At 33.6% G+C, this 227,453-nt stretch overlaps 17 protein-coding genes and 1 long non-coding RNA gene across 21 annotated transcripts in view; 6 read left to right on the forward strand and 12 right to left on the reverse strand.

The window, feature by feature from the left end:
- Vdup1 (arrestin family protein Vdup1) overlaps positions 1–13,753 on the forward strand; it is a 200,718-nt gene extending 186,965 nt beyond the window's left edge. Inside the window, exons 4-10 of the mRNA XM_080150764.1 lie at positions 2,620–2,707; positions 3,085–3,161; positions 3,446–3,551; positions 7,655–7,729; positions 8,185–8,295; positions 12,880–12,980; positions 13,415–13,753. Of these exons, the coding sequence (XP_080006890.1) occupies positions 2,620–2,707; positions 3,085–3,161; positions 3,446–3,551; positions 7,655–7,729; positions 8,185–8,295; positions 12,880–12,980; positions 13,415–13,484 (628 nt within the window). The 3' untranslated portion in view covers positions 13,485–13,753. The remainder of the gene's footprint in view (positions 1–2,619; positions 2,708–3,084; positions 3,162–3,445; positions 3,552–7,654; positions 7,730–8,184; positions 8,296–12,879; positions 12,981–13,414) is intronic.
- A 5,393-nt stretch (positions 13,754–19,146) lies between these two features.
- Chmp1 (charged multivesicular body protein 1) lies at positions 19,147–33,550 on the reverse strand. The gene is made up of 6 exons (XM_080150774.1): positions 32,898–33,550; positions 22,532–22,620; positions 21,217–21,337; positions 20,586–20,759; positions 20,111–20,203; positions 19,147–19,717 (listed from the first exon to the last, which is right to left on the reverse strand). Exons 1-6 carry the CDS (start codon positions 32,982–32,984, stop codon positions 19,676–19,678), a joined length of 606 nt encoding a protein of 201 aa, XP_080006900.1. The 5' UTR covers positions 32,985–33,550; the 3' UTR covers positions 19,147–19,675.
- A 760-nt stretch (positions 33,551–34,310) lies between these two features.
- Positions 34,311–41,595, reverse strand: LOC145311788 (transmembrane protein 230). The gene is made up of 5 exons (XM_080150775.1): positions 41,526–41,595; positions 41,023–41,089; positions 40,573–40,701; positions 40,087–40,196; positions 34,311–34,517 (listed from the first exon to the last, which is right to left on the reverse strand). Exons 1-5 carry the CDS (start codon positions 41,535–41,537, stop codon positions 34,467–34,469), a joined length of 369 nt encoding a protein of 122 aa, XP_080006901.1. The 5' UTR covers positions 41,538–41,595; the 3' UTR covers positions 34,311–34,466.
- Positions 41,596–45,972: 4,377 nt separating this feature from the next.
- Positions 45,973–61,104, reverse strand: LOC145311778 (uncharacterized). The gene is made up of 20 exons (XM_080150766.1): positions 60,973–61,104; positions 60,521–60,617; positions 60,118–60,185; positions 59,697–59,791; positions 59,296–59,486; positions 58,482–58,575; positions 58,021–58,172; positions 57,157–57,177; positions 55,593–56,255; positions 54,459–55,331; positions 54,114–54,320; positions 53,465–53,885; positions 53,253–53,337; positions 52,547–52,666; positions 52,170–52,311; positions 51,617–51,741; positions 50,490–50,734; positions 49,902–50,016; positions 48,948–49,035; positions 45,973–46,318 (listed from the first exon to the last, which is right to left on the reverse strand). Exons 1-20 carry the CDS (start codon positions 61,060–61,062, stop codon positions 46,152–46,154), a joined length of 4,059 nt encoding a protein of 1,352 aa, XP_080006892.1. The 5' UTR covers positions 61,063–61,104; the 3' UTR covers positions 45,973–46,151.
- Positions 61,105–62,064: 960 nt separating this feature from the next.
- LOC145311780 (4'-phosphopantetheine phosphatase) lies at positions 62,065–80,069 on the reverse strand. 2 transcript variants are annotated; one of them, XR_013876789.1, is made up of 23 exons: positions 79,936–80,069; positions 79,493–79,600; positions 75,138–75,270; positions 74,725–74,769; positions 72,627–72,711; positions 71,921–72,044; positions 70,418–70,554; positions 69,895–70,023; positions 69,382–69,488; positions 68,744–68,845; positions 68,157–68,322; positions 67,613–67,730; positions 67,182–67,298; positions 66,527–66,624; positions 66,083–66,186; positions 65,569–65,647; positions 65,209–65,343; positions 64,680–64,797; positions 64,051–64,161; positions 63,645–63,752; positions 62,989–63,031; positions 62,746–62,872; positions 62,065–62,454 (listed from the first exon to the last, which is right to left on the reverse strand). XR_013876789.1 is itself a non-coding variant. In XM_080150769.1 (22 exons), the coding sequence occupies exons 1-22, from the start codon at positions 80,047–80,049 to the stop codon at positions 62,823–62,825; spliced, it is 2,331 nt and encodes a 776-aa protein (XP_080006895.1). In that variant the 5' UTR covers positions 80,050–80,069; the 3' UTR covers positions 62,635–62,822. The 2 variants fall into 2 exon arrangements, 1 of the variants encoding a protein (XP_080006895.1); XM_080150769.1 differs by lacking the exon at positions 62,065–62,454 and having other exon boundaries at positions 62,635–62,872.
- A 13,332-nt stretch (positions 80,070–93,401) lies between these two features.
- LOC145311790 (uncharacterized) lies at positions 93,402–94,574 on the forward strand. Its single transcript, XR_013876790.1, has 5 exons — positions 93,402–93,467; positions 93,683–93,801; positions 93,908–93,974; positions 94,116–94,320; positions 94,523–94,574. It is a non-coding gene; the product is annotated as an uncharacterized LOC145311790 (long non-coding RNA).
- A 3,251-nt stretch (positions 94,575–97,825) lies between these two features.
- Positions 97,826–100,445, reverse strand: LOC145311789 (uncharacterized). Its single transcript, XM_080150776.1, has 4 exons — positions 100,288–100,445; positions 99,742–99,813; positions 98,875–98,970; positions 97,826–98,463 (listed from the first exon to the last, which is right to left on the reverse strand). Exons 1-4 carry the CDS (start codon positions 100,349–100,351, stop codon positions 98,336–98,338), a joined length of 360 nt encoding a protein of 119 aa, XP_080006902.1. The 5' UTR covers positions 100,352–100,445; the 3' UTR covers positions 97,826–98,335.
- Positions 100,351–111,715, reverse strand: LOC145311779 (uncharacterized). Its single transcript, XM_080150767.1, has 11 exons — positions 111,554–111,715; positions 111,190–111,248; positions 108,946–109,034; positions 108,158–108,254; positions 107,311–107,415; positions 106,534–106,698; positions 106,243–106,315; positions 105,562–105,752; positions 104,912–105,257; positions 101,280–104,047; positions 100,351–100,618 (listed from the first exon to the last, which is right to left on the reverse strand). The coding sequence occupies exons 1-11, from the start codon at positions 111,676–111,678 to the stop codon at positions 100,608–100,610; spliced, it is 4,029 nt and encodes a 1,342-aa protein (XP_080006893.1). The 5' UTR covers positions 111,679–111,715; the 3' UTR covers positions 100,351–100,607.
- Positions 111,716–111,730: 15 nt separating this feature from the next.
- LOC145311784 (G patch domain-containing protein 11) lies at positions 111,731–117,534 on the reverse strand. Its single transcript, XM_080150773.1, has 8 exons — positions 116,855–117,534; positions 116,013–116,059; positions 114,717–114,855; positions 114,370–114,466; positions 113,680–113,797; positions 113,291–113,435; positions 112,953–113,095; positions 111,731–112,430 (listed from the first exon to the last, which is right to left on the reverse strand). The coding sequence occupies exons 1-8, from the start codon at positions 116,927–116,929 to the stop codon at positions 112,361–112,363; spliced, it is 834 nt and encodes a 277-aa protein (XP_080006899.1). The 5' UTR covers positions 116,930–117,534; the 3' UTR covers positions 111,731–112,360.
- Positions 117,535–117,786: 252 nt separating this feature from the next.
- Positions 117,787–131,408, reverse strand: Sirt2 (Sirtuin 2). The gene is made up of 12 exons (XM_080150770.1): positions 131,277–131,408; positions 130,819–130,882; positions 129,641–129,725; positions 128,976–129,058; positions 128,472–128,543; positions 126,243–126,317; positions 124,808–124,959; positions 124,319–124,401; positions 119,315–119,432; positions 119,015–119,094; positions 118,454–118,598; positions 117,787–118,166 (listed from the first exon to the last, which is right to left on the reverse strand). The coding sequence occupies exons 1-12, from the start codon at positions 131,317–131,319 to the stop codon at positions 118,048–118,050; spliced, it is 1,119 nt and encodes a 372-aa protein (XP_080006896.1). The 5' UTR covers positions 131,320–131,408; the 3' UTR covers positions 117,787–118,047.
- Positions 122,073–124,165, forward strand: LOC145311782 (uncharacterized). The gene is made up of 3 exons (XM_080150771.1): positions 122,073–122,588; positions 122,747–123,817; positions 124,015–124,165. Exon 2 carries the CDS (start codon positions 122,750–122,752, stop codon positions 123,788–123,790), a length of 1,041 nt encoding a protein of 346 aa, XP_080006897.1. The 5' UTR covers positions 122,073–122,588; positions 122,747–122,749; the 3' UTR covers positions 123,791–123,817; positions 124,015–124,165.
- LOC145311783 (uncharacterized) lies at positions 131,319–134,970 on the reverse strand. Its single transcript, XM_080150772.1, has 6 exons — positions 133,484–134,970; positions 133,108–133,211; positions 132,656–132,839; positions 132,389–132,473; positions 131,985–132,125; positions 131,319–131,671 (listed from the first exon to the last, which is right to left on the reverse strand). The coding sequence occupies exons 1-6, from the start codon at positions 133,602–133,604 to the stop codon at positions 131,365–131,367; spliced, it is 942 nt and encodes a 313-aa protein (XP_080006898.1). The 5' UTR covers positions 133,605–134,970; the 3' UTR covers positions 131,319–131,364.
- A 1,133-nt stretch (positions 134,971–136,103) lies between these two features.
- On the reverse strand, positions 136,104–174,531 carry LOC145311791 (uncharacterized). Its single transcript, XM_080150777.1, has 22 exons — positions 172,948–174,531; positions 171,687–171,801; positions 170,390–170,537; positions 168,695–170,146; positions 167,769–168,431; positions 167,053–167,169; positions 166,694–166,780; positions 165,834–165,989; positions 161,794–161,890; positions 161,356–161,481; positions 160,907–161,020; positions 156,035–156,184; positions 155,434–155,549; positions 154,633–154,714; positions 154,054–154,125; positions 153,507–153,575; positions 153,072–153,155; positions 152,546–152,611; positions 151,903–152,060; positions 151,383–151,705; positions 137,115–137,284; positions 136,104–136,841 (listed from the first exon to the last, which is right to left on the reverse strand). Exons 1-22 carry the CDS (start codon positions 172,951–172,953, stop codon positions 136,575–136,577), a joined length of 4,638 nt encoding a protein of 1,545 aa, XP_080006903.1. The 5' UTR covers positions 172,954–174,531; the 3' UTR covers positions 136,104–136,574.
- On the forward strand, positions 143,110–146,800 carry LOC145311793 (uracil phosphoribosyltransferase-like). The gene is made up of 6 exons (XM_080150781.1): positions 143,110–143,242; positions 144,483–144,610; positions 144,959–145,094; positions 145,383–145,509; positions 145,946–146,051; positions 146,532–146,800. The coding sequence occupies exons 1-6, from the start codon at positions 143,163–143,165 to the stop codon at positions 146,615–146,617; spliced, it is 663 nt and encodes a 220-aa protein (XP_080006907.1). The 5' UTR covers positions 143,110–143,162; the 3' UTR covers positions 146,618–146,800.
- Positions 174,532–175,350: 819 nt separating the features above from the next.
- On the reverse strand, positions 175,351–184,601 carry fbl (pantothenate kinase 3 fbl). Of its 2 annotated transcripts, none has more exons than XM_080150780.1 (15): positions 183,625–184,601; positions 182,125–182,211; positions 181,406–181,504; positions 180,918–181,048; positions 180,665–180,776; positions 180,273–180,314; positions 179,793–179,932; positions 179,500–179,563; positions 178,968–179,031; positions 178,193–178,283; positions 177,844–177,928; positions 177,363–177,431; positions 176,894–177,000; positions 176,157–176,268; positions 175,351–175,773 (listed from the first exon to the last, which is right to left on the reverse strand). In XM_080150780.1, exons 2-15 carry the CDS (start codon positions 182,185–182,187, stop codon positions 175,702–175,704), a joined length of 1,251 nt encoding a protein of 416 aa, XP_080006906.1. In that variant the 5' UTR covers positions 182,188–182,211; positions 183,625–184,601; the 3' UTR covers positions 175,351–175,701. The 2 variants fall into 2 exon arrangements, with proteins under 2 accessions (XP_080006906.1, XP_080006905.1); XM_080150779.1 differs by having other exon boundaries at positions 182,125–182,217.
- Positions 184,602–190,221: 5,620 nt separating this feature from the next.
- Positions 190,222–195,060, forward strand: LOC145312540 (uncharacterized). Its single transcript, XM_080151794.1, has 6 exons — positions 190,222–190,316; positions 191,267–191,759; positions 192,005–192,133; positions 192,203–193,357; positions 193,514–193,687; positions 195,055–195,060. The coding sequence occupies exons 1-6, from the start codon at positions 190,222–190,224 to the stop codon at positions 195,058–195,060; spliced, it is 2,052 nt and encodes a 683-aa protein (XP_080007920.1).
- Positions 195,061–195,250: 190 nt separating this feature from the next.
- Positions 195,251–202,076, reverse strand: LOC145311795 (uncharacterized). Its single transcript, XM_080150784.1, has 6 exons — positions 201,283–202,076; positions 199,897–200,111; positions 199,093–199,539; positions 197,068–197,411; positions 196,492–196,791; positions 195,251–196,153 (listed from the first exon to the last, which is right to left on the reverse strand). Exons 2-6 carry the CDS (start codon positions 200,032–200,034, stop codon positions 195,883–195,885), a joined length of 1,500 nt encoding a protein of 499 aa, XP_080006910.1. The 5' UTR covers positions 200,035–200,111; positions 201,283–202,076; the 3' UTR covers positions 195,251–195,882.
- A 1,073-nt stretch (positions 202,077–203,149) lies between these two features.
- LOC145311794 (eukaryotic translation elongation factor 2-like) lies at positions 203,150–218,511 on the forward strand. Of its 2 annotated transcripts, XM_080150783.1 has the most exons (13): positions 203,150–203,373; positions 203,930–204,141; positions 205,112–205,511; positions 206,442–207,114; positions 207,438–207,678; positions 208,057–208,451; positions 208,741–208,858; positions 214,811–214,893; positions 215,617–215,743; positions 216,171–216,353; positions 217,189–217,321; positions 217,574–217,668; positions 218,303–218,511. In XM_080150783.1, exons 3-13 carry the CDS (start codon positions 205,145–205,147, stop codon positions 218,399–218,401), a joined length of 2,514 nt encoding a protein of 837 aa, XP_080006909.1. In that variant the 5' UTR covers positions 203,150–203,373; positions 203,930–204,141; positions 205,112–205,144; the 3' UTR covers positions 218,402–218,511. The 2 variants fall into 2 exon arrangements, with proteins under 2 accessions (XP_080006909.1, XP_080006908.1); XM_080150782.1 differs by lacking the exons at positions 203,150–203,373; positions 203,930–204,141 and adding an exon at positions 204,841–204,992.
- The last annotated feature ends 8,942 nt before the right edge of the window (positions 218,512–227,453 follow it).

Genomic DNA, 227,453 nt, shown 5'->3' on the forward strand with positions numbered 1-227,453 from the left:
CGACAGCATGGTGATCTTCTCTCGGCTGTGGGGCGACTGGAAATTCGTCACCCTCAGGGACCACGCCCTACTACGCTGCTCCCTGCAGGAGTTCTGAAAAAACGAATAGCGTTTAAAATTGTCATCGTTTTTTGCTTGACATTCGAACTTACTCTGGAGGACCGCAATACTATCCTTAATCGCTTTTAAAGTTTCTGCCGATATTTGGGCATCCTTAAAATTGTCAATTTGCTCAAGAACAGAGATTTTATCACTAAGTTCGGAGAATTGTTTTTTTACCGCATCTATTTCTTTTTTATGGCTAGAAATTGTGTTAAAAACTTCCTCATGTCTTACCTTGGCTTTATTTTTATCGTATTCCTCAAACTTTTTGTCGAAAATCACTTCCATTCTTTCCCAAAATGCGGGAGATGATTGTTCCGGCAACATTTTCAAGCGAGTGAAGCCGTGTGGCTAAGATGGCGGTGATTTCGAGTTCAATTAGCCAATAGGAAGCGAGGAAAAATTGATGACTGCCAATAGCGTGATTTGTTGTGGACGCTACTTGCTTACTAGCCAATGAGAGAGCGACACTGGTTTGGCCCTCGTGTGATGTGGCCAAGTTTTAAAAAAGAAATAGATAAAAGATTTTGCGGATTTTTATTTCACTTGATTAGGCGATTATTCACAAGGATAGTATTAACGGTTTTACACCGGCGATTTTGCCTAGACGGCGGTGTAAAATATGGTGCCAAAACTATATACGAGTTTGCCCTTGGCTACCATATCTTCCCAGTACCAACACGCGGAGGGACCACGGGCGTGGGGTAAAGGGGAATTAGTAAAGAGCGGGGGGTGTGCTGTACAGACTAGTACATACACATGGGCTAGAGAGAGAGAGATGTTGTTCGCTCCACGCTCTGTCAGCTATGTCAGCTATCCACGCTCCACGCTATGTCAGCTATGAGAGCAACATAGTTGTAAACCTTCTCTAGACCTATACGATCGAAAAGTATCGTAAGTCTACAATTTCATTCAAGGATGAATAGAGTAATTGGACAAAGTGTCTCAAAAATCAGCCATGTGACGTCATAAAAATGAGGGAGATGAGAGTAGAAGTGGGGAAGAAAACCCCTAAAAAAAAGATAATCCATCATAATTATGACGTCACATGGCTGATTGTTGATACACTTTGTCCATTTTGTACACTTTACTGAATAGAGGTAGCCAGTAAATTTCTTTGGACGAGAGGAGTAAATATTAATTTATCAGCTATTGTCCCACCCCCTCCCTTCTTGACACAATTCTCTGAAAATATGCAAATCACAATTCACTAAAAATTCGCAAAGAAAAAAGAATAATGGTAATCATTTATTTCACAACATTTTTTATGCAAAAAAAATTGTTAAGAAGGAAAAAACTGACAATAGAAGCGGGAAGTTAGTTTAAGTTTTGCTTATGGTCAACATCAGCAGATTTTATTAATATGTACTTCAATCATGGAGGGATTGGACACTTGTCTGTAGATTATTATAATACCCAAAGTCTTGTAAACACGCTAACTCATGCGTTGGCTTAGAACTTTGTATTCTTCATTAAATCTTTATTGTTTGATTCAAACTAGTGTCCACAATTTTCAACCAATAATTTTAATGTACAGAAGGTTTCTTTGTTATTCATCCTTGAGAATGTTCATTAATTTATCGTCTTTTTTTATCCTTTAAGATTCCTATTTTAGACTAATATAGTTTTGAATTTTAGTTTTTCTGGGGGTTTATTCTATTTTTATTATTCCCCCCTCCTATTTGAATACAAAGCCCCTAGAGGCTGGAGGCAAAGCTGCTAAAAGGTTAATAGGATAAAAGAACAAAAAAGTAAAGTAAAGTATGATAACCTTAAAGTTTCAGTTACGTGGTTAGTTGATCAAATATTTATTGTTGCATCCAAAATCAAGGACAATTTCATCCATGTGTTGCGCTTCAATAAATTCACTGTGTTTTATATTGTCCTTTAGAATTCAGTATTTTTTTTGCTGTATTTGTGATTAAAGAATAATTTTTTTGCTGTGTTTTGATTTAATAGATTAATTTAATGATCGAAAATAAATTACTCAATAACTTACAATTAAAATATTATGAACAAGAAGTTAAGTGAATAAATTTTATTTTAGTTTTAATACAAACAAAAGCCATGTGATGGTCATTAAAACTCATTGTATCTGGTAAAGGGTGTCAAAATACAAAAAATCATTTTAGGCATGGTCGGACAGAATAGATGTGTTTGTTATATCATTTACATGGGAGTAGAAAAAGAAATTTAATTCTTAAATCAACTGAAAATCATTCGAGAAGAAGTTTAACTACCAATTTTATAAACAAGAGAAAGAGGGTTATAGAGTAGCTACGTTAAAAAAAATATGTTAGATATTGGTGGTTTTAATATTTGCAAGGGTTATAATTCTTTTTTCTTCGAGTGATAATTTTATTGTTTTATATTACAATCGCAGCTTCTATACATAAAATGATCAAATACATTGTCTAGAATGGATTTTGTTATTAAAGGCAAAGGTGTTGACGCCCTTAAAGGCCACTAAGGGTACTTGAATTTTTGAAGTAATTAATAAAAATGTATATTTTTCAGGGAAGCTAGTGGCTTGAGTCACAAGAACCAACAAGTTTTCATTGTAATGAATCCAATTGATTTGAATATGGAACCAGCAATTCTAGCTGTAAGTATAATACTTAATAAAAAAAAACAATCAGTGGGTCATTAAATCCCCAACATTTTATTTTCAATATAAATATTTTCGAGGCTTTTTCAGCTCTTACCTAACCTGACCTAACCAGAAATACGGTTTCTGGTATAAGTGAAATTGCATAATTGTTAGACATAGAGTACCCCTCAATGACTTTTTTCGGTCTGTCTGTATGATTTATAAAGTTTTGAAAGCTATTTGTCCAACCCAAGGCTACGTTATCAAACTGACATCTTTGTACAGACCAAATATATATATTAAAAATAAGGTTTTTTATTCTCAATCGTCCTGTAAAAGTATTAAAACATGTCCTAATTATTTTTTTGGTATTAATTTTCTTTTTGTTTCAGCAACCTTTCCACTGTGAGATTGAACACAAGCTCGGGTTGACCTGCATGACAACTGGAAAGGTCACCTGTAGAGTCAGGTAGGATTATCTATCTACCTGTATATCTATCTATCCACCTGTATATCTATCTATCTGTATATCTATCTATCCACCTGTATATCTATCTATCTGTATATCTGTCTATCTAACTATCTGTATTACCTGCATGAAAACTGGAAAGGTCACCTGTAGAGCAGGTATGATTATCTATCTTTCTATCTATCTATTTACCTGTATATCTATCTATCTTTCTACCTGTATATCTATTTATCTATATATCTGTATATCCATCCATCTATCTATCTATGTATCTATCTATCTAGATTGGACCGAGGAGGGTATGTACCTGGTGAAGCTATAAATATTTGGGCAACCATAGATAACCAGAGCAAAGTCACCATCAAAGGAACAAGGGCATCACTCACAGAGGTACGATAACATTTTCTTATTTGTTGCTTTAACAAATATGGATTTTGATTGGTTGGCTCATTAAGTTGAGTGTTTAAATGTTTTAACCACTAATTTTAATCTACAGAAGGGGTAATTTTGTGTATTATCATTGGGAATGTACATCAATTTATCGGCCATTATCTTTTCCCTGTAGATCCTAAGTTCCCCATTAATTTTTTTTAAAAGGGGGTTTGCTTTTCGTTTGTTTGTTAATAAATTTAGGGAAGGATAGGTTATTTTATATTGGGTAGTGGGAAATATATTTATTTTTTTTTTTAAGTGAGGGGGTTTTAAATTTATTGTTAGTCTGTGGTTTTTTATATATATTTGAAAAAAATCTTTTCACCGATAATTTATCTTGATATATTCCCAGATATTATAGATTGAGTTTTTGTTCAAAATATTAAGGATGGCCAAAATAAAGATACATAGATAATAAATACTCCAAGGTTTATAGGCTTTTAATGTACTTCAATTTCAGTAATTCACTTAGATGCCACACACACATATATATATTTTAAGTGTTCAAGCAGTACAGTTAATAAAAAAAAGCTGAAGGGCAATAATATTCATCAAAGTATGAGTTCCAGAAAATGATAATAATTGAGTGGATAATTAATTTTAACAACATATTATTTAATTTCTATATTCTATGAACAATAAATTTATAGTATAGATGTATAACCAGACAACTAACTGGATCCAAATGGTGAGGACCTTTTTTCTTCTGCTAGTAAATTACTTTCTGCAATTTTGTAGCGACTTGGCTGTGTTGATACTCCCGACGCTATTTGTTGACTTTCAAAGACCCAATTGAAAGTTGGTACAGGGTCCTTGGGAAGGGGACATACAGTTATTTAACCCCTTCTCCCTCTAGTATTTGACTAATTGGCTATTTATAATATTGATAAAATGAGCTGTTTAATGTGAATACCATACATTAAGCTAAAAGGTATAATTTGAAAGTAATAGGACATGAGGCTATTGTGGTGCAACTACAAAACAACTTAGTTTGGTATTTTATTCTCGATATTTTCTTTAAGTAGTTTTTTAGACATAAAGCTTCTTTATAATATAAGCTGTTAAAAACAACCTAATAAAAAAAATGCAAGAATATAGAATAGAATGATTAAATTATATTTGAATAAGCCTACAAAATCTGCTGTTAAATATAAGTATAAATACATTTTAGTTCAGTGTTAAAATACGATTTCAAGAAAATTGCATTGTAAACAATTTATTTCAAATAAAAAGTTTTTTTAGCTTTTAAGGTAAAATATGACCAAAACTCACAGAAAGAGCTTTACCAGATAATTTAAATATAAAAAGAGTTTCTAAATCTTAATTTTGTTAAATCTTTATTGAAGACAATTTAGTACACAGTGCTTTCAATTTGACTGTTATAAAAGCAAATTTGCCAAGAATATCTAGAAAATGAAATGTCAAATAATTCCTTTATACATGTAAATTCTCAAAGTGTATTTTAAAATAATGTAAATATTGATGCATTAGTAAACACTAAATGCGGTTTCCTTTAAGAAAAATGGCACAGCTCTATAATAAACCCTAATAATTCTTCAATATATTCTTAACAAGGGGACAGTCTCATAGTTGATGAAGCTGTTACAGACTTTTATTGTCTAAACATAATAATATAGCCTGTTTGGGGCAAGAGCATTTCCCCTACTATTACTGGCGATAGAAAATCACAAATAGACCACAAACAGTCTTTTTGAAAAAAAATGCTTGCTTTTAGGTTAAGTAAGGTAGAAGAGCCAAGCATGGATAATATCCTATAAGGAAAGGGCAAAAAAGCTTTTTAAAAATGTGGTTTTTAAAACACCATAATAACAAACAAATTCTACATTTATCTTCCTCTCCTAATATTTACAAACTATCAAAGGCAGTATTCAACACACAAGAACTTTTGAAGAGATTTTTTCATCCATCTATAGATTATGATAACAGCAATGGTTAATTTGGTCCTAGGACAAACGCAGGAGTCCCAAACGTCGGTGTGGAAACTTAACCTAACCTATTTTAGACTTAGGTTTTTAAATGCCTAACCCCTGCGGGGGGGTCTTATTTGTATATTTATATCTTAACCTAACCTAACCTGTATAGAAATACTTAATTATATTAATATTTTAACACTCCAGCGATTGTCCAGTCCGTCGTTTGGGACTCCTGCGTTTGTCCTGGAACCGTCAATTTTCCTAACATCTGGCTTTATGCTGAAGTAAACTGTGATATTAAATAAAAATCCACCATGAAACCAGGCCCAAAAATGCTGTGTCCAAATTCTACCCATCACACATCTCAAACATAAGAATCAAATACTTACAGATTTATAAATTCCTTAAATCAATAGTTTATGTTTTTAGATTTGAAAAAATTTATCATTAAAAATGTATGCAATAAATGTAGGATGAAAACACTAACTTTTAAAAATTAGATTGCGAAAAATCTAGGAAGCAATCTTTTCCCCTGCGACTTTTTATCACTTTCATTTCATAGAAACCGGTTTTTAACCGTAATGAAAAGTAATATCTCGTATAATTTTATAGAAATTATCATCGTAACAACTGATTAAAACCCCCAACTAGAAATAATAATTTTATTGCATATTGTTGGATTGATCGGGAGGGGAAAAATGCACATTATACAAATATGAAATGAATTCAATTACAAAGTAGTTAATTCTATTTTACCATTATTGCCAAAAATGCATTTGGAAAGGCAGTGTTTATTCGAAACCGTCAATTTTGTGAAGAAGGAAATTGTAATGGAGCTACGGTATTGTTAGAGTGTGTTATTAAGTTCGTCTGTTTCTCTGTCAAACCCTGTTTTTTAATAGCGAAGCTTTTCTATGAATAGATTCGGTCCGTCCTTACGTCCGTCCTTCTAGGACAGTTAACTCTTTTCGTTAATTTAAGTAGGTTATAATTGTCATATAGATTTTAAACTTTGCATGATGTTTCCTATAACAATTAAATACGGTTTAAAAGCGGATCAACTCGTTACCAGAAAGTCTGTTCATCCATTTAAAATATGCTGATTTTTTACTTTTTTGACAACAAATTTTTGGTATGTAATAATCATCCTATTCATCTGATTTTTTGAATACTGATTCCTATTACAACAAGGTACAGTGTTATAAGCGGAGTATCTATATAATCAAGTCCTAAAAATGTAAGTATGTCCTTAAACAGTATAATTATTTCAGCAGTTTTGCAACAAATTTAGTAACAATTTTGTTAAGACTTATGCATTAATATTCTGCTTATTCAGGCAGATGTTCGTTTGTCCTTCCTTGAATTAGCCTAATTCTTGAGGCTATATATTCAACAGAAGATCTTAACACCCAAACAAACACCCTGTAACTTAGATGATAGTATATAGGATAATTAGGCTATTTTGTTCTACACTACATTATATGAAACCAATTCTTTTATGATTAAGATAAATTTTCCATATGTGGTATATTATTTTGCGAAAAGGTTTTTAATACCTAGTAAACCCAATAAACGTTTGCTTTTGTGAAACCAAAAGTTTATCATTTTATTAGCCTATTCAACAAACCGAATAGGTTTTTAAGTTTTGATTATATCAAGTTTTAAAGTAATATTGCAAAATTTTGCGCGAAGCGAAACGAATATTTCAACATTTTCTGACACCTAAATAGACAATAGAATTAACATAGTATTCTTATATAATAGTTACTGGATGTCTGTGTGTAACGAGAAAGATTTATAACCGCTGAACCGATATGGTTTTCCTTTCAGCCTCTCATTTGTTTTAAATTTTTCTTCTTTAAGCTTAAAGTCCACTAGATTAAAAAAAATCCGGGGGGGGGGGTTTCTAGAGGCGATTTCTCTCAGTAAGGAGGTGGTACCCTCCTCAAAATGGTTAAAACTTTCCAAGGCCTATGAGAAGGTACCCTGTAAAGGAGAACCATAACCAACAGTAATCCTGTTATAAATAAGGATTATTGTTGCACATTTTCATATTAGTTTATAACATTAGTACCTCCTTTTTTTCTCCTAAACAAGTTATCATTTTTTACAATATTTTTTGTTTAGACTATCCAGTACATAACCAAGAACAAAATAATGGAAACTGAATCAAGAGAATTAGCTGCTGTTAGCAGAGGAAAGGTAATGATAAAGATTTATCTGTCGTCTATTATGTAATTATGTAAATTTTTATCTCGTATTCATTCGAAACCGATTAATATCTGGTGGATTAGTGCCTGTTCTCATCCATACAAAAAAATGTGTCTAGCATCGCGTATTATATCCAGTTTTCTACGAAAATAAAAATATAAGTACAATCATAAGTTTCAAACCAGTTTTTTAGCCTGTGACTTAGACATCTCGGGACAAAAAAAAAGGTTTTAATCTAATTGTATATTTTATATCCGCAGAAAGATGTTTATAATACGATGCGAGAAATAACTATTCCATCGAATATCTTTCTCAGACCAGTACAGTGGTGTCATTATTATTTATCTTAGATGTTTTAGTTGCCTAAAAGTAATCGAAAACAACTTAAAATGAAACTTAAAATGGGAGAGATAGATTCATTTCTCATATTAATGTTATTATGTCAGGTGCGACCAGGCAGAATAGATGACTGGAAGTCAGAACAACTTTTTGTTCCACCACTTCCACCAACAAATCTAAGAGGCTGCCACATGATCAGAATTCAGTATGATGTTTTTGTAAGTATTTATCAATCTATTTATTTATCTATTTGCCACATGATCAGAATTCAGTATGGTGTTTGTTTTTGTAAGTTATCCATCTACGTTTTTATCTACTAAGCCAATCAATTAATTATTCTTTTTTTCTATTAATCTATTTTTATATAGGTACATATATATGTCAGGCCACTATTTGCTGCTCTTCTATATAATTTCTTCAAAATCTAAACTGTCTCTATAGGCTAGGGGTGAAACCACTAGTTTTATAATAAAGGGTCGTGAGAAGAAAATTTCCCTATTTATTACTTTCCTTAATGTTTTAACTCGAAAGCAATTTTTGGCAGGAGAACTACCCAATCACAACAGTCTCTTTATAAAGATGTTTTACCCTTAATTTGTCAAAAAAAAACGCTAAAAATACCTTTTCGAATCACAACTAAATTTCTGGTTGTAAATCATAAGAAAAATAAAAAGTACAGCAAAAAGACCCTACACTAGGAGGAGGGGAGTTATTGTGCATATAAATTTCTTGAGAAAATGCTTGTTTTGTTCCCTATCAGTACTAAAAAGATATTTTCCGCAGATAAACATAAGTCGTGGTTTGCTAATGGGGAGAAAAATTGTTTAAAAACAGCCGTAGTGTTCATGCAATATTGCTATAAATCAGTTTAAATTTTTATTGTATAATATCCTGTAAAACTTTGAACAAAATAAAAAAAAAGAGGATCTTAACCTTTGAAGTAAATAAAGATAGTAAAAAGTATTTTTAGTCTTGTGACTGTTGTGACATACAGATTAAAAGAAAAGACATTTAAAATAGATTATTTATTAAATTTGTATGTCTGTGGACAAAAGGACATTTTATGGCCATTTCCTTAAATAAATTTTCATAAAAAATATTGAAATAATATATTAAATTGTTGTTTTGTATGAGAGCTAAAAGTGTAAGTTACATCATGTTTAACCCATACTGAGAAAATGGGTTGAGTCATCCGCCCAAACCATTTTACGGAGCACAGCTACTTCATAGCCTTTGCATGTCAGTTTGAATCCGTCACTGTGTATTTGTACTTTGTTTATCTATGGGTTCTATGAATTAGAATTAATTGGAGATATTAAAACATTTTCATGATATAAGAATTATTTATTTAAACCTCAAAACATTTTATATTTATTTTCATCTACACCCTAAAACTTAAAGAAACATTCAACTTTTTTGAAATTATTCAAAAATTTATTTTAGAATTGTTGAAAATCTAATTAGGTCAAAAAAGGAAATCCCTAGATTGGGTCAAATCGTTTGTAAAAACATAAGTTTAAAACTTTTAATAAACAGAATATTTTAGTAAAATTACTGTTTAGTGATAGTTGTACTTTTAATTTAATCTTTTCGGAATGGCTTGGCCAATTTGTAGGTTCAACTAAATAAAATGATATAGCTAGACAAAGTTTGAATGACTTATATTTGTAATATTCATGCACATTTAAAAATAAGGTATAGATTAGATATAGCCATGAATAATCCCGTCCTCCAACTTATTAAATTACGTTGTACTTTAATATTTGTTCTGTTTTAATAATTATTTTTCTGTATTATTATGTCTGTTAGCGCAGATATATTGTGTGTAGTTGCCAATTCTACAAATGGGATAGTCTTGTTTATTATCATTGGAGATATGAATTAATTTATCATCCATTGTCTTATCCCAAAATATGCCTGGTGTAGGGCACTCCTTAGTCAATACTAATTTGCATTCAATTTAAACTATTCCAAACTAAATTATTTTTCTCACTGCTGGTCTTGTTTGTGTGTGTGTATGTGTGTGTGTGTGTGTGTGTGGATGTGTGTGTGTGAATAGGATGCAGACCATTGCATTTTAAAATTATGGATAATGTAATACAAAACAAAGATAAAAATAATTGCGTTTGTAAAAGAGCCAGAAAAATAAATTTTAGACATATTGCCCTTTTTCTATCTCCCTAATAAAATTCAATCTATATTCTATTAAGGGTTTCACCTCTAGTTTAAAGGAGCTCTGTAAAGAAAAGACTTTTTACGAGATCTTTATAGAATGATAAAAAAACTTCACTATTTTATATTTGGGATATTTGAATGTGTTTAAAAATGTATTGATTACTGATTTATTGTTATAATTTGATTTATTATTTTATCAATAATATTGACAGCAGCGATACATGAAAATAATCAACCTTTTTTTTAAATTTTTAAAAATGAGGATCACTCTTGGTTTTAAGAAATGTTTTATCCATTTTGTAGTTATTAATTTGTATGAGAAGTGTATATTAGAAAGACCAAAGTTTGATAGGAGTCACTAGACAATAGAGAAAAAGTAATTAGAGTCGCCACACATTCTTAAATTTAAATAAGATTCTTTTTAAAAAGTAATCGATGAGGTTAAATTTAAAGAACCAGACATTAAAATAAGCTTTTGAATATAAAAGTAACACAAGTCTGTCTGACTGCTTGTAGCTAAAGATCTCAGTAACCTTTACAGTAAAGTTTCTTATTTGTCCAAGGAAGGTTTGTATCTACCCTGGGAGAGTGTTTCCATCCCTATCTTTCCAAGAGAAGTCACTTTAGAAGAAATACCCCCCCCGCCCTCCAAAAAAAAATTATAGTAAAAACTGACATTAATGGTCGAAGATCGACCTACACCCACCAATCTTTCTTTAAGGCTTCTAACTTTATTAATATTGCTCAGAAAAAAATACTGTAATATACTTTACTGTATTTTTTTAGAAGAAAGGTACGTTGAAAAATCATAACTCAAGGGTCAATTGTAAAGTGAAGAGAAGGACAAAGTAAAAGTTTATAATACAAAGATAATAAAACTTTTTTTTACATTATAGGAACTATTCTTAGATAAATTATTATTTGGATAAAAGTAGTGAATGATTTTTTTGGATAGATATTTAGTTTGGGTTTTTACTCATTGAATTTATTACTTAAGGGAAGCCTGCAAGAAAGACACCGCTCTAACTGTAGGCTTCCTTTAAACAATTAAATATTCTAAAATATTACAATAAGAACGCAGCTATCCTTTTGTATACTTAGGGAACTGTGTCAAACTTCCACCCGTCACTAGATAACGTTAAATGGCTATCTAGCTTTCCAGTATGTCTTGGAAGCCGATTCTGGATTAGAACCGGTTCTAATTCATAAAAAATCATTGAACTAAAAAAGATTGGGTATATTCCTTTAGGTGCGATTTCTCGTATTTTCACAGTGGCTTTTCTCCTATTTCTAGCCCCTTGCGGAAGTTCTAACCTTGTGGGACCAATTGCCAGAATTTTTAACACTGCCTGGATAATAGAGTACCACAGGACTCTGTGCGTAAGTGATAGGACACTGTTTTGATATTGTTGACTGGTCACAACAAATATGAAGATAATGAAAATAATAATAATAATAATACTAGGCACTTGTTCATCAAACCAGAAATCATTTTTTTCAACATTTTAGTTTCAAGGCAGTTTGAGTTTTTACATTTGAACATAAAAAAATCTTATTTATCATAGTTTTGAAATTGTGCCTCATCGACTAAGGAATTTCAATATGAAAAAATCAAAAGGAAAACCACAATAAATCCAATTTCTTATGACTTTCTGACCATCTCTAAGAATGCTTATAAGTTTACACTTTGTCATCGCAGGAATCTCATTTCAATGTTTGAATCTAATATACCAATTCTAACCCGCCCAATTTCAAACTGATAGTAGAAACGGAGAAAAGTACAGAAAGACAGGCACACACAATCGAAAGAAAAGCTGAACTTTTAAAATATATATTTTTCATTGAAATATTTACAATGAAAAAAACAGCAAATATTTTACATTTTCTGGGAACGCCAAACAAATCTTGGAAGAAAAAGCCTAGTTCTCAGATTTTATCAAATATTGTTTGTGCTACAATTTTTTCAAGGCTGTCCACAATTTATTTACAACAATTTTATTATCATTACTGGCGAAATTGAAATAAATTGCCTATTTTTTGCGGATAAATTATGTTTGTAGGAAATTGGCCATTTGTTGTAATGGTAATTTAAATAATTGATTTGGGATTTTTAAATTTTCATAATTTATTAGCCATGAAGGTTTTCTGATATAAAGCAAGTAAGGCAATTTTTTTTATAAATTTTGTGATTCAGAAGGGAAAAGACAATAGAGGTTGAATTAATCTATATCTCTATCTTCTCCCAGTTTTTAAGCAACATTTTTCAGTTCCTTTGTGGTCCCATTAAAGTTTGAAAAAAGGAAATTTCATTTTGAAGCTAGGAGCTTATTCATACATAAATTAAAGTGTGGTGTGACTTTCTTTACACCCCCCTTAGCTGTATTAGGAGGTGTAGACTCTTGTCAAGACGGCCGGTGTATAGTAGTGGACACTCATGGCGGTGTATTCACCCCCCTTAATTTTGCCAGGAGGTGAATACACCTCTTACAGCCCCATTCTACACGCCTCTGATCCAAATAAAGAATCTTCCAATTTAATTTACAAAAATTTGAAGAGAGCAAACATGCTAAAAGCTATTTGGAGATTGAGTATATTTACAAAAATTAATATTCACCTATTTATTTCAGTTCATTGTGACGCCCTCTAACTTGGAGAAACCTATAAAGCTGCAGCTGCCCATCCTGCTGGCAACTTATCCACTCAGAAATGATGATGGCACTATTAGAAGGTAACTTATTTGTTGGATAAAATACCTGACACAAACACTGCTCTGTGCTCTCCATGAAAATCAAGGATAGGCAATGTAATAAAATAGTAAGTCTTTTACTAATGGCTTAAGGATGTTTGGTGCTTTCTCTCAAATAACCAATCGAGTATGGAAAACCCGTCCCTTGACCCTTTTTTCGAAATAAATTAAAATTAGGAGTAGGGATAGTTTTTTCCCTAAGAGCAACCAAGCGAGGGAACACTAATTGAAAAAAAAAACTACCACCCACCACTTGTTTTTTTCATATTTTGTTCAAACTTTGAATTTCCTCATTTTACCCCCTTAAAAGAAAAAGCTTGGACGTTGCTGCATATAAGCTGGAAATAAATAAAAGTACATTGATATACCTATAATTAGATAGTACCAAATATGCATTAACTTGTGTCTATTTTCAGGAAAACTAAAGCAGAATACCCAACAACTCTGCCAATTTTTCGTCCCTGGTTAGACGAGAAGAATTTGTGATAAAGTGGTGAAAACAAATGACTCCTAAATCTATGCTAAAGCCTAGATATCATTTTCTTACAAGGAGACACAATCACGGTGGTTCTGAGGTTTTATATTACTCTAGTGTCATAGCAAAATTTCAGCCTAATTTAGAATATTGTTATGCTGTAATACAAAAGTGACCATGCCTTGCAAGGAGCCACCAAAACAGTCAATTTTCTTACATCCAGAGTGCCATCTAGAAAAAAAACAATAATATTTTTTAGTTGAAATAATCATTATAAAAAGTGAAAATAAGAGAAATAAGAGAAAATATTCAAATATAGTTAAATAAAAGTATTTAAAATAATAAAGTTCCTCAGTTAAAATATGTATATTATTTGAAAAATGATTTATTTTGAATTGTTTTGTTTGCCCTTAAACATGCACAGTTAGCTGCAAGTAAATTTTATAATTTAAAAAAAGTCATGGAGAAGAAAACTTTGTAGAATATGCTTTACGTGTCAAAAAAAAACTACATATGATCATTTTTAGAATAAAAAAATGCAATAAAAGTAATTTAACTTGTTTTGTTATTTTAACATTAGCAAAGTATTTGATAAACAACTTATTTGTTTACTTGCAGCTAACTGTGTCTATATCTAACACTATTGAAAGAATGAGCTAAATAATTTATTGTAATCACCAGGGAAGGGTTAATTGAAGATCAATTAATCTTCTTCCATTTTTTTTTGGTATTTTTTGGTTATTGCTCAAAAATTATAAAAAAAAGTAAAAGATTAATTGACCATCCATTTACCTATCCATGTAAACCTACATATTATGCTACCCTGTATATAAATACCATGAAACTAACATGTATCAAAATTGTGATTTTTCTACATTTTTTTACGACATTAAATAAATTTTGAATTATAATATTTCTTTATATTTTATGAAAGCTTTTTATACAAAAAAAAAGTCGATAAAAATAATATTATACACTTTTTTTTATCAATTCGAACTTGTATTATATTCATAATAAAAGTTTAAGAGTATGTGTTTTGTATTCTGTTAAAAAATTGAAATCAAACTATACACATATGCATTTTAGTATTAATATTTGTATTATGTATCTATTATACTTCCTCATTTACAAAGGTTATAATGAAAATATATGTTTTTAATATGTATTTTTAATTCTGATCATATGATTTGTTTCTATTTGCTTAAACTATTTTTTGTTCCATTTTTTATGTACAATTTCCTTTCTTAGTAAAAGTAACTATTCATGGACGAATATTGGTTATTTTTATGATGTTTATTAAATGTCTTACTTTAGTCAAAAGAACACTGATAAATTATTGAATCAATTTGAAATAAAATTATAGCACCAATCATATTTATGTTTCAACTTTTAAAAAAAAAAAAACGACCATGCAATATTTTCTAATTAGCAAATCTCATTAATAATAGTTCATGGATAGTCCTTTTTACTGTTACACTTAGTAAATGTTTATATAAACCAAATCCTATAAATCTAAAGTAAACACTAAGTAAAATAAGAAAACAAATGTAAAATGTTTTTTTTTCTTTTTCTATTCAATTCATGAATAATTTACACAGTAATAATATAAAGTGAATAAATAATATATACTAGACTGACAACAGTTAAAAGTTTTTTTTTATTATATAATTCTGATTTTTTCTTGATCTTTATATAATCACAAATGTATTGAAATTTGTTTCCTAATAAATAAATTTTACCCAATATTTTTGTTAATTTATAATGGAATTCACTTAGACTAGTGGATGCATCCTAGAGGGAGGGTCTGGTAGGTCAACCCACTTTCATTAATTTTCTGAATTTTTAAGGGTGATTTCTCCTGGCAAGATGGGGTTGCACTCTCCAAAATTAGGTATAAACCTTCCTTGATCCTGTTCAAAGGTTCACTGTGTATGACAGAGCGATATCGGTATAGAAGTTACCTGTTACCTTTATATAATGATATGGTTATAGTGTTCTGTAACATCTGGATTTGATTCAAACAACATCTATACCCCCCCCCCCTCCTCAAACCAAATATAAAGCTTAGACGTCCTTGTTTATACCATGAAGTATTGACCAAATTTCAGAACAGTTTTGCTTTAAAACGAATGTCTTACAAAAAGTATAAATTCATGTTTTTATTTTCTAAATGATTTATGATCTTAAAATACATGTAAATGTTTTGCTTGTTATAATTGGATGTGCTTTTTTAATTTTCTCTCTCAATAATGAAAACATAAAAGAATGTCTTTTTTTCTGGGAGGTTATGTGTTGGTCATATTCAGGTTGTTTGGATTCGCTCCCTCTTACATCTCAAAACCCTTAATTTCAAATAAATGGAAACTTTAGGGAGGGGGGTCTGTGTGTAACTAAGGATCTCTCCAACTAATTAACTGATATGGTTCTCCTTTACAGGGTAGCTTCTCATATGTTCTGGGAATGTTATTTCTATTTTGGGGGAGGGCACCACCACCTTCTCAGGAGAAATCACCTCTAGGTGCGTAACCGCTAGTAAAACTTAATGCAGTTAGGATTTGTAGCATAAAGCCTATAGCTGAATCTCCCTTCTTTGTGAATTCCCATGGTTATTGAATATTGGTCAATTATTTACACAACAAAATCATTTACTCTGCTTTACTTTACATTGATTAATAACTTGCATTTTGATTTATTTATTAGTTATTACTGTTAAACAAATGTGTTAATATTATGTCAACATAAGTATATAGTTATAATGTCAACTGTGACCATTTTTTATAAATCCATCAAGTCGAAATTAACCATAGAAATTGCATATCGATACAATACCAAAAGTTATTTATAACGTTTTTGAACTAACAGAAATTTAACAAATAAATTAATCGCTTGTACGTCAATAGAATCGTCCTTGTTTAACAGAGTTTGTCCTTATTTACTTTATTTAAATTAGCATAGGGTTAATTATAAGTCAATTTCCAACTTGTTCAAACTTAAATGGGAATCCTAACTTTTACTCTGGCACCAACGTTTATTCAATACAAAAAGTAAGGAACAGTTATTAATCGTATCTTCGGCATCTCGGGACTAACAAAACTGGTTTTAATATTATGATTGTACATTTTTATTTTCGTAGACAACTGGATATAATACTATACCTGACTTTTCAGTATGGCTTAGAACCGGGTCTAATCCAGCGGATATTAATCGATTTCAATAACTGAAAAAAGTTTTGCTTTAGAATATTGTTTAGGTATATGATTAGTAATTTAGTTGGAACACTGAAACAACAAAATAATAATTTTTATATTAACTTTTAGCTAATTGGAAGCAAATTACAAAGCATGTATTATTTCACTTCTATGTACTCTACATAAACAAAACAAATTTTGTGTTTTTTTTTAATGTGGTCTAAAGTAAATTGTTTAAATATGAGGGCTAAACTGCTGAACGTATATGTTCGCACATCGCTAAAACCAGCAAAAGCAGGCCTACAAAAAATATGAAATAGCCGAGATGGTGAAAAAACGAACAATATTTTCAATTATATGCGATCGAATATTAAATGAACGTTCAGCCGCTTCTAAAAAGTGCAATGAAATATCAACCAAAAAAATATTTTAAAAAAAGAAAATATAAAAAAGAAAATCCACCAGTTTACAAAGTTATGTAATTTAAAGAATGCTTACAGCGATATCACCAGGGATATATAGGGATAGGACAATAAAAATAAGTTAATTCTTATACGTAAAGGTTTGCCTTTGATAGCTTGTAAATTTGAAGGATATTAAAAAATAAGTACCTACCACTGAACATTTCTCTCTCTACCCCTGCAGATAATCCTTTAAGCTCATATACTTTCAACAAAAATAGAAGTATTTTTGAGTAATCAACAATTGTTACGGAGCCGCTTCTATGTCAGGTGCAAGACAAATAACAAAATAATCTCTAGCGCAGATCAAAAATATCGGTTAAAAAGTGTTGACCTTACCCGTATAGAAGAAACCAATTAAAATTGGATATAAATTGAGGTACCTAAACATAACAATTATTCTCCCTGATTAATCCATACCAGAGACAGGTCAGTGCAGTGGGCTGTTTATTACACTAGTCCCCAAAGGTAAGTAATTTCTTATTCGTTGGAGACTTTTACTGAATTTTGATTGGTTTGTTTTTTTACGTTGAGTGTTCAAACGTTTCAACCACTGATTTTAATCTACAGAAGGGGTAAATTTGTGTCATCATTATGGATGAACATCTTATCCCTTGAGATCCCTGAAACTATACCATGAATATGATTACTCTAAATGAATTTGTTAAAATGAACATAAACATTTAGTTGACAAGAAAAGAAATATTTAAGTACAAACCATTTTAACTAAATTGAAAATTAAACTTATTTTTATACATTCTTTTCAATAAATGCAATTGAAAACCTGTTTTTCTGTGTAGTTGTACTGTAGGGTTTTCTTAGGCAAGGGAGATATGTAGAGAATAAAATAGAATATTTTTGGTGTGAGCTTCTTTCCATGATATTAGATGGTTTTATCATCATCATAGCCAGTTATCTCTTCTTTATAGAGCATAGGCCAAGCACAATGGTTCTCCAATCTTCATTGGATTTGGCATAAGTAGAGGCATCATTAAAAGAGGACATTTTCTCATTTTCCAGATCACTTAGGAGTTCCCTCCTCAGCTCCAGGTTGTTTTTGGTCTGCCTGGTTTTCTCTCTCCTTAGTGATTCCAGGTCAAGACTTGATTGGTTAAATCACCATGTCCTTTCCTTAAATATGCCCCAATCATCTCCATTTTCTCTGTTTTATTGTCAGTTTGATGTCTGACATATCAATGCGGTCTAAAAGCTAGGTATTTGTGATCTTATTTAGATGGTTTAACTAGTTTAAGTGGCCAAGTCATACCCCCTGATCTAAAGTTCCTATCCTGTTCCTGAGGTAGCAACAGTAGATACCATTTTAAAGCCTCTATATGGTAGTCTCGAAACCAACAGCAAGCAGTAACGAGTGCACGCCAGGCTACAGTTGAATCAAGATAAAAGTAAGTGCCGAGCTCTGGGACCTATGTATGGTGAAATCAGACATAAAACCATAATGATTCCAGGTAAAACCAAAACATTTCAGCGGGATCTTTTTGAGAAAATTATATTTGAAAATTTAAAGTTCAATTTTCACCCCCTAGGAGTTGCCGCATAATCATGACAAGAAAAGCAAAGATTATTTATTTAAAATTTTGAACAAGTTTGCTTTTATAAAGTTCTTCATAAAACCACTCCTGAAAAGAGTTAATTAATGGCCATTTTTATCAGTTGCTTTGCTAAGGTCACATAAATTCAGCCTTCAATAAATCATATATAGAGAGGTTTTATGACAGACTTCATAAAAGCAAAGTTGTTCAAAATTTTAAATAACTAATCTTTGCTTTTCTTGTCATGATTATAGGGCAACTCCTAGGGGGTGAAAATTGAACCTGAAATTTTCAAATATAATTTTCTCAAAAAGATCCCGCTGAAATATTTTGGTTTTACCTGAAACCATCATGGTTTTATGTCTAATTTCACCATACATAGGTTCCAGAGCTCGGCACTTACTTTTGTCTTGATTCAATTGTAGCCTGGCGTGAGGGGTTTTTCTTATGCGATGTATATAATTCAACATAACATATATTTCTCTATTTATTCATAAATTTTAATACGAAATAATTTTTATATAAATCAAGAATTATTGTTATAAATCACATTAAATCAAGCATATTATGTTACATAAATTAATATTATTTTCATTTCAATCATATACAACCAAAAACATACTTTACTCTAAATTCTTTTATATAATGAAGGGATTGCTTTACAGTTTTTAAATAAAAGAATATTCATTTGTGACAAGCATAAGCTTAAATAAATACATTATACACATATTTTATATTAGAAAGATTCATATAAAGTTATTTTTAAAGAATTGTTGAAACTTAGAAGCAAAAAAGTTTCACATTATTATTATAAACATAATAAACCCTTATATTATTTCAATTTATTATTTCAATTGGCCTTTCTTATTATTGTAAAATAATCTAATAAATAAGTACAATAAAAATGAGTTTGTTATAAAGAACGACATTTTATAATGGACACTGCATCACATGTTCATCTCTCTGTATAAAAGCATTCAAATTTTTCTGGCGGATTTTTTTTCTAAACTTGTCTAAGTCTTGCAAGTCTTTGGGACAATTCATCCTAAAAGATATTAAAAAAATAAATCTATCAATTAAACTAACTTCTATTATTTCCTTAAGGACCCTGATTTTTTGTGAATTTCAGATCAATATGTCTAGATTTTTTAAAAGTTAATCTTAACACCCATAGATTCATAAATAAATACACCTTAATGCCCTTATGTTGTTCTTAATAATAAAATAAGATATATAATAATGCCCAGGCTTTTTTTTTTTTGGGGGGGGGGGGAATGAGATTATATTAAGGGCATAAAGAGATTGAAAAATGGCGATTAACTTTTAATAGCGATAAACTCACTTTAATTGTCCCTCCATCCGTCAGTCAGTCTGTAACGCTATTGGGGAATTCTGATTTTCTCGGGTGCTCTATAACTCACAAAAGGTAATTAGGTACCTGTTCTGTAGAGGCGGCAGTTGACTGTCCAATAGTTTGTTCTGCAGCACCAGGAAGCTCCATGTTAAGCTCCAAGCCAGCCTCATCAGCAGCCTAAGAATCATGATAAATTACAAATACTGAAAGAATTGAAAAAAAAAATAATATTTATCTGCAGAAACTCGATAATTTTGGTATAACTAAAAAATCATTAACGAATTTCATTCTATGATTTGACGGGCTTAAATAGAACAAAAACTTTGAAGTAGGAAAAATAGTTTATTGTTCTACTTGCTTGGTGAGCCCTTTCGAGTAAGTTCGAAAATTGGTCTGTATGTCCGTCTATAAGGCTATGTTACAAAGAGCTTGCTGTAGTGAAAATAAGATCAGGAATTAGGCTGCTAAATCAAATAGACTTTTAAAACTGTACCTTATTCATACTTATTCATAACATAAGTCCACAAGGCCATTTTCTTAAAAAGGCCTAAAAGTGTACCTGTTTCATAAGCTGTTCTACGCTGTCCTGTGGAATATTTGTGGCGGTTGTCTGTGACATGGCCCCCTCCATCACGCTGGTCTGCACGTCCAGGTCCTCAAATTCCTTCTCGAACTTGTCCATCAGGGTTGAGATCTTCTCCAGGTTCATGGACTTCATGGCGGCTCCCATACCCTTGCAGACAAAATTATCTTATTTATAGCGTAGCTATTTCTTAACTTTGTCCATCCGTCTTTTTGTCCCTAATAGGGATATGTGAAATATCCGGCTGCTTTCAAAGATATGCGACTGTATATTGGGAAATGGTGGAAATGTTTTTTTTTCTGCTGGGGAAAACGTTACTAACTTAGCTTCTTATTGGGATAGTCTTCTAATTTTATTTGTATTAATTCAGATAAAAAAGAGAAAATTTTGTACTTTTTAAGAATACTAGTTGCTGCACCCCTAGCATCTAGGGGATCTATTTTCGAAGGGATATGGGAGAGCAGAAAAATAGCTTAAAACCATCTCGGGAGCATAGGATTTACTGTGAAGGAGAACCATATTGGCTCAGCGGTTAGCGAGATCTTTCGCTCGACAAAAAACTCTTACTACTTTATATTACAGGATTAGAAATTATATTAAAACTCACCTTAACTACTCCTTCCATAGATTTAGTTACTTTCTTGGTAGTTACAGCACTCTGAACACGAGAGGCAGTCGCATCTACACGGGCTGACATACGCAGAAAATTCAAGGACTGGTTCTTTTGTCTAAATACATTTAACTTTTAATAACAAAGCTCTATGTTGTTTGTTGTTTGTTTGTGTCTGTGCTGAGTCCCCTGATAATGATATCTCAAAAACGGGGGAGGGGGGGGAATATATTTTTTTACCTATTACCTAATTCTCCTCCGATTTCAAGTGATCATCTAGAGAACACCCAAGGGCATCATCCACTTGTAATTGGATGCAATTCTCTAACGAGCTTTGTCTAAGAAGTCCTAACTTTGCATGGTAATGAGTTGCGCCTGTTTATGGGCCAAACTATTTATGTCGGGCACCTGACATAGCAGCAGCAGGAACCAATTTTAACGTCTTTAGTTATGACGCGTTGTCGGGCCGAGATTCGAACCTATTACCTCCCCGACGAGGAGCGGATGCGCTATGTGTTGAGCCACGGTCGCGGATATAAAACTGTATATATTCAAGTCTTTATTCATATTCAAGTTTCTTTTGTATTTCCCATAAAGAAAAAAATAAAAGAGTTCAAACATTCTTCTCAAACCCAACTTTTCCATCCATGATAAATCCACGGGAGTGAAACAAAAGTCATTTTCTTCATAGATTTATTTAGAAATATATTTCGGTGAACATGACACTCTTCAGTATAACGCAATTTTGCTGGATTTTATGTGAGAGGATTAGTTTCATTTGCATGTTCAAAATAGTTATTTGGCGGTTCCAGGACAAACGCAAGAGTCCCAAACGTCGGAGTGGACAAACGCAGGAGTGTTATAATATTAATTTAATTAGGTACTTCTATACAGGTTAGGTTAGGTTAAGATATGAATATACAAAAAAGCCCCCCGCAGGGCATTTAAAAAACCTAAAAATTGGTTTAAAATAGGTTAGGTTAGGTTAAATATCCACTCCTGCGTTTGTCCACTCCGACGTTTGGGACTCCTGCGTTTGACGTAGGACCATTTTGGTATATTACAAAGGGGGTCATTTTTTGCGTATTTTCTGTAACGTTTGGTGTAACCTTTAAGTCAAACTGTTCTTAATCAAAATCATTTCATATATATACATTTGATCATAATTAAAAACAGTTTGACTTAATAAGATCATTTGACTAAAAGGTTACACCTAGCTTTACAGTAAATACACAAAACAATAACCCCCCTTCTAACACCTAACTAAATGATTCATCTCTTTTATATTTTCTCTATGATGCATAGATGATACCTGATGGCATTCTCTGCGTGAATTTTGGCAACCTCCATGTTTCCTTTTTCTATGGCTTTCTTCAGCTTTAATTTCTCTGCTTTTTCCTCCTAAACAGAAAAAAGAATATACATATTTCATTGATTATCTTAATAAAATAGGTTTTAATCCAAGGAGGGCTGTTTATTAAACTAGTCCCCAAAAGTTTTATGATTACGTTTTCTTATTCGTTAAATTAATATCTTTGGATACTCATTGCATTTTGATTGGTTGGCCATTTAGTTGAGTGTCCAAACGTTTCAACCACTAATTGTAATCTACAAAAGGATTAATTTGATAATCATCTTTGGTGATGTACATAAATTTTTGGGCCATTGTCTTATCCCTTTAGATCCCTGGTTTTAAACACGTAGCAAGGAGAAGAAAAAGGTCTGAACATAATTTACAACACTTTCTATCCCTTCATATATATTTACAAGCTACCCAGGGCGCAATTGATATGCATATTGGCTAATAATCTCAATTATGCTATACCTATATAAATCCATGGCTTTTACAACCTAAATTAAATATCAAGACTTTGTTTAAACATTTATAAACTAAGGCATGATTAACAAGCATGTTTTAGTCTTTTTTTATTCTATAAATATAAATAAATTAGATTATTGAATATCACATACACCCATTAATTGTGAGTTTAGGTTCGCAGGCATATGCCTCTCTATAAAAAATTATGTTCTTTTTAATAATGTTTCAAATTCCAACATACAATTAGGTATATTTCCATATGTGGTATAAATGCTTTTAAGCTAAAACACAAATAAAAATCCTTGATCCTTTCAGCTAATCTATTTTATCTCATTACATACGGGAAAATCAGTTTCGAAAAAAAAACAAAAAACAATTCACTGTCTGTTGGATAAAAAACATCTTAAAAGGTGACAAACAATGAATGTTATTCATACATCCATCCGGGGGGCTAAAGATACAATTAATAATAACAAACAAGGATGTTAATATCTATAAAAGCAAAGCTTGTCTTACAAAAATTATTTTGTTTTATAACACTTATAATATCATAAAACTTTACAAAGTAAAAACTAAAAAATGTACGATTTTAATTAATTTTTAAACATTTGTTGAAAATTATTCTTTAGTAGTAAAACTACTTTATAATTCACTTTGTCGGTCTGTCTGACGGCCATACTTCAAAAGACATAAAACTTAATCTTTGAGTATATTCTCTCTCTTTCCTTTGTTTGTTATGACAACTGAACATCTGCTCTACAACTATTGTCCGTTTGTCCCTACTTATGGATGTTGTCATCCTTTTTTAATAGCCTTGCTTGCGACATTAAGAAAGCTGATTTTGGGCAAAACAGCCTAAAAATATTACCAAAAAAAAAGATATCCTTACTAACAGACATAAACCAAATATACAAAAGTTTTGCTTTTAAATATACAATACAGATATACACTAACAATAAATATGGTATGAGAATAATATTAATATTCATTACTAGAGTGACACGCATAAAATAGAAGACTCAATGCCAGATGTATTATCATTCAACAGAGATATTTTAGAGTAAGTTTCGTCTTTTATAAAGTAATGTATTTTCACTGGCTAAAAGGTATTTATATATTATTACATTTATCAGTACATGGAGAAAATACTGCCATGGTAAGAAATGTTCTCAGCTCTGTATATGAATCCTATATTCTGCTATAATCTTTTAGACCCGTGGCACTTTTTCAATTTAGACATTACTCTAGTCTATTAAGCTTAAATGAATGATAAATAAATTTTCAAAGGAAAAAAATATTTTAAAGATTGAATGATCTTCATCGGGAAGTCCTAATTGTACATAATCTCAATGTAACAATGAATGGTATTTTTAATATCTTTAGTATGACGAAGATTCTATCCTGACACATCCCAAAAAGAAGAAAATTATATTTAAAAAGCACTAAAACAATTTTCTAATTGGTGGAAGGAGTGAAAACTAAATGCCTTTTTCAAAAAATCATAACAATACAACAGGGGGGGGGGGGGGGAAGTTTTGACACATTTGCGTAAACAGTGAATATAGGCTTTATCTTTCGACTGAGAGGATAGGTTATTAAAGATAAAATCATTCTTATGTGATGAGTTTTCCTAAGTTTTAAGATTTTTTTGGATATGCATCCAGGTTTAGGAGATGTAGGCCTCCAGGTTCAGGAACTGCAGGCCTCCAATTGGTCACTGGACAGTTAATTTTTTTTTTTAAGATTAACAAAATAATACATCTTTTTAAATGTTATTACATATTTGAAGAAAAAAGATGCATACTTTTTTGATAAGTTGACCTCTATCTCTTAAAAAAATATTTTAATTCTTATTTTTACCTGTCCAGAGTCCACCTAGAGGTCTCCAGCGCGCTCCTAAACCTTCAAAAAATCTTAAAACTTGGGAAAATTTATCATATAAGAATGATTTTATCTTTAATAACCTATCCTCTCAGTCAAAAGATAAGATTTGTTTACGCAAATGTGTCAAAACTCCCCCCCCCCCCTCCTCTTACTGAATGATTGCTCTTATGTAAACAAAAACGCTTTGAAGTGCGTCTATTTTTTATATGCATGACATATTGACAGATCCTAGACAAATATTAAGACTAAAGAACACTTATGCAAGATTTTACAAACATTTATTTGATATTTTTAAAAGCGAAGCTTTTCTATAATTAGGGTCAGTCCGTCCGTCCGTCACAAACGGATAGCCTTTTTCGTTAATTTAGGCATGTTAGAATTGTCCTATCGATTTCAAACTTTGCATGGTGATTCCTTTAGTAGTTAGGTACGGTTTAGAAAGCATAGCAACTCTATAATCATTACAAGAAAGTCCGTACGTCCATTTTAAACATGTTGATTTTTTTACTTTTTTAACAACAAATTTTTATGTGATCTAATTATCCGATTGATCTGATTTTTGGTATGTTGATTCCTGGAACAACAAAGTACCTGAAATTTAAAAACGAAGCAACTCTATAATCAAGTCCTAAAAATGTAAGTATATTCATAAACATTATTCTGTATCAAGCAGTTTTTTAACAAATTTACTTACAAGGAGGATGTGCTTAAGGACCATTTGGGCAGGGGGGGGGGGTTTACTCGAGAACCCTTAGAGCTAGAGGGAGCTAATTTTGGATTTAAGCTTCTATGGGGCCAAAGTTACTTTTAAAATTATCGTCGACCCCCCACCCCCCCCCAAAAAAAATTTTTTTAGGGGGGGGGTAAAAATTTTTTTTATTGCATTTCTCGCCGAATTAGGCAATTTGGAATCATTTGAGACCATGTTATTTTTTTCAAAAAATTTTCGCCTTACAAGCAACCCTGCGGGGGGACTTAGTCATTTTTTTCAAATTCTCGTTTATAAAGGTATATCTTAAATACAGTATGCTACTCTCTTAGTTTTAAAGATAATTGGATGAAATCTTTTTGATTGTGTCACTAATTACCCCAAGTTTTGGTATCTTTAAAAAAAACGCCGGCGGAACCGCCGCTTTCGCCGTCCGCCGCCGTTTTCCGCCGCCACCAAAAAAGAAATTTTTTATTGCATTTCTCGCCGAATTAGGCAATTTGGAATCATTTGAGACCATGTTATTTTTTCAAAATTTTTTCCCCTAACAAGCAACCCTGCGGGGAGGACTTAGTCATTTTTTTCAAATTCTCGTTTATGAAGGTATATCTTAAATACAGTATGCTACTCTCTTAGTTTTAGAGATAATTGGATGAAATCTTTTGGGCTGGGTCACTAAGGGGGGGGGGGGGGAAGTTTGTACAGTTATAGGAAATGAAATTCAGTATAAAAGTTTGGGAGGGCCGTGTGGGCTTGTTTTTATAGTTATCAACCTAATTCTTTTTGTAGGCTCTCTTATATGACTGGATGTACACATAAAACTTTGAAAATTGAATTTTGGCACTTTCCTTCTTGGGGCTTGTGGAGCACAAAAACTCCCCAAACGCTAAAAATATGAGTTCTGAGCTTATTTTTAAAGATATCAACCTGATTTTTTTAAATAATACTTTTTTAACATAACTGAATCAACGAACCATTACAGATTTCATTTTGGGACTTTCCTTCTAGGGGCTTGTGGAGCAAAAGACCCCCAAAAACTAAAAATATGCGTTCTGAGCTTATTTTTAAAGATATCAACCTGATTTTTTAAAAAATGAACTTTTTTAACTTAACTGAATCAACAAACCATTACAGATTTCATTTTGGGACTTTCCTTCTAGGGGCTTGTGGAGCAAAAGACCCCCAAAAACACTAAAAATATACGTTCTGAGCTTATTCTAAAGATACCAACCTGATTTTTTAATAATAATACTTTTTTAACATAACTGAATCAACGAACCATTACAGATTTCATTTTGGGACATCACTTTCCTTCTAGGGGCTTGTGGAGCAAAAGACCCCCAAAAACACTAAAAATATGAGTTCTGAGCTTATTTTTAAAGATATCAACCTGATTTTTTTAAGGAAACTTTTTGAACATAACCAAACTAGGGAACCATTACAGATTTCATTTTGGGACTTTCCTTCTAGGGGCTTTTGGAGCAAAAGAACCACAAAACACTAAAAATATTAGTTCTGAGCTTATTTTTAAAGACATAATAAAGAGATAATTGGATGAAATCTTTTGGGCTGGGTCACTAAGGGGGGGGGGGGAAGTTTGTACAGTTATAGGATATGAAATTCAGTATAAAAGTTTGGGAGGGCTGTGTGGGCTTGTTTTTATAGTTATCAACCTAATTCTTTTTGTAGGCTCTCTTATATGACTGGATGTACACATAAAACTTTGAAAATTGAATTTCGGCACTTTCCTTCTTGGGGCTTGTGGAGCACAAAAACCCCCCAAACTGTACAATGTATAGGATATGAAATTCAGTATAAAAGTTTGGGAGGGCTGTGTGGGCTTGTTTTTATAGTTATCAACCTAATTCTTTTTGTAGGCTCTCTTATATGACTGGATGTACACATAAAACTTTGAAAATTGAATTTCGGCACTTTCCTTCTTGGGGCTTGTGGAGCACAAAAACCCCCCAAACTGTACAATGTATAGGATATGAAATTCAGTATAAAAGTTTGGGAGGGCTGTGTGGGCTTGTTTTTATAGTTATCAACCTAATTCTTTTTGTAGGCTCTCTTATATGACAGGATGTACACATAAAACTTTGAAAATTGAATTTCGGCACTTTCCTTCTTGGGGCTTGTGGAGCACAAAAACCCCCCAAACTGTACAATGTATAGGATATGAAATTCAGTATAAAAGTTTGGGAGGGCTGTGTGGGCTTGTTTTTATAGTTATCAACCTAATTCTTTTTGTAGGCTCTCTTATATGACTGGATGTACACATAAAACTTTGAAAATTGAATTTCGGCACTTTCCTTCTTGGGGCTTGTGGAGCACAAAAACCCCCCAAAAACTTAAAATAAGAGATCTAAGCTTATTTTTAAAGATATCAATCTGATTTTTTTAATAATACTTTTTTAACATAACTGAATCAACAAACCATTACAGATTTCATTTTGGGACTTTCCTTCTAGGGGCTTGTGGAGCAAACGACCCTTAAACCACTAAAAATATGAGTTTTGAGCTTATTTTTAAAGATATCAACCTGATTTTTTTTAAATAATACTTTTTTAACATAACCGAATCAACGAACCATTACAGATTTCATTTTGGGACTTTTATTCTTGTGATTTGTGGAGCAAAAGACCCCCAAAAACACTAAAAGTATGAGTTCTAAGCTTATTTTTAAATATATCAACCTGATTTTTTTAAAAATAATACTTTTTTAACATAATACTTTTTGGAGGTCTTTTGCCCCACTAGCTTCTGGAAGGATAGTCCCTAAATGAAATCTGTAAAAGTTACCAAGTTCGGTTATGTTAAAAAAGGGTTCTTAAAAAAATCAGGTTGATATCTTTAAAAATAAGGTCAGAACTAATATTTTAGTGTTTTGTGGTTCTTTTGCTCCACAAGCCCCTAGAAGGAAAGTCCCAATATTTTTAGTGTTTTGGGGGTCTTTTGCTCCAGTAGACCCTAGAAGGAAAGTCCGAAAATGAAATCTGTAATGGTTTCCTAGTTTGGTTATGTTAAAGAAGTATTGTTTTAAAAAATCAGGTTGATGTCTTTAAAAATAAGCTCAGAGCTAATATTTTTAGTGTTTTGTGGTTCTTTTGCTCCAAAAGCCCCTAGAAGGAAAGTCCCAAAATGAAATCTGTAATGGTTCCCTAGTTTGGTTATGTTTAAAAAGTTTCCTTAAAAAAATCAGGTTGATATCTTTAAAAATAAGCTCAGAACTCATATTTTTAGTGTTTTTGGGGGTCTTTTGCTCCACAAGCCCCTAGAAGGAAAGTGCCGAAATTCAATTTTCAAAGTTTTATGTGTACATCCAGTCATATAAGAGAGCCTACAAAAAGAATTAGGTTGATAACTATAAAAACAAGCCCACACAGCCCTCCCAAACTTTTATACTGAATTTCATATCCTATACATTGTACAGTTTGGGGGGTTTTTGTGCTCCACAAGCCCCAAGAAGGAAAGTGCCGAAATTCAATTTTCAAAGTTTTATGTGTACATCCAGTCATATAAGAGAGCCTACAAAAAGAATTAGGTTGATAACTATAAAAACAAGCCCACACAGCCCTCCCAAACTTTTATACTGAATTTCATATCCTATACATTGTACAGTTTGGGGGGTTTTTGTGCTCCACAAGCCCCAAGAAGGAAAGTGCCGAAATTCAATTTTCAAAGTTTTATGTGTACATCCAGTCATATAAGAGAGCCTACAAAAAGAATTAGGTTGATAACTATAAAAACAAGCCCACACAGCCCTCCCAAACTTTTATACTGAATTTCATATCCTATAACTGTACAAACTTCCCCCCCCCCCCCTTAGTGACCCAGCCCAAAAGATTTCATCCAATTATCTCTTTATTATGTCTTTAAAAATAAGCTCAGAACTAATATTTTTAGTGTTTTGTGGTTCTTTTGCTCCAAAAGCCCCTAGAAGGAAAGTCCCAAAATGAAATCTGTAATGGTTCCCTAGTTTGGTTATGTTCAAAAAGTTTCCTTAAAAAAATCAGGTTGATATCTTTAAAAATAAGCTCAGAACTCATATTTTTAGTGTTTTTGGGGGTCTTTTGCTCCACAAGCCCCTAGAAGGAAAGTGATGTCCCAAAATGAAATCTGTAATGGTTCGTTGATTCAGTTATGTTAAAAAAGTATTATTATTAAAAAATCAGGTTGGTATCTTTAGAATAAGCTCAGAACGTATATTTTTAGTGTTTTTGGGGGTCTTTTGCTCCACAAGCCCCTAGAAGGAAAGTCCCAAAATGAAATCTGTAATGGTTTGTTGATTCAGTTAAGTTAAAAAAGTATCATTTTTTAAAAAATCAGGTTGATATCTTTAAAAATAAGCTCAGAACGCATATTTTTAGTTTTTGGGGGTCTTTTGCTCCACAAGCCCCTAGAAGGAAAGTCCCAAAATGAAATCTGTAATGGTTCGTTGATTCAGTTATGTTAAAAAAGTATTATTTAAAAAAAATCAGGTTGATATCTTTAAAAATAAGCTCAGAACTCATATTTTTAGCGTTTGGGGAGTTTTTGTGCTCCACAAGCCCCAAGAAGGAAAGTGCCAAAATTCAATTTTCAAAGTTTTATGTGTACATCCAGTCATATAAGAGAGCCTACAAAAAGAATTAGGTTGATAACTATAAAAACAAGCCCACACGGCCCTCCCAAACTTTTTTACTGAATTTCATTTCCTATAACTGTACAAAATTCCCCCCCCCCCCTTAGTGACCCAGCCCAAAAGATTTCATCCAATTATCATCCAATTATCTCTAAAACTAAGAGAGTAGCATACTGTATTTAAGATATACCTTCATAAACGAGAATTTGAAAAAAATGACCAAGTCCCCCCCGCAGGGTTGCTTGTTAGGGGAAAAATTTTTGAAAAAATAACATGGTCTCAAATGATTCTAAATTGCCTAATTCGGCGAGAAATGCAATAAAAAATTTCTTTTTTGGTGGCGGCGGAAAACGGCGGCGGACGGCGGGAGCGGCGGTTCCGCCGCCTTTTTTTTTAAAGATACCAAAACTTGGGGTAATTAGTGACACAATCAAAAAGATTTCATCCAATTATCTTTAAAACTAAGAGAGTAGCATACTGTATTTAAGATATACCTTCATAAACGAGAATTTGAAAAAAATGACGAAGTCCCCCCCGCAGGGTTGCTTGTTAGGGAAAAAAGTTTTGAAAAAATAACATGGTCTCAAATGATTCCAAATTGCCTAATTCGGCGAGAAATGCAATAAAAAATTTCTTTTTTGGTGGCGGCGGAAAACGGCGGCGGACGGCGGGAGCGGCGGTTCCGCCGCCGTTTTTTTTAAAGATACCAAAACTTGGGGTAATTAGTGACACAATCAAAAAGATTTCATCCAATTATCTTTAAAACTAAGAGAGTAGCATACTGTATTTAAGATATACCTTCATAAACGAGAATTTGAAAAAAATGACTAAGTCCCCCCGCGTGGGTTGCTTGTAAGGCGAAAATTTTTTGAAAAAAATAACATGGTCTCAAATGATTCCAAAGTGCCTAATTCGGCGAGAAATGCAATAAAAAAAATTTTTACCCCCCCCCAAAAAAAAAAAATTTTAGGGGGGGGTGGCCCGTGGGGGGTCGACGATAATTTTAAAAGTAACTTTGGCCCCATAGAAGCTTAAATCCAAAATTAGCTCCCTCTAGCTCTAAGGGTTCTCGAGTAAACCCCCCCCCCCCCTGCCAAAATGGTCCTTAAGCACATCCTCCTTTTACTTCGAATCATATACATTTATATTCTGATTATTCAGTTCTGACACTATATAAGTGTTAATGTCCCTTTGTTCTACCTTTTCAGTGCTTCGCTTTTTTGGGTGTTGTCATCCTTGTTTCATAAAAAAAATCAACATGAATGACAATTTAATGTTTTGCGCAACAACAAAAATAAAACTTTCTGAACTGAAACCTATTGTTACATATTGGCTAGAAAATGAAATGATACATTTCTCACCTTTTAGATTAGATAGATCTTTACGAAGTTCCTACCCCCAACCCCCCTTTACTCTTGAAACTGTGTTATTTATAAGGTTAAAAAATGAAACCTAAACTGTGTTGGTTTCCAAAGTATTTTAACAATTCTGTACTACACTAAAAGAATTTTAGTTGGAAAAGTTTAGATGTTCTAGATCCATAAAAGCAACACAAGCTGGCCTCAAATTTTACAATGAAATGGATGAATAATGATATAAGAAAATTTAAATGTATTATGTCAAAGATTTCAGTTTTAATGACTTAAATAAAAATGCATAGGTAGAAAATTTTCTTTTAAATATTTCTTTTTTGTAAAAACACCAATACAAGAATGTAAAAGTTCTTTTAGATTTTTTAGTTGTTCTTTAAAAGTAAGGTCAAAATGCAACGTATATTAATAAAATCCTTTAGAATAGGAAGAAAAGTTAGAATATCACAATGTTCTTTTTTTAAAATTTCATTTAATTCGGGAAATGTTGTATTTTTTTTTAATTTCCTTTATATTTCCACAGGACACTTCAGACATTTAACATGTCACTGATAAAAAATAAAATCACAAGCTTCAGTTGCAAATATATGGAAATTTTCTCTCAAATATCTGAGATTTGACGAAATAAAAGAATGGACTGGAAACGACGGTTTGCGTCGGTTACGCCACCGTAATTAACAGTTCCACATTGTACCTAATTAAAGCAGCTGCACATCCAAAATTCAAATGCTGAAACTCTTTTTCTTGGTTCAGTTCCTTTCCGTTTTAGGGTTTGTTACAAAAAGTGTCTCATTCGTCTCCCCCACTTTCGTTCGGTAATGCCAATAATAAACTGCATAAGCTATTACTATAAATAGGTTATTATATTTTAAGTAATCTATAGTTAACTTTTCAGTGGATAATTTCTATAGCAATGATGTGAAGCATACCAAAAACTGGTGGCTTCACAACACAGATCCTCCAGGTATCTAAAGGGATAAGACAATGGCCAATCAATTGATGTGTATCTCCAATATATACACAAAAATACCACTTCTGTAGATTACAATTAGTGGCTAAAAGCGTTTGATAAACCAACAAATCAAATTTCAACAATAGTCACCAAAGTTGTTAAGCCAAAGAGTAAGACAACGTTATTGTAAAACTTTGGGGACTAGTGTAATAAACAGCCCTTTGTCCTCTTCTTTCCTGCAGGTCCTCATTGGCGCCTCAAGAATCACAGACTAGATTATAATTACGGGTGACTTGAAGTGTAGCTTCTACATAACTTACCTTATCACATTTCTTGCTGCTTCTCTCCAGCTCCTTTGCAGCAAACTTCAGGTTGAACAAATGCTTTTCCATACTTGCCATAGACATTTTCAAGGTTTTTTTTCTTCAAAATATTTTTATTAAAATACAAGAAATCAATTAGGCACTCATAGGGTTATCTGAAAATAGATCAAATTTAATCATCATATATTTATTGTATATTTTCAACAAAACTCCGGAATAGGACAATGGACGAAAATTGATCTTCCCAATTGGATTGCAGAAAGTTGGAGGATTATTTTGTCCTATTTCATACAATAACCCCTGCAAGATTAAGTGAGGCTAATTTTATAATTCTTGAGAAAGATTTATTTTTGGTCCATTATCCATTCCCTCCGAGCGTAAATTGGAATAAAGGAATAGGTTTATTGCGAGAATTTTTTTTTCTAAATTTAAGTATAGTTATTAGATTTTTAATATTTATTAGACAAAAAAGGTATTCTTTACCTACCATTGGCCTATCCAAATATTCCTGAGTATTATGACAATTAAAACCATAAAAGCACAGATCATTAATAATTGTACATTAAATTGTGCATATGATTATTGCTTATGCATATGAAAAGCTAACATATTTTATCAAATAAACTTATTAAAATTGTACTAATAGCCCTGAAAAGCATACTTATTAAAGAATTATGTTTTCCAGTATGGCTTGTAAACCGTTCAATTTCATATTATTGTAACAGAACCAGTTCTAAGCCATACTGAAAAATCATGTAACGTATCGTATTAATGACAACTTTCCATGAATAATAAAATAAACATCTTAATACTAATACCAGTTTCGTTGGCCTGGGTCTTTATTTTACTATTCGCGGAAAACTGACTAATACAAAACGATAAAAAAGTAATCAATTTTAATGTTGTAAATTTTTTAACACAGAAGAAAATAAATACAATATTTTACGAGATCAATACACATTGGGTGGATAATAAACAATTCTTGTACATTAATTAAAAACTTTTAAAAGGGGGGGGGGGGCGAAAGTGACACTTTTTGAAACTAAAACTAAAAGTCAAAGGAACTCAACTAAAAAAAGAGTTACAGGTCTGAGATTTTGCATGGCAGTTGCTTTATAGGGGTGCAATATGGAACTGTGAAGAAACGGCGGCGCAACCGCCGAAAACCGCCGAGAAAAGGCAAAAAAAATTCGGCGGGAAACGGCAGTTTTCGGCGGTTGCGCCGCCGTTTCTTCACAGTTCCATATTGTACCCCTATAAAGCAACTGCCATGCAAAATCTCAGACCTGTAACTCTTTTTTTAGTTGAGTTCCTTTGTTGACTTTTATTTTTGGTTTCAAAAAGTGTCACTTTCGCCCCCCCCCCCTTTTTTTTTTATTTTTTGGTATATTACTTTGAGATTTTAGATAAGTATTAGGGAATTTATATAACGTCTACTGACATTTTCGTATATTCCTGTAATAGGCATACTGTACAAAAACTAAATGAATTCAACCAAGCAGAATATATTTTGAGTATAAAGATTTATGACAGAGAAGTAATAAAAAAGCTAGGAATAAGTTTTTACTAAAAATCTGGAAACTCTTCAAAATCCCAATCGGGGTCTCCTTTAAAAGCCTAAAACAAAATATTTTTTTAGTGGGTCGGTTATTCTAAATGGAGGGGGTGAGGTTAGTTCAAGTGAAGTAAAATAATTCTGTGTTGGTTTGTAGCTAGGTTGGCAGGACAGAAATGCTTGTTAAACAAACTTGTCATCACATTTTGAAATAAGACACAAAAATAAGGAAACATTTAAATGAAACGCCTTCTTTTAAAGCAATGTCGTCCATAATAATCGTAACGTTTTCTCGCAAATTTTATAAATTACTAAGTGATTTAGATCAAAGCACCTGTCGAGCAATAAACCACCCAAATCTCTCCTACCTCAAGTAAATATTCCCCCCCTTATTTTCAATTTACTTCAAAACAAGAGAGATAGTTAGGATTTCTGAGCTCGACTAGGCACTTGTTAGGGAAACCACCGATTTCTTTGATTCGCTCCGATTTAACGCATTCATCTTTGTTTCCTATCATTTCATTTCTCTTCGAAAGAAAATATGTTTCAATTTTCTATATAAGTTTAAAAATAGATAAGAAGGGTAAATAAAATGGAATAAATCTGCACATTACAACTTATTTTATTGCCACTAAATCTATGTTTGGAAAATCCACGAAATCAAATAAAATCAAATGTAGCTGTGTATACACGGGTAGGCTAAAAAAATTCCAGGTTTTTTAAAATACCCATTTAAGCGGATTGCACAGCCTTAAAGTCACATGTCTTGGTATACTGGAAAAGGTAAAAATCAAATTTTATTTTGGGGGGCTTTTTGAGAAAATCCGCAAAATATTTTTTTTTCATTTTCGCCTAAATTCCTCTAAAAATAAGGTAAAAAATGTTAGGGTAGGCTTTTTAAAACTGTTATTGCTCAGCCCATAGTTATCCTAAAAAAATGTTAGGGTAGGCTTTTTAAAACTTTTATTGCTCAGCCCATAGTTATCCTAAAAAAATGTTAGACATACCAATGGAAAGCTTATCTCCTCTAGCTTTCAAAATGACAAACATTTTTAACGTGCATTGTATAGTTTTGTATCTATGATGCTAAATGTAAAAAGTATCATCAAACACATCTAAATGTACATGTGCATGGTTTGATTGTGTCCCCCCCCCCCCCATTCCTCTAGCTTAAAAACCTTGGGTACCAGAATAAAAAACCTTGGGTTCCAAGATGAAAAACTTTGGGTACCAGAATAAAAAATCTTTAGTACCAGAGTGAATATTGCTTACCAACCTCCATCCTTCCCTGACTGATTGAAAGGCCAGGGATCTAAAGGGATGAGACAATGCCCGAAAAAATGATGTACATCTCCAATGATGATTACCTATTATGTAAATTAAATTAATATTAGTGGTTGAAATGTTTGGACTCTCAACTTAATCTAACAAAAAAACCTTATTTTATAAAGATTTGGAGACTATAATGTCCCCCCCCCTCTCCTCCAAAACACAGAGACATCGTACATTAAATTACACTGGTACACAATGTTTTATAATCACTTTATCTTACTCATAGGCTTAAAAACTTTGGGTCTTTTAATTGAATTTTGATTGGTTGGTTCCAAACTGTCAGCGTAAAATTTTTTCTATTATAACTTTAATCTACAGGGGGGGTAATTTTGGGGATTTTTGTTAATCTAAATTTTTATTGTCTTATCCCTTAAGATCACTGAAAAGTCCTAACTGTGCATGAAAATGAGTTGCGCCTGTTTACAGACCAATGCATTCCCCCTATACTTTTGCTATTATTGTCAAGCGCCAGACATAGTAGCAGTGGATATTATGACAAGGGAAAATTTGTTTAGGTATTTTTGCAAAGGTTAGGTTATGTTAAGAATATACAAATAAGCCCCCCGGAAGGGTTGGTTATTCAAAAAACCTATAAGATGGTTTAAATGGGCTATGTTAGGTTAATAAAGGGATAATAAAATAAGACCCCAGCAGGGGTTAGGCATTTGGATAACCTAAAAGATATTTCTAATTAGGTTAGGTTAGGAATATAATATACTAATAAGCCCCCCATGGGGGTTAGGCATTTGATAGGGTATTTCTACTTGGTTGGATACTGTGGCTGCGTATAATAAGAACTTCGCTCTGATCGTAAAGAAACCAAAACAAAAATCTTTTTTTTTCTTACTTTTTTTTATGACATCTGCTATTTAACTCACTTTGTCCGTTTGTCCCTCCATTATTTTCATGTTTCGCCTTTACAGATGTTTTCATCCTAGTCTTTATTTAAAAATCACATGGGTGTAGTTCATTGACCTTACTGGTCAATTTTTTGAAAAGACCCTAGTAGATGCGCACACTTCTCGCTAACTGTTGAACAGATCAGGTTCTCCTTTAGCGGGTAGCTTTTCATAGGTACTAGGAAGGTTTTTAACTATTTTGGAGGAGGGTACCAACACCCCCAAAGAGCAATTGCCCCTAGAAAAAATATCCCCTTGTCATAATATCCACTGCTACTATGTCTGGCGCTTGACAATAATAGTAATAGTATAGGGGGAATGCCTTGGTCCGTAAACAGGCGCAACTCATGTTCATGCACAATTAGGGCTTTTCAGTGATCTTAAGGGATAAGACAATGAAATTTAGATTGATGTAAATCCCCTAAATTACCCCCTCTGTAGATTAAAGTTATGTGTAGAAAAATTTTAACACTGATAGTTTGGAACCAACCAATCAAAATTCAATTAAAAGACCCAAAGTTTTTAAGCCTATAAGTAAGATAAAGTGGTTATAAAACATTGTGTACCAGTATAATTTAATGTACAATGTCTCTGTGTTTTGGAGGGGGGGGGGGTAGGTATACCACACTTTTCTGAGATCTTGCGGAGTCAAGTATCAACTGTTAGGAATATCAAAGGATGACTCCATGCAAAATTTGAGCCGGATCCGGCCAAAACCGGCCGTGAATTTTATGAAAAACCGTTTTTTTCCGGTTTTTAAAGGGTATCTGTAAATCGATTCAGCTGGAGCAAAACCGGTTAGATGTACAAAAACTTTTACTTCACATAAAATTTAGCCAATGCAATTGCCTACAAAATTGTACTTCATCATCAACTTGATTGGACAACTCTTTCCCCTCCTAAATGTCCATTAAAACCTCGGAAACGGCAAAAATCGCCAAAAATCACGCCTTCGGCGGCAAATAACGGCTAAACGGTCAGCCGGAGGCGAATGAAACATAAATAAAGAAATGTCTGCCTCAAAAAGTTGTTCAACATCAAAGAGATGCTTGAAGTCTCTAAAACGACTCCTTCCCCTCCTTTAAGGGGAAAAACTGAAAAAACGTGATTTTCAAAAGTATGCCCACTTCGTGGGTGTGGGGGGCACTGAACCCGTCACCCCAGGGTCACCAAATATAAAGTCTAGGCGGCCCACAATGCTGAATTTTCACCAAGTGAAAGTCTTGTGTCATTATCTTTTATGAGAAAAAAGTTATTAATTAATTAAAATTTCAAATTGTGATTTTTTGATGGATTTCTTTGATGAAATGACAGGCTGGTCAATTTTTAGGCCATTTTTTGCTGTTTTCGGCTCGCCACGCCCAAACGGTTTGAGATAATCTCACGGGACCTTTTGCCCGACCTAAGCCTGGTTATTTGTAAGGTCTAAGGAAAAAAAAATCCCGGATTGGATGAAGCACGACGTCGCTGCGTGCTGTCAAAAATCGCTGGTCGGCTCATTTTGCCCCCTCAAACCCTCACCTCGTGCCATTTTTCTGTGTAAAGATTATAATTATAATCTTTTGCGTAAGTCTGTTTTTTTCCATAGACCTCACAAATAACCAGACTTAGGTTGGGCAAAAGGTCCCGTGAGATTATCTCAAACCGTTTGGGCGTGACGGCCCAAAAACCGCAAAAAATGGCCTAAAAATTGACTGGCCTGTCATTTCATCAAAGAAATCCATCAAAAAATCACAATTTGAAATTTTAATTAATTAATAACTTTTTTCTCATAAAAGATAATGACACAAGACTTTCACTTGGTGAAAATTCAGCATTGTGGGCCGCCTAGACTTTATATTTGGTGACCCTGGGGTGACGGGTTCAGTGCCCCCCACACCCACGAAGTGGGCATACTTTTGAAAATCACGTTTTTTCAGTTTTTCCCCTTAAAGGAGGGGAAGGAGTCGTTTTAGAGACTTCAAGCATCTCTTTGATGTTGAACAACTTTTTGAGGCAGACATTTCTTTATTTATGTTTCATTCACCTCCGGCTGACCGTTTAGCCGTTATTTGCCGCTGAAGGCGTGATTTTTGGCGATTTTTGCCGTTTCCGAGGTTTTAATGGACATTTAGGAGGGGAAAGAGTTGTCCAATCAAGTTGATGATGAAGTACTTTTTTGTAGGCAATTGCATTGGCTAAATTTCATGTGAAGTAAAATTTTTTGTACCTCGAACCGGTTTTGCTCCAGCTGAATCGATTTACAGATACCCCCTAAAAACCGGAAAAAAACGGTTTTTCATAAAATTCACGGCCGGTTTTGGCCGGATCCGGCTCAAATTTTGCATGGAGTCATCCTTTGATATTCCTAACAGTTGATACTTGACTCAGCAAGATCCCAGAAAAGTGTGGTATATCTAGGGGGGGGGGGGGTGGTAATATGGGATGTTTATTACACTAGTCCCCAAATTTTTATATAATAAATAAGGTTTTTTATTTGTTAGATTAAGTTAAGTGTCCAGATGTTTGAACCACTATTGTCAATATGCATAAGAGGTAATCATTATTGGAGATGTACATCAATTTATCGACCATTGTCTTATCCCTTTAGATCCCTGGAGTTTTGGCCTTTCAATCAATTTAGACCAGTCAGGGAGGGATGGAGGTTGTGTATTTTGCTGTAGGATGGCGAAGGGTAAACAATGTTAACTCTGGTACCCAAGATTTTTTATTCTTGTACCCAAGGTTTTTATTCAGCTTGCAATATGTAGATAAATGAATGTACATTTAGATGAGTTTGATGATACTTTTTACATTTAGCAACATAGATACAAAACTATACAATGCACGTTAAAAATGTTTGTCATTTTGAAAACTAGAGGAGATAAGCTTTACATTGGTATGTCTAACATTTTTTTAGGATAACGATGGGCTGAGCAATAACAGTTTTATAAAACCTACCCTAACATTTTTACCTTATTTTTGGAGAATTTTAGGCGAAAATGAAAAAATAAAAATTTTGCGGATTTTCTCAAAAAGCCCCCAAAATAAAATTTGATTTTTAGTTTTTACCTTTTTCAGTATACCAAGACATGTGACTTTAAGGCTGTGCAATCCGCTTAAATGGGTATTTTCAAAAACCTGGAATTTTTTTAGCCTACCCGTGTATAGGATAAAAAGAGATATTTTTGTTATTCATTTACATTGTCTATTTGAATGTAAAATAACATCAGTAATTTAGAATAAAGATTTTCAGTTATTTTTTTATTTTTGAAGAAAAAAACACATTTCTAGCTTGACGGGGGTTCTTACACAACGAGGTCTTATATCCTTACGAGAATGGGATACTATCCAGTAGGAGCTTTTATAATCTTTTTTAACCTTTAAAAAAATAAATAAATTATTGTAATAAAAACTTTACCTTATATGCAAAATATGTATGATAGGATCCAGGTATAAACATTAACATCCCAAGAATAACTAGAGGCCAGAATCTATCTTGATAATGCGGGTCTACTATATGTCCAGTTACTTAACAATAAAAGGTTAATCAGTATTAAGGGCGAACATATCTTAATTTAGTAGCTTACCTTAACATGGTATTTTTAATGATCTATTGACTATACTTCAAAATTTTTCTGCAATGTTTATTAAAAGTATATTTCTTATTTTGTAAAACTATAGTTCCTGCGCACCTATCATCTAGGGGCTCTGTATTCGAAGATTGGAAAGACTTCAAATTTAAAATAAAATAGCCTAAATCCACTCTAGGACCTATTTGAATCTTCCCTAAATTGGAGAACTCAATCGGTTCGCTAGTCATCGAAATCTTAGGCTTCAGACAAAATAAACCCCCTACTACTTTTTATTTTAGGATAAGTATAAGAAAACGTATTTATAGATTTACCTACTAGGAGACCAATTGTAAGAAGAAAAGATCCCAACAAGAACAATATCAATGCATAGAGGATAGCTTTCCATGGTGTCTTTATGGGTGGACGGTCAAACTGCTCTGGAGAAAAGGCATCTGTGGCATCTTAAAAAAACATTGTTGAATAAATATTGCATGTCTTCTGGCACTTTTCCTATTAACTATCAAAAACATATTACGTAGAACTTACGCCCCCTTTACTGGAAAAGTCCTTTTAAGCATGTTTAGGAGTATCGCCATTTTTGAGACAATATTACATTTATTGAAGCGATTCTGACATATCATCTGTAGGTGCATTTTTTACGTCTTTATTATGAAGCAGCTACTCATAAGGTCGATTAAAAATCCATAAGCGTTTCAGTGACGAAAGGACAGGTTAAGTTTACGCCATTCTACTAATATATTCATAAGTTTAAATATTTTTACCTTGACTTGTATTTATACCAGTGTCAAATTCATCATCTTGATTAAGCTTTCTGTATCTTATACCAGACTATAAAAAGAAAGAAAAAACTAGTAAGGTTTATAAAGTTAACTAAAAGAATGAAATTGAACAGATAAGTTTTTTTTTAAAAGCAATTATAAATGAAATTATAGAAAAGTCTGAGTTGGGGTTTTAAGACAAAAAGGTTGGCTGGGTTTAAATCAATCATTAAAATCTCGTTAACATAGTTGAATGGGTTTTTTTAATTACTTGATATAAACGCAGACGACCTTTTTATCTTAAAATATCCCAACTCAGATTAACAAACATATTTAAAATAGAAAATATGAGTAATAGTTTAACCATAAGAGAATGATTGGGTAATCAAAGACAATAGTTGTGAAAGTTATCAGCAAACGATACAACATTACAGACTAAAAATCCTGAAATAATGACTTGTAGAGTAGCCTTTCTCCATATTTATTATTTCCAATACTAATTTTACCTTTGTTGACATCTTAATACTGTTTTATTTTTATTTTTTATTTCTATAAAGCCATTTCTAAATCTGAAAGAAAAAATGTGTAAATAGATATTTTTTACATATGTTTAAAGAGAAGACTGGTAATGTTTTTGCACATAATGTGATGTTATATAACTTATATAATATAGCATTTATTAAATTTTATCAAGGGAAGAACCATAATGATGATTTCAAAATGCGATAAAACGATTAACGAGAAACAATTAATTAGGGGAGACCATGCAAGTTCAAATATTATATTTTATCTCAAAATACCTTTATTATTATTCTTAAATAACAAAATAATATTGGATGCCATTGTGTTAATCAAAAATAGTCAAAGGTGAGATTTGATTCTTTTCATCATATTTACTACACGCCAGGCTACAATTGAATCAAGACAAAAGTAAGTGCCGAGCACTGGGACCTATGTATGGGGATATTAGACATAAAACCATGATGCTTCCAGGTAAAACCAAAATATTTCAGCGGGGTCTTATTGAGAAAATTAGATTTAAAAATTTCAAGTTCAATTTTCATCCCCTAGGAGTTACCGCATAATCATTAATCATGACAAGAAAAGCAAAGATTATTTATTTAAAATCTTGAAGAACTTTGTTTTTATGAAGTCTTTCATAAAACCTCCTATATATGACTTATTTAAGGCTGAATTTCCGTGACCTTTGCAAAGAAACTGATAAAATGGCCATTAATTAACTCCCTTCAGGAATGGTTTTATGAAGAACTTTATAAAAGCAAGCTTGTTCAAAATTTTAAATAAATAATCTTTGCTTTTCTTGTCATGATTATGCAGTAACTTCTTGGAAATGAAAACTGAACTTGAAATTTTCAAATCTAATTTTCTCAAATATTTTCTGAAATATTTTGGTTTTACCTGGAATCATCATGGTTTTATGTCTAATTTCACCTCACCATACATAGGTCCCAGAGCTCGGTACTTACTTTTGTCTTGATTCAATTGTAGCCCGGCGTGACTAATATCGTTAAATACTCATCATGGAACTACTACCCCTTAAACTTTATAAAGATTACGAGTATTAGAATATTAAGTAATGCTGTCATAAATTCACATTTATAGTTGAGAGTTTATATTTGAAATGAAAGACTTCAACTTTGTTTTGAAAGACTAAAAATAGTCATTAAAACTGTTTACTGTTTAAATTTTCATTAGTTGTATAATCCACGCCGTTTCTAAAAAAAACAAGACATTATTAATGTTCCAAAAAAGGCGCGTAGGCCCTAAATTAAGCCCCACTCGTTGACTTAACAAATCTAAATCAATGATGAAGTAAGTTAGAGGCATAAGTTTTTCTTTTGGTGGCACTAAATATATCTTGATTTTACCTAGGCATGGCTTAAGATGTAAAGTTTGATGAATACAAATATAAAATTTAAATATAAAACAAACATAATACCAATGATTATTATCATACCTAATACTTTGTAATAGACATGTAGAAAGCAAAAAAAAATACAGCAAAATATTTATGCTCTCTCTATATAAAATCTTTTTGTTTTGTTTTGGCTACATTTTGTATGTAAATATTTTAACATAGAATTAACTTTAATTATCTAGACATGTATTTTTGTCTTTGTAACCCTAATAAACATTTTCACAAACTGCTAAAAAATAATCCTTTGCTGTGCTATTTATGAATAAATCATCCTTGTTTAATAAACAATGTTTATTAATGAATAGCATGAGTGAAAACCTCAGATGTGGTATTTCTGAACAAATTTCACTGCATTTACCACAAATTTTATTTTGAGACATAACTACCCCCTCCTCTTTAAAAAAAAAAGTTATGAAATTTACCTATCTTTGGTAAAATCCTAGAAGGGAGAGAACATTATAGTTAAATCAATCTAGAAACTGTTTTCTCCTCTATCATTTACCAGTTAACAAAGTCAGAGTACAGTTCTAAACACTCGAATTAGAGTGTGGAGGGGGGGGGGGTCCAGGCCAAACTAAAGGGGGGGGGGCGAAAGTGACACTTTTTGAAACCAAAACTAAGAGTCAACAAAGGAACTCAACTAAAAAAAGGGTTACAGGTCTGACATTTTGCATGGCAGTTGCTTTATAGGGGTACAATATGGAACTGTGAAGAAACGGCGGCGCAACCGCCGAAAACCGCCGTTTCCTGCCGTAATTTTTGTTGCCTTTTCTCGGCGGTTTTCGGCGGTTGCGCCGCCGTTTCTTCACATTTCCATATTGTACCCCTATAAAGCAACTGCCATGCAAAATGTCAGACCTGTAACTCTTTTTTTAGTTGAGTTCCTTTGACTTTTAGTTTTGGTTTCAAAAAGTGTCACTTTCGCCCCCCCCCTTTAAATTATACACAGGAAATTTGCTTCAGACCCATAACTAAGTTCTCATTATTTACATAATCATACATTTTAAAAATACATAGTACATCATATTTTAAGAGAAATAGAAATTTTAATATAAACAAGGATGACAACATCCATAAGTAGCGAAGCACAAAAAATCGTCGATTGGAATACGTAGATTTAAAAGGTTTTTACTAAAATCAAGAATAGATTTATTGGATAAAATAAACATGAAACCTTGTTTTATTTTGCATGATGACGATGGTCAAAGTAAATTATATTAAAGATGCTCATAACAATGGGAAAAATTTTTTTGATACAGATATCCCATAAAAGTTTGAAAATTGCATCAAAATATACAAAGATATGGGGAAATATGTAAAACATATAATAATAGCCAAAAACCTGATAAAAGGCAGTCTGGCCGTCATGGTTGTTTTATTAAAACGACAAAAAATTTAATTTTTAAATCCTTAACTTAAAAAATTTGGAAAATCGGACCATATACACTGAAGATATGGAAAAAAGTGTTAAATATATAAAAAAAGCCTAAAACCTGCTGAAAAGGCAGTCTGGCTGTCATGGTTATTATGTTTAAAAGACGGGAAATTTAATTTTGATATATATAACTGAAAAATTTTGAAAATCGGACTATAAACACTGAAGATATTGAGAAAAATGTTAAATATATAAAAAACAGCCTAAACCTGCTAAAAAGGCAGTCTGGCCATCATGGTTGTTTTCTTTAAAAGACGGAAAATTAATTTTGATATCTATAACTGAAAAAAATTTGAAAATCGGACCATAAACACTGAAGATATGGAGAAAAATGTGAAAAATATAAAAATAGCCTAAAACCTGCTGAAAAGGCAGTCTGGCCTTCATGGTTGTTCCTTTAAACGACGGGAAATTTAATTTTGATATCTGTAACTGAAAAAATTTTTAAAATCGGACCATAAACACTGAAGATATGGAGAAAAATGTGAAAAATATAAAAATAGCCTAAAACCTGCTAAAAATCGGTCCGAGCGCCAATGATGTTTTATAGTCAATTGTGGTCCTTAATGATGGGAATGTTGTCAAAAAATTTCAGCATTCTATCTTTTATAGGAGCTGAGTAAATCCCATTTCCCCCATAGCGTTACGGACTGACGGACTGACTGACGGACTGACGGACGGACAAAGTGAATTATAGAGTAGCTTCGCTACTAAAAAAATTTGAAAATCGGACCATAAACACTGAAGATATGGAGAAAAATGTGAAAAATATAAAAATAGCCTAAAACCTGCTGAAAAGGCAGTCTGGCCTTCATGGTTGTTCCTTTAAACGACGGGAAATTTAATTTTGATATCTGTAACTGAAAAAATTTTTAAAATCGGACCATAAACACTGAAGATATGGAGAAAAATGTGAAAAATATAAAAATAGCCTAAAACCTGCTAAAAATCGGTCCGAGCGCCAATGATGTTTTATAGTCAATTGTGCTCCTTAATGATGGGAATGTTGTCAAAAAATTTCAGCATTCTATCTTTTATAGGAGCTGAGTAAATCCCATTTCCCCCATAGCGTTACGGACTGACGGACTGACTGACGGACTGACTGACGGACTGACGGACGGACAAAGTGAATTATAGAGTAGCTTCGCTACTAAAAAAATTTGAAAATCGGACCATAAACACTGAAGATATGGAGAAAAATGTGAAAAATATAAAAATAGCCTAAAACCTGCTGAAAAGGCAGTCTGGCCTTCATGGTTGTTCCTTTAAACGACGGGAAATTTAATTTTGATATCTGTAACTGAAAAAATTTTTAAAATCGGACCATAAACACTGAAGATATGGAGAAAAATGTGAAAAATATAAAAATAGCCTAAAACCTGCTAAAAATCGGTCCGAGCGCCAATGATGTTTTATAGTCAATTGTGCTCCTTAATGATGGGAATGTTGTCAAAAAATTTCAGCATTCTATCTTTTATAGGAGCTGAGTAAATCCCATTTCCCCCATAGCGTTACGGACTGACGGACTGACTGACGGACTGACTGACGGACTGACGGACGGACAAAGTGAATTATAGAGTAGCTTCGCTACTAAAAAATCACCAGTTTAAAAAGATTCAAAGACTAAAAAAGATGTAAGCATGACAAGACAGTTTCAAAATAATATGCCTTGAAAAATAATATTTTAAAAAATGATTTTTTTTAAATGGAGAATAAAATCTACCATCAGTTTTTTTATAAAAGTTCTCCGATTTGTATTTACATCTGTTGTACATTTTGAGCATCATCAGTTGTATTGTGAGTATTGTTATCATCAGTATTTTGTACAGTTTCACTCGATTCGTCCTGGCCTGTTGTTAGTGTTTCAGTTACATCTTCTTCAACAGTTTCGTGTTCGTCAATAATTTCATTTTCTCTGGATTTTCCTAAATCATTAATGTTTGCATATCTTTAGTATTAATTTGTTTCACTAAAGCAAAAGGTAATAGAAATGTCAAAATTGATAATTTGTGATTTTCTGGAAAGCTTTGTAGGCATAGAAATAAGGAGTGGATTTAGTGTATAAAAATCCTATCAATAATAGTCTATTACCCCCCCAATAGAGGCTAGAATTTCAAAATCATCTTTAATCCTATAGCAAATTGATTCTACAACCAAATTTTTAAAACGTCCATTCTAATATTGCTTGATTCCCTTCTACAAGAGACAAAAAGAATTGAAAATGATCGCTAAAATCGAAATATATCTTAATGTCTTAGAATAGTGTATTTTTAAAAAAAGAGATAAAAAAACGTACTAACTTTAAACTATCTAACTAAATTAGCCAAGGGTATTTCGTAATAAGACAACCAATATATCCAAAAATATAATAGCATTGAGATATATTATTGAATCAAATAAAATATATGTTAAAGCTTTAGAATTAGAGATCCTTATAATAAAGTAAAAGATTTCTGTCTGTGTGTGTGTTTGTACCGAAGGATCTCGCTAACCAATAAACCGATATGGTTCTCCTTTACAGGGTAGCTTCTCATAGGTTCTAGGAAGGTTTATAATTAATTCTCAAGAAAAATCACCACTAGAAAAAAATGACCCCCCCCCCCCCCACCAAAAAAGTCTAGCAATGAAATTCCTTAAGCCACCCAAAGATTACAAACCCTTGTCAAAGGGGGGGGGGGGGGGAAATGTGGTGACTCGTCACACGACATACCAGCAATTTTATTTTGGGTGCTACTCCCTTAGTTTTAGAGATAATTGGATGAAATCTTTTGGGCTGGGTCACTAATTACCCCAACTATTAGTATCTTTAAAAAAAACGGCGCTCCCGCGCGCCGCCGTTTTCCGCCGCCACCAAAACAAATTTTTTTATTGCATTTCTCGCCGAATTAGGCAATTTGGAATCATTTGAGACCATGTTATTTTTTTCAAAAATTTTTCCCCTTACAAGCACCCCTGCGGGGGGACTTATCAAATTCTCGTTTATCAAGGTATATCTTAAATTCAGTGCTACTCCTGTGCTTTTAAAGATATTGAAACAAAATCTTTTTAGGTAGGTCAGTAAAAATATATTTGAATAAAAAATGCCGGCGGGACCGCCGCTCCCGCCGTCCGCCGCCGTTTTCCGCTGCCACCAAAAAAAAGTTTTTTATTGCATTTCTCGCCAAATTAGGCAATTTGGAATCATTTGACACCATGTTATTTTTTTCAAAAAATTTTCCCCTTACAAGCACCCCTGCGGGGGGACTTTTCAAATTCTCATTTATCAATGTATATCTTAAATTCAGAGCTACTCCTGTGCTTTTAAAGATATTCAAACAAAATCTCTTTAGGTTGGTAAGTAAAAAATATTTGAATTAAGAAAACTGCAGCGGAACTGCCGCTTCCGCCGTCAGCCGCTGTTTTCTGCCGCCACAAAAAAAATTTTTTCTCGCCGAATTAGGCAATTTGGAATAATATGAGACCAAGTTATTTTTTTCAAAAATTTCCCCTTACAAGCAACCTTGCTCCCGCCATCCGCCGCCGCCGTTTTCCGCCACCGCCCCCCCCCCCCCTAAAAAAATTTGAAAAAATAACATGGTCTCATATGATTCAAAATTGCCTAATTCGGCGAGAAATTTTTTTTTTGGTGCCGGCGAAAAACGGCGGCGGACGGCGGGAGCGGCGTTCCCACCACCGTTTTCTTAATTCAAATATTTTTTACTTACCAACCTAAAAAGATTTTGTTTCAATATCTTCAAAATCACAGGAGAATTACTGTATTTAAGATATACCTTCATAAACGAGCGGCGGTGCTTCTGCCGTTTTTTTAATGATACCAAAACTTGGGGTAATTAGTGACACAATCAAAAAGATTTCATCCAATTATCTCTAAAACTAAGGGAGTAGCATACTGTATTAAAGATATACCTTCATAAACGAGAATTTGAAAAAAATTTGAAAGTCCCCCCGCAGGGTTGCTTGTAGTGGGAAAAATTTTTGAAAAAAATAACATGGTCTCAAATTATTCCAAATGGCCTAATTCGGCGAGAAATGCAAAATTTTTTTTGGTGCCGGCGAAAAACGGCGGCGGACGGCGGGAGCGGCGTTCCCACCGCCGTTTTCTTAATTCAAATATTTTTTACTTACCAACCTAAAAAGATTTTGTTTCAATATCTTCAAAATCACAGGAGAATTACTGTATTTAAGATATACCTTCATAAACGAGAATTTGAAAAAAATGACTAAGTCCCCCAGGAGGGTTGCTTGTAAGGGGAAAAATTTTTGAAAAAAATAACATGGTCTCAAATGATTTCAAATGGACTAATTCGGTGAGAAATGCAAAAAAAAAATTTTTTTTGGTGGCGGCGGAAAACGGCGGCGGGAGCGGCGGTCCCGCCGCCGTTTTTTTTGAAAGATACCAATAGTTGGGGTAATTAGTGACCCAGCCCAAAAGATTTCATCCAATTATCTCTAAAACTAAGGGAGTAGCACCCAAAATAAAATTGCTGGTATGTCGTGTGACGAGTCACCACATTTCCCCCCCCCCTTTCTCTGCTCATAAATATAAAATTTAACCTTCTTCAATGTCTTCTTTTTCGTGTTTCTTTTTTACGTGGCTGATAAGGCTCCGTTTTTCCTTAAATTTGCACTCACAGAACACACACTACAGACAACAATGTTCTACAATTCGTTACAAAGCTTTGCTGTCCTTACTATGCAATTATTACATCCTTGTTTCAAATACTTTTAAAATAAAGGGGGGGTTTTTTAATGCAACCATCTCGTAATCAATGATTAAATGACACTTAGAATTCGAATTTCGATCTGAAATTGTGCATGAATAATCCTTAGTAGGTCTATTTTCCCTAAATCGAACAAAAAGTTGGAAAAGTAACGGCTAACGGCTGGCGGCTTAGCTGTTTTCCCATTTTTTTGCTATCTTAAGAGCATATTAGTCACGAAACCTATCACCACATAATACTTTATCTCGCTTTAAAACCTTATCAAACGGTTCTAGCCGGTAGCTGTTGGTACTAGAAATTTAAAAAACTGTTATTGCTATCATTTAACATGAATTAAACCAAAAATATGTTTTAAAAAGTTGATTTCTACGTAATTAATGATGAATTTGCCCTGAAAATAGGCAAAAAACGGCTAAACGGCTGAGCCGCCAGCCGTTACTTTTCCAACTTTTTGTTCGATTTAGGGAAAATAGACCTACCAAGGATTATTCATGCACAATTTCAGATCGAAATTCGAATTCTAAGTGCCATTTAATCATTGATTACGAGATGGTTGCATTAAAAAACCCCCCCTTTGCAAGATTCTTAATTTTTTGGGAGGACAAGTATATCCATAAAAAACGAAGATTACCTAAAACATTTTAGACGAAGAAAAAACATAAAATAGTTTATTATGTAAATCTTAATCTATATTGGGAAAATGTAATATCAAACAAACAATTACGTTAAGTAATGCCAAAATCAACATATTATAGCTAACAAATTGAAAGTTAAAATTGTAGTTTGCCTTGAATGGTCGGTCATCGCTGTGAGTGAGACCGTGCGCTCTGAGCTTGGCACTTGAGGACAACTGTTTACCACACAGCTGACATATAAACTCCTGTTGACATTCTTTACCATGCCTACAAATTAATAAGTAATATTTGTACGTTTTATTCAGTGATCTGAATTGACAAGACAGTTAATGATAAATTAATGTAAAGCTTCAATAAATAATGAATTAAATTAACCCTTCTGCAGATTATTATTGGGTTAAAAAGTTTGGGCACTATTAAATTGAAAATAACCAATAACTATTCAATAAGTACCCAAAGTTATTATGCCAACTAATAAGATAACGTGGTTAGAATACGTTGTGTGCTAGTGTTTTTTACAGTCCTATGTCCCATCTCTCCCTGATTTCAGCAGTACATTTTTGAACATATTTAAGTAGCTAGTTTATTGTGTGTGCTCCATAAAAGGCAGGTTTAGTTTTATTCAGACGGAGATCAGATGTAAGGTGTAAATTCTATGAGAATGGAAGCAATGCACTTTTGGTAAACACTCACATTCTTCTTTCAGTATAATAAAGAAGTTTAAAAATATTTTTTTTTACCTGGTTGCCCTAGCCATGGATAAAAATGTTCTATGGCAGGTGTCACATTTGTACTTCTTCTCTGTATTATGCACTTCCATGTGTTGAGTCAGATCATTCTTGTAGTAAAATTTCTTATCACATGTATTGCAGTTGAACTCCTTCTTCTTGGTATTGCCTCCAGTTTCCATATTGTGAATATTTCTCAAGTGTCTCCACAGGTTGCTTCTCAGTAGGAATGATTTCTGACAGATATAACACGAGATCTAAATAAAATCAAATATTTTTTTTTTATTATCAAAAAAATACAGAAATCTTTTCATAAATGTGACTGAAGTAATTTTACGGCTAGAGATAAATATATTATTTGTGATCTGGACTAAAAAGTAGCACTTGGTGATATATTAATGTATTATTGCATAATTTTGTATTTCTATGCTTGCTGATGTTTGCTATATTTAGTAAGATCTCTAATGTCTTGACATAAAGTATTTTTAATTTAATTTTCCGAGGTGTGGAGAGGGTGGGGGAAATTTGTTATGTCAATATTATACCCAAATGAAATTCTAATACGTAAAAAGAGGTGTAGGTTTCTGGTAGAATCCGTAAAGGTGTGTGTTTTAAGGCTCAAAATAGTAGTAGAACGATATATGTATTTCTTATTGAAAAGAACTATAGACAATTTTTTTTTTTAAGTTAACATAAATTTTATCGTTCTACTACTGTTTTTAACTCATAACACATAACCTTTACGGATTTTACCAGAAACCTACCCCTTTCTTTATCACTTATGCAACAACAAACAGAGAGTTTTCTTACTTTGTGCAAATTCAAATTCTATTTACAATGTTTTCATTTGTATGAATTTCATGCAGCAATACCAAAAGATATTTTAATAAGAGTGGATGGATGCTTAAAAATGAAAAAATTTCAAGATATAAAATAAACAAGTTATGTTGCACTTGTAGAAATTAATTTTTTTGTAATATGACAGAAATATGATTTTTTAACAAAAATTTTCCAAACCTTACACTAGTTAGAAACCCCAGACACTGTTAAACAATACATTTGCTGTAATGTTTGATGAATATGCATTTTTCTATGGATCTCTATTTCCTGGAAGATTTTTAAAGAACAATCTTTTCTACCTGTAAATCTTTTGAGCTTGTATCATGTTGTGTTTTCATATGTTCCTCAAGGTCCCCCTTGTTGGCAAATTCCATGGGGGTGGGGTGCTTATGGCACACTATCTTGTTGCTTTGCACTTGAGCACCTAAACAAATTCAGCAGTAATTGAAAATTACTTGCCACTAACATAGGGTGCAACAGCCTATGAAATAATTATATAAGGAGATGTCACTTTGCCTGTCCGTCCTTATTGAGCATGGTATTTTATTAATTTTGACTGTTTCAGGGCCAAGGCATTTCCCCAACATTTTACTCAACTTGCTACTTGCTTTATAAAGCTAAAGTAAGTAGGTACCATTTTTAACATCTTAAGTATGACCTGGTAAAGGCTAGATCCGAACCTGACCTCTCCCATTTGTGTCATTTGTGCACTGATTACGAGATGGTTACATTAACCCATACCCCACTTATTAAAGCTAATATCAAGGGTGTAACTGGTTAATTACGCACAACCAAGATATTATTTTTTTATCATTTTTTATTAGATCCATCATCCTAAAATTTTTAGTTTACCTGAACATTCGTGCTGTTCTTGTTCATTTTTATCCTCAAACAGTTCCATACAAATTTGGCACAGAGGCAGGTCAGAGTTTGGATGCCACGTGGTCAAGTGTTTGATCAGCTGATGCTTTCTACTAAAGCTCAGGTGACAAATCTAAATAGATAGATAATGCATGATTGGTGGTAGCTAAATCTTAGATTTTAAATTCAAAAACCTTTATTACACGACATTTTTAGTGCCCAGTAAGAAGATACGCCTTCTTTTAGGGTTTTTCAACCTTTACTCTTTCTCATAAAGTCGTTGGAACGATATTTAATGTCTTTAGTTTTCATGTCTCACAAACGCATAACACTAAACCAAAATTTTTATACTTTTATGTATTTCTTACCTTACATTCCAAATTCTTATTCTCCGGATGGCAAGTTTGAATGTGAGCCATAAGTTCTGTAGCCTGGTAGAATATTTGGGCACACTCGGGACACTTGTTGGCCTCCTTCTTGTCATGCGCCTGACAAGCAGAAGTCTGTATAAGCTTGTATAATGCTAGGGAATGCTATTCTGATAAACAATTCTAAGTGAAAATTTCCCCACAACCCTCTTTTTTTATTTCTCCCCTTCGCTTCAGTTTAATTAAAAAACCGTGTTCAATTGGGTACTCTACGCCAACAAAACATTTAATTTTCATGAATTTCAAATTGAATTAATTGTCTAAATCACAGCCCCTGTTATAATGGCTTTCCGCAGAAAATAAGGTTATAAGATTACTTTTGGTGTTGCTGGTCCCGAGGGGACGCAGACCCCGGAACAACAAAACTTGCATTGTTTTTTTTTTTGGATTTTTTTTCATTATTCATGGAAGATAGTGCGTAATACGATACGATACATAATTTTTTAGTAGTTTTGGCTCAGCTGGTTTTAACCCATTGGTACTGTACTTCGGGTATGAGCTGAAGGACCAAGAGTCTGGCCTTGAGTTGACAAGTTGACTGTTCAGTACAAGTGCAACTTACCCATACGACATCACACATCAACCCATAGTGGCTATATATTTTAAAATAGTTTTATTCATAAAATAGTTGTAAAAATAGTCTTACCTCTTCCATGTGCTTGTCATATTTCCATCTATCATCAAACACTTTACAACAAAGCTCACATGTAAATATCTTCTTCACATGAAATCTAAAATATTCAATATTAAAACGATACAGTAAATGCAAATAGATTAGATTTAAAACATGTTAAAAGAAAAAGGACTAAAATATTCTTTTCTGGTTTGAGATTACTTTAAAACTGTTTGTACAAAAACCTGAGATGTTTGATGAGTTGCTGTTCTTGAGGGAATGACTTGTCACAGACTGTACAGCTGTACTTCACCTCCGCAGAATGACCTCCAGACTTAGCTCTTCTTGTTGCCCTATTAGACTTCAACTTCTGTCTTAAATTTTTCCGCGATTTTTTCTGCTTTTTAGTTGCTGGACTCTCTGTCCTTGTCGCAACATGATCTTGCTGCTCAGAAGAATCATTGTCATTAACATCTTGTTCTGTTTCTGGTTCAATGTTTGAGCAAGGCTCATCTTCGCAGAGTAAGTCATCATTATCAAAGTTAGCTCTACTGCTGGATATCTCTTCAGATTGATTTGAGTAGTCAATAAACTCGCTTGCTGTATGATCTTGATGTGCTGTTGATGCTTCAGGGGCAGCAGCAGCGATAGCGGCACCAGCTGATGAAGTTCCTGCCGCAGCAAAATTCAATTATCCATTTTATAGGGTATAAAGTATACCATGCATTTAGATAGTATGCATAATAATTTACCGTAGAATGTCCTGTCCCTACAATGTCTAAATTTAATTGCAAGAAAGTTTTTAGAGTTTTATTTTTCAAAAACTCAATGTTAATTATAAATACAAACAAATCATGTAATGAAAAAACCCGCAAAACAAAATTATGGATAGTAAAGTTCCTTGTTCTGGATGTAAATTTGCGCGCGTAGTTCTCAATGCCGCGTTCTTCATTTCCTGTAAAGCTTCGGCAGAAAAGTTTAGCGTGACTGCCTGCGACACGCCAGGTACTGAGAACTTCATTCTTTGGCCGGTCGGACACACTTGGTCCAGGTTCATTATTATCTCACCAGAGGGCTGTGCGGCTTGCTGGATCAAACAACCTTTGAATAAGAAGTGTTGTAATTAGTTATAAAATTTAAATACTTTTGTCCGAATAAAATTAAATTGAAATTGAAAATTCCTTTAATCTACTTCGACATATTTATATATCTTTATGTCGATAAGAAATATTTTTTTACCTGGAATTGATTGTGATGAAACAACAGGTGCTAGGCTCATGGTTGAAGGAGCTTGTGAATGTGGAGGCATTACTTGTTGGCAATCATTAGTTTTGTTTATCTCCGTTTCTGAATTTGTACTTCTGGTTTTCATTGCAGATTCTTGGTTATTTGAAGGACCAACGTTGGATTCTTGATTGCTTATATGATTAACATTAGATTCTCTTATGTTTCCCGTATTTATTTCTTCGTCAATGTTACCAGTATCGGTAAGAGATTCATTCAGAGGTTCTTGTTGTTCATTGTTGTCATGTTCCATTGATAAATTTGACAAGTCAGCCATTATTTGAGCATTATTAGCTTGGTTACTGATTGACTGTCCACTTTGTTTTACAGAGGAACTGTCAGTTTCTGTTTCATGATCGTCAGCAGGAGGTTTAGTATTGTTAACAGTGGCAAGGTTGTTAATAGAAGTATATATATTTTCTGATGAAGTTGATGGAAGGTGTATTGCACTTGGTGCCAACAGATTGTTAAGGGGGGCAAGCACAACACTTCCCATGGGCGTCAGACGCACTGGCTTGTTCAGGCTTTGGTCATATATGGTATATGGAGTTAATCTTACTCCAGGGGTGAGTGATGGGATTGGTTCTACTGCTGCAGAGGGATGAGATACAACTCTGGCCCTTTTGGGAGATCTGGCACGTGGGGATATATCTCTTCTGCTTGATGAATGAGATGAAATGTTGAGAAAACTATTGGAATGCCCACTTTGATTGCTGGGTGCCCGGGATAGAGGCCTAAATGGTCGTTCAGTTGGCGCGAGAAATTGTCCATCATGGGGCCTTGAGAGATCCAAACATGCGGGGGTACTCGAGAGAATTCGTGTATTGCCTATACGAGAACAAAATTAGTTCTATTTTTATTAAATAAATACCTAATATAGTTGTAACTTAAGCAATATTCATCGCTTTAAAAAGACGCTCAAAAATAATGAAGGGAGAAGGGTTGTGCCAATTTTTGAAGAAAAAAACCTAATGCACAAAAGAACTCAAGCAATAGAGTTACAGAACTGGAATTCGGCTTAACTGTTGCTTTCTAATAAGGTACAATGTACATGTGACCCCCCCCCCCCTCCCATGCTAAAATTGTTACCTGAAAAGCCAAGATTCCTAGTAAAAGGATCTGGATTACTTTCAGCTGAAGCTGCTCGAATATTAGTTGGTAGAGGAGACACGGAGGGAAGCGTTGAAAAAGAATGGAACTGGCTGACAGATGGTGCATTACTTACACCCATTGATAACGTTGATGTTAAAGTAGTTGAAGTTTGTGAAGGGGTTATTGCCAAATTGTTATGTGATTTCATTCTGTCATGATCCCTTTGATTTTCCATGTGATGATTACCATCTTTACCGCCATTATTTTGGTCAGCATCATTTATATCCATGCCAGGAAGATCCAACAGATGATCTCCATTAGGTGACGGCTGACAGGAACGTCCATCTGATGTTAGATGCGGCAGTAGTACATTCTCTAAATCATCAAGTTGATTTGCGGGCAGGTTATTCAACTGCATTAGTAAATTGGGATCAATTCCGTCCAACATGCTGACACTGTTCATACGTCTTGGTTGATTATGGTGATGCAATAAGTTATCGGTGGATAAATCCGCTGTTGATGTGGTGCGCTGCGGTGATTGTAGACAGTTGAGCGTTAGTGAGGAGTAGGAGGAGTTGGATATTCTTGAGACTGACCGACGGTGCATGTTGAGGAGTGGACGTTGCTTGGATTGGTGGGTTAACATTGAGTCGGTTACACCTCCTCCCAGGGTTGTCATTTTGGGCGGGCGCTTTTGGGCGGGCAGTTTTGGGCGGGCGGTTTTGGGCCGCCCAATATAAGGTCCTTTTGGGCTGTTTTGGGCACCCCCCTTTTAGGGGGAGAGAAAAAGGGGAGGGGGTTAAAAAAAAAGGGGGGGAGCGGGCCTATTTTTTGGGTGATATCCTTATACTAAAGTAACAGGATGTGTTTCTGTTTGTTTGTGTGTCTGTGTGTTTGTACCGAAGGATCTCGCTAACCGCTGAACCGATCGGGTTCTAGTTAACAGGGTAGCTTCTCCTTAACAGGGTAGCTTCTCATAGGTTCTGGGAAGGTTTATAACTATTTTGGGGGAGGGTACCACCACCCTCCTAAGAGAAATCGCCCCTAGAAAAAAATTACACTCCCCCAAAAATTTTTTGAACTAAAAATAAAAATGGGGGGAGGAAACCCACCCCCCCCTAAAAAAAATATATTCCCCCCCCAAAAAAATTTTTTTACTTTTTCTTTTCAAATCTAATACCTATAATAATTGAATTATCAAATTTGACTCTCCCCTCCTCAAGTGCCCCTAGAGGCCTCTAGGGCCGTAGCCGCTGGTTAACTATATAAATTAGTAAGCTTTTTTGTATCTAGAGAAGGATTTCGCTAACTGCTGAACCGATATGGTTTCTTTTTCCAGTGGAGCTTTTATAGGTCCTGAGATGGTTTTAGGCTATTTTATTTCTAATAATAAGTCTAGGTATGGTTTTAGGCTATTTTATATCCTTTTTATATGCTTTTAACGACATTTGCCCAAAAAGGGTGCCCAAAACCACTTTTGGGCGCCCAAAACCCGCCCAAAACCCTTTTGGGCAATTGGGCCGCCCAATATCAAAAAAAGTGCCCAATTCGACAACCCTGCCTCCTCCCCTACTACTTGGACCTATATAAGAAAAAATATTGGCTTTTACTTTTATGAACATTCTAATGCACCCTAATCGATAATATGCCTCCAAATATTTACAATAAGATTGATAATTTATATAATAAAAAATGAGTTTAATATTTTTTATTTCTTTAAATTTATTTTACTTCCTGGCGTGACTAGTAAATACAGATTAATTTATATCTTTAATACACTAAGTGTGTTTTATTAAACTTTCTAACCCTTTGACCGTAAGAAACCTTGTTTTGATTGCTTTGAAAATAAGTTAAGGGGGGGGGGGGGAAGTTCTGACACATTTGCGTAAACAGTGAGTATAGGCTTTATCTTTGGACTGAGAAGATAGGTTATTAGGGATAAAATCATTCTTATATGATGAATTTCCCCCAGATTTAAGATTTTTTGGATAGCCCTCCAGGTTCCGGAGCTCCAGGCCTCCAGGTGGTCTCTGTACAGGTAAAAATTTAAAATGAGATTTTTTTTTGAAGAGTTAGAGATTAACTTATAAAACAAAATACGCTTCTTTTTGATTGTTATTCACATATTTGAAGAAAAAACATACATATTTTGTCTCATAAGCTGAAATCTCACTCTTTAAAAAAAATATTTTTTTTCATTTTTACCTGTACAGAGACCACCTGGAGGCCTGGAGCTCCGGAACCTGGAGGCCTATCCAAAAAATCTTAAATTTGGGGGAAATTCATCATATAAGAATGATTTTATCCTTTATAACCTATCCTCTCAGTCCAAAGATAAAGCCTATACTCTCTGTTTACGCAAATGTGTCAGAACTTCCCCCCCCCCCCTCCTTGTTGTAAGAAGCATATCTTTTCCATAATTTACCTGGTTGCGGTGGTGGTGTAGAATCTGATCTACATGAAGAGGAGGTTGTGGTGAGAAGAGTTCCAGCTGAAGGTTGTTGCTGTTGCTGCAGGTTCCGAGTATTTATACCCGAGGGACCAGGAACAGGACTTGGAGTTCCAGACGGCATCCAACTGTAAAAAAATATATTCAAATGATTAATCTGGTTTTTTTCAATGATTAAATACAGTAATGGTGGCTAGTATACAAAAGTGTCTTGTCCTACTCCATGACTACTTACTAGGTCCAAACACTAAGATATAATGGCTACACACACACACACACACACAGAGTAAATGTCATGATTATTTAGGACAAAATCTATCTTCAATTAAATAAGATTAAAAATAGACGAGCATAACTTTTTAGCTGTGCTACACACAACACTTAAAATATTTCAGTAAAGATTAAAGTAAAAGTTAAGAAACATTTAACATTTTTACCTGGAGCTATTGTTTTCATGCGGACTCTCAGGTGAATTGACACAGCTGGCGGTCATGGGCTTCACAAGCGACAGGTCAAGCAAGGGAAAACCTCCTTTAACAGTGGACATATTAAGGAATTGAATTACACAATTAATCTTTTATATTAAAGCGATGGGGAATTTCTTTATATATGAAACTGCGATTGTAACTTAGTAATTACAAAATATATATGTAAAGGAGGGGGCGGAAATGACACTTTTTTTAACAAAAACTAAGAGCCAAAGAAACTCAACTAAATAGAGAGTTACAGCTCTGAGATTTGGCATAGCAGTTGCTTTAAAGAGGCACAATATGGAATTGTGAAGAAACTTTTTTTCCTTTTCTCGCAAAAGTTAACAATTTTCAATCATCTGAGATAAACTTTTTTCGTAAAAATTTCACTTGTATTTCCCTTGCACTTGAGACTTGCGATTTTTATTATTATTGACATGTTTGAAATATTAAGTATCAAGTGAAAATATAAGGGAAATTTTTATGAAAAAAGTAAGTTTATCTCAGATGATTGAAAAATGTCTAATTTGGCGAGAAAAGGCAAAAAAAAAACTATTCGGCGGGAGCGGCGGTTCCGCCACCGTTTCTTCACAGCTCCTTATTGTACCTCTTTAAAGCAATTACCATGCCAAATGTCGAAGCTGTTATTCTTTATTTAGTTGAATTCCTTTGATTTTTAGTTTTGGTTTCAAAAAGTGTCACTTCCGCCTCCTCCCTTTACAAACAACGGACGAGTCCTATATTTTTATAAATCGGAAAATATTCTTTTATTTGATTGTACCTTGTCTCGTGGCAGCTGACCGCCTCTCATCTCCACTGTGTCCTCCATGTTGTACAGAAGGGGGAGGAGGATTGGGGGGAGGAGGAGGGGGATTTAGAGGAAAGGATTGGGAAACAGAAACAGGCGGGGGAGGGAAGGCCTGTCTGGTTGGGGAAGAAAGGATGTACATCATTTCTCCACCACTTGGCCTCCTAAAAGGTTAAGAAAACATTATATTATCCAGATAGTTTTTCATTTAAAAATGTATGCATTAAATATGAAAATAATAAGGAGGAATACACTGTTTTTCAAATTTTCAAAAAATACTGTGTCATTTTATTTTAAACCAAATTTAAATCATTTCCGAAATTTTTTTTGTAAATTATTTGGTAAACAGTTAATAAATGAAAATGTTACTGAACCTGTGCGCAGAATGCCGCGGAGAGACATTTGTCATGTCAAACCTGGAGGTATTCGGACCCAACAATTTGCCTCCATAATATAATAATTGTCCATCCTAATATAAAAAAGAAAATTCAAAATACACAAAAATAAATAATATAGAAAAAAACATTTATAGGTAATACTATTATAAAAAGGTAGGCTGCCTCCTATATGTTTGTCTGTCCTTTAAGATCATGCAAATGGATTGACACTTTATGAACTAGATAGGACACACAAGTAATCAATATAATAAATAGATATTAGACATGTATATTGTAGACTTTTTAACTAGATTTGAAATAGGTTTGGTACAGGTACATGTTTTAAGCAAAAGCAATCTTTTAGATAATCTTCTTATTTGATTATACAAACGCAGATAACTATAGAAATGTAAAATACCTTAACAATCTTGGTTTCGTTGATTGATTCTCGGATTCTTTTCAGAAACAAAATTAATGTTGGAATGCCTAAAATCAAAGCGTTCTTGTAGGTATACATTGAAACATCCAATGACTAATACAATATAATTCTTATATAAAAGTAACAGGATGTCTGTGTGTGTAGCGCAGGATCTTCCTAACTGTTGGACAGATATGGTTCTCCTTTGCAATATGTGAATCTTCTTTTAAGTCCAGGGAAGGACTATTTTATGGAACTTCATCCTTTTCATTCAAAGAGAAAATGCCCCTGGAAAAGATAACGCCCCTTTTTTTTATCCACATTACTACTAATATTTTTAGCATAATTGGAAGTAAATCAATCAATTATGTTATGTCAAAAAGTAATCTGTTTAAAATCCTACCTAGTACTTGAGCGCAAACCAGTAGAGATTCTATTCTGAGTGGGGATATTTCCACAGTTCCGACGCAGTATAGGATTCCAATTATCAACTTGATGTCCTTAAGTATGAAAAAATTAACATTGAACAAGGACAAAAATGCCAATAAAGGGGAAAACACTAAAAATTCCATCCCTAGCAGGAATATTGCCGGAGTTCCTACAGAGGTCTATTTGTCATTCCCAGTTTGTCTTACATTTTAAAAGGTGATTAGGGATGGTGGTCGAATCCACCGCCATTTCTTTATAAATCACTCCATATTGAACTTCATAAAGCAACTTGTGTGCAAAATCGAAATCTTTTAACTTTTGGGGGTCAGGTTCCTTTGAGATTTTGGTTTTATTTAAAAGGATCATAAAGAGAAATAAAAAGATAAAATGCAGTAGGTAATCTTTTTTTCATAACTAAAATCTTACCTCCAAAGTGAGATTAAGATCATTAGGCTCTAGTTCCTTGTCCAGGTCTATTATGGAAATATTTGGCTGATGCCTGGCGAAAGTGTTCATACATTATAACGATATTTAGAAACAGAAACAGCATAACACACAAAAAACTTACAAATCTAAACATAGAAATATAATTAGAAGTAAAAAAATCCGCGACTTTTAATCAATTTATCTCAATAGCAGAAATATTTTTTTGGCCTAAACGTAAGAACATCCCTGAAAAAGTCTCTGAAATATTTGCTGCTTGATGAGAGCACCACCTTTTAAACAAAATATCAAATTATGTATTTCAATCTTCTTATCTTATGTCCTGCAATCTGTTGATTTAAGACTAGTGGCTTCTTACACTAGCGTCTAGGGACGTCGCACATGAGAGATGACTGGGACAATAAAATGATTTTTTAACCATATTTTTAAAGAGTGTTTTCCTAAATAGCCTAAAAACTTTCCTAGTCCTCTTTAATTTCGCAGGATATTGTGGACACATAGGTACTAAATGTATAAAATAAATTAAAGCACTTATTAAATTATCTACACTCTATTAATCTATGAAAAACCCTAATTTTTATTATATATAAATATTTCAATAGTTTGAATGAGGTAAATAATGAATATATTTGATATTTTCCTTGTGTGCTCTGAGTACTTGTCCTTTACAGACCAAGGATACGTCAACAAACAGACCAGTGCTATACAGTAATTAACTATTCAACTAACATTCATTAATCAATTATAAAGCCTTTACAAAGATTTCTTAATTAGGAGAAATTAAACAGTATCATAAACATTAAACTTGGCAGGAGGCCTAAATCACTACATGGGGTTAACCCAACATAACTCAAATTGACCTAACATATAAGTATATTTTTTAATTTGACAAAAACATCTATGTCTATAAAGACAACAATAACAATAAGAACTAACATCATAAGTTAATAGAGTATTTACTATTAATTTTGCCATCCTGATAAATCACAATATTTTAAATCGTTGATCTATTCTTCTTATAGCGTAAAGAATCAAAGATACACTACAACCATTAGGAAGTCGAATAGTCTCATTTTCCTGAGATATTCACTGAGGGCAGAAAAGACGACATTTTTCTGTTCAGCTTCAAAATTTGTGATGATTTCAGAGGTCGTCGTCATTTTATGGGCGCCATTTTCTTCTGAAAATTATGGGTTTATCATAAATCCTAGAAAGGACGGACTAGCATCATTTTCAATAAGATCAAAATAATAATAAGTCATAATAATAAAACATTTCTTTAACTACAATAAGTTTTGATTTTCTTTCAAATGGCATATAATCAAAAATTAATTAAAGTACAGTGCATTTTATGTTATCATTGACTAAGAATGACTCATCTATATAAATAATTGATAAGATTCAGCCTAAATATAGTTAAGCATATGTAATAAGTATGAGTAATACAAAAGAATTGTATAGAATCTAATGACAATTATTACAATTATAATTATAATTGTAATTATGATTAATTAAAGAGTCATATTTTAACAAATAATTGAACAAGGATGGATGGGTGGGGTGAAATTTCAATCATTATACCAAAAATTATTTTGTGTTATTGAATAATATCAAGAATACAGAGAAAGGATAATGCACAATATATTAATCTTGCACCCTATATTCATATTAAATTACTTGGTGGAAAGTAAGCATTGTAGATTAATTTCAATGTCATTTTCCCCACTTAAACACAGTTGATGAAAAATTCCCCACCTCTCTCCTTTCACAAGAATCAAGAGATCACAAAATTAAATAGGTAACTAGTTATCAAAATATCATTTAGCACTTTTTTATTTTTCTTTCTTTGGCTCGTACTTAAATACCACAGAAAACATTTCACCTTAAAAATATTCACCAATAAATAAAAATTTATACAAATTTCGATCTAAATTTAATTAGGTAATGTAGTATTAAAAATATTTTTAGGTTTATCAAATTAAGTTTATAAGCTTTTACCTCCTAAACGTTGGGCTAACCACTTGTTTTTTATCACAGCTACCTAAAATAAAAATATGAACCAATCACTCAGACAAATCTTCAGACTCTCTCCTTTATATTATATATTAACTATTGGCTGCTCCCCCGTATAGGGCTCTTTATTTAAAGGTGTAAGAAGAGGAGGGACAGAAATATAGCCCCCCAAAAGGAAAACTCAATCAGTTCAGTGGTTGTAGAAATCTTAAGATCAGACAAAAAACCTTACTACTTGATATAAAAGGACTAAAGGGGGGGGGGGGCGAAAGTGACACTTTTTGTAACCAAAACTAAAAGTCAACAAAGGAACTCACCTAAAAAAAGAGTTACAGGTCTGAGATTTTGCATGGCAGTTGCTTTATAGGGGTACAATATGGAACTGTGAAGAAACTGCGGCGCAACCGCCGAAAACCGCCGTTTCCCGCCGAATTTTTTTTGCCTTTTCTCGGCGGTTGCGCCGCCGTTTTTTCACAGTTCCATATTGTATCCCTATAAAGCAACTGCCATGCAAAATGTCAGACCTTTAACTCTTTTTTTAGTTTAGTTCCTTTGACTTTTAGTTTTGGTTTCAAAAAGTGTCACTTTCGCCCCCCCCCCACTTTGCAAGAAAAAAAAAATTATATTAGAAAATATTTTACCTTTAATGACTCGCACTTGAAATCAGTCTCCAAGTTTGTATGAATTGCTCTGCCCATACCCTCAAGGACAATTAAATCCACTCCCGTTTCATTCATATCCTCGGCCAACTGTAAAGAGATTAAACATTATTTATTCACCAAGTTGTATGGGCCGGACGTTTTGAGGTCAAAGTCCATTAATTTTTTAGCTTTTTTATCACTGTTATAAGACCTTGTATTAATCTTAATGGAAAATGGAATATTTGCAAGATGAAGAAAACAGAAAGTACAATAAATGAATTAAATTAATTATTACATTATCACTGAAATATCCTAAAACAAAGATATCTAAGTAGACATCTTTCCTTTAGACAGGTTTTAAACTGGTCATTATTGAAAGATATCGATTAATTTAAGGGATACTTGCCTGATTATTCAAGCGGCCAAGATCCAGACATGGGCTGGCCTGTCCACTCTCTCTGGCAACAAGCTTTCCTGACATCAGACCTTCTTTTATCACAGGACTCACCTCTGCCACCTGAAGACATTACCAGGTAAAAAAAAGAACACAAAAGAAACACGTAAAGGTATAAAACATTTCGACTCATTTTCCAAGAAATATGAGCTAAAAGAGCTAAAAGCATATTGGATAGTTAAAGCATATGAATATGATCTTATTTAAGTGTTATATTTTACAAAAAAAAACACATTTATTTACTTGATCTTAACTACTTCAAAAAAATTTAAATTTTATCTACAGAAATATTTAACTGAATATTTATAAAACTTCTTAATGTGCAAAGATAATTTTATTCCTTTGACATTTAAATTGCATCGATCTACATCTCACTATGCAAACACAAAGACAGATATCTGTAATGTAAACAAAAATATGGCTTTCAACTTATTCACATGTCAAAAATTGATTATTTTATGTAAATATTTAGGGTAATTTACAATAGGTATCATTTTAAATTTCAAAGAGCAATAATATCTGACAGAAAAGTTGTAAGCAATTGAATTATCCCTCCCTATATTAACAAATCATCTTAATACCTGCTGCAATAAAATGACAAGTTCAGCATATGTGACGTCATTGAGTATAGGATGAGAGTTTGCACAGAGAATTACAGAGGAGCCTCGCTTCAACATCTCCTCGGTGAAGGGAACAACTCCTGATTTTCATACACTTGAATTTACTAAGGGAACCTAAGGGATAAGACATAGACGGATCATTGATGTTACTGTTCACTCCCCAGAATGTTTGTCAAAATTACCCTATATAGATTAAAATCATTGGCTGCAAAATTTAGACATTGCTAATTAGTACAAATCAATCAACGTTTATAAAAGTGCCCAAAGTTTTTTAAGCCAACGATAAGAGAGAACCTGTTTATAAAATACAAATTTTATAGAAAAACGCATAGGAGTTTTAAAAAAGTTTAAGGAAACCAAAATGCACTTCTGATATTTTATCAAAACGTAAAACAAACTTCAAGATTGCATTAAAAGTGGTCATTAAATCTCATAATAAGAATTCCTTTGTCAAAATGTTAAAATAAAATAAAAATTAAATTCATGTTTCCCTAGCAAGAAATCTCCACCAGAGTTGTCAACAAATATACAGACACATTTATGCGCAGGGCCGCGCAGTCTTTCCAACCAACCATCCACATTGTCAATCAACCATGGCCGTGGTCCTATTGCCTTCTTGGCAGCACTAAAATCAAATTGCATTTTGTTCAAGATCAAGGAAATTACTGTAAAGTAAAAGGATCTCTGTGTGTGTCTGTCTTTACTGAAGGATCTCCCTAACCGAAGAACCGATATGGTTCTCCTTTACAGTGTAGCTAAGCATAAGTCATGAGAAGGTTTATAACCATTTCTTGGTAACTTTAATATTAATATTTAATATTTTTCTTCAAGTTTTAATACCAATGATTACCTGAAATCTAGACTACCTTCCTCCATAAGCAACGCCACTTCTTTGGCACCCCAATCAAATACATTTCCAGCTAGGAACCCTATAATAAAGATAACATTAAATATCAAAACCATAATGTTTCATCTATCAGCTTCTATGGTTGACTTATCTGTCATCGCTTAGATGAAGTGGGAGACTGGGGGAGGGGGGAAGGTCAAAGTCATTAGGGACTTTGAGATATCACATATTGACTTTTCTAGTGTTCCCCTTCTCAAAAGATATTCGAAAGCAATCCTAATGAGTGTAAAAAGCTTCTCTGAAATTCATAATTCAATCATTTATGAGATCTTCTGCAAGACAAAAAAATGATTCACCATTGATAAAGGAAGAAACAATAAGAAAAAATCCTACTACAAATGCCACACTAAGGGAAAATTTTAAACATATTTGAATTTTAACAACTAAAAATATGAATACTAAGCACAAAAATAAATGAAATGCAAGCAGATAATTTGCAGAACAAGAAGAAATTTACCCAAAGCCAGTTCAACTTGTTTTTCCTGCCAGTCCATATTCTCAAGGTCTTGAAGTCTACTGGGCAACAAAGCTAAGGCAGTCTTGTTCTCAACTTGTTTCTGTCTAAACAATTAACAATCATTGTTCCATTAGCAATATTGATATTGATAAAGTTGTGTACTGACTGTTTTACATCGTTTAATTTAAACATTATTTACTTTTCAAGTTCAAATTTTCAAAGTTAAAATATTCATTTTTTTTTTCTTTCTTAAAATCTGATTTTTAAAGTAAATATATTCAGTTTATAGATCTGTTATACATCCTTCCGACTTTTGTCTAACTTATTTGTAATTTTAAAGATATTTTATGATTTTAATGAACACCAGATATTGAATGTTGCAAACCGATTACAATCACTGAACGTATGAACCTGTGCTATAAAAGAAACAAAAATAATTTTTACCTGAGATAAGGATCATGGAAGTCAAATTCTTTAAGGCAATGTTCTCTCATATCCAGCAGGGATCTGACGGTCAGATTACCAAAAGCAAATGGTTTAGCCTGTGAGTTGTGTTTATATAATACTGTAATGCTTTCAAATCTTAAAGGTATTGAGCACCTATTATAACTTCAAATAAGGAAGGTTAAAATAGAATAAAAAAGTTGGTTGTAAAATCACAAGATATGAAGAAAACTTAAAAACATCAAAACAACTAGAAATTCATAAATAGATTTCTAGACAAAGGCTTTACGATGCCCTATTGGAATTTTACCGTCAAAAATCGCCTATTTAGAAAGAATTATGTTAATATCTTTTGCCATTAAATGCTTTGCCTTAGTTTAAAAATTGGGATCCTAAAAAGAAAACGAAGTTACGGGTTTCATCGTATTTTCACAGTAGCTTTTCTTTTCTAGTCCCTGCGGGACATATAATCTAACCATGCGGGGCAATCATTGACATTTACTTAACCTAACCTAAAATAACCTTTCAAAAGCTACTGTTAAAATATGATGAAACCCGCAACTTATTTTTCTTTCCATGACCAAATTATTGATATACTATAACCATATTAACAATTTTAAAAGTTAATCATTTTAGTATTTCGATCAACACAGACCTTAAGCATCTGAAGTCTGGTGAGAAACTTTTCTTTGAATTTGTCAGCACGCTCGTTGACATTAGGCGCGTGCGCCTGGCTGTCGATTGCACGGTCTGTAAATTTAGGCAACGATTCCTAAAAAAATGATATTATAACGAAGTAGTTAGTTTTTATGTTCATTTGTTAAGAGCTCGCTATCCACTGAACCAAAAAAAGTTATCTATTTAAGGTACGCTTCCAATAGGTCCCGAGTTCGTTAATTTTAGGTTTATGTCTTGGAATAGTTTTAGGCTGATTTTGTGCCATTCCTCCCCCTTAAAATACATGAAGTGTTTTCTTCCATTGATTTACTATTCTGTTACATTGTGATTAAATCTATTACATCAACCAGATGGCCGAAAATTTGGCTTGTAGAGCAGCCCCAAACAATAATTGATGTGAAGCGTAACCTGAAAGCATTCCAGCCAATAGTCCCTAGCATCATGATCATGTGTCAGGTCAACTGTGTCAGGAATATATTTGTCAGCATTCATCAGCAGGGGACAACACCCAAGCTGGGAATCAAACCTGAGTGTAACACAAGTTTTTATATCATATAAAATCAGGGATATTGGGGACTTAGGACTGTATAATACACTAGCATACAAAGTTTTATTACCACGGTATCTTATTCGTTGGCCACAAACTTTGTGTTCTTTTGAGAGAGGATTCTAAACTTCTTAAACAATAATTTTAATAAAAAGTAGGGGTATTTTTGGTTATCATATTTAGGAAGTTATGTCAAATTATTGTCCATTGTCTTATCTTTTAAGATCACTGCATTAAATATTTTTTTTACTCTTTTGAAACTCAAATTTAAAATGGGCTCGGTTCAACTTTTCACCCTCCTACCTTAAGAGCCCCTAGAGGCTTCTAGGGGGCGTAGTCGCTAGTGCAACTGCAAAGTATTTAATTGCAAAACTACTAACAGTTTCCGGAAAAACTTATGCGTACCTGTCAATTTCCAGGTGATCAACTTCCAGGCTTGAGTCCCTGTCCTTGTGCGGCCAACTGCCAGCCCTGAAGCTGGAGCTGCCGTACAGGTTCTCTGTCCAGGCGTAGCTGGCTGTATCTACCGCTTCTGCGCCCTTTAAGAAGGCACCAATTGCACCCAGATAACCTAGACGGACACATATTTAGAAGAAAGGAGCAGTTAACAGTCAATTACACTAGAACCAACACGTTCTTTCATCCGTCTGCCTAATATTTTGGGTACTTTTATTAATCTTGATAGGATGGTTCAAACTAGCAGTGTCCAAACTTTTCAATCTATAATTGCAATCTCCAAGGGGTAGATTTTTGGTAATGTACATCAATTTAGTTTTACCTAATTTTACTATTCCCTAAGATATCTGGTTAAATAGAACAAAGGAGTAGTATCATCCATGCTGAACGCGTGTTTGTGTGTGCACCAGTAAGTGATTAAGTAAGTGAGTAGGGAATTTTAAACTTGATAACCAACTCAGCTTTATTTGATTGTCGTACAGACAGACTTAATACAATTATAGATTAGCTGTGCTACAACCTATAAAAATATTTACCTTCATGTCTTAAGAAATTAGCTTGAACCTGTCCTTTGCTCCAATAGTTGATGGCATATGAAATAGTGTGAAGACTCACAGGACGGTGGCGAAGGAAAAATCCTTTAAAATTAGTGTTCATGTAGGACATATTATACATTTGAATCATAAACAAGAATAATTGTGTCCATAAGTATCGACTAGGGGCCTCTAGGGGCGTAGCAACTAGTTTTTTAGAAAATATCTAGATAAGATAGATACAAAGTTTAATTGAGTTTAACTTTAAAAATCAACAATTAAACAAGGAATGTTTTTACTATAGGATTCGGTGAAACGTATAGATTTATAAAACCTAGTTATATGTATACATAGAAGCTGCGATTCATTCAGAGCATTAATGTTTGATTAAAAAATAAAAATAAATTGGTAAGAATTTGAGGATCATGGAAAGAAAACGAAGTGGCGGGTTTCGTCGTATTTTCACAATAGCTTTACTCCTATTTCTACCCATGCGGATCCTATTTTAAAACCTTGTGGGGCAATCAACAACATTTACCTAAACTAAAATGACCCATCAAAAGCTACTGTGAAAATACGACAAAACCCGCTACTTTGTTTTATTCCTATGATCCGAATTATTATCTGTAAATAATGAATACCTCCAAAGTAGATTCTGTTGACTTTATGTAGCATGGCATACAGACTTGCAATCTGACCAATATCATTGCTGATTATGTACAACAGGCTTTTTGCAATGTCAGCTTCACTGTGGATAACAAGTTTTATATCAATTTTATAATAACAAACACATTTATTATCTTCATTTTAAGGAATTATACATTAAATTAACAACTTTATTATTTTTTCCTAATAGCTTTAGCATTAAAAGCGTGGTGTTAATGTTATTACCTAGTCTCATCATCTTAATTGCTCATCTTCACTCTTTTAGATGTTGTCAATAATTTGGTGCACTTTGATCGGCAACAACGAAATTCCGGGAATAAGGAAACGTTTATCTGCATAATTTGTGAAAGGGAATCAACCAAAGAACATTTTTTTCAATACTCGCCTCACAATTCACAAAAAATTTATGCTTTCACAAGTTGCTTACTTTAAAAAGTCTATTTAAAGCAGGGTCCAAACGATTAGTCATTATAATGATAGAACTCTACCTAAATTTTCTGTCAGGATTAGAGCTAAGCTGGATAATTTTTCCAAAGCTGGAGGCAATTAGGTCACCAGGTAAGCCAAGGGCGGTGTAGTCTGTTCCGTAGATGTCCTTCACCAACATATCAACATTTCTAAAATATGGCATTAATAATAACTGTTTTATTATAAAAAACTTATGTATAGTATGAATGAAGGGAGGGGGGGCGGGGGGGGGGTGGGGTTGTAATGTTCTTAAGAAAAGAAATCCTTCCAGAGAAAGAGAGAGAGAAAAAGAGTGAGAGAGATGGGGAGAGGGAGAGAAAGAAAATGTAACAAAAGGCAGAATGTCCGCCTATCTGTCTGTTTTTACTGAAAGTTTCACTAACCACTGGATAGGCTATCCTGTACGGTTAAGCTTCTTTTAAGTCACTGAAAGATTTTTTTGATGAAATTTTAGGGCAGGTACATAGGCGGATCTACTCCCTCTTCCCATCACTTTAAAGACACCTTCTTGGTATTTTAAAGTAAAAAAGCAGTTCTTCTTACCTATGATCTCCTTCTTCAGCCAAAGACAGCAGCTCGTCAAAATCTTTGGCGGATGTGAGAAGTTTGCCCAAGCCCCAAAATGTTCCACCACCCGTTGCTGTTCCTCCTATTCGCTGGAAAGAGTCTTCAGATTCTACCTACATTAAAAAAAAATACTGATGGCTGGAAATTCTAAAATTTAAATGCCTACAACGTTTTTATTTTTGGAGCTGGAGGCTTCAAATTTGGGAAATTGGGTCTACTTATAGCATTCTTTTAGCTGTTAAAGCGGTGTATGACCTACAGGCTTCCTTTATTATACATATATGACATTTCTATAATTAAAAAAGTTAAAAAATTGTTAATTCCATAAACGTTGTAGGAAGTTCAAGTTATTGTACCTAATGGTCGCTAACGGACGGGCAATCGTACGGAGCAGTACCTATAATAGAGTAGTTCAAGTTGTGCAACTATTATAAATATCTAGATACATACAGGGGCGGTCCGTCTCATCAACAATTCTTCAACAATTCTTGGAAAATCACGAAACCTACCCTGGTAATCGTCAGCTGATATAGCAAAAAGAAAGGTGCAACTATTTCTATAATGCACTATTGTTCTTTTCAGATAGTATAAATCATAAGCTATCACCAAACCTCGTCAGCTTCTGAAGTTCTGCTTCTTAAATCAAAACAAAGATTTCTTACTAAAGAATTTAGAATTAGGGAGATTTAAAAAATATTCTAAAATAATACCTGAAATTAAAATCTTTACATTTTTTTCTTATTCAAGATATTTGTAACTGTTTACAAACAAAAAAAATATTTTTAAAAATTTTTAATCAAAAGCACTTTGATCAACACCTTGATTAACCCCTTGAGGCAGGTTAGGGCATAAGTTTCAAAACGATTCAATAAAGTGTTTCCAACGTGTTTAGCCATTAGATACAAGAAGTTGCTAAGAAAGGCAAAATTAAACTACAACAAAAATTGTAAAATGTATGATTGTGAAAATACATAGCTATGTAGTTCCGAATTTTATTGCTAGGTGTCGTAAAAACCTTTTTTGAATTTAAATTTGTATATGAGATAAATATTTAAACAATCTTAAATATTTTTCAAAATATTACAGCTATTCACTCTTTAGGATTTATAATATATATATTCACTATTTAACATATAATTTACGAGTAGTTTATGATTTAGATAAAATACTTAAAAGATGTAAAAAGGCATTATTTCTGCTCATACATCTTTAAACTGAACGGGCAGATAAACTCTGACAATCCTTTTAGCACGGCTTTTAGTAAACAAAGCAAAAAGTGCTAAATTAATGCTTTAGTTTCTTATCAAATTCTGCCAAAAGTTGCTTTATCTCATCATCAAGTTTAAACTGGAAATCTAAGAAATCAACTCTAAAGCATTGTTTGCCAGAATAGCCTTCCCTTGTCCCTGAGATACATAAGAAATGTATATCATTTTTTTCAATGGGCAACTAAATAGGTCTACTGTCAGTCAAAATCACCTTTAATATAGAAACCCCAGAGCCAATAGTAACCAAGAGGTAGGGGTACATCTCTTTGGGATTTTGAAAGCTGTATTCTGGACTGGCCTTGCGCTGATATACAAAGGATTCATCATTTATATTCCTAAATAACAAAAGTATTATTTTCCAATCTCTAAGATCAGGGCTTGGTAGCTGCAAAGGTGTTTTTATTTTCAACCAGCCGCAGCTGATCGTTTAGTTTTGGATAATTCTCGTTAACGCAAAGAAACAATGCAAAGAAAAGAGAAAAACCGATAGTTCTAGAAATGTGAAGATTCATTTTCTTTCAACAGACAAACTAATACTACAAACTTATTGAAATAGTCCACACTACATAAACTTCTCAATTTATTTCAATAAGTAATACAAGTATAAAAAAAATACCTTTGATACAAAAAATTGTTGCTATAAAAATGGAGGAAAGGGCAATTTTTTATATCCCCCCCCCGCTCCCGAAAACAGCGTAAAAACCACAAGAGGACCAATAGATATATTTCCTGTAAGGCACAATTTTTATCACAAATAAAAATATTAAAAGTAAGCTAAGCACTAAAAGTATAACTAAGATAAATGATATAATTAAAATCACCCGTGATATTCATAGCTGAAGTAATCAACTCTTGAAAAGTATGAGAATCTTTTTCAGTGCTCAAACGAAAAAAAACCCAAAAAATAATGATCATACTTTAATAGAAAATTGCATCCTCTAATCATGCATTCCATCTCATCCTCTTTGGATATTGTAAACCCAAGTTTCTGCTCAATAAGCTCTACAGTATGGAATAACTTCTTTTTAAAAAAAACACAAAATAAGCATTGGTTTTAACTAAAATCCACATGGGATTGCACACAAACTAGCTCCATCAGGAAATTTAAACCATTCGGTATCCTAACCACTGCTTTGTGCTAACCTAAACTAACTTTTTAAAAACTTGGAATTTATCTTTATCTAAACTTACCTTTCTAATGGCTACTTTGTGGAATAGGTTCAAAGATAAATCATACCTAATATCGTTTAAAGTTGCATTTTACAATTAGCTTGTCATTCTTAATTATGAACAAAATAGGTAAAAGAAAAAATTGTAGGAGCACTAAAGTTCGTTTCTCAATTGTTTAAAACTTAAATCGCATTATTTCTACTTCTAAACTCATTTTACAAATTAACCCTACTGTACCAGATTGTCAAAATTAAATATGTTCTAAAAACAAGTGTTGATTTCTGTTTGTGTCTGGAGATTCAGACAAGAATTAGAACTAGATATAAGAGGGACTATACATGATTTTTCAGTATGGCTGAGAACCGGTTCTCATCCACCTAATAATAATCGGTTTCGAAGACATACTGGAAAGGTTTTTCTCGAAATTAAAATACAGGAGTATAAAATACATTTTTATTTGAATCAACTTTATTTGCATGTTGAACAAAGAATACCACCAACTAGAAATATGCATCAATAACAAATATAATAAAAATGGATAAAACATTTCCCACTGCACTGTAGCAGATTAATGTATGAACTATGAATGTCTAGTATTGTGTGCAGTAAGATCTCGTTGACGGATCCACTGATAGAACATTCAGGGAATTTTCGCACTGATCCCTCGCTTTTTAAGAGCGAAGCTTTTCTATAATTAGGTTCGGTCGGTCCGTCCGTCCGTCCGTCCGAGATAGATAGCTTTTATTCGTTAATTTAGGCATGTTAGAATTGTCCTATCGATTTCAAACTTTGCATGATGATTCCTGTAGTAGTTAGGTACGATATAGAAAGCGTAGCAACTCTATAATCATTACCAGAATGTCCGTACGTCCATTTTAAACATGTTGATTTTTCTACTTTTTTAACAACAAATTTTATGTGATGTAATTATTCGTTTGATTTGATTTTTTGTATATTGATTCCTAGGACAACAAAGAACAATATTATAAGCGAAGCAACTCTATAATCAAGTCATAAAAATGTGAGTATGTCCATAAAAATTATCCTATATCAAGCAGTTTTTCAACAAATTTACTTACAATTTTGCTTCGACTTTTGAACTTTTATATTCTGATTATTCAGTTCAGACACTATACAAGTGTTAATGTCCGTTTGTCCTACCGTTTCAGTGCTTCGCTTTTATGGATGTTGTCATCCTTGTTTAATTCCATTTAGCTATAAGAAATATAAGGGAAAGATATTGAATCCCCCACATAAATAAATCTCCTCTTTTATAAAAAAAAAGCAATTATTTGGGTGGGATACCAAAAAGTCACTAAAGTTTAAAGTGAATTCTCCATTCTCTGAACTATAATATCCATTGCAAAACTACACAACAACATATATGAATAACAAAGCTTAGAATTAAGTTTAGAAATATGATGGGATTTTCCTTCCTGTATTTTTAGAAAGGTAGAAAGATAGATAAATAGATAGATGAAACATTTGTAAAAACATTTTAACAAAGATGATAACATCCATAAGTAGCAAAGCGCTCATAAAAGAATAGCATTTTTTAACAGGATTTAATCGACTTATATTTTTAAAAATATATATAAAAAAATTAAATAAACTTTCAAAGAAATTTTTTAGTATTATTATTTTTAAATTCAGAGGTTTGGGATCTTGTAGGGTGGGTTTATTTATTTCATTTGAATCTATATCATTAATTGGATGATAAAACTGAGTCGACCGTTCATTTATCTTTAAGCTACATATCTAATTTAACATTTTTTCCATATAATTAAATTCAATCTATGATAGATAGATAAAAAGACATGTGTGTTTGTAAAAAGAATTTATTTCCTGCATATTTATAAGCTCCGCCTCCTGTCACTTTTATTGTGCTTCCTGGCATTCAAAACATTCTTCAAATAATCATAACAGGCAAGAATAAACAAGGTGCAATAGTTATAAAACTTATTTTATTTACCTATCAATTTCGAGATTAGGAAACTTTTTACATTCATAACTGCGGCATTAACAAAAAAGGTAACATGCCTTCAGATATTATTACACTACACATTCAGAAACTCTAGACAAACGTCGTTGGACGACTTTCTAATTTCTTACAAAACTAACGACCGCAATTGAGAAGAGGTCTATGGTGAATTTAAAAATAAGGAAAAGCTTCCTAAAAATCAAACATCAGGATTTAAATTTTTAAAAAAATTTAAACAACAAATGTTTTTTTTTTTAATTTTTGTTTTGAAGAATGCCTGTAATTTTATTATTAGATCCCAGTAGAGACTTCTGAATGTAGTCAAGTGTGTACTCGATATGTTTGGTTTCAAATTTGATAAAGTGTAGTCGCGCCCCCTCCGTTGTTTCATACATAGCTTCCTCCAGAGACTACAAATAAGAGCGGGGTAGATTTCTGGTAAAATCCGTAAAGGTTATATGTTAAAACAGTAGTAGAACGATAAAAATTTATGTTAACTTTATAAAAAAATTTTTTGTCTATAGTTCTTTTCAATAAGAAATACACATATTTAGTGAATATTATGGTTCTACTACTATTTTAAGCCTTAAAACAAACACCTTTACGGATTCTACCAGAAACCTACCCCCTCTCTTTATCTAAATTCAAAATTAGATCTAAATGGATAGAAAAGTTGCAGATGACCTACAAGAAAAAAAATTAGAATGTGAATAAGATTTTACTGATACATTGAGATAGCCATTAGAAAGTTTATGTTAATGTCAATATTAATTGTTGTTGTTAAGTTAAGTTGTTGTTGTTGTAGCCATGAATATCTGAAGTTAGGACTCAGATGCACACGGAGACTGTAAGTGAGAATCCTTTGGCCAATCTTAGATTGGTAAGCTTCGCGCACAGCTGATTGTATTCTATGTTACATTACAAGCTGACCCGCAATTCTCGTGGAAGCTACTCAATTATTACATCACCCTGGCCTAGAGTTTTGGTAGGTGTTCCATATTAAGCCACTCTAACTAATGGCACTCTCATACGAGGAGCATGGATGATGGAAATCATGGTTAGAGCTGCTTGATTTGTAGAATCCTAACTTCCTACAAATCTCCCCCCTTAGGGAAGGTTGCGTGATCATAATCTGACAAATTGCGACAGCATTTGTCAACCAAGTGCAAAGTCTATGTGGGAACTTGAACTCGGTTTCTCCCAACCACAGCGTAGTGCGCTAACCACTACACTATGGGAAACCCATGTTAAGTTAGGTTAGACCCACGCCACGGTATAGATTCCAGAAAGGTTAGGTCATCTGCAGGGGCTAGGAACTTGAATGATCTTAGTGTGAGCAACACATTTGGCATTAAAACGAAAAATTATCAGTAGATTTTATGTTGTCCTTTATTATTGACTCTTAACAAAATATATTTACAATCTACAGATAAAATAAAACGAATTTGTAATTGGACTGGTTGATTTTAAATGATTTAAAAAAAAAGTAAATCGAAAGAAGAAAAAGACAATTCTATTCTACAAAGTACTGAACAAAATTCTAACAGGAAAAACAGAAAGTTTCTCTTGATAAAGATTATAAGAAACATTAACCAATATCCTTTTCCATTATGTGAACAAAAATTGACCAGAGGCAAAATTAAATATTTGCATGATACCACCGTCGAAAATTGTATTTTTTGGTTTCAAAACTTTTTTTCCCAAGAGTAAATTAGGTCCCTCTAAACCTTAATTTTGTAAGTTCTTTTTTAAAAGAAAGGAATTTTTTTCTCTTTTTTTCAGGTGGGGGCGGGGGGTACTTTAAGTAAAAATCTTAACTTCTATATTTTATGCGAGATAAAAATTAATTTTGGGGTTGGGGATGTCAAAACCAACAAACAGCAAGGTTATCTTTAAAATAGGTCTTACACATTTCAGAGGTTATCGAGATCTTAAGATTAAGACAGACACTGTGGACTCTGTATTGTAGATAACTAAAGGATTGCCTAACTTTGTAAAATAAAGATACTTAAGGAAGCATTAAACCAGACATTCTCTTTCTTAATTTTAGATACAACTTATTTATACAGAGGCCGGTTGACCAAATGATCCCCATTGCGCCAATCAATCTCAAATATTTATATATCAATAATATTATTCAGATTTGTAAGAACACCAAAATCGAATTGGAAATGAAAATCTGGTATAACTGCTGCACTGCATTACTTTATTTCTATATGTACACTAAGATATATAAGTTTTCCGGAATTTTAAAGTTAGGGGGAGATTTGAAATCTGCGTCAAATTTTAAGGATTTTTTATAAAATTCGTTTTTTCTATAATTCTTTATCTGAGAGCGGAAATGCATTTTAAGTTAATTAATTTTGACCAATAGGATAGGTGGATTTTAAACTACCTGCGCTCTAATTGGTTGAATGATGTACGACATCCAATCAGAGCGCAGATTTTTTAAATCCACCAATCACAGATGCCAAAATTAATTAACTTAAAATGCATTTCCGCTTTTAGATAAAGAATTACCTATAGAAAAAACGAATTTTATAAAAAATCCTTAAAATTTGATGCAGATTTCAAATCTCCCCCTAACTTTAAAATTCCGGAAAACTTATATATCTTAATGTACACATGTAAAAAAATATTAGAAATAGACGTTTTTCAAAAGATGCAAAATAAAAGGTTTATAAATAAAAAAAAACAAGGTTGATGACATTCAACATGTTCTAAACAAGTTAAAAAATTACTCAGACAAATTAACAATTATGGGATTACTCCTTTTCCTAGTTATATTGTACGGACATAATGCAACAGTGTAAATAATACTAAAATTGCATTGTCGATTTTAACGAGCATAAAGATGCAAATATAAGTAGGGAGGGATAAAATAATCTTAATCTTTTCACTCCAATATTCTAGGGTTCAGATTAATCTATTATAATTTGTCCTATTCCATTATATCCATATAATAAAGTCAAAGGATGTTTATCTGTCTGTGCCAAAGGATCTCGCTAACCACTGAACCGATCGGGTACCTTTCGTAGGTCCAGGGAAGGGCGCCACCCCCCACCTTCCCACCCCCCCTCAAAAAAATATTTTTTCTATTACTTTAAAAAAAATAGGTTTTGGGATTCAACTCCCCCTCCTCAAGTGCCCATAGAGGCCTCTAGATGCGAAGCCGCTAGTCCATATAATAAAGTATAAAAGATAAAACGCTAGAGTTACTGCTACATTTTGACACTTATTCATTTTTAAAAGCGAAGCTTTTCTATAATTAGGGTAGGTCCGTCCGTCCGTCCGTCCGTACGTCCGTCCGAGATAGATAGCTTTTATTCGTTAATTTAGGCATGTTAGAATTGTCCTATCGATTTCAAACTTTGCATGATGATTCCTGTAGTAGTTGGGTACGATTTAGAAAGCGTAGCAACTCTATAATCATTACCAGAATGTCCGTACGTCCATTTTAAACATGTTGATTTTTCTACTTTTTTAACAACAAATTTTCAAGTGTTTTAATTATCCGTTTGATCTGATTTTTGGTATATTGATTCCTGGGACAACAAAGAACAATATTATAAGCGAAGCAACTCTATAATCAAGTCCAAAAATGTAAGTATGTCCATAAACATTATCCTGTTTTAAGTAGTTTTTCAACAAATTTACCTACAATTTTGATTCGACATATTTACATTTATGTTCCGATTTTTCAGTTCAGATACTATACAAGTGTTAAGGTCCGTTTGTCCTACCGTTTCAGTGCTTCGCTTTTATGGATGTTGTCATCCTTGTTTTTAATTAGGTAAAACGGTATAAATTTATTTAATAATATATAATCTTTTAACTATTGGCTATGTCCATTGTCCATAGCATCTAGGATCTCTGTACTTTTAGTGGCAGAAAGGGGCTATAAAAATAAATCCATCGCAAAACTTGAATCTGTAAAATAAAATAACCTAGGACCTTATTTAAAGCTTACCTAAAACAGTGAACCCCATCGGTTCAGTAGTTATTAAGATCTTAAGCTTCAGACAAAAACCCTTACTACTTTACATAAAAGGATAGATATAATCTATTATAAATGATATCGAGATTTTTAAATCAAGAAAGAAAGCGACCTATTGAAGATAAAAAAATATTGATAAATAGATAATCTTACAAATACAATAGCAAGTCTGATATATAACAAGGATGACAACATCCATAAAAGTGAAGCTCTAAAATGGTAGGACAAACGAACATTACACTTGTATAGTGTCAGAACTAAATAAGCAGAATATTTATGCATAAGTATAAACAAAATTGTGAGTAAATTTGTTGCAAAACTTATCAAATATGAATTATTACTCCAAAAATAAGATGAATCGGATAAATATAACATACAAAAATTTGTTGTCAAAAAAGTTAAATTTCAGCATGTTCAAAATGGACGTACGAACTGTTTTTGATAACAATTAAAGAGTTGCTACGCTTCTTAAATTGTACCTTAATTGTTATTGGAATAATCCTGCAAAGTTTGAAATCGATAGGACAAATCTCTACTGTTTAAATTAACTAAAAGATTTAACCGTCCCGGACTAACGCACGGAAGGACAGCCCTTAACTATAGAAATCTTCGCTTTTGAAAGCACAGTGAATTACCTCAGTTTCTTGTCCAGGTTCTATGCTATCATAAGCTATTTTCTTAAAAGGAACTGTTGAATAGTAAGCTATCTTTGTCAAACTTCCACCAATATCCATGGCAAACATCTAAATATTCATAACATTCAGACAAGAATATTAAGGGAATAAAAAAAGTTAATATTTTTTGTTTTGGCTACAGCTTGATATTAACAAAGCATTTGATACATTTTTAGCTACCACCATATTTTACAGCTATGTATTTTTATTTCAGACTATGCGGCTATTAAGATTTTTCAAAAAAACTAGTATTTCTTGACCTAAAAACAGTAGGTACTTTTATAGTCCTCTTGTGTAAGTCAAATCATATACGAATCTAATTAGGTCCAGTACTTTCAATAAACTAATGTCTATGAGATTATTAATTTTCTTAAAGTAGTTTTTAAAAATGTAAAATTTCTTACTTTGGCATCCTTAATGTTGCGAAGAGCCAGGTCTATTGTAGCTGGAAGCTTTATACTCTTTGTAACCTCCTCTGCAGACCCCATTTTAAATATACTTCTGAAACAAAATAACATAGATTTAAAAAAAATACATTATATTACCAAAACTGGGGACTAAATTGTTCGTAGCCAGTCCAAACATTGAGATCAAATTACAAAAAAATGCCAACTGAAAGAATTTACACTAAAAAAAATAATTTTCAATTGAAAAACAGAAAGACAATTTTTCTATAAGTTCCATCGAACAAAAACTGAATATTTTATACTACTACAGTATTAAAACAAATATAGAAAAAAACTTCAAAATAGGATAGCAAATATATGAGACATTCAAAAACGGCACCGGTATTAGATCAACAGGTAAAACATTAGCATAAACATGAAAAAATACTGAAACAACAGATTTACCGAGAAACGAAAGATAATACAAAAATACACTAGGCATAAGACTAGATATATAAAAAAAAAAAAAAAAAAAATCAAAATTATAAATGCCCTTTTTACCATTCTTCTTCAGTGTCATTTTGTTGATTACATGGATAATCATGAAAGGTGCTAGTCTGAAAAAAAACATATTAATGAAAAAAACCGAAAGTAGCAATTTATAAAAGGCTGTTTTGTCTTTATAAATAAAACATCAACTCTTCAATATATGTAATTAAACAATTTTTAAAATATTCCGTAAGATCTTATGTTGATCAGTACTTGCTAATATATCGAACATTTAATATGTAAAATGTATTCTGGTAAGCCGAGCGTACTCGGCCCACGGGGTAACGAGTTCGGATTCAACGGGCCCTAGCCTTTAAGTATTCTACCAAACAAACAAGCAGGATTCAATCATACAGAATTATATATTTAAACTGAATAATATTTACAAGTTATGTTTACTATATATATACAACAAAAATATAACAATGGTTAGGTTTGAAGGGGGTGTGGGGCGCTAGGGCTTAGCGCCCGACGGTAGACAGGCTGTGGGGGCAGCGGTGGTAAAAGGGGAGGCAGTGCCTCCCGATTATATAAGCGCATGATGGACTCGTGATAGTTGCATGTTCAAGTCCCCTCCCCACATTTAGGCAGGCTAGTTTGACCGCCGGGTGCGGGGTTAACAGCGGTCATGAGATGGATAGTGATATAATAGGATTAGTGCTGGGGGTTTGTTATCATAAGTCACAGCGAAGCAACTCTGTAATCGGCCTGTCCGTATGGGTGTCGTATTACCACAACCTCTCCTTCAAGGGTTGCGTGGCTCCTGAGCCACCAGGCCTTGAACCTGGGGATACGACAGCCGGCTCATGCGCCGGACAGGCAGTTCTTGGGGCACAGCTCGATGGAGGACAGCTCGGGCTACACAGGCTCCCCGGGACACTCGTTGCTCGGTCTGACTGTGGTTGGTGATCAGCATTGTCAGCTCCTGGTTGGCTTCTAGGCGTGGGTTGGCCACGGCCAGGCCTCGCCGCTGGAAATTTTGCCTCGTCTGCAGGATCAGTTCTGTCGCGGCTGGTAGTTGGACACGGAGGCCTAGGCAGACTCTGGTGGTTCCTAAGGGTGGAATGGTGATGGCAAAGGGCGCATAGAATTCCATGGGGGCGCCTGCTTGATTCAGGTTGCTTGGCCTCCTAGCTCCGACCCGGATGGGGATGGCTGTCATCAGCAGGGGGCACATGGCTTCTTCTTCTTCTTCTGGGGCGGCTTCTTCCATCGCAGTGGCTGGCTCTTCTCCTACAGGCTCGCTGCTGGCTGGCAGGTTCTCCATGTCTGAGTCAGGGTTCCAGATGGCATCTCTGAGTGGCTCTGGAGCGGGCGGCGGCGGCGGCGGTTCGTTGGGCTGCTCCTGCAGGTTTTCCTCCACTGGGTCACGATCTTGGCCGCTAGGCTGTGGGGCGGCTGCGGCTGGCTGGTGCACTGGGAACTCTCCTGGGTTGCTAGCTGCGGGCGCCGCCGCTCCAACTGGCAGCTCGGTGGCATCCTCGTCGCCGTCCACGTCAACTTGGATGTCGTCTGGGATCTGGTGGGCAGTCACATCTCCAGTGTATTTGCGCAGTCGGCCTACATGCGCGGTAACTTCTGAGATTCTGGCTACTGGAGAGGCAGGTTTAATGACATAATGGACTTCTGTAGCTTTCCTCACTACTTTCCAGGGGCCAGTCCATCTCTTGGTAATCTTGGCTGCCTTTCCTGGCACCAGGCGAGGGGCCAGGTACCAGACCAAGTCTCCAACCTCATACTTGGCCGTGCCTTCGTAAGCTGCCGCGCTCCTCCGGATGGCTCCCTCCTCCTTCTGCTGGATGGCATCATAAACTGCATAGTAGCGCTGCAACAGAGCTTGGACGTTGGCTGGAACTGAAGCATATTCGGTCTCTGGCAGCCGTAGCACCATGTCCACCGGCAGTTTGGCCTCTCTCCCAAAGAAGGCCAGGAACGGGGTCACACCAGTAGATCTGCAGGCCTTGGTGTTGTAGGCAAAGGCGATGGCAGGCAGGTGGGGCTCCCAGTTGTTATCGTCTCTGTCTAGGAACAGGCGCATGCCTGTGTTGAGCGTCCTATGAAACCTCTCCACTCGGTTGGACTGCGGGTTGTAGGGTGGTGGATGTGTCAGGCCAATCTCGAGCCAGGAGGCCAGTTCCTGGAATACCTGGCCGGTAAATTCCATTCCATTATCGGAATGGATCTTCAGGGGGCATCCGAACGTGGCCAGGTGGCGGTGCAACAGGGCTTCAGCCACCGTGAGGGTGCGCTTGTTGGGGATGGCGTAGAGGCTGACAAACCGGCTAAATCCATCTTGGCAGGTGAGGATGTAGCAGTTCCCAGCTGGGGTCTCTGGCAGTGGCCCCACCAGGTCGATGAATAGGACTTGCTGTGGATACCCCTGGCGGGAGGGCACGTGGATCCCCTGCTTCAGCCTCTCCTTGGTAACTTTCTGGACACACTCAGGGCAGGTTTGTACCATCAGGCGGACGTCACGGGCCAGGTTGGGCCACCAGAAGTGCATGGCAACGCGGGCGATAGTTGCGTCCATCCCAAAGTGCCCAGCCATGGGGGTCCCATGGGCTAGAAAGAACGCGTCCTTCTGGAGGGCCGAGGGCAGCAGGTATCTTGTCCTCTCCCCTGTCAGAGTCTGGTCAGTGGTGGTGAGGCAGCCATGCTCGTCAAGCCCCAGGGCTGAGAAGCGGCTGGCGTACTGCTGCTCGTCTCGTTCCTTGCCACGCAGCTCAGCCTTGGTTGGGGCCTTGCCATCAGCCACCCATTGGCGGACACGGAGCAGGAGGGGGTCCTGTGTCTGGGCTTCCAATACTCTAGCTGAATCCAGTCGGGCGGCAGGAGGCCGGCTAGCTGCGGCCTCCCCTGGCTGGCCCAGGTTGTGGATATACTCAGCCTGCTCTGCTAATTCTTCGGCGCTCGCCGTTGGCATGTTGGCATCTTCCCGGCGGCTGAGGGCGTCGGCGTTGGTGTTCTGAGTGCCAGGCCTGTGGCAGACGGTAAAATCCAAGGCCGCTAGCTCCTCCTGCCAGCGGGCCACCATCCCTGTGGATGTGTTCAGTGATTTCATCTGTAGCAGGGCAGAGGAATCAGTGTTGATTTGGAAGCTGCGGTAGGACAAGATGCCGTGGAATTTTCGGATCCCATAGATAATGGCGGCCATCTCTCCCTTCCAGGACGGGTAGCGCGTTTCAGGGTCGGTTGTCTTGCGCCCCACGGCGGCAATCAGCCTTTTCTTTGCCCTCCTGGCATTGACTCAGTATGGCAGAGATGGCGCGGCTGCTGAAATCTGTGGTGAGCTGGAACACTGCTGGTAAATCAAACCTGGGCGGCGCTCGGATGGGGGCCTGGCGGAACTTGTCCTTGAGTTGCAGCAGCTGGGCTTCCATCTCAGGCGTCCAGGTTAGGGCCTTGGCCGTCTTCTGCCGATTCATCTCGTAGGTGAGGTCTGCATACTCTGGGATGAACAGGCGGTAGTATCCAAAGAAGCCCAGCAACGCCAGCAAATCCTTGGGGGTGCTAGGGGCTGGCCAGTCCAAGATGCGGTCAATATAGTCCTCTTGCATGGCTATCCCCTCACGGCTGAGGGTGTGACCCAGATAATCCACCTTGGACCGGAACAACTTGGTCTTGGCTGGCTTGAGGCGGATCCCTCCCCTGCGGTGGGCTTCCAAGACCTCTCGGAGCCTGGCCAGGTGGGCCCAGGTATCCTGATGGAAGGTCAGGACGTCGTCAAGGTATGACTGGAGGTTGGCTGTGCCTAGTGGGTTTAGGACCCCTGCAATAAACCTGGAATAGACAGACGGTGCCGTAGCCAGGCCAAAGGGCATCCTTTTCCATTGATACAAGCCCCTGGGGGTGGTGAAGGCGGTGCAGGGCCGGCTATCCTCAGACACACGGATGGTGTAGTAGGCAGCCACCGCGTCTAGAGCACTGTAGACACGGTGCCCGCCAGCTCGTTCCACCAATTGCTGGATCCTAGGCAGGGGGTAGCTGTCCAGCTCCAGACACTTGTTGAGGGCCCTGTAGTCGACGGCCCAGCGGGTGCTCCCGTCCTTCTTCTTGATGGGCACCAGGGGGCTGCTCCAGGCGGAGTCCGACGGCTCTATAACTCCTTCCTGCAGCCAGGTGTCCAGTTGTTTCTCCAGTTCAGCCTCTTGCCGCGGGTTCAGATCCCTGAATCTCTGGCGGATCGGCTGGGTCCCTGGTTTGAGGCGCAGCTGCAATTCAACCACATCTGTGCAGCCGGGGGTAGAATTGGAGAAGACGTCCCTGTACTCTGACAACGTAGTCCAGACCTCCTTCTTGAGCAAGGGGTCCTTGCGTAGGAACTCATTGTCTTCCATCTCCAGGGCCTCCCACAACTCTTGCATGTCTATAGGCTCAGCAGGTTCTTGGAACGAGTGGAGACGCGGGGGAGGCGTATCAGAGACCTCCAAAATGTCAGGTTTGACCAGCTCCCCTGCCACTGGGAGGCCAGCATCCAGCAAGAGGGGCACCTCCCCCTCATTGACCACCAGTACTCTGAACACAGTGGCAGAGCCAGGCCTGTGGGCATACAGGCCCTCTGGAATGACAAGGTCCTCCCCAAACCTCTGTTCTGGGGCAGCTAGTTGAATGGCATCCTTGGTGCGATGGCCCACTAGCTCAACAGGGACCGCCATAACCCCGCGGCCAGGCAGGACCACCCGCTTGGCTGTGCGGAGCTGGGGTGGTTGACCGTCAGTTGGAGTGACAGCGCTTAGCCTATACGTGGCTGGTGAGGGGTCAGCCTTGGCTCCGGGACCCACCGGCCGCGACTTGACGGGCTCGGCTTCTGGAGAGGCTGACGTGTCGGAGCCAGGCGTGGCTCCGGGGGCGTCCGGCCACGACTTGACGGGCTCGGCGCTGGGAGAGGCCAAAGTGCTGGGTCCAGCTTTGGCTCCGTGGGCGTCCGGCCGCGACTTGACGGGCACGGCGCCGGGAGAGGCTGGGGCCTGAGAGCTGAGTGAGGCTCCGGGTACATCAGACCGCGACTTGACGGGTCTGGACTCGGGCTTGGCTGGTGGACTGGCTGGAGGTCCCAGGTAGAGGGGGCCAGGTGGACACGGCTGGCCGTTAATAAAAGTGTCGGAGGAGAAGATGGGTTCTGGAGGGCTGGCAATCTCAGGAAACGTTGTTGGCAGGCTCTCCCTTGGCACCTTGGGCACTGGGGGCAACCCCATGGCTAGCAGGTTAGCTCCCTTGTGTGCGTTGAGCTCAGCGTCCACCCAGTGTGTGCCTTTCTCAACCACACGCGGCTGCTCAGGCAGGGGGCCTGGCAGAGGCCCCTCATAGCTTAGCTCTCTCTCGGCTGTCTCCCGGTCAATGGGGACGCCACGGAGTGGGATAAACTCCCCACGCGCCCACAAGCAAGGTGGTTGCATGTCGAAACAGAGCCTAGTTCCGAACTCCTTGAGAAAATACCCTCCTAGGTTCAGAGGGTGTGAGAGATTTCGGACCACAGACACGTGGTATAGATGGAGTATAACAGTGTGTGAAACTGCCATATATAACTCTTTTAATTTTCCAATTACCTGGAGGGGCTGGCCGTCCTCATTAGCAGTCAGGATCTGGGTGTTGTCCGGAATCAACATGCGTTGCACGCCCATCGCGTGCATGAGGTGCTCAGAAATTACAGCAGACCCTGGTACACGGTTGCCAGAGTCAATCATGGCATCAACCTGTACATGCTGGGCAGGGTCAGGAGTAGGAAACCTCACCCTGATATGGCAGGGGAAGTGGAGGTCCTGCCCTTGAGACAAGGGGGCCTCTCGTTCGGCTGGGGTTGGCAGAAACTTTGGTGGTGGCCGCACCGCAGCTATGGTGGTATCGCTTACCATGGTGGCTTAGACTGTAGCTTCGAATCACTAGAGCTTATTAATTATCACTTGGTCAACAATTTTATATTTATTTTTATCACTTGGTTGACATTTTATACACAATGATGTGTTGTTATCACTAGGAGCTCTAGGTGCGATTCTGGAAGCACTGGCAGCAGGGAATGTCCGTCCTGCAAGGTTCAGAGGGGTGACGGCGGTAGGGAATGACCCGTCCTACAGCGCCGCTGGTTCGAATCCCGACAAATGGCGGCAGGGAATGGCCCGTCCTGCAGCGCCTCGGGTTCGAATCCTGGGAGGCAGCGGCAGGGAATGTCCCGTCCTGCCGTGCCTGTGGCTCAAAATCTGCTATCCGTCGCAGTGGTAGGGCTTACTTGTGTGCTGAAGCTTCGCAGCCACACATTGCCTTCTTAGGGAGACCAGCACACAGCTGTCTGTCTCGTAGGTTTGGCCTGGGTGTCCTGGGGCTTGTCCCAGCTACACTTGCCAATTTAGACTCAGTTTTGTAGCCGTCTGAGCTAAATTATCCGATTGCCGTGGCTGCGCACCTAGCGCTACTCCTACACGACACGGAAAAAACGTCTTAACTGGCGCTTTTAGCAGGCTAAATCTGCTTGCCGTAGGCCAGAGGCCCACATATTGCGTTCAAGATGATGGAAATTCGACCTAAAAAGGCCGTCTCACGGGTCAGTTGGCGGCTGATTGTCCCCTTACTTGCCAAAGGGTCCAATCAGAGGTAGAATAGGCTAGTTTCTGTAAGGCTCGATTGAAACACGCTGACACCAAGTTCTGGTAAGCCGAGCGTACTCGGCCCACGGGGTAACGAGTTCGGATTCAACGGGCCCTAGCCTTTAAGTATTCTACCAAACAAACAAGCAGGATTCAATCATACAGAATTATATATTTAAACTGAATAATATTTACAAGTTATGTTTACTATATATATACAACAAAAATATAACAATGGTTAGGTTTGAAGGGGGTGTGGGGCGCTAGGGCTTAGCGCCCGACGGTAGACAGGCTGTGGGGGCAGCGGTGGTAAAAGGGGAGGCAGTGCCTCCCGATTATATAAGCGCATGATGGACTCGTGATAGTTGCATGTTCAAGTCCCCTCCCCACATTTAGGCAGGCTAGTTTGACCGCCGGGTGCGGGGTTAACAGCGGTCATGAGATGGATAGTGATATAATAGGATTAGTGCTGGGGGTTTGTTATCATAAGTCACAGCGAAGCAACTCTGTAATCGGCCTGTCCGTATGGGTGTCGTATTACCACAGTATAGCATCTATTTAATGGGAAATGTCCCACTAAGTAGGTATCAAGTATTTCAAGCATTAAAAAGGCCATTCTAAGCCTGTATTTTATTGGCTTTGCTGGCCTAAATTAATGTTAATATATGCTAACATTAACGGATAGGCCCCTAGATGCCTCTAGGGGCACTTATTAGAATGGTTGAATTTGACCCCACAATCGAATTTTTTTTAATGGGGGGGGGGGGGGGAGGCTGGGTTTAGTCGACCTCTCTTCAGTTTACATTTTAAAAAAAGGAAATTTTTTTAATTCTAGGGCTATTTTTTGAGATGGGGTAAGTGGTACCCTCACTCATAATATATCAACCTTCCTAAGGCATACGAGCAGCTTCTATTCGGTTTAGCAGTTGGCAAGATTTCGATAGAGGAACAGATTTTGTTAAATAATTATAGGCAAGAAATAAGTGCTCAATTAATAAAAAGCTTCTGTTACCTCATCATCATAGTCGAACTGATGATCCCCGAACACCAGGCATTCATCAGAATCAGGATAACACAGCTCAAACTCATGAACAATCTTAATACATACTTTATCTTATTAAGGGATGGGACAATGGGCAATTATTTCAATATAAGAGTTCTCGCTATAAGGACATGAAAACAAGATGTATATTATATAATCTTTGTATTTCCTATAGATCAATATCAGAATTTACCTCCTCATTTATAAAGACTAGACCTCTCTCTGAGCACACCTCTTGTATCTTAGCCTTATCCTCACACATCTAATAAAAATTAGACTATAAAAAGAGGGGGGGGGGGGGAGGTTTAAGTTTGTTTGTATATTAATTTAGGCCAGGTTAGTTTAGGTTATTTGGGTACTAAATAGCCCTGCAGGATAAGGGATCCCGCAGAGTTTAAGCATATGAAAAATTACCACCTCTTTTTTCAATTTTTATCAAAATTGATAAAATAAACATAAAATTAGACTAAATTAAAGCATAAGACAAAAAATATTTGGCAAGTACCTACTAATTTTAGTAGATTTTTACATTTAAATAGACCGTTGCCAAATTATAATATTACTTAAAAAATCATTTTTAGCTAATCTGGAGCCGGAGCCGTTTTTAACGAAAAATACGGCTCCGGATCCGGCTCCACCAAAATTGTTGCTGCTCCCGGCTCAAGGCTTCGGCTCCGAAACACTGGTTCAAATATAAAAAATTTCAAATTTTCTTAGATTTAAAATCTACATTAAAAAACTTGATAATCCTACCTCACTCACAGACGAAAACTGGAGGACATCATCCAATGGAACTAAAATTCTCTGGATGTCATAACTAGAGTCATAATTTTGATTTTCCTCCAGGTTTCTTCTTTCCATTGCCAGTTTCCTGAATAAAACTTGCATGTTTTTCTTTATTATCCATCCCACAAACTTCTTTCAATCAGTTAATTTTTTTTTTGAGGCGTTAGACTTCACTTTTTATGAACTCTTTCGTAAGAAATCACAATTTATTTTTTGTGTTTTCGATATTAATCTTAGCTTGTTTTATATCATTTATTTTATATTAAGCTATACCTATTATATGACATATATATCTTTATAGGTATCTAAAATGTTTGTAAAATAATTTCTGTCAAATGAAAAGATTACCTCGAAATATAATAAACCTCATCATGTATCCTTTGATCCACAGATCTGAGTTCTTGTGGATATTCATACTTTGCTATGCTCACATACTCCTCGCTTCCAACCTTTTCCCTAAATTCAAATCAAAATGATACAGTTTACACTTAAGAGTATGATGATATTGAGAGCTCTATCGAATAATTGTATATGTTTAGTTGTATATTGTATATTATAACCTAGACCTGTTTCCAGTGGTGGAACATTTTCGTCTAGTAGAAAATTGCTTTCTGCTAATTTGTAGCGACTTGGCTGGGTTAATATTTCAGACGATATTGGCTGATATTCAAAGAGCCAATTGAATGTCGGCACAGAGTCCCCCCCACCCCGTACAAATTTATTTATTTAACCCCTGCCTTTTATTCTTTTAATTAAATATATAAATTTCTCGTTTATCTTATCTATTTCTCATAGATCCTTCATACATTAATATTCAAATATCAAATTCTTAAAGAATAATTGTACCAGTAAAGCTTTAATTTTGTATTTACCTGTAAGGTGCATCGGCTTGTCTTTTAAACACAGCAATCTAAAACAATTATTAAATACTTAATTTATTAAATATAGGATTTTTTCTTACTTTTTTGTATGCTCTACTCGTTTCATGCTAATATATTATTGCTTAATTTAACCCACTTACCTCTGAAAGAAATTAACAAATCATATTTTATTTTCTTCATAGACTTGGGGAATTTTATATCATAAAAATATTTAATTGTTTTCAAAAATTTATGTCTTAAAAAACAGTTTTTCAAACAAAGTGGTTTATTTTTAAAAACATCAATGGATTAAGCCAAATTACAAAGTCATTTTATAGACTTGAAATGATACCTGAGAGCAAGGACCTTCAGGATTGGGCTGCAGTTCTGGATATCCTACACCTGATTAATCCAATATTTCTAATTTTGCCAAATCATATGTTTGTATGTATATTATAAAAAAAATAGGTAGGTATAAGGCACCAACATCCAAACTATTGCAGATGATAACTAACCCTTTGATTATGGGATCCTTGTCTAGAAGTCCTAATTGTGCATGATGCCTCTGGTAGGTCCTCTCTCTTGCTATTAATGTCGCGCATCTGACATAGCAGCAGTATGTACAACTTATAACGTCTTGATTTATGACATAGTTTGAGCCGAGATTCGATCCCATCACCTACCCGACGACTAAATTCAGTCGGGGATTATACAACAATTTCTTTTAATGTTATAAATAAAGAACCTGAAAATTGAACTTTATATTCTGGAAAGTCAGTAAGCACAGTATTTACCCAGTTCCGAAATTCAAGTCTAAAATTCAAAACTGATTAATTTTAGGGAAATTGGGATGTTTATTACACCTGTTTTATACCAGGTAACAGTTTTTTTATTCGTTAGGTTAACAAATTTAGGTTAAAAAATTTGGATTGAATTTTGATTGGTTGGTTTATTAAGGTGAGAGTCCAATTGAAACAACCACTCACTGTTAATCTACAGAAGCGGTAATTTTGAATATTATTATTGGGGATGTACATCAATTTACCGGCTATCGACTTCTTCCCTTTATATCTCTGGATTAATTTAGTTTCAGACATTCTTTGGTTATACATCAATGTATGTTGTATATATTGGATAAGATTTGTCTACCTAACAATTAAATATTACATGAAAAGAAGTTCCATCTTATTAAGATTCATGGCATTTTACCTTAACTTACTTTCTTTGTTATTGGTCTGGTATAGTAGGTAACATATTCCACGTCTCAAAAGCTTTGGTTAAGGTCATTTTATATTGTATACTAATTTATTAAAAGCAAGAAACCCCCATTTATGAATTTAAAGAGGGTTGACAACATCCATAAAAACAAGGCTATAAAATCTGACAGCAAAAGCAGAGTAATACTTGTCGAATGTAGGAACTTAATGAGCAGAATATTAATCTATAAGTCTAAACAAAATTAAATAATATTGCACCATTGCGTAAATGCATCATACTGTTTAAGAACATCTAACACTGTTTGACAAGAGCTATCCGTTACTTACGGATGTACGTTCAGAGCAAACCATATAGTAGAAAAGCATCGCTTTTAAAAATAGGTTATTACCTTGTCCATTCAAACTTATGATCAGCATGTCTAAACTCCTTATCAAAATTGTTGAAAAGAATATTATATTCTTTATTTGGAGTTGTGATAACACAAACTTGAGGCTGAATACATCCAAACACAGTCTAAATAATAAATAAAACATTCTACTACTTATTTTGTGATAAACAGTGAAGGTTGTTAATAAGTTTATACTAATAGTTAAAAGTACAAAAATAATTTTTAGGAAACAAATGCTTTGTAAATTAATAATGTACATAATTATTTTTCTCTAGTTTTTAAAAGTTAATAATTGAGTAGAAATATTTTCTTACTTGAGGAAATTTGTTAAGCTCTTCTGGGTGTAAATGTTCAATAAGCTCAATGGCACAAACCCCTTCAGCTCTGTACAATCTAAAAGTAATTCTATGTTAAAAATTGATAACACCTCTATTTATGATACACAAAATTGCCCCTCCTATAAATTTCAGTTAGTGGTTGAAACGTTTTGACACTAAATTATACAACTTAGGGGACTAGTGTAATAAACAGCCCAGGGTCCCCTCCCTCCCTGGTGAATAAACAAAAATATAATAAATTATGAAATGTATAAAACTGGATCAAACTTTGTAAATATTATACTTTATGTTTTGATTTCAGACAAAATTTCAAGAAAGAACTCGTCAAATTTCCATAATGAATTTAATTAAAATTAAATAAATTCTGAGTATTTCATTAACAAGAAGTACAACATTGAAAAGTACAAAATAATAATCAAATAGACTAAGTCAGTTAAAGAGCAGTGCCATTGAAAAAATACATACTTGGAAAGTGAAAAATTATGAAACCTTTTGCACAAACATGTATTGGTCTTTTGTATCATGACCGACAGAACCGGCCAAGTAAATTACATTCTGGATGATGTTTATAGAAAGATTTTAGCTGTCTATCTTTAACAGCCACCGTAAAATAAATGTTTCCATCATTTCGTTTTTTTTATAGACGGACAGATGGACATTTCATAATATAGTGTAGCTTCCTAATCCTTATACTAAAGTAACAGGATGTCTGTGTGTTTGTGTCTGTACCGAAGGATCTCGCTAACCGCTGAACCGATCGGGTTCTCCTTAACAGGGTCGCTTCTCATAGGCCCCGGGAAAGTTTATAACTATTTAAGGGGAGGGTACCACCACCCTCCAAAGAGAAATAATAATAAATCGAAATTTTTATTTTAAGTATAGGGACTCCTACGTAACATTGCGAGGTATCGTATAAAGAGAATCTTACGCAACATATCGTAGAAACTTGAACGCAACAAAAAACCAAACATTTAAAGTGCCACTAGAGGCTTCTAGGGGCGTAGCCGCTAGTTTAAAATATAATAAGACATAAGGCATAAAATTAAGCAAGACGAATCACGTTTACACATTTCTATTCCTTGCAGGGATTTTAATATTGTTTTATATTTAGAAGGAATCCAGTCAAATCACCCCACGAAGACTGAGAGAAGGCTTCCCTAACAAGGCCAAAGTTTAGTAATTAAAATATGTTAAAGTAAATTCACGCAACCTATTTCTTCACCATAGAGCAAAAATATGTATCGGAAATAATGCTAATTGCTTACACAACTTAAATTTATATTAAATTGTAATTGTTTAATGCAAAAGCTAATTTTATTTTCAAACTCATTTTAGCAAAGAATATTTAATTTTGTAAAATAATATGAAATATTATCCAATCTATGTATGTGATTAATCTATGACGCGCAAGCGTTCAAATCTCTATATTCGTTGTATCAGTCTAACGTCAGCCATCTTAATATAAGCAAGGAAAAATAGTCTATCTAAAAGTTTAAAGAAAATTGTTATTTTTTGGTACAAAATACACATTTAAATCAATTCAAAGCATTTATAAAATTAATTTGAGCTCTTTACTTCCAAGTTTATTAGTTTTTAACAACTTATTTTGTTTCTTTTAAGCAAAAATTGGTTAAATTTACTATCGTTAAAATTGTATTATATATATATGTAAAAAGTGATAAAGAAACCTATATCTACATCAAATAATATGGGCTAATCCATTTCAGAAAGTGCTAACGAGTGAAAAAGTTCTCAAAATGTAATAATAAATTGTCTCTGCTGAGATACAAGGTAAAACAAATATTAAAAATAGTCAATTCATTCACCCAGCGAAGCCGTATATGCAAAGATTTCATTTGAACCAAAGTTGAAGATATAAATCTATTGAATTCACTGCCCCTATTTAATTGTAAAGAACCAATAAATGAGTACCGTAACGGCCTCCAAGTTAACTTTAAAAGCATTGTAGTCCATTAAAAGTTTGGGCTTAATTTGATATTATTAAGGCCTGGAATTAGCTGAGCCTGTTGAGAGTGGATCTGCCCTCTTTTTATCTCTAGTGGAGAAGCTTGTTGGTGCCCCTCGTGACGGATCAGAGGGAAAGCTTGAGCACAAAGAACCATAGGTAAAATGTTGTTGATTGAATAACTACCTAATGAAATTTGGAATCAAAGTTATAGTGTAGATTGCTGCCTATCCAAATATCACCTAATTATGGTTTTTCGTTGCAGGATTCACCAAGTGGAACAAAGAACTTGGAACCAATAGCGAAAAAGGAGATCCTTCGCTAAAATTAAGGTACAGAATACTCACCTTTATATTAATTCCTTCAAATTAATTAGAAAGCCTCAAAGTCAAAGCTTAAAAACACAGAGTTACCCTTGATTATTCTATAAATGGTGCTCCTTCTAACATAAAGTATATGATTGATGTTTTTAGACTGAAATTCTGCCACTGTAACACCGATTCATATGGAGTTATCCTCAAATCTGGCTTGTGGTCTGAAGTATTAAGTCCTTGACTGCCGTGGAATTGTTCTGTATTGATTGCTGCTGTGGATATTTGCTGGTGGTTATGTTGATGAGATGATCTGATAAGCCTGTAGTTCTGGAAATTATTAAGTGGAAAGAGCTGGATTCGAGAAGTAAGTTTTACATTCTTTGACTAATGAACCATTGGATTGTTTTATTGAAATGCACTATTCTGAAAAGCCCGAAATCAAAATAAAAGACTTTTAAAAGAAACTAAGAAAGCAATGCAAATTTTAGTATTTTAACTCTGTATTATACTTTATTGTTCTATTTGTAGTTCATTTATAACAACCTAATTCTGTGATTTTATTTTAGGTTGTTTAAAACCGCTGTATTCTACCTGAATAAACGAGTATTGAAAGCTTCATTGATTGTTTTAATGGCAGTTGTTCATTCTGGGACACCTGCCGCAATGCTACATCTCTAACTAGTGGGTTGTAGTACAAATATGTTAATCTACAAAATATTATTCTCTCTTTTATATAAATAGTAGGTAAGTTTAAATATTCTACCTTTTATCAGGAACTGCAACACTACCATGAAAAAGCTCTATCTCAAATGGCCATTCTCTTGGGTCTAATGTGAAATAAAATATCAATGTAAAAGTATAAATCTATATACCCTAAAAAATTAAATGAGCCAAGTTAAATAAAAGTAAAAATAGATTTATATCAATATGCTTAATATTTGTATGTACTTTTAAAAAAACAGGACGATTGTCTATGTATTGTATATGTGCGTGTGTGTTAGTGAGTGTGTCTGTCTTTAGCTAAAGATCTCATAAAACAATTGACAAATAAAGTTTTTTTTACGGGGAAGCTTCTTACAGTCCATGGAAGGGTTATAACTGTTTTGGGCGAGGGGTACAAAATATATACACTTTGCCAAGAGAAATCACATTTGGAAAAAAACAACCCCTAATCTTTTAAAACTAAAATTGTAAGAGTAGGGAAGAAATACCCACTTCCTCTCTTCACTCAAATGCCAATTGCGTAGCCACTGGATCAAATATAGTTTAGTGGCAATTGAGGATATTTTTTATAAAAAAAAACTAACATACTTAGATGATCAGCAATGAGAGGGCTAACTTGATGAGCAACAGATTTTAATAAATCTCCATCAATATCAACTCCAATCAAACGCTCAGTCTTCAACCGAGCATTTCGGAAAAACTAAAAAAGATTGAACTTTTATATCTTCATACACTTGGCAATTAAGTTGCTTTTTGGGAAAAACAGACAGAAGGACGGACGGGATTAATTACTAAGATCAAATTAAAAGTCTAATACATTACCTTCATGAAATTAGTTTCACTACATCCCAAATCTACAACAGTCTAAAAACAAACCAAAATTATAGATTTTAGTGTAAAAGGAATATGGATACATTATTACTTGGATGTTACATATTCTCTAATAAAGTAAAACTCGCAGAGGGATAAAATAACGATACCCTCCACCCACCCCTTAAATTCATCCTCTCTCCTACAACTGGATCAACGAACTAAACAATAAATGAGTTCCATGTCAGCAAGCTTAATTGATGACAATTTTTCCTTTGTCATAATAACCACTTATATCAATATCCATTAATAAGGAAAAATAGTTTCATATTTTAAAGGGATTAACATTAAGTACTAAAATAAGCACTGGGAAATAAAGTTTGTTAATACAATTAAACAGAATAAAAATAAGAATTGTTGCTTACCTTTAGGGGTCCTATTTCCATTTCAGCCCGTTTGAAAATATCCATCACGAAATTGTATCTAATAATATAGGTATGTTTATCAATCGGAAATTAAAAAATTATAGCATTAATTCCTATTTTGTTGGCCCCGGAAAATAAGTAGCGAATTATCATAATCTTAGGATTTTAATTTTCCTTTTTTGTGACAAATTTTTATAACATGCTTTTTAGTTTACTTTAAAACCAATTTTAGACCAAAGAAAAATTCTTGTATCCAAAGCCATACTAGCAATATTTAAATAAATTTTAATGTAAACATTTAAAAATAATAAACTAACCTTTGAATATAAAGAGGGGGATGAAAAAAAACATCGCCTTGATCCTTAGTGTCTAAAAAATATCATCTAAAACTATGTTTAAAGTATTATTTTCAAAACGCTTTCTTTATTTGTCTAATTCATTTATAACTATTATAAAATCTCCTACAAACTCATAATCATAACAATAAATTCAAATCCACAAACAAGAGCGAGTGATTTTAAGTACATTCTAGCAGTGAAACTGAGTATTTTGGTGAAAATACTAGGTTTATGTTTAGTATATTTATTTTGGCTAAAAATATTTGCAATTATGAGCATTTTTGGATGAAAAATTGTCAAATGTTTTGTTGAGTTCAAACTGTTGTTTCAAAACCTTATTAAAACTTTATTAAACATAAACCTAGTATTCACAAAAAAATACTTAGATTCACTGCTCGAAGGTGCTTTAGATCACTTGCTCTCGTTCTTGCACAGTCCCCTTTTACCTTTAGTATCTTGATAATCTTGATGTATCTCATTATTTTCATTGTTGTTATTGTTTTCCTCTGCTGGTCCTATCCAATCTTCTGTTTCATTACTTCATCATATAACAAGAAAATTCTCATTAAACTTTACAATTTGCTAAGATTCTAATTTTAATAGAGTTTAAAATTCAATAATGGTTTTTGCTGGTCTTACATATTTAGGTTTAAATAACAGGTAAGAATTGGACAATTACCAAAATTACAACAAACAAACTAAAAAAAACAATACCTGGCAAATTCTAACTCCGAGGTGTCAGAGTCGGGTAAGTTCAGCAGCCTGGCAGCCTCCTGGGCCCTTTCCAACACAGCTGTGTCTATGGTGTTTACGCCAACACCAGTGTTGATCAAACTATCCCAGGACTCATCTACTACACACAAAATTCAATACTTTTGGTATACTAGCGGCTACGCCCCTAACAGGCTCTGTATTATATTGGAAAGGATAGGAAAAATAGCCAAAAACCACCCTAAGACATAAATCTAAACATAAAACATAAAATAGCTTAAAACCACCATGGGACCAATGTCAAACTTTCGTGAAATGTAGAACTATCAAACTCTTAAGCAACAGACAAAAAAAACTTATTACTTATATAATAGGATTTTATTTTTTTTACGTGAAATGTGCTTTTCTTTTCTTTCTCTCAATTTTCCCCATTCAATATTTTACTGAATTGTTTTCTTGTGCCAATTTGAATGTGTTGCATATGCGCTGGTTTGCCTTCTATTCGAATTACATAAAGTAAATATTAATTACATCACGAAATAAAACATATTTCACTTAATTCTAATTAATTGATTAAAAGTGATTAAAAGAAATGTTATAATTTTTAATGTTATTATTCAATATTAGTCAATTTACGTTGACAAAAAATCATTGTATTTGTTCCTGAGTTTGAAGCACTGAAATCTTGAACGGGCACGAGCTCAGATGCTTCTTGTATAACACCAGTATCATTGACTTCATCATGTGGATCAACAGAAGCATCGTGGTGTACTTCAATCTCATCAATGTTGGCAAAATGATATACACCATCTTCGAGAGTTTCTGCAGAAAAGGAAGAAATAGTCATATTGATAAAGTTATTTTGACCATGTAGTTTATAAGATTTGATAGCCTGACTCAGTTGCGGGCACAGCAATTCACCCGGGGCGTGTCAAACCATTAAGGGGTTGAACAAGGTAAACAACACTTTCGTAGTTACAGTTTAAGGGGGTGTTGACACCTCACGTCCCTAGCTTGTAGTATATTATTTTATTATTCGTAATAAACATTTGAAGGCAAACTTTTTTAGAAACCTATCCTTTATAATTTCAATAGCTTGTAGTTTCTAGGGGCTTTTCCCCCCAAGAGGAATAGGTACCTAAATGTACCTAACATTTGAGTGGATTTTTTTTCAGGGGGGGGGGAAGGGTGGGGTGTCCCAACCTCCACAAAATAGCCTAAAAATACCACAAGACCAATTGGTACATTCCCTGAAGAGTAGAACTCAATCGGTTCAGCGGTTACTGAGATTTTAGGCTTCAGGCAGCTAGACGGACATTCATCGTTCTACTTTGCATTTGAGAATGATAATAAAAACTTGAATTTATAATTTTTACACCATCAGAATATATTTTTTATAACTTATATGACGACTAATTCCTAACAATCCAGGAATATTTGTATCCGAATCTTCAGATTCTTGGCCTGAGTGAAAAAAATGACTTGGGTTCACGGGACGGTCTAAAATTATTCAATATTGTTTATAAATATTTTGATTATCCGAAAATATTAATGATATGATCTATAGTTATCCATTATGTGATGACTCATGAGGTATGCAAAATTTAATTTTCAGACATAATCTTTGGTTAGTTATAGGGTCAACTCCCCCCCCCCTCCCACTTTTTTATTTTAGTTTTTAAAAAAACAAAAAAAGTTTTGAGGGGGAGGGGTAGTTTTTTTAGGGGCGATTTTATCTTAAGAGGATGGTGGTACCCTTCCCCAAAATAGTTATAACCCTGCCCAGGGCCTATGAGAAGCTACATTGTAAAAGCGAACCGAATCGTTCAAAATGTTCTATAATTTGGTATTCCGCTGCATTGCTTAAGAACAAAATTGCCTTAATTATACGAAAAATGATTGAAACTTAACCTTGATTAAGAGCATGCCAATGTTGATGAAAACCATCCTCAGAACTAGTTGTACTGCTGGCATAGATCAGCTCCAAGTCATCATTATTATTCTCATCTGGTAAAAAATAAGAAAGGATGAGAGCAGATATTTTACAAGAAAACTTACTGAGGTTGCTAACAACTTAGGTCCATATCTTTAAAGTGAATCACAAGGGATAAGACATAGGCAAATAAATTGATATACATTATACATCCCCAAACGCAAAATTCCCTCTTCTGTAGATTACAATTATGGGTTGAAACGTTTGGACACTCAATGAATCAACCCATCAAAATTCATAAGAAGTTTTAAAGCCAACGAAAAAGAAAACGTTATTAAAACTTTGGGGACTAATGTAATAAAAAGCTCTTTGGCTCCTGCCTAACTTATGTCACAAGGCTTTAACATTTGAATATTGCAGACAACCAACACTTTGATTGCAAAACCTTTGTCTGAAAGTTTTAACTAAAAGTATGTAGAAGTTGCCTGTTTGAGTACATAAGGATCCCCACTATACTATTCATATTTCTTAAATTATTTCGTACATCCGTTATTTTTATGTCTTCAGTTATGACAAGAATTCGAATTAGGTCAAGATTCGAATCCATCACTGCTCCAAAGACGATATGATTTACGATAGATAAGTCGAAAGTAAATAATTAAAAGATAAGATTTTAGGGTGTTAATAGTCCCTATGAAAAAAAAATAATCTAGAACAAATATTAACCTTAATTTTTTCAACTTTATCTTACAAGAAATGGAAAAAAGTAATACTGTATTAAAGGGATGATGAACCTTTTTTTTGGGGGGGGGGGGATACATCCCCTTTCACTCCTTTGTGTTTACCTGATTCGTAGTCAAGATTGAGTTGTCTCAATCTTTGTTGTAAATCGTTCTCAGCATCTGTCAATTCTTCACCTAAATAATATTGTAACAATAATGGCAAAAAATCGTCTACTGAATGTTCATTGTAAATCCCTGTAAATCTTAAATAATACCTGAGAAAATCCCCCCTTGCAACCAAAAATATAAGACTAGTCTTTCTGTGAAATTATTTTTTTAGAGAAAATGAAATCATCTCACTTAACTTTGCAAATATGAAAAACTTTGCAGATACAGGACAAATCAACGCGAATGTCAACAAAGGATGATTTTATTATATTTTTTAAAATAAAAATAAAAGTAATTTTCCCCCCAATATTCCATAAATTTGGGTACAAGCTTTCAGTCAAATGCGCTAATTAGGTCAAGCTGTAGGTATTTAATTTTTTACTAAACGCATAGTATAATTCAATGTAAAATTAAGAATAGTTTGACCTTATAGGTGCATTTGACTGGAGGCTTGCACACAACTATACGGAATAACGCGGGAAAAAATGGCGTTCTTTATACCTCTGTCGTCCGGTTCTCCACTCTCAGCCATCGCAGGGATCTTGATCGGATTTGTATCCAGCATTTTTTAATTCTGAAAAACAAAAAAAATGTTAACATTTTTTGAAAAGACATCTACTTGTTATATTTTAACTTTTCTGTCAATCACAATAGCTTTTGACATTAGTAAAATAAATCAATGAATATGGACGATAACTAAATCATTTTTAAAAAATTATGAATCATTTAATTCTGAACACAAGTAGACATCAACAAATTTAAATATAACTTTGGCTTAACTTAATACTGTTTCTTATAATTTGGAATGTATTTTCTCACTCTTACTTCTTATCTGAAAAATTGTTCTTTATTATATAAGTTGTAAATGTGTAACAAGGACTAAACAGCCTACATGCGTGTAAAATATCACTATAAAGTTTTAAACAGTAGGACAAACGAACATTAACTAGAGTGCCATAACTGTCATAGAGGATTCTGTTTAAGGACATACGATTTGAATAGGTATAGAGATGCTTAGCTTATAACAGTGTACCTTGTTGTAGTAGGAATCAGTATTCCAAAATTCAAATGAATAGGATAATTATATCATACAAAAATATGTTGTTAAAAAATAAAAATCAGCATGTTTTAAAGGACGTTTGGACTTTCTGGTAACGATTATAGAGTTGCTAGGCTTTCTACATATAATTTTCATGAAAGTTTGGAATCGATAGGACAATTCTAACCTGTCAAATAGAAAAGAGATAACCGTTACGGACGGCAGGACCTACCCTTATCATAGAAAAACTCATCATCATAGAAAATAAAAGAAATTTATATCTGTAGATGCTTAGTAATTAAAAAATTATTTAGTGATGGAGATTGAATTAATTAAACATATTATACAATTTAAAAATGAAATATTACCTACGGAAATATTGTTATTTGTTAATCAAAACATCTCTTTGAAATTCTCAAGTAAAAAAATACTTTTAAAAAAATTAAAAATATACCTTTAAGTCTTTTTATCGGAGGTACTTCTTTGTCTGGGAAAAATTTGACACGCAGCAAGTTTCTCTTTCCTTCTCTAGAACTAGAAGTTTGCAGCAATACCTTTTCTTGGCTTAACCTTTTTCTTTTGGCATTAGGTTTGGCGACTATGGTATCCGTAGTTTCATTCATCACTGGTTTAGGTTGGTTAATTTGGTGCGGCTTGTCTTCAGAGACTTTGGCACATTTTTTGGTTTGTTGAGGCGTTTCAGTTATAACTTTGGCACATTTTTTGGATTTGTGTGGCAGGCTTTTTGATGTTTTAGCGCGCTTTTTAGTTGACTGTGGCTTATTACATTGCGGCGGCAGTGGCTCTTCTGTTGAAATAAATGCACGTTTTTTAAGCGGCAAATCTCGTGGATTTTTGGCGGGTTCTTTGGCATGTGATTTGTCATGATCATCTAAATTTGTTGGTATTTTATTTTCTGTAATTTCTTCACATTGCAGTTTGTCCTTTTTAGGTGAGGAATTTTCCTTCCTTGATACATTAATTTTCTTTGCTTTTGATATGATTGGGCTACTACTATTATCATAATTTGTTGAACTACTTCGCTTCTTTGGAGGAAGTCCCTTGTCCTTCTTTCTCTTCAGTTCTTTGTCAGCTTTGCCTTCCTTGTCAATATGTTCAGGTTTTTCAATAGGCAGAATATTTTCAGGATTGGCATTAACAGTCTTGGAGACTGCAGTATTATCATCTTTAGCCTTGATTGTAGGAGGTGTAAATAGTTTAATTTCGCTGACTTTTGGGGTATTTTTAGTAGTGCTTTGCGGAGTAACATTATTAGGCTTGGTACTTTTGCGATTTATATTTTTTGATTTGTTAAATTTTTGGGTATTCTCTTTGTTTTTGTCAACTTTTGGGGTAATGTTATGGGCAAGCATATAGTTTTCTAACTCTTTCATTTCATCATAGTCATCTTGTTCATCAGATATTGAATTCCCGGGTAGAAATATTGGTTTGGCACAGATAGATTTTGATGTTTCAATTGTTGATTCATTATCATCTACTTTTGAATTGGGTTTATCAACAGTTGAAATATTAGGATCAATAGTCGATGTGAGATTAACTTTTGACTCTGAACTTTTTTCTTCAGACTCTCTAGTTATACAATTCGTAGGATTGTGTTTAAAAGTTAAGTCAAGACATTCATCATTGGATTCTTCTTTTTGAATTAAGTTATTTCTTGGACAGTAAATAAAACTTTCTCCTGCTACAGGAATATAATCAGTCGTATCTGGAAATTTTATATTTGAAGTATAACATTCAGGAATTTTCTCGGAAGTTACATTGGTGGTTTCTGAGCATTCATTAGTATTAGATTCTGTATGCTCAATCACCTTTTCTGAAATTATATCAATCGATTCATAATGAGTAATAGTTGATTTGAGAGTTTCAATTTGATTTTCAGGGCTTTTATTACAGATCATTTTAAACTCAGGAATTGTCATTTTTGCCTCCTCCTGATTTTCAATATTAGTTTCATGAGCAGGAATCTCAAGATTTGAGTCATTTCTGTCATTTGTAACCACAGGATGATCAATAATTGTTACAAAATCTTCAGATAATTTATTGGTTGTCACCAGGCCTTCAACAGAATTACTTGGCAGTTTGTTTACTGATTCTGGAAGACTCGTAACTAAATCTGGGTATTCAACAGTTGAATCAGGACAATCATCATCCAATACAGGCTCTCCGGCAGAACTTTGCACAATTTCCTTTACGGATTCTTGATATTTAAAGGTTAACTCAGGACACTTAGTTGGCAATTGTGGGCGGACAACCTTTGTTTTAGGATTATTCATTGATTTTGGTCGACCAACTTTTGATTTAGGGCCACTACGAGACTTTAAAGTTGGTTTGGTACGTGAGCTATTTAAAGGCTCCTGTGAAAGGTCTAGAGCACTTGACAGGCTAAAATTTATATTTCTTAGATTACTGACAGTCTTATCAAGTGTTTCTTGGAGCTTGGATTGAGATTCTTTTATTGTTTTGCCCTTGCTTTTGTTTCTTTCTCTTTCAGATGTGGTATTTTTAGTATTGTTTAGTTTTGATTGACTAACATTAGATCTTATTGGAACAATTTTGATGGATTCAATTTTATCTTCTTTCCTTGATTTTTTGTTCTTATCCTGGTTATTTTCTCCATTTGTTGATTTTCGTGGGCCCCTTGTAGTTTTTTTGTGTGCTGTAGTAAAATATGTACTTTTACTTAACTTTTCTGCTTTACTCTGAGCAATTTTAAGCTTTTCTAAGCTATAGGCCGCGGGTTTTATAGTTTCAGTTAAAGTGTCTTTCTCTTCAATCATTTCGTTAGCAGAAGTGCTAACATTAGGATTATCAACTTTATTCAAATTAGTAAGATTAAGATCCTTGTCATCTGGCGTACAAGAATATTCTATATCTTCATCTAAAATTAGGGCCAACAGCTCTCTGTCTTCTCTTAACTCCTCTTCTGTTTTTCTTTGCAGGTCTCTATCATCTTTAGGATCATAGTCATTGTTCTTCTCCAACTCTCTTTCATTTTCAGATTGTTCTTGTGTCATTTTAGGAGCATTGTTACTTTTCTTCAATGATTTGCCCTTGTTTACATTGGTATTATTATTCTTAGTATTAGACTTATAGGTAGTTAAGTCTATTGGATTATCAGTAGCAATGTTATCATCTGTTACAAATAAATGATGATCTTCGGGTTCCAATTCAACTATTAATTCAGGTTCTCTTGGCAGTTGCCTGTGCCAGAATTAATGTTCATACAATTAATTACAAACCAGACAGTAAAAAAAGAAGAAGAAAAACATCATACATCAGGGGTGTATATTCTACATGGGATCCCCTGCTCAGGGGGGGGGGGGGGAAATAAAAAATAAGTGGTTGGAGGGAAAAAAGTGTAAAAATTAAGAAAACTGAAAACATTTTTTCCATTTTCCCCCCCTCCTTGGTGAAAAAAAACAAAAAAAAACGTGTGGTAGGAGGGATAAAATAAATAAAATATAGAGTTCTTTAAATATTTTTCCATTTCCCCCCTTCTTGGTCAGAAAAACTAGGGGGGAAAAAAATAAAAAATTTTGTAGCAGGGAAAAAAAAATAAATCTTGTGCAGAATATACACCCCTGTCATACATACCTAGACAATATTTGTATAGATTATAATAACGGATATAAGAGGAGAACTTGAAAAAAGATTAAGGGAAAATATTTAGTCTAAATTATTAAATAAGGTCTATTTGCACCATAAATACCGCTCATATACATGTATTCTTGAAAAACTCAAGAAAACTACCCAATAATTTTATGGATTTAGAATTATCCACTTACATATTATACAAGATTACTACAATATTAGAGTAAGACACTAGAGGGAGAAAGGGATAAATAACTGTATTTCCCTATCTCGATGACCGACTCTCAATTGGGTCTTTGAAAATTAACCAATAGTAACGGGAATATTAACACAGCCAAGTAGCAGAAAACAATTTGCGAGCAAAAGAAAAGGGTCATTGAAAAAGGGAGGGAGGTAGTTAAGTACATCTATACATCTCCTGATAAATACAGAAAATTCAACTAATTCATTGTATGAATGGAATGAACATTCTGCCTGAATGTTGCTTCAGTGCCAGTCAACCTTCCACTTTGAACAGTCCTAGATAAACTCTTGATTCCAGGTAATACCTTGGCATTTGGTCCGTTCTTGTTCACAAATGGAATTCGTCCTTTCCTCGGCTGTGGCCTTGGGTGGTGAACCACTTGTTTGATTTCAATTGGACGATTTTGTTGTTGAATTCTTTGCGGCTGCTTGGTTGGAACTGTGTATGTTGTATCATAGTAGGAATCATTATCAAAGGATGAATCTGAGAGAGTAATGATAGAATGTTCTGTGTCAGTGTCACCAGTGTCAGTAAACATGTCACTATCGTCGCTTTCTGTTCCATATGATAACTCATCTAAACATAAATTATCTATTCTTTTGTTAGAGTAAGCTACTTTATATTTAATATTTATGTTTGTATTTGTAATTTGTATTTCTTGTAATTTAACAATATAAAGTAAAAAATGAAGGAATATTATAAACAGAAATACATTAGGTATTTTTTTATTATGCCAGAAAATTCTTCTATGATTATTTAAACAAGATATGTTATAAAAAATAAATAAGAAATCCTTTTTAGGCCTTTAACTTTTAAGATTTTAAACATTGTTCGATCCGCACGTTGCTTATTTCTAAAAAAAACTAAAATAGATAATTTCCTGAATCTGAAGCATCACCTCCATGTGGACTGTACCCACCCTTTCTTAACATTTTATTGCACTGTGCCACATTCACGACACGATGGAGTAGATCAGTCATCAAACTGCCCACCACCATCTTCGGCAAATCTTCAGGGTCGACAAAGGTAAGAGTCTTAACCACTTGCTGTTGTTCATCATCATATTTGAACCTGGATAAAAAAAAATAAATAATCAGTTTTTGATACCTACTTACTGACATTCAGGAATCAGGACAGATATTCAGAAATACTAATGGATTTTAATTATGATTGATAATATGCATCAAAGGTACTAGTTGCTTCGCCCCAAGCCTCTAGATAAGGTCAGGAAAAAAGGTAAAATTAAATTTTCTTAGCTTCCCTGAAAAGTACAATAAATTTAGACCAGAATTTTGAGATCTTTAGCTTCAGTTCCGTACTACTTAATATAATAGGATGTGTTAGTAACAAAATGAATAGATAATAGAAACTAGAAAGGCACAATCATATTACTTAATTCAAATCTATTTAACAACTGAAATAAAAATAATTTTAAAAATAATAAGAATTTATGATAAAATGAAATAAACATTAAGAAAAAAAAAGTTGAGAACCAAAAAAAAACTTTTCATAGAGGTAATAACTTTCTAAGACAATGATTTTATAAAAAAATCTAAATTACCTAGAAATATTTTGCTGGTTTGAAGTTGGAGAAGATGATGGTTCATATTGTCTATAGTCTTGGAAACTCATATCTAGAAAAAAAATATATATTAACAAAATTGATATTACTCAAGGGCCAAATATTTAGGTACTAATTTTAAGTTTTTACAATTTGAAACTTCCTGAAAATTCTGCAACTATCGGTCTATCCGTTTACGCGATCGTATTGGACATAGATATACTAGTTAGTAATTCAAACAGCTTTGCTATAGAAACTTTTCTGTAGAAGACAAAAATATTAAATGCAAACCTGTGGGTTCATCAAAATATGTCTCTTCTCCATTAAAATCTTGATCAAGAGCTTGAAGATTGCGAAGATAAGAGAAGCTTTGCTCCTCCTGCTGGCTGTCTAAACAGCTGCTGCTGCTTTGCCCGCTGTCACAGGCGTCCACTGTCAGCGTAGTAGCCATCAACTCTAGAAAATTCATATACTTTAATGTTAGAGTATCGAGACAATATGGCATAATAATTTTTTTAAATTCCCTCAGAATAAGTCCCGACACTTAAAAAATCTTTCCTGCCCTATTTAGATACATACTTACATTTAAGACTTAATTAAAAAGAGCCTAATCGACAAAAGAATCATAATTAAAAAATCGTATAAAAGATTGTTGTCAAAAGCTATAAATCAACATGTTTAAAATGGCCTTTAAAACTTTCAAGTACAGTTGCTTGCCATGCTTTTAAATCGTACTATTAGAGAAATCATGATGCAACGTTTGAAATTGATAAGACAATTCCAACATACAAAAATTTGCTACAAGAACAGACCAACACTTATTACAGAAAAGTTTCACTTTTTTAGCAACTTACTGTCAAATGCTTCGCGGAAGTCAAAGTAACAATAAATATATCAATAGCACGTAAAGCCTATCTAATTAGTGGGAAATCAAGAAACCATACTACTAAATCTTCCCTGGACTTAAGAGACTACCCTATAATATGGAATCATATAGGTCCATCGGTTAACGAGATATTTCAGTACACGAGATAGACAAACATCCTGCATCTTTAATAAACGTCTAACCTATGAGATCCACAACTTGTTTGTTTAATCTGATGGCATTCATTCCAATATCTTTAGCATCCAGTACCTTGTTAACTTCTTCCAGTTGGATTTCGTAATGGTCGTCTTACAAAATTAATATTTTTTTATTTGTAATACGCAAAGCGTCTTTAATAAAGCTTAGCTTTACCCACTCTGTAACCATAGAAATTTGCAGTCTTATTTGCTTAGCTTTACCCACTCTGTAACCATAGAAATTTGCAGTCTTATTTGCTTAGCTTTACCCACTCTGTAACCATAGAAATTTGCAGTCTTATTTGCTTAGCTTTACTCTGTAACCATAGAAATTTGCAGTCTTATTTGCTTAGCTTTACCCACTCTGTAACCATAGAAATTTGCAGTCTTATTTGCTTAGCTTTACCCACTCTGTAACCATAGAAATTTTGCAGTCTTATTTGCTTAGCTTTGCCCACTCTGTAACCATAGAAATTTGCAGTCTTATTTGCTTAGCTTTACCCACTCTGTAACCATAGAAATTTGCAGTCTTATTTGCTTAGCTTTACCCACTCTGTAACCATAGAAATTTTGCAGTCTTATTTGCTTAGCTTTGCCCACTCTGTAACCATAGAAATTTGCAGTCTTATTTAGTAAAATAAAAAAAATCTATTGTTTGATTATATTGAATTGAAAACACTAGGTAAAGTAGTTTAATTTTATAAAAAAAAAAGACATGTCTACAATTTACAGAGGATACGAGCTTTGTATTTGTCCCAAACTCTAACGTGTTAGCCAGAATATTATTATCCATACTTTAAGTAATATTTAAGGCTGATTTAAGGCTAATTTAAAGGTCAAAAATATTGATTTCCTTCAAGATGTCTGATGAGTGATGTCTTGCTCTCGAGAACTGCTATACAGAATGGACACGCACGTTTATGGCAGATCAGGTGGTCGTGCATGCGAGTCTGTAACAAATTGTAGAGTAGTTACGCCATAGACGGATGGGACATTCAACTGCATGTTTTAAAGTAAACTGGCAACAAAAGTTCTCTAATTCATAGGCTTAAACACTTTTGGTACTCATGTTGAATTTTGATTATTTTGTTACTAGCAGTGACTAAATATCATTCAATAATTTTAATCTTCTAAGAGGGCAAGTTTGTTGAGTGCTTAAAACAACTTATCGTCCTCAAGTTTCCTGTGTTGTGTCATAATTAGATAAATTAAGTTTTATTGTAGGATTTGCTCGCCAGCTGTATTTGAAATGCTTTTTCTTTTCTAAAATACATCTATTTACAACTTACTTATATCTATATTTATTTAAATTCTTTGGCCACTTATAAATAACTAGCGGCTACGCCTCTATAGGCCTCTAGTGGTATTAAATTTTTTATTTATTTTAAATATCTAATTTGAGAAATAATTTGTCTATGGTCAATCAGCTGTTAAATTCATGTTTCTACGCAGCGCCACTACGCTAGCGACACTATGCGGCGGGAATATTTCAATTTTTTTCGACCTATTAGAAGCTACCCTGTTAAGGAGAACCCGATCGGTTCAGCGGTTAGAGAGATCCTTCGGTACAAACATACAAACACATAAACATCCTATTACTTTATTATAAGGATAGAATTGTTGTTTACAATGGAAAGTTACCTTAAAATTAGTTTGATAGTTGCAGTAAGCGCAAACATATTTGTATTGTCCCATTAGTATCACTTCATAATCATCAGGATCATATGCATCTAGATAGATAGATTAATAAATATAATATTTGTATTGTACCATTTGTATCACTTCATAATCATCAGGATCATATGCATCTAGATAGATAGATTAATAAATATAATATTTGTATTGTACCATTTGTATCACTTCATAATCATCAGGATCATATATATGCATCTAGATAGATAGATTAATAAATATAATATTTGTATTGTACCATTTGTATCACTTTATAATCATCAGGATCATATGCATCTAGATAGATAGATTAATAAATATAATATTTGTATTGTACCATTTGTATCACTTCATAATCATCAGGATCATATGCATCTAGATAGATAGATAATAAATATATTTGTATTGTATCATTTGTATCACTTTATAATCATCAGGATCATATGCATCTAGATAGATAGATTAATAAATATAATATTTGTATTGTACCATTTGTATCACTTTATAATTTTCAGGATCATATGCATCTAGATAGATAGATTAATAAATATAATATTTGTATTGTACCATTTGTATCACTTCATAATCATCAGGATCATATGCATCTAGATAGATAGATTAATAAATATAATATTTGTATTGTACCATTTGTATCACTTCATAATCATCAGGATCATATGCATCTAGATAGATAGATAATAAATATATTTGTATTGTATCATTTGTATCACTTTATAATCATCAGGATCATATGCATCTAGATAGATAGATTAATAAATATAATATTTGTATTGTACCATTTGTATCACTTCATAATCATCAGGATCATATGCATCTAGATAGATAGATTAATAAATATAATATTTGTATTGTATCATTTGTATCACTTTATAATTTTCAGGATCATATGCATCTAGATAGATAGATTAATAAATATAATATTTGTATTGTACCATTTGTATCACTTTATAATTTTCAGGATCATATGCATCTAGATAGATAGATAATAAATATATTTGTATTGTATCATTTGTATCACTTCATAATCATCAGGATCATATGCATCTAGATAGATAGATTAATAAATATAATATTTGTATTGTACCATTTGTATCACTTTATAATTTTCAGGATCATATGCATCTAGATAGATAGATAATAAATATATTTGTATTGTATCATTTGTATCACTTCATAATCATCAGGATCATATGCATCTAGATAGATAGATAATAAATATATTTGTATTGTATCATTTGTATCACTTCATATTCATCAGGATCATATACATCTAAATTGATAGATAATAAATCTATAAATATAGATGTATAATCAGACAACTACCTGGATCCCCCTGTTGGGGACCTTTTTTGTCTGCAAGAAAATTGCTTTGTGCTCTTTTGTAGCGACTTGGCTGTGTTGATATTTTCGACGCTTTTGGTTGATTTTTAAAGGCCCAATTGAAAGTCGGCACAGAATCCTCGGTGTGGGGACATACAGTTATTTAACCACTTCCCGCTCTAAGAGATAGATTTATAAATAGACAAATTCTATGAAAAGATTGATTTTTTTATGAAATAAAATAATATCTTTTCGTCTACGAGAAATTGAAATTCTGATGAAAAATGGCCAAGATTCTCAATATTTCATATGCAGATGAACAAGCTTTCTATCGCTTTGTTAGGAAGACATTCATTCACTGCATGGAATGACTAGAAGTGATTTATCTAATGCTTTTGACCAAAAATTTCAAAATCCAGTCAAAACGCAATGAAAAATGGCCAAAATATGCAAAATGTAAGACAAACACACATACTACTTTGTAGGATATCCATCTTATCATTACATAGAACGACTAAAAAGTATTTTAAAAAAGGTTTCGCCAGAAAAATTTTAAATCCAATTAATGGCTATTGCTAAGATACGCAAAACTTCATATAGACACACGACTTAAAACTGTTAATTCTTTTGGCCGAAAAAAAAATATATAGTGCTCGGCAGCCGGGACTTAGCATCAAATCTAACCCCGTTTGGATGCTTTAGTTTTTTTTAGAGGAATTGTCAAATTTAGGTCCAGCTGAAATTTAAAATTGTAATAGGTTGATTTCCCTGAGGCTTACAGGAGGATGACGCGCGGCTGCCGAGCCCTGATAAAATATAGAGCAAAATTCTAATCACATTTCTAACAGAAAGACACTAAAATTATTGAAATACCTTGCATAAAGTCTTGATTATAGTTTTCATCCTCCCCTTCCAATAAAGTGCCACAGTGTCTACATTTCACATTAATTGATTTTTAATCAAGAAACACCGCCATTATGTATGAATTCAACATTTGAAATTAACAAGGTAAACTACTCTACAGCCCTTTTTGTTGTAGCAAACATTTAACATTTATCAATGTTAAAATATCACACACAAAAATTTAAATATAAGAATGATTACATCTAGTCGATGGCCCTATCCTTGTATCACTTCACCAACAAAAGACAGGATCACTTTTTAAGATCAAATATCTAGTTATACCTTATAATTAAGCATTTAGATATAATTTTGTGCTTAATCAATCAATCAATACCTAAGATGTCTCTTGAAAGCCTGTGTTTGAAATATCTGTCTGCCGCATTTATCACAAACATATCTTACACTAATCACTGTACGGCAGTTGCCCCGTCCTCGACGACGGATAGCTGTTTTGTTCATTTTAATTCTCTAGATAAAACAGCAAGTGTTTTATTAACTGTTTATTTAATCATTTTCTATCTGAAAGAATACAATGAGTTTTACAATGTTCTGTATGTATTTTCATTTGTTGTGAAACTGTGATTTCTCTTTTAAATAAATAATACCACATTATAAAACATATCTAAAAGTACTAAGAATGCATGAATGTGGTTAAACGTATCATAGTGAATTATTTCATAATAATTAGAATTTTGTTATCATTATCTATCGAAAAATAAAAGTATCCAAGAATAATAGGTAAAAACTTGACAAAAGCTTTAGTTTTTTAAAAGCCAAAACATTTACTTTTATACTTTTTCAAAAATAAAGCTTTAATTATTGAAAGATTATTCATTTATCCTAGAAAAACTAATTTTAGATTTTACTTTATTTGTACTTTAATTTGTGATTAACTTGCGAGTTATAAAGTACCTAAGTTACTGATAAACCCAAGTATAAGGTATAACCAACGAGCGAAATAAATCTAAAATAATATTTAGGGGGCAAAGGAGAGGTCGTTAAGTGTTGGCCCCCAACGACAGCTGAAATTCTTGTTTTTTTCCAAATTAATTTCGTTGTGGGTAGACCGCGCCAGTCAGAAAATTCAAAGAGTGTAAAAGAAAAGTAAGGTCAACAAACAATAACAATTTACTAAAGCAGACTAATCATCATCATGAGATTCTCTTGTTGGACCTGGACAACTTTGCCCCATGTCATCCATACTCTCAAAACTAAAAAAAAAGGAGACATGAACAAGATTAGTTTTCGAAAAAATACTGCCTTTTGTGTTACACAATCTTTATGGAGACCATTTTATTGCGATCCCAAGGGCCAAACAAATGTCGAAAAGGCAATAAAAGAAAAGTGAATTGGTTTAAAAAGTGAAAAGCAACGGGTACAAATCTTCAACAAGAATGGAATTTCATAATTTAAAACTTGTATAAATTAGGAATTTAGAGAGACAGTTCTAAGTTATTGGGTATCTAGATTCTAGACGATACACGGGACTGTAAATATAAACCCTTGAATAATTTCCACAAGAGCAGGGACAAGGGACCTGGATTCTGACAAACAATTATATGTGAAAATTTCTCCACAGCCCACTTCCTTCTTATCCACTTCCCTTTAGTTACAACTCAAAACAAGTTTTAGGCCATCATAACATCACATAGATAACCAAATTTTCAGCAATTTCAAATGGAATTAATTTGCTGAATCACAGCTCCTGCACAAGAGGTATTGTTAACACCTACCTAATAGCACAGAAGATACAATAGAGATGCTCAGTTCTAAGATAATCTAGCACCATTGTCAGCTGTTCTTCTACACTGTAGGCAATCTCTTCCTCCTCTTCTTCTTCTTCATCAACTAGTTCACTGTAATCATCATCCAACAACTTAATAGAGGTACAAAGACATAAATACAACTAGTTTAATGCTGTAATCATCATCCAACAACTTAATAGAGGTACACAGAAATAATACACCGATGGTTTCCCCAAAAGTTTCTACAGAACACTAACACCCTCTCCATCCACCCTAACTTAAACACAAAACTTTTAGAGTAACCTTCGGTCCTTTAAATAAACTACCTTTTTCTCTTTCTCCTTGGGCCAGAACCAGAATTCCATGGGTTCTGAGTATTCTTTGCCCAGATCTAGCTGCCTGCAAGATTTCTGTGCCTTCCACAAATCAGATTCTAACCGCTTTGACATGTGTTTCTCCCTCATTTGTGCCCTGATATTTACAAATAAACAAGAATATTACGTATGTCGTCCATTGAACAAAATATAAAAAAAAAATTTCGTCTATTGTCTAATCTCTTAAGATTCCAGCTTTTTACACCTTTATTTTATGTGTACAAGAATTTAAATGGATAATTTCATTTTTAACATTCATTCTTCATAATCTTTCCTTTTTATTTATCGATGTAGGTATAATATATATATTATGTATACATATTTTTAACATTAATTCCTACCTAAACGCATTTGGATCAAAGTCAGCTACAAGCTTTTTGGCACGTTCCTCTAAGATCTTTTGTTTTCTTTCCTTAAATCTTCTTACTGCTTCGTCTCGACCAAGTCCACCTCTACCAGCTGAATTTTTACATTTTAAGGCACGTAAAAAACTTTAAAACTTTTTGCATTTATACAGTACTAGAGGCTATGCTCCTAGTATCTAGTGGCGCTGTATTTAAAGGGGAGAGAAAAAAACCTAAAAAACCATCCCACAACATGAAATAAAATAGCTTAAAACTATCAAAGGACCTAAATGAAGCTTACCTGAAATAGAGAACCTAATCAGTTCTATAGTTATTAAGATCATAAGCTTCAGAAAAAAACCTTACTACTTCATATGATAGGATAGTGCTTGTGTTATAACAACTTATTTTCAACAGGAAGACAAACTAACAATAAAACTTTTAGAAGATTTTAGATTTATGTTGTTTAATTTAAGAAGCCTAAACTTCGAAAAAAAAAACTTTAACATATGCAGTGGCTTGCACCAGAGGAAGGGAAACTTCCAGAGAATGAAAAAGCAGGCCTCCCGAGTCCCCAATTTCAATACAAAGGTGGGTGTTGTCTACATCTCCCTTCGGCACGCTTATGAAGATAAAATTAAATTGGTGCTTTTAATATAAATGGTTTTAAAAAAATATATTTATTACCTTTTACAGTAATAGGTACAGGTTCTGTTCTGCCAGTATTGTCTTTTCCCAGACTAGTTCCAGGTTTGTATCCCATTTTGGCTAACAATGCAAAACCCTGAGAAAAATTTAATTTACAATCTGACATTGTCTAGAAGATTTTCTCTTCGTTTTAAACCATTATAATGGCACGGTTTAATCATACTAAAGTAGATAAAGGTTATTAGTGTATTACTTTAACTAAAGGGTAATAACTCTGAAACTTTTAAGAACGGTGTTTTTTCGTCTGGAAAAAGAGACCTGGAAAACTGAAATCCAATTTGGTATGTTCTGTTATATCATTATATATTTGTATTGCCTACTTTTACCTTATTACTGCTATCAATAGAAGTCTGAAGTCCTGTTTCTCTTTTATCCTGTTCAATTTCCTTCATAGATTTCTTAATTCTTTTATTCATTCTTTGCTCCTCCAGAATTTGTTCTCTCTTTTTCCATTTTTCGTGTTCTCTGTCATTTAAGAAAACTTATTTTTGGCCAATGATTGAAAAAACTTATTGAGAAAAGCACGGTGCAAAATAGAGAGTGTAATGTCTTTACAATTAAGGAACAACCCGAGACATAACAGACATGGGGAAATACGCATGGATATAAAGGGATAAGACAATGGCCCATAAATAAATGTACAATACATCCCTAATGCTGGCACACAAAATTACCCCTTCTGTAGATTACAATTAGTGTTTGAAACGTTTGAATACTCAACTGAATAAACTAACCAATCAAAATTCAATAAAGTCCCCAAAGTTGTTAAGCCAATACAAAAGCGTTGTCGTAAAACTGTGGGAACTAGCGTAATAAACAGTCCAATGTCTTCTCCCTCCCTGGGAAATGCTACATGTGTATTAGGGTGGGTCGATTTTGGAATTTCACATTAGTAGACATTGGCAAGGGTTACTGGGCTAATATAAAACCCTGTGAAACTTGAAAGAGGTTTTTTAATCCAAAAACAATGGGCGCGCGAGGGGTGTAAAATGTGCCCACCCCCTTATAAAACCAAAAATTGAAAATTCCTTCAAACACAGGCATGTTACATATCAAAATGACCGCAATGAAATGCTGATTACAGATCTGAAAATCGTTTTGAAAAATATTGATTCAGTCTGAAATGATTTTCAAATAACCTACCAAAATGAACATTTTTGACTAAATCAGCTGTTTTTAGGTACTTTATGAGATCTTATTCGAACTAGGAGCAATATTTTTCATAACGGTTTTCAGATTCGTAATCAGCATTTTAATGCGGTCATTTTGATATGCAACATGCCTGTGTTTGAAGGAATTTAAATTTTTTGTTTTATAAGGGGGTGGGCACTTTTTATACCCCCGCGCGCCATAAGAGCCAAGTCAATTTTAAAACTTGAATGGGGCTTATCATACATATATATGACTTCCGCAACTTATGATAACAGTAAAATCTAAAAAAAAAAGGGGGAAATGGGCCCACCCTAATGTGTATTTTCCACATGTCTTAATAATTTAAATCCCAAGAGAGCTAAAGCGTTAAATGTGATCACGGGATAAATCTTTGTTAATAATAACTTAAATTTCTACACAAATTTATAAAATTCATATAAATTAGCAACGAATCCTTGAAGTTTTCTTTCCTTTGAGATGTATGGGTTCTTTTAAGTCCAGGTCTTTTATCTTCTGTCTAAAAACACGATGCTATAATAATATAAAAATGAGTCGAGTTTAGCCTTATGCTTCAGGAATTTCAATTTTTAAAAATGATTTTTTACCAGAAAACTAAGATTATCAATTGAACATGAGCAATATTTCTAGTTAAAACAATACCGCAACTTTTAATGTTTCCAAAATTTCATCATATTTTTTTATATTCATATGTATTACATGTGTGTTCTCAAGCTTGGGCTTGGATTGAAGGCAAATTTCGAAGGCCCATTCTAGAGTTCTCTTCCTTTTACTTTTCCCCTCCATTTTTTTAACTTTTTGTTTTCCCATTCTCCATTCTCTGACTCTCAATGGTTGATCGTATAATTTCAAACAGTTTCGCTTCAACTGGACATAATCGTCATTTTATTCAGGTAGAATTAGGACAAAATATGTCTCCCAAATCAATATTTATCTGACCCGCGACCGTGGATCAACAAGCATCGCATCCGCTGGTCGTCGGGAAGGTGGTCGGTTTTAATCTTGGCCCGACGCCGCGTCATAACTAGAGAAGTAAATGGTTCCTACTGCTGCGACATAAATAGTTAGGGCAGGGTGGGATGCCTTGGCCCATAAACAGGCGCAAACTCATTATCATGCACAGTTAGGCCTTCTCAGACAAAAGTCATACAATCAAAAGATTGTTTGTCTGTTGGATGTTACCTAATCTAATATCCTTGGGTGTTACAAGCGGATGATACTCTGGATTCTCTAGATGATCACTTAAAAATCGAAGGAGAATCCCACCCTTATGAGGTAATCAATATTCGTCTACCTGTGTTAATTTTGCAAGGAAATCATCCGACATATAATCACATTCATCATCTGACATTGTTGTCTGCAAATTCATTTAACATTTAATAGGTAAGAAAAATTTTTTGTTTATAACTGACAAGAATTTTATTAAAAACTAAATTTAGTAAATAAACTAAACTATTAGGTGTGTAGCACAGGGTTACTACGCATAGTTCATTATTGCAAAATTAGTTTAAAAATCCCAATCTTAACTAAATCAATGCGTTCTAGCGCAATAACATGCATATATTTTATTACTGGCAACCAAAAAATCCAAAGAAATCAAACTTTTGAGAAAATTAATTTTACATTTAATTTATATCCCATAGGAATTCCTGCACAATCATAATAAGAAAAGAAAAGATTCCTTATTTAAAATCCTGAACAAGTTTACTTTGATAAGTTCTTCATAAAACCAATCCTTAAGGTAGTAAATTCAATTGCATTGAAAAGGTCATGCAGATTCAGAATTCAATAAATCAAATTAATGTAATGCAATGCAAATTTTTGTATAAATAGGTTTTTTTCACAGAAAACTGGTTAGGGTTAATCACAGATAATCTAGCTTCTTTGTAAAAGTATATGTAGAATAATACATAAAAATTCTAATAGGAACTAAGAAAAACGCCAATAATATTAAAGGGATAGTTGCAGGAAGTGCATTTCAGAAAACTGATTTCAAGTATACCTTCAAACATATAAAATTTTAAAATAAATAACAAAAATCATTAGAGAGGGGTAGGTTTCTGGTAAAATCCGTAAAGGTTATGTGTTATAAGTAAAAAACAGTAGTAGAACGATAAAAATTTATGTTAACTTTTTAAAACAATTTTTTGTCTATAGTTCTTTTCAATAAGAAATATACTATTTTTAAGCCCTAACACACACACCTTTACGGATTTTACCAGAAACCTACCCCTCTCTTAGTCGTCATGCTGTTTTTGTGAAAATAAGCCAGCTATATAAATTAGTTACCTTTATATATCACAAGAATGCTATTGTCAAGATGTGTTTTTTTAAAACTACATTGTAAAAAATTTAAATTCATTCAAATGTATGCTATATAAATGTAGTTTAAACAATTGAACAGGCAAAAATATGCAGTTCACTAAATTCAAGTTTAATTCGTGCAACTACCCCTTTAAAGGATTTGATAACAATAAAACTAAAAGTTTAGGGTTCATACTTGACTTGTGAAATTTTCTGATGGTCTTCTGTCCATCCAAGTTTTTCAACTATTTCTATGGATAAATCATCTGTGTACCCTTGGAGAAACACGTCCCTGTAATTTCCTAAAAGAAATTTAACATTTCATTGCATATTTGTGTCTAAAGGTTTTTTATTGAGTGACCCCAAAGAATTTGAATATTATATCTATTTTAATAAGTTTGTTTGTAGTTGTTTTATTTAGGCAACGAACAATCTATTTATAACACTATTACTATAACTAAAACTAATGTACGGGGAGCAATGTAAAGCAAAGTGGGGCTTTTTAATAGCCATCTAAGGTGTCATAGGCGGACGTATGGCACAAATCCTAATTATAGAGTATGTGCTCCTATCAAAATATTTGTTTTACCTTTCTTATCATACAGAAGTCCAGGGCCGCCGCCCCCTAGTCCCAGAATATTTGAAAGAGTAGCCAGACCACCTCCAGCTTTGTCTCGGTTGATCAGAACACGAGGACAGTCATCAGACACTCGTTCCACCAATGATGCAAATGGCTGCAAAAGTGTTTCATAGAATATAATAACCAGGAGGTATTCTTTTATCACAGCAACTAGAAAATTTGTGCCTCGACCTCTGATAAAACAATAAAAAATAATGGTATTTCCTACATGGTAAATTCCCTGAAAAGCTGAACAGCTTTCCTCTTTTGAATAGTTTTTTGCAACGTATTAAAGGATTACAGTTAACCACGAATAGTATAATGTTAAACTATAGGAATAATTCCAGTTTTATTGGCCTTAAAAGGTCGAAGGAATGAGCTAACTAAATAGGCAATAATCATATAATTTATATTTTATTTTTCGTGGAAAATTAGTTATAGAAGCAAAACCAAATTATAATATTGCCAAAACTGGTTTTAATTCAAAGAAATTAATCAGATTCGGAGCCATACTTCAATATATATTATTACCTGGACTTGTAAGCTAGTGCCCATGATGATGAGAAGGTCACATTTGCTAAAATCTTCTCTTACACAGTTGAAAAATCTTCCTAATTTTAAAAACAAATGTTTTAAGTTAAGTTTTTTTATAACTATTTCGGCGGAGGGTAACTCCGACTATCCCTAAAAAAAAATCCCCCCCACCCCCAAAAAAAAAACTTAAAATAACCACTTTAAATTAAAAGTAAAAACACGATTTTCTTCTCACAGCTCTGGGATTTGTAAAGAAACTGCAGTAGAACACGAACTTCAGGCTTAATGAAATCTTACCTGGAAGATTTTCCCCAAAGAAAATAATGTTTGGTTTGACTACCCCACCATCACAGGATGTACACTGAGGAACTTTGTCTGAAAATATTTCTGTCTTCATCCATTCTTGTGTGTACTCCTAAATAAAAAAAATAAACGTATCATGGAAAGAAAACAAGGTACCTAGCGGGTTTCGTCGTATTTTTACAGCAGCTTTTGATAGGTTATTTTAGGTTAGGTAATTGTTATTGATTGCCCTAAAGGGACTAGAAAAAGGAGAAAAGCTACTGTAAAATGCGACAAACCCACTACTTCGTTTTCTTTGCATGATCTAAGTAAACTTGTAACTAAACAAGTTGTGTACCTGCTTTATACCTACGGTATATCAATCCCAATGTATCTGCGTCAATCATTTACAGATTTTAAAAACCATAGAGTATAAATTCATGTACCCTTATGTTTTCTAATATGAACACTTTTATCTTTTTTATAAAAGAAATGTTATTTATTAGTTTGTTATTGTTTAAAATTCTTATACAATAATATAGATAAAAACAATCAAATTACATATAAATTAACATAACAAAAACTCAGGGGTGTATATTCTGCACAAGATTGATTTTTTTTCCCCGGCGACAAATTTTTTTATTATTTCCCCCCCCCCCCCCCCCTCCTTGTTTTTTCTCACCAAGTAGGGGGGAAAATGGAAAAATATTTAAAGAACTCTATATTTTATTTATTTTATCTCTTCTACCACACATTTTTTTAGTTTTTTTCACCAAGGAGGTGGGGAAATGGAAAAAATGTTCTTAGTTTCCTTAATTTTTACATTTTTTTTTCCCACCAACCACTTATTTTTTATTCCCCCCCCCCCCCCCTAGATATACCACACTTTTCTGGGATCTTGCTGCGTCAAGTATCAACTGTTGGGAATATCAAAGGATGACTCCATGCAAAATTTGAGCCGGATCCGGCCAAAACCGGCCGTGAATTTTATGAAAAACCGGTTTTTTCCGGTTTTTAGGGGGTATCTGTAAATCGATTCAACTGGAGCAAAACCGGTTAGAGGTACAAAAAATTTTACTTCACATGAAATTTAGCCAATGCAATTGCCTACAAAATTGTACTTCATCATCAACTTGATTGGACAACTCTTTCCCCTCCTAAATGTCCATTAAAACCTCGGAAACGGCAAAAATCGCCAAAAATCACGCCTTCGGCGGCAAATAACGGCTAAACGGTCAGCCGGAGGCGAATGAAACATAAATAAAGAAATGTCTGCCTCAAAAAGTTGTTCAACATCAAAGAGATGCTTGAAGTCTCTAAAACGACTCCTTCCCCTCCTTTAAGGGGAAAAACTGAAAAAACGTGATTTTCAAAAGTATGCCCACTTCGTGGGTGTGGGGGGCACTGAACCCGTCACCCCAGGGTCACCAAATATAAAGTCTAGGCGGCCCACAATGCTGAATTTTCACCAAGTGAAAGTCTTGTGTCATTATCTCTTATGAGAAAAAAGTTATTAATTAATTAAAATTTCAAATTGTGATTTTTTGATGGATTTCTTTGATGAAATGACAGGCTGGTCAATTTTTAGGCCATTTTTTGCTGTTTTCGGCCCGCCACGCCCAAACGGTTTGAGATAATCTCATGGGACCTTTTGCCCGACCTAAGCCTGGTTATTTGTAAGGTCTAAGAAAAAAAAAATCCCGGATTGGATGAAGCACGACGTCGCTGCGTGCCGTCAAAAATCACTGGTCGGCTCATTTTGCCCCCTCAAACCCTCACCTCGTGCCATTTTTCTGTGTAAAGATTATAATTATAATCTTTTGTGTAAGTCTGTTTTTTTCCCTAGACCTCACAAATAACCAGACTTAGGTTGGGCAAAAGGTCCCGTGAGATTATCTCAAACCGTTTGGGCGTGACGGCCCAAAAACCGCAAAAAATGGCCTAAAAATTGACCAGCCTGTCATTTCATCAAAGAAATCCATCAAAAAATCACAATTTGAAATTTTAATTAATTAATAACTTTTTTCTCATAAGAGATAATGACACAAGACTTTCACTTGGTGAAAATTCAGCATTGTGGGCCGCCTAGACTTTATATTTGGTGACCCTGGGGTAACGGGTTCAGTGCCCCCCACACCCACGAAGTGGGCATACTTTTGAAAATCACGTTTTTTCAGTTTTTCCCCTTAAAGGAGGGGAAGGAGTCGTTTTAGAGACTTCAAGCATCTCTTTAATGTTGAACAAATTTTTGAGGCAGACATTTCTTTATTTATGTTTCATTCGCCTCCGGCTGACCGTTTAGCCGTTATTTGCCGCCGAAGGCGTGATTTTTGGCGATTTTTGCCGTTTCCGAGGTTTTAATGGACATTTAGGAGGGGAAAGAGTTGTCCAATCAAGTTGATGATGAAGTACAATTTTGTAGGCAATTGCATTGGCTAAATTTCATGTGAAGTAAAATTTTTTGTACCTCTAACCGGTTTTGCTCCAGTTGAATCGATTTACAGATACCCCCTAAAAACCGGAAAAAACCGGTTTTTCATAAAATTCACGGCCGGTTTTGGCCGGATCCGGCTCAAATTTTGCATGGAGTCATCCTTTGATATTCCCAACAGTTGATACTTGACGCAGCAAGATCCCAGAAAAGTGTGGTATATCTACCCCCCCCCCATGTAGAATATACACCCCTGCAAAAACTACCTATCATTTAGAAGCTTAGTAATTTTTTAAACCAATCTTTGTTATTGAACTTAATTTACACATAAAATACTTATTCTTGTAGTAATCAGATCTTAATTTAGAATCTGTTGATATGAACCAGCCAGATGATGATACCTGGAGGGATAGACCACCCAAGACTATCTCAACCATAAAGAGGAAACATGCAAGATCAAAGCTTGAAGATTGTTTCCAAACTATGAAGTTAAAGTGGATGCTCCTTCAAAGAAGAAGGCTGCTATTATAATATGTGACTTAATTTATGTTCATTTGCTTGGATCTGTGCCAGTTTAGTGAGCAGTTATGCATTTAATTAAGTAGCTAAAGGTCCAAAGCTATATTTGAGAGAAAGGTCTTTATTGAGATATTTTAAGTGGATTAAAGGCCTATTTTATCCAAACCATTATTGTACAGATTTTATACACCTATTTTATACTATTTATGTAAGGCCAGATGTGGTCATAACACCTTTTTATATAATTCATGATTATTAATGTTGGCATTTTATTTCCAGATCCTAATAGTAAATGACCTAAAATTAACTTGCACCATTGTAATAAGCAGTTAATTAGAGGTATGTTGTTTATTTATTTAAAAAGATATGTCTTGAATATAAATGTCTTACTATTAATATGAAATTATTGAAAACTTTCTCCCTGGTTGTCTCTGGTCAAGTAAAGAAGGGGAAGCTAAACATATACAAGTTAAATATGAACAATACCTTTCTTTTAGTTAATGAGTAAGAGACGAGCTGACCATTCCCCCAGGAGGCGATACTCTGGTGATGAGATCCCAGATGTGCAGGCAGCCCGCCTTGGTGAGGTAGGGAACCGAGATGCCCCTGGGGAAGATGATGAAGTTATCTATGAGGGAGAGAGGAGAGTTGTAGAGAGAAGTGTGGATAGTTCTGCCGATAATGATGATGCTGACAGCGAGGTACAAGTTGTTGATGCGTCTGATGTAGAAGGAGATCCTACTCCTGCTCAGTTGTCAGCTTCTGTTGAGAAAATCAACAAGAAAGTCAACGGACAGACGGCGGAGAAAGGGAGACTGACTGCTGAGAGACAGCGTTTAGAGGCTGAGCTGAGAGTGTTGCCAGGTGTCCTCAGGGAACAGGAGGAAGCTGCTGTGGAGGCTAGAGTTGCCAGAAAGCAGAGGTTTAATGTTGAACGCGGGAAGACTGAGACCTGGTGGAAACGGCGGTGTGAAGTATTAGCACGCTATTATTTTGCCCAGTATAAGGTGGCTGAAACCCTGGGTAAAGATCTGCAGGCTGCTCAGGAGCTTTTGACTGGTCACAAGAACACATTGCTGTTTGGGTTGAGTGACAAGTTTTTCTCCGAGAGGTTCAAGAATCTGCATGAGTGCCGGGAGCGTTTATTGACCTGCCGCACGGAGGAAAGGGGAGTGTGTGACAGTTTGATCCACTTCGAGTTGTTACATGCAGAGGTTAGAACTCTGGCCAACTGTATTGAGTCCCTGCAGGTTCGAATCCTGGAGTTGAAGGTGGCCAGCCTGTCCAAGCGGCGTGATACTGAGTTGAGTGAGGCTCAGAGGCTCAAGTCCAGGTTGGATGCTTTGGGTCCATTCCCTAACCCTGATGATACTGGTTCAGACATATTTGAGGTGTCTGTTGATACTTCTATAGACTCTGAAGAAGATGCTTCTGAAGGGACAGAGTGTGAGGATGAGCGTGATTACTCAAGCGATAACCATGGTGGACTAGTCCCTGGTGACCATCCAGATATTCCCTCTACAAGCAGAGGAAGTCCTTAGGCCAAATATTCTGCCTAGGAGCAAAATGTAAGTAGTTTAATCATATAATTATTATTTGTATTGATACAAGCCAATTTGTCTAAATAATGATTATTGTAAAGGATCTGGGAATTAAATTTTGTATTTTGCTACTTATGGATGTTGTCATCCTTGTTTTTGAGAAAATATTTTGAGACCATTTTTAATTTAAAATCTTTATTTAAATTACTAACTATTTTTTGTAGGTTTTAACCTGTAATTCAAGCCACAAATAAGAAACCTAAGAAATAGTAAAATCTCAAGTCATAAATCAATGCCAAATATATATAAAGAAATATTTATGAAACTAAGAGCTTAATTTTGTGCTTATTACCGAGTAAAAAATATGTTTCAGAAGAATAGTGAAAAGTCAAAATGCGAGTTGACTAGGCCAAAGAAATTTTAAGGCTTCCTTGAAAGGTAAAAATTTATAGACTCGCACAATTCTCTTGAGCCTTTGTTTTAGAGTAGTTATAAAAAACATTTAATATGATCCCTAAAAAAATTTACCTTTTTGCATTTAAGGCATGTACCAGTGTGAAATGAGCCATGAGCTTCAACAAGTTTGTTAGCCGGCAACCCTGCTACTCGCTCTGAACAGTACAAAATAAAAAGGGTTGAGATACAGACAAACAAGCTTTTCAAAGACTACTATTTAGGAGTTCCCAAGGTGTATAGGACAAATGACGAGAATGCATTAAAAAATATAAAAATGGAAAAAGAGAAACTATAAGCTTTTTTTACAAAAAGGTAGATATTAAAAAGTGGGTAGGTACCTAAATAAAAAAGTATATATACAAAAAATACTGGCAAATTTCCTTAAACTTAAAGGACACACCAAACAAACTTTTCCCATGAAAGCCTAACGTGGTTTTGAACTCCACGCAGAGCTTATAACACTGATATTAAACTTGAAAAGTTATTATGGCTCGACTGAAAATATACACAAAAGGTAGTACCTCCCTACCTATTAATGACAAAAGAAATAGTTAAACCTACCTAACGTATCAATATTCTGTGTGTAATGTCTGAGCAGTAGTCCTTTATCATGTAACAATTTGATAAAATAATGGCAAGGCGTTGGGTTGAAACTTTTAGGGTACAGCTCCTTCGCTAGAACAAAAAATGGCTTCGGATTTTCTTCAAAGTATCTGAAAAATCGATACATTTATCAAAAATGAAAAACTTTTTTTAAACTAAGGGTTATAACATATCTGAAAATATGTTTTTAGTAGTCTAGAAACTTAATTTATATCGGGGTGAGCCCGTATGTAAGTTTAATGACTGCACAGTTGTTGTTTATAATTATAGATAGACAGACTTTCGAGAGTTCAAATACTTAATTCTCAAAAACCAAAAACAACGTAAAGGTTAAAGTAATTTTATCTTCAGTATTTTATTTGATTTCATTTATCGCTCGTATATAAATTTTTCGATTAATTTTTGATAAGTCCTTATAATTTGTTATTGTTGTTTGTCTCTACGCCATATACTTGTCGGCAAACTTGTACTTTTCAAAATATGTAAGCTATAAAAAGAGTTTGAAATACAGTGTGGCCACAACCAAAAAAATACTGATACTGAAGAAAAAATACTGAAAATACTGAATCCTAAAATAAGAAAAAATACTGAAATACTGAACAAAAAATACAAATACTGAATAAGTATTTTTTTATATGATTCCTCATTTCAAAATTTCATATATGAATCATAGCTTTATTATTAGGGGGATATTTTAAAGATCTTTTAATTTTGCCTCTTAGATTTTCTTGCACCAATTAAGCAGAAAATGACTGATAAATATTTTAAATGATTACAAAACTTAAATACTTTTTAGTTGAGTTAAGAGCATGCTAAAAACTTTACCTTCAATAATCATGCAAAGTACTCACCTTAGATTATTCATTCTATTAATAGACAAAAAAAATATCTGAAAAAAAACTGTATAAAAGCATCTCAAATATCAAAAAAATTTATATTTGAGATGAAATTAAAAAAATGTATATTACCATCATAGACGTCCAAGCTTTTTTTTTGGGGGGGGGGGGGGTAATTCGCTTTTGGGGGGATAATCGCCCCTTTACCCCCCCCCCCTTGGACGTCTATGATTACCATAAAAAAAAACAAAATTAATGTACAAAGTTATAGGGTAATTTAAAGGAAAGTAAAGTGAGGCGCGAAGCGCCGAAAAAAATCTGACATCAACTACTTGAAAAAACATCTTATTTATGCAAAATTTTTTGGAATTTAAGAAATAATGAAAATACTGAATCATGAAAATTTCCAAAAACTGAAAAATACTGAATAAAATTTTCAAATACTGAATATTCAGTATTTACTGAAAATACTGAACCCCCAATTTCCAAATACTGAAGAATACTGAATATTTTCAGTATACTGAAAAATGTGGCCACGCTGGAAATATTAAAATAACCTGATATCAAATATGGCCATAGGGTTTGGAAGATTGAATTTGCCAAGGTTTGCGTAAATGCCAGAGGTAGGGCTCCTATTGATAAAAAGCATTAATTCCATCCAATCTTCCATGTAGGAGAATTTCTATAATTGCAGGGCGACCACCGCCTTTTTTATATCAATATTGAAAATAACGTACTACAATAAAATTACAATGAACACAATAACGTACATTTTTTGAAAAAATAACGTACAATAACGTACCATAAAACATATACATCTATAATACAAAGTAGCTTGATGTCTGTCCGTCTGTCCGTCTGTCTGTCCGTCTGTCTGTCTGTCCCTTAAGATCTCGGTAACCACTGAACCGATTGGATTCTACTCTTCAGGGAATATACCTACTGGTCCTGTGGTGGTTTTAGGCTATTTTCTTGGGGGGTGGGACACCCCCAACCCCCCCAAAAATAAAAAAAACCCAACCCCCCAAAAATTTTTTTTTTACTTTTTTTGTAAAATCTCAGTAACTGCTGATCAAATTGGGCTCTACCCTTCTGGGAATATACCTACTGGTCCTTTGGTGGTTTTAAGCTATTTTCTTGGGGGGTGGGACACCCCAACCCCCCCAAAAATAAGAAAAATCCCCACTTCCAAAATTTTTAATTTTTTAAAATTTTTGTAAACAAAAACCAGTAATTGGGGTGGGGGAACCCCACTGCAACATGGGGCGAAGCCCCCATGAATCCACCCCCCCCCCCCCGACAAAAAAAATAAAAATATTTTTTTTTCAATTTTAATTTTTGTGTATGCGAACAACCTAGGTTTAATTTTTACGAATTGAAATTTTTGTGTATACGGCAAACAACCTGGGTTTAATTTGTACAAATTAAAATTTTTGTGCATAAAGCGCACAACCTGGGTTTAATTTTACCACAGAGTAATTAAACAAAGAATATTTTTTTTTAATATTTCTATTAAGGAGGGTTGACTTCCCATAACTATATAGGGCGAAGCCCCTAGAGGCTAGGGGCGAAGCCGCTAGTATATTTATAATACAAAGTAGAATGATGTCTTTCCGTCTGTCTGAAGCTTAAGATCTCGGTGTACGATGTACTGATTAGGATCTACTCTTCAAGGAATATACCTATTGATTGGTCCTTGTGGTGGTTTAAAGCTAATTATCTGGGGGAAGGCCCCTCCCCCCCTCACAAAAAAACCCAACGAAATTTTTTTTCTTTTTGTAAACAAAAATAAATAACACACCAGTGAAAAGTCTCCCACTCAATTTTTTCTTGCTTTTTCTTACAAATTACTATTGGGGGACTTCCCAATACCTCTTGGGGCAAAGCCGCTAGTATTTATAGAAAGTAGTATACATTATATCAATTTTTAGTAGCGAAGCTACTTTATAATTTGAAATGTCCGTCTGTCCGTATGTCTTAGTTTGGGGGAAACGTGATTTTCTCGGCTCCTATAAAAGATAAAAGGCTGAAATTAACTATATAACATCAATGTCGGTTGGACCGCTTTTTGGCAGGTTATAGGCTATTTTTTTGTATTTATCACATTTTTCTCCATATCTTTGGTGTTTATGGTCCAATTTCTAAAATTTATTCAAGTTTAGACATCAAAATAAAATTTACTGTAATTTCAAAAACGTACAATAACGTATGCTAAAATGTTCATATTGTACACAAAAATCAATAACGAACAAAAACGTACCAAAAAACCTAAACGTGGTGTTCAATATGAACATATTGAACATAACGTACATAGTGGTCACCCTGTAATTGTTTCATTACATTTCTAAGATTTTAAGATTAATATCATTTTGTAAGCCCCGAGTGGCCGATAATTGTGGGATTTTTTTAAAAGTAAATACGCCCCTAAAGGCTATGGGCTATGGGAAAGGATAGTAAAAATACAGCTCCATATCTGGTTATGTAATAGTTAGTTAACTCATTTTCCTAATCTAACCTTAATATGGCAATGCTTTTTTTTTCTTTGCACTTCATTAAATTACAAAACCAAAACTTCTAAATATTTTATTAATGGTATTCCTAATAAGGCCAAAAATTGGCTTGCTGCTAAACTTTTGCCGTTGGCTGCTGCTATTTTTTAAAAACAGTTTGCCTTTTAAGAAAAGAAAAAACATTATACCTACCAAATAAACAATATAATTTTCATACATATGTACAGAAATTCAAATCCATCTCTAAAGATTTAACTGACGTTAACAAAAGCTTACCTGAAATCTGGAATACCAGCAGACGTAGAAATGCCAGCTCCTGCCATTGTTATGATATTTTTTGCCCGTCCCTCCTGCACAAATAAGATAAATTCATAACAAACCAAACAGTGGAATGTTTAGAAATAAATCTTTATATTTAAAATATCATGTTAAACTAGAGTAACTAAAGGACAAAATCAAATCCTGTAAATGAATTCACTTTTATGTGATGAATTCTAAGTTATAAACACTTATACAAAAAATATTTCCTTATCGAAAAAAAGTTCAGTGATTAAATTAAAAGAATAGAGGGGGTACGGTTTAAATGTATGATTGTTAACGGGGTGGGGACCTTTTACCGACTTTGGGCCAATAGCGTCGGATATATTAACACAGCCAGTCGCTACAAAAGAGCAAAAAGCCATTTGCTAGCATACGAAAACGGTACCCTACCACTGAAACCAGGTAGATGTCTGGGTTTTACATCCTTATGCTTATACAGTGTCAGTTTTATGAAAAAATTCCTTGATATATTCGACAACTCCGTCCATGGTGAACTCATTTAATATGAGCGGATGTCGTTGGTCACTGTCGGACTGAACACACTAAAACAAAGCAATATGTTATGGCATTATAATACCTAGTTATTTATTGAATCGTATTTTAGAAAACTTTCCGCGGATAATATATGAAAAAATGAAAAGACTAATCCAAGTTTTGTTGGCCAACAAAACTTGGATTAATAGGTATTATCATTTTTATCATATTATTCGTGGGAAATGTCCATCCATAATATGCTGCGATATATAATTTTTCAGTGTGGCCAAGAACTGGTTCTTAATCAGCGGATATTAATCGGTTTCGGAGCCATACTGAAATACATATAATTATTTGTACTTATATAAAAAAAATAAGCAAATAGCATCGAAATAAAGAAAATCAAAGCTATAAAAAGTTCTTCTTCCTAATTTGTTTGAGTACGAAATAATAAGCTTAGATATGAATTAGCGATGACAATTTATCACAGAGAAAAAAAAACAGGAGAGTCAACCAATGCCAAAAAAAGTATTGTCAATTTTACTAATAAGATCATTCATGTGTTAAAATCTCATAAATGCTTCAAAAATGCAAGGTAAGTAGGTACCTACTCATTTCCTAGTTTCACAAAAAAATACGGGAAAACTTACAGAGCCCACATGTAATTTTTCTTGGAGCCATTTTCTTATTTGCTCCATTGAGAATCCGCTTGTTGGGTCACTCTCTTCCTCGTCACTAAACAAGATACCTATACACCTTTGGATAAATTCAAACCCAAGAAAGTAAATATATTAACAGAATAATATACTCTATATGTAGTACTAGCAAGGGGTATTTTTTTCTAGGGACAATTTCTCGTGGGAGGATGGTGGTACCCTCCACAAAAATAGATATAAAACTTCCCAGGACCTATGAGAAGCTACCCTGTAAAGGAAAACCATATCGGTTCGGTGGTTAGCGAGATCCTTCGGAACAAACAGACAAACAAACATCCTGTTACTTTATTATAAGGATTCGTACTAATTCTAAACGTAATTATGTTGTATCGTTGCAAATATTAATAGTTTCCATACCATGTTCTTCTTGCCTGGGTAGGCCACTATTGAATTCGCTCGAGTTAAAGTTGGGGGGGGGGGGGGAGGGGGTTATTATTGGGATTTTTTAAATCTAAAAATCTATGGCATAAGTAAATGGGAAAAAAATCTGATTTCTTTTTTAATAGGTAACAGGAACTTGTTGTCCTTCTTGAATTTTATATCTAAGCTCTAAAAATGGCTAATTTCTTTACAGGGGTGTATATTCTGCAAAAGATTCATTTTTTCCCCTGCTCCAAATTTTTTTCTTTTTTTTACCCTCCTGTTTTTTTCCAGCAAGGAAAGGGAAAAAATAGAAAAATATTTACAGAATTTGTATTCATATTATCCCCCCTCTTGCATATCCTTTCAGTTTTATAAACCAAAGCGAAGAGAAAAATGGAAAAAATGTTTTCAGTTTTCTTCATTTTTACATTTGTTTCCCCCTAACCACATAAATTTAATTTTTTACCCCCCCCCCCCCCCCCTTTTAGCAGGATCAATTTTGCAGAATATACAGATCCAGCTCCGTTTGTTTAGGTAAAAGTCACGATTTCAGTCTTAGTAGTTTTAAAACTACGTGGTAGAAAATTGAAATTCTTTCAAACATATGCCCTATAAAACAGTTTAAACCATTAAACAGGAAAAAATATGTGGTTCACTAAATTCATGTTCATATGCATTTCGTGCAACTACCCCTTTAAATCAAAGATTATTCATTGAAAGATAAATACGCTAATTAAGGTAATAAACACCTTGAATGAGTGGAGTTCTTTTCTGCGTCACTGTCATTATCTTCTTCTATTGTAGGTTTGGATTCTATACAAGTGAAGGTTTATTAAGATTTGATATTTTTCCACTAGAAATTGTGTAGGAGGGTCCTTATAATGCTTTGCTTATTTATAATAGGCTGGTAACGAATTAAAGTAATGTTCTCAACTTTAGCTAATACTAATGGATTCATTCCTGGCCTTTGGTGGAAGAGTATGGGTTAAAAAAATCACCAAATATATATATATATATATATTATATAATATACATGGAGCTTCCCTGAAAAAACTTTAGGTAAAGCTGGGTGGGAGAGGTTGACCCTCCATTTTCAATTTAAGTATTAAAACTGAAAGGGTAAAAAATTTTTTTAGGGTTTTTTGTTATTACATACCTATAGGGGCGAAAGATCGATTTTTCTTGATTAAAAGACAGGATGAAATACCTTGGCTTTTAGACGGTCCAGGTTCATTTTTGTTTTCTTCCATTTTGTCTGAAAATCAACAATAATTTCTGTAACTTTCTTTAACAAATTAAGAAACGACATCCTCATTCATGACAATCATATCAGAGTTTAATTCAAACCCAAGGCTGTCAAATAAGTTCAAATTCTCAGGTAAAATATCTTCTACTAGATCTGAAAGATTTTCACTGCTTTGATGCACAAACATATTATCATTTCTCACTGGTCTAGTTTCATTATTAGGTTTGGGTAATGCTGATTTCGTTTCTTTCATGTGTGAGTAATAATGGACTGGATGTAAACATTTTCTTCGAGTACAAAATTGTACCTTTTCTTTGTTGGTTCTTTTGCATGATGGGCATTCTTTACAGGGCTCTCTAAAAAAATATGAGAAGTTTAAAAGGAACATTTAACTGAAATAATAGAAAATATAAGTGCAGAATTTAAAAACATGCATCCAAGTAACTGCATAGCTCTTAAGACAAATTAAAGCACTTTAACTTTATTCATCTTATTAAATATGAAACACTTCTCCTGCAAGGGTTTTTAGAGCTGTGTGTTTGATCAAGTTTGACAATATTAGGTACTTATATTATTTGCTTAAGATTTAGCCTTAAAGCAAATACAGGGACGGACTTACTGTTATTATAGAATAGATGCAGCGGTATTTGTAAATAACCTAACTCTTACTTTATGCACCCTTCACATATTCCACACCCAAACTTTCGTTTAGATCTTTTATATTTCATGGTATTGTTGTCTTCTTGGGCTGTGTTCAAATTTCTTTTGGAACTTAGTTCAGATATCAATGATGAATCTATATATTCTCCATCCTTGTATCACAAGTTAAAATTGGTGATTATTATCAATCATTGTTGAAACTAAAGCCTCGTAGGGAGCTCTAACCCCATGAGGCTCTTCTAACCTTTACTTAACCTAAACTAAAATTAGCGCCAAAAATAAGTTTTTTTTCTCAAGAATAAGATATAAGAGAAACCGCCAAAATTCGCATAAGTTGGGCATTGAAACTGTAGACAGTCTGGAAATAAGAAATCTCAATTCACCCGAACGAAGATTTTTTCGCACCAATATTTTCCTGTGAATCTTTAGGAAGGAATCCAACCCAATCTAAATCAGAATCTGCTTTTACTCGGATCAAATTGTCAGGTTCAAAGTTTCCTAAAAAAAATATATTTAAGTGATTTAACTAATAAATTAAGATAAAAAACATCTTTCAAGTTTATTCCTTATTATTACAGAAATCTTTCTACACTGTTTTAAAAAGATAAAAAAAATCATATAATACACAAAGTACACCCTCAATGTAGGAATGTGTCGCTCAAAAATCTTGATATACTTACCTTCCGGTTTCATATTAGCCAGTCTTCCACATTTATCATCCCAAAGAACATGTTCGTTATACGAGGATTTATTTTTAAAAACCGTAGAACATGACGAGCAGTGATTTTTGATTATGCCAAGACAGGTTTCTTTGTGTCGATTCAGATCACTTTCTCTTGTGAATGAAAACAAGCAAACTTCACACTAAAACAAAGTTAAAATCAGCTAAATGATGAAATAACATACAAAAATTGCATGACATTGCTATATTAGGTATGAAAAAAGAAAATGAAGAATTTTTAAATTTTTAGCTTTCATCAATGTTTTTTTAATATATATAATTAACTTACAGTTAAAAAACATAAATACAAATGTATTTTTGCGTAGGTAGTTTAGAAACGATTAGGTAAATGTTAATTATCTTCTGCTGATCTTTAAAACTAATATTAGCAATTCAAGAAATAAATCCTACTTTAAAATTTCTTTCATTACTGTGTTTTCTCATGTGTAGCTTCAATTGATAATTATCTCTTACTCCAACATCGCAGATTTCACATTTGATTGCTTTAGTTTTCTCTGATTTTTATTCAATTTTTCAAATTAATACCTATTTAAGATTTTTAAAATCCGATTAAGCAATTTTTTCCGATTAAAATTAAACATACGTTTATACTTTAGCCGTAAATAGCAATTTAAAAAGTTATAGTTATACTTAGATGGTGACACCCCCCTTAATTAAATTCGAAATTAAGGTCTCTTTAACTCTTTTTACTCTCCCTCTCCCAAGGTTTACAACCCCCTAGCAAATCCCATTGCACGTCTTTCATTTGGTACTTAATTTGATTTTCCTTGTGTAAAATGACTTTTCTTGTGTTTCTTTAGGTTAGAATGGTTTGAGAATGATTTGTTGCATATATCACATGTAGTCTCTCTAGGTACTTGTTTATTTCTATCATAATTGAAGCTCATTTTTTTTATAATTTTATTGTTTTAAATAAATAAGTTTTAATTCATGTTTATATAATATACAATCTGAAAATATATAAATTCAGCATAAATACCTACTAGGGTTGGCAATAAGTCTAATTTTTGGACCGTATTCGGATTCTTACAAGAATCCGTCAAAAAATAAAACGGATTCTCCGCGGATCCCGGATTATTATTTTTTAACGGATTCCGGATTCTAGCAATATCTTAATAGACTTTTTAAAAATAAATAAGGGAATTAAATTTTACCTGGTACTGGGAAAAATCTACCTAAATCTGCATTTTTTTCATATTTTCACAGTAGCTTTTCTCCTATTTCTTGGTGGTGTATTTTGGGAGATTTGGGGGGGAGGGGGATGATCTTTGCCTTCAAAGAGGGGTAGTTGAAAGAAAAAACACAAGACGCTAATTTTAGCCTAACAATTAAAAATCCGATTCCACTATTAAAAATCGGATTCCGGATTCGGATTCTGGATTCCAAAATTTGCTAAAAATTGGGCCGGATTCGGATTGCCAACCCTAATTAATACATTATTTTTTGGAATGTTAAAATTCATGTAAATAAGGTTCCAGGACAAACGCAGGAGTCCCAAACGTCGGAGTAGGCCAAACGCAGGAGTTTTAAAATAATAATTTAATTAAGTATTTCTAAACAGATTAAGTTAGGTAAGATATGAATATACAAATAAGGGGTTAGGCATTTTAAAAACCTATAAGATGGTCTAAATTAGGTTAGGTTAAGTGTCCACTCCTGCGTTTGTTCACTCCGTCGCACGACGTTTAGGATTCCTGCGTTTGTCCTATGACATCGTCCAAAATGCGAGTAAAACGTAATTAAAATAGAAATAAAAAAGCAAAAAGTCGTTTTTTATTGCTATATTTCATACATAAAAATTTCGATATATATTATTGAGACGCTACGATTATAATATATATAATATATAATGATTATACCTACTTAATGGTACTAGGAATCAATATTTCAACAATCATGTAAATATAAGCCGGATGATTAAGTACATCATATATAGAATTGTATAAAAAAAAGGCAATATACAGTATTACAAAATGAAGTTACGGACTTCTTAGTATTGATTATAGAGTTGCCACGCTTTCTAAATTGTTCTATGAATTATTATGCATGCAGAGAATGCATGAAATCCATAGGATCGACACATTTAACATCCCTTAATGAACAATATAAGCTAACAGTTATGAACAGACAGATCGACCCTTAATATAAATAAGATTCACTTTTAAAACTACAAAATCTAAGTTAAAGATAAGCATTCTCATACGAAATGAGTCATTTTTGTTTAATTTCCGCTCTTGATTAATATTTAGCAGCAGACCGACCAATTTCTCAAGTCGTAATTCTTTTTGTAAATAAAGAAGTGTACACTCTACGCTATTTAGAGTAAGATAATGGACAAATTACACATAAACATTTTTCCCCTCATAGAAAATCCAATGAATTTAGATAATTTTGATAATATTAAAAAGCTGCCAGGTCCTTAACTTTTCAGCTTAGCCGTTATATGAACCTTAAAATAGAAAAATAACCATTGTTACCCTGCACCTTTTCATAAAGTTATCAGTTAAAATCAAAGGTGACATTTTTTCCCTTTTTGAAACTTTTTTCTTATTGGAAATACTTTTTACTTTTTAGTCTAAAGATGTATAACCAACAACTTATTTCAATAATTTAATTAATTCGAAAAAATATTTCGTAATTTCAGCTGACTTTTCTGTGATTTTTGGGGATAACACTTCGAAGTAAAGACGATCTTTTTTGTCTGCTCCCGTATATTTTTTCAAATTTATTTCGCTTTGTTGCACCTTATTCTGTGACAGATTGATAAAAATGTAAAAGCACCCTCGTTCAAATCTAGTCGGGTCAAAATTATTATAAAACTGTACACAACTATTGGCCTTTTTCGCTCTCTGAAAATACTCCGATGAGACAAAAAACTACAATTACGTTTGCATTGGCATGATGAATAGCATGTCCACAAGGCTAAGAATTTTACTGCTCAGCAAAGATGAAGCTCTAATAGGGATGGCTCATTTATATTTCATTAATCATTATTCTGAAAATAAAAAGATTAACTTGTAACTTGTATAATATAAAACAATGATGTCAACATACATAGAAATTCGTTTAATAACCTGCTCCCCTAAATGAAAGAACAGATTATAAGTTGCAGTTAGTGTGCTTGAGACACAATGCGCCTAATTGTTCTAGAAATGACTTTCCAAATATCAAAAGATAAACAATTCAAACTTACCAAAAGTTATATCTAAAGTAAGTACTGACATTCTGCTATAAGCTATATAGTTACTTTGCTAGTAGACGAAGAACGTAAGTTCAAACACTGTACGCAGAAAAGTTTCGCTTTGACAAGGATATAATTTTTCTTTCAATATAATACAATACATTGTTTTAAAATACATTACATCAACTTTGAAATAAAGAAAAAATAAATCAAAATTAGTATATTTTAGGTAAAATTAGTTTTAACAATTTATTTTGTTTTAATCTAATAATTCATAAATGTATCACAGAAAAATACACAAAACTTATACTCTAATATCACACACACAAATTTTAAAAATCCTATTACAAACAAATGCATATATAATAAAGTTTTTTTAACAATTTTTTATTTCTCAATTAAATTCGTAAACTATAAACTATTGAACTTAAATATCAATTGGAGGTAAATATTAGTTACAAAATAAGAACAAAAGAATTTAATTGTTTTTAAAATTTTCTTTTAAATCAAAAAGTATGTACAGTGTACACTTGCCTAGTTTGAACAGAAAGGGGGGGTTACTCTAGATCCAGAGGAGCTATTGGGAAATAACTTTAAACCTAAACCTTTAAAGCCCCGGGAGTAACACCTAATGCAAAATAAGGGAATGTTAAAAACTGGTTTGTCTTTAAGCTTATTAGGGGGTTGACCAAAGATGAAGATAGCTGCCCCAGCTGTCACCAGCCGCCGCCGCTTCTTCTTCACTCCGCGCCACCTTCTGGATGCTGGCCACCTCTTCCTTGGACAGCCGCAGGATTGTGGAAAGGACGGGGACCAACCTTGCCCGTTCCTCTCCAGTCAGGGTTAAGAATTTGAGTATGACATTTTTGATGTATTCCAGGTTTTCTATGTGTTTATGGCGCTCCTCACTACGCTGATATGTCCGAATTTCTTCTTTTAATACCTGTAAAATAAAAATGATTAAATATGTTGATTTTAACATCATTACAATAGACAGACCTTAAAATAAAACACATTTGGCGCTTATGAGGCATAGGTAAAGCACGAAAATTTTAGTCTGAAGCTAAAGATTCTCTGAACTGAATTAGATATTATTATACTTTTAAGTGAAGCTTTATAAAAATCTTGGGATGGTTTTAAGCTATTTTCCTAACTTTCCTAAGGCTTGGGGCGAAGCAACTAGTAATTATATATTATATACTATAAGTTGACCAACCTCTGTTAATTTTTCCAGCCGTTCATTCTGAGCCTCGCTCTCGGAGAGTAGGGCAGACAGATGAGCTAGTTGCCGGTCAGCTCCAGCCTGCCTAGAGCCTGCCATCTGGCGGTCAGCGGCTGCACCTTGTCTAGAACTGGCCGTGCTTCGGGATATATCTGGATCATAACCTAAACAAATAATAAATTCTTCGTGAGTAAGTAGTATTGGAACAATAAATTATAAATTTTATCTGTTAAGGGTTGATAATATACATACAACATTATCTCATTATATAAAACTACTTGCTCGCCACTAACCTCTAGGGGAGGGTGGTGAGGTCAGAAAATTTCAAAGATACTTAGCTGCAGATAAAAAAAAACATACTGCTTAATAATATTTTATATTATTTCTTAATAACTAATCAATGATTATACATTTCAGACTGCTTTTTGTCCTGTTAAAACAAAACAGATCATTTTATGTGTTCGTGACTGTTTGTATTTACATATATCAAAAATACACACAAGGATGACAACATCCATAATTAACGAAGCTCAAAAAATAAAAGTAAATGAAGATATACAGACGAAATGAGACATTGAGTATACATTCTTAAGTCAATATAATCTTCACAAAAAGTTTTGTCATCTAATTTGTTTAACAGCCCAGAAAAATGTTACATGTCAAATTGGATATTCTCCTAATAAACTTGCCAGACTAAGTAAGCTCTAGAATATATGCTAATTCTTCAGCATAATTGTTTCTTTGATAACAGTCATTGATAAAAAAAAGTCGATTATTTAAAGCTTTAAAACATTACAGACGGAATGAGAGAAAAACGAACGGACAGACAGACAAGGTGAGTTATGCAACGGCCAACCCAGGTTATGAAAGTACCAAACTATGCATAAAATATGTGAATATGTGTACTAATTTTATTATCTTTATTTTGTATGCTTATGTTGAAATACATATCTATCTATCTATCTAAAGTAGCTTCTAGCTTTGCTTCTAACAAAGTGAGTTAAAGAGTAGCTTCTCTACTAAAAAAAAATAAATGTAACAAAGACCTTTTAAAAAACATGTATACTGCCTATAAAATATTTTACATTTGTTTCCTATTAAAAGATATAGCTTAAAGTGCCTACAAAAATCTTTAATAACAGTATTTGTTCCTATTGAAAAGTTTTTAAATGGTCCATAAATGAAACCCCAATCTAAGTTCATTGAACTTACAAATGAGTAAAATAAGGATACACGGATTTATATCGATGAATATACTAGCTAGACGTACTTAAAGGGAGTGTGAACGTAAAAATTTCTCATCTGATTATTAAATCTTAATATTTACTAAGCACATTTCACTACACTGATCAACCAAAAATGTCCTATTCACAAAAATATCCAGAAATAATGCCTTGATTTTATGGTATTTTGAGAGGGAAAATGGAAAAAACAGGGAAAATCTGAACGTTTTTGTTTCTTATAATGTTTGTAGGGATATTTAACTTGTCATATATAGTTGAAACAATTTACTTACTGTTAAGGATTTATTTTATGCTAAAAAATTGCCAATTCGTTTTTTTATAACGTAGTAATTAGGTAATAAAGACATATTTTAAATTCGTATTATTGACAAAAAAAATACCTCACTGTCTACAAAGGGTTGAATCTCATAGGTTATATAAAATAATAATATCCTTTTTTATTGTTTTGAACAATAAATAACCCACTTTGGAGAATTAGTTTACACTTTTATCAGACTGTTTATAAAGAAATATTGAGTCTTTATTATTTACAAATTTGTAATTAAAGGTGGGCGAGAGATGGGCCATTTAAAGTTAATTGGATACTAATAAAAAACCTGTTTCTGGCTTAGTTATTGTATTTGGTTTTCAATAAAAAAATATTGCTTATTTTATCAATTTCTAAGTAACTATACATTGGATTAAAGCAAGGATTATGTTAAAAGTCAGCTTAACTGTTAGGAAAAATCTAGAACTATGTGAAAAAGTTTAATTTTAGCTATAATGGGAGAAAAAAGCAATTTAATGCACATTTTATATAATACGGAAAATTTCTTCCTTTCCCCGTACCTTATAAAAATCGTCTGAAAAAGCCGTTTTTTAAGCAAACAAAAGCGCGTTTTGCTCTATCTGTGAGATATTATGAATGAGATAATGTTAAGATTTGATATTAAGATGAGAAAAATTTACGTTCACAGTCCCTTTAACATGACTAGATTAGAAGTTCTTATGATTTATGACTTTTATTAAAATCTTATTCTTGTACTTTAGAGTATACTAGTTCCGTCATTTTTCAACTAAAAATTCCTGTAAAGTATTAATTACAATAAATAGTGTATTAAAGTAAATTTTATTTTATGCCATTTTGTATACGAGCATTCTTGTATGTTATATAAAAATGTTAATAAATTAGAACAAAAAACTAGATTTTTAACAAGTTAAATAATTTTGCAATATTTTTTAAAAAGATTTTGCAATTCTTGCAGTTATCATGCACGTGAAATATATTTTTAGAGCAAAGATTCTCTTTAATCTAATGAAAAGAAGTTCAGTATAAAATCAATATTAAGTATTCTTTTGATTGTCTTTATATTATCAGGGGCCATTATAGGGCGGATATAGGTTGGATATGATATGAGCTTATATCAAAGGTGCAAGTATATACATTATGAATAACTCAAGCAAATAAAGATATTCCATTGGATAAGGCCGTTATAGCTAAAAACCTAGCCAATTGGGCTAATTTGTGACGTCAGAGGAGTGGTTCCCTAACATATTCAAATACCAATATTAACAACAGGATGCGTGTAGAGTTTGCCTAAATACTGTTGTTATTTTGCAGTACAAATAAATGAGAAAAAGGTTTCGGGAATTAATCAGGGGTAAATATACCCTCCTTCTACCTTCATACAAAATATATAAAGTAAAATATTTAAAAGTTAAAAAAAACATCAAATAATGTAAAAAATAAAAAAAAAATAATCAATAAAATTTTCTTGGAGGAAGAATGATTTCAAATCCCTGTTTTTTTGTGGCAGTGTGTGTGTGTGTTGAAAATGCGTAATTAAGGGTTGTTTATATCATCATGAATTAATCAAAGATCTCTGTACAGAAAATAAACTTTAAGACGTATTATTTACCCTAGTCAATAGTCCTGACGCCCTTCTACGCAAATTATTTTTATGCTTTTTAAAAATGAAATGAAATAGTATTTAATCTAAAATAATAAACATTTAAATTATCTTTTAAGGTGCGTGCCAATGTAATAGTCAATCAAACTTAAGCAAAATAGTCAAAAAAAGTCTTGTAAAGGGCTAAAATAAACGATTTTGTCGGCAATCTCATTTATTATATGTTCAATTGAATCAGAAAATTGCAAAATCTACTTAAGGATTTTTTTGAATTTTTAAATTTGGCATAGATATTCTAAAAGTATGTAATTGCACCTTTGATATAAGCTTATATCATATCGAACCTATATTCGCCCTTTATACTAAAGAGAAACAAATTGAAAACATTTGGTTGAATTGGTGGTGGAAGGTGTTAAAAAATTTAAACTAGTGGAAGAAGTAAAAACTATATAACCTTTTTTTTAAAGGCATAAAAAGATGAAGTTGTAAAGTCAGAGGTTTTAAAACTTCCTGATATTTGTATTTTTTTTTTTAAATCTTTACTTTTTATACTTATAAATATAATCTATTATTAGAAAAAGTAATTGCCTTCAAACTAAGATTAAATCACGATTTTAAATGCTACCTACAATTGTTGTCATCCTTGTTATCTTTATAAAAAAAATCTTATCATAATATCTCTAACCCACAAGCTAAACAAGGATGTCTGCTTTCGAATATAGCTGGAATTAATCTTAAATTTTTATGAATATGCAGTGAAGGCCTTTTTTTAAGAATTATATAAATAAATCAAATCTATACATAAACAGGGTAAAAAACAAGTTATAGAAAAGCTGCGCAAAATGATTTTCAATTCTAGACAACAAAAATTTGTTATCAGTATATCACATTACAGACTTTAAATTCCTAAAGTCAACACGTCCCACATGTTTCACATGAAAGGAAAAGGTTAAAAATAGACATTTTTAGATGTGATTGATAACTTAATAAAAATCAGAATATTTTATGAAATTATTGTGATTTTCAAAGTGGTGATAACATACTTGATTAAGGCGATAATTTTTAAAATAAACGGATAGGGAATAAAAAAAAGACTTAAAGCAAAAGAGAGCCTTAGTTGTCCATTTAATAGTGTTACGTAAAATCTTATAATTTTTTGTCTGCTTCGTTAGATAGCCGATTTTTTTAGTAGATTCTCCCAGGAATAGGTATGACCAACAAGCGAAAAAATCTAAAATAGTATTGGGGGGGGGGGGGGGAAATGGAGATGTCGTGAATTTATTTTTGTTGGAATAAAAATAAATAGCCAGGTACAGTTTTTAAGATTTTTTGCTTGATTGTGGTTTTTTCGCAGTCTCGATGCTAGTATTGTTCATATATTGTTCATTGCCCTTATTCCTGAATTCAAAGAAATGGATACAATCACATCTTATATGATATGTATATGATAATTAAATGTCACATGAATCAATTGATTTTTTAAAACACGATATTATTTTAATCTTTGAGATATGAGACAAAATAATATTATTTCTGCAGTATGGATTCGAAACCGATTAGGTAATATCCGCTGGATTAGAACCGGTTCTGAGCCATAGTGAAATATCATTTATCGTATCATATCACAGACAATTTTCCAAGAATAATAAAATAAAAATTATAAAATCAATACCAGTTCAGATGGCCCGGGCCTTTGGCAACCCTCGGGGCCAACAAAACTGGAACCTATCTTGTCATTTTTCATTTTACTGTCCGTAGAAAGCTGTCTAAAATGCGATTCAATAAATGAATATTAAAGACATAAAATGAATAATTAAACCCCTTTTCCGTGTCAATAAAAAGCCGGCTATAATATTCAGAGAACAGACACACAAGAAAGTTATATATAACTCTACGTTCTACACATACATACACTCATACAAACACAAACACACACACACACACACACACAAATACAATACAACACATGAATAGAAGTGGTGAGACAGAGAGAGAGAGAGAGAGAAATTAGAATAGAGAAATACCAGTTTACGAGACACCTCTATACACGACACAATGAAGTAAAAAGTCATTAATTTAAAATATTAACATGTGAATTATTATGATGTAACACTGTGTTTTATCGTATTACAATAAAATTTTAAGCAGTCGCTCAATTTAAAAATAATATTTAATAAATAACTCATCAAAATACGTTTCTCTATAAAATTAATTTAAATTGGAAAGTACAAAAGTCAATTTGTAAAATCAGATTCTATTCGATAATACTATTGACTTTTAATATCAAAATAGTTTTTCCAAGGCTAAAATTGAGTTAAGTAACTTTTTACCCCTTCTGTTCTAAAGGGTTACATGAACGTATGCGTCGTACTTTCTCAAAATGTAAACAAATATTTCTGCTTCCAATTGGAACAAAATCAGCTGATTTTATGAAATAAAAACAATGGAACGTGATGTGTCTATTGTAATATCTATTGTTACATCTCAGTTGATGGAAAATTGCAAGGAAAAAGTACTTTAATTTAATCTTTTCCCAATAAATCTTATTTGCAAAATTCTGTTATTCGTCGCTTTGCAATGGGGAAAGAAGTTTTCCAGTATGGCCTCGAAACCGATTAATATCCAGTGGATTAGAACCGGTTTTCAGCAATACTAAAAAATCATGTATAGCTTCGTATTACAGACAATTATCCACGACTAACAAAATAAATATTATAGATTTATACCAGTTTTGTTAGCTCGGGCTTCGGATCTAGGGCCAACAAAACTGGTTTTTATTTTATAATTTTCATTCTAATATCCGAGGAAAGATGCCTATAATACGATAAAAAGTTATTTAAATCTTTGTTTGAATATTTCAGTAGTGCCATCGCAGCTACTCAATAAGTAATTATTTTAAGTTTCAGAAAATGAACGGAACTAGCCATGAGAATGTGACAGTCATAAAGTCCAGAGCTGTTGAATACTTGCTACTCAAACTCAGAAATAGGTAAAAACAAAACATAACTAATAAAATTATTGGTTGAAAAGTTTGGATACTACGTTAGTTAGGAACTAACCAATGAAAAGTCAATAAAAGTACCCAAAGTTTATAGTTTCATATAATTTTAAGGCGAATGAATTGATATTGTTTCTATGATATTAATCGAAAAAGTTTAAATATTTCTTAAGAGGATAAATAGATAGACTGCCAAACAAATGCACAGTAACAATTACAAAGTATCAACGCATTTAATATTTAACAGTATTGAGATGCCACATATTCTGAAGGTATAATTTTTATAATACTGATTCTAGGACAATCAGGTACAATGTTATAAGCGAAGAATTATTTAGATTTACAAATTATCAAGAAATCTTTTTTTTCTAGGTCCTTTAAATATGTAACCTTTATAAGCAAGATGATCTTTGGGCTTTTTTGTATACAATTTCTATTATACTGATTCCTAGGACAATTAGGTACAATGTTATAAGCGAAGCATTATTTAGATAAGTCTAATAATCCAAGTAGGTCTACATTAATCACCTGTTTTTTTTTTTTTTTTTTGGGGGGGGGGGGAAAGGAGGGAGGTAGGTTGTGCTAAAATTCCGTAAAGGTGTGAGTTTTAAGGCTTAAAAACAGTAGTAGAACAATATAAATATAAAAAAGGGAAAGGTAGGTTGCGGGTAAAATCCGTAAAGTGTGTGTTTTAAGGCTTAAAAATAGTAGTAGAACGATAATATTCTCTAAATATGTGTATTTCTTATTGAAAAGAACTATAGACAAAAAAGTTTTTTTAAAAGGTAACATAAATTTTTATCGTTCTACTACTGTTTTTAACTTAAATAACAACCTTTTCGGATTTTACCTGCAAACTACTTTTACCTTTGTCTATAGTTCTTTTCAATAAGGAATACACATATTTAGTGAATGTTAGCGTTCTACTACTCTTTTTAAGCCTTAAAACTCACAACTTTACAGAATTTTAGCACAACCTACCTCTCCCCCCCCCCCCAAAAAAAAGCAGGGTGATTAATGTAGACCTACTTGGATTATTAGACTTATCTTAATAATGCTTCGCTTATAACATTGTACCTAATTGTCCTAGGAATCAGTATAATAGAAATTTAGACAAAAAAGCCCAAAGATCATCTTGCTTATAAAGGTTACATATTTAAAGGACCTAGAAAAAAAAGATTTCTTGATAATTTGTAAAAATTAAAATATAAAAGAATTAATTTTATTGAAGGTCAACTGGGACAGAGGAATTTCAGAAAATCGGGGACAGACTGATGAGAATCCTGGGGGAAGAGGCCTTGTGTCGCCTGCCTACTGTTAAACAGGGAAAAGTTGAAACACCCTGCGGGGCTGTTACAGGTACATAACTCATACTAATACCCCAGGTTCAGTTTTAAAATGCTAGAATGTTTACAATGAAAGTATGTCCTCTCCTATAATAGAATCCTGTATTTAAACAAATTTTCTTACAATTTTGTTTATGCTACATTAATATTCTGCTTCTTCAGTCCTAATACTCTACAAGTGTTTATGTTCGTTAGTCCTCCCTTTTTAATTTGGAGCTTCGTTTTTATGGATATTGTAATCCTTGTTACTCTATAAATGGGAAAAGAAACAGAGAAGGGTGAGGGGTAAAGAAATTTAATAAGATTTTTAAAAAGTCATTTGATTAAAATATGATTATCCTATAATTTTTATCATTTTTAGGTCCAGTAGATACCCCGGGGCCGCCAGTGTGTATAGTGTCCATCCCCAGATCTGGAGACATCCTGCAGGAGGCTGTCAGGAATATCTGTCCAGGTCTATCTGTTGGCAAGATTCTTATTCAAAGAGATGAATCCAGGTAAAGTTTTAATTATTTTAGAAAATTCAAGGCTTATGTGTTGATAGGTTCATTAAAATATTATTCTACAGTCTATTAAAAAGCAATTTAATGTTTTAGGGAATTATCTAAAAGTTCTGATTTTACAGAGAAGGAGAAGACAATGAAAGACAAATTGATTTACAGACTTTATTACGCTAATACTCATCTTTTACCAAGGGCAAAACTTTATATTTATCCCCCATATTGATGTGAAATATTAAGATAAAAAAACATATGGATTGAATTATATTTTCTAAATATTTTTAGTGAGGACAAGACACCTAAATTGTACTACAAAAAGCTGCCCAAGGATATCTGTTCCAGTTTTGTGATCCTGGTGGATCCTATGCTGGCTACTGCTGGCAGTGCCATCAGAGCCATTGAAGTTCTTAAGGTAAAACTGGTTTAATTCAGCAAGAAATGGGAAAATGAAAACTTAAAGAATAGTCAAGGAGCGGTCTATTTGCCAAAGTTATAAAATGCTGAAACGCCATAGTTTGGAGAATCTATACAAAAAAAATCAGACTATTATCTCTTATAGCAGCTAAACAAGTATAGTGATTCAGACGGACATGTGAACTCCAAGAATATAGTATAACCAACAAATCTAAAATGATATTTGGGGGGCAGATGGAGAGGTCGTCAATTTTACTATGTGCCCCCCCCCCCCCCAACGGTATCCGAAAAAAAGTATACGTTTCGTGATTTTTTTGAATCTATGTTGGTATAAGCTGGGTTATGGTCATAGATCATCTACACTACCAAAAGTTTAAACTAACACATATAGGACATATACATATAAGCATTATGGACAAAATTAAACTATTTAGGAGAGTGGTGTAAAGACTGAAAACATAATGTTCTTGAATTTAATCTGCTGTCCAGAGGGACTGCAGGCCATGGCCAAATCTTATCCAGAAATTCATATTATCACTGGTAAGTCATTGTAAAGAAGTTTAATATCTTAGAACTCAAATTCAAATTAAAATACTAGGTGGATGGCTTGTCGTTTCTACAAGGCTACATAAGAAACATTGTAGTCTATTTGTTTTCAATTTTAATTCAACATTGAAACTTATTCCAAAACAACTAGCGGATATGCCTCTAGGGGCATTAAAATGTTTTCTTTACAATCTATGTTAAGATCAGCTGTTTACCAAAAACCGCTAGATGGGGTTAGTTTTTTTTGTGATTTATCATAGGAGGTTGGTGGTACCCTCCCCCCAAATAGCTATAAACCTTCTAAGAATCTAAACTGCAAAGAAGAACCATATCAGTTCGGCGGTTAGCGATATTCTTCAGTAAAGACAGGCATAACTTTATTATAAGGATTGTATAATAAGTCTGCTACTAAAACACATTCGTACTTTGTAATCTAATTAAAAGATTATATAAATATTTTCTTATTTATATTAGGTTGTGTAGATTCCCACCTGAACGAGGATAAATACATTGTACCTGGCCTAGGGGATTATGGAGACAGATATTATGGAACTGTCTAGCCAGACAAAACCCAAATAATAGAGTAGCTGCGCTACTAAACAAAATCGCCAACATAATCTTTATTAATACAATAGATAATAGAACTCGGCATGCAGTTAAAACTTTGTAATAACAAATCTTAAGTAACGTTTTATTGGGATTAAAATATTTCAGACAAACTTTTTATAAGAATTTAAAATTAAAGTGTGTTACCTTTTTATAGGTTTCATTATTATTTGGCCACAACTTGGTCAAAAATGCTCACAAATCAGACCTTTTTCGACCGAAGATTCTCAAATGGTTCCTTTAGAAGCCCAATCAATTAGTTTTAAGATATCTTTATATTTCAAGGAAAATTGATGAAAATTCCAAAAAAAGGCAAATTTGGGTGTTACCTTTTATATGCACAGATACCATAAAATCAACAGAAAAAATAATTATTTTTACTTTTCTATCATTTTTAAAGTTTTATTCTGTTGAATTGGCTTTTCTTGAAGGGATTTATGCATTGATTATACTGAAACATAATATTGGGCAGAAATTAATGTATTTCAAAGAAAGAAAATTTGGAAAACAAGAAATTTGACCTCTATCACTTCAGAAGACAGCTGCCAACCTCCAGTAGACAGGATGTAGTTAAATACTTGTTAGCAATAATAATTAGCCAAAAAAGTAAAACAAAAAGTTTTTTAATATGGTTAAAAAATGATAATCTAAATCTTAATTTTGGGGTTGATGATCTTAAAGACGCTCTTGCTGTTGGTGATGATAATTTAGATGGTATCCAAGTACATTATCATTATGACAACTCATCTATTGAACTATGGTCCAATTTTTGTGTTTGTAGCAGCCTCCAATTAAAAGTTGTAACAAGAAATATAACCATCTTTTAAAAACTACTGTATTAACCTTATAAATTGGAGAATTTAAAAACCATGATTGTATGTTTTGGGATTTCTCTTGATTGGAGAATGCTACAAATACAAAAATTGGACCATAGTTTAATAGATGAGTTGTCATAACGCTCATGTACTTTGATACCATCTGAGTCATCATCAACACCAGTAAGAGCGTCCTTCAGATCATCATCCCCAAAATTAAGATTTAGATTATCATATATTTACCATATCAAAAAACTTTTTGTTTTACTTTTTGGGCTAATTATTATGGCTAACAAGTATTTAACTACATCCTGTCTACTGGAGGTTGGCAGCTGTCCTCTAAAGTGATAGAGGTTGAATTTATTATTTTCCAAACTTTCTTTCTTTGAAATACATTAATTTCTGCCCAATATTATGTTTCAGTTTAATCAATGCATAAATCCCTTCAAGAATAGCCAATTTAACAGAATCAAACTTTAAAAATGAGAGAAAAGTAAAAATAATTATTTTTTCTGTTGATTTTATGGTATCTGTGCATATAAAAGGTAACACCCAAATTTGCCTTTTTTTAGAATTTTCATCAATTTTCCTTGAAATATAAAGATATTTTAAAACTGATTGATTGGGCTTGTAAGGGAACCATTTAAGTATCTTCGGTCAAAAAAGGTCTGATTTGTGAGCATTTTGACAAAGTTGTGGCCAAATAATGATGAAACCTATAAAAAGGTAACACACTTTATCTTATTCCAAAAAATTCATAGAAAAGAAAATAAGGCAAGATTAATCAAAAAGTAATGTTTGTTTAAAATCAACCCTATAAAAAACTTTGTTTCCCTAACAAACAGTGATCATGTATAGTTTGGGATAAGGTCAATAAAATGATGAGTTAAAAACTGGAACACAAACAAACATTCATGGTTAAGATTGCTAAATGTCTGTCCCTATCTTTATGAATTATTACCAAGAAATATCCTACATGCCTTGTAAATATTTGGATTGCCATATCTGTTTAAAACACTACAATCAAATGTCTCAATATAAATTTAATTTACCACATAGTCATAATTTCTCATTTTAGATAATGTGCTATTTCGAATGTGATAAAACTTTATAATAAACCAATGTATTTTTATAAACAATGCATTTCAATAAATGTTTTTTATATCATTTAGTTATCTTTATTACATTTTTAACCAAGTTCGTTTTGTAACAAGTAAATACTTCACCGGTGTCCTGGATAGAAAACAGGTTTTTTTTGACATACGTCTCACAAGACCTATGTAGTCATGACCGGGAGACAATGACGGTTCAGTACATGACTTTCGTTAAATCACAGCTGATCATTTTTGTGGATTTTTTTGAAAATTACTTTTTTATCCAAAATTTCATAGTTTTTCCCAAAAAAATCTCAATTTTCTCACATTTGCTGCTTAGTTAGCCTAAATTTACGCAAGAAAAGTATAATAAGTAACAGCTGTACTGAAGATTGTGCTATCACCTATAACAAGATCTTTCAGAATCAATGGAATAAGATTTGTAGTCTAGAAATTAAGTAAGAGTTAATTATTTTGAATTAATGTTCAACAACAATTTTGCACGTCATAACTGCTTCTAGCCTCCATAGGCTTTCACCTTGCTTTAACATGATTCAATCTATCTGACTTTGCCTTTGACTCCACAACATAAAGTTATTGCCCTTCAAATTTCTTTCACTAAAACATTATCTCCTATCAATCCACATATTAAACTTCTTGTTTAAAGTTACCGTCCCTGTCCTTCAACTTTAACAAGTATACCTCATAATACTTTTCACTAAACAGGGTACCTATCTCCACCCTGGTATAGCCAGACCTCTATTCTAGCAGGCTGACATGTTTCACCCAGCCTATAAATCTTGATGGAAGTCAGTTTAGAATTCTGACCTTGTTTGTTAATCAACAATTTCACACACTTTTGACTCTTTCTTTATGGCACTTGTTTGCTATTGAACTTGTGGCTTGACTTTTGCCATATAAAGGGATAACCTCAAGATTCAGAATAAACTTTCAAGTATACTTACTTTTTACTTCCTTTGGTTTCCTATGAACCAACTACTGTCATGAGAGATCTTTACATTATTGAAAGCCAAGACTGCCATGCATCTAGCTACATGGTCTTTAAGACTCCCTTGCCTTAGTTACTTCAGCTAAGAGCTCATATCCTCTCATTCTCTATTACTCAGAAATTCACCATGGTTTCCGCCTACTCTGCTGATTGAAAGTCAGGTGGGTCTATGATTCCAAATTTAACACCACTTAATAGACAAACTGCCCTTTATTTTTGCTTTGCTAATCCTACATTTTGGTCTTCCTGTTCAACACCTTCCTAGGTCCCTTTACTACTGGTAGCTTTTAGGAAGGGTAGTATTGATCTGCTTAGAACAAAGAACTAGGCCTGTGTTTATTTTCAAATTGGATTTTAAAGTCGCCATTGGAAATCACACTTGAATAAAATCCAGTTGTGATCATGTAACCAGCATTCACATTCACTCTAGTAATAAGCTACTATTATTTTCTTCAAGCTATGAGCCAAGTGCTTTCCTGTCAGTTAGCTGCTCTTACACTATCTTGAATACACTATCTTGCAAATTATTCATTCAGCTTAGAATCCAATATGTATCTATAATCATTCTGTAGGTTCACCTATGTAAAACCTTCCATGGATCTCACTATGACATTTAATCAGTAGTAAAGACAAGCAGACAAAAGGCAGAGACTTAATCAAGACCAGCTATAGACTGGTCTTTACACGGATTCCAAGTTCATGTCAAACACTTACAAGTGATAATCCCACTTGTTAAAAATATTAACCTTCTACTAAGCTCTTTTGAACCAAGGACTGGTTGTATATTCAATTGTAACCTGGTATATATGGTAATATAGGACTTTAAACATGGCAACTGTGGTTGTGGATATACATATATGTTATACTCCAAGCAGATATTGTTTTGATGTTGAGACATCAAATCAGCCAGAAACCAATATTGAGCAGGATAACTTGTTAATATTTCAAGGAAACTTGTTTTAAAAATATAATATGTCATGAGGCATGCAACAGGGACATGAAATATTTTTAAAAAAGTTAATTACAAGAGTTGTTTAGACATGAATTCAAATATTTACTTCAAATAACTCTTATTTCATTTCTAGACTACAAATCTTAGATTATTCAAGATTCTTAAAGATTTTGTTATTAATGATAACACAGTTTTTTAGTTCAGCTGTATTTATTATACTTTTCTTGTGTAAATTTAAGTTAACTAAGCTGCAAATGTGAGAAAATTGTGATTTTTGAAGGAAAAACTATGAAAATTTGGGTATAAAAGTAATTTTCAAAAAAAGCCACAAAAATGATCAGCTGTGATTTAACAAAAGTCATGTACTGAACCGTCATTGTCTCCCAGTCATGACTACATAGGTCTTGTGAGACGTATGTCAAAAAAAAACTGTTTCCTATCCAGGACACCAGTGACTTCTTATTACTGTTGGCGTAATCTTAAGGAACTTTTTAAAATTTTTTTTACCTTATTCCTGTAAATACTTCTTATAACTTTTTAAAAATTTTATACCTTATTCCTTACAATTTTTAGGTTAGGTTATGTAACATGGATTTGATATATGTACATTCAATTACTGGCTACAAATCAGGGAACTAAAGGGATAAGGCAATGGCTGATAAATTGATCTACATCCCCATTGATGATAAACAAAATTACTCCTTCTGTAGATTATAATTGGTGTTTTAAACTTATGGACGCTCTACTTAATGAACTTTCCAATCAAAATTCAGTAAAAGTCCCCAATGTTGTTAAACCAACGAATAAGAGCCCAATGTCCCCTACCTTCCTTGCTATAAATAGACTTACCAGAGTTGCCAGGCTGTGCCAGGAGCTGATCCAAGGGCATCAGAAGTGGCGAAGCTAAGGAAGACGCCAGCAGGGACTGATCAACTTCCTGACCTTCCGCCGCCTCGCGTTCAATCTGCGATATATCCAGCCGATCCATACCCGCCTGATGCCCACCAGCACCGCCAACAGCATAATTGCCGCCTCCGTTGTTGACCGCCGATTCTTCCGCGTGTTTTCTGGCCTCCTGTTCCTTCTGGAGGACAAACTCGAGGCGGACTATTTCATTCTCAGCTATGTCTATTTGAGTTTTATACTTGGTTGTTTCTGTGGCGTGTTGAGTTCTGAAATAAGAAATCATCATCATAAAGTGGCATTTTAACACCATTTTGCATCCATCTAACATATTCCGTTTCTGATAGGTTAACATCGGGATGTCTATGTGATAGTTTAAGATATATTTAACCAGTCGACCGGAATGTTTACATCTGTTATTTAGACAACAATAAATTTAGTATTTTTTCTCAAAAATATAATTTACCTTAGAACCTGGATTGCTTGATCATGTCTCTGTTTAATATCCTCAATCTCTTTATGCACAGTGTTAGCTTCATCCTCAAGTAGTTTCTCCTGTTCCTTAATCTTGGCTTCAGCTGTCTCTATCTTAAATCTCCAGCTTTTCTCCTTGCTTGCTATCTCCTTTAAGTAAAGTTAAGTTAAAGCAAGGTTAAGTTAGTTAATAAATGTAATAAGTATTGATGTATAACCCAGACAACTATCTGGCCACGGTCTAGGCGACCTTTTAAGTCTGCTAGAAAATTGTTTTCTGCTCTTTTGTAGCAACTTGGCTGTGATAATATTTACGATAATATTGGTTGATATTCCCAATTGAAAGTCGGAAAAGGGTTTACAGGGTGTGGACATACAGTTATTTAACCCCTTTCCCCCTCTATTGTTTTACTCTAATGGTCAGTTATCATAAGAAAAATCTGTATTCGTGAGGCAGAAAAATGAACTTATATTCCATCCCAAGCACTAAATTATAAAATAAAACCGTCCTATAACCTACGTCAAGCTTTCCTAATATAAATAAACAACTCAATCGTTGGAAAGGTTACCGAGATCTTAACGGACAAAATAAACCTTACTACTTATTATAATAGGATTTACATTACTAAATTAACCTGTAAAAGTAAAGAATGCCTCTCCATAAGCCTGTCATGTTCCTCTTGCAATCTGTTACCTTCAACCTAAATATTTCAAAATTCTTAGAAAAATTCATTTGAGTTAAACCCCCCAGAGACCCCAAAAAATTGTATAAATAAGCTGAAATCCTGGAAAGGCAAAGGCACTCTTTGTTTAAAATATTAACTGACATTTCTAATGGCTTTGTCATGAATCAAGCTATACAAGCAATATTTTGTATTGTTATCTATTTCCCCTGAATCCTGATTATTTATCATCATAATGGATATATTATAACTTGGAACTTGAAACAGATTTTCATGTTCTCTAATAAAGTGAAACACGCAGCGGGCTGAAATACCGATTCCCCTCTTCCACCCTCTTTACCCCATATCCCCTCCCCTCCTACTGGATGAATGAAGTGACCAATAAAGTTCAATGTTAGCTAGCTAAATTTACGACAATTTTTCCCCTGTCATATCCATCCACGTATATTCTACATCCACTATCCATAACATTGAATACCTTAACAGTCTTATTTTCTTCTATGGATGCCTTGAGTTTATCTTTCCACATCTCAACCATCTTTTCCATAGCTTTCACTTCCTCCTGTATGTCCAAAGAATATGGAGTTAATTATAAAGTTAAGAGGTATTTCGATATGTCTTTGTGTGATAAAGCAATTCAGCAATTTTAAATTTGGGTACAGATCAACTCTTATATTGTAAGACCTAAGTCTAGACCATTTACTGTGCTAGCAGATAAGTCACTTCTGTTTACGAGCCAACGCATTTCCACAGTAGAATTCAAATAAGTCTGTCTAATATGACGAAGTTTTTACCAGAGTCGAACCCGATATCTATCTGCAGGTGAGTGATAAAATGGATTATTCAAAGTTGGAAAGATTTTCTAAACAATTAAAATCTCAAAACATTTTAAGTCATTTTTTTAATTCTTTGCCTGGGCTTTGCTGTTGTTCTCTTCATCCTTCGCTTCCTTGGCCTGTTTTAACACACTCTGGGCTCGAACCTGATAACATTTTAATAGATAGATATATATTTCAACATACAAAAAAAGAATAGACATTCCACATATTTACATAATTTTATGCATGGTTTGGTACTTTAATAACCTAGGTTGGCCGTTGCAAAAGCTGAAATACCACTAATAGATACACAGCTACACGTTAAACATGGTATGTTAGTGCGTCCATTAAAAGTCATAAGGTACTTACAGATACAATCAGGGCACACCTTCGCTTATTACACATAAAGGCTTGCAGCAGCTATAATCAAAATAAGACGAAATTACATGTTCTAAAAGCTGGACAAATTGTCGCTTGAGCAATAATTTTGTTGAATATACCATCACAATTATAGTTTTTATTGATCTTTTATTTAAACAAATGCTTACATGTTATTTCTGTGTTACTTATATGAAATGTCCTTGTTAATTCATATCTTTTCTAGAAAGCCTAAATTGATGATTAACTAAATGTAACTAATACCTTATAGCTATCAAATTCTTTTTTAATTTGATCAAATTCATTTTCTTTTTCTTTCAATTCTTCAGTTTTAGCCTAAAAACAAAATATTTTGTTAAAATAAAACTTCAAAGTATATTTTTTTTCCGTGGAATTAATTGATTTATTTGAGAAAAAAAATGAGTTGCTCTTAACAATATTTTGTTATTGCAGCCGCCTTTTTAGATATTTTATTTCAAAATACACAGTTAAGCAGACATGACAAGGTATAAGACATTGGACGATTATAGGGTGTCTGTCTTGTGTACCCAAAATTAAGAAAGTAAAAATTTTCTCAATAAAACTTTTGGTGGAAAAGTATGGACACTGTTAGTTTGTACCAACCAAATATGATTTAATAAAAAAGTTTTTAAGCCAACGAATGAGAAGACGTGCTAATAAAACAATGTGATATTTACTCATATGTCCCCTATGTCCCAAACAGTTAAGAATTCCAGACAAACGAGTGTAATAAAAAAAAAGAGCCAATACTTCGTTCCAATGAAAATTCAAATAATATCTTATCAGTATAAAACAATAGAAATTGATTAAAAATATTTTCACCTTTAAACTTGATTCCAGAGCAAATATTTGTCTCTCCATCTGATTAGCTCTAGTTCTTCCCTGACTAGCATTGTTCTCAGTTCTACAAAAATATTTGATTAGCTCTAGTTCTTCCCTGACTAGCATTGTTCTCAGTTCTACAAAAATATTTGATTAGCTCTAGTTCTTCCCTGACTAGCATTGTTCTCAGTTCTACAAAAATATTTGATTAGCTCTAGTTCTTCCCTGACTAGCATTGTTCTCAGTTCTACAAAAATATTTGATTAGCTCTAGTTCTTCCCTGACTAGCATTGTTCTCAGTTCTACAAAAATATTTGATTAGCTCTAGTTCTTCCCTGACTAGCATTGTTCTCAGTTCTACAAAATAAATAAATTAATTTCTTTAAATTAAGTAACTTTACAAATTTTTGTTAGTCTATTTGAACGACGAAATGTTTACAATAGTTTAAAAATAAATCCTTTTAAAAGACTATAATAAGTATTTTAGTAGATAGGTATATTAATATTTCCATCAATCTTTTCTTTTTCACTATCTTTCAATTGTCCATCCAATTAGCCACTCACCGTTTATTAGCCCCTCTGTTATGATTTATACAAAAGAACATATTTGTGTAACATTTATTAATGCACCCTTTCACCTTATTTTTCCTTCTTTCCCTCTATCCTTCATAAGTGTAAATTTAAAAATTCCCCTTTTCTTCCACTTCGATCGTGTTTTATATCCTTTAAATTCTTATTTTCCTTTATTTTTAGATATTAGTAGTGTGGCTACTATATAATCAAGGTCTAAATTATATATACCTGGAAAGTATCTGCGCCAGTTCCTGTTTAGAATCTTCTAGAAGATAATTGGTTTTCTCAAACTTTCTTTTTATTTCCTCTAATTCTTCACTTTTCTTCATCATTTCAGTTTCAGCCTACAGAAGAAATAAAATATTAAAGATGTTGGGTCCGAATTATTTTGGGCAAGGTGGCCTCTATGGTTTAGAAACTCATACACAGCTGCTAATGCGCTATGGATAGGAAATGATGTACTCTACATAAAAAAGACATATTATTTGAGCTACCCTAGTCATTAAGTGTTTGCAATAGGTCTTTAGGCACTCTCTACATAAATATTTCAGACAACAAGCCCTAAGATTCCACGATTTTTCTATGAAAACCCTAACTGTGCAAGGTAATGAGTTGAGATTGTTTTGGGCCATTGTATTCACACTTACTCTTACTAATAATGTCGCACATCTGACATAGCAGCAATAGGTGAAATTTTTTTCATATTATCTAAAGTCATTACAAGATTGAGATTTGAATTCACCCATGTCCTCCTTAAAGGCGAGCGGTAGCACTACGTGTTTCGCTTCAGTCGTGGGTTAAAGTCTCTAACAATAAAAAAAAGTAAAACCTGAATGAGTTGATTTCTAGCGTTTGTAAGGAGTTGCTGTGCATGATCCGCCCTCTCCTGTTCCTTTGTCCTGGCTGTCTCCAACTCACCAACCTCCAGCTTTAAACTCTCCACAGTCGTTCCAACCATTTCCAATTCTGTGCTCTTGCCCTGTAAGTGTAAAAAAGTTAAAGGATTCTTTTTTACCACATTGCACATTGGGGCAAATCAACCAAAAAGGGGATTTAATTATTTAGTACCCTTAAAATTTTTCTCACAAAAATTTCATTTTATACTGTAGGTAATTTAACAACAAACAAATTTGCTTTTATGTTTTTTTCTGTCATTTGAAAGGAACATAGAGATAAAGGTCATTTTATGAAGGTAGATAGAAAATTACCAGGTTAACCCCTCCCGAAAATAGCCCCCCCCTTACCCTATCCATCTATCTATCCATCAATCTATCCATATATCTATCCATCTGTATATCCATCTATCTATCTATCCATCTATCTATCCATCTATCTATCCATCTATCTATCCATCTATCTAACCATCTATCTATCCATCTATCTATCCATCTATCTATCCATCTATCTATCCATCTATCTATCCATCTATCTATCCATCTATCTATCCATCTATCTATCCATCTATCTATCCATCTATATATCCATCTATATATCCATCTATCTATCCATCTATCTATCCATCTATCTATCCATCTATCTATCCATCTATCTATCCATCTATCTATCCATCTATCTATCCATCTATCTATCCATCTATCTATCCATCTATCTATCCATCTATCTATCCATCAATCTATCCATATATCTATCCATCTGTATATCCATCTATCTATCTATCCATCTATCTATCCATCTATCTATCCATCTATCTATCCATCTATCTATCCATCTATCTATCCATCTATCTATTCATCTATCTATCCATCTATCTATCCATCTATCTATCCATCTATCTATCCATCTATCTATCCATCTATCTATCCATCTATCTATCCATCTATCTATCCATCTATCTATCCATCTATCTATCCATCTATCTATCCACCTATCTATCCATCTATCTATCCATCTATCTATCCATCTGTCTATCCATCTATATATCGATCCATCTATCTATTCATCAACTATTCATCTCTTTATCCATCAACTATCAATTTATCCATCCATTAATCTATCCCTCTATCTACCCATCCATCTATCTATCTGTCTATCTATCCATCTATCTATCCATCTATCTATCCATCTATCTATCCATCTATCTATCCATCTATCTATCCATCTATCTATCCATCTATCTATCCATCTATCTATCCATCTATCTATCCATCTATCTAACCATCTATCTATCCATCTATCTATCCATCTATCTATCCATCTATCTATCCATCTATCTATCCATCTATCTATCCATCTATCTATCCATCTATCTATCCATCTATATATCCATCTATCTATCCATCTATCTATCCATCTATCTATCCATCTATCTATCCATCTATATATCCATCTATCTATCCATCTATCTATCCATCTATCTATCCATCTATCTATCGATCCATCTATCTATCCATCAACTATTCATCTCTTTATCCATCAACTATCAATTTATCCATTCATCAATCTATCCCTCTATCTATCCATCCATCTATCCATCTGTCTATCCATTTACTTATCCATCTATCTATCCATATATCTATTCATCTACCTATCCATCTATCTATCCATCTATCTATCCATCAACTATCTTGAATTTCGTGTTTAAAATGTCTAATTAGGGGTTTTGGTTATCAGAGCAATATGAGAATTTTTTAGTAGCGCAGCTACCCTATCACTAGCTTTTTGGGCCCTTTAAAGTGTAACTAGGTTAATTGTAGTCCGATTTTAGTGTTCAAAGTGTCAAATTTGGGGTCATGGAATTCATTTCAGTAGGAGGGGAGGGGATGGTGTAAATGGGGGTGGATGGGAATCCTTATTTTAGCAAGCTACAAGTTTCACTTTATTTTTATGTTTAATAAATCCATTATAAATGTGGGCATGATTAACATAAATTTTTATTAACTAATATCTATATTTATAATGATATTATGATTCTTGTTTACTGTTTTTATGTACACTAGCGGCTTCGCCCCTAGCCTCTAGTGGATTTGCCCCAAGAGGTAATTAAACAAGGATGACAACATCCATGAAAGAAGCGAAGCTCTGAAATGGAAGGACAAACGAACATTAACACTTGTGAAGTGTCAGAACTGAATATTAATGCATGTCTATACAAAATAGTAATTAAAACTGATTAAATACATGTTACTGTTTAAGGACATACTGACGTTTTTAGGACTTGGTTATAGAGATGCTTCGCTTATAACAATAGACGTTATTGAAATAGGAATCAGTATTCAAAAAACAGATGAATAGGATATTTTTAACATTCAAAACCATTATTTGTTGTCAAAAAAGTAAAAATCAGCTTGTTATAAATGGATGTACGGACTTTCTGGTAACGATTATAGAGTTGCTGTGCTTTCTAAGTCGTACCTAACTGTTGTAGAAATCAGCTTGAAAAAGTTTGAGATTGATAGGACAATTCTAGCCTGTTTAAGTTAAGTAAAAGAGCTAACTGTACCAGACGTACGGACGGACCGACCCTAATTATAGAAATATGAAAAAATTGAGGGGGATTTTTATTTTTGAAAAAGAGCTTTAAACAACCACAGGACCAGTAGATATATTCCCTGAAGAGTAGAATTCAATCAGTTTAGTGGTTAGCAAGATCTTAAGGGATGGGCGGACAGACAAACATACATCAAGCTACTTTATATTATATATTAACACCTAAGGATCTAAGGAACAAAACAATAACCGATTAATATGTACACCCCTAATATTGATACATATTTAATAAATACATATTTAATAAATTACATTACAAAATTATTTGTCTGTAGATGACAATTAGTGGTTGAAAAGTTTTGACACTCATCTTAATGAACCAACCAATAAAAAATCAATGAAATTTCCTGAAGTTCTTATGCTAACGAATATAAAAACGTTATTATAAAACTTTGAAGTTTGGGGACTAGTGTAATTAACAGTCCCCTACCTTTCTTAATAAAACTGCTGACTTTAAACATGAATACCCTGTAACTACATAATTTAAAAACAAAGCACTACCAATAGACAGACAGATAGACTACTTGCTAATTCCAATTTAGAATAGAACCTCACGTTATTTGCATATTAACTTTACCTTTCCGCAGTGAGGTAGGGGACATTGGGCTGTTTATAACACTAGTCCACAAAGTTTTACAGTTGTGTGTTCAAACGTTTTAACTACTAACTTTAATCTACACAAGGGGTAATTTTGTGTATTATCATTGGGGATGTACAACAATTTATTGACCTTTGTCTTATCCCTTTAGATCCCTGATATTTGTAATAATCTATAGAAACGATTATTTAGTTACATTAAAACATCAAACATAAAGAGGTTTAGATTTAGGTTTAGCCCCCCCCCCCCTCTCCATCATTTAGTGCAATAGAACTTAAAAATATTTATTATTAACTTTAATTCTAAGTCAGAATCAATATTTCCCAATATGTATATGTTTCTGTGTCTTTTATTTATTTGAATTATATCTTAAGTTTTGACTTTAAAAGCGCATTTAAACGCCTTTTCTTACAAGCTTTTCGTGCACCCATGTTCAGAAAACGGGCTAAAAACCCCTACGGGGGCGCGGGGGGGTAAATGAAACCAGTACTGGCGATTAAAATATGTCTTTGGGTAATCAAATATCGTTTTTTTAGCCGGCGACACCCGGCGAAAACATGTTTCCTCTTACTGTCTTCTTAAATGTTGATTAAAAAACAAACAAATAAAAACTAAAATCTTGACTTCAACTAGAATTATTTAGGACTAATTTCTTCAATTTGTGTTTTTTTCTTATATACCGTCAAAATATATGTAATGCATGACTCATCAGAAGTTATTTTGTCTAATTACGTTAATTCTAAGAGATGTTATAATACTTTTAAAATTGTTGGTGAAACACAAAAAGTATGCCTTTTTCTGTAAGAAAATTTTTGCATTTCTTGACTTCCATGCATTAGAATGCTTACTTAAAAAGCGTATTTTTACGATTCCTTTGAAATCTGATGTACATTGGGTATGATAATACTTATAGAATGTTTAAAACTTGATTTGGGGGTGGTGAATTGTTGCCCCTTGTTGCCCCTATGTGCATTGTAAGACATTAGACTTGTTATGTAATGAAAATTTCCATACATAGCGAAGAACAGTACAGAAATTTACTAAAATTAATATGACAAAAAAAAGAGATGTAGTTTAGATGCCCTTGTTAAAATAAATCTTTAGAAGAAATAACTAAATCCTCTCTCATAAATCAGCGGGAAAAAAAGTTTTAAATGGCTTTGAGTCATTGAGTCAAATTTTCCTATCTATAATAGGAAGTGGAACGATGCAAATAAATCCAATTTTCCCTCCATATGTATAAAGTAGAACGATGTCTGTTCATCCGTCTGGCTGAAGCTTAAGATCTTGGTAACTGCTGAACCGATTTGGCTCTCCTCTTTAGGGAATATAATGAATGCAGGTTTTGTGTTTGTTTTAAGCTATTTTGTTGGGGTGTGAGACACTACACCACCCAACCCCCTTTTTTTGTAAAAGAAATTATGATATATAATGTGGTGGAACTTTTCTTGATTTCTCTTCTCATGGAGCAATGGCCCTAGAGGAGAGGGACAAAGTCACTAGTAAATACTAAAGTAGCACTGCAAAAAATGCAATGTTTGTAAAAATTAGGTATAAAACATGAAAAAAAAGAATTCAAATTATAGGTATATATACCTTAAAATCATTTTCCATGGATTTATAATTGAGAACTTGAAGTGCCAAAGATTTTCTTTCTTTGGTTTCTTCTTCGAGCATCACTTTCTGCGACTCAAACTCTTTTTCTTGTTCCTTAAGTAAACATCTTGAAAAAAAAGTGTTAAAATATCAAAATGTACATACTGAGATACAAGCTGCAAATTGTTGCTTTCCTAATTGGTGCCTACGACTAAACTAAAACTAAGAATCTTTCGTTGGAGTTTTGGCATTCAGCCGTCAGACAGTTAGGCAAAAGACCGAAAGCGACTTTCTAAACCATTACTATATTTAAAATTTATAAAGAAAGGTTAAGAGATAATTCCTCTCAAATAAAACTATTTTCTCTCATTCTTCACTCCACAAAATACATCTTATTAAAAAAACACTAAACCAATAAAGAAAATGTACTTTAATTAAATGAAATAAACCTTAATTGATAGCTGGAAAGCTTCTAGCTCAGTCTTGACCTCAGCCAGTTTTTGGTTTGCCTCTGCAGAGACCTCTTTCAGGGTCACATTCTCCGATACCATGGCTTCAAGGTCCTTATTCGCCACCTTCAAATAACTTTCAATAAATAGGCCTTCATTATTGTATATAGAATATATGTAGATATTATGACAGGGAAAAAAAATGTCGTAAACTTAGGGTTTAATGTAATCATACAAATAGCTTAAAACATGTCTTAGGTGAATAAAGCTATCCTAAAAAGGGTTATATCGGGTACTTGGTAGCCCAACAGGGGTTAGGTATAAGAAAAGCTACCACACACTTTCTTATTTACAATTTATTTAAAAATTAGAGAGTTTCAGTGTTCAACAAGGAATTTAAGAGAAAACACCAAAAGATGAAACAATAAAAATATATACCTTGACTTGTTTCTCTAATTCCTCGACCTTGTCCTGTGCCAGATCATACTGGGCTTGTACACTGTTGAAGTTTCTCGTCATAGCAGATAACTTTTCCCTATGATTTTTTTTATTTTGGTTAATAGTTCGTAAATAATAGTTTGTTATTTATCGCATCGTATTATAGACAGCTTTCCACGTATAATAAAATTATGAGAATAAAACCAGTTTTGTAAGACCCTAAGGCTAATAAAACTAGTATTGAGTAAGAGTTTATGATTTTTATTTCATTATTCGTAAAAAATTGTGTGTAATACGATGCTAAGCATGATTTTTCAGAAGGGCTGAGAACCGTTTCCAATCCAGCAGATATTACCTAATCAGCTTGTGGATTCGGAATCATTTTGTTGAAAAAAGCGACAGACTAACGACTGCGGATTTTTAAACAGGGTGTTGTAGTCGTAATGACGCTGAAAGTATCAATCCCCTTTTTAATGACCATTTAAGCAGAATGTGTTATCTTGCTGCACTGTTTACTCATTTGACTCTATTGGATATTAGATCCTGAGAAAATTAGTATAATTCATGCTCTCCATTGTATTATGTTAATTGTTAATTCTCTAAAATGTCAAAAATTGTTTTTGTATCTTTTTTTCCCTAAAAAGGGACTTTTTGTACTTAAAATTTGTCCATTCTTTTCAGAAATTTTATCAAAACATTTTCATTTTCGGACAAAATTTCCTCAAAATTTCCGCGGAAAAAATGTCTGGGAAATTAAGTCCATTCCTTACCCCAGATGGGACTAAATACCACATAACATTTTATACTTTTTTGCCGCATCAAACCATTCCCATGTGCTAGTCATACATGTGTAATGACAGTACATTGTTTACTAATTGTAATTCATTCAATTTCTTATTATAATTTAGTATCAATTAGTTCTTAGAGCTGAAAGGTTCTAATTGTGAAATATTGTTAAAATAATTCAGTTCTTCTTTTAATTTAAATTAAAATAATTCTATTGAATTTTGTTTCAAGTTTAAATTTAATCTTTTTGCTTCTTTCAATTAAGCAAATTAAATTTAATGAAATCATTTAGTTTTTTTTAAATTTTTTAAAATTTTATTTTTAATTTTTAAATATTTTTATTTTCTTATCCATGTTATAAGTGATAATTTTCCAGACCAAATGCTACTCTATATTTGTTATATTGTGATAACTCAAGGTAATACTTTTAATTATTACCTAGGATTCTTTTTAAAGTCAAGAGATAGATTAGGTACATTTATTGCTTCCAATTGTTCTAAAAGCTTTTCTTTTAAATCACCATCATCCTATGAACCTGATTCTTAAATCAACATTTTACCAGGCTGAAGATTTTCTGATGATCCGTTGAGAGACCCCTGACTGCAGACATTTTAATTCTTTGACAGTCTTAGTCATCCACTTGTCTGCATGAAGCTCCCCTCTCTTTGTCCTTCTGATGCTGGTCATCCCTCTATGAGCCTAGTTATGCAATTAGAAGAAAGCTTACAAACACTGATATCTGAAGTAAGATTTAATATCAACCAAATTTCAACTATTGAACTTAGTGAATGTAGCTTGGTCTATTTTAACTTAAATTTTTGTAATAGTTTACTTTAAATTATCTAGTCAATTGTAACTTATAATTCAATCATAATGTTCTTTAAATAAGTTTAGTTATGTTGTTGTAAATAAGGCTAAATAGTTATTTAATATTTATTAATTAGATATATCTTCTTTAGGTAAATCTTTTTACCTTTTCACCATGAAACGAGTAAATTGTAGAGTGATATCACAAAATGGGTGCTGTCCGATCTTGCTATCATCCACCTTGGACTATTTTTGACCACAATACTGGCCCACCTATACCCTCTATATTTGGTTGCCAGTACAGTAAAAAGATTTAGTAACCCCAAGAAGTGTAAGCTTAAACCACCTTCTGTTCAACACCAACCATCAAGAAGCATTTTATCACCACCCTCTTGAAGTAAATCAGGTTGTCACAGCTTTGGTTTGTTATTCTACTCATCAAGATTATTCTTCTTAATTATCATGTTGGAATAATTTTAATCCTTGTCATGTACAGTGTGTCAATCTTTGCTTTTATTCCTTTCAATCCAAATTCTCCAGGATTGATCCGAGCAAAATACTGTCATTTTATGGATAAATTCTTGTTCCTGTTCTGATGACAGAGTGTTGCAATACAGATTTAGGACTTTTATTACCAGTAAGGCTATTGAAGCAACTACACAGTGGTACTGTTAATATATGTATCTCCCTAGATCTATCTCTTGCAAAGTGAACTAATTTAGACTCTTTAACATCTATTAATTCTAACCTACAAAAAGTGTATTGATACTTTTTTGTTTGTCGGGAGTGTTGTAGTCGTAATGACGCTGAAAGTATCAATCCCCTTTTTAATGACCATTTAAGCAGAATGTGTTATCTTGCTGCACTGTTTACTCATTTGACTCTATTGGATATTAGATCCTGAGAAAATTAGTATAATTCATGCTCTCCATTGTATTATGTTAATTGTTAATTCTCTAAAATGTCAAAAATTGTTTTTGTATCTTTTTTTCCCTAAAAAGGGACTTTTTGTACTTAAAATTTGTCCATTCTTTTCAGAAATTTTATCAAAACATTTTCATTTTCGGACAAAATTTCCTCAAAATTTCCGCGGAAAAAATGTCTGGGAAATTAAGTCCATTCCTTACCCCAGATGGGACTAAATACCACATAACATTTTATACTTTTTTGCCGCATCAAACCATTCCCATGTGCTAGTCATACATGTGTAATGACAGTACATTGTTTACTAATTGTAATTCATTCAATTTCTTATTGTAATTTAGTATCAATTAGTTCTTAGAGCTGAAAGGTTCTAATTGTGAAATATTGTTAAAATAATTCAGTTCTTCTTTTAATTTAAATTAAAATAATTCTATTGAATTTTGTTTCAAGTTTAAATTTAATCTTTTTGCTTCTTTCAATTAAGCAAATTAAATTTAATGAAATCATTTAGTTTTTTTTAAATTTTTTAAAATTTTATTTTTAATTTTTAAATATTTTTATTTTCTTATCCATGTTATAAGTGATAATTTTCCAGACCAAATGCTACTCTATATTTGTTATATTGTGATAACTCAAGGTAATACTTTTAATTATTACCTAGGATTCTTTTTAAAGTCAAGAGATAGATTAGGTACATTTATTGCTTCCAATTGTTCTAAAAGCTTTTCTTTTAAATCACCATCATCCTATGAACCTGATTCTTAAATCAACATTTTACCAGGCTGAAGATTTTCTGATGATCCGTTGAGAGACCCCTGACTGCAGACATTTTAATTCTTTGACAGTCTTAGTCATCCACTTGTCTGCATGAAGCTCCCCTCTCTTTGTCCTTCTGATGCTGGTCATCCCTCTATGAGCCTAGTTATGCAATTAGAAGAAAGCTTACAAACCCTGATATCTGAAGTAAGATTTAATATCAACCAAATTTGAACTATTGAACTTAGTGAATGTAGCTTGGTCTATTTTAACTTAAATTTTTGTAATAGTTTACTTTAAATTATCTAGTCAATTGTAACTTATAATTCAATCATAATGTTCTTTAAATAAGTTTAGTTATGTTGTTGTAAATAAGGCTAAATAGTTATTTAATATTTATTAATTAGATATATCTTCTTTAGGTAAATCTTTTTACCTTTTCACCATGAAACGAGTAAATTGTAGAGTGATATCACAAAATGGGTGCTGTCCGATCTTGCTATCATCCACCTTGGACTATTTTTGACCACAATACTGGCCCACCTATACCCTCTATATTTGGTTGCCAGTACACAGGGTAATATGGAAGGTTCAGATTGTTAAAAAAGGACGATAAGCTGCTTTCCATGACAGCAAAAACAACAAAACCAGGTGGATATTTATCAAATATTAAGGCTGCAGTGATGTTTTTTTTACATACTTGTTTTTTTGAGGGGAGGGGACATGGATATTTTTTAGATTATAGACAAAAAAGATATCAGTCTTACCTAAGACTATCATTAGCCGGCTGCGCCTCTTCAGTGACAAAGGTACTCCTAGCTTTGGCGGCTGATGCCAAACTCTTCTGTAATTCCTCGATAGTCTTGTTCTGTTCAGCTAACTTCTTCTTATACTTGAGGGCAATCAATTTTAGCTTGCCATACCTGAAATAAATACAACGTTATGTATTTCTTTTAAATTATCTATTCAAGAGTTAAGTAAGATTTTAAGTTTTGATAGTTAATTAATTCTCCTAATTCCAATTCTTAATTTCTAATTACCTATATAACTTGGCGGCACTTAACTTTTGAAAAATTTAACTTCAATACAATAAAAAGTATAATCAGAGTACTTACCTAGATTTAAATGATTTTATTTGTAGAATAATTTCCATTGTACTGACTGGAATAATATCAAAAATAGGAACAGATCAAGTCTTAGAGAATTAACATTCATAGCAATTTGAGTGGTAACAAAGGGGGGGGGCGAAAGTGACACTTTTTGAAACCAAAACTAAGAGTCAACAAAGGAACTCAACTAAAAAAAGGGTTACAGGTCTGAGATTTTGCATGGCAGTTGCTTTATAGGGGTACAATATGGAACTGTGAAGAAACGGCGGCGCAACCGCCGAAAACCGCCGTTTCCCGCCGTAATTTTTGTTGCCTTTTCTCGGCGGTTTTCGGCGGTTGCGCCGCCGTTTCTTCACAGTTCCATATTGTACCCCTATAAAGCAACTGCCATGCAAAATGTCAGACCTGTAACTCTTTTTTTAGTTGAGTTCCTTTGACTTTTAGTTTTGGTTTCAAAAAGTGTCACTTTCGCCCCCCCCCCCCCCCTTTTGTAGATAAACTACTGGATGAAATATTACCTATCTTCAAATGAGTCCTCCAGGTCTCTCATCCTGGACATCTCCTCTGCCCTGCTCACATACGTGCTAGTGCTCATTACTTCACTCCTACGGCCAACAATTATTAAGCTTCCAGTCCAATCCTTAAAAAGAAATACAAGACGTGCTGGTAAAGACAAGTAAAGATTTAGCTAGTAAGTAAGGTAGTATTCATATTCCTACGTTCGAAGAATGAGCTATTCAAATAAAATGTGACAAACCAATAACCTGAACATAATTTACCAATTTACAACATTAACAAAATCTTTGAATTCGTTAAAAAATAAATATTTGTCATTGCAACAAATTTTAAGGATTGGTCTATAGCTTAATAATTGTGCCTGCTATCATCATGTTCAGACAAGATACTAGTATTGCCAATATTGCTTGCTACAGAGGTATTGCCAACATTACTTGCAATTGAGGCATTACTGGCCTGTTGCCGCAGCTCATCTATCTCCTGTTTCAAAAACATTAAATCTAGTCGAAAATTATTAGAGCTTTAACCATGACAACTTGTAACTAATTGTAGTAAGAAATACAGTACTCTTACGCACAGAGAGTGGAGGGGACATTGGACTGTTTATTACACTAGTCCCCAAGGTCTTTTAATAACGTTTTCTTATTCATTGGCGTTACAACCTTAGGGACTTCTATTGAATTTTGATTGGTTGGTTTAACAAGTTGAGTGTCCAAACGTTTTAACCACTAATTGTAATCTACAGAAGGGTTAATGTACATAATTAATTTATCAGCTATTATCGCTATTATCGTATCCCTTTAGATCTCTGGTTCAAGCAGCTATGTCTCCATGTAATTTCTCTCTGAGTAGTTTTTTAACTTGTAAGTTAAAAATCTGGTAAAGAAATTCTGGAAGAAATGGGGTGTGGGTTGTCCAATAAGAAAAAACTAAGTTTCAAAAAAAGAAAAGGGTATTGAGAACGTTAATGAAAGTTGTAATTATCAACGAGAAAGTAAATATAATAAGCGAAAAAGCTTGATTGCTATTGTATGTAAACATTTATGTCCCCATCTATTTATCATGTAACTAGATTTTTCCTTTGTTAAATCAGCAACTTTATTTGTAAATACTTCTATCTCCTTTTCTTTACTTTTAATTTCTTTGCTAAGGTCATTTTTAACCTTTGACAATTCTTCCCCTGCTAATCTCAAAGATTCCTCTTGCTCAGACATTTTTTGTTTGCTTGCATTTAAATCTTTAGATTTATTTTCTATTTCTTTCATAAGTTCTGATCTTAATTTATTTGCCATATGTTCAGCTTCAAATATTATTCCTTTTAGTTCATCAATTTCTTTAGTAAGATTACTAATCTTGGCCTTGCAAGATTCAATATCTTTGTTTTTCTTACTGATTTCTTCACTTTGTTCTTTTGTTAATTTTAATGATTCATTAATTTCTCCAGATTTTGCCTTAATTTCTTCTTCTTTTACAGCTAGGATTTTTTTCAGATTATCATTTTCATCACTTTTTTCTTTTAGAACTGTTTCTAAATTGTCGACTTTTTCAGTTAGTTCTTGAATTTTCTGTATTTTTTCCTTTTCCTTGTCATTAAATTCTTCTTTTGTAGCAGTCAACTGTTGGTCTCTTGATTCAAGCTTTTTGTTCCAGATTTGATCCAGTTTTTCAGATTCTAACTTTAAGTTTTCAATCATATCATGGCACTCTTTTAGTTGTTGGTCCCTCTTCTCATTATCTGACCTGAGTTGAATACTTTAATGCACATTTTCAAAAAAAAATAACAATATTTCAAAGACATATAGCAAACCCGAATGCAAAAGTGAGTAAAATAATAGATGGTTATTATTAAAGAGAAATAAGTTAGATGAGTAGGTACCTACCTTGCTTGGAAATTCATGGGTTTTGGAATCATAACAAAATTTTTATCATATAGAAACATAATTTAATATTTATATATCTATCAAAAGTTACATCTTTTATTAAATAGGAAAACATTAAAGTACCCATTCCTGAGACCCTCCAACTGCGTTTTAAGGTCAGAACCCTCACTATTAATTACACTAGCTTCACTGTTATCATTTTCAAGCTGCGCCCTTAGCTCTGCTATTTCTTTTTGTAAAGTTTTATTTTCTTCTTTACTGTTTTCAAATTGTGATGTCATTTCTTTTGTTTCATTTTCAATTTCTAATATTTTAACATTTAGGCTCTTGGTTTCTTCTTCCTTTAATTGTAACTCACTTTGCATTGTTTCATTCTTTTCCTCAGCTGTTTTTAACATGGTCGTGTATTCATTATTTGCCTCTTTAAAAAGTTGATCTAAAGTTTTAATTTTTTGCTTTAATTCCTCATTATTCTTTCTAACATTTGCTAGTTCATCATCTAGACTTGAAATTTCTTTAGTTTGAGTTGCTATCATCTGATCTGATTCATGATTTAATATTTCTAGTTCATTGATTCTTGACTCATGGTCTTTTATAATTTTTTCTGAATGTTCAATGTCAGCTGTATATTTATCAATCTTTTCAAGAGCTTCTGTTAATTCAACTGAAGATTCTACAAGTTTTCTTAATCGTTCAATTTCCTGATCTTTAAGTTGAAGGGAAACTTTAGTAGTTTGAAGGCCAGTTTCAACTGTCTCAAGTCTTTCCAGTGTATCATTAAGTTCTTTTTCTTTATCAGCAAGTTCAACATAAACCTCTTGCTTGGAATCAGCAACCTTCTTGAGACTTGCCATTTCAGTTTCATTAATGCTCATCTTTATCTCAAACTCCAACTGTTCTGCTTGAAGCTTTTGTACCTCTTCAGTTTTAGCTTGAAGATTTTTTAATGATTCCTTAGTTTTGTTGTAATCCTCCTCCATGTTAGCAATTTTCTCACCTCTCTTTTTCAACTCTGTATTTAGTTCATTTAGCTCTGAAATTAATTCTTCATTTGTTGTTTGGTGCTCTCTAATTGTTCTATCCTTATGGCCAATTTCAATATTAAGCTGTTCAAGTGTCTCTTTATTCTTATTATTGTCATGCCTAAGTGTATCTATTGTTTGTTCCAATACAGATATTTTATCAGGAAGTGAATCATCAGTCTGGTTTGCTTGGGCTGCAGCTAGTTGTTCACTCAACATTTTGATTTGATTGTTTTTATCCCCTGCAAGTTTCTTTTTCATCTGAAGTGACTCTTCAACTGAAGTTAGTTTTTCAGTTTCAGCTTTTAGTGCAGAATCTAATTTTAGATTCCTCTCTTTAAATGCCTTTTCACTTTCTTTCAGACAGATAATGCTTGCTTCAAGTTCCATGCACTTTTTGGCTTTTGCTTCAAGCTTAGACAATTTAGACTCCATCTCTTTGATTTTGACATCTTTGTTAGCAAGTTCTTCTTTAGCAATTTTATTGTCAACTTGGAATGCCTGGACTTGTTGTACCAAGGAATCATTTTCATCATTCAGACGTTCAACTTTTCTAAACAAATAATTTAAGTTATTATTAAGCACTAACTTCCAATTCCATAATTTTTCCAATATTTTGAAGTTATACAAATAGAAAAAATTTTTTACTTCTTTGATAATAATAAAATGATTAGGTAATTTATATCTAACTTATCCATTGATAACTCAAAACAGATAAAATAAAACTTTCCCTGATAATTCTTTTTATGAAACTTCATCTGCTTAATGTTTGAGACCAACTACAAAATAATCAAACCTTTGTTTAGATTTAACAAGATCTTCCAAATCCTCAATTTGGGATTCTAGTAGTCCAATCTTGTCATTATCCCCATTAGGAGCAGATTTGGCTTCAGACAATTCTTTTTGGAACTCTTTTTCTCGCTCCTCAAACTTTTTGGCCAAATCTAAAATGGTTGTATTGATCATTTTCTCCATCTAAGTCTATGAACACAAGTAAAAAGTAATTCATGTTAGTTTTAGTAAGATATGGCAATTATTCATTTGGCTAGAAACTTGCCCTAGTCAGGAAAAGATAAATGATATTAAATATTTTTTGCTAGCATTTTAATTGTTGCATCTCATCTGTCTATATACACAAGATAAATACTTAACAAGTACAAAACTAAAATGCAATATTGAAATGAACATTATACTACTTTTTAAGATAGTTTTGTAACCCATTGAAAAAAAATTAAGATGTTACGAGATATAAAATATCTAGACATTAACAGTGTTAAATTAAATACCAAAAACATTTTGTTATAAACTTTGTTTAGTTTTAATATACAATTCAATCTTAAAACATATCCGCTAATTAAAAAAAAACCATTGTTGGAATATTTCTAATCAACATGATTTTAAAATCAAAATAATTTACAATAAAAAAGATCAATAAGTTTAACAAAAAAAAACATAAAAACTCACTTAAAAATAAAAATGCTATTGTGAACATCCTAGTAAGAGATCTTCTAGAAATCTGCACTTAAACTTTGAGAATAGCTAGGTAACCATTCTAAAATACATATAACCAATTTAAATATTACATTTGTTTGAGCATGCGATGCACACAAATAGAAAGAACTAAAATTTTTATTAAAGAAAAATATGGATTCATGCAGATTTCTAGTAAGGATTGAAAAAAAAATGTAACTAATATTAAAAGCAATACTAAATCGCGCACAGAAAAAAAAACAATTTTAACAGAATGATAGAAACTGACTTTTTACAAAAATAAAAAGTGAATTGTACAAACAAACATAAATTCAAACATCATCATTAAAAATTTTGCCTCCTGTGAAATTTCCAAATCACGCAACAAAAAGTAAAAAATAGAAAGGAATATCGAAACAGAAAACAAAAAGTAAAGCTAATAAAGTATAAGTGCTCGTTCATAATATCTTTAGAAAGGGGAGGGGGTTAACATTTTGTTCGTCAACTAAATCTTTTACAGTATCAATCTTATTTTTTAAATCACCCTTCTAGTTAAGAAGGAGCATTTCCCATTTTCTAAGTGTGATTGACATTATTTCAAAAGAAGTAAAATGTTAACTTACCATCTTTGGCCTGTTTTGCTCTCTGTGCAAGTTGAAGAAGGCTGCGACACTTGGACACAAGCTCGTCCTTGGAAAGGGAGTCTAGTGGGGCTGGTTTACGCCCCTCTCCAGAATTCTAACAAAATTATTAGTCATTATATAAAAAAGAAAAACAGTAAATTTCTTTCAGTAAGTAATTTAAATTTAAAGAAAAGGGAAGGTTTCTGGTAGAATCCGTAAAGGTGTGTGTTTTAAAAATAGTAGTAGAACGATAATATTCACTAAATATGTGTATTTCTTATTAAGAACTATACCTAGACAAAAAAAATTTTTTTAAGTTAACATAAATTTTTATCGTTCTACTATTGTTTTTTACTTATAACACATAACCTTTACGGATTTTACCAGAAACCTACCCCTCTCTTTATCATTATGTATTTATAAAATCCTTCGAAGTTCAAGAAAGACCAATCAAAACTAATCAATATTTAGGACATATCATCTAGACATAAAAAAGATTAACTACAAAAAAAATGTCATGGTATTTTAAACTATTTAAAATCTTACATCAATATCTTCATCCTTACTTTCCATTATTAGAATAACTTTTATTTTTCTTAAAATATTGATTTCACTTAACACATACAAGTAGAGTTTTACTATGTATATCATGTCTGTCAAAACAGTTGGTGACTTACAGGGAAGTAGAGGACTAATTTACATAATCTAATCTACATCCATGACATTTACGACATAGTAAAGGTTTAGAAACAAATATAATTTAAGGGGGGAAGGGGTAGATAGGAATAATTCAAAAAAAGTGTCCTATTCCAGCATCCCTGGTGACTTAGGTTTGTAATTTGGACCATAATCACAGCTCAGTAGAGGGATTAAACTCTACTGTAATTTGCTAATAACAAATTGCCCTTAGAACTACACATTAGCTTTAACAGGTGTTATTTAAAACCTAGAAGCACGCCATCTATTCAATGTTTATAATAATTAAATAAAAAAAGCAAAAAAAAAGTCCTGTAATTTTTTTCAAATATTTTTGTTAGAAACTAGTTCAAAAAACATAGGGGGGGGGGGCTGGTATTGTATTGAGTCTATAGCATTACATGGGGGTGTGTAGTAAAAAAATAACTTTTAGGGGGAGGATTTACACGGCCCTAGGGAAGAAAATATGCGTTTTACGGCTGTTACATTTTTTAGGAGAAACTTGAAGCCTAGATTAATGGTAAAGAAATATTTCTAGATAAAAAAATAGCTAATACAAACTCACCGACATTTTAATCTAAACTATATACTCTGAACCATTTTTTATCTGTAACTTTAATCAGTTTTATGCATAAATATTTATATAATAATAATAATAATATCTATTTTAGACTAAAAATCAAAAATATCCGCAACAATTAAACTAATAACAAGTAGAAAAATATGAAATGCAATTAACAATTAAAATAAACTATACAACATATTTAAGAAATTTTTTTTACAGATAAAGAAAATTCATGTATATTATTAGAAAACGCAATTTAGAGCTTGAAAATAAAGATTTAGACGTCAATATTTATTATTTAGAAAAAAAAGATTTTCTTTTTGTTTTTAACCAATACAACTCTACTAGTTAGAAAAATCAACATTATGCGAGCTTATAGGGTTCAAAATAATAATGAATTAAAAAGCGAGGGGAATTTAATGCAACCATCTCGTAATCAGTGAGCAAATGGCACTTAGAATTCGAATTTTGATCTGAAATTTTGCATGAGTAATCCTTGGTAGGTCTATTTTCCCTAAATTGAACAAAAAGTCGGAAAAGTAACGGCTGGCGGCTCAGCCGTTTAGCCATTTTTAAACTATTTTCAAGACAAATCATAACGAAACCTATCTCCACATAATACTCTTTGCTGCTCCAAAACGTTTTCAAACGGTTCTAGCCGCTAGTTGCTGGTACTAGAAATATAAAAATGTTTTTTTTTGTATCATTTCACATGATTTTAAGCAAAATATGTTTTAAAAAGTTGATTCCTACATAATTTATGGCAGATTTGCCCTAAAAATAGCCAAAAAACGGCTGTGCCATTAGTCTTTACTTTTTCAACTTTTTGTTCGTTTTAGGGAAAATAAACCCACAAAGGATTACTCATGCAAAATTTCAGATCGAAATTCGAATTCTAAGTGCCATTTGCTCACTGATTAAGAGATAGTTGCATTAAAAAAACCTTTATGGACGAAATAATTTTAGAGAGAGAGAGGAGACATGGCTGTCAGAACAGGTGGTTTGGTGCAGGTTTGCCCGGGGGTGTACATCTTCTTCCTTTCCTCCCCGGATAGGTCCACTGCGGAAAAGCTTGCACCTTCGGACTTACGAAATAATTTTAAAACAAATTAAATATTTTAAAAAATTGAAATTGAGAATTTGTATCAAGCTCTTTTAAGGACGATTAACTGTTTTTAGAATTAACATATAAATAATACATCTAACATTTTACAAATAAACTTTTTCTTTCCCGGCCTAGAATCCGCTTTATTTTCACTATAATCAAACCGGTTTAAGACTATAACTATGTTTTACCCTGGTTTAAAGAAAGTGTCCACCAAAACATCAATACAAATAATGGACTTAAACCTGTAAATTTCAATTTACGAATCACTAACCAAAGACATTCATACTTCTAATTATCATTTATCAATAATTTTACAATCTGACAACTTTAGTTTTGATATGCAAAAAAAGAGATAATCCATTTTGTTCTAAATACTTTGGACAAGAAAATTAAGATTGTTGATTAGCATAATTCTGACTTACATAAAACGTTATCATTCAAAATAAACCAAAAATATGAGCAATAACATATGAAATAAATTAATATCTAAAAAGACTACAATTTGGACTACAATAATAATATTCAAACTGGTACATAATCACTAAGCATTTGTGCTTTTATAAATCAAAAATATCTATAACTATAGTGTTTATATTTTAAGCAAACTTCAGTTTTATAAATGAAGAGATTTTTAGGATTACACCAAAAGAATCATTTTTTAAAACTTTAAAATGAGTAAAGTTTGAATTTAAAATTATAAAAAAGAATAGAAGGTTTAACAAAAATCTACAACTAAAATGCACCAAATAATGAGTAAATAAACTACAGTATACACGTTGATATTGATCACATAGTACATATAAAGCTAGAGTGTATAAAGCTGAATTAAATATATTATCAATTTTAACTTAACACCTTTGCAAATTTATTTTCTTGTGCTCTTATTTAAATGTATTTTTCGTTGCTTATAGTTAGGTGTATAATTCTAAATTTACAAGATCATAATATACATTTGTAGGTATAAATTTTAAATTTGTGCTTTTCTAATTTTCTAATATCTTTTTTATGTTATTCTGATTGTTTTGCTAAAGTGTAGAATTCTTTTGCAAATATCAAATTAGTTGCATTGTTTCTATTTATTATCTATTCTTTTCTTCAAAACACAGAATTACTAAGAGTAGACAGAAAAGTTCAAGAGTTCAAAGGCCAATTCCAAAAGAAAAATTAGAATCACCAAGATAACAGTTGTAACCAAAAATTTGAAATATTTATAATTTGTAACGTTGTTAATAGTACCTATTGAGTATAAGGAGGATGTGCGTGATAGTAGGCTTGGCAGGGGGGGGGGGGGGAAGGGTGGTTACTCGAGAACCCTTAGAGATAAATTGAGCTAATTTCGGATTTCAGCTTCTGAAGGGCCAGAGATAATTTTAAGATTATCGTTGAATTAGGCGATTTGAAATCATTTGAGACAATTTTTTTTTTAATTTCCCTTCAAATCTAACACTGCGTGGGGGACTTTCTTATGCACTGCACATCCTCCTTTTTCCCTAACTTTTTCGAAAATCAATCAAAGATTCTTCTAAACATCGTCGATTTTCTGAATTATTTCTTTTTAATTGGCCCCAAGCATAATATGTCCCTTCACCTTCAATTACCCACATAATATTTAAATTAGTAAATTATATAAATCTTATAATAGATTACTAGTGAGTTTTCATGAGTTCTAACAAGCATCCAACGGCCCCAAAATATCCTTCGTGTTCACAAAACAAGGCCTGAAAAAGTGTACAAATCAGTAATATAGTAAAATATTTAGAAATTCGCTAGTTTTATAACCTATTTGAAAAGGGATAGTTCCACAAAGTCTTTTTACAAGGTATTTGCAGTGGTGTCAGATACTTTTAAGAATAAGATTAGTTAGGTATTGAGGATCAAATAAGAACACAAAAATTGTGCAACTATGGATTGTTAAAATTACCAAGCCAGAAAAAGTATAATCAGCATTAATCATAATAATGATACTTAACATATTTATAACAGCCATAGTCAATTGTTCTATGCCTTACTCCTGTTTTCCTTACAGTTTTCTATCATTTCACAAACAACAATTTGACCTATCTATTACGGACGGAAGGCATTGCTTTTAAAAACTAAATACCTTCATAGCGCCGCCTGACCAAAACTCCATGGCGTTGGCCAAACTCTTCATGGCTATTGTGTTTATTCTCAGAAAGTTGCCAACAAATATCACTCGGTCAATCCCTTCACCCCTTATAAAAGAAAATCCTTATATTATAATTTATCAACAAATCTATATACTCAGGGATGAAGGTGACAATTAAATGTAAAAACACTTCTCCCCAAAAGTTTATAAACACTTCTGCGACTGACATTTGCTAAATTAAAGAGAAAATATTTTATTATAATTTAAGGGTACCTAAAGGGGTAGTTTCACGAAATGCATTTGAACTTAATTTAGTGAACCGCATAATTTTTCCTGGTTTAAGGGTTAAACTACATTTATATAGCATATATTTGAAATAAATTCATTTTCTACCACGTAGTTTTCAAAATATCAAGACTTGAAAATTGTCTTTTTGTGATATATGGAATTTAAAAAGACGATTTTCAAATCTAATATTTTAAAAACTACTTGGTAGAAAATTGAAATTCTTTATAAATATATACCATATAAATGTAGTTTAACCATTTAACCAGGATACAATATACGGTTCACTAAATTAAGTTAAAATGCATTTCGTGAAACTACCCCTTTATCGTCCATTCTACCATCTCTTGGGTTTTATTAAATTTTTAAATATTGCGCAGCCTAACAATGGAACCAATGGAAGTTATGGTGAACATCAAGTGGCTATCGACTATTAATAGTCCTACCTACAGCAGAGCCTGGCAATGGAGCCAATATTATTGGTGATCATCATTAATGTGGCTCTCGCCAGGTCCTCTTTCTTTACTGAGGCTAGCTTCTCGTTGAAACTCATCTGGACACACAGTACTTAACATTATTACACAAAACTTTTTGACTTAAGCACGATATTGAAAAACGACTGTACTAAACTTAAATGTACTTTCCGCAGTGGTATATTTCTGACATTAAATAGTTTTATGTTAAAGTTCTAAATGCCATATCTTCTTCTTCCTTCAAATGTACATCGGAAAAAAAGGGGGGGGGGGGGGTAAAATACATCCACCAACTAGACCTATCTTTCATAAAGAGCGGTGTTTCCGATTGTCACCAAATTTGTTTATATCATTTCTCGTCGAATTGGACAATTTTGAATCATTTCCAATTAGTATTCCGTTATTTTTATCATGATTTAAAAAAAAAATTAAGCATGTATTCCTGTCCAAAGCTGCTAGCTACAATATCGCCAGGTAAACAAAACCTCTCATAGTCTCCACCGTAAATATCCTAAATAAAATTCAATTACAATACTAAAAGAAAGAGTTATTTAGCTATTTCAATCAAAATCATGTAATGTAAGTCTTCAGGCACCTCCCTCCCCCTACATCATTTCTATATTCTAATGTTTAATCAAGATTTAAATTTTTAAGCAGTGAAGTATAGCGTTGTGTGTGTAGATTAATTTTTCGTGCTCAATAGTCTCTAAATTAAAGTAAAATTGTTCAGAACAAAATAAGGGAAGAAAAGATTTATGAATGGGATACAATGAGAAAATGATTTTGGAGACGGAGTAGGCTAACAAAAATACATAAGACAATCAGAAAAGTTTTTTCAGACGCGGTGGTTAATCAAAATAGTTTTACTTCTTTATGATTTAATCGTCTTTGACTTTTTTCCCCTTTTACAGAAAAAAAATTACCTTTACAAGTTTATCAACATTCTTGTTATCCCCATGTGCAGCCAAGGTAAGTGCTTCTTCAAAAGTTGTGCATCCAGTTAATAATCTAAATATTAATCTGAGGTAGATTCTAGTGAGGCAGTTAGCCAAAAAAGTTTTTTAAGAATTCACCTCAGAATTGGTTCTATCCATCAGGGGAATTAGCATGGATTAAGTCCGGCTCTATAGATAGAAAGGATATGATATCTCATTCTTAAATTATCCATCTGGATTCGGAACGTTGAGCTCGTATCACAAATAGTAATTTATTCTCGGTGGTTGTACCCCATCTCTTACAATTGAGAAGAATAAAATGAACATAAGAATGTACCTAGATAGTCCTAGGAAGGTGCCACCTCCCAGAGAGGTTCCGGATACTCTAACATGCTCTGTTGGACTCTTCACAGCCAAAATAGATACTCCTAACAAAATATCAATTAAGATTTTTTTAGCAATCTCATTATGTAAAGTGCTAAGGTTTTTTTTTGTTTGTCTAAACACAATTCTCTGGGAGAGAGAGTGTACCTCAAGTATTATATGTATGTAAAGTATATTAAATTACATTAAATTGTAATTTTTTAGTCTAAAACACTAATAGATAAATTAAAACATTTGTACAGAATAATAAATAAAACATCATTTATAGTTTTGATATTTTTATAATAACCACAAGTTTCCTAATATTTCCGTTAGATATAAAGTTTTTGTTTTTTCCACATAGATATATTTTTTCTAGTTATAACTTTCTTAAATTCTTTTATTTAAAAACAAAAGAATAATCTAATCAAATCGCAGCTAGTTTTTAATTAGAGTAAGTCTGTATGTATGTCTGAAGGTACAACTCTAACTTATATAATATATCTTATATAGATAAAATTCTACAGTCTACAGTACAAAGAAGTCCTAGGGGTAAAGTGGGCAAAATATTCCGCAAAACATATTTACTCCATGGGTAGTAAATTTTTGAGGGATGTTATTCTTGAAACTCCAGTACATACACGGCACACGCAGTTCCTCTCGGCACATTTTACAGAGTATATTTCCCTCTCTTTCCATGTCTTTACTGTATTACTGTTTACTGTTGTACTAAAATGAAAAACATATACCTGAGCCAATATTCACTAGCATGTATGGATACGGATCTTTAAAGTCGTAGATTTCTTTATGTGCCTAAAAAATATTTTGGTCAATTTCTTTTAAAGTTCATCATGTAGAAATCAATTTTAGAATAGGTACCTACCTAGGTATTTTAATTAAGCAATATTATACATTTTTTTTGTACGTCGGTTATGTTATAGAGACTTTAGATTTGTATATGGGAGATTAGGCTGAATTTTTCCTGTAAACATTCCTGCTTCAATTAAGTATAAGTAACTCACTTTGTCCTTATTCTGTCCAATAAGAGATAGGAGGTAATTCCAGTGAAGGAAATTGACTATTGAAATTCCTCCAGAAGATTCTCCTGGTTTAAGCAATAATCTACTTAAAAATTAACTTTGCATGCCCGTTTGTTTGGTTATTCTATATTTTTTTTAATTGTCTTTTTAAATTTTTCTGTGATTCTATTCTTATGTACAATGTCATTCTTGTCTATTTTTAATCAATAAATGCAACAATTAAATAATTAAAAATTCAAACCTTTTCTTCGTTTAGAGGATCTTGCCAATAGTAGATTTCTTCTCGATTATTTTCCGCTATGAATCTAATTTTCAAGGAAATCTTAACAATTGAATTTAAAAAAAAAAATACACAAATCAAGATTTTTAGTTTTACTTTTGTCTTTTTAATATGAAGTATTTCATCTCATACTATACATAAGAAGCTGGCAAATATTAAGGATGTAAAAAATTGTTTTTTAATTAACAATATTTGGATTATTCTTAAATAACTTAGAATTGAATGTATGTAAATTGCTTTAAATTTTCTCGTTCCTAAGACCACTTATCAAGCTATCCAGTTCGTCAAACTTGTAGAGCTTCATGTTGAGCTCTCTGTAGATGTCCTTCTCAAACTTGTATGCTCCGCCCCCAGTTGCGCACACTGTAGACACGGTGTGAGCCATTCCTTTCTCCTGAATAAAATACATGATTTTTGCCACAGCTCAAAATAAGAATATACAAAATGAGTGTTTGTTTGATTTATCTGTTATTAGCTGCTGCGCACAAAGCATTTAGGGGCTCTGTACTCAAAGGAGAGGGAAAGGTCAGAAAAATGGCCTAAAACCATCCCAAGACTTACATCTAAAAATAAAATTGCCCAAAACTATCACAGGACCTATGTGAAGCTTCCCAAAAAGTTGATAGTTGTTGAAATCTTAATCTTCAGAAACACTTCAACACTTTGATAAAAGTTTATCTAAAGATTCTGTTTCGTTATTTTAAACTGAATTTTGATTGTATAAAAAATCTCACCTTAGAAAGATCAATAAAGGCATGCATTTGACTCGTTGGAAACCTAAAACCAAATCTTGAATAGTATTTTTATTTAAATTGACTTTTACCCCTCCCCCCCCCCCTCTCAAAAAAATGGGGGGAAAAGATTGATCTACCGCCTATTAGCTATCCCTTTATAAGGATTTAACATGAAAAAACTTTAACTTATTGAATAAATTTCTGAATAAGTATCTATGGAGATGCTTGTTAACAACATAAAGCCAGAACTTGGTTAAATGAGGTCCCAAAGCAATAGCATAACAACTATTTCAGGCGATCAACCCTATGACCTTTGTCTGGAAGTCCCAACTTTGTATGGTAGAAAACATAGCAAAACATTACAGATGTGATATACTATTGAAGAATCTGTCCCTGATAAAGTGTATCCTGCCGGAGCGCTGCTTGATGGTCACATTCTCCAACATCTTGTCCCCGTCTCTGTGTCCATGCTCACCGTACGCCAGGTTGTTGGTCAAATATCTCCTAAAACAAGGAAAAAATCATGTCCAAAAGAAGTGTAGCAATGCCGTTTAATTTAAGTCTGCAGAAAACGTAAATTATACCTACCAAAAAGGGCTCAGATTGGTTCATTTATACAAAAAAAATAATCTTCTCTGTACCTACCTGATGTTTGTAACTGTTTCCTGTTCGGTTTCCGAAGTGTCTGTTGGCTCAAAATAGACCAGCTTCGACAGGGTCCCGCCAATATCCATTCCAAACCACGGCATTGGGGGCAACTCTGGGGGCCCATACACCTAGAAAAAAATGATCTATTTGAAAAAAGAAGCAAAAGAATAGTAAGGATTAAAAAAATATAAAAATTGGACGAGATAAAACAAATCAATAAACTGGAAGCATAAAAAGTTTTAGTCTTTTTTAGGTTAATTGCAGGTTTATTAAAATATAAGTAGAACGATCCATTTTCAAAACTTACAGAAGTTTGAAAGTCAACACGACATAAAACAATGATATTCAAAATGGTAAATGTAAAGAACCAGCAGACAATTAATGTTACCATCTCTCCAAAAATTGTTTTGTATACCTTGAAATTTGACCTTAGCTGTCTATAATTCATCTTATAAATTAGGCAGGTTTGGGGCTATTTTTCTAACCTGACTATCTTCATCTTGATCACTCTCTGTCTCCTCGAGATTATCAGTAGAACTCTCCTTTATCTCCTCAGTAGACTTATCATCCTTTTCTATTCCCTCCTAATTAACAAGGTAATTTAAAAACATTGACAATCTTTTTTGATTGATTGATTAGCCATAGTCTCTTAGGGTTTGGACCTAAGTAGTCATGGAGTAGGCTGAAACACTTTTGTATAGCCACTAGGGCTATCAAGCTCCACGTTCAAGCACATTATGACTTGACCCGCTATCTCATGATAGCTACTCATTATTACCTTACCCTCGCCGAGTATGGCAGGTGTCCCAAATTAAGTCACCGTAATGAATGACGCTCTCCGCAGAGGAGCTTGGGATAAGGGAAGTACTGATATTATGTACGTGACTATTAAGTATCCAAACTTACTCAATAATCCCCTTCTTACACAACCAGGGGAAGTTGCGTGAATGTATTCAACTGAGAAATTCGAGTTGCCACATGGGGACTAGAACTCAAACTCTCATCACCGTAACTCAGTGCGTTACCACTGAGCTACGACGCCCCTGACAATCTTTTTAAAAATGATCAAAGTACAATAAAAAGATTTAAGCCTTCCATCAAGATCTATAGCAGCCTCAAAACATTTATATGTCAAGATGGACAAATATTAAAGTTCTAGACAAACAATACTACAAAATATATTTTAGCTCCAATTTCTATATACCTCTGCAGTTTTGCGTTTGGTGGTTTCAGCCTGAATTTCTTCTTTACTTCTTTCTGCTTCCATTGTCAACTCTTACACCACAGGTTTCTTTAACTAAAAAAATAAAGAGGGTCATTGTATGAGTGCTTATGGTGCTCGTTTGCAATGCTGAGGATATATAGTTTGACCCATGGTAATACAAAGCTGTGATGATTTTAAGTCACCCTACCCCTAAGGTCCTTATTGTTAGGATTAATTATGCTAGAAAACAGTAGGATTATCCACTTATCCAGGGATGTAAAGGATAAGACAATTGCCACAAAATTACTTCATATTCCCAATGATATAAACAAAATTACCCCATCTGTAGATTACAATGAGTAGTTAAAACGTTTGGACACTCAACATAATGTACCGTCCAATCAAAATTCAATAAAAGTTCCAAAAGTTGTTAAGTGAACAACTAAGAAAATGTTATAATAAAACTTTGGGGACTAATGTAATATACTGCTCTATGTCCCCTCCTTCCCTGAGAATTATCAAATTCACCAGCATAGTCAAACAAAGGTTAAATATTAATTAATAAAATAATAATTTCTATAAATCTTATTTATTTCTTAATTCTTTATACTAAAACTATAACTATGATATAACTCTTTTGCGTAGCAACAACTAAAATATACTAAAAGTGAGTTTTTGGTGACAATGTTTAATTAAACAAAATGTCTGGCAGTATCTAAAACAAGGATGACAACATCCATAAAAGCGAAGCACTGAAACAGTAGGACAAACGGACATTAAAATTTGTATAGTGACAGAACTAAATAATCAGAATATAAATGTATAAGATTTGAAACAAAATAGTAAGTAAATTTGTTGAAAAACTGCTTGATACAGGATAATGTTTATGGACATACTTACATTTTTAGGACTTGATTATAGAGTTGCTTCGCTTATAACATTATACTTTATTGTCCCAGGAATTAATGTACCAAAAATCAGATCAATCGGATGATTGGATCACATGAAAATTTGTTGTTAAAAAAGGAAAAAAATCGACATGTTTAAAATGGACGTACGGACTTTCTGGTAATGATTATAGAGTTGCTACGCTTTCTAAATCGTACCTAATTACTACAGGAATGACCATGCAAAGTTTGAAATCGATAGGACAATTCTAACATGCCTAAATTAACGAATAAAAGCTATCTATCTCGGACGGACGGACGGACGGACCCTAATTATAGAAAAGCTTCGCTTTTAAAAATAATCTTAACATTAGACAGGAGGCCAATGGAAAATGAATTGATCCTCCCTTCAATTATGGTGATTAAACATCCACATTATATTAATTTCATTTAATTCATAACCGTATTTCAATAAAAATCATTGGTCCAAACAATAAGAAACTGTGGCTACACACATACAACAAAAATTATGAGCTACAAAATACAGAAACTAGATTGTGAAGTTAGGGTTGGGGAGGGAGGAATTTAATATAATGCCCCAATAAGAAGATACCTGATATGAAGAGAAAATGATTTTGAGGTTAGGTGAGTGTGTGTAAAGGGGGTGCACAGGGTAACCCTTGCAATAGGGTTATGGTAGCACTCCTACAACGATTATCTTTACATTTAGGTATCTGAAATAGACAATTTATCAATTGTTAATCTATCATAAAAGAAAATATAAATTGATTGGGTATTTCAATAATATATTCATGTTACGTTACAAAAACTACTAAAACCTTTAATTCAAATAATTTTTTACAATTACACCAGTTGATTTGCTAGGGCATTTCCCTGAAGCCGATTATTTAGAAGATATTATTTTAACTTTGTTGGTGGGATGCTAAACGGACTCGAACCCGACGCATCAGTATCAACAAATATGTAAAGTTATAGTGTTAAAGTGTACAGAGTAACTAATTATAACATTGCAATTTCATTTATAAATGATAACGAAATTTGTTTATTTTGCACATAATTAGCTGATATCGGTAGGTAATAAATTACAAAGATAATATGTTTACTAATCATATTACATTTTAATGACTTTATTCATTAACTATTGTTTTCGTACATGGACTCTACGTGACTCATTAAATTAATTTTTATATAAAGATATAAAACGTAGGTAGGTATCGTTTTTTAGTAGCGAAGCTACTCTATAATTTGAAATGTCCGTCTGTCTTAATTTGGGGGAAACGTGATTTTCTCGGCTCTTATACAAGATAAAAGGCTGAAATTTTTTGACAACATTCCCATTATAAAGGAGCACAATTAACTATAACACATCAATGGCGATAGGACCCCTTTTTAGCAGGTTTTATGCTATTTTTATATTTTTCACATTTTTCTTCATATCTTTGGTGTTTATGGTCCGATTTTCAAATTTTTTTCAATTATAGTACCTATCAAAATTAAATTTCTTGTCGTTTCAAGAAAACAACAATGACGGTCAGACTGCCTTTAATCAGGTTTTAGGCTATTTTTGTATTTTTCATATTTTCTCCATAACTTTGGTGTTTATGGTCCGATTTTTAAATTTTTTGTAGTTAAAAATATCAAATTAAATTTCCCGTTGTTATAAGCATCCAGTATGTAATTTACTTTGACCGTCAGTCTGTTAGTCATAGTTTTGAAGTATAAATATTAAGAAATTAAAAACAAATGTCGAAAAGGTTTTGTGATTTTTTTCCTAATATACATGTTTTTGACAACTAATCTTTAAATTCTTTTTTTTTGTGCTTCGCTACTTATGGATGTTGTCATCCTTGTTAAAAGTAAAAATTTATATAAAAAAAACAGTAAAAAGTTGTACACCGCAATTGAGCATATGCTCCGATCTTTTGCTTTAGATAGAAAGACGAAAATCGTAACACTTTGTTTATAATAGGTCAGAGAAAAATGGTTGAGATAAAAAATACTTTGTCTAATATTTATAAACAAGAATGACTCCATTCAAAAGAAGCGAAGCACATAAAAATCAAGGATAAGAATACGGAAAAGGACATTTAAAGGAAGCCTGCAAGAAATATCAAACTTTAACTGCTGAAAGACTGCCACAAGTAGACCCAATACCTCAAATTTATAGCCTTCAGCTTCAATAACAAAAAAGGTGTAGGCATTTCAAAATGACAGTTTATGTACAATGAAAATTTTGAAAGATTTCAATTACTCATAATAGAAAAATCAATATTAAATTACGTCGCCTAGGCACAAAATTATAACCTTATCTTTGTCAGAAACTTAGGTTGCAGGTAACTGATAGTGATTCCTTTTTCACAATAAACACCACATTCCATTGTCAAAATCTCGGTTTAAATTGCGTTTGTAAACGAAAAATCATAGCCGAAACAAATGAAACTAATACAAGCTCATATATAAAAATATAATTAGTTACTGGCAAACCTAAATTTATGCCAAATGAGCTTATAATTTTGTTTCTAGGCTACGTAGTTTAATTTCAAAAATGAGCAATGAAAATCTTTCAAAATTTTCATTGTACATAAAATCTCATTTTAAAATGCCTATAACTTTTTTGTTATTTAAAGCTGAAGGCTTCAAATTTGTGGTATTGGGTCTACTTGTGGCAGTCTTTCAGCAGTTAGATTTATGTACAGGGTGCGGCACATAAATCCGGACATTATAGCACAAAAAAATCTTTGGACGAAGATGGACGGGTACAACGAGCTGGCCGCACATATGTACAACAAGGCAGATTCCAAATGCGCCGGTGGTTTAATCTGGATTTTTGTCTAGGGCCCACTAAATCTGACCTCAGCCCATCTGTAGGTGAGGTAGAGTTATGCAACTTCCTGGGGATAGTGTTAGATACATAAGTAAGACACTAAAAAAGACTAGAGCTCTCTATCTGAAATGGCTTGGCCGCATTACTCCAGCAAAGCAGCGTTTCGGAGCCGGGAGCAGCAACATTTTTGTTGGAGCCGGAGCCGTTTCTAACGAAAAATACGGCTCCGGCTCCACCAAAAATGATTTTTTAAAGTAATACTATAATTTGGCAACGGTCTATTTCCATATAATAAACTGAAAAACTATTGTTAATTAACAAATAGACACACATCCTTCTACTTTTATATAGCTTTAATCAAATAAAAGCAAAATATTATATTATTTATTTTATTTTCTCGTATTCATTTGAATCCGGTGGACAGGAACCGGTTCTCATGAATACGAAAAAACTATGTCTAGCATCGTATTATAAACGGCTTTCCGCGGATATAGAATGTACAATTATAAGATTAAAACTAGTTTGTTTCAGCCCCGTGGTGCTAATAGAAATAACTATTATCAAATTCAATAATGAACAAAAATTGATATATTAATTTTAAGGTAGGAGCCGGAGCCGTATTTCCAGATACGGCTCCGCCGCATCAAAATTATACGGCTCCGAAACGCAGCATCAAAGTGAAACGGGGCAGATTTTGAGATGTAAAAAATGGCTGGTTTTGGACTACCCCTGCGGTAGTGTCAATCCAAAGGGGGACTACCAGGATTTTACTAGTGATCATCTAACTAGAGTCTAAAATTATATTTTAAATTAAAACCGTGAAAAAACTGAAGGTAGTTTTTCCTATTCTTTGATATATATTGTATGAATTTATAAAGCATGTAAATGAAATAATTTCAGTTTTTCATTATATTTTAAAGATGAGCAAAACTTTTAGTGGTGCCTTGTTGATTATTATTTACTTCCATATAAAATACTAATGAAAACAGTAGGTGTTCTAGTGATTTATGCATATATATAAAATCATTTTTCTTCCTATAAATATACCTTTTAACCTATGGTAAGGTAATGAGTTTGATGATCATCAATTATTCAAGAAAACCATAAAACTTCTTGAAAAATGGTCCCAAGCCAGCTCATACCAATAACGAAATTAATTCGGAAGAAAATCACGAAACCTATACGTGTTTTTCAGCTGTCGTTAGGGGACAACACATCGTAAAATTGACGACCTCTCCATTTGCCCCCCAAATATTATTTTAGATTTATTTAGCTTGTTGGTTATACCTTATTCCTGGTACCAAGCAGGCCAAAGTAGTGGATTTCAACAAAAGTTATGAAATACGTGACCACAAGATCGAGTTGATACAAATTATTCCACAACCCAACGAAAATTGTCTATATATTAAGTAGTGGCAAAGGGAAAGGTGGTGTGTAGAAAATATATCTTATCCTTTTCACATATCTTTTTTATCCACTAGGTGCTATTTTACCTCCTAGTGGTCTTTCCTGGACAACGGATCTACAATGCAAGGATAAGAATATAATTGACTCACTTTTAAGTATTTGATTCCTTTGTATCCTTTAGCTATAAGATACGGCAAAATTTTTAGCACTGAAAATCTTAGGTTTTGACTCCCTTCCCCCTGAAACAAATGTCGTTTTTTCACTGAAAGTAAAATATAAACAGCTGTTTCTTGTTTACCTTTTTACACTTTAATTTTTCCCGCATGGAGAACTGCTGCTACTAACTTTTCCCTTATTTTCTTTTCTTTTATACTTTCAGTGAAATAAAATAAAATAAAAAACTAAAGATATATTACCTCCACACTTAACCAAACCACCCAAAATAATTAAAATTTTCCCGCAAACAACATGTGATTTTTTTTAGGTGTCGAAATCACATCTTTTAGGTTTAACAGGCACCTAACCCCATCCATTTCAGATATGTCAAGCTCTAACAATGATACACCTACCAGTGATCGAAACACTGGGACCCAGATTGACAGTGGTGCCGGCAGCGCAGCCAATCTGCAGGACGGCGATAATGTTGTCGTTCTACCAGCTACTGACGGGGCAGGGGGGTCTGTTGTGACTTTGGCAGCCCCCACCCAGCAAGCGACGAAGTCCTCCACAGTGAAAAAAAAGAGGGAAAACACACCAAGAAAGGTAGGAACTTTTAATAGTAGCAAAAGTGCATTGTTATCAGAGTACAAAAATCAAAATGAAAGTCCTTCTAAATTGAAAAATTTTAAGGTTGTGCAAGAAAGCTTAAGATCTTCTCCAAGGCTTCAAGGTACAAAAAGAACCTTTGTGCCTCTGGCCAGGGATGATAAAACCGGAACCGGAGCTACCCCTGTAAAGGAGAGCAAGGTAAAGGGTGTATCCCCCCTGTCCAGCAGCACACCCCAAGCGGAGGCGCAAGCCAATGCCGAGAAAATAGAGGAGGGGTGTATTGAAAAATCCCCCACCTCGAGCAATCTATCTATCCAGGGGGAAGAGTTTTCTCCCTTGCCCCTGGCTAGTAAGAAAACTAAAGGTTTTAAAGGCAAAACCCTAGAAACATTGAAGAAATCTAAAGCTAATTTGCAGGACAAAACTGTAGCTGTGGAGTCTGATCCAGAATCAAGTTCTGGCTCAGACTCTTCAGTGGATAGTCACACTAAGTTTCTTGATAACTATATGGAAAGCATAGATGAAGGTGACGGCAGTGGCTTCAATGGTTTCACTCAGGAAGAGCTCAATGCTGCTCAAAAAACTAGAGTAGAATTGAACACAAGCTTCGGGAGTGACACTATTGAGTCCACTAAAGCCACTCTTCATGATGTAAATGACACCAATGAGAATGACTACGTTGGAGAATGGAAATCCGCCCCAAAAAAGGGAAGCAAGGGAGAAAAGGGAAAGGGTGAAGGCAGCGGACAAAATCCTCCAGCTAAGCCAGACTCTGTTAGTGTCAATATGCAAACATCTAATTCTGTTACTATTCAGGAAAGGAGAAAACATTTGAACAGAAAGGAAGGAGAGGAAGGTTATGGTCAAGGGGCGAAGCCTAAGAAGGCTAAACTTGACAACTCCTCCTCCTTTGCAACGGCCCTTAAAAAGGGTCTTAAAATTGAAGTAAGATCCACTAGATCAAATTCAGATCTAGACCAGATAGACTTCAATCACCTGGAGCTATACATGACTAACACATATATTGATGCTGTGGTTAAACCATCCTTCAATATAGTAAGGGATATGGTAGAAAAAGGAAGGAGCATGGGAGGCGTATGGTACGTCCTCAAGAATGAAGAATACATGAATTGGATTCTAGACTGTATTCCAAGGGCTGGCATACCTGAGGGCAGATCCGATTATGGATACAAGGTCTTCGGACCTGGTTGCAGGCCCTACAGGTACTTCTTGATCAAGGGTATCAAAGAGAACATCTGGAGATCCAGGGAGAAATTTGTAGCTCTTATCAGAGCTCTAAACCCTCACCTGGACTACATGGTAGATGACTTTGAGGATGGCTCTAAAAGGCCAACACATATCAGAGTCTGCAGTGGACTCCTAAACAAGAAGAAAGAGGTCACAAATAAGGGACATTTCTCCATTATTCTAGAAATGGATGAGTTCTTAATCAAGGACTTAATCAGGGAGGATAACCTAGTGTCAGTGGCAATGTTCTCCCAGGTAAAGGCTGTTGGTGGAGGCATCGAAAAGGCCATGAAACTCAGGGGAGTTAAGGAAATGGAGGGCGCCACCAGCCTCGAGGATCTCCTGGCTGATACCAAGCTGCAGGATGACATAAGGGACATGGACATAGAACAGGATACCAACGGCCAGAATCAGGCAGGAACCCAGGAAGAATCTGCCATGGAAAATGGTGAATAGGTAAAAATTTAATTTTCAATAATCGGCGTAGGGATAGGTCAAGTGTAGCCATAAAAATCTCACAGTTAAATCTCCATCACTGTGTGACGGCTATGACTACACATGATCAATTTTTACATAGAAATCATAACACTAGTAAATCGCATATTAAATACTCTGGCTCCATTTCTCTCATTCAGGAGCCTTATTTTAATGCAAGAAACTTTAAAGTACAAGGTTTTTCAAAGGATTTAAAACTCTTTGTTGGTACTAACAACAGCAAACTCCGTGTGTGTATCGTTGTAAGTAAAGAAATTGATGCGTGGCTTATAAACCAATTCTCAAATGAGGACATGGTAGCAGTTGGGGTCAAACAAAACAATAATATTAACATCTATTGTTCCGTCTATTTACCATATGATAGTCCATCCCCGCCCCCCAGTGATTTACTAATTAAGTTGGTGGATCATTGTAGGGTAAAGGGTTGGGGTATCATTATAGGATCTGATGCCAACAGCTGGAACCAAGTCTGGGGCTCCTCAGACAACAACCCCCGGGGGACAGCACTTTTGGACTGGATCCTGGGGACACAACTACATATTGTAAATAAAGGTAATAAACCAACTTTTAATGATATTAAGAGGGAACAAGTTATAGATATAACCTTATGTAGTAATAACATTGTGGACAACATTGAAAATTGGCATGTCAGCAATGATGTCACTCTCTCTGATCACAACAGAATAGAGTTTGACCTCATTCTTGAACATGCAGATAACCCTAATGATACCTACAGGAATATTAAAAAAACTAATTGGTCAACTTTTAAAAAGGATTTAAAGGAAAATTTTCAGGACACAGGTAACGAGGACATTGATACAATGGCCACAGAGCTTGAAGAAGCTATAATTAAGTCTTATTTAAGTAGCAGCAAGGTACTTAAATTCAAAAAAAATAAAAAGCCACCCTGGTGGAACAAAGACCTTACCATACTCCAAAAAAGGGTCCATTCCACTAGGATAAAGTGTAACAGGTATAAAACACCGGAAAACCAGGAGGAGCATAATTCCTTTAAAAGGGATTATAAGTACAAAATTAGGAAGGCAAAGGAGGAAGGTTGGCAAAAATTTTGCTCAGAATTAGAAGATCTGACCTCTGCAGCCAGATTACAGAAAACATTAAAACAAGGTAAAAAACAAATGTTTGGTACATATAAAAAACCAGATGGATCATATACAGAGACACCTGAGGAAACTCTAAAACTGTTATTGGACACACACTTTCCAGACAGTGAGGTAAATATAGATCATATTCCAAGAACATATGAACCAAGTAATCTAGATGTCAACAAGGTAATAAATACCCAATCGGTTAAAGCAGCTTTTAAATCTTTTAAACCATATAAAAGTTGTGGGCCAGATGGGATTTACCCAGCCATGCTACAGCAAGGTATAGACATTATAGTACAAAAGGTAGTTAGTATCTACAGAAAAAGCCTCCAAACGGGAATTATCCCAAAGGCATGGCTAAAGGTAAAAATTGTCTTCATCAGTAAACCAGGTAAAGTAGATCTTAGTGACCCCAAGTCGGTCAGACCCATCAGTCTTACATCCTTCTTGTTAAAGGGACTAGAACGTATCATTTTCTGGCACCTTAACAAGACAACCTTCAAGTACAACAAACTTCACCAGAATCTCTTCTCATACCAGGAAGGTAAAGGTACAGAGGATGCTTTGCACTCTCTAGTTCACAAGGTTGAAAAAGCCTTGGAGAAAAAAGAATTTGCAGTTGCTCTATTTCTAGACATAGACGCTGCTTTTTCAAAGGCAAGTATTGAGAGTATTCTCAAAAACATGGAAAGAAAAGGTATTGATCCAGGTATAGTACGCTGGTCTGAATACATGTTAGTACACAGAGAATGTTTTGCAACCTTAAATGGAGACACAGTTATGAAGGTACCAACTAGAGGCACTCCCCAAGGAGGTATTTTAAGTATCATTTTCTGGAACCTGGAGCCAGATGACCTTCTGGACAGGTTCCCACAGGTACATCCCAGTCTTATAAACTGTTTTGCAGTGATATTGTAGATATCATATCAGGTATTGACATGAGCACCATAGAGTGCAGACTCAGGCAAGACATAAAAATTTTAGAAAAATGGGCCACAGACAGCGGCCTCAGTTTCAGTGGCCAAAAAACCAAGGTAATGGTTTTCACACTGAAAAGAAAGTACAGAAACCCCATATTGTTCTTACAAGGTGAACAAATAGAGGTGGTACAACATTTTAAGTATTTAGGTGTCACCCTAGACAGTAAACTGACCTGGTGTAAACACATTGAGAACATCACAAACAAGGCCACCAAGACTCTGGCCATGTGCAGGTCAACCATTGGCAGAAACTGGGGACTTAAACCTAAGGTATGTCGCTGGATTTATATCAGCCTTATTAGGCCTATATTATCCTATGCAAGTGTTGTATGGCTATAGGTTGCCATAGAAAAAAGTAAGTTTTGTAAACTTGAAAAAGTTCAAAGACAAGGTTGCCGCCTCACCCTTAGTGCAATGTGCACCACAGGGTCAGAATCAATGGAGACCATCCTAGACATCAGACCCATTGAGATTCATCTCAAGGAAGTGGCCCTAAAAAGCTACATCAGGTTAGTAAGGAATGGAAACTGGAAACATAAACCTGGAGAAACCCATAGTAAGTATAATCATTCAGTTATTGTAACTGAATTAAGCAAAGAAATACAAGATATTTCAATGCCAACGGACAAACTTCTTCTTAAAGAGAGGGAGACCTGTGATTTTAACACCATCATTAAATCCAGGACAGAAATGGAAAGTATTAAAGTTCATATGAAACCCAGAACCCCAAATACAATAAATGTATTCACCGATGGTTCCAAAACAGGAGCAGGTAGCGGTTATGGTTACATTTGTAAAGGTACAACAGATATCAAGGCACAAAACTTTGATCATCTAGGTAAGCTCGCCACTGTTTTCCAAGCTGAATTATCAGCACTGGAACAAGCCGCGGCAAAACTTATTCAACTCAATATTTCGGACAACACTATCAACTTTTTTGTTGACAGTCAGGCCGCCATTATGGCAGTAAGTAACTTCACAGTGGTCAACAAGAGTGTTCTTAATGCAAAGAAAGCTCTTAATATTCTTAGCAGAGATAATGTTGTTAATGTAAACTGGATACCAAGTCATGTCGGCCACCTTGGCAACGAGGTGGCGGACAGACTTGCCAAGCTAGGTTCCTATGGAGGCGACAGCCATAGGACCAGGCCAGAACCATACTTACCTGTGTCGCTAACGTACATTAATTCTACTATTAAGGAATGGGGACTAAGAGAACATCAGAAAAAATGGCGAACCAGGAAGAAAAAATCAGACTGCAGGCAGACAAAAATGATGCTACCCAGCATACGTAATAAAGCCTGGAATTTTATCCAAAATTGGACAAGAAGAGATGTCATGTACATAACTCAAATTCTAACAGGACATGCATGTGTTAACAAACACCTTAAAGAAATGGGGTTTGCTGACACAAAAGCATGTGAACATTGCAATGACCCCATTGAATCTATTGAACACATCTTAGGAGATTGTCCCAAATACAATCAAATAAGGGCAAACATCTTCGGTAATAACATTATTTTAGCTAAACACTTTTGGGAACTCAATCTGAGGGATTTAGTAAAATTCTTCAAGAAAACCAAAAGATTTAGCTACTTTGAATAAGTATTAGCAACCATAATGTAAATATATATACACACTTATTTTTAGGTAAATACTGTATATACTGTAAGCTCTATTGAGAGAGGAGGAGAGAGAGAGAGAGAGAGAGCGGGGAAGGTGGAGAAGATGAGGTATGAGGTGACGGACCTAGAGTCTGGCCTTGGTGATCATCAAGTTGGCTGTGCAGCCCAGGAAGATCACCACCTCACCCGAGGTTATCAGGTAAGTAGTGGCAAAGAAAATTGGATTTAAACAACAAAAATAGACAACTCTGCTATAAAGCTAAGCTCGTAAAATATCCTCCAAAGACATATCCTTGTAAGTTTTACCATTAGTTTGATATGTAAAATAATATATATCTAAAGAACTGCAAAAATATTATTAAATCTTTATAAAAAACACTTTTATTTCTGTAATTTTTCAAATTAATCATTATGAACCACTTATATCATAATAAATTTTATCATCACATGCATGTAGAGAGAGGCGTTACGTAATCATTTTTATACATCAATTTCTCCAACTTTCTTTTTTTTGGAGGAAAATGTTTATGTTTATTATTATTATCTCTGTTCATAATACTACGCGGCAATCTGCGCATTTTTCGCCATAGATTACTTATACGGCATAGATAGGAAATGATTTCTAACATAGACGACAATGACAATTTATGGTATTACTGAAAGAGGTATGTGATAAAAGACCAAATAAACATACAGTTAAACAAAATTACCCCTTTCATAAACTAGATATATTGGTAGAATAGTTTAAATAAATAGGTTGTACCTCAAGTTCCAACAAAAAAGTTTAATTATTTAAGTCAAACAATTTGAGTACTTGTTTATAAAACTGTGAGCACCAGTGTAATTCACTGTCCAATGTTCCTTTTGGCTTTTATGTCCAAATTTTTACATAAATTGCTTCGATCAGACTTATAATTGTGTACAAGGAAAATTGAAGTACATTGCCAAAAGTATCATTGGAATAAAAACAATAAATGATATGAAGATGCGTAATAATTTTATTTTCTCCTTCGCTGTTAGGCTGCATCCGTTAAATTAGAATAAGGCAAAATATACTTCCATACTCTGTACCATTACTGTTGTCACGAATGAGGTATAGCCAACAAGCGAAATAATTAGAGCAGACAAAAAGCCAGGGATCGGAAGCCTCACGTAAGCCGCGTGTAAGCCTCAGTGAAATCGTGATTTTATCACTATAAAATTCAGCTGGATGTATAAAACGGCTCTTTAGCATACAATCCTTCTTTCTGAATTTTTTTTTTGTGCTCACAAGCAGGTTTAAAACTGAGGCTTATGCGCGGCTTACGTGAGGCTTCCGATCCCTGCAAAAAGCTGCACACCTTAAATCTGATATATCAAATTAACATTACAGAGCTGGATCTTTAATTCATTTTAGAAGTGAGCCAGATCGGTTCGGCTCTCCACTAAATATTTAAATATCCGGCTCTTGTGATATTTTAGCCCATAGCATACTCCATAATCCATGCATAGTTACGCCAGTTTTTTTACTATTACCACCAAAATTGGTAGGTAATTGTGAATTTTAAACTATCTAATTTTTTGTAGAGATGAGACAACGAATGATAAGTTGATGTACATCCTAATTATGAAATCGTTCATACGTGTAGCTTAAAGTTTAATTTGAATAATTTAGCTTTACAGATTAGGATTCTAATAACTTTAGATGCGTACTTTAGGACGGTGGAAAAATTGAGTTATAGAGAAGCTTTACGTCTGAATATGTAACACTGAAGAAAAAGAATTTTTGCAAGGCCGAAAGTATATTTAATTTGAAATAACAAAATATAGAGAACTATTATATTATAATCAAATCACAAAATTTATATCATTTTCATAAAAGTAAATTTTCTATTTTAATTTTGATGCAATTTTTTTTAATTTGCATAGATAGATAAAATATAATACAACACAAAACAAATAAAGATAATAATATACAATAAATGTTTTTGTATATTTTCTCTTTTGTACTTTTTTTTAGGTTTTACATGGAGTATAATATCCTTAAGATGTTAATTAATAATCTTATATGATAAAAGAATCAAGATTTAAGATGCTATGATACTTACAACTAGAACATAATAATAATAAAAAAACTAAAAGTACAGGCGCGAAGCGCCCCAATTATATGCTTAATCTATAACGCCAAGCATTTCTACATAATGCTGTGTACTTGTCGTCGATAGATAACACCGGGACGTGCGTCATTCAGCTTATTAACTATATCTTTACAGTTCATTCAAGTTCGAATTTTCATTTCATCTGAGTGTTTATAATCGTTGCCAAAGTTCATCATCATTATTTGTCTGTAAGCATGTAATGCATGTTTTAATATGCACGTTTTTTGTTTCTCAACCAGCCGCCATTGAGGTTTGATTACTGCTTGAAGAATGTGGCTGAGAAGTCTTTAGCCGCGACTCCAAATCTGCTCCATTCGGTGTTGGCGGGCAGAGGGTTATTCGCGACACAGTTCTCGTTGAAGTACTTCTTCAACTCGCCCACCAGCTTCTCCATGTTGGCAAGTTTGGCGCGCAACTCCACGTTCCTGTCCGCCAGCACGTCACGCTCCTGACACAGCTCGAAGAATTTGAGTTTTCGCTTCTCTCTGCAGCGCTTCGAGGCTTCATTATTCAGGTCACGACTTCGCCTAAATTAAAATGGTTTATTAGAATAATTTTATCATTTAATATAATGATTAATATAGGTAAATTTGAGTAATTTCAATTGAACAGTAGAAATAAAACCAAGCCTAATCCAACGAGAAGAGATTTTATAATAAATTCATTCTACAATCTCCTACTTTACTGTCCCCTTCACTTATTACTATATTCTCTTTTAAAAACAGCGCAGCAATAACAATCTAACCAACATCTTTCATACGTAAAGAAATATATAATGTTATACAGTAAGAGTAAAGAATGAATAAGTAGGGTAAAAGAAAAGATTTAGTGAAAGTCTTTGGGTAATTATAACAAAAATTCTAACCTGTATTTCATTTGTGCAATATACTCTGCATCCGACATATTACTCTCCGTTGCAGACTCATCATCCGTAATAGGCCTGGCGGCTCTCAATTCCTTCGCATTTACACGCTTTGTGATCTTCCTTGTGCCAACGGGAGGTCTGCCGCGAGTTTTCTTATTTCTGCCCTCAACAACCATAAGGATGGTGGGTGCCAGCTGCGTGTCGGAGACGATCTCATCGGCGTCGATGTCCATGCTTGTGCTAGCCCCAATGCCACTGGTCGACGACGCCCCGCTTAAGTAACGCTCTTTCCTAGCCGGCCTAGAAATTAAAATACCATGAATATATATTAAAAAGACTGCGAAATAGATTTTCATTTTTTTATCTTTCCACCTGTTCAACTTTTTGACCTTTCTTTAAAGAATATTATAGACGCTAAATAAGTCCTTTCATATAAATTCTTAGGAGTAACATTTAAAATTGTCAAAAAGGCTTGAAAATTGAGTAAATAAAATAAATATTATACAGACGGCTACATAATAGAGATAAAACCTAACAAGACCCCGAATATCCGTATGACCTATAAAAGAAACGCACCTGTTAAAATTAGGGACAACCGTTGGTTCTGCCAGGATGATGTTGTTACTTTCCTCGACAGTCGTAGGCATAAGAATTTGTTGGGGCTCAACATGGCTGTCCTCGATCTTATTGGGCAGCAGAAAAACATCTGGGAATGTAAACACGGGCTCTGACACAACCCCAGGCATGGCCAAATCCTCGGAGTCGGGTTTAATCTGGACTGTAATTGGAGCAGGCTGGTGGATCATACCAGGCTGACTTTCTGCACCACTAGTGGCGAGTATCTTGCCAGGGTTAGACACAAATGATCCGTTGACGACAGGCAAAATCATCTCCGTGACGTCGTCAGTGTTGGGCTTCTCCTGAAACAGAAAATTTTCATAAAGATTAGAGTATTTTTCATATTATTAGGTTTCTATGTCATCTTATACAAATGATATGTTATGTTTAAAGAAAAATATTCTCTACCTACTAAACTGTTACTTGTAGTTAGCATTATTTCTAACATGTTTATTGAGAAAAAAAATAAAGGAATAAAGGTATAAAAAATGAAATAATCTATGCTAGAATTTCGTAATTAAATATATACTTAGGAAAATAAAATTTCTTTCGTGAAGATTATGGAATTACCTAACTAATAAAAGGGGGGGGGGGGGAAATGTGGTGACCCGTGCCACGACATACCAGCAATTTTATTTTGGGTGCTACTCCCTTAGTTTTAGAGATAATTGGGTGAAATCTTTTGGGTTGGGTCACTAATTACCCCAACTAGTGGTATCTTTCAAAAAAAACGGCGGCGGGTCCGCCGCTCCCGCCGTTCGCCGCCATTTTCCGCCGCCGCAAATTATTTTTTTTTTATTGCATTTCTCGCCGAATTAGGCAATTTGGAATCATTTGAGACCATGTTATTTTTTTCAAAAATTTTTCCCCTTATAACCAACCCTGCGGACTTTAAAGATATTGAAACAAAATCTTTTGAGGTAGGTCAGTAAAAAATATTTGAATAAAAAATGGCGGCGGTACCGCCGCTCCCGCCGTCCACCGCCATTTTCCGCCGTCGCCGCCAAAAATTTTTTATTGCATTTCTCGCCGAATTAGGCAATTTGGATCATTTGAGACCATATTATTTTTTTCAAAAATTTTTCCCCTTACAAGCCGTCCTGTGGGCGGCGGAAAATGGCGGTGGATGGCGGGAGCGGTGGTACCGCCGCCATTTTTTATTCAAATATTTTTTTGCTGATCTACCTCAAAAGATTTTGTTTCAATATCTTTAAAAGCACAGGAGAAGCACTGAATTTAAGATATACCTTAATAAACGAAAATTTGAAAAAAATGACCAAGTCCTCCCCCCCGCAGGGTTGGTTATAAGGGGAAAAATTTTTGAAAAAAATAACATGGTCTCAAATGATTCCAAATTGCCTAATTCGGCGAGAAATGCAATAAAAAAATTTTTGGCGGCGGCGGCGGACGGCGGGAGCGGCGGTACCGCCGCCATTTTTTATTCAAATATTTTTTACTGATCTACCTCAAAAGGTTTTGTCTCAATATCTTTAAAAGCTTAGGAGAGGCACTGAATTTAAGATATACCTTAATAAACGAGAATTTGAAAAAAATGACCAAGTCCCCCCCCCCCCGCAGGGTTGGTTATAAGGGGAAAAATTTTTGAAAAAAATAACATGGTCTCAAATGATTCCAAATTGCCTAATTCGGCGAGAAATGCAATAAAAAATTTTTTTTTGGCGGCGGCGGAAAATGGCGGCGAACGGCGGGAGCGGCGGACCCGCCGCCGTTTTTTTTGAAAGATACCACTAGTTGGGGTAATTAGTGACCCAGCCCAAAAGATTTCACCCAATTATCTCTAAAACTAAGGGAGTAGCACCCAAAATAAAATTGCTGGTATGTCGTGGCACGAGTCACCACATTTCCCCCCCCCCCCCCTTTATTTATACAAATAGATTTCTTGCAATAAATGAGCCTTATATTAATTCGTTTTTTACTGGAGCTGATTGATATTTTTAGTGACTAGGTACATAATTTAATTACCTCAAACTCATTTAATTCATACATGTCCAGCAACTTGTCCACTTCAAGATTGTTGATCAAGTTTTGCATCGTGTCTTCGCTGGTATCAATCCCAAAATTAGCATTCAATAATTCATCAAACATTGAATCAGCCGGTTCCTCAGCAGCAGCCGTGTAATTCGACACAGCGTTAGGATCAACGGTCTCAAATGTGGACGGCGAATCGGCGGTGTAGCTAAACACAGCGCCCTCCCCCAGATTCATGGAATCAAAGTTTGTGGTTGCCACCTCGGCGGCGGCATATGATGATGTTGGTTGTTGATTTGAAATAGATGCTGTAGGCCACAGCGGCCTCACCATCTCAAGTACTGGGGTGTTTAGGTCATTAGCAGTGGTCGTCATCATTGTGTCATTCATGCTGGCGGCTTCAGCTGAGCTGTAGCTGCGGGACGGAACCAGGTTCATCACCTAAAATTGAAAATGAATAAATAAAGTTAAACATAGGAATGTTGAATTACTTTTTAAGGCAAGAACTTAAAATTTGATATGTTAGGTAAAAAAAGAACATTTAAAAAACCTTTGATGAAAATTCTACTTGCCCATACAAGTAACACATTTATCTTTTGAAAAAGAAAATAGTTTTAATGAAATTAGTCAATATTCTATTCTTTAATTCGTGTAACAGTTACAAAAACTGAACCCGTGGGTTTTTTTTAAGGGAGTATAGCCACAGGACCGAACAGGATAACATGAATGTGCACAAAAACAGAAAATGTCGTTATCATAAGTAATATTCTAAGATTGCTATGCTGCACAATAACCTACCTCGGCCACGTCCTGCTGCCAGTCGTTGCTGCCGGCGTCGGGCTCCGGCTCCAGCAGGAGGTTCAGCAGGCTGGGGGCTGACCCCGCCCCCGCTCCTTCCCTTGGCGGGGGCTGCGCTCCTAGTGGCATAGGCAGCATCGTCGCATCCGAATCTTCTAAGCATCTTTGAGTAATACTGTAGGTGCTTGGTTGATCGAAGTGAGAAATCTTGAAACCTAACATATTATACTATTAATATCTAAATTTTCACAAACAAACCAACTTTTGTCATAAAATGGCCCTTAACATCATATGCCTATTAAATTCTGCAAAAATAGAGATTAAAAGACGCAAATAAAGTATTTCTGTGAAGGAAAAATTCACAAATAACAAAATAAGAGATGAAATTGCGAATATCCACATCAGACATATTCACGAAACCTACAGACAGACAAAACGTTTTATTTCATTTTTTACCTACTCAACTTTTCACTCAGAGTTTAACTGATTTAAGACTATTGCAATTTTTTCAAAATTAATTCGATTTTAACAAGTTTTAGGTAAGTTAAATTTATGAATAAAAGAAGTAGAGTTTTAAGATTTACTTGATTTATTACTGAATTAAACTTTTTTCTTTCAAAGATGTCTTAATTTTCCTCTTTTCAATGGGATAAATAAAATTTTTTTAAAAAATTACCTGGGGGGGGGGGTTATGTAACTAATAAAAAAGTGAATATTTATTTTTAAAAAGGGGTACCCTTTGAAATGAAAATTAATGCTCGATTTTTTTATTACCACGCAACCTTATCTATATGTATCTATAATGTAACGTGTTAAGGTTTTTACTTTTGAGACTAGCAAATAATATCCCAAAAATGACTGTTCCATTTAGATTATAATTTTAAAGAAAAATCTTATGTTACTTTCTGACGGTATTAGGCTATTTTGCTTAAACAGAAGCTACGCAGACACGTGCACAGTTTTAGCAAGGAAGAAAACTTTGATATGTAAATTGGTTAAAAAAAACAAAAAAATAACTAAGGGGGATGGTTTAATTCTCAAAATTAAGAGTGATTTAAATTGAAAATGATTAGAACTTAAGAAAAAATTCATACATTGATGATGTTAGTTTTACTTCAATTTGACGTAAATTTGATAATTCTAAGGCTATGTACGTAAAACTAAAAAACAGAAAAAGTTTTAAGTAGCTGCCGCCTCTCTGTTGAAAAACTTTTAAATAAAATTTAAAAATCTGAAAATATAATAAGATTAAAATTGATAAAAAGGTGAATTTTAGATAAAAACAAGGTAAAAATATAAAAATTATAAGTTACAAATAATCACGTTCATTGCAAAACATTAGAGAAAATTTCCATTCATTTCAATATACTTGAAATACCAACATACCTGAAATCTCTCTTGATGAAATCCTTCCGCTTGAAAAGACTTCCGTATTAACTGTTGCTGGGCCTCTAGGTGTACACACTGCTAGTGCTTGTTCCCCGCCTGTGCTAATGCAATCAGACAGATCTAAAGCTATAGCCTGGTCTAGTATAGCCAGGCTAAGATCAAGCTAGAGTATTGTCCACTGTTATTCCAACCCACAAAGCTTAACTGGGTTGGAATTTGCTTCTTATCTTTTTGTTTTTTCTTTATATCCCGATTTACAACAATCAGGCAGTTTTAGTGTGTAAATAAAACCGGTTTCTATAACTCTCACGTGTAGGTTAGATATAAAATCTAACCAAATTACTTAAAACTTTTAGTTTTTGATCGATAACTTTGTTGAATAACTCTTTTTCTCTTGTTTTGACAGTTTTTAACAGCACTGACAGGTGTAAAAAAACACCTGTAAATAAACACTAACTCCAGAGAGCGCTACAATGTGATGCTCCTTCCTTTGCTATAGTTTTTGATAAACTAACTTGCTGGCCAGGCCTGACTTGCCTGTAGAGCTGCCAGGGCGAACGGAACGGTACACAAGCTAAACTGACCATGGTCGTGTCAGTACGCAAATGCGTAAGCAAGCATGGTGTGCTTACATTTCAACAAAAAGGTCTATATAGTTATTTATTCATCTTAATCTTTAATATCTAATATGACTTATACGACAATTTTCTGTGGCCAGGTTAGGTTTTTTCCCCTATTCTTAATCCATATATAAAAGTAAAAATATCAAGTTAAAATGCGAAAACACTGTCAGTGCAAACAGTACGTGGGTTGCCAGGGCAGGAACGGCATGGGCCAATGCTGGAATTTCCGAAAGATGACCAACAATAGAACTTACAAACTTGTTATTTTTTAAACTTTTATAATTATAAAGAATGAAAATTTTAAACTAATAAGGAAAAAGTAATTCAAAATTTAATTTCTTAAATTAAATGAATTTGAAACTTGTACAGCTTTAATAAAAGATTGGGAATCAAAAAGAGAGGGGGAATAAAAGGGCTGTAAGTGCCTAAACTGTCTGTCTGCCTTGATAGTAATCTGACCAATGAGAGACAACTATTTATGACGTCATTTGTTCCTATTGGTCCGCGCTGATTTCATGTTTATTTGACGGAATTTCATCATGCTTTTATTTTGAATTATATGCAAAATATATAATTTATAAATATTAAAAATATACCTAAATAGGCCATCAGAAAAAAAATATTTTTTCATTACTTTGGAGCAAAGTTTTCATTGACTATTTTTTTCGAATATGGAATAGTATATATAAAGCTATATATTAAAATTCAACAAAAAAATTATAGCCAACCTTATTTTCAATCGCAATTCTTAGAATTGTATATATTTATGTATATCCTACTAGGCAGCTAACACACACAAATAAACCACACACACCAGAGCTTGAAGTTGCCATGCAACTTGAACCATATTGAAAAGACAAAAAACAATTACGAAATTCAAACTGTTATATAATGATTTTCCTTTCACCAAAATATTAAAATGTAAATTATAGAATATTTCTACGGAAACTGTAACTTTTTACACACTAATAAAAACTTTTTAAAAAGAGCAAGTTTTTCTTTAATGGTCGCTCCGTACGTCCGTCCGTAACGGTATAGCTTTTTACTTAATTTTAGCATGTTATAGAATTGTCCTATCGATTTCAAACTTTGCACGATGATTCCTTTAACATATATGATGTTTCTCCTTTACAGGGTAGCCTCTCATAGGTCCTGGGAAGGTTTATAACTATTTTGGAAGGGGGGGGGGCGGGGATTCCACCAGTGACGGGCCAGTAACTGTGCTGCTGAGAAGAGCCGCAAAAACGCAAAGGACATGTGACCATTTTTTCTCTATTGTGAAATTGCATGTGATTTTTCAGGGTACTGCAGTGGGCAAATAATATCATACAGCTCACATCTAATAGGATTCTCACTAGTATGTACTACACGAATGTGAGCAAGGACGTCCAAGCTTTTTCACTTGGGTGGGGAAGGGGGTGGTAATCATCCCTTTACCCCCCCCCCCTCTTAGACTTCCATGAATGTGAGTGTTCTTTACAGATCATATTTAACTGGAAAACACTTGTCACAAAATTTATATGCAAATGGCTTTTTGTGAATCTTTGTGTAGCTTTTTAGTTTTTAGGTCACACATTCTTGTGAATGCTTTGTTCCTTGCTGAACATGAGAATGTCTTAATTTTGACTATGGTTGAGCTATTATCGTAGAAGTGTCCTCGCATTTTACCCGCACTAAGATATTTAAGATAAATAATTTCATGTAGGAATGGTTTCTAAAAAATATGTCTAATTTTTTAATGGCTTTGTTTCTGTATTAATTTATTTGATATTTTCTTTGGTCTGTAATACACCCTGGAAACTGTTTTTTTCTTTCTTTTTTTAACGCTTATTACTCCCTTAATACTTGAGCTATCTTAGTAAAATAAAAAGTTTTTGGCAGCCTACTACTGACTATTTTATGGAATAATGATGAAAAATTCTTAAAATATACAGGAAAAAAACTACGAGGTAGTACATTAGAGGTTGATTTTATTGAATTTAGACTAACCTAGAAGAAAATATTTGCTTTGTTAACTTTAGGATGAGTTAGGGGCCAAACGGCTGGTCGCTCAGACTTGCTAAGCATACCAAAAGAACCGACTTGACAATAGAGTGATATAATGATCATCACAAGAATCATTACTTGAATCCTGTCCGCGATCTGACTGTTGTACCTTCTGCATTTACCATCCTGGCAGAAGGCCAGGTCATCACCTAGTGTTGACCTATACCTGTCATTGCAACACGATCAGGTAGTGACTTTATTTGACGTGTATTGCACCATCTATAATAAGTAGAATTATGTCTGTCTGTCCGTCTGTCCCTTAAGATCTCGGTAACCACTGAACCCATCGGATTCTACTCTTCAGGGAATATACTACTGGTTCTGGTGGTGGTTTTAGGCTATTTTCTTAGGAGATGGGACACCCCCGTCCCCCAACCCCCCAAAAAACAAAAAATCCCCCACCATTTTTAAAAAAATATTTTAGGTAAATAGTGGTGGAGTGGGGGCATCTCCAGGTAATAAAAGATGTAATTATACCTCTTGGGGCAAAGCCCCTAGAAGCTAGGGGCGAAGCCGCTAGTCCTTATAATAAAGTAAAAGGATGTTTGTCTGTATCTGTTTGTCTGTACCGAAGGATCTTGCTAACCGCTGAAGCGATCGGGTTTTCCTTTACAGGGTAGCTTCTCATGGGTCCTGGGAAGGTTTATAACTATTTTTGGGTAGGGTACCAACACCCTCCCAAGAGAAATCGCCCCTATATAAAATTACATCCCCCCTCCCTCACAGCCCCCAAATATTTTTTTATCTTTTGAAAAAAATGTAAATTAAATAAATAGGTTTTGGGATTCAACTCCCCCCTCCTCAAGTGCCCCTAGAGGCCTCTATGGGCATAGCCGCTAGTATTATATAGTACATCAAGGTAGCAGAGGGATTACTAGGGAGTTTTAGTTAAAGAGGAGTGGGGTACATCGTTTGACGTTGTAACTGTTGTGCAATAACAAATTATTGCACAACCTTAAATTCTTATATTATAAAGTCTTATATTAGATCAAACTTTATGATTAGTTTAACTTATACTACCGAAAAGAACGAATAATGGTCAGATTTACTTTTAAAATTAATCTTTAAATTATTTTATATCAAAATATTTTATTGCCTACTTTAGTCAATACTGTTTAAAATTTATTTGTGAAAAATAATATTTTCTTGATGTGTAGGTGAACTTTACAATCGAAGAGGTCCGAGGATGTATGGACAAGAAGAAGAACATCAGAAATATCTCTGTCATTGCCCACGTCGACCACGGCAAGTCGACTTTGACAGACTCTCTTGTGTCCAAGGCCGGTATCATTGCTGCCTCCAAGGCTGGCGAGACTCGTGCCACCGACACCAGAAAGGACGAGATAGAGAGAGGTATCACCATCAAGTCCACCGCCATTTCCATGTACTTCGAGATGGACCAGAAGGATCTTGCTCTCGTCAAGCAGGAGAAGGAAGATACCCCCGGTTTCTTGATTAACTTAATTGACTCTCCCGGTCACGTTGACTTCTCCAGCGAGGTCACAGCTGCTCTTCGTGTCACCGATGGTGCCCTTGTCGTTGTAGACTGTGTTTCCGGTAAAAATTAAATTTTCTCAAGAATTACATGTACATACTTTATAATTATTTAGTTTCTGTATAATGGTCATAGAATTATTCAATATCTAACTCTTTATTATTGAACTAGTAAACTAGCGGAGGCGTCCTTCTTAGCCTCTAGGGGGTTTGTATTTAAAGGGATTTTTTTGTGAATGCTCTTTATTACATTTAGCAACTTTAACCTTTAGGGCATGCTGTAATTAAATCAATATGTCATAGGTTTTTTGAAGCTGGAAAATCGACCACAGATTTTGCCAAACTTTTCTCTTTTTTTCAACTTGATTTTTTTAGAAAATTTTGCTAATAGAACTAATTTTTTTTTAGCCAAATCTATTCAAAATTGCCTGAATTTTAAGGATCAGGCCTTTAAAGTCATAAAAAATTATTTTTTCTAGTAGTATTTTTATGTTTTTTATCAAAAAAATTTTCGAAAGAAAAGTCAAATTTCGCGTACTTCGGAAAAATTATTTTTTTTGGTAGAAAAAATTGACCTATCTTAATAAAATTTATTGTGCATACTCTTTATTACATTTAGCAACTTTTACCTTTTGGGCATGCTGTAATAAAATCAATACGTCATCGATTTTTCGAAGCTTGAAAATGCCCTACCGACTTCGCCTCAAGGCGGGGCGAAGTCGGTGCCGTTTTAGAGATCAATTTTGACAAAGTCCTAGGTTTACGTCCTTTTAGGACCTGATCGACTTTTCCGAGATCTTTCTACTGGTTTTTGGTCCCATTTAAAAAAAATAATTTTTACGATTTGCAGGTTCAAAAACCGAAAAAAAGACAGAGTTCGCCCCGCTTTACCCTATTAAAGAATAAAAGCGAAATTTTTCATTGTTTTTAGAACTTAAAGACTTGTCTATGAAATTGTAGGTTTTCAATTTTATGATTAAATGACTTATTCAGGTGTGTGTGTCCAGACCGAGACTGTACTTAGACAGGCCATTGCCGAGCGTATTCGTCCCGTCCTATTCATGAACAAGATGGATCGTGCTCTGCTTGAGTTGCAGCTGGAGCAGGAGGAACTGTACCAGACTTTCCAGAGAATTGTCGAGAACTTCAACGTTATTGTCGCCACCTATGCTGATGACGACGGACCCATGGGTATTGTTCGTGTGGACGTCAACAACGGCTCCGTTGGTTTTGGTTCTGGTCTTCACGGCTGGGCCTTCACTCTCAAGCAGTTTGCTGAGATGTACGCCACAAAGTTTGGCGTTGATGTCGACAAAATGATGAAGAAGCTGTGGGGTGAGAACTTCTTTAACGCAAAGACCAAGAAGTGGTCCAAGTCCAAGGATGAGGACAACAAGAGGTCCTTTGTCATGTACGTGTTGGACCCCATCTACATGGTGTTTGATGCTATCATGAACTTCAAGAAGGAAGAGACCGCTAAGCTGCTCGGCAAGCTGACAACCTCTTCTGGCAAGTCTGTCAAGGAAATCTTGAAGCCTGATGAGCTTGAGCTGGAAGGCAAGCCCTTGATGAAGACTGTTATGAGAAACTGGCTGCCTGCTGGTGACGCTATGTTCCAGATGATTGTCATCCATCTGCCATCACCTGTCACTGCTCAGAAATACAGGTAAATCATTCTGTTTTGATGTTGGGTTATGTTTAAAAATTTTTATTTTGATATAATTCTTTTATTAACTATCCTTATATTCCCGAATTACATACATATTTTCCCTATACTTTTGAGGATATTTGAAGACATAATTTAGTATTATAAATTAACTCAATTTAACTCATTTCTGTAAGTTAAATTATATATGATGAGAATGAGAATCTTTGTTGTGATTACTTGACATGTAACAAACCTTCCAATAAGATCTGAACTACATTTGTATTGTTGTAGATTCAGTTTTGATTTTAAAAATTAAATCTAAACCCTGTTTATTTGTTTAGAGCTCAGCTCTTGTACGAGGGACCCCCCGACGATGTTGCCTGCACCGGTATCAAGAACTGCGACGCCAGCGCTCCCTTGATGATGTACATCTCCAAGATGGTCCCCACATCCGACAAGGGTAGATTCTACGCTTTCGGTCGTGTCTTCTCCGGTAAGATCGCAACCGGCTTGAAGTGCAGAATTATGGGCCCCAACTATGTTCCTGGCAAAAAGGACGATCTCTATGAGAAGAGCATCCAGGTTTGTCAGTTTTACCTTTCTGATAAGTTGCTTAAGTTTATACTTTTTAAAATATTAAAACAGGGGTGTATATGGGGGATTATGGAAAAAATAGACTTGGTGTACCTATTTATATTATTACTTGCCAATATTTTAGTGCATCATTTATCTAACATATGATGCAAAGTTCAGACTTCACCCATTCATCAAAAGAATTAAATTATTTGAAATGCAAATCTAATGAGGGAACTACTGAAATGCTTAAAGCTAGTCAATAATATGATGATACACTCAGTTTTGACTCAATGATCTTTAACTACCTTCCAAGAAGATCTGAAATATCTTTTTTTGTAAAGTTTTAAGATAAAATTTAGATCGTTTAATTTTCTATTAATTTAGAGAACCATTCTGATGATGGGAGGTAAGGTCGAGGCTATTGAGGATGTCCCCGCAGGTAATATTTGCGGTCTGGTCGGAGTAGATCAGTTCCTTGTCAAGACCGGAACCATCACCACCTGCAAGGAGGCCCACAACATGAAGGTCATGAAGTTCTCCGTGTCCCCTGTTGTGCGTGTCGCTGTCGAGCCCAAGAACCCCGCCGATCTGCCCAAGCTGGTCGAGGGTCTGAAGAGATTGGCCAAGTCTGATCCTATGGTGCAGTGTGTTATTGAAGAGTCTGGAGAGCATATTATTGCTGGCGCTGGTGAGCTACATCTTGAGATTTGCCTCAAGGATCTGGAGGAGGACCACGCTCAGATTCCACTCAAGAAGTCCGACCCTGTTGTATCCTACAGGTAAATAAAAATACATAATATATGCTACTAGCGGTTTGTTGAAAAGTTAGCGACGTGTTAACAATTTATCATTTAATACTTGCGATAATTCCATTTTTGAGTAAATAGTATATATCAACTTTATAATAGGACAACTTTCAGAGAGAAACTAACAATCATATTAATCCAATAAATTAAAATTTTAAAAAAGTTTACACAAATTTTAAGTATTTTACTTGCATGTCCCTTGACTATTTTGATAATATTTGAGTCTTGTAAGAAAGATAGCTAATATTTATTTTCAATTTAGAGAGACTGTTCAAGAGGAGTCTAACCAAATATGTCTGTCCAAGTCCCCCAACAAGCTCAACAGACTCTTCATGAGAGCCGTTCCCATGCCTGATGGTCTCGCTGAGGACATTGACAAGGTAATTTTAGGTTCTTAAAGGGATGAGAATTAGCCATATAGTACTGATAAAGAAGATTTTATAAGCATCTGATTACCAGGGAGTAAGGGAGGGGACAATGGATCGAATATTCAATTTTTAGGAGTCTCAGACTTTGGGTACTGGCTTAAAGGGAATGTGCAAAAATTTAGCAGTTTCTGACTGAGTTTGGGGACCTGCGCATGAAATGCCGCTACTCGTTATGTATGTTTTGAATATTGCAGACGGGGAGAAGGGATAAGGGAAGTGGGGGCAAGGGAAATAAACACTCGTTGTGTTAGTTTGGAATGTAGCAGACGGGGAGAAGGGAGAAGGGAGGTGGGGAAAAAAAACAGAATAAAAAGGGGCAGTCATATTCTTGCTAGCAGCTGGCCGGGTCCAATAATCTTTTAATATAAAAATCACACCAAAAAACCTCAATATATTTCATCAAAAACAAGTTGTGATTTCACTTTACATGACGCTATGGAAATCTATTATTCAATTTACAATCCCTTTATAATTTCCTACAAATTTATTGGATTAAACTGGATTTCATGCCCTTTCTTTGATAACTCTTATATTGAATTAATTGCCCATTGTCCCCTCCCTTACTCCCTGTCTGATTACAGTATACGAGTGGTTGTATATTCTGCAAAAGTTTTCCTTGCTGCAAATGTTCTTATTTTTCCCCTCATAGTTTTTTTTCCAGCAAGGAAAGGGATAAAATAGAAAAATACTTAAGAACTCTTTGTTCATATTATCCTCCCTCCCACATATTCTTCCCCCCCCCCCCCCCCAAAGGGGAGAAAATGGAAAATAAATTTCTGTTATCCCAATTTTTATCTCCCCTCAACCACATTTGTTATCCCCCCCCCCTTTAGCAGGGTCAACCATGCAGAATATACACCCATGCACTATGCACTTAGATATCTCCAGTATGTGATACATTTAATTTTACAGGCTTCATTGTTATTTCTTTTCCCTTTCTATGGAAAAGATACTTGAAAAATACCTGGAACAAATAAATGTTTACAATGGATGTAGAATATATGTGGATATTATGACATGGGAATAATTGTAGGAGCCTAGGAGGGTATGGAGATCGTTGTTTTAGCCCGCTACAAGGTTTACTTTAAGAGTTCTTGGTGATCTGTTATAAGATTCAAGTAACAAAACCTTTAAGTTTACTTAATATTAGCGAATTAGGCTAAAGCTTCAAAGTATGTATTAAAGGAAGCCTGCAAGGAATACCACGCATTAACTGCTGAAAGACTGCCACAAGTAGACCCAATACCCTAAATTTGAAGCCTTCAGCTTCTATAACAAAAAAGTTCTAGGCCTTTTAAAATGACATTTTATGTACAATAAAAATTTTGAAAGAATTTGAATGCTAATGTTAGAAATTTTGAAATTAAACTACGTGGCCTAGAAACAAAATTATAAGCTTATTTTTGTCATAAATTTAGATTGCCAGTAACTAATTATGTATTTAGAATAAAAATACCCATTTTATAGTCAAAATCATTAAAAAAAAATAAGTTTAACTTGCGTTGTACCGAATGTACTGTAGCCAATCAGAAGGCTGAATCAGCTAAGAAACCAATCACAGCTGAGCTTGCAGAAGTTTCCCCCTTTGTTTCCGCTATGATTTTTGTTTAAAAATGCAATTTAAATTGATTTTTTTTCATAGATTTTGACTATGAAATGTGGTGTTCTTATTGTAAAAATGTAATCAGTTACAGGCAATCTAAATTTCTGACAAAGATAAGGTTATAATTTTGTGTCTAGGCGACGTAATTTAATATTGTTTTTTCTTTAATGAGCATCAGAAATCTTTCAAAATTTCCATTGTATATAAAATGCTTTTTTGAAATACCTAGAACTTTTTTGTTATTGAAGCTGAAGGCTTTAAATTTGGGGTATTGGGTCTACTTGTGGCAGTCTTTCAGCAGTTTAAGCGTTGTATTTCTTGCAGGCGTCCTTTAAGGTATCTCTAGTATGTGATACTATTGCATATTTGTATTTGTTGCTTTAGTGTCGACTAAAAAATTCTTATTTTCTGTATGTAGACCTGAAAATAAGATTAATTTATAATATAAAGTATTTAGCCAGTAGTTTGCACTACAAAGGGAGGGTTGTGCTAAAATTCCGTAAAAGTGTGAGTTTTAAGGCCTAAAAACAGGAGTAGAACGATAATATTCACTAACTATATGTATTCCTTATTAAAAAGAACTAGGGACAAAAAAATTAAATTAAAAAAATTGTTAAAAAAAACCGAAAAATTCATCGAATGCTTTGCTAATGTCAAACTGACAACAATAAAAAATATACAATTATAAATAATTCAATCTATAGGTTCAAGATAAAGGTTGAGAACAATCAATCTCCTTGAACACTGAAAAAAGAACATTCTTTACAGGTTGTACAAGCAGAGAACAAAAAAATGAAACTGAAACAAATCATTTATACAATAACTTAGTGAAACCAACGCAACAAGTTACATAGAGACATGGGGGGCATCGGTTCTGACACTTTTGCGTAATCAGTGATTATAGGCTTTGTCATTATAGTGAGACAGGGAGTAAGGGAGGGGACAATGGGCAGTTAATTCAATTTTATAGTTGTGACCCTTTAAGGTTGAAAACCCAGATATTTCCAGATAAAACAAGTATTTGCAATATAGCAACCTTTAGTGGAAATTTTTGACTTTTTTAATTGTTTTTAATTCGAAATGCACCATCCTTAAACTGATGCTTTACTACAAGCCTTTGATTCTAGAGATCAAGACCCTTGTTTACAATTCATTTCCATAATTGTTATTATTTAAACTTCGGAAAATTAAGGAAACATACCATTTTACTTTTAAAAATCTTTTACCCAAATTTTTTTATTGTATTTATTAAAAAGCTTAGACATGAAAAAGCCTTTAAATAATTATATTACAAAACTTACTAAAACAATTACCTTCCTACAGAACTTTTAACTCAAGTTATTTCATTTAACGAAATAAAAATGAGATACCTTGCGTCAAAATTTGATACTACATAAATAAAATAGTTGAGAACATAAGTACATCTTAATTTTAAAGATCTTAAGGTTTAAGTATCATATCTTAGGATAACTGGTAGCTGCGCTCCTAGCATCCAGGACAGAAAAATAAAATAACACCATATTGAGATTTTAATGATAAACAAACCTTGAACAACTCAGGACTTCGTGAATTTTCCCTAAAATTTTGAAATTAATCGGATCATTAATTACAGAAATATTAAGCTAAAGACAAAAAACTTTTGCCTTTACATTAAAACAATAAGAAACATCTAACATGTCTAAAGTAACGAAAAGAGCTAACCGTTACGGACGTACAAATGTGCGGGACCTAATTATAGGAAGGCTTTGCTCATAATAACTAATAATCTTAATATAATTTCTTTCTACAACGCACTAATCGGAATGAATTAACATTAAACAAGAATTAGATATAAAAAATGTAATGATTCAATTTATAAAATAATTTTCAAAATCAAAATATTCTGTCTGCTTGTTATTGTTTATCTTTTTGTTGACGCGCTAGTTTGCCGCGAGATTTTGCATGATTTTGCGTGACGTCATTCATAATTGGTCCCCAAGATTGGTTAGAAACTGCTAAATTCTTGCATGTTCCCTTTAAGCCAGTCCCCAAAGTCTGAGACTCCTAAAAATTGAATATTCGATCCATTGTCCCCTCCCTTACTCCCTGATAGTGAGAGGATAGATTATTTCACAAAAAAGTTTCCATTTGGGATGTAGTTTTCCAATTTTTTTTTTTTTTAATTTGGATTTGGCCTTCAGGTTCAGGTGCTGCAGGCCTCCAGGTTGTCTCTGGATAGGTAAAAATGAAAAAAAATAATTATAAAACAACTTATAACGGATCTTGGACAAAGTAGCTTCGGACAAAGTAGCTTCGGACAAAGTAGCTTCAGGACAAAGTAGCTTCCGGACAAAGTAGCTTCCGGACATTTACTTAAGAAAAGTAGCTTCCTTAGAAAAATAGAAAAAACCTCCTAAACGACAAACCTCCTAATGCGACATCTTTTAAGTAAAACCCCCTAAAAACTTTTCAAGTGATATCACATTTATTAAGTGTGAGGTAAGGGTCGATATTTTTAATGCAAGGTTGTATCGGGTTCGAAACCATGCCGTTGGGTAGCCATTACAGACTTTGGGACAACTGTCGGACGGATTTTTAAATTTCACCCTGTAGACAAAGTTATTCAAGAAAGAAATTTCGGTTTTGAATTTCGTCCCTGTGTGTTTTATCGCCATATTGGATTTTATTGTTCAACTTTTTTAACAGCAGTGGTGGATTTTTTCCTTAAATTTGGAAGATTTTTTTATTTAATAACTTTTGAAAAATTTTAGGACGTTTTACTTAAGAAATGTCTACACAGAAAGAGAGACATAGAAAAAGGCATAAAGACAGACATAAAGACAGACATAAAGACAGACAAATAGACAGACAAAATGACAGACAGACAGACAGAAAGGCGGACAGAAATTGTAAAAATTTTAAAAAATGTTAAAACGAATTAAAAATTATAAAAAAAATCGCCGAACCCTTTTTAGTAAAATCCACGATCCACTTTTTGTTAAAATTGTTAAAGTTTTGTCTTTCAATAAAATTAGAAGTTAATGTACATTAAACATTCTTACATAGGTTAGGTTAGGTTAGGTTATAGGCAAGGGGGCCGAGCGCCCGCGGCTAGGCAGGCCAGGGGGCCGAGCGCTGCGGCCATAACCTTTATTACTATTAGAAGCTACTTTTCTTAAGTAAATGTCCGGAAGCTACTTTGTCCGGAAGCTACTTTGTCCTGAAGCTACTTTGTCCGAAGCTACTTTGTCCGAAGCTACTTTGTCCAAGATCCCTTATAACACAAAATACTTATGCATCTTTTATCTTCAAATATGTAAATAACATTTAAAAAGATGCATATTTTGTAATTTAATTTAACTCTTAAACAAAAATTTCGTTTTCATTTTTACCTGTCCAGAGACCTGTTTTGTCTTTTTTCGCCAAATTTAATCTTCTGAGACTTTTTTTTTCTTAAAAATTTCCCTCATATTTTCACTTGAAACTTTTTTTCAATATTGACATAGTTTAAATGTTGAAGGTTAATGTGAAAATATAGGGATATTTTTATGAAAAAAAAGTTTCTCTCAGATGATTGAAAATTGTCTAGTTAGGCGAGAAAATGCAAAAAAATATTGACGGGTTTTGGCAAAAGCGGCAGTTCCGCCGCCGTTTCTTCAGTTATATTTTGTACCTCTTTAAAACAACTGCCATGCCAAATCTTTAACTTTTTATTTAGTTGAGTTCCATTGACTTTCAGTTATTGTTTCAATTTTATGGCAGTTCAATTATTGGAAAGAGTTTCAAAAATTACAAATAATGCCAATTATTTCAAAGATATTAATTTTTTAAAACATTATTTGATTGTCCATGGTAATTCTATCTATTATATGTTAAAAATTAATTTTTGTCAGATTGACATTAGCAAAGCTTTCGGTGAAATTTTCAGATTTTTTTAACAATTTTCAGGTATTGATAACTTTTTAAAAAATATTGTGTATAGGTATAGTTCTTTTCAATAAGTAATACACACATTTAGTGAATATTATCGTTCTACTCCTGTTTTTAAGCCTTAAAACTCACACCTTTACGGAATTTTATAACAACCTACTTCTCACTTATTAAATTACCTTCATAACTAGCCACTAGTGAAATTATAACAGGTTTTGAGCCATTCTGTAAAATCATACTTTTTTTTTTTTTTAAATCTTATAAAATTAAATTATTTAGTGAACCATTCGCGGAAAGCTGTTGATAATACGTTGCGATAAATATCTATTTCTTAATAAAAAAGGAAAACTAGCGATGCTCTAATGGATGATTGATAACTTAAATCATTTTAGGGAGATGTCAACCCCAGAGATGATCTGAAGGTCAGAGGAAAATACTTGGTTGATAAATACGAATTTGACGCCACAGAATCCAGGTTAGGACTTAATCCAAACTTACTCCGTCCGCGGTTTCCTTACAAGAGTTTAGTCAGAACCCCTCCTCTCACTGTTTTTATGGAATTTTGTTGGAAGAAGTGCGGGTAATTTTTGTGTTATAAATATTGATTGGTACCCACTTGAAATTTACATTATTTAGCCATCCAATTTGATGGTAGACCACATGGTTGAGACACGCCAGGGCTAGCCTTGCGGGCTGTTCTGGTCTGCAGGGCAATACGGCACAGGTTCAATCACCAGCCGAGAGTTTGAGTTAGGATTTTGGTTTCTAGCTCATTAGTAGTGTTGGATACATTTTTTTTTGTTACAACTAGGAATGGATTTATATTATACGTTGATATCATGATGGGATAAAAATTGTCATCAACTTAGATTGTAATTTTTTTATAGCTATTTTTGGTCGATCCGTTTATCTAGTATGAGATGGTGGAGATTGCTGATTTAGCCAGCTGGAGTTAACCTTATTATAGAAAATGAAAATCTGGTGTAGGATCCATGTAATAATATATCCATTCTACGAAAGGTCATGTGGTGCTTTTAAGCCAACAAATTTATATTACTAAATTCTTTAACCTGCATTCCTATAGTTTTACCCTAAAACTTTATTTTGGCATTTATTACCTTGTACCTTTTACTTCATTAATGTTCTTACTTACCTTTTAAAGTATTTAAACATTTGTTCAAATTAAAATAATATTCAGAAAGATCTGGTGCTTCGGCCCCGACACCCATGGTCCTAACATCATGGTTGACTGCACCAAGGGAGTCCAGTACTTGAATGAAATCAAGGACTCTGTTGTCGCTGGCTTCCAGTGGGCCACCAAGGAGGTAAACCAAGTTTTTTTTAACTTTTAAAAATGCGAATAAAATTTTTAACACCTTATATTAAAACTAGTACCTACCTAAAATAATTGGAAGGTTTATTTTTTTTTGGTGGGGTTGGGAAGAAAATAGCCTAAAACCACCACAGGACTAGTAGGTATATTCCCTAAAGAGTAGAATTCAATCAGTTCAGTGGTTACCAAGATTTTAAGCTTAAGACGTACGGACAAACATCTACTTAGTATTATAGATATTTCTTTATCTTATTTTTTGCTTTTGGTTAATAGCCTTTTAATTTGTTAATCTAATGATGTTATTGAAGTGGGAATCTTTATGAAAAATAATGAAAGTTAACATTTACTTCCCTAAAAAGGCCTGAAACATTTAAGTATCTATTAATATATTCCTAATCTAATACATTTACTTTGTAAAGGGTGTGCTTTGTGGCGAGAACTTGCGTGCAGTTAGATTTAACCTTTATGATGTTGACCTTCACCCTGACGCTGTTCACCGCCGTGGTGGTCAGATCATTCCCACAGCTAGACGTGTCCTGTACGCTTGCATGTTGACCGCTGAACCCAGGCTTATGGAACCCGTATACCTTGTCGAAATCCAGGTATAAAAAATTTAATATTCAATCTAATTACAATATCTATTGAGGTACGGTTGTCTCTGTGATGAGAACATGAGAGCCATTAGGTTTAACTTCTACGACGTGGCCCTTCACGCTGACGCTATTCACCGCGATGGTGGTCAAATTATTCCCACAGCCAGGCGTGTCTTGTTTGCTTGCATGCTGACCGCTGAGCCCAGGCTTATGGAGCCTGTTTACCTTTGTGAAATTCAGGCATAGTGCAACTGTGTTGTGTTTTGCTACAATAGAATTGTCATATATTTTGTTTCCCATGGCAGTCAAATCTTTAGCACAAATCGCTAGTAACAAAATTGACTGCTTTTATCTTAGCAATCTTGTATACCTTTTTATATGTTTAGTAAATTCCTTTACAATCTAGTTCTAGCTTTAAGAAAATTTGATCACTAACATTTATATTTTGTGTGAAAGTTTTTCTTAACACCAACTAGTTATATAGTTATTTGAGAAACAATTGTAATACCAAAGATAAGTGTCTTATTTTAATGCATTTCAGCCCAATATCGTGAAAACAAACCATTTTTTAGAGCTTACTATTTTCACTAGACAGAAGTTTTAATTTAAATAATTCACAAGCCTCTCCCCCCCCCCCTCATTATTATAAACTTTTCGAAAAACTAAACCTAACTGTTATGTTCGACTAGAAAGTTTGGGAACTTTTAAAGTATTCCATATTGCTTTGATCTTTATTAATAAAGTATTATTTTTAACTGTCCAATTCATTAATTTTCTTTAAAAAATTTGTAACACTTAGTGTGCACTTTTCTGACAAAATTATAATTTTAATATCTTAATTTAGTGTCCTGAAAACGCTTTGGGTGGTATTTATGGTGTGTTGAACAGACGTAGAGGTCATGTTATTGAGGAGGCTCAGACCCCTGGTACCCCCATGTTTGTTGTCAAAGCCTACCTGCCCGTCAATGAATCATTCGGTGAGTTATTTTTTACTAATGCAACTAGTTTATCAAGGGTGGCGATTTTGATAGTTTATAAGATTTAAATTTTTCGTGGTTGTCCTAAATATTTTTAACTTTCGGCCTGGGTAACTAAATATGATGTTATTGAAGTAGGAATCTATCTAAGTGGGATAAATAATGATAATTAACATTTACTTCACTGATTTAAAATAAATATTTTGATAACAATAAGTTAACCTAATTTTTGATGTATTTGTTTTTGTGTAGGTTTCACAGCTGATTTGAGATCTAATACCGGTGGACAAGCTTTCCCACAGTGCGTCTTCGATCACTGGCAGATTATGCCCGGAGACCCACTTGAGGTATGTACGCACTTTCAACCAGATATTATTTTAAACTCTCCCCCCTTCAAGGATTTTTTATTATTGCAAGGGGGTGAGCTAAGGTGTAAGACATGTTTTATAATGCATAACAAACTGTTTTCTTTGGAATTAGGGAAAGGTTAATGGAAGTTATTTAGTTTTTTATTTCTCTAAATCAGCCACGCTCTCTTATCCTTAATGATATTAAGAGTTCCAGTTTAAATTAAATAGAGGTAGATAAAATGGGAATTAGGAAGCATCATTACATATTTATTTTATTTCATGTGCCGAAAAATCCCCCAACAGTATTTTAAACTAATCAATTTTAATTTTTTATAACCGAAGCTACTCTATAATTCGCTTAGTCCGTCCGTAATATTATGGGGGAAACGTGATTTTCTCTGCTTCTATTCAAGATAAATGGCTGAAATTTTTAGGGTCATATTTGTCATATTCCATCAAGTGTCCAATAATTGCGGTGCCAGATAAATTCCTAGATTTTTATTTATTACACTTCTATAGTTAATTTTTTCCTGATATCAATTAATAATTTTTGAGCTTCGCTACTTATGGATGTTGTCATCCTTGTTTGATATTAATGTCAATAAAAAACTAATCTATGTTCTCGTTTCAGGTGGGTTCCAAGACCAACACCATCGTCGAGGACACTAAAAAGAGGAAGGGACTGAAACCCGGCAACCCTGACCTAGTAAATTATCTTGACAAATTGTAACTCAAACCTACACAAAACTTTTCTTATATTTTGGATTATTTTTCTATTATCATATTTGTGTTTGTATTTGTTATTTTATTATTTAATACATAGTTCTTCCATTTTCAAAATTCTCGATTTTTAAAGTATAAATCATTAAAAGAATTTAATGTAATTTTTACCTTATTTGATGAATTAACTCAATTAAAATTTGGGTTTTTAAAAATATCCTTCATTGAAATTCAAATCTAAAACCCTACATGCATCAAAATTATGTACTAATGTAGGTATAGTTTTAACCATATTTAATTTTCATATTGGTCATAAGGTAAACTAAACATTGACAAGGATGACAACGTCCATAAAAGCAAAGCTCTGAAACGGTAGGACAAACGAACATTAACTCTTGCACTGTGTCAGAACTGAATAAGCAACATATAAATGTATAAGTTTTGACAAAATTGTACATACAATTTGTTGCAAAACTGTTCAACACATTGTACTGTTTAAAGGACAAACTTACATTTTTAGGACTTGACTATAATGTTGCTTCGCTTATAATATAGTAATATGTTGTCCCAAGAATCAGTATTCTAAAATACGTAAGGACATTTTGGTAACCATTATAGAGTTGCTACGCTTTTCAAATCATATCTAACTGTTTAGAATCGACGGACCGACCCTAACTAAAGAAAAGCTTTGCTTTTAAAAATGTATCAAAAAGTAGTTTTGCTTCCAAACGGAATGGATTTTAATATATGCTGCTTTTGAATTTAAGTTTTGACCCGAAAGAATCTGGCTCATTACTCATATTAATGTATATAATTTTAACCCTTTTGATACAAACTTAATTTACTTATATAAGTATCTATCTTTCTAGGTATCTAACTATCTGTCTGCCTATCTATCTGTCAATCAATCGGCCTTTCTATCTGACTATCTACCTAGTTGTCTATATATCTGTCTTTCTAGAAATCTATATACCTGTCTTTCCAGTTGTCTATCTATCTTCCTTTCTATCTGACTATCTATCTAGTTGTCTATATATCTGTCTTTCTAGAAATCTAAATATTTGTCTTTCCAGTTGTTTATCTATCTTCCTTTCTATCTGACTATCTATCTAGTTGTCTATATATCTGTCTTTCTAGAAATCTATATACCTGTCTTTCCAGTTGTCTATCTATCTACCTTTCTATCTGACTATCTATCTAGTTGTCTATATATCTGTCTTTCTAGAAATCTATATACCTGTCGTTCCAGTTGTCTATCTATCTGCCTTTCTATCTGTCTATTTATCTGTATATTAAGTTGTCTGTATATCTCTCTTTCTAGTGGTCTATCTATCTGCATATCAAGTTGTCTGTATATCTCTCTTTCTATCTGTCTATTTATCTGTATATCAAGTTGTCTATATATCTCTCTTTCTAGTTGTCTATCTATCTGCATATCTATCTGTTTATATATCTGTCTATCTATCTTTCTAGCTATCTGTCTATCTAGCACGGTGTATGTGCATTGAAGTATAACGAAGCCAGCCACACCAAGAGTATAATATCAGTTAACAAATTACAAGGACAGTGATATGTTATTTGAAAAAATAAGAATAAGTTTGGGAAAGGGTTAGGTATCAGTAAATTTTATTATTGTCCAGAAATAATTTAAGGTTAGTAAAAAATTGCTCTTATGACATTTCTAATAATCATGGATGACAACATCCATAAAAGCCAAGCTCTGAAACGGTAGCACAAACTTACGTTTAAACTTGTAAGATTAATGTACGCAAAAGTGTAAGTGAATTTGCTGCAAAACAGCTTGAAACATGATACTATTTAAGGACATTTTTAGGACTTGATTAAAGAGATGCATAGCTTTCAAATTGTACTTTGTTGTACTAGGAATCAGTATTCCAAAAATCAGATCAATAGGATAATTATATCATACAAAAAGTTGTTGCCAAAAAATTTTAAAATCAGCATGTTTGAAATGGACGCACGGACTTTTTGGTCTAACTGTCGTAGGAATGCAAAGTTTTAAATATATATAGAACAATAGTAACATGTCTAAATTAACGAACAGAGCTAACCGTTACGGACGTTACTAATTGTAGAAAAACTGAGCTTTTAAAACAAGTTGCAATAACCCAAGTTATCATTCAAATAAAAATCTCTATGCAAAACGCCAGAAAGTTATTACTATAAGAGAAGAAAAAAAGATGTAGTTGCCATTAATTACTTTAAAACTGGATAAATTATTGTAAATTAAATGACGCTTTTATTTTTGAGAATATTTATATCTATTCTTTTGTATCTATCTATCTGGGAAGAGTATATTATCTTCAGTTAGTGAATTGTTCTTGGAATGTGATTACACTCGTCCTAATGGTCTCATGTAGAGGCCAGATTCGTTAAACTTCTGTTCCAGTGGCAAGGATGGATATTAGAAAAAATATATTTAGCCATCCTTATATAAAAGTAACAGGTAGTTTGTCTGACTGTGTGCCTATATGGTTCGCCTTACCAGCGAGGTTTCTTATGGTCATAACTATTTTGGGGAGGGCACCTCCACCCTCCCAAGAGAAATCCCCTCCGTAGGAGTTAGCTATTAGTATATATATCGAAAGTGATAGAAATTAAGAAAAGGATAACGACATCAATAAATAGCACAACTCAAAAAAATGGTCAATTAAACGAAAATAAAAAATTTATACTCATTATTATGATTATTCATAGAGCTGCTATGCTCTAAATATTGTAGCACATTGTTACAGGAATCCTCTTGTAATGTTTTCAATCTAATAGGTGTAAATTGATGATAGCATTATTGTCAACGTGAAAATTTTTATATTTGTAGAATAAGACCTACCAAGGAACAAATTGTTTTCATTGCAAATATTTTTTACAAAGTCTGCAAATTCCATATATTATACTGATCACTCATATTCGAGTGTACAAACGGGGGAGGGGGTTTTTACTTCTTTTTGACCATTTTTAGGAATGGGGGGGGGGGGGGTGCAAACTATGCCTCCCACCCCAAGATAATTTTTAAGGCCCGAAGAGATTTATAACAGTTTTAGAGCTAACAGCATTTTTAAATTACTTGAACTATTTTCCCTATATCTAAAGATTGTTCATACTTTTTTCTTTCATTCTTTACAAAGCCAGTATCTTAATTATCTATCTCATTTTTTCTTCTTTTTTCTCTTACATTCCCATACACAAAATTAAGCTAAATTACTGACCAACCAAAGGAAGCTACACACAAATAATATACGTAGAGCGCTGAAATATTACGGTATAAATTACCCTCCTAATAAAGGGTGTTAAAAAAAAAACAATCGCTTCACTTTTTCAATATAAACCTTACAGTTTTGGTCCAAAACTAATAAAAAATAATACAATTCATTACCAAGCAATGACAATAAGAAAACAATTTTGAATTTTGAATCTACTCACCCTTCCAGAGCACTAGAGCTCGAAACCTAGTCCTTGCATAGAAAATGCATAGTAAATAATTCAGTGGATTTAATTGTTCTACGTATTTAAATACACTTTATTTCAAAACCATGATTAAAACAAGGGTGACAATATCAATGGAAGTAAAGTTTAATAAAAAAAAAGAGAAACGAGCAGCAACAATTATAGCGTGACTGCAATTTTTAAAAAATGAATCTTATTTTGTCCAAAAAATTTGCTTGAATACAAAATACTAAATAAGTATGTAATAACATTTTTAAGACGTAAGTTTAACGATGATTTGCTTAAAACATTGTACCTAGTCATTCAAGGAAGCAATAGTCTAAAACTCATATGTTAGGGTATATGTACCATACAATTAACGTAACGTATGGATTTTTTTTGAAAATTATTACAGAGATGCTGGGCTTTCTATATTGTACCTTATTCATACTAGAATCACCATACATGAAATCATGAAAACGATCCAACCTTTTATAAATTCACGATCACGGCTATCCCGTATAGACCTTTATTGTGGTAAAGTTTTGTTTTTGATAAGAGTTCGGTTCAGTTGACATTTAAAGTTCAGTGTGTAAAGATGTGAAAAAAATAACAAATTATTTGGATTGTTTAACTAATTTTTGTGGCTAAAAGCGGTGTGAAATACTTCAATGCTTTAACATTTTTGTATAATATTAACGGCTGTGCCCCTAGCCTCTACTAGGGGAATAGTAAAAAAGGGAATAAAGAGCAAGAAAAATAATCAATAAAACAAAAACATTTAAAGGCTGAAATCGAAAAGTAATTTTCCTAAAACCAACCTTGGACCTGTTTGAAACTTCCCTTAAAAGGAGAACTTAATTAGTTCAGTATAAATCTTAAGCTTTATACATAACACCTAACTACTTTATTTAATAGGTCTAGCGGCTACGCCCATGGATGCCCCTAGAGGCACTTGAGGTGAGAGTAATGTCGAACACACCCACCCCTCCATTTTCAATTTTAGTTTTAAAGAGAAGAAACTAAACTAAATATTTTTTCGGGAGGGTTTATTAAGGGGCAATATCTTTCTTATTGTTATATTAGGCATGTTGTCCTATCGATTTCAAACTTGGCATAATGTTGTCATCCTTGGTAATTTATTATTATTGCACTCTTTATGTATAATTGACAGCAAAACTGTGATTATGACAGTGCAATAACAGTATTTTTGTCATACATCCTAAAAATGCCGGTGTGAATTTGACAGTAAAACTGTGTTTATGACATCAAATCACTGTGTTTATGACAGTATTAACACTGTATTTTTGCTAGTGGTAAATCTGCCATGTACCCATATTTTTATGTGCTTCTTGTAGATTAATATCAACTCTATTATTGTCTAATTTTATCCGTCAAAATTCAAAGATAAAATATCATTTTCTCAGCTTATATGTAGGTTAGGCTTGTGTTTATAATATTCTCTTAGCATCTTTTCTGTAACTCACTTAGGCTGTCTGACTGAACGTTTAATTCATTTCTGTTTAATTTAAAGGAAGTAAACAATAACAACATAATTTGCAAAATATAAAAAATTTTATTGCACAAAAATTTTACCAAATTGCTTTTAAATTGATAATGGTTTTTGTTTTGGCTAGAGATGCTACTGTAATTGGTTATATTTCAATGTATTAAAATTTAATAGATCATTAGTTACAATCAACATGTTGTGTAATAAAACAAGGATGATACATGAACGATAAGTAGCGAAGCACATTCATTTAAACAAATTTACCAATACAACAAAGTAATTGATAGACAAACGGACAAAGTAATTTATTGAATAAATGAATAGTCATCCTATAATATAAAGGAGTATTTTTTTTGTTTTGTTTGAAGAATAAGCTCTCAAAAAATATCTGGTCCGAATTTGTGGAATTTTAAGATCATCTTTACAAATATCTTCGGGTGGCTTTAAAAATATTTCCTGACTTTCCCTAAAGGCTAGGGGTGAAGCAACTTGTTAACCAATAAAGCCTGACCATCCAATAAAAGAGTTAATTAAAAATTGTAGACCAATTGCAGCAATCACACAAAAAACTTTTAGAAAATTTAGTATTCTATTTTATGGAATGTAATTTCATATGTATTATTATTGCATGTGATAGAATTTGTTATGTTTATTAGACCATGCTAGACAAATAAAAATTAAATAAATTTATGGGTATCAGATACCTTTTCTGCATCCACAAGTTGGATCATTTATTAGACTATGCCAGACACATCAAAATAAAATATATTCATGAGTATCAGATACCTTTTCTGCATCCACAAGATGGATCATTTATTAGACTATGCACAATGCTTTCGAAGGCGCTTTGACTTTAGTGTCAGAACCTAAATTGGGACATAGTGCATTTCATTACCCTAGGTTAGGTAACTTCATTTCACTTTTCAATAAAATCTAAAATGCAGCGGTTTTTGAGAAAATTAGATTTAAAAATTTCAAGTTCAATTTTCGCCCACTAGGATTTACCGCATAATCATGATAAGAAAAGTAAAGATTATTTATTTAAAATTTCGAACAACTTTGCTTTTATAAAGTCAGTCATAAAACCCCTCTATATATGATTTATTCAAGGCTGAATTTCCATGACTTTAGTAAAGCAATTGATAAAAATGGCCATTAATTAACTCACTTCAGGAGTGGTTTTATGAAGAACTTTATAAAAGCAAAGTTGTTCAAAATTTTAAATAAATAATCTTTGCTTTTCTTGTCATGATTATGCAGTAATTCCTAGTGGGTGAAAATTGAACTTGAAATTTTCAAATTTAATTTTCCGAAAAACCGCTGCATTTTAGATTTTATTGAAAAGTGAAATGAAGTTACCTAACCTAGGGTAATGAAATGCACTATGTCCCAATTTAGGTTCTGACACAAAAGTCAAAGCACCTTCATTTGCACTGTGTATGCCAGACATATCAAAATAAAATATATTCATAAGTATCAGATACCTTTTCTGCATCCACAAGATGGAATATTTATTAGATATGCCAGACATATCAAAATAAAATATTTTCATGAGTATCAGATACCTTTTCTGCATCCACAAGATGGAATATTTATTAGATATGCCAGACATATCAAAATAAAATATATTCATAAGTACCAGATATCTTTTCTGCATCCACAAGATGGAATATTTATTAGATATGCCAGACATATCAAAATAAAATATTTTCATGAGTATCAGATATCTTTTCTGTATCCACAAGATGGAATATTTATTAGATATGCCAGACATATCAAAATAAAATATTTTCATGAGTATCAGATATCTTTTCTGTATCCACAAGATGGAATATTTATTAGATATGCCAGACATATCAAAATAAAAAATTTTCATGAGTATCAGATATCTTTTCTGTATCCACAAGATGGAATATTTATTAGATATGCCAGACATATCAAAATAAAATATTTTCATGAGTATCAGATATCTTTTCTGTATCCACAAGATGGAATATTTATTAGATATGCCAGACATATCAAAATAAAAAATTTTCATGAGTATCAGATATCTTTTCTGTATCCACAAGATGGAATATTTATTAGATATGCCAGACATATCAAAATAAAATATTTTCATGAGTATCAGATATCTTTTCTGTATCCACAAGATGGAATATTTATTAGATATGCCAGACATATCAAAATAAAATATTTTCATGAGTATCAGATATCTTTTCTGTATCCACAAGATGGAATATTTATTAGATATGCCAGACATATCAAAATAAAATATTTTCATGAGTATCAGATATCTTTTCTGTATCCACAAGATGGATCATTTATTAGATATGCCAGACATATCAAAATAAAATATATATTAGACGATGCCAGACATATCAAAATAAAATATATTCATGAGTATCAGATACCTTTTATACATCCGTATGATGAAATATTTATTAGACCATGACAGACATATCAAATAAAATATATTCATGAGTATCCAATACCTTTTCTACCTTAGAATTTACACAAAATTTACACATACACCCTACTTCTTTAGCAGACAGTCTTCAATTTACTGCAAAGTTCAACAGAATCTTTTTGAATATGCTTAGTCCAAAATTGATTGAAAATCTAAAAAAAAAGCCAATTTACGCAAAATTATTTTCTTGTACATACACATTACACACTCACACATTGTACACACAACTTTTTGGAGACCACTATTTTGGAGGTTCCAAGGGCCATACCAATGACAAGAAAGCATTAATGAATATTTAAAACCATTATACATGTTTTACAATATGATATCATATAAAAGTTGAAGTTGTTTTTTAAAGTAGGCGGCTTATTTGCCAAAAAGAATCTTTCAGTTTAAGTTTTAACAAAAATTTTCACTCCTATCTAGATATTGTATAATAGAAATTCCATTTAACAAATTAAATATCAATTTTAAACATAGAAAAGTAGAAAGTATCAACAAAGAGAGAGAAAAAGGATATAAAAGGACATAAAAAAAAAGCTAGAGAGAGAAATAGAAGCAACGTAGAATAGAATAACAGAGACATGAAGTAATATGTAATAAGAGAATGAAACAAGGATGGCAATATACATAATATGCTTAGCACAGAAATACACGGATGGAAAAAGTAAGCTACAGAGTAGATATGTATTGATCAGAGTGTCTTCACAACAATATTAACCATGATAATAGCCGAAAAATTCAGTATTAAAAAAATTAACACCGAAGCATTTCAGACGGACAGAAATTTATCTAGCCATTAAAAAATATAAAATATCTGTTTTTGGTTTTACAAAATATTTTTTTGATTTGCCTTCTCTACAATTGAAAGTATTGCATGCCAACGCTAAACAACCTGTATGCTTTATAGTGCCAAATTTACAGACCAGTATTGAACTAAAGTTCATGAGTAATGGTTCAAACAAATTTTTCAAATATTTTTTTACAAGGATATAAAACTTGTGTAACCTAACCTTTTATGTTTATAAGTAATTAATGTCTTTTTTTACTCTTATTATTGTGTACGAAGAGAAAAATTAATATACTAGCGGCTACGCCCATAGATTACTATAATTCTTCTTATAGTGAGGTTAGTCGGTGGGGGATTACTTAGAACTCAAGGAAAAACAGTGAAGAAAAAATATGGAGCCGGTTATTCTTTTTTGGCCTGGTTTCTTTTGGAAGGATCGCGAAACTCTCCCCTAGTAAGATTTGTTTTAATTTTCTGAATCTGGATTTAGCTTTACTAAAATGGAGAGCCTTATCGGGCCATCCTGTTTGTCATGTACACTAATGTATGTACACTTTCAGGCCACCAGTCCACTGGAGAAGAACAATGGGTTGCCTGCGGCTCACTGCGGCAGACATTCTAATTTCGCGGTTGCAAACAGCAATTTAAAGATTTTCATTTTTCAGACCGCTTAATTATAATGTCTGCCGGCTCTTTGGAGAACTAAGCTGTCCAGATTTATCATCCAGGTACAGCTTAATTCTCTGAATATCATTAACCCTTTTCCCCTTTCTATACTAACCAATATTGTAATCACGTATGGGGGGAGAATAGGATGTTAGTGTAAGCCGGGTGTAGCTTAGGCTTCAACC

Source organism: Acartia tonsa, chromosome 2, assembly GCF_053477335.1.
Source record: "Acartia tonsa isolate MP-2025a chromosome 2, ASM5347733v1, whole genome shotgun sequence".
Lineage (NCBI taxonomy): Eukaryota > Metazoa > Arthropoda > Copepoda > Calanoida > Acartiidae > Acartia > Acartia tonsa.

Excerpts from the sequence above, each read along its gene's own strand:
- Chmp1 (XM_080150774.1), bottom strand. The coding sequence starts at position 32,984 with ATGTCTATGGCAAGTATGGAAAAGCATTTGTTCAACCTGAAGTTTGCT. Across the intron at positions 21,338-22,531 it reads CACGCAGAGAATGCCATCAG|ACAAAAGAACCAGTCCTTGA; the intron begins GTATCATCTATG and ends AAATGTATTTAG. Across the intron at positions 20,760-21,216 it reads CTATGGAAGGAGTAGTTAAG|GGTATGGGAGCCGCCATGAA; the intron begins GTGAGTTTTAAT and ends TTTGTCTGCAAG.
- LOC145311788 (XM_080150775.1), bottom strand. Across the intron at positions 40,197-40,572 it reads TACAATTGGTCTCCTAGTAG|TAACTGGACATATAGTAGAC; the intron begins GTAAATCTATAA and ends TTTATTGTTAAG. Across the intron at positions 34,518-40,086 it reads ATACATATTTTGCATATAAG|GCTTTTAAAGGAGACCCCGA; the intron begins GTAAAGTTTTTA and ends ATTTTGTTTTAG.
- LOC145311778 (XM_080150766.1), bottom strand. The coding sequence starts at position 61,062 with ATGAACACTTTCGCCAGGCATCAGCCAAATATTTCCATAATAGACCTG. Across the intron at positions 59,792-60,117 it reads ACGAAACCAAGATTGTTAAG|GATGGACAATTATTATATTA; the intron begins GTATTTTACATT and ends TTTTTATATTAG. Across the intron at positions 54,321-54,458 it reads TTCATCACAATCAATTCCAG|GTTGTTTGATCCAGCAAGCC; the intron begins GTAAAAAAATAT and ends TCTTATTCAAAG.
- LOC145311780 (XM_080150769.1), bottom strand. The coding sequence starts at position 80,049 with ATGTTATTTTGTTTCAGAAGTATATTTAAAATGGGGTCTGCAGAGGAG. Across the intron at positions 70,024-70,417 it reads GCTGAAGAAGGAGATCATAG|AAATGTTGATATGTTGGTGA; the intron begins GTAAGAAGAACT and ends GCCATATTTTAG. Across the intron at positions 67,299-67,612 it reads ATTGGCTGGAATGCTTTCAG|GAATCGTTGCCTAAATTTAC; the intron begins GTTACGCTTCAC and ends TCATTTTTTTAG.
- LOC145311789 (XM_080150776.1), bottom strand. The coding sequence starts at position 100,351 with ATGCTGGATACAAATCCGATCAAGATCCCTGCGATGGCTGAGAGTGGA. Across the intron at positions 99,814-100,287 it reads TGGAGAACCGGACGACAGAG|GTGAAGAATTGACAGATGCT; the intron begins GTATAAAGAACG and ends AATATTATTTAG. Across the intron at positions 98,971-99,741 it reads CAATCTTGACTACGAATCAG|ATGAGAATAATAATGATGAC; the intron begins GTAAACACAAAG and ends ATTTTTTACCAG.
- LOC145311779 (XM_080150767.1), bottom strand. The coding sequence starts at position 111,678 with ATGAACAAAACAGCTATCCGTCGTCGAGGACGGGGCAACTGCCGTACA. Across the intron at positions 106,699-107,310 it reads ACAAGTTGTGGATCTCATAG|AGTTGATGGCTACTACGCTG; the intron begins GTTAGACGTTTA and ends TGAATTTTCTAG. Across the intron at positions 105,258-105,561 it reads AGGTGATGCTTCAGATTCAG|ATGAGTTATCATATGGAACA; the intron begins GAAATTATCTAT and ends ATTTATGTTTAG.
- LOC145311784 (XM_080150773.1), bottom strand. The coding sequence starts at position 116,929 with ATGAATTTGCAGACAACAATGTCAGATGATGAATGTGATTATATGTCG. Across the intron at positions 114,856-116,012 it reads AGAACCCATACATCTCAAAG|AGAACACGAAAAATGGAAAA; the intron begins GAAAGAAAACTT and ends CTTAAATGACAG. Across the intron at positions 114,467-114,716 it reads CTATTGATAGCAGTAATAAG|GGTTTTGCATTGTTAGCCAA; the intron begins GTAAAAGTAGGC and ends AATTTTTCTCAG.
- LOC145311782 (XM_080150771.1), top strand. The coding sequence starts at position 122,750 with ATGAGTAAGAGACGAGCTGACCATTCCCCCAGGAGGCGATACTCTGGT.
- Sirt2 (XM_080150770.1), bottom strand. The coding sequence starts at position 131,319 with ATGGAAGAAAACAAAAATGAACCTGGACCGTCTAAAAGCCAAG. Across the intron at positions 124,402-124,807 it reads ACAGAATATTGATACGTTAG|AGCGAGTAGCAGGGTTGCCG; the intron begins GTAGGTTTAACT and ends TGTACTGTTCAG. Across the intron at positions 118,167-118,453 it reads ACTTCTGTATGATAAGAAAG|GAAATTACAGGGACGTGTTT; the intron begins GTAAAACAAATA and ends AATTTCTTTTAG.
- LOC145311783 (XM_080150772.1), bottom strand. The coding sequence starts at position 133,604 with ATGAGCTTCAATTATGATAGAAATAAACAAGTACCTAGAGAGACTACA. Across the intron at positions 133,212-133,483 it reads GAAAAGTCATTTTACACAAG|AGAAAACTAAAGCAATCAAA; the intron begins GAAAATCAAATT and ends AATAAAAATCAG. Across the intron at positions 131,672-131,984 it reads ATATGTGAAGGGTGCATAAA|AGAGCCCTGTAAAGAATGCC; the intron begins GTAAGAGTTAGG and ends ATATTTTTTTAG.
- LOC145311793 (XM_080150781.1), top strand. The coding sequence starts at position 143,163 with ATGAACGGAACTAGCCATGAGAATGTGACAGTCATAAAGTCCAGAGCT. Across the intron at positions 144,611-144,958 it reads ACCCTGCGGGGCTGTTACAG|GTCCAGTAGATACCCCGGGG; the intron begins GTACATAACTCA and ends TATCATTTTTAG. Across the intron at positions 145,095-145,382 it reads ATTCAAAGAGATGAATCCAG|TGAGGACAAGACACCTAAAT; the intron begins GTAAAGTTTTAA and ends AAATATTTTTAG.
- LOC145311791 (XM_080150777.1), bottom strand. Across the intron at positions 166,781-167,052 it reads TCTGAACATGATGATAGCAG|GAGTGAAGTAATGAGCACTA; the intron begins GCACAATTATTA and ends TGTTGGCCGTAG. Across the intron at positions 155,550-156,034 it reads CTAGAAATCAACTCATTCAG|GCTGAAACTGAAATGATGAA; the intron begins GTTTTACTTTTT and ends TTTCTTCTGTAG.
- fbl (XM_080150780.1), bottom strand. The coding sequence starts at position 182,187 with ATGGAAGCAGAAAGAAGTAAAGAAGAAATTCAGGCTGAAACCACCAAA. Across the intron at positions 177,432-177,843 it reads ATGTTGATAAACTTGTAAAG|GATATTTACGGTGGAGACTA; the intron begins GTAATTTTTTTT and ends AATTTTATTTAG. Across the intron at positions 176,269-176,893 it reads ATTGCCAGGCTCTGCTGTAG|GGGTGAAGGGATTGACCGAG; the intron begins GTAGGACTATTA and ends TTCTTTTATAAG.
- LOC145312540 (XM_080151794.1), top strand. The coding sequence starts at position 190,222 with ATGCCAACAGCTGGAACCAAGTCTGGGGCTCCTCAGACAACAACCCCC. Across the intron at positions 191,760-192,004 it reads TTCTGGACAGGTTCCCACAG|TATTTAGGTGTCACCCTAGA; the intron begins GTACATCCCAGT and ends CAACATTTTAAG. Across the intron at positions 192,134-192,202 it reads ACTGGGGACTTAAACCTAAG|GTTGCCATAGAAAAAAGTAA; the intron begins GTATGTCGCTGG and ends GTATGGCTATAG.
- LOC145311795 (XM_080150784.1), bottom strand. The coding sequence starts at position 200,034 with ATGCTGCCTATGCCACTAGGAGCGCAGCCCCCGCCAAGGGAAGGAGCG. Across the intron at positions 199,540-199,896 it reads GGCAGCAGGACGTGGCCGAG|GTGATGAACCTGGTTCCGTC; the intron begins GTAGGTTATTGT and ends TTTCAATTTTAG. Across the intron at positions 197,412-199,092 it reads ATGAATTAAATGAGTTTGAG|GAGAAGCCCAACACTGACGA; the intron begins GTAATTAAATTA and ends TTTCTGTTTCAG.
- LOC145311794 (XM_080150782.1), top strand. Across the intron at positions 205,512-206,441 it reads CGTTGTAGACTGTGTTTCCG|GTGTGTGTGTCCAGACCGAG; the intron begins GTAAAAATTAAA and ends TGACTTATTCAG. Across the intron at positions 208,859-214,810 it reads TCGCTGAGGACATTGACAAG|GGAGATGTCAACCCCAGAGA; the intron begins GTAATTTTAGGT and ends AAATCATTTTAG.